A 288,358-nucleotide genomic window follows, 5' to 3' on the forward strand; every position below is an offset into this window, starting at 1 on the left:
TGCAAATTATGATAATTACTTATATCAAGAAGGTCAAAAAAGTAACAGCCAGCTTTGGAGAAGTCTATTCCCAGCAGCATATGTATAAAATGGTTCAGATATTGAGAGAAATGCTCATGGTGCTTTTTCTTTCAGCTTTTGGGCTTTCGTTTGCACCGGGCATGGTTTAAACATCTTTGCCAAGTTGCCCCACACAAAGGCTCTGTGAAAGGCATCCCTTTCAGTGTTCCCCTACGTTTGTGTCATAAAACGTTCCTATCTCCAGCCCACACTGGCAATCGTGTCCTTTTCCAATGGGAAATCCAGCAATGGGCTCCCTTCAAAAGCCATCTGCCATGTGGTGCTAAATTAAGGATACAACTCTAATGCTCAAATACTGGCTTCATGGAGCCAAAAGGGACTTAACTTCCAAGTAAAATTATTAGGATGAGGCAGTTAAGGACAATTTGTGCCAGTCTACAATATCGGGGAGATTACCTGAATGGTAGAGCCCAGGTGAAGCAACTTGCACTATCAAAGCCCTTGCTACTACGAAGGCAGGTGTTGCAAGTAAGATTTACAAAAACTGCATAATGTATCTAATTTCACTCAAGGGCATTTCCCCAAAGAAACAGATGCATCTTCAGGTTAGTGTGGTTGATATCAAAGCGCAAGGAATACCGGGAATCACACCATTTTAATTTGTGTATATTTATACAACTTATAAAAAATTATGTACTTAAAGACATTAACATAAAGGCCAAACAGTAATCTTCTATTTATTCAAAAAGTTTAAACATACAGAAGCAAGCCCCTAATTGTTAATGCATTATTATGCATAGATGTCGTTTTACACCATAGTTGCTGCCTGCTCTATATTTTTCATCTAGCATTATATAATCGGGACACAATCTGCCAAGAACTTCTTCTGCACAAGTGCAAAGTTCCCAGAGGAATGTGCTCTTCAACTCCATGAACTCTGAAACATAACTGAGAATCCTGGCATTATAACTGCTGCCTATCAGGTTATTCACCTGCCAGATGAAATTGCACCCTCCTGAACTCTCTCTCTCTCTCTCTCTCTCTCTCTCCCCCCCCCTATAAAAAAGTCACATCTTTAATAGACAATCAAAAGTGCATTAAATGTAGAATGGGTTAAATTCATAAAGGTTTTTTTTTTAAGTCAGTGAAAATACCACCCTGTGAATTAGATTTTTGCATTATTGATTATAAAGTATATTTTATTAAGATGTTGATATTGCAAGCTTTTAGTCCTTTTTCTCTTTTGTTCTGTGCAACAAAATGGTTACACACTGCAATGCAATGTTATTCTTGAAATACCCACTGCAGTAAATTAAAACTATTTTACATTTTTTACTTAAGAATACAATATTCTTGCTGTATATTTTCAGTCATTCATAGCCACAAAATCATTACACTCGATCAACACAATTTATCATTTTGACATTTTGAAGTTAACTTTTATCTTATTTTGCAGGAGACAGATGCCTGTTTCATTCTAAAGTACAATGTACTCCTGATTCCTTTCTTTTTTCTTTTTTCATTTTTATTATTTATAAGCAATAATCAATGGTTTCATAAACAGGTGATTAAAGTAAAGGATTTATTATAATCTGCTTACAATTGTTTGCAAAGACAGACATATATTTTGCATAAAGATATAAACTGTTTTTAAAACTAATGTAGTGTTTTACTTATGACATTTCTGTGAATTATGAATTGTACCAAACCAAGATTATATGCAATAAGGTACAAAAAATAATAGCAATCAGACAACAACGTGAATTGGGACAGACATCTAACAGTGGATTTTTTAAAAAAAGAATATGGCTTTAATATTTTAATTAGGCAAAGTTACTTAGTGATAAAAAAAGATCCAGTAACTTTGTTAATAAAAAAATGCAGCACCATACTGCGTTTACCACAAACCTGAATAATTTGAAATTCCAATTTCAGTATGGTTTTAAAAAAAACGCTAAATGAAAGGGAGATTTGTGACCACTTCTTCAATATAAACAACCAGTCTGCATGCGGTGTATTTTTATCACTTTAGAAGAGCAGCTTTCATATTGCTGTGCAGATCAAAGGAGCTGATTTATGAATTAGATTTCTAAAACTGCAAATAATATATGCATGTGTAAATTGACTCTTTCTGAGCGTACCTTAACAGATTTCCCATTCAATGAGACATGTGACTTAAAAATAGTAGTAGTAATGTTTGCATCCTGTTTATGAGATGCAAACATTCAAATTTCTGAATCTAATGCACACTTGATTATTGAGAGTTTGCGGGCAGCATACAAAGAGACTTTGTAAGGAAACTTTGGGCTTCTTTTTCTTCTCTCTGTGCCACATAGAAAACCACTTTGAAACTGAGGGCACTTTCAAAAGCAGCTTATGATACATCATTGGAATCTGGTGTTCAGCTGGGGGAGGGAAAATCCCACGGGGCAATGCCTACTTGGAGGTCATTGGATCCCAGACTTTGTTAAGGTTTCTTTTATTTTCACAAACTTTACCTAGACACAAGTTTACCAGAAGTATAACTCTGACAATTATTATCTTTACATTTGTATTTAATATCAATGGTCATAGGAAATGTTGCTATAATGCAGCCTCCAATGTTTAAATTATTTATAAAATGTATAATGTTGATCACCCCAAGAAAGATACATTTTTCATCATCTCAGTTCATAAAGCAAGTCTTGAGAGAAATTCAGATTAAAGGCTCATGCCTAAAGTTGTTAGCTATGTTTTAGCACTGATTTGTAAAAGTGTTATGGTATTAATATTAAGTTACTAACTAGTTGAGCAGTAATTCTAAACATAGTTACAAGGAAATAATTTGTACTAAAAGTCAGTAGCACGTAATTCCAAATAAGTAGGTTTATGATCTAGGATAACACACACACCCCTAGTCCAAATTTGTCAATAGCGTATCTTCTTCCACATAATTATATCATTCCAGAATTTTATCTAGTATGTGTGTTGAAATTTATTTTCTCACATTTTTAGCCCCATTTTTTTGTAGTTTATGTACATTCCAGATTGAAAAGGAGAAGCAAAAAAACAACAAAACCCCACTATTATTATTTAGCTCTCCCTTTTAGCCACAACTTTGTTACAATATTAGACACCCAAACTGTCCCACTGAAATCAAGGAGTGCAATCCTATGCATGTCTGCTCAAAGGTAAGTCCCAGATAAGTGTGTATAGGATTTCAGCCTAGCTGTGTGTTGAGTTGCAGCCTTGGAAATAAAACAGATTGGCAGGCAGAATCTCACCTTGTCCCAGGGATTGATGAGCCTTTGTGAAACTCTAGGCACAACCCAAGAGGATACTGTCCTCAGGAAGCTGTACTGAAATGTATGAAGTACTGGGTGCTTCCACATCTTCATTCACTTCAGCGAGACAATTTCTTAGTGGGTTGTGCCCTTTGGAGTCTATCTTGGTAGATGTGAAATGTGCAGATAGCTGCAAACACAGCTAGCTAGAGGCATGGAGCAGAACTCTTGTGTGCTAGAGTCATGTAAAAGCAGACAGATACTATGGATGAAAATGGACAGAAAAGAAGTGCAACTGAAAATGGCTATGGGTGGTTATTTACAGCAGACACTCAGATGGTAAAATAGATATGATGCTAAAAAGGCACAGCTTTCCCTTTCTGAAATACACTGTAAACGGTTCATTATGCATGCAGAACAATTCACTTTACAAAAAAAATTACCTTGTGTTTAGACAAAAAGAGTAATTAAATAGTCTCCAGCAAAATAGAATTCTTCCAAAAATACTTTCCCATTCATCCTATTAACCATTAAAGATTTTTAGGTCTCATTTACAAAAGTTCCTTATACCATTTTTTCCAGGTCCTTCAATTTATACATACAGCAATGTACAATACAGCAAAAGACTGCGAAAAATTATTGGTAAAGCCAGCACAATAGATACTAGAAATCGAAACCGAGGCATTTGTTTTAACATCTTATCCTTTCAAGTTAAATAATAAATGAACACTTAACACAGTGTAGATCATCTGTGATGGATAATATGGGATAACAAATGCCGCAGGTTAATATACCAAGATTATTCCACACCAAATGCTCCATTATTTATTTTACACATCCAGGGATTTGTGTGTGTGTGTGTGTGTGTGTGTGTGTGTGTGTGTGTAGTACAATAATTAATGCCCCATATTGACTTTGTTTTATGTGCAAACCAACAGTAAGCTTTTCAAAAGTTCATATTAGTCCTTGAACCCTTTTTAAAACAAGCAAACAATACCGGAAACTACATGGCATATTTAAAATGTTCGTCTCTTAAAATATCAAAATCAAAGAGTTATTTGACTAGATATGGCTTTTCATCCAGAGGAACAGGAACATATTTTTCTCTCTCCCCTAAATGTTGGGTTATTGGGGGGGGGGGGAGATGCATCTTGACGACTTTGCTCGCCTAGTTCACATAAGCTGCTTTCCATCCTCCAAACCCTGGCTATGGTTTTCAGACTATTTAGAGACCATTGAACAATTTTGTATAGCATGTTTTAAATGTTGGCTTCTTGGGTCCTTCATGGGTGTGGAATAGCACAGGGAAACTTAAGGCAAAGTTTTTTTTTCTCCATTAAGACATTTTCTGTCACTTCCTGTGGAAGTAGAGGGGCTTGGCATTCCCAGATTCCACCTTGGGCAACTGGTCACTGATGATTTCTACCAGCATGGCCGGAAACTCCACTTTCAGAGCTTGAGACTCTCGGAAGGTGTAGAAACAGAATTCCAACAAATCGCTAACAAGCTGAAATGCAACAGGGGAAAAGGGTCAGGAATGGCGCGCATTGAAATTGACGTAGAAAGTCTTCATGATGCAAAAACAAACAGTGTTAATAAAAAAATTTCCTTAATAGAATAGGTATCAGACAAAGACCAGAAAGTAAGCTTCCCCACCCATCACTCATATGTGGATGTGCTAGTAAAGAGTAGTTCGAAGCCAGAGAAATTTCATTGCAATTAATTGCCACAGAAATCAATGGGATCTAAGCAGGGTTTGCTCTGGTTTATGGCAAATGAATACTTGTTCCAATCATGTATATAGTCCACACACCCACACACCCTGTGTGGCTCTCTGTTGTGTGTGTAAAAGAAATAGAACCTTTGGCTACAGAAGAGCTCCTTTTTTCAAACTGCTTCTTTTCTGACTATGACTTCATTGGAGAGCTCCCATCACCAGCAGCCACAGTTTATTCTATACTTCTGATTAGGGCTGTTCACAACATGAAAAATAAGAACAAACCAAACCAGATATGCCTCTGAATATAAAGCCAGATTCTCAATAACACCTTTTCTTCCTGAACAATATTTTATGCACACTGGCAAAAGAGCACACGTAGGAACTATGTTGCTAAGACCACATGGAGCTGTCTACAAAGAAGAAGAGATTTCTAAAAGGAGTCCTATGATCAGACTTTTGGAGCCCAGTTTGTCCTCTCTGACAGGAGAAGGGATTTGTTGCTTTGTGCATGTCCCACCTTCATTTTTAGAAGTTGCTCATTTATTCTGAGCCTGCTTTTTGGGTCTGGAAGTTTGGCTGGTGGACAGTTTTGAATAGATGCAGGTTTCTTTACCATAAAATCCTATTTATTTTTATTTTACTTTCTGTTTATTCCCTTGTGAGACTCAAATCTTGCAATTCCAATTTTAAACATTCTCCCTTTATTTTTACATGAACCTATTTACCATTTGGACGATGTTGAAGCCTTTATACTAGATCCTGAGTTCATCTTTCTCAACTTTGCCCCGGGTCCAAAAAAAAAATAGTTTCTTTTATCCCTTCTGGGATCGGTAGCTAAACCCCACCCACCCCTTAATCTTTAGGTTGAACTGTTGTAAGGCTGGGGATTTAGTAAGCTTTTAACTAGTTTGAACAGGTGGAAGGTTATGAGCAAGCAATTAAGGGCTTAGTATTATATATACTTTACTGGTAGCTGCTGGGGTATTTTTTTTATTTGCCCATCTAATATTTTCCATTTATAAATTGATTTGTACATTCTTTTTATTCTTATCTGACTCTGATCCCTTTCTGATTACCACTGCTAGCTCACTGGAGCAAACTAAATGGAGTGAAAATTTTCAATAATAATTTGTGTCTTATCAATTCAGCTTTATGTTTTCTAGATTTTAAGACCAGTCAGGAATTCTAATGATACTCTCTCTCTCTCTCTCTCTCTCTCTCTCTCTCTCTCTCTGTGTGTGTGTGTGTGTGTGTGTTTTGTTATTTTGGTGGAAGACCAACAAATGGTTCTTCCCTAGTCTTATCAATAGAAATAACAATTGTGCAATGCAATTAAGTCAATGTGGTCACTGTGGTTTTCATTGTTCCAGGGCTGGATTTCAGGCTTAGAATCTCCAAACAAAAGCCATCATTTTAATGCATTTTCTTTTCATTAAGCCATGAAAATTGGCTTATAAAGGCATGGGCATCTCCCCCCGCCCCCGAACTGGTTCAACTGCTGATGACAAAAATAACGCATTGGTCTACATCAGGGATGGGAAACTTTGGGGCTTCCAGATGTTGGACTTCCAATTCTCATTGGCCTCAGCATTACCCAAAATCAAGGATGGTGGACTATGTTAGGGGCTGCAGGTTCCCCATCCCTGGTGTAAACTTTCACTCTCCTAACTGGCTGTACACCATGCTAGACCCCGTGCTGTTCCCTCAGGAGTAACTTTTTAAGAGAGCAGGTGGCTGCAGTGCAGAGAAGAGATGGAAAAGCCCTGATCCGCCAGTGGGGGTTTCTCTCCCTTTCAGAGAAAAAACCAGAAGTATTTCCTGATACCAAGTAGGCGTCAATTGAAGTCCTTTCTTTACTTGCAGGCTTTTCTAAATTCCACTCACCATTGAATGTATCCCTAAGTAGTTGTGCTTCTGTAGCTATTAAGTGCTCTTTGTGTTAGCAAGTGAACAGTTCAATTCAACCAGTAAGACACTATATCAACACCTAAGCTGTCACCCATTCTCTCTGGTATAACATGCATTTCTGCGTCCATATTGGATGCCTGCTGATATTTTTGTGTCTCTGAATTTGGTGGGGAGCTTGAGCATAAAACCCTTCTGAAATGGATGGGAAAGGGACCCCAATTGTTTCAAGCCTATACAGTGCTCAATTCATAACTTTATTCGTTTACATTTTTAAAAGGAATTGCCATTATGTCACATTGAAACATTTCTTTTGGGGGGGAGGAGGAGGAGGAGGACTAACTAGAGCTTTGACCCCCCCCCCATGACACAAACTATTTGAATGTAAAATTACTTAAGCATTTACCTGAAATTATTTTTTTATACAGGCTATGCTCCAGTCCCTGCCCCTACAAGGCATCATACCCTAATGTTCTTAAACATGTCTTGCAGGTGGGACTTAATTCATAGAATTGAGATACAAATCCTACTGACTAAGGGGCCTTAAATCAGCACAAATCTGCCTTAATCAGCATTGTGACCTCTGCAGGTCTGAATTCAAGCTGTTCTATAATTGCTTTGTTTTGTTTTTAGGGGCTCTGTAAATAAAGTTGCTGATGCTTTCAAATTCTTATTTGCTTACCTTTCCCTTCATGGAATTTTTTTCACACCTTGGCATATTTTTTTGCATGCACATATGTTCACCATGTGGAAGGCCAGCTAAAACCACTGAGCAATGTAAAATATTTCCCTTCGCTTGTGCTCCCTATATTACGGAGTATTGTGTTGCCTTAATTTTGTTTCTAGTCTACAGCCTCACAGGCTGCAACCCACATACCCAGGAGTCAGTCCCATTGAAATCAATGGGCTCCATGTAACCCATAGACAATTCCAGAATTAGAACATAAAAGCAGCCTGCTGTATCCGGCCAATTGACCCATCTAATCCAGCATCCTATTTACATGGTTGCCAGGCACATGTAATGTGGGATGTTAGGAAGGAGACCAAAACTCAACAGCACTTGTGATTCCCAGCAACTAGAGTTCAGAGGCATACTGCTTCTGTTTCAGTATCTGTTACAATTTTAGGTAAACTATTGATACTATATAACATTATGCTGAGATTTGCTACCCCAGACCAATTTGGACAAGAGCACACATGCTCTTTCCTTCTTCAGAAGACAATAGGTGGGAGTCAGCGAAATATTACTCATTTAAGCAGACCCATTTAAATGAACGAACATTGACTAATTTAGGCCCATGAATTTTAGAGGGTCTACTCTGTGTGAAACAATGCCACCCTCTTATTCCTCCCTGACACATTGGTTGGCATTAAACTCAAGTTTTACTCCGAGTAGGTAGACAGACTGAAATCAATTCATAATATAAAACTAGGTCTATGGATTTTAATGGGTCTACTGCCATCATAGCTTCGTTGAATACCTCTCAACAGGCTTCCATATGCGCAGAGATTCCGATGTGGGGGAATGCCACATGAAAAACTTTTCGCAGCAGTGTCCCCCAACACATTTTCAGACAGTACAACAACCCACAAATAAGGGTTATTTCCCCTGGTGTTTGTTAAATTCTGTCCAATTATATATGGAGAGTATAATTAGTTCTGGCTCTGAAAATATATGATGCACCATTTTACTGGCACGGTTCAAAATACTGCACGCACACACCACCCCAACTTTCACAGGCGGCTTGCTACATAATACAGTAAATCTGAAGCATTTGAACTGATGCTGACTTGGATTCAGTGACTTCAATGCAACTCTACTGGCTTGAATCCAAGGACTTTAACTAATCTGGTTTGCAGAGCAAGCTGATGTTGAGCAGAAAAACATCTACCCCCCCCCCTCCTCAAAAGCAAAAGCTAGTCTCAAAGGAATGAGCTGTTACTGCAGTACTAATAATACTCTGACTCCCACCGAGATACTTCAGTGTTTTAATTAACAGCACATTACTTGACAAATAATTCCATATGTATGTTCTGTAAACAGACCTCGGGCTTTGGTGCAGATTTGACCTGAAATGCACCATACTGTACTGCGTCTTCACAAATAAGCCAGTCAAGTACAAAGAAGCACATTTATATGTGGCCTCTCACATACTGAGGCCAAAGATTCTGTGCACAGCATGTGTATCAAAAGCGTATTTCCTTGCTACATCCTAAGAATGGAGCTGAGGAGTTTGCTTGCTCTTGCTGTACAATTGAACAGCTTTAAAGAGGTGCTTAGCAGTAGGCTGTCCTCTTGTAACTGGTGGTGCCACAAAACAGAAGCTCATAAAGAAACCAAAATCCCTTTGGAGAATGATGTCAATAATAATACATTTAAATGAGTTGGTGAATTTTAAAGCCTGCATATGACTGACTCATTCTGGTTCAAAGCAATTTGCATTGTCTTTGAAAGACTGGAGATACTATTCACAAATAGCCGTACTTTGAAATGGCTGCATGGACTTCAATAAGATTACGCAGAAATAAGAGGTATTGAGAATTGCGGCTGGAGGGCAGGGGGTGGCGAGGGTGAGGGCGGGGCAGAGGACAGCAGCAGCAATTGAAAACTTGGGTTTCACATACAAAGATTTTCAGCATTTGTAATTACACCCTTACATTTCAATGGAATTCTGATCGAGTGCCTAAAATTGACTTGCACTGACTCACAAGGTTAGCTCTGAGCACAGTTCATGAACTTTGCTTTCTGTTTTAAACCATCTGATGACTCAAAAGCAACTTCCTGTCCTCTTGCTTGCAGAACATTACTCATTAAATTATTTCTCCCAGCACATAAGCAGATCCCTTACCCAGTAGGCCCAGAAAGTAGCTTTCTCTCTTGGTTGTATTCAATGGTGGCACTGCCTTTGTGGAAGCGCTTCCCTTTCTGCAAGTCAGGTCAGCCAATTTTCACCAAACTACCTCCTGTTTCTACCTTATCCCACCCACAAGCTGTTCCTGAGGGTTTGGGGGACTGTCTGCAACAGTAAATATTATTCCATGGAAGACTGCAGTACAATACAAGGGGTGGGCAGTGTTGGTGCCCTCACTGAAGCCCTGTCCATAAAGGCAAAGTCACTTGGATACCACTCATTTTCTATACAAAAATCTACAAACTAGTTTCTTTTTCTTTTCGTACTTGGTGATTGTTAACTGAACAAGACGTAATACTGTTCATGCGCCTACAACTCAAAACAGCAACCTGAATCTCACTGTTCGTTTTCTCCAGTTGGTAGGTAGGTAGGGAAATGTATGATGTCATCACACTGTGCATTTCCTGTAAGGTGTGATGTAATGAGGGGTTCGGTAGTACCACTTCACCATTGCTCAGTGTCACTTCTGCTACTGACGAGCCACGTTTGCCTGCCATCTCACCTTTTGCGCTGATGAACAGGTATTGCCTCACTTTTTTTGTAACAACACTACATCACGATACCAATCAACTTCAGTCAAGGGATTTGTTTGATTCCTACAGTATATAACAGTCTCCTCCAAACTATCAAGCCAATTACTTACATCATGAATGGAGTCCAGGAGCTTTGTCAGTTGGTAAAACCGCTGCCAACTTTGCCCAGAACTGTTTGGATGTTTAATTACCATCTTCCTCAGCTCTTTAATATAATTTGCCCTCATTTCTTCAAATGCAGCTTGACTTTTGAGGCCATCCTTGGGAACTGTCATAAAAGGATACAAATATTTATTAATCAATGATCTGTTAAGTTTACATATATATATATTAAAAAAGGAAAACAATGTGTTACGACAAGGCCATTCACTAACGTTCAGAAAAGCTTGCTACTGTGTACAAATGCATTCCCCATATTTCTTGCGCATTATGAAAACGTAGCAACTTCATAAATCCTTTGAGGTTTTGAAAACATTCTTCACAGGTGAATATATGGGAAAGACCTTGCTGGAGAACAGTAAAAAGCAATGTGTTTGATTACCCACTTTGACCTAAGAGAAAACCATGCCTGCCTGTGCACACACACAGAGGGAAGAGATGGAATCTTTCTTGTAGAAAACAAAAAAAAATAGGTTCTTAAACTTCCAGTCAACTCTAATGCTGCATCCTCTTAAACAGTTGCATAAAAATATAAAAATACACATAATTGCTTTTTACGATGAATTCAAACTGTATTCCTAGGGATGAAAATGCTTTTAGGTTGAAATATGTTTTTGCGCACACATGCTGAAATAAAAATGGAGTTTTATGCTATACAGAATAAAATGAAATATTGTTGTGCCATGGACTGCAATTTCAGTGCTAGGATGCATCCAGATGTTAACAGTGTGCTCTCCCCAATGGACACGGTAGTGCTACTCAGGCGAATATTCATGCTTGATCAAAAGGCTACAAGAAGGCTGCTCCTTCTCATTGAAGGATATCTCCTCTCACTAATCTATGAACCACTTGGAATCCAGTGCCATGTTATGGCATATATGCATAAAACTCTGATATACTTTCAACCTTTGGTTTTGCTGCCCCCCCCCCCACAAAAGTTCGCTCAGGGTCTGTGTGCTACATTCATTACCAAATAGTGATGGTTTGCATTTCTAACGGTTTGCATTTCAGCTTGAAAGAAAGCCCCCCATTTGAGCCAATATGATGGGTTTTTCCAAGCCTAGGTGTGGCAAGAGGAGCACTGGTGGCGGGACTGCATCTGCAGAGAGAAGTCTACAGAAGCTAATTCCATTGCCATTAGAACAACCATAGAGATGCTTGTATTATAACTAGGGGATTCAAAGCAACAACCAATAGAAACATTGGTTTCTATTTGGGCTTCACAAATCTCAGCACTGTACAGAAGATGTCTGTTCTGATGGTTGGTAACCTATTAGGCAGAGAGATTATTTCATGTCTCCTCTAAACCAAGCCACCTAGTCGTAATCTTAAGAATAATCATTTATTTTATTATGACTGACTGCACCCTCTTCTTCAATTTCTATTTTATGCATTACTTTTCAATGCTGTTCATAGAGACGACCTGCCTTTTGCTAGATTCAGATTTCATATTCTAATATTTTGATTGATTTATCTCATTTAAAAGTCTATATACTGCTTGGTTGTATTTAAAAAACCCCACAAACCCCTCAAAGCAGTTTACAAAAAGGTATTTTGACGGGCAGCATAATACAGGCAGAACATTAGGGGGGTGTATCCAATGTCATTATTAATCATTAGTAGTAGTACTTAATTTCTAACTTGCACAAATATCAGATTATCTCAGGATGAGTTACAATCCAGAAAAATGACAAAGTTGCCTAATGAGGTGGCAGGTTGGGCAAGGGATCTATCCCTCTTCTCCCACTCTCCCCCCCCCCCCCCACAACACACTCCCAAAATAAGCTTCCCTAGAGGGATGGAGGAAACCTCCCATACATTGTGGGATGTGGGTCGTCTGAGGCTGCAGTGGAAGGGAAGCACAGGATTCCTTGGCCTAACTGCAGGCAATTCCCTGCTCCCAAAGCACCTAATAATGTTTGGAAGGTCTCCCCGACCTTCTGGAGAGGCCTGGTGAAGGCTACAAGAGGACAAGGGAAGATCAGTGGCAAGACTTTGCCTTCCATTAGAGGCAACCCTGGAATTTGTGAATATGTGTGACATGCTGCTCCCTGTGACTAGTCAGAGTTGGTGTGTGAAATGAGAAATCCTTGCCTCTATTTCCACACACTCAGATCCCAGGCCAGTTATCCAACACCTAATTTAAAAACAACAATAACAACAATAATAATTGCTGGATTTTGCAAAAAGATGTCAGAAGTTAGAATTAGGAAAAAAATTAAAAGTGAAATGGAAATCACAATAGCTGTTTCAATATGGCTCTGGTTTTTAGATGTGCATGTAAATAATTTAGCAACATGAGACAAGCTGCCTACAAACAAATAGCTGTTCTGGGAGCAGTTATTAGGCAATCTTGGTTTTGAAAAAATGCCTAATGGGTGGTAAATGGCAGATCATATATTTGAATGGGAGCCTATTTGGGCTAACGCTGGGAGGAGAAGTTCTAATGGGCCATCCCGGAATAGCAAGAATAAGTTGCACACTGTTTGGAGGGAAGCGCAGGGTGAACGTATTTGCTGTGGTCTTGAAGCAGCATATATGTTTGGCCGGGAGTAAGACTAAAATGCTCAACAAAGTCCCTGCTTCTCTTCCCAGCCTCACTATGGCTATTGTTATTCATAAGGCAATTAGGCTGGGAAGCTTTTCTCTCTCTCCTTCCCAGGTACCCCTGGACTATGGAATTAACAGACCTTTTCGCTTTTGTTGCAGGGGCTCTCTTGGTGAATGATGGTGGTGGTTTTTGGCTTCTGTAATATTATAATTGTGTCATCACAACTGGCATCTCCCAGGGGGAGGAAGCCAGAAGGTCTACCTGCACCCATTAATGAAGCTGGCTCTGGAAACAATGAGCTTCTTGGAAAGGTTCCACTCCCAGAAAGGTAGCCATGCCCTCAATATGTGAGATGGGAGTAATCTATTTTACAGCTTGGCCCTGACCCGGTTCTCCTAATCTTACTACGCATTGGGCATTTCATCATATATTGGGCCTTTGCCCGTTTCCCCACCCCCACCAACAGGTGTTCTTGCTATGTGAGTCCGTTCTAGGAAAGCTGCCACACAGCAATAATTATTTTCATTTCAAGAAGAGAATAAAATTGTTGTTCTCTTTCTAGTGCTTCATGGATTCAAAAAGCATAATATCCCAACAATCTTTGCAAATGAATCAGTGCCCTGTCCAAATCAAATGGTGGCATTGCACACTCATGTGCACATCCAACATCATGTGCTCAAGGGGCAGCATCCGACCAAGTCTTATTCAGAGTGGATCCACCGATCTCTACTCTTGAGTATTGATTTGGTTGGATACCACTCTGTGTGTAATGGTTTCTATGTTTATAGATCCACTGAAGACCCGAGGGTTTCAGGTTTGCATAACCAGACATACGTTGCATGCCTCATTTTAATAAAGATCATTTCTATGTGCCTATATGATGCTGGCACTCAAATAAATGTGTGAAGGAGTACTGAATGCTTTTTTTACTGGCAAATATGAAAATTATTACACTAGCATCAAACAGAATTAATTATATAAAATTACAATAATCAGAAACACAATTGAAACTTCAGATTGTTGGACATACGCCCAGTTGTTTCTCCGATTATTAAATGTGCTGAGGCAACTGGCAAACGTCCCTACTCTGTGGGCTGGGGAAAAGCAAGAAAACAATTGAGATGTAATGTGTGGTTTCTTCAATGTTAATTGAGAAAAACTTCCTTGATGTGGCCATCATTCAAGTTCCTAAACAAATTCCAACAGCTAGTCAAATGATTAAAAAAATAAAATCAAACTAGCTTGGAAATCTATACTGTAATGCAGTATATGGGTGGCATTATTTGGAACTGAGCTGCCATTTACAGCTATTGGCTGTTTTTGTTAAAACTGAGTTATGCACCCAGCAGGATTCCCTTCTGTCTCCCCCACAAATGTCAATCTGTTCTTGGAATGTTTCTTGGCTATTCATTTCATATGATGCATTTAATGCTAGAAAAGACCTAGGTTTTGGATCACTGTAGCGCTTAACCTTTTAATCCTGGCACCTAGGATTTTGAATTATTATTATTTTTAGATCTATGATGAATTTAAGCAGAAATATTATTGCATAGATGTTTAGAATACCCTTCTACTATGTAAACCACCAGGGCAGTTTACAAGAAAGAGACAGGTTGACAGTAAAATAACAACATAATAAAGTACACAAGCAAAACAATAATTAAGAGAGCAGTTAAAATGAGCAGTTAAAATGCTGTGAGCATTTTAAAAGCCTGGTGCCAAGTAGGCAACAATGCAGGTGCCAGGTGAGCCTTCCTGGAGAGCGATTTTCCACAAGCAAACTGTCACTGTCCCAAAAGCCCTCGCTCTGCTTACCACCCATCTTATCACAGCTGGGAGTGCTGGAAAAGAACTCTTCACATGAGCAGGTTGATGTGAGAGCAGACATTCTTTAATAGCTTTAACACCAAGAGCTAGCAGTTTGAATTTTGCTCAGAAACAGACTGGGAGTAATATTATAGGGCTCTGCAACCCATATGTCATGTTCCCAACAACCAATCTCTTCTAGTAGCTAAGTGGCTGTATTTTTAATGGACTTTGAAGCTTTCAAAGGCAGATCCACATACAATGTATTGCAGCAGTCATCCTCGGAAGCATTTAGTCTTTGTTTTAAACAATTTGCTGTAGGTGTCCAATTCAAAACACTGGCACCAAGGCCTTGTGGCTCCTGCAATCTAGTTCCTTTTTCACCATTTAGTGAGTCATTTGGACTAGTCGGTTAGAACGAGATGTAAATTTAGCACAGTTGACAATTATGACTGGAGTTAACTGGCAAACTTACCTGTGCTTAATAGCAGCAAAACTTTCATTATAGTATATTCTTCAAAGCTAAGTTGCAAGCGAACAAACTGAAGGCTGATCTGGTGCATCCCCTGGCACAACTCAAACATTGCAGACTGGCGCATTCTCTCTCTGCAAAAGGGAAAAAAGGGGACAGAATACAGATAAGAATAGGCAAGCTTGGTTGGGAGAGTCCCAAGGCTACGCAAGTCCTGAATTACTTAAGAGTCAAATCACACAGCCATATACTCATTGTGAATAAGCACAAGTGTGACATGCTTGGTTGTAAGTATTGATGCAGCTCAACCATCAGCTAACTTCCTCCTAAGCCAGACAGGTCTTTGTCGGTCCTAAAATTCCTGAACTAGAGACATACCGTATTTTTCGCCCTATAGGACGCACTTTTTCCCCTCCAAAAATGAAGGGGAAATGTGTGTGCGTCCTATGGGGCGAATGCAGGAGGGAGGCAGGCAGACAGGAAAAGCTCCCAAAAGCCGCACACAAGCTCCGCGCGGCTCTTGCGGCTTTTCCTCAGGAGGGACAAGGGACTGACACGGCCAGTCAGTCCCTTCTCCCTCCTCTAGAAAAGCCCACAGGAGCCGTGTACTCCGTAAAGGGTGCGTGGCTCCTGTGGGCTTTTGCAGGAGGTGGGGGTATTGCCATAGCCACACGCAGCCTCTCCCGGCTGGAGAGGTCACGCGCGGCTACGGCAGCAGCCTCTTTAGCCGCGCGCCATCTCTCCAGCCCGGAGAGCTTGCGCGGGGCTAAGGAATAGCCCCGCGAACCTCTCCCAGCTGGAGAGGTGAGGCGTGGCTATGGCAGCAGCCTCTTTGCAGGAGAGGCGTTGCGCAGAGAGGGAGAACTGCACAGCGCCCCTTCAGCCACGCGCCTTGCTGGGAAGCTGGAGGAGGAACAGAAGGGTCTCCTTCAGTTCCTCCTCCAGCTTTGCTTGAAGGGCGCTGCACAGTTATCCCTCTCCGTGCAGCGCCTCTCCTTCACAGGAGAGGTGTTGTGCGGAGGAGAACTGTGCAGCACCCCTTCAGCCACACGCCTGCCTGGAAGCTGGAGGAGGAACAGAAGGGTCTTCCTCTGCATCCCAAAGCCTGGGGCGAGCTGAGCTCAGCGCTCCCCAGGCTTCGAGCTTCGCGCAGCTCTCCACAAGCCGTGGGAGCCCGGCGCAACTTCGCACTGGGCTCCCACGGCTTGCGGGGAGCTGCCTGGGGGGGGGGGAACGGCTTGCGGAGAGCGCCTGGGGGGAAAATAATTCCCCCCCTTTATTCCCCCCCCAAAAAAACTAGGTGCGTCCTATGGGTCGGTGCGTCCTATGGGGCGAAAAATACGGTACATTAAATCATGGAAACTTCCTACCTTAGACTGGTGACACAGTCAAGTCTAGTGCTGCATCTCATGACACACTTTGCACCAGTAGATCACTGGCTCCCCCCAAAGAAGCTGAACAACTGTGGCTCCCCTAAAAAAGCTCAACATTTTACCTCCTCCATGAAAAAACTCAACAACAACTTTGACCCGAACCCCAAAAAAGGGGGTAGATCACTGCCAGTTTTTAACTCTGTGAGTAGATCGCAGTCTCTTGGGAATTGGCCACCACTGTTCATTCATCTTGCTCTGAAGAGAATACTCAAGGATCAGACCTTTAGAAGCCACCAACTTACTAGATGACTTTAAAAGGGGAATAAATAAATTCATGGAGAATGAAGGCCATCAGCAGCAACAAGCCATGATGGCTAAATGTTACATCAAATATCTCAGGCAGTGTTTTTCTGAATGCTAGTTGCTGGGGAGCAACAGTGGCACAATGCTACTACACATTTAAAATACTTTTAATTTCAACCACAGTAACGCTTTTCCCTGGTTGTGGGCAAAACTTCAGTATTACTAAACATACAATGCTTGCAAAATGCGTTGAGAACTACAGAAGGAACATCAATTGATATTTTAGTTTCAAGGGAACTGACGCAGTTGAGCAAGTGAAGTAATAAGAGGTATTGATTTTATATACATCAGCTTAGGAAAACTTTCACAACCAGATTGCTCAATTTCTACCCCATCCCAGTCCAGTGTAAAAATATTTCTAAAAGGCAAGAGACCGGTCAAACCAGTTGTGCAGTACTATGCAACCACTTTCAGAGATGTGAAGTGTGAACTATCAAGGAGTTCACAGGTTAATGCTGTGGAAGGACATTGTATATTAAAGTGAACATCAGAATTAAATAGAAGAGTTCCTCAACCACTATATATTTCTAAATATATACACCATTAATGCCACCCTAATAGATTTCATTTTCTAAATAGTGAATGATACATGTTTTCCTGTAAATATAGCAGATCAATCTCTAGGATATTAAAAAAGAGAAAACTTGTGTTGCAAGAGAATGAATCACAGGAATAATTTGCTCTTAGGAAGGCTTATGTTAGAACTCAGGTATCACTTCTTAGATAGTGTTTTGAAAGCAAAAAAGGAAGTTTGTAAGGACAAATGTTCAGAGTTGTTTTCTGTACTTCTTCAACAGTCTCGGAGGAAGGAGTATATGGTTACCACCCACTCAGCTGTAAGTCATGCATTACATTGAAAGCTAGCTGATTCTTCCAGTAGATAAAGCAACATAGTTCAGCTCCTGTAATTTGGTGCTTTTTGATTTATCCAGCTGTCACCAACCATAAATATGAGTGTTTTCCCAAAATGTACCTGCGATAGTGCTGCTTGCAACAAGGAAAGGCCGGGCACTCAGTCATACCATTGTTGTTATTTAGGAGAGGGGGAGAATAACACACACACACACAGAGAGAGAGAGAGAGAGAGAGAGAGAGAGAGAGAGAGAGAGAGAGAGAGAGAATAGAGAGGAAGAAATGCATCCATTTAAATACAAACACTTGTATTGTGCTTTATGAAGCCCCAGAGCCAGGAATTGACCACTGTCATGGACTGGTTGGACACAAAGGAATGGTGGGAGGAACCGGCTGGGGAACCCCCGGGGAAGAAGGCTCAGAGTTCAGGGAGTGGTGGTGTGAAGACAATGAGTGGTCAGAGGGAGAAGAGGGAGAAGACTGGGAGGTGGAGGTATCAGAAGGTGAAGAGGTAACAGGGCTTGGTGAGCTGGGAGAGTTTGTGGCAGAGAGAAGTCCAGAATCACAGGCAGAAGCTGAAGCAGGAGAGGAGGGAGGGCAAAAGGCAGAGATGAGTCTGGCTGGTAGAGAGTCACAGGTGACGCTTTCCTGCTGCAACCAGCTTTCCTCCCCCCCCCAACTCCCAGAACCCAGAGAGGCATGAAAGGGACAAAAGATAAGATAGCACCACACAGGTGCAGATTGCTCAGATTGCTTGGGAGAAACTCCAGAGAGGAGGGGACTTAGGCTGCTGTAGGTACCTTCAGTCTTAGCAACTGATCCATGGGGGGGGGGGGAGGATACTGGGAATGAGTTCCATGATCATTAGGCCTGACATTCTGCCAATTCTGTGCAGATCCTGTTCTTGCTAATAAAGAGGTGACTCCAATGTGCATGGTGTGATTTACTGCTGGCTCGCTCCTGTCAACCACCATAAAAAATATATTGATATGTGGTGGTTAATCTGTGTTACTACAGATGGCACTAAACTACAACTCCCATAATCCCTGGCCATTGGTAATGCTGGCAGGGGCTGAAGGAAGTTGTAGTCCAGCAAATATCTGGAGGGCTGCAGGTTAGCCATCCCTTCTACATAGTACTATCAAACTAATGTTTTTGTCAGTCGTTTGAGGAAGAATGTTCATTCTACCTCCATAAGAATATACAAATAGAAACCAGTGCCTTAAACTGTGCCCAGAACGCTCTAAGTAGCCACTACAGTAATACCTCTGGTTACAAACTTAATTCGTTCCGGAGGTCTGTTCTTAACCTGAAACTGTTCTTAACCTGAGGTACCACTTTAGCTAATGGGGCCTCCCGCTGCCACTGCACTGCCGCCACGAGATTTCTGTTCTCATCCTGAGGTAAAGTTCTTAACCCAAGGTATTACTTCTGGGTTAGCAGAGTCTGTAACCCGAAGTGTTTGTAACCTGAAGTGTTTGTAAGCAGAGGTACCACTATACAGACTTGAAAGCACTGGTGCAAAATTCTCTCAAAGGCCCATCTCCAGCTGGGTTGTACAAATTGCAGCACCTGAATTGCAGCAAGTTGTGAAAGCGTCTAAATCCATTTTCAGTCCTTTCAAGCAAGGTAATCATTTTGTTACACAATAACTGCACAGTTGTTATTTATGTTTCAAGGAATGCAGAGGTCCTTTCCCTATCTATTGCAATAAAGACTGTTGTACGGAAAGCAGTTATGCAAATCTGATAGACATCTATTCAGATAGTGGCCATGATGGCATTGGCAAAGAGCAACACACCTCGTTTTTTAAAAAACATGTTTACTTATTTATCCATTTCTCTCTCAACCAAGCATTTCCCCACTGCAGTACTCAAATCTCAAAGAAGGCCAGACATCAAGATACCACCCATTCTGCTTTCACAACTATATCCTGACATTTTTCAGTTCTTTCCCTCTTTTTTTCACATTACTTCTATGGAGGCTCTGGGCTCATCTCTCCAATAGGGTAAGATATTGTGGCCCCAGCCATGGATCAAGGCTCAGTGGCAGAGCTTCATGCTCCGGCACCAGGGGAGGAGACCAGGCAGGGGTGGAGCGGGGTGTGCCGCTTGCGGGGGCGGGGTTCCCAGCATGGGTGGGGGAAAAGCCACAATGGCACCCTGGGGATTGTGCTGCCGGGGGCAGTGCGCTCCCCCCACACTACTCTTCCTCCTCCAGTGTCAAGGCTTGCACAAAGACAGCACTAAAAACCAGGTAGGAAGTGTCACACAGAAAGCTTCCAACAGAGAAGGCAACGACATGTTCACAAGACTAAGTAGCCACCACTACAAAGCAAGGAACTGATACAGAGAGCCCTGCTAGAAGAACCCATCTAGTCTATCATTCTTTTCCAAATGCCCATGAGAAATCCGCAAGCGGGATATAAGTGCAACAGCACCCTCCCAACGTATATTCCCCAACAACTGGTAGTCAGGTGTAATGAAAATATTATTTCTTTTCCTCTTGTACTGTGAAACTCAACCTTATACTACTGATTTATTCTATAAAGATATTCCAGCACCTTCAAATGCTCTCATGAGCCTGATGTTTGATTATTATTATTATTTCCATAGCAGTGGAAAAATCTCCTTCAGTAACAGTTTGCTTAGAATTCAATGGCACATGTGCTTGATGGTTATTATTCTTTTATTAGTAGTATTTTGGTATTAGTATTAGTATTATTTATTGAATCGATATACTGCCCTATACCTGGAGGTCTCAGGGCAGTTCACAGGACAAAATCAAAATACAAGACCACAAAATAGCTAATCAAAATAAAAACAGCAACCCAGTAATTCCCCATATCCACTTTTACAAGAACAGAATACCAGAATACACCAAGTTACAGCAGTGCAGGTACAGACTACACATGAAGATGTATTACAGAAAGCATTATGTCCTATAAAGCTCCAAAGTGCAACAGAAGAACTATGGCTGCTACACCACTTGAGCATAAGTTCCCCTCCATCTGAGAAATACATAACCAGCACTGGGCCAGGGAGAAGGGATGCAGTATGCCACATAAAGCACCAAATGTATGTAAACCATGTTTCTGCAAGATTAGTAGCACTGTATGTTCTGACAGCAGAAGTCATCTGGGGTATGGGCCAAGAGGAACCTAAACAGAGTCCAGGACTTGTTTCCCCCTCATGTCCAGCCCACCAGATAATTGGTGCTGTCAGCTACAGATGTTGGAGAATACTGATGAAGGCAGAAAAGGAAGTGGAAATTGCGGCAGTTTGCATGTATCTCTCTGATCAAGAATGGAATTTGTTCACATCACATTAATTAACGGTCTTGTTTTTACACTGCTTTGACATTTCCTTTACATTGGAACAAAAGTTCTATAAGTTCTGTAAATATATCCATAACTAAATAGCAGACAGTGAGATGCATAACATAGTATTTTGTGGGAAGCCTAAGTGCAGCAAAATGGAAGCAGTGCTGATTGTGACAAGTACAGCTTGGAATGGAAATTGCTATTTTCCTCTGCATACATGCCTTTGTAGAGTTAGCATTTCTGCTCTTATAGCTATTAAAACAAAGCAGCACAACAGTCTGGATGCTGAAAGTGACCTAAGGAGTGTTCTGTCTTCCACAACACCCTAAATCCAAAAGCTTGTGGCAAGCACGCAGCTTGTCATATAATTGAAACTGACACTTTGAAATTTTATGTGATTTTTTTTTTGAAAACTTGAAGTTTTTTAAAAAATAATTTAAGTACTTTCATTTGCCTTCATTATTAAGCCCAAAAATATGATTTATAATTAAAGTTGCAATATTTCAATCCTTTTGAATAGTCAAATAAAATAATTAGGGAAGCCAGGCCTGAAGGGGGTATGGATTTTTTAAAATATTAGCTAAAAGGAGCATGGGATTAAAAAAAAGGTTGAGAAATACTGACATAAGTTGTTACTAAGAATATCTATCCAATGTGAGTGTCTGCACTTCTTGTTAAACTTTTGGTACACATTTCCATGAAGTCCAGGCCTTCTGAAGCAGAAAAAATATGGGATAGTATACCAAAAATACTTGGTTGATTCTCCAACAAGATCATGAATTACAACCTTTACCCATTAAATGTACATCTCACTGTCAGACCAATGGCAAAAATTCTCTGGCCAAATACTTAAATAACATAGGTGTTAATGTTTTATTAATATTTACAAGATTATAAAAGGCTTCCTAAAATTAGGCCCATGGGATTAACAGAGCGAAAGCAAAACGAATGTCAGTAGGAAAGGCAATATAGCAAATGACCTACGAAAGTTGTGGAATAATACTCTGCTAAATGCAACAATGACAGCAAACGAGCTTTTCCTCCTCCGAAACTGTACAATTAAAGTAAATCTGATATGCTTGAAAACGCAGCCTTTTCTTTAACTCTTCTCCCTCCTTAACTGTTAACACAGAATTAGCTGTTCAGGATACCAGGAAGAGTTACAAGCTGAAATAGCTGAAAGGTCACACAGAGGTAGCTGCGGCCTTACAGTGTGTTATGCAATGATAAACCCATTGCTCTCAAGTTCAGCAAGGATTCCCACAGTGACTGCACATGACACAATAGAAAGGCACTCATCCGAATGGTTATTTAACCAGAACACTTATAAAATCAATTAGAAAAGGAAAAATTTTAAAATCCTAGCTATAACTAAGGCCTAATGTACTGGATCTTAACTGAAAATATGACTGGTTCTTAGCATTACCCATCTTCATTGCCCATTTCAATTCATGATTCACTGACATAGAGTTGTCTGCAGTAGCCAAGGACACTTATTCATCCCATGTGAATTCTAGCTGCCTAACCTGCTTTCAGATTTGCCTTTCTGTACCACCACGGTATAGCATATTTAAACTGAAAGGATGCATCACAAAAAACGTTTCCTAAAAATAAGTGCCCCTTCAAAATACAGCACGCCAGCTGCACTGCCCATATCTATTTGTTCATTCCAAACTCCAGAAATATGCTTTATGGCCCTAAAATCCAGTGCTTATCATTAGGCAACAAACTAGCTGCACACTACTGGTTTCTGACCTACTTTTTGGGAAACACTTTTAAAATCTAACATTGAAAAAAACCCTGCACTTATTTGTTAGCTATGCTATTGGTTTCATATTAATTTGAGCATACTGTTCCCCTGCACTGACTCTACTAGGGGTACTACAGTGGTGCCTCGCAAGACGAAATTAATCCGTCCCGCTAGTCTCTTCGTCTTGCGGTTTTTTTCGTCTTGCGAAGCACGGCTATTAGCGGCTTAGCGGCTATTAGCGGCTTAGCGGCTTAGCAGCCATTAACGGCTTAGCGGCTTTAAGAAAAAGGAAACAAACTCGCAAGAACTCGTCTTGCGCGTTTTTCGTCTTGCGAGGCATTCGTCTTGCGAGGTACCACTGTAGTAGTAAGTTACACCTGATGAATAGCAAAATCATATGTGAATTTCATCAAACCCTTTGAAGTTGCAGAAAGAACCCCCATGATTAATGTTTATATATGGGCCAAGCAGCAACTCCATCAGTTTTTGGCTAATAAAAGGAATTGAAGAACAAAAAATGTTTTTAGATGTTAGACTCATAGAATCGTAGAGTTGGATGGGACCCCAATCTAGTTCAATTCCCTTCAAATTAGCTAAAATAGCTAAGCCAAAATAGGAAATTGGGAAGCTGACTTGTACTTATCTAGCTCAGTATTGCCTGCATTGACTGACAGTGGCTCTCCAGGATTTCGGAGAGGGTTGTCTCTGAGCCCTACCTGGAGATGCCAGGGATTGAAGATGGACCTTGTGCATGCAATGCAGATAGATGCTCTGTCCCTGAGCTATGGGGCCCTTCCCTCTTAGGTCTAGAAGGAAAAAGACCCAACTTCAGGTCCAGCATCATCATACAGAGCAGCTGTCTGATGTAGGGAACAGTGTGACCACAGGAGGCTGAGTAGTGGTGATGAGCCTTCCTTGTACAAGTAGCCTAACACTCCTCGAGGAATTGCTTGGGTGAATAATGCCACAGTGTGAATATGGCATTCATAAATACAGCTCACCATCACAGCAGCAGTGTTTGCAGTTCGTAGATCATAGAAGTGTAGAGTTGGAACAGACCACAGGGGTCATTTACTCCAACCCCTTGCGATACAGAAATCTTTTGGCCTGACATGTGGCTCGAGCCCACGGCCCTGAGATTACGTGGGGCCGCCCTTGAGATTGACCCAGAAACTACAGCGGGTGCAGAATGCCGTGGCGAGACTCCTTACGGGGTCCTCGCTGCGGGATCACATTCACCCGGTGCTATACCAGCTGCACTGGCTCCTGGTGGAGTACAGGATCAGGTTTAAGGTGCTGGTTTTAACCTTTAAAGCCCTATATGGCCTAGGAACCTAGTACCTACGGGACCACCTCTCCTGGTATGTCCCACGGAGGGCCTTATGGTCTTCAAACAAAAACATCTTGGAGGTCCCAGGCCACAGGGAGGTTAGGCTGGCCTCAACCAGAGCCAGGGCTTTTTCGGCTGTGGCCCCGATCTGGTGGAACGCTCTGTCACAAGAAACAAGGACCCTGCGGGACTTGACATCTTTCCACAGGGCCTGCAAGACAGAGCTGTTCCACCAGGCATAGTCTGACCCCCTCCTTCTGTAATCCTCATAGTACTCTAGCCCAATGGTTGCCATTAATTTGATTCTGAATTGGTTGTCAGCCGCTCTGAGCCCGGCTTCGGCTGGGGAGGGTGGGATATAAATAAAAATTTATTATTATTATTATTATTAAGAGCCTCATGCTCTACTGACTGAGCTACTGAGATTATGGGGACTACGTTGCCATCTACATTGTGACAGTCTGGTATACATGTTACTTTATCCACAAATGAAGGTCAAGGGAGACCTGAAGTGCTAGTCTGTAGAAGAAAACATCTACAGCAGTAATGTTCCACTGCAACCCACATAACATATGTATCACAGGACAAATAACAATATTGCAACAGTACAGCAAATATGCAAGTTTAACAGTTTAATACATTCCAAATACTTTCAACAGACACAGCACATGGCACATGCCAGACAGAGCGCCTTAAGAATCGAGACTAGCATGGGCAAGGCTTTAAAGGTGAATTTAAAACAGAAAGGAAGACAGACATGGAATGGCTCCCCCCACACACACAGTTATAGCTATAATATAATAGGAAAGCTTCATTAAAACATTTTGGTTTCTTTCAAGACTGCAAAGAAAAGGAATTATAACCGTCATGAACACACACTGGGCAAACTGCTAGCTGTATACAAAAGAACTATTCTGTGAATGTGCTTAGAAAAACCAGCAATATGGGTGTTTTTGTATACTGAAAGGTAGAGAGTCCTCCAAACTACAGTAGGCACCAAAGGGGGGGGGGGAGAGAGAATGATGTTTTCTGTTAATCTAGGTTTCATATCAGCTACATTTCAAAGCGCCAATGGAATGTTAATGCTTTGGAAACAGTATCCGATACAATGGCAGATACGGATCAAATGGATGGGTAGGAGGAAGGTTTCTCAGAAAGATATTTCCTGTGCTCTCTTTCATTGGCATCCATATTTTGCGGCCTTTGCATCTCTGCATATCTAACAGTGCTCTATTTATTCTTCTTTTGTAAAAGCAAATATTTGTCAAATAACTTACTCATTAAAGACTAAATCAGGAGCAAAATAGAGGAACTGGCTATTTGTATGCCTGTATGATCTCCAGCTCAAGGCAAATGACGATAGACACATCCAAGAATATTGGATTAGAGTAATTTGGTCCTCAAGAGGCAAGCTTCGAAAACCTGAAGAACAGAACAACAAATCAAAAACAGCATTTATAGATCAGTGAGCTACTTCACCACCATCATAAGTATGGAAAACAAAACACCATTGTGCAGGCAGTTTATCCACATCCATTTTTAACAATGAAATATGCTACATTTTGAAAACGCAGCAGTGATTTTTAATTTTTAGAGAGAGGTGTTGAGGTATAGGCTTGCTAGGAAACCACGCCCTCCAGGGTCCAAACTGCATCTGACTTTATCTCCACCCTTAAATCCAAGGAAGTATGTGGGGTGTGTGTCTTTTACCCATTGCCCTGCTATGGATCCAATCTGGATTGGGCCCTCTGAACCTGCAATTTCAACTGCCAAGTGCATGAGTGGGGAGGGCAGAGCCCTCCACCCTAACACACTATGGTCCCGATCCATATGGCCCTTCTTCCCCACTGGCTAGTTTTCAAAACAAACCATCCTGAATGGCAAAACTACATGGCTAACATCATGTGTAATTGAAATACTTTGTACCCTAATCCCAAGGAAATGGAGGGAAATCCAGTCAGTATATGTAAGGGACAATTTAAGTCCATACTGTCATTTCACATTTTTCACGGTTAAGCCTCTCTCGTTTGAAATAATTCCAGGTCAGAGTCCTCATGAGCCCATTAAAAAATAATAATGAAACAATATATATCTGGGGGAGAAGGCCTAAGAATGGCTGTTGGGTTTCTGTCCAACTTGGAGCAGTTGGATGCTATGTTTTCATGTGTTCTAAACAAATATTAATTTTATTTAGGCAATAACTTATGCAAAACACATGCATGCATTGTTGGGAGAGGAAATTTAAATTTCCATTCACTGACACAAGCAGTGTCTCACACACAAAGGACTATTGCTTCCTCAGAGGAAGCTATTAATTCAATGTTGATACAGGGAAAGTATTCTTACCAAGTTCTTTTGGGCAAGGCATGCCTGAAAGCCACGAGGCCCTTATTAAAGGGATGTGCTAGAGGAGCCCCCTTACCTGGAAGTATCTTTGCCCACTTTACCACCTGAATCATCTGCTTGCCAGCAAGACGGTTTAAAGTGGAGAGCAGGTGTTCTGCCGTATCTGGCTTGGAGCCGTCATACCCAGCATATACAATTTCAGGTTCAATGTTCTCAAGGACCATAGCAGGCGAAGGAGTAAGTGCTGGCGAAACTGCAGATAAGTGAGGAACAAGTGCTGTGTTTACAGAAGGTTCTTTCGCTGGAGCGATATACGTCGTTCCTTCTTCTGGACTTTGGGGTGGCGGCTGCTGCTGCTGCTGCTGTGGTTCATCATGGATCCCTTTTAATTTGCCCAACTTCTTTGACTTACGAGCTGTGGGGGAGGGGGGAATACGGGAAGAATGTTAGCAAAATGTTATCAGCTTTTTTCAATAAAAAAAATAGTATGAATGACACCAAAGGGTCACAACGACTTAATACAGTAAGAACCAGAAAGATCAGTTAGTATTTTTTTAAATGAACCTAGAACAGTAGGATACTAGGTCGGATACTAGGATGCAACAACTTATTGGCCTGCAGCTGCAGCCCAATCAGGAAGGAAAGGAAGGAAACATAATCAACCAATCAGACGGTACTCATTGTGTAAATAATGTATATAAAGCCTGAGGTGTGTGGGGAAATTCAATCACTGTTCCTATGAGCATGAAATTACTACTCGACTCTGAGAATATTTCAACGGGAATGTCTTGAAGAACTGTCTGTTTTTCAAATGCACAACTACTGCTTTGATAGGAGACATTAGTCCTGTTCAGGCCACCCAACTCATGCTTGCCTAGGCCACACTCGCTAGTCCTCCCCTGATGCTGGGTGCTCCAATTAGGATTTTTCCCAGGTGTCTGCGTGTGCTCCATGACTGTCTGCAGAGACAAAACCTTTACCCTGCTTAATGTGCTCATTTGTACATGTGAAGGCTTCTATTGAACCCGGAACCCCGATTTCAAAGAATGCTCCAGCTTGCATGAGAGTTCTAAGTGTATACAGCTGTATTTGTGAAGTTTCTTCTTTCTGAATACGTTTGTGCAGATGCCATGGAGCAGGGAGATTCAGAGCAAGACAAATCGAGGGTTAGGCTAATCAGCATGGCCCCACGGATTGATTCAACTTGTGAGTCAGGTTGCCTGAATAGGGTTATTGAGGGACTTTATTATGGGTATACAAAGAACTCTAGATTCCACCCCCCTTAAAAAAATAACATGAAAGTAGAATTCTGAAAAGGAAACAGTACTAATGCAGTGCAGATGCCAAATTCAGGAGTCATCATATGGCTTCTCTTCCAGAAAGGAAGTGCTGGTATCCAACAGAAATTGTTGTGTCTGCAGGGCTTCCATTGTGCTAAAATTGCCAACCTTATATCTCCATTTACCTTAACTGAGATTTTACTGGAAGAAAGGCAGCAAAAAACTGATAATGTCGCTCTGTGTATATTATGCCTCTTTTTAAAATTAGGCTTGCATCTGTCAATGAAGCAGACTGGATTATTCATTTCTGCAGAATCATTTTGGATGCAGTCAATATGATGACGTGGAAACTTGGAAGGGAAAGTGAAGGCTGCATTAGTGAAGTTAAGAAATAGCAAGGACAAGAACTTTGGAGTTGGGCATCGAGTAGAATGACTTCTGGAGATGCTGCAGAGAAACAAGAAGCAAAATGTGCACAATGTGACAAAAAAGGTAGTGTGGGGAAAACACACACATTAGAATGTAGACCAAAATACCATGAAGGTCAGATGAATGTTTATTGACTTGACACTAGAAGAATGTTTGGACTAAAGGAAGATCACTGGGTCACAAGGCTATGTTTCTGCCCTATCCTATTGGTTTTCTCATGAAAGGGTGCTCAAGACAGAGAAGTGCAGACATTAGCCACAACCTAATGAATAGAGAGGAAGGTGCCCACTGATCTTATAAGGCTTCACCACACATAGTGTTGTAAACAATTTGAAGGGACAGATCTCTGAAATGCCTAGAGATGAATGAGAACCATCAAAAATGCTACAACAAATAAGAATAGTTAATGTATCCAAATGCTTATCAAACAAGGGCATAGCAGAGGAGATTGGTGAGCTATCTTATGGAGAGAATCTTACTCCATGAGACAATGAGCTTTGCATATGATGAGAATGGCACTCTGAGAAGGATCTGTTAGCATGATCTGAACGCATGGAAGGAAGACCAAAGTAATACATACTGAGCAGAACGTCTAGTCCCAATGATGGGCTTCTTCAGAAATAGAGACTATAGGCTCATTCAGGGCAGATGTTGGCTCCCACATTACTTTCCCCAGTCAACATCTTAAAAGGTGCTTGTTAAGAAGTAGCTGCAAGGAGATGTTTGGCTATGCAAGTCTCAGTTTCTTAGCTTTAAGATGCACAGTTAGGGAGGTCTGACTCTCAACCCATTCCTAAATTTATCAGGAAGGAAATATATAAGGAAGTAATGGGTAAGAAAATGAGAGTTTATCTATTTAGGATAATTTCACATTCTTTTTTAGAGATTACTCAGGGTGGGATGTAATCAACAAAAGAAAAATAAGTGTGGAAAGAGATCAACCAACATAGACATGTACTCCCACTCAGAAAGATCCTGCACTGCTTACTCAGATGTGTTGAAACCGGAACTCCAGGAAACCACATGAGAAAGAAGAGATCCATAAATGCAGATTGCCTACTTATATTGTGCCCTTATGTGCCCTTGCTAGCAAAACCTCATGCGTCCACCCACCCACCCATACATACATTTTTGATTCTGTTGTTCTGCTTTTCACAGACAGAATATTTATATTTATTATTATTAATGAATTTAGAAATGGCTTTCCTGCCATTTACAATAAAAATATCACAATGTATAGAAGAACTAAATATATACACAGCAGTGTAAAATCAAGTCTTAAAATATCAATTTCAATGTACAAAATGGCTGAGTTACAAATCAGGGAAGAATATTCAAAATAAAGATTTTCAGATGCCACCCAGAAGCAAGAATGCTAGCTGCTTGTCTAGTTTCAATAGGAATCTGATTTCAGAGAGCTGGAGCTGCAGCACTAAAAGACTATTTTTGTTTGTTTGTTGCCAGCTACCCCTCTTAACAAGGCCCCATCAGAAGAATACTATTGCCAGGAGGGGTAGATGATGGAAGGTGGTTCCTCAGGTGGCCTGGCCCAAAGCTGTGCAGGGCCTTAAATGCTGGGAGCAAAACCCTGAACAATGGCATTACCTGCAGCTTCCAGACTATTTCCAAGGGAAGCCTCACATGCTACAGTAATCCAATACTGACGTTACCAATGCCTGGACCAAGTCACAGCTATCTTATCAAAACCGGTCATAGCTATCTTAGCAATCAAAGCTGATAAAAGGCACTCTTGGCCACTGAGACAACCTATGCATCAAGCAACAGAGATAGATCTAGAAGCACCTCAAACTGTGTACCTGTTCCTTCAGAGATAGTGCATCCTGTCCTGAGCAGGTAACTGACCTATTGATTGGGCATAGGAACCACTATTCCCCCACACCCCGTCCCCAAGCTACTATTTCCAGACTTTCCTGAAAAGAGGTATTGTCTGTTAAAGCACGCTGGAAATTGCAGCTCTATGAAGGAAACAGGGCCTAAGAAACCTCAGCCCCCTTAAAAACTATTTAAAGAGTTTGTTACTGCTTTAAATGCATAATGCTGATGGGACCTCAATAAACGTCATCCATTAGGGTACCCAAGGTTGATTCAGATCTGAACTCAGAGTCAAATGGGTCTACACAAACAGCCTTGTATATTGCAAGCTGGGATGCCCGGTGGATAATGTATATTGCACCAAGGAATTGGAACACATTGCAAAAACTAATTGGAAGACATTGTGGTGGTTTGTGTGACAGAAACTGCCTGACCAAATTCTGATTGACACTATAGACACCAAATCAAAGAATTTATCCAATTATTCAGGACATACATGTGACAAGATAAGTGGGCTTCCATATCCTGAATGGAACAATTTAAGTCTCGAGTGTCCTAAATAGGATGGGTTGAGGATGACCGGGCCATGCGTAGCCCAAAAAGCCAAAAACACAGTTGGGGAACAACTGCAGGACTGGATGTCAAGCAATAACTTAGAGGAAACAATATATCAAGATAACACCTTATAATAAATCACCAACTCAACTGCTGTTAGCAACTTGGATTTACTTGCAGCTTTCTCTTCTAAGAGTAGCCAGGTGCTGCTTAATTTATGAAAACCGACAAGCTCATGGCCATAGGTGGTCTGGCTCTAGGCTACAGAGCCTCTTAGATTACATTATAGGCCAGAGTAAACACACCTTAAATGACAATATGGAAGATAAGTAGGTAAATTAGAGGTCATTGTTTTATGAGGAGATATCTTACTGATTCCAACATGAAATCCTGTAATGTTCTTCCTATCCAGAAAACCTTACACAGGTTCCCTATACTTTAGCAATATAAATCTCACATTAAAAGAACAAACAATTGAGCAAAATTCTACAAAAACATAGAATACCCTGCTGATCTTATCTGAAGTCAATCAAATATTTTCTTTTGAAAATAGTGCTCAAATGAAATCTGATGCAATTTGCACTAAAGTTCACATAACACACCCTTTAAGTACATACCAGGCTACAGGTCTTTTTCTTCTCCTCCTTACTGATCCCAGCTTATTCCATGGAAGCTAAACATTATCTTAAGTTTAGATAATGGCACACAAATTTCTTGCTAAATCTAGAAAAGTTATCATACTCTAACCATACTGACCAAAATAGTGAATCAGTTAGATTGATTCACCAGATTCACAGTTCATTTGAGCTAATTAAAAAAATTAAATGCTGGATGTAGACTAAGTTATTTTCTGGATTACTTTAGGAACAAGATACACTTCATAAATAAAATTTAGAAATGAGCTATTTATGTGAGCAATCGAAATATTTTGTTCTTTAAAACCATATTCCAGGTTTAGCAAACATTCTAATATTAAAGAACCATCTTTCTGCATCATCCTTCATCCCTCCTTAATTTCTCTGGCACTATCCTGTAGCTAAAGTAAGCACCTTCATCGCACCCTCCTGCTAACTTTGTTGAAACAACTTAATCTCTACTAGAATTAAGACTGGCCGATCCTCCTTCCAGCTCCCCACCCCCACCCCCGGTTGCTTCCACACCCAACTGTTCCCTCTGGCTGAACTTTGCTACTCCCAAGAGCCAGTCCCTGCTCTTCATCTGAATTTCACCCTCCCCTCCCAATTCCTGCCTGGAGTCTTTAGTTTCCTTCCTTCCTGTGCAACTGAAGGGCAATTTCTGTAAGTCTCTCCCCCCCCCCTTCTACCCTCGACCGTCATTCTTCTTTTAGCCAGCTACAGCTTACCACCACTGGAATACTTATAGCATAAATATGTTTTGTTGCAAATGCAGGTTAATGATGATGCTGCTGCTGATTTTACATGTCATTTGCTTCTAAAATTCAAGGACAGAGGGCATTCTGACCGTGAAACGCTGTTTCCAAACTGATTACATCATCTTAAGCCTCCATTCACTACAGTTTCTGCAGTGGAGTCAAAACAAAGATTTGCTGGCTGAGAAGTCACCCCCCCTTTCACAGACACATTGTAAAGGGAGAAAACTCTTCCTATTGGGTGAGCTTTGATCTTTGCAAGGGGCAAGAGGAAGGAAGTACACAACTGCAAGGCTGTGGTAGCACAAGGACCCGCGCCTTTGTTCCCTTGCTGTGCTGCAAGGTTGCAGTGCAACACAAAAAGAGATGTTGCTTAGGCGATTTGGGGACATGCTTCCTTCCGCTTGAGGTCCCTACAAGTGAGGTGATTTATGAAATCAGTTGTAATTAGAAAGATATTAGAATATGTTGGACATATGTTGGACGACAGCTGTCCTTTTACTTCCCCCTGCTCAGAGATACACAGAAGGCAGGTAAAAACGACTGAGTGGCTAAACACCCACAAAAATAACAAAGGTACGCAGAACACCTTTTCTACCAAACAACCCCCTTCACCTCACACACAAAAATATTTTGGTGATACTTTGGCCCAGCTCAACTTGAAACCTTACATTTATGAGAGGCCTGGCTAGAAATGGACTTTTGTATCTTCATAGCGCAGGTATGAAATTATACTGCTAAAAGAGATTACTCAATTTAATAATGGCTATAGGGCACATAGAATCCACCAGCACTTCCTCTCAGAGGACGGATAGAAAGGTTCACCTCAGAGACAGAGTCTTGACATCTGATACCCCCTTTCTGAGGCTGTGGGAATACCTGAAGCTGGTTCATCTCTGACTCAGAGATGTCAGAAAGGGAAAAGAGAAGGATTTCCATAGGCACGTTGAGGGTGTGTGGGAAGAGGCTGGAGAGCAAAGATCCCACAGTTCTTTCCTTCTGACATACCCAACAACAGGAAAACCAACTACACCACACATGCACTTTGCTTCTCTCCCATTGGTATCAATGAGAGACAAAACTGCTTTTAAAATAACAAAAAGAAAAAGATCTGGAAGGGGAAATGGGGGGGGGGGGCACATCCACCATCATCACTACCATCTTCCAACCTGCCAGCAGAAGCCCGGCAAAAGCCTAGGAAGATGTGGTCTGTCTGCCTTTGGTTCTTGCTCTCCCCACCCTCTTGGATCACTCTGCCCATATATATATATATATTACTAGGCTGGAAATTAGCAGGAAATCTGGCAGATAACACATAGCTTGAACTTTCTTTCAGTTAATTCTATTTTGATATTCTTTTGGAACGTTCCTACAGCACCACCAAAAAAACCTGCACAACTCCTGATGCTTTAATCTTCTTAGCTGTGTGAAACTCCACTAAAATTACTGTCATCATCTAACACCCACCTTCCTTATTCTGAGCTATAAAATACATATTTCAAAAAAAGGAAAAAACCTAGAATGACAATAGGGTTTTAGTAGCTTTTGTATAATACTTCTTTCTTAGTTGAGTAATTCAGGATAAAACTTCTGAGACCATCCAGCTGATACCAGTTTAAGAATAGACATGTTTAAAACATGTTTTCTCAGGGAGTATCTAGTAATGATATATGCTTACCTCCCAAATTCATTCCAGCTTGAAGACATTTCTGTAATCGGCAAGCTGGGCAGTTTTTTCTTCGAATCTTATCAATTATACAGTCATTCCGTCCAGCACATAAATAATTGTGTTGCCCTGCATTAACAAAAAGAGAAAAAGAAAAAAGTTATATTCTACTGCATTCAACTGTATAAAGACTTAGAGATGAAAGAAGGGATTTCTCCCTTGTTTGCAATCTACTATTACATCTTTTTAAACACAAACCCTCCAGAGCACCTGATGCAGCACACCACATTAAATCATAAAACAGTTTTTAAAAGAAAAGAGCCCTACAGCACAATACCCAAGAGAGCAGAACAGAATTCATAAATTAAGAGCATAAAATCAGGAAAGTTACTTCTTTATTAAAAACTTCCAAAGAGGTAGTAAAAACTTCCAAAGAGGTAGCAAAAACAGCAGAGACCTTTGTAGCACCATAAAGGCTAATACACATTATATATGTAGTCTAGAGTTCCAGCTTTCACGGACTAGAATTCACTTTATCAAATGCAAAAAAGCATTATTCCGAGTGAACAGGTTTATAAACACAAGGATACAGAGGTCAAACTGTACAAAATGGGGTCAAAATGGCAAAAGACATGCGAAAAGCGTGGCTAGTGAGAGTTCAATTAAAGCTTAAATCAGGGGTGGTGAACTGCTGGCTTGCAGGCTTGATCTAGTCTAGAAAGCCTTCCCTGGTGGCCTGGCAGTCCCTGATCTAATTTTCTGGTGGCGGCACTACCACTGAGGAGGAAAATACAGAGCGCCAGCAGCAGAGGTGGTGCATTTTTTTATCCTCATCCTGGTGCTGGGTCAGGCAGAGAGTTTCAGTTTCTCTGCTTAGTCCAGTGCCACACTGGAGTACAGACTGTGCCCTCACTCATCAGATGAGTGATCTGATAAGCAAAAAGGAAGTGCTGATCCATGAGTGTGAGCGTGCGTCTGTCTGTTTGTTCCCTGCATGTTTTATGTGCCCTCTTCAGCTGATCTAAATGGATCAGCTGAAGACTAGGGGAGTGTCCCTGTGTGTGTTGTGCATGCGTGTGAGAAGAGTCACATCCATGCTGACCAAAGCCTTTCGAAGTTTTACCAAGGGTGATCATGGCCCTCTGGCTTAAATGCATGCAAAATAAGCACAGTAATCATTCACTACAGAAGAAATTGAGGCTAATGGAATCACCCTAATATTATCAGAAAATAAATAAATACCTGTGTTGTTGCTAATCAAGTCCCACCCGCAAAAGGTAAAAGCCCAGTTTACAAAATTCAGCCATATTGCATGCCCTCAACATGTGGTATGCTCCTGCTAGAGCAGGGGTCTGCGACCTTTAAGACAAAAAGAGCCACTTGGACCCGTTTCCGAAGGGAAAAAAACCTGGGAGCCGCAAAACCACTGCGACATTTAAAATAAATATATCTCCGGAGCCGCGATCTGACAGCGGGCGGGAAGGTGACGTCAGGACGGTGTGTGACTAATGCACGCACCGCCCCCATGCGACGTCACAGCCAGTACAGCGCCCGCTACAGTGGGGAGTGTCGGGGCGCACAATGCACCTCCTCCCCTCGCTAGTATCCGCCCCGGAGCCGCGGCAAAGGTGTAAAAGAGCCACATGCGGCTCCGGAGCCGCAGGTTGCAGACCCCTGTGCTAGAGGAATGCAGGTATGAGTTTCTGGTTGTTTCTTCCCTGAAGGAAAACACTGTAGGGTTTGGAGATCCTCCACCATAACAGTATGGGAAGTGATGCAGAAGCAGGTGATGCAGAGGCATCAGCAATACACCCCCACCCTCAAACAGCAGTCTGTGCTGGATCCTTAGTCACTTGCACAAAGGTGCCCATCCATTGGTGCAAGGGACACATGGCGTACAACCCTCTGAATGTACTATGCTTACCAAGGAAAGAAGTTACTGAAGGAGTTATTAGGGAAAAGCAGGAGAGGGCTGTTGTGTTTATATTTGGTTTGGGGGCTTCCCCTAAGCACCTCGTTGGCCACTGCGACAATAGGATACTGAACTGGAAAGGGCTTTTGGTCTGATCCAGCTTGAATGTTCTTATGTTCACATCAGCCAAAGAGGACCCTTTCTTTGCACCAGAACCACAAAGCTGGTCAGGTGCATTATTCAAAGTTTACGGACCAGGTTTTCTCAGATGAGCAATTAAGAACTCTGCTCTTGCTTAAAAGAAACAGTCAGGTTTGGTACCTCGGGTTACAGACACTTCAGGTTACATACACTTCAGGTTACAGACTCCGCTAACCCAGAAATTTTACCTTGGGTTAAGAACTTTGCTTCAGGATGAGAACAGAAATCGTGCTCCAGCGGCACGGCAGCAGCAGGAGGCCCCATTAGCTAAAGTGGTGCTTCACTTTAAGAACAGTTTCAGGTTAAGAATGGACCTCCAGACCTCCAGAACGAATTAAGTACTTAACCCGAGGTACCACTGTACTGTGTTTTTCCCCACAGCTATATGTTTTAGGGGGCAACTTTCAAAAGACTGAATTTAGCTGAACTGTTAAAATGTAACATCCCCTCTACCCATGCACTTTTTATGTTATGTTCATTTTAAAGACACAAAGTAATCAAATCTAACCTTCCAACAGGCCCATGAGAAACTTTGAAACAAGGCTGTTGGGAAGTAGCCTTTCATGTTGCAATAAATCAACAATGAGGCATAGCAGCCTAATTTCCCTGCCTTCCCATCCCTTGCAGCAAAATCCACATCACCCTTGAGTGGACCAAGAAAATGACAACCACAACACAGGCAGTTGCACAACAGCTGATAATCAGGATAAAAATCCACTGCTCCTTATGCTGAGTGGATTGCTTTTCGTATGTATTAATATGGCTTGACAAAATGGCTACAGAATGTAGAGTTTTCAGAGCTAGGATAATGTTTCTGCATATTGTGCTAATTAAGTAATTTGGACTTTGGGAATATATTACCTAGGTCCTAGGACATCCCTTGAATGGGTGTTGTAGAAAGGGGGTTTTATTCTGATGATACCAATGTAGTGAAATATAGTGAAATGATGCCATGCATACCTGTGTGATTTTCCATTTGGGCTTTAAGAAAACTCAGCTCCACAGATTGTTCTTCCTAACTTACAGAGGGATGGAACCAGGGCCAGATTCTTTCTTCACATTCATAAGCTTGCTTCATGCTCATAAATAAACATTATTAACAGCCCCTTGGCTACATTAACTTCACATACTTATTTTGGGTCTCGTTTCACTTCTGAAACTGGCTGTTTTAATTATTTGCCCAGTGGAATGGAATGAAAATATGCTGTGGAAAATCAATGAGGAAAAGGCGACTGGGGGCAGGGAGGACGCATCTCTTGGAAATCTAGCTCTCAAACAGGCCTTTCTCTGTAGTGGAGGGATCTGCCCCTCTCTGCCTTAGCTCAGCGAAGCAGTCTTTACTGCTGCAGAACAAAAATAATATAATTCAGCAGCAGCCTTTCCTTTCGACTCACCCAGCTGCATGTGAAATACAACTTTTCCTGGCAGCTTTCAAGTCAATACCTCACTTACTTAAATCAGTGCTGTTATATCACCGCATGCCTGCAATCTCCTAAGTGGTGAAACATGACTGCTAAATAATATTTCACTTTAACAGTATTAGGTACAACGCAAGCCCATCCTCAGCAAGTGATATGTTTTAAAACACAGAAAGATAGGCACACAGGCATCATGCCATTTCTCTCTTTCAATATTAATACTCATCATTTTTAAAACAAAGCACAATTGACAACATCTGTTGTTTCAAGCTTTTTAAAAAAACCCTCACTGTATTTTACTGGGGGAGGGGGGGAGTCCACAAACTTTTCCATTTTGTGAGATTTTTAAAACTGAGCTATATGTTTCGATTTTAAAATGTTCTCTCTTATACAGTGAACAGATTTTTTTTTCAAAGCAGTTGCCAACTGCCCAGCAACAGCAGCCTATGTTTGCACTCACTATTTTAGGCTACATCACATGTCAATTACATAACCTTGTTTTACTGCTCTTGAACTGGTTGGAACAACCCGGGAAACAGATTAGGGCAGTCCCTCGAAATTCTGCAATGCAAATTCAACTACATGCCCAAATTCCTACCACTTAATAAAATATTACACCTATGTTCAGTTTCTCTCCATAACTGGTTACTTATTATTAGAGCAAACTAAAGCTTGTGATAATTAACTTCCCCAATTCTGTTTAAACCAGTGCATTCTGACTATGCAGTAGCAACAGTAAACTAATAAATAATGGCCTGCATTGCTCAGGTGTATGTACAGTAATTTAATTAATTGTAATTTACAAAAAGTAGATCAAGGGTGTGCCAGAAGCTTGCAAAGTTGGTGTTGTTTTTTTGAGGGGATGGGGAGGGGTTGGGAATTACTGAGTTGCAGCACACAGATTTAAAGGAATCAGAGCCTGCACAGCTGTGTCATGAACAAATGTAAATTTCTAGAGGTCTGTTCAAGAAAAAAAGAGAGGAAAGAATGTTTTAAAATCAAGAAAAAAATAGCAAGATGATGTGATCACACGCACACAACACACACACTCACAAATATCTCTCTGTGTGTATACATGCATGCACACACAAACCGATTTTCATACTCCCATAATTTAAAGTCTGTCTCCATACAATGTATCTTCATAATCAACATTCTCCCTGCACACTGATCATTTTCACTGTGCTAGCATAGAACTCAGTACACTGAGCACTGAACTCTCAGGTCACAGGTAGTCTAATTCAAGGTTAACCCATTTATTCTTTTCCCAGCTTTGTCACACCACCTTCCATTTATTCTTTTCCCAGCTTTGTCACACCACCTTCCATTTATTCTTTTCCCAGCTTTGTCACACCACCTTCCATGTATTCTCTGCTACATTTCTCTGCTATTGGATTAACCTCTCTTGGAATTATCAGCCATTTGCTTTCCACTCCTGTCCTGAGAAGCCATCCTTTTCTGGTGAGATGCTTAGTCTCCTGTTCCAAAGATGTCTTAAGACTGCTGATTTACCTTCAGGGGGCCCTGATCCTGCCTGGGATGCAGGTGCCTCTGCCACCCAGCTCCAGAGTGACAGATTATCATCGCGACCACGGCATTCCTAAACAAAAGCCCACCTGGTATTGTAGAAGGAAATTACACCCATAAGCATTAGTTATTTTTATAAACAAAGGGGAGCATCAGCAACAATATGGCCATAACCAGAAACAACTTCATGTTGCTAAACAAGCTAAAGAGAGAATTAAATCAAGAGGCCTGAGGACCCTAGAGAAAATACATGACACAGTGTACCTGAGGATTATTTCATTGCATATTTTAACCACCAACATTAATGATTAAAGGTTTTAATGTTTTAATGGGATTGTTTTATGGTGTATTTTATAATGTGTAATTTTAAAAAATATTTTGTAAATCACTTAAAAGACTATTTTGGCATTAAGCGGTAAATTAATTAACCAACCAACAACTACACCTATTTTGAGTCATCAAGGCACAAGGTTCACATCATCTGAATAAACACGCCAGGCTCCAAAAACCTGAACCCTCACACAGTGCCTCATGCACCTATGCTCACAAGTTAATTCCAGAGTGTGTATACGTATGCAACTTTAATATACTTTCCCCCTGCATTAAAACCATGTGATAATATTCCCCCCGTTCAGTTCAATCAACTACTTTGTCACTCCTTTTAAGGTTATTTTCTTTCTAAAATGGTTGAGCACAATTTACCTAGGGCTTGCACAAGTTTCTGGTGGATTATACCATTTATTTCATCTTTCTTTGCTGACCTAGATTGCTTCTACTACTTATTTTATCTTCAGTGTTCTTTCTCCTTTTTTTATCCATTATCTCTGCTTCTCTCTTATTCTAACTTTCGCTTTAGTCTGAATATCTCTGCTGTTTCCTCCTTCCATATCGTGGCTTCTATTATTTTGCTGACTAAATGGAACTATTCTCAAGTAAGTGGACTGGGAACTGCAGCCAAAGTATCTTTATCAACGATGGAGAGATCAGTTGTTCATTACAGTACTTTAATTCCCCGTTTCATAATTTTTTCTACTCTTCACCTTTCTGTTGAAGCACATGTTAAAATAACACAATTAAAAGGAGAAAAGCAAATGTTTAAGCAAGGCATGAAAGGAATATGGCTCATTTTCCCAAGTAAATTAGATATTTCATAATAATTAGTATGCACATTGACTTCACATCTTCAGTCTTCCAACTCTCTATACCATCTAGAGTTTCCACTTTCATTTTCAGAAACAATCTTCTCCCCAAGATACTATTTCTGCAAATATTCTTTTATAAAGCGGCATTGTCTAATATTACTACAAAGTGGTTTAACGTTATATTATCTGGCTTCTTTTCTAATTGCATCCCAAGAGCGGTTCAAAAGTGTACACTCGCAACGTTGGTGTAGCATCTCTACAAAGAGTATTAAGATAGGGAGGTCTTTCCCACCTTAGTTCTATGTGTACATACACACAGAGGTACATATACAGGCAGAACAAGAGACCATCAGGCATATTCATTCATTCATTCAATAAAATTTATACAGCTGGAGATGACAAGGACTGAACCTGGGACCGTCTGCATGCAAAGCAGATGTTCTACCATTGAGCTACAGCTCTTCCTATTGATGAAGGGAAATACAAATGCATAAAACAAGCAAATAAATAATAAGCACTGGGAGACATATGCACATTTCCAATATGCCCATCCAGCTCTCTTTCACCATGTTCTAAGCATGAATAAAATGTCCCGGACAAAGAGGACGAGCTCTATAGGGTTCAACCATCACTGGCTCAAAACCCTTAGTCCCATAGATCTCTCCTATTTAGAAAGATGCACCAACCACTTGAATCAAATTCTATTTTGAATTTAGTTATTGCAAGAAAAAATGACACATAAATTACACCTATCTAAGGTACAGAAACATGCTGATCATTTCTATTCAGTATGGTGGGATTTTATTTCATATAATTTTGTTTTCACAGAGAAACATATGTAATGAGAACACCAGGCAAGCCTCCTTGGAGAAAGCATTCCACAAACAGCGAATCATCACAGAAATGGCCCGTTCTCATGTTGCCATGCTTCAGACCTCTTGTGAAGCGGGCACATGAAGAAGGGTCTCAGATGATGAGCGCAGGGCCCAGGGCAGGCAATATGAGGAGGGGCTGTCCTTGAGGTATTGCGGCCCTGAACTGCTTAAGGCTTTATAGGTCAAAACGGGTGCTCTGAATTAGGCCTGGAAGCGAATTGGCAGCCAGTGCAAAAAAAAAAAAAAAGCCTCAATTAAATGGGTACCTAAGTAATTATGCATATAAGCAAGGAAGTTCAGTACTTCAGATCTCCGATATGGTTAATATATTGAAACTCACAATACTACACAACCACTTTACACTAATTAACACTCCTGTGTGCTTTAGAAGATGTAACATAGCTTTATCTATTCCCACTGGGAAGATGTGAAAACCAATGAGAGGCAGTATGCTAGGAAGGGGGGGCACTGTTTCCCTCCATTACATTCAGCAAAAGGAACCAATAACTTAACATGCTTTCATAGGGCCAGCATATGTTGGACTTTATAGATTCACGTATCTTTTATCTTTAGTGGATATTCCTATTTCTTTTCTTCTTTGCCTGCCCCTGCCCTGTTGCCTCCATCACCTCTTCCCATAGACAAGTTCAAATGTGCCTGTGAAGCTCAAAATGCTTGTGCACTTTCAGCTACAAAGATTTTTCCTATATTCCCTTCAAAAGGGACGCGAAGGAAGAAAGCAGGCGATACTCTGAGCTAAATGAACAGAACTGCTAGAATAATCTGTACAAATACTGAAGGAGAGGCCATTTATGTTAACAGTGAATGTTTGATAAACAGGATGTGTTAAACTTTAACAAAACAAAATAAGAAATTTTCAATTAAAAGGCATTGCCTCTCCTGCTTTATCTTTCATAGATCATACTGCCCATTCCATTATCAGATTACAACAAACACATGATTGTTCTATATCTCTGTTCTAATATGTATTTGCCCCCTTCTTCCTTCCTTTGCTCCCTCCCTCCTATTTTCTACAATTATGCTGTTACAGTATTCTCAGCAGGCCTTGTAGATGTTTTTCCTTCTTTTGCATGTGTCTTTCAACATGCTCCAAATATTCATTTCCCCTCTGTTTCTTTTGTGTAGATTATGAAACAATTATACCTAAACAGTGCCACTAAAATACTCCAGTAAATCCGTCTATCTGCTGATCTAGTGATTTAAGATGGATGATTTTTTACAGGTTGCCAATAATGTAATAATTGGAGGCACATCAACTATATTGGGGGTTCAAAATGCATATAAAAAAGGAAGCCTTCTTATGCTGAAGGTGACTTTCAAAGCATGTCTTTAACTTTGCTTCAAGTCCTAATGAGGCCTAAAAAAGGACTCTGTTTATTTAGGGTAACTTTATCAGGAAGATAAATGCTGGTTTTATCTTGTTCCTTTGGATGGTTCAAGAGATACAGGAAGTTATTTGTAGTGTTTCTAGCATACATTCGTCAGACCATTTAAATTTTAGAAGTCTACACTGAATTCCAAAATGGAAGGTCTATTTGCAATTCAACAGCAGCTCTATCACGGTGGCCTCCATGTATTTCATAGGCTGCCTCCATAGATACAGGTGCATTGGATGAGCTCCACCGCAATGGGATTTTTTAAATGGATGGAAGAACTTTTGTTGCACCCAAGAAATGCATCTTGCTTTGAGAAGAAGAAGAGTTTGGATTTGATATCCCGCCTTTCACTCCCCTTCAGGAGTCTCAAAGCGGCTAACAATCTCCTTTCCCTTCCTCCCCCACAACAAACACTCTGTGAGGTGAGTGGGGCTGAGAGACTTCAAAGAAGTGTGACTAGCCCAAGGTCACCCAGCAGCTGCATGTGGAGGAGCGGAGACGCGAACCCGGTTACCCAGATTACGTGACTACCGCTCTTAACCACTACACCACACTGGCTATTTGAGGCAAATAGGGAGCTTCTTGTGAGTGAACACTGTGAGTGAGCACAGAAGTAACGGGGTGGAGAAGGAAGGTTTGAATTCAACAACATAATTCAGCAGACTTAATGATGAAACTCAACAGAACAAAATGGGAAAGCAAAGCGAAGTTTGGTATTCAGGGCCTCATTTCAAGAGTGCTTGATGTTTAACATCATATAGAAAAGGTCACACTCTTTGGACAAGTATGTTCAGTAGGACTACCACCCTGAGCTTCCTTTCTCATCACCACCAGAAGCATATACTGAAAGAGGAGGAAACAACAATTTACCATAGTCTATCTTAGAGTGGTCCAATTTTTCATACCAATTTGATCGCAAGAATATTTTGACATGGAACCCATGGGTTTCACACTGCCTTGTTGCATGGGGGGCAGGGAGTGAGACCCAAATTTGGCACCCACCCACCCTAGCTCTCATGCTGCTTTCCCAAAGCTGGGTAAGCGAGGCACAGGGCTTTGGAAAGGAGGTGTGAGTCTCTGGCAGGGTCCAAGAGCCCTCCCACATCCTTCTGAAAGCAAGAAAATCACTACAAAACTTTGGGAAGGCAGTGTGAGGACTGGCGGGGGGCATGTCAAATGTTGCCGAGGGCCACCCAAAAAGGCCTTGAGGGCCGCATGCTGCCCTTGGCCCATGCATTGGATCACCTTGGTCTATCTATTATGAATGCAAAAGAGTAGACCCCTTCACCAGTTTTATCCTTGTAGGAAACAAATATTTGCCATAATCCTAGTAGCACAGGGGAAAGTGGGGGAAGACGAGCTTACATATTTGATTTTGTGATTGCACTTTACTTGATGGAGTGGGATGGGGGGATTTGGGTTCATTGTTATCAGTGAAAACTTTTTCAATAAAATGGCTGAGGGGAAAAATGTTAGTATGTTTAGTTATCGCAAGCATGTGCTATTGTAATTCATATCAGACAAAGAGACTCCTGCATGATCCCAGCTTTCCCCATTCACTTCAGTGTCACACAGAGCTGTGTGTGTACAACAGAGGTTGCATGTGGACCCACTCCTGAGAATGAAGTGAATGGAAAGGTATTGGTTAAGACACTGGAACTCTCCAGCCCAAGCATGTTACCAGCATTAGAGCCTTGGGGCCTACCAGCTTCAGGGGACCTGACTTGCAGTTTCGACAAAAAATGTCAGGACCACAAAATCATTAACTTATGTAAGAACATAAGGAGAACCTTCTGGATGGGGCCAGTGACCCACCTAGTTCAGCATCCTGTTCTCACAGTGGCCAAACAGATGCTTATGGGGAGCCAAGATGCAGGACCCGAGCACAAGAGCACAGTCCCCTCCCTTGGTTTCTAGCAACTGGTATTCTGAAGCCTAAAGTGAAGGGTTCTGCTGTGGCAACACCACAATCCTCTTTTTAAACATGCATTTTTAAATATTCCATAAAATCGGGGCCAGATTTAGGTTTGAGGAGGCCCTAAGCTACTGAAGATTATGGGGCCCTTTATGTCCAGCTGTCTTTTGTCAACAACAAATTGTCACTGTTTTTTGTGCTGCATATATGCTATATGGTAATTTATGGACCTAATAGGTATCTAAAGCAATTTGCACATGTTGCCATGCAACCAGTCCATGCAGAATGTAGGCACCCTATATATAGAAATGAGCAAACCAGGCTAGCAGGTGGGGCCCATTACTTACATCACAAAAGCCTACACAACACAAAATAAAACACTGTTGCTGTATGTAGGTTTTATTTTATTTGTTTTTTATCTTATATTTTGGAAATGTACATCCAGGTTTTTTTCCTTTAAATTTTTTTGGGGCCCCCAAGAGAGTGGGGCCCTAAGCTATAGCTTGTTTAGCTTATACGTAAATCCGGCACTGCATTAAAATGCATTCTGATTTAAAATATGGTGGTAATCAAGAATTTCTCTTAGTATGGCTGTGAACCAGATAAAATTAGCTAAGTAAGAGGTGTGTTTGAAAATGCCACATGCACTAAATCAAACAAAAATTAGAGCAAATGAATTTAGCGTGCTAAAAAGGTTTTTCCACTTTAGTAAGTAGATTATAATGAAACGTAGTAAAATATTTCATATAACTGATTAGTATGTTCCCACTTATGTACACTCTTGAAGCAGTGTGAGGTTCTCAAAGCTGGAAAGTAGCCAAAACCAACATTGCAGGGGCGGGGGCGGGGAGAGACATGACACACTTTAAAAGGCATCATTTCTGTGGTGGAGTTTTGTAGGGTTTTTAAAAAATAAATAAATCACAGTTTCTAATGCTTATAAAATGAAGAGCCCCAAATCCAGAAAGGTCAATTGTAGCATATTGCACATAGAGAAACAGAATGAAATTGTTTTTCTACAATACTGCACAGAGATGATTGCAGTACTTAAAGTATTCCTATGCAAATGCACTAAAGCAGGTGAGCAAGGGAAAGTGAGGAATCAAAGTTATTCTATTTGCAAATGAAGTCAGTCACTTTCTATCACTTGGAATGCCATTATCCTAAGAAAGAAAGTATGTTTAGCATGTTGTTATGTCTGGGGTGCCACATAAGCCTCCAGGGTATGGCTCATATCACTGCAATGCCTTACACAGTTCTGGCATTAAGTAAATATTAAACAGCAGTACTTGCATATGTAATTACTCATTGCCTTTCTACTATTTCCATACAAGCAATATATGCTTAAAGGTAAAGGTAAAGGGACCCCTGAACATTAGGTCCAGTCGTGACCGACTCTGGGGTTGCAGCACTCATCTCGCTTTATTGGCCAGCATGACTAAGCTGCTTCTTGCGAACCAGAGCAGCACACGGAAATGCTGTTTACCTTCCCGCTGGAGCGGTACCTATTTATCTACTTGCACTTTGATGTGCTTTCGAACTGCTAGGTTGGCAGGAGCAGGGACTGAGCATTGGGAGCTCACCCTGTCGCAGGGATCTGAACCGACAACCTTCTGATCAGCAAGTCCTAGGCTCTGTGATTTAACCCACAGCGTCCCTACTATATATATATGCTTAGACCAGCAGGAAAACAACCTCAAAGAAAGAAGTGAGCATTTTTACTAAAAATTTTGTCTTCATTTTAATTCATTTATTTGTCATCATCAGTCCTAGATAATTCCCCCCAACACAGGCATGCTTATCGCAGCTCAAGAGTGTGTTCAGTTTCTTAGACTAAATAATAACGTTCTACAGGCTGCTCTTAGTTTTTCTGTTTGCCAAGTATTGTTGAAACAACAGAAGATGCAGGAAACGTATGGAACAACAATCACATTCCAATTCTTTGGCTCCACTCCTTATGCCAACACAAAAACCCCACCGCATCACCGAATTTTTAATAACCCCTAAAATACGGTGCCAAACTCAAATCGTGCAAAGGCCAGCTAAACAGAGAAATGTAACAAGCAAACAAAAACCTGTTTAAAAATATAGCAATTCTCCACTTGCTTGGAAAAGTTCTTGGTTTTAAACAATATCTCATTCACAAAGAGTTTATGTCCTTACTTCATTTCATACAAGGCCATTTCCTAAAATTGTCAATGAAACTAGAGGGTGTTTTGTTTTTTTTAAAACCCAGGAACATGAACAAATATTAGTTATGAAATATCTGTTGCTCTCCTATCTAATAACCAGGGGTACTGAAAGCACTTTAAAAGACAACTTTCAGATTATTTTTTGTTTGTCTCAGTACTTCAGATGTTGGGAAATCTCAGCTTTAAGAGATTAATCTTCTTCATGGTAGTAAGGCAATGAGCATTGTTTCAAGGCCTCTCACAGAAATAATTTAAAAGGAAGTATCATGTTCTTTGACTAATCTACTCATTTTGTTGGTCCTGATGTTTAACTGTTCCATTCATCAAACTTCGTTCCAAATGAAACTGAGACATTCCAAACTGAGACACTGATACTGTAACACAAGTTGATCACACACAAAGAAGTAAAAATACAAAAGAAGTGCAGAAGTAACAATCTCCATGAAAATGTTGCTTCATATCAGGAAATCAGACTGACCAATTCCAGCTACAGCTATTGAATCTGGCAGTAGGACTTAATGAATACTGATGTCTAGAACAAGTGCTTGTACTTCAATTAGGTAACGAGTTCATTTATTATTATTATTTGTTATGTAGATGTGACAGAGGTTAACCCAACATAATTAAGATAGCATTTATAGATAGACATATACAAGGCGGAGGGAGGAAAAAGAAGATAAAGTTTGTTCCTAGCAGAAGAAAATCAAGCATAAATGTTGCACAATTTGTGAGCTAATGATTAATACAATGTGTGAGAGATCTCTCTTTCTGGTTTAACAAGAAAGACTGATGGCCTCAATTTTCACTATTGCTTGGAAGTGGTCAGTTAACCCTGGTAATGAGTATAATGATTAATGCCTACTATGCCAACACACAGAAGGGCTCAAAGCCAAACTCCATGTTTCTGACACCTCTAAATGGGCACAAGTTAACTTACAACAATGCATTTAGCCAAGCAATTAACCCTGATTTAGCCTGTCAGTCACTTTTTGTTTTAAGTGTGTGTGTCTCCTGTTAAGGGACAATAGTTTTGCCAACTTCTTTAGTTGAAGGCCTCTACAAACTGCAGGCAGGAAGATTTTCAACAGCTTTTAAAACAACAACAAGAAGAAGTAGAAGCAGCCATGAAGCTATTAATGCTAAGAGCCCTGCTAAAAGAAGCAGCAGCTGGTGATATTCATAGAAAGTATTCATATACAATGCTGAAAATAAGTTGTTCCAACTCTGAAAATGCTGAAAATAAGTACAGCAATTTGAAATAATGTGAGGACTTCAATCTACTTAAACACTTGATTAAATTTTGAAATAGTATTATTGTGAAACCCCTATATTTGACAAGCAGGACAAGAAAAAGAAGACACCTAGCTTTATTATAGGATTCTATAATAAGAAAAGAAGATTGGAAAAATTCATGGATCAGAAGGCTATATTGTGACTACTAGTCATGATGTAGTCTGAATACCAGACTTTTTCCTTAATGGAAATATAGCTTGTTGATACATCAGTTGCAACATGCATCTGAAAAATATATCTTATTCATTCATTGTGTAGTTTGTAGCCAAGGCTGCTTCCAGCAAAGGATTCATAAGAAGGCTTACATCTAATATAAATTTGTGCATATTGTTTCAGAGTATTGTTTACATACATTGTTTACCACAGAGTAGTGGTAAAACTATTGTGGCATTTTATCTCGATTGTTAATACATTTAACCTTATTTGTCACTGCACAAAATGAATTCTCTAGAAGACATTCACACTTTAAATGTAACACAAAATTAAGAACACACTAAAATACAATCAATTCAATGCTGAAGTCCAAACCAGCGCCAGAAAGTAAAACAGAGGTTAGGCATATAGAAATGGATAACAATACACAAAACAGCCCCAAACGCTTCATGTTAGCTGAAAAGCAAGCAACAACCATCAATGTTCAGAGGTAAATATATATGGTTGGTAGCATTTTTTGGGAGAATTCTTTTTTTTAATGTGGGACCACCAAGCAAGCCTTTTTAAGAAGAGCGTTCCTCAGCCAAGAGAACACTGTCAAATAAACCCACTCCAGACTTCACTCATCTAGAGGAATCATCTGTCATCGATGTCTCTGTCAGCTTCTTAGCCCTCAGTCAGTCCACCACTGCAACTAGGCACTGAACTGCTATATGCAGGCATGATGCTTGGGAGTCCTGGTATAAGTTGTAAATGTTCTTTTAAACACTGGTCAGTGCTCTCAGAATGTTATCCAGCAGCAGGGCAGGGAGGCAGTAGTTGCCTGACCTCCCATCACTGGCATCATCAGTGCTCCCACCACTGAGTTTGCACTGTGCTGACCATGCCTCCGCCTTGACCTTTGACCTCTCCCTCTCAATAGGCAGTGATGCCAAGTAAGGGCTGTGGCGTCACCCCACTGACTACTGTTGCTATCCAGGGATGGGTGGGATAAATATTAATCTATTTTTTTAAAAAAAATGAAGGGACAGAGCTCAGGATAAATTATAGTTAATCAGAAAGCTTCTGAGCTCTTCCCTACAATTGCACCAGTGAGTGGGCATTGGGGGAGGCTCAGCTTATTTTTTAAATGCACCATCTGAAGTTTTCTAATTATATTAAAAGGCAGGCCCAGAACTAGAATTAATGGGAAAGATTGGGGAAACTAAGAATATGTGAGAGGAAGTGGAATATAAAAGGAACCAAGGAAGGGAAGTCTGTCAATGATTGTATTTTTGAATGTAATAGAATATGTAACTCTTTTTTCCTATTGTTTATTACTTTCCGTTTTTTCTTCTGTATCAAATGTATCAAAATGCATTATTATTTTTAAGGCATGCAGATACATTACAACAGTTGAGTCTCTTTACCATTCAGGACTACTCTGCTGGCCAACAGTTCACAGATGCAATGGTGATGGAAAAGTAGGAATTATATGCCATCATCACTGCCACAGAGGAAACCCTATGACAGTTTCTCATGTGTGTTTGACCATGCTCATTTCAAACTGCCCACCTTTGTTGTCCCAGTCATTGTGTTGCCTCAGCCCTCCAGAAAGCTAGAGAAAAGATATGGCTCTACATATGATCACCATGAACTAAGCCAGATATTGGGTCAAATGTTATGCTGCACAAATGCCATGCCATCATATTGCGGGAGCAATATGTTTGGCAGGCTCCCTCCCAAACTGCGCCAAATATGTGTTCTACATCCTGCAACATTTAAAAGTTCATTTCCAGCATCAGTTATTCCTTCACATTTCTCTTCCTGTCCCTGTCTGATTCTTCCTCCAGCTTCACAGCTAAATGTTCAGTCTCCATTTGTAAGAGCTGGATCGCAGACTAGGTGGTTAGAGCAAGATTGTGTGCATCATATTCAGTTTTAGAAACACCTGACAGTTGGTCAGATAGCAAATTGAATTTCTTCTCAAGTGGAGCTAGGGCTGCTCTCCAGTCCAAGGCTAGGGCTTGCCTTATTTTATTAATGTACACATCTGCATCTCTGGCCTCCTCCATTGTAGCAACTACTTTCCTGCCTTTGGGGGCTTTCATGATGCTTTTAGCCATGTCAGTGTCTGAGGCCTCCTCTGAAGCCTCAGATAAAGCTCCCTCTAACTAACCTTGAAGGTTTGCTTTTTGGTCCATGTATACCTTGAATTATCTCCTTGCCGAGGCTATATAAAACTTTTGATTAGATGTCAATATGATCCACTTTGCTTAGATTTTGTCCCAGGGCGATTGGAGACACAGAATTATGCTGCCATTTAACTTTCCAACAAGCCACGCCCACCCCTTTCTTCGCATTTCTAACTTGCAAGGTTTTAACATTTTCCAAACTAGGGGATACTGTGTCCTCAACAAATTAATTGTGAAAGAGTAAAGCAGAGACCAAGCAATAAATCACATTTCAATTGGTTCTAATAAATCAAGACTAAATGTCACACTCTTATTGGGGATAGAGACATTTGTGTGCCTGTAATCAGTATAAAGGCATATTATTGTAAAATGGCTTCCTCTTATGTTTCAAACTGAATAGCACACAAGTACCGACAAGGTGACCCAGTGGGAAAACAAATATGAGATATCCGTCCCAATTCCCAAAGCCTGTAAAGTTCCCATCTTTCAATTTGGCATTTTATGTTTGATTCTGCAGAAATTTCTCCTCACTGCTAGGCTATTCTGTTTTATGATGGCAAGTCTAAGATTATTACTTTCCAACAGTGTTGGCTTTCATTAGCTTTTGATTTTACGTGCTAGTGCATACTAAACAATGAGTGCTGTTATTAATTTCTCCCAATAGTATATCATTATAATGACACAATATCAGAGCAAATAAGCACCTATCACTTTCACAATTTCAGCTAGCATTGTTAAGCATAGCATTTGCATGCATTATGCGGTGCACAGGCTAACAGAAGTGTCTTATTTCTGGATCCATGTGGCAGAGAATGAATGATTGAGTTCTTGGCTTCAGGTATCAAATTACATTTAGGAGAAATGTGAAACTCCCAGACACAGAGATTAATAAAGTTGCCTTTCCTTTTTAAAGATTATGTTCATTCCAAATGCACAGACAAAGATTGCAATCCATTGGTCCCAGATATGAAAAAAAGGAAAAAGAGAAAGAAAATGCACAAGGATCAAGAAGACAACTCCCATTCCAGCCTAAATTACCTAATGACACCCAGAGTTCTGAGGTTCATCCACATAGACTAAAGAAAATGTTGGGGGGGGGGATAGAGTGGGAGGGGAGCAGTAGGACCCTGCATTATTTTTCACCAAGACTTACGGTTTTCTAATAATAGAGATCCTAGACTGCTCTGGCCAATCCTACAAATAGCCTTCCCACTTATCCATGTTCACAGCCAAGGTAACTATTAGTGTACAAATCACTGTTTATCTGCAAATAGCCTTTTCAGTGCAAAGTTCAACCCTGTAAGTACACTGAAATGGATCTAGATAATCAGTGCCATCCAAGTCTTGCACAACAACCATCCACTTGAGCACTTTCCAAAAATATTACATTGGACATTTGGCTAAGAGCTGGAATAGTCCTTTAAGATGGTTCAGAACTCACCTTCTAGCAAGCAGGTATTTATTACTTCCTGCTCAATATTATGAGCCAGAAGCAGCAACGGTCAAGCAAAAAGATGGCACGCTGTACTCTTCCAAGCACCTTGTTTATGTCCCTAGGCCTCAATAACTGAAATTAATCCCAGTTCACTAGAGACCCATTTAATGGCAATGAAGTGGCATGCAAATTATTAAGGATGCAAATTTCCAAGTGCTTAGCAAATAAAGTCACAGAAGACTCTGAGATGAGCTCTTCATTGTGTTTTGCTGGATCCACTTCTGACTTGCATTCCCATCACTGTCTGTTCTCATACACCACTCATATCTGCCTGTAAACCAAGAGGGCAAACCAGAAGCACCAAAAGGGAGCTTAGGAGCAATTATATCAACTGAGTCATTTCCACAATCCACAAAGCAACCAGGGCTTTGACAGGACCACCAGCCATGCTAATGGAAATACTGCAAGTGCTCTCATAACTCTCTCTAGGACCCATCAACCTGAAATTGGATTGTTCTCTCACCCATGCAGAGAGAGGAAGACACGGCAAGCCTAAATCTCATTCAAAAGTGATTTGGCCATGAAAGGAGAGAAGAAAAATCCCCCTCATTCCCATACCATAGCATGACCTTTAGCACATGTTGGGCCACTGACAACTGGAGGCAGCCCCATGACCTTATGGCTGCCATGACAATCCTGAATTACCTCTACCTCTGACAAGTAAGCCTTAACATGGATGTTGAAGTCTCCCAGAACATCCATTCTGGAGGTTCCTCCTCCTCATGTCTGAGATCCAGAGATCCGTGTCCAGAGGAGGGCAACCAAAATGGTCAAAGGCCTGGAAACGATGCCTTATGAGGAATGGCTAAGGGAGCTGGGCATGTTTAGCCTGGAGAAGAGGAGGTTAAGGGGTGATATGATAGCCATGTTCAAATATATAAAAGGATGTCATATAGAGGAGGGAGAAAGGTTGTTTTCTGCTGCTCCAGAGAAGCGGACACAGAGCAATGGATCCAAACTACAAGAAAGAAGATTCCACCTAAACATTAGGAAGAACTTCCTGACAGTAAGAGCTGTTCGACAGTGGAATTTGCTGCCAAGGAGTGTGGTGGAGTCTCCTTCTTTGGAGGTCTTTAAGCAGAGGCTTGACAACCATATGTCAGGAGTGCTCTGATGGTGTTTCCTGCTTGGCAGGGGGTTGGACTCGATGGCCCTTGTGGTCTCTTCGAACTCTATGATTCTATGAGATCACCACTATCAGATCAGGCAGACGGAGAGCGCAGAGATGGGTGATACAGGATCTCTAATGTGCCCCAGTAGCTGGAGGGGAGGGTTACTCCAAACAAGTGTTCACCCAGATAGTAAACCTAATGAGAGACAGAGAATGCTAATAGGCAACTTCAACCCCCACCCCACTGCAAACACCAAGTCTATGCTAGCGCTGCATCGAAAACCTCGTCTAGCTAATGAACACCAGTAATTCTCGAAAACAAAACACACAAGATAGTATTTTCTGAATTTGAGTAGAAAAATTGATGTCATTAAAAAAAAATACACCACCATCCTAAGCAGCTTCTGTTTGTAGCTAACTGTGCTGCTGAATCAGCTAAAATGGTAACTCGCTCCTTGCCCCTTTTTAAAATGAAGGGCTTTAATCAGGTAACAGACTAAGCTTATTCCATCTGTACTATGCACCTAACACCTTCCAAGCTTTCAGTTTGACTGTGCTGTTGCTATGTAGTTCACACAAGTCTGTAGCAACAAGTGATGAGCAACAACTGAACACTGATCACTAACAACTTGTAAATGAGCCATCGTAAAGGCTTGCCTTTAATTAATATCTCTCATAAATGTTCTTTGCCAAGTTTATTATGTATATAGCATTACTGTCCTACATGTCACCTTACAGAGTAGTGTAAGCAAACTATACAGATCTCTGTCTTGAAGAACGTACAATCTCAATTTTGTTAGTAAAAGGAATAACTAGGGGAGAAAGGTAGAGTCAACAGGTGAACGCAAGCAATCATGCCTCTCTTCTGCTGCATCTTTAGCACAGTATTTGAATGTGGCTAAAATCTCATTAGATGAGGAGGGAAGCTAGAGTCGGAGGAGACAAGATCAGACTATTGCTACATGGAGCAGACCCACAACTTATGTGGAGCTTACATTCCAGGGTAGCGCCTAAAGCCAAAATTATGTATCGTCAAAACACACTTGGTGCAATGGCAGTTGGGGTTGCCAAAGTCCCCCACCCCCATGGATACTCTCTTATTTTCTACCTCGTTTTTAATTTTTTGATTTATTCTGCCAAGCACCTAAAGCTGAATGGGCACAACTTAAGTGTGCATAAGTTGCAGGTCTGCTATACTTTTTCCTGACAGAAAAGTAAATTTAAACTCTAGAGGCTAGAAATGGTCAACAGTAGCATAATGCCCAAGTAAAATACATAGAGAAAACCACTGAAAAGAAGTACTCTAGTCACCCTTGTATACATTGCCACCGTATGTCTCTCTAGTCACTACAGGATGCAGAATCACTTTGAAACTGTGGGAGAATATCTGCTGGCAAATGAGTGGGAGGGGGAATCTGAAAACATACCGATTCTGTGAATCTAATATTTTTGTTAGATTAAGCTCTATTTTCCCTCTTTTTTCTTTCATTTTTTTTCTGGGATGCTTAAATTAAATTAATTGTCAATTCCAAAGGTAGCAAAACAAACATGACAAGTACAGTGGTACCTCTGGTTATGAATTTAATTCGTTCTGGAGGTCCATTCTTAACCTGAAACTGTTCTTAACCTGAGGCACCACTTTAGCTAATGGGGCCTCCCGCTGCCGCCATGCCACCACCACGCAATTTCTGTTCTCATTCTGAGGTAAAGTTCTTAACCCGAGGTACTACTTCCGCGTTAGCGGAGTCTGTAACCCAAAGTCTTTGTAACCTGAGGTGTTTGTAACCTGAGGTACCAATGTAATTGCAAAAGTTTTGAATACAAGATGGACAGAGAGCTATTAATCTGCCTCTGGGTCCCTATACCAATAAGCTCCCACAAAGGAATATACATGGATGCATATAAACACAAATTCAACCCTGAGACATCACCCCAAACCATGGTTTGCATCTCTAACCATAATTCTAGCGCTCAAACCACAGTATAAGCTTCCAAATTTACACCAGACAACCCCTTTCACATTTCATTATCTCAGTGTTCAGCTTCATAAATTCACTCCTGTTTCCACATGCAGCAGTCACTGCAGAGTGATGGCCGTAAATGTGACTTGTTAATTCAGACATCACACCAGTCCATAGATAACACTGCCCTTGCTTACAAACCCAAATCAGATTCTTCTATTCTTCTAGCCAACTGCAATTCAGACATCCTGCCAAACTATAGTTAAGCTTGACATCTACATTGAGCCAAAGATACATTCAGAGGCAGAGTTGGAGGTTAGGAGGACAATGTGCCTGTCACTCAAAGCAGCAGCCTGCTTCTCTTTCTCCTTTTATCCATATAAGAAACACCTGGTAAAATAGAATATGCTGTCTCACATCATCTAGTAGTGAGTTTTTCCACTCAATAAATTTGGGTATTCCAATGAACTTTATAATGCTGAACTTTTCAACAGTGTGTCATCATTAAACACCCTAAGATAGTAACCTCAGTCACACTCACTTTGAGTCCCATTACATCCAGCGGAACTTCTTAGTAGGAAGACAGAGGCACAGAATTCAAGTCCATAACTCTAGAGGAAAATTAGTTACCCGAAAACTCTGTTTTGCTGAATTGTTCTATTTCCAGCCCTTCACCTTTAAACCTTTATACTGATAGGTACAGTTGAATGGCATGAACAGTCTAATATAGTGCAGGACACAACACTACGGAAGGGAAGGTGTGTTAACTAAGATCAAGAACAGGACAGAAAGTGGAGAGAAATTGCCAGGATAAAGGGACAGGACTGTCAAATGAAGCTGGAGCAAATGAGTGAAAAAGAGTAGGGGATACAGAATAGTCCAAAAGATGGTTTTCAGAGTGAGAACTAGAGGCAAGTATGCGTTCTTGAAATGCCTTCTTAAAAAACAAATCACTTATTTCCAGGCACTTGAAACCCATGCTTCTTAATGAAAAGTAGATTCCTCCCCAGGCCTAAACATTTCTTTTTTAGAAGGAGAATGCAAATGCTTATCAATCTTAAAAGGGTGGGTTCATGATTGTATAACTACCATGCATAAATTAGCTTTAAGCTACATTTGTTATTATTTATGGATTTCTGAAGAACAGTTGGATGCATCATCTGCCTGACTCTACCCAGAATCCCCCTCCAGCTTATGAAAGGTTTGGACATGTTTATTTGTGGCTACAGAAAAATTATTTACTTCTTCTAGCAGATGAAACAAATCAGGGTTTAAAATAAAGTTATGGAAATGTGAATTAAAGCTTAGAGGCATACAGCAGACTGCGGCCAGGTGTTTTGTAGATAAAGCTGATGGTGCATACATCTTTTGAATCATTTTAAAGTGATAGTTCTTAAGGTTAAAGGCATTGTGGAACATGCAATGAAAATTCCTTATAATCATATAAGAAAGAATATAAAAGAAGAACCCACATGAGGATTTACCTTCCACGGCTCTTTTGAAAAAGACTTTACAGCTGCCACAGGTAACTACTCCATAATGACACCCAGATGCCTCATCTCCACACACCAAACAGACTTTGGAAGGTCTTGAGGATCCAGACGACACACTTCTCAATGAGGAGCTATGAGGGAGGGGAAAAAACAAGTTTGATCAATTCAAGTCATACGTGCCACAAATAATCTCCAATTCATTGTTATGTGTGTTCAATAAGGGTCATGAATTTAGGGAGCCACAACCCCTTGACATTGGCATTGTTTGTGTTGATAGATTTCACTTGTAATATGAAAACCACCCATAAACACACAGTGACTGTTTTTGAATGTCACAGTAAACTATCGTTATGGATTATCATTAAGGGAACAAGCCTAGTTTTCCTTCAGGCTCTCCTCCAGAGCTGCTGTGAGATCATAAACCTTTGCTTATGATTAGTCACATTTAAGTGTTGCATCTAAACTGTAAATTTTTGGTTAATCTTAACTATAGTTTATTGAAACAAGTCAGATTATAATAAGCCACAGTTTGAAGCTGGCTTGTTTCAATTAAACCGTAGTTAAGATCAATCAGAGATTAGTGGGTTCAGATGACATGACAAATGGGTTAAGCAAAAATAAAAGTGAAAATGTCTGAATTCCTCCTCACAGCTACAGAAAGAGCAGGGGAGCAGCGCAGCACAGCAGGATGCTGAGCTCATTCATATCGTGATGAACCATGAATTATCAAATGTTCAAGTGCAGTCAGACTGAATGAGTGCCACAAACTCCATCATCATTTTAATTTATTACTTGCCCTTCACCCTAATGCCCAAGGGTGGATTACAACAATTTAAAATACAACTTTAAAATAGTTTTGAAAACTTACAATTTACAAAAACTGCAATCACAAAAAACCCAACTCCTCCTTGGAACCTACTTCCTTTATCTCCTCAAAATCACCAAGGAAACATATGAAGAATGCATTTACACATTACAGTAGGCTATCCATTAAGAAAAAAACAGCATATGCTTTAGAAACATTTTTTATGAAGATCAAATGCACAGGCATTAAATGTGGAGATTAATGCCAAACCAAATTACATCTGAATGTCTGATGTTTTATTGTATTTTTAATATTTTGTTGGAAGCTGCCCAGAGTGGCTGGGGAAACCCAGCCAGATGGGCGGAGTATAAATAAATTATTATTATTATTATTATTATTATTATTATTATTATTATTACTACTACTACTACTATACTCACTTGCCTGGGGGCAAGTCCCATTAAATTCAATGTAACTTACACCTGAGTAGTTCTTTAAATGAGTGCACTGAAAAGTTCTACTCAAGTATGTCCATTAGTCACGGCCTGATTAAAAACCTTAAAATTAGTGACTCACAAAATTTCACTAGAATATTTCTGTCTTTGTATACACATACACCACTCCAAATAGCATTCTGGTAAGTGCAAATTTTGAAGGTTATATGTATATTGGTTCACATATTATTTTGGAAACTGAAAGTTTGGTGGGTTCTGTGTTAAATGTGTACTGAATTGAATTTCTCCACCATCCCTAGCAGGCAAGTGATTTCTCCACTCTTTCAGCAATGCAAGCCAACGATAGTATAGCAGTCTCCCCACCTCTGATGGCAATTGCTTAAAAGCTTCCTGTAAGCACTTTAACTACCGTATAGTTGAAGCTCTGGTTTTCCCAGTAGTGATGTATGGAAGTGAGAGCTGGACCATAAACAAGGCTGATCCCCGAAGAATGGATGCTTTTGAATTCTGGTGCTGGAGGAGACTCCTGAGAGTCCCATGGACTGCAAGAAGATCAAACCTATCCATTCTTAAGGAAATCAGCCCTGAGTGCTCACTGGAAGGACAGATTCTGAAGCTGAGGCTCCAATACTTTGGCCACCTCATGAGAAGAGAAGACTCCCTGGAAAAGACCCTGATGTTGGGAAAGATTGAGGGCCAGGGGTGCCGACTTATAAAAAATATTGGGGGGGCCCATACCGGGGTCCATACTGGCGGCAGGATGGCAGTGGTGCTTTTGTATGCAAGAACCGGCCTGCTCTCCCCAGGCTTCGCGCCGGGAGGCGGCCACCCCCTCCTACCAACGTCACCTTAGCCGAACCCAGAAAAAAAGCCCCGCTCCAGCGGCGGGAACTCCCGTCCCCTCCATTCTCCCCTCACCCCGGTCCCTCGCCGGCGACGAATATGCCGTTCCTCGGCCCCGCGGCTCCATTCCTTTCTAAAGTCCCGCCGCTGGGGGTCTTCCTCTGACTGACCGACCTGCCCGCCCCTTCTCAGGAGCTCCCGGTCACTTTGGGAGGCCCGCACCGGAGTCCCCTGCGCAGTTTTTGGCAAGGTGCCTAATAATTTTCTTAAGAGCCCCCCCAAACGAATTTTTGAGGGGGCTCGGGCCCGCTCAGGCCCCATGGAGTCAGCGCCTATGTTGAGGGCACAATGAGAAGGGGACGACAGCGGACAAGATGGTTGGATAGTGTTCTCGAAGCTACCAGCATGAGTTTGACCAAACTGCGGGAGGCAGTGGAAGACAGAGGTGCCTGGCGTGCTCTGGTCCATGGGGTCACGAAGAGTCAGACATGACTAAACAACAACAACAACAACAACAAGCACTACTCAATTCACATACTGGTCCCATCAGGAGTGCTGCCCTTCCCTAAATAAAACGAATGTCATTTCCCTGCTGTTCTTTTTCCTGGTAACTTCCCCTTTTCTTGTAATTAAGTTCTCTGCTCTCCATAGCTATGACAGCCATTCCCAGAGTCTACTGCTTCTGAGGCATTGAGGATGCCATAGTACTGATGAATGGGGATGTGTGAGATTTCATCTTCTTCTGCTAGGTGCATCTTGGGCCATAAACATCTTTTTTTGGCTGGTCTCTGGGGCTAGAGCATAATTTCAGAGCTAGAAGTCCTGCCTTAACCACGGGAAGTATTTAATTTCACTATTATGCACATCAAGGGAGCTTCAGAATCATATGATAATTTTATATCCATGTCTGTTACCTTTAACCAAGCATTAGATATAGCAACCGGAATGAATGCCCAGGGAAAAGACAGTTCTCTAAGGGAAAGGAGTGCTGCTTAGCAAAGAGAGAAGGGGCTAAAGCCAAAAGAGCTTCAAGGGAGGAATCTAGGTTAGGATTTAGAAGTGACCATTTTCCTAGCACAGCTGGAGCTCAGGGCTCTTAGCTGATAAAAGGAGGAGGAGGAGAAGCAGTTGCAGTAGAAGTGGAGAAATATGCATGGGCACTGCTGCTCTGTGGCTTTTCCCTGCTCCTGCTAACCTCTGCCTGCCTTGGTAGACTCTACGGCTGCTCTATGTAAGTATAGCTTACATGTTGGAGGGGAAGCAATTTTCAAAAGAAAGCTCTGGGGGGTAGTGAGCTTCAAGCACATTTCAGGTAACTGGCTTGCTCATTACCCTTGCTAGCTAATGGCTGGTAGTAATTGGCAGCAATATCTGAGACTGAATTCATACATGCCACTTAAAGCACTTTTGAGACTCTCTCCTGCTGTCGGTATGCTGGCATGAAAGTTTTAAATCAATTGATGGCCGCGGAGGAAGATGCCCTTTTTCCTTTTAAAGGCTGTGTGTGTGCTCCAGTGTTGGAAGGATGATTGCACATCTGACTATTTTAGGTTTTTAAAAGGGACGGAGGGGACTGTGGGTTCTTGCACAACGGCAAGGCATGGTAGGCCTTCGACCCAGGCTTTCACCTTAGCAACTCCTCTGCTCAGCTGCAATCACACAGGACAAATCTGACAAGTCTAATAGCAAGCAAGATGGGCAGATGTTAGCAGCGCCTGCAGTTGGGGAACAGAAAACAGGAGTTTCCAGTGGTAGGGGAAAGAGCTGTCCAAAAGTTCAGTGCACGTTTACCCTGGCTCTTACACAAACACTCCAGGCAACAACTTCAGCTATTGCTACACCTCCTTTTCTTAGCTATGGTAGAAAGGCTCAGGTCTAGCTGAACTGTGGGGAAAGACAACTATTTGATGGCAAGGACTGACATTAGGCAAAAAGAAACAGATTCAAGAGAAGACAGCTTGGGAGCACTTGAGAAGGGCCTTAACTTGGAGGATTTCTGCTGTAGCTCCCTCTTAAGTATTTTAGGATGCAAGACCCAGAACTGTTTTGATTCATTATTATACTTTCTCAGTCTTCTAAAAAGATAATCACATTTCTTCCTTTAAAAGAACATGAATGAACGTCAAGGCTTCAAGGTCAATACTACAGAGCAGTAGTATTTTTTAAAGAAACTGACCAGGGGTCTTCCCTTGCCCTGCAGTGTAAAAACTGGTACCATGATTGAAAAGGAGTTTCTCCAAGAAATCCACCAGCTCAGGAGAGGGAGAGATGATAAAGACAAGGAGTCAGGAGCACTGGTAATGCAGAAAGATGGGGAGTTACAAACTGTCACCACCATCAAACCATGTCACTGACTACTGTTGCAGGGCAGTATTGGCTAACATCCAGGTAGGAAAATAGGGAGATGACTTTTCCACCATAAATTGAATGCGGCAGGGTGGCATTCAAAGTAGGAAAACAGAACCTGTGAACAGTGCTAATGTGTCTAAACTGAAGGAGCATAGTGGTGAATCGTAGAGTGATAATTAAAATGCTATAAACTACATGTGTGATTTTGACATTACGCTGCTTAAAATGCAGTGCCTGTGCTGTGTACTGCATGCCGATTTAATGAGAGGCATGGCTCCCGGATCCCCTTCTAACTCTCAAACCCCTGAACCAGGATGAGCTCAACAGTGACCTTTACGTCCTCCTATTTCCCCTTGCACACAACATAAATTCCACAGTCTTAAAAGCTCACTAATTTTAACTCTGTCAGCTTTTTATGATGCAAAGTAAAAATATCCCCAGAAGAGTTTTAGATCAAGTTCCAAATTTATTCAGCTATACAAAGACTATTTCATAATTGTGCACAGCTACATAAATGGTATATTATGGTGTCAGGATAATTTGACATTAGAAAGTGGAAGTCTGCAGTCTAAAAATTCTCCAGCTTCAAAATTATGTAACCTTCACATTCATTATGAGAGTGGGAGTTCACATTCATTATGAAAGTGAGCGTTAACAAAAGCACTTAGGGGTGCCATTTAAACTGGGATCCAAACAATTGTTTCAGGTGCACCCGAGGGCTTGGGCACGCCCAGTGGAATTATTTTTTTAAAAAAGCACACACACTGTGATAGGGTCTGGGAACCTTCTACCAATCTAATTTTAAGAGCCTACACAGTTGCAAAAGTGATCTGTCATGTGGCTGTTCTTCGAGAAACTTAAACCCAAAGCCCCATTGGGCACATGGAGCTACTTGTGTGATTAGATCTCATCCTGATTCCTTTCTTGTAGGTTAAATACAAACAGTTGCCTTTGTACTGGTTTATGGCTGCACCAGCTGAGCCAGGAAGAGGTCAAGCAGTTTATCCTAGGCCATGTCACAAATATCAGTGGCTCAGACCAGATTAGGAACTAGGATTGTATTGGCTCTGAGCCTCTTACATGCATATAACTAAACTGCCTTTTAAATGAATCTGCATTCAGTGCATTAATCCCACACTGGAAATAATGCTCCTCCTCCCGTTTTGCCTCTGCTAATCTGTGAGGCTTACTAGCCCTACTCATTGTGATATTTATACATTCATTACATAACAGCATAACACTGTCTGGCAATTGTTGGATGATGACAATGGCTTATTTATTATACATTCAGGGAAGCCCTTGCAAATGTATATGAATGGATGAGCAATGTTATTTTACATTTTAGTTGTGCAAGTAAGTGATATCTAACCCTGCCTAAAAGCACTAAGGCTGGTTGCTGCTATAATTCATCTGTACCTATATTTGTAACCTGATACAGGGTGGCATTAAATGTGGTTTCATACTTTATTTCAGCAACGAATCTGCAGTTCTGCTCTCACTGGATTTACTAGGTCAAATGAAACTACAGACAAAGGCAACTGAAGGAGAACCGACAGAGGCACTTTACATCACAATGGAAGCATTTACCTTGATGACAATAACAAAAATACTCTCCCAGCACTCAGTCCCCAAGTAATTTATTTCTATGATATTTGGAGGACAGAGTTTCCCAATATCAGAACAAAATCAAGCTGTACAGTGGTACCTCAGGTTAAGAACTTAATTCGTTCCAGAGGTCTGTTCTTAACTGAAACTGTTCTCAACCTGAGGTACCACTTTAGCCAATGGGGCCTCCCGCTGCCGCCGTGCCGCCACCGCACGATTTCTGTTCTCATCCTGAGGTCTGTTCTTAACCCGAGGTACTATTTCTGGGTTAGTGGAGTCTGTAACCTGAAGCGCCTGTAACCAGAGGTACCACTGTATTGTTAAAGAGAGTAAACTAAGCTCTGTTTCCTTGGTGTAATGACCAAGGTTTCCAGCAGTTCCAAGGCATAATGCCTTCTTCATAGATGAAACCATTTTTTAAATAGAATAATTGATAGTGCTCTTCTTCTGCCATGAGGTACAAAACAACAACAAAAAAGATGAGGCCGAATAACAGGTCTACATTGGAGCTGCCCCTCTCACAGTAAAAGCCTGGGAACACAACTTCCTATGTCTTCTAATGATTTGAGACACAATCTTCCCTGTTCTCCTGCAAAATCCCCACTGAAATGGGGATTAAATCCCCACTGAAATATAGCATTAAATATTAAAATATTAAAAACTTTCCTAAACAGGGCTGCCTTCAGATGTCTTATAAAAAATATAACAGATGTGTTATAAAAGATATAACAAAGGTTACATCATTGAAATTCCCCCCCCCCCCGTTTTGTTATTCCTCAACCCACGTAAAAACCAAGGATGTGATAGCACTTTCAAGTCGGTTGTGCAAAATCTCTGCACACCTAACAACATTAAGAGACAAGGAAAAATGAGAAATAAACATGAGAAACTTCACAGACACATTAATCCAAATAGCCATTACGTGAGAGGTGTGTGATAGATCGTGTGTGATAGGCCACACAAGAAGAGAGTTTATACACTCCAGTTTAATAGCATTCTTACTACTGAGTGAACAAAACATCATAATTTCCCAAATGGGCTGTCAACCCGCTCTCTCAAATCTCTTTCTTCTCTCAACTCAGTTTGTAGTGAATAGCGCCCAATTCACATTAGACTTTTTTCACAGTAATCACTCTCATATGAAGTGATATGAAGTGGCCTCCCACAGGGCAGCAGAAATGTATAAACCAGCAACACAGTGGCTTGCTTTGTATATAACACTAAGATGAGTCATGGGGGAAGCATGAACAAGTGAGCATGTGAGTGCATGGAGTTACAACTGTGGCTGCTTTGCAGTCCCCTGGCCCTGCTGCTGAGCCACCTGAAGCTTAGGCACAAGCCCATAGTTTGTCTCGCTCCAGCTAAACCATGGTTCCTCTTGCTCCAGATATACTACAAGCTGCAGCCATGGTTTGCTCTTTGCTTATCACTCAATGTTTGCCAGAAGGAGATGAAGCACGAGGCTGGGTTTTGACTTAACACTAAGCCAAACTACGGCTTAGCTCTGGATAGTGCAGCTGGACCAGGGGAAGAGCAAAATTACTAGGACCAGGAGAATTACTGGACCAGGGGAAGAGCAAAATTTTCACTCTGTGCACTCTCAGCCTTGCTCAGTCATGCTTAGCCATGGTGGGCCAATGGCTCTGCAAAAGAAAACAATAGAAAATTAGAAGGAAAGAAGAGAAGGCTACAGAGAATTGTAACTGGCTTCAGTGTGTGCGTTCTTGAGAGTTTACAAATAATAAATTGGAATGGCTTACAGTGCATTCATCTATCTATTATTTATTCAGGGGTAAATTCAATTGAATTTGATGGAGCCTTACTCCCAAGTAAGCAGATACAGGATTGCAGCTTTAGTAGAACTGTGTTATTAGATGAACCATTTTATTTCTGTATGCTAAGTTTTCTGCATCTAGTTCACATTTCTCTCTTGGAGTAATTCATTACCCACTTTTACAGGGAATGAATGGAAATGAGCTTTATTTGATGTGCTTAACATTGCTAATGGTGGCTTTAAACTACCGACCTTGACAAACTATTGCCATAAGTCCACTTTTGGCTTTCTAAGTTGGCTTTGGTAACATTTCTGCAGAATTTTAATTAAAAAGGATGGATTTTGCATTTTTAAAAAAATCAATAAAATTAGATAATCATGTTTAAAAGCTGATTATACAGGTTATTATCCTTCTCAAACCAGATGTTAAATATATGAGAAAAAACTTAAACCATTATGAGAAATCATGTCTGGAATGCTTGTTTTCAAGTTCTAACTACTAAACTTGAACAAACACGTCCCAAAATTTCTGCATTTTATTTAAGCCCAAATGAGTAATTATGAGCTAGCTCTCTACACCTTTTCTAATATAATTACTAATTAATAAGTAAATGCAAAGAATTTGAAATACATACAACCTTGAACATTTGCACTCTTAAAATATTAGCTACATTTGAAAGGAAAAAAGAAATAACATTAGATTTGACACAACTCTTTCATGGGCTATTCAGTTATTCATCGGTTTTGTCACCAACAATTTTCATTGAAACTCTATGCAATTCACATCCCAAAGTAAACAATGTAGAAGAATTTGAATTACGTGCACAGTAATTCAGCGGGCTATTGAAATTATGTAATATATACTCCTTCCTACTACATTCTTCTGTTTTTCTGGTTCATCTACCAAGAGAAAACATAAAAGGGTCTGATGAGAAGTTGCGCATAGTGACATGTAAACTTCCCACAGTTTGATTTAGAATTAGTTTTGAGTTCTCTTAGAGCATGCATATATATATATATATATATATATATATATATATATATATATATATATATATTTGCTTTCGTAGATTTTCACGGGTACAGGAATGCAGGTTTTGGTGTCTTCGGGTGTCTTCCCGTGTAAGAGTTGGGGTGTCTAGGCGACGTTTCGACGAGGTCTCACTCGTCATCTTCAGGCTGGTGCTTTCGGCTTCTTGTAACTGGAACAGAGCAGGATCTCAGTGTTTGAGTTCCTATAAATACTGTTGAGGGGGTGTGGTGTATAGCCTCCAACGTTCTGGGCAGAGAGGAAGTTCCCAGGTTAGTGTGCCTTTTCTTCTTTTGTTCATTAATTACTTGGGGGATATCTTGAGTGATTACTTGAGTGATATTCTGAGTACCACTTAGGAGGGTCATTAGGTGTGGATTAGTTGCTAAAGCTTTCGTGTCTTGACCTCTTGAGCTTGTGAAGAGTTTTTCTGAGAAGATGGCTGTACTGCACTTAGTTGTGCTCTGGCTTGGCTTCGTGTATAGGGGCGAGCTGTGGTTTTGTGCCCTGTGCCAGCCAGATCTGTGTAGGGATTGCAGGGGGGTGCAGCATCCGGAGGTGCCACTATGGTTTGGCTACTGGATGGTGTCTGTAATTTATCTGTGGAGAGGGTCTGGGTTTGGGTCTGGTGTGGTTGATTGGAGATGGCGTTCTGTGTGCCTCTGGTTCTGGTGTCGGTTTTTGTGGGGAGGGCTAATTTCCAGATGTCTGGCAGGCGGGATGTGTCGTCACGCTTGTTCATGTTGTGAGGGTGTTTCTCTATCTCGATGGCTTCCATGATTATTCTCTTGTGGTGATGTTCCATGTTAAAGAGCAATTTGGAATCTGCAAAATTAATAATCATGGAATAATCATGGAAGCCATCGAGATAGAGAAACACCCTCACAACATGAACAAGCGTGACGACACATCCCGCCTGCCAGACATCTGGAAATTAGCCCTCCCCACAAAAACCGACACCAGAACCAGAGGCACACAGAACGCCATCTCCAATCAACCACACCAGACCCAAACCCAGACCCTCTCCACAGATAAATTACAGACACCATCCAGTAGCCAAACCATAGTGGCACCTCCGGATGCTGCACCCCCCTGCAATCCCTACACAGATCTGGCTGGCACAGGGCACAAAACCACAGCTCGCCCCTATACACGAAGCCAAGCCAGAGCACAACTAAGTGCAGTACAGCCATCTTCTCAGAAAAACTCTTCACAAGCTCAAGAGGTCAAGACACGAAAGCTTTAGCAACTAATCCACACCTAATGACCCTCCTAAGTGGTACTCAGAATATCACTCAAGTAATCACTCAAGATATCCCCCAAGTAATTAATGAACAAAAGAAGAAAAGGCACACTAACCTGGGAACTTCCTCTCTGCCCAGAACGTTGGAGGCTATACACCACACCCCCTCAACAGTATTTATAGGAACTCAAACACTGAGATCCTGCTCTGTTCCAGTAACAAGAAGCCGAAAGCACCAGCCTGAAGATGACGAGTGAGACCTCGACGTCGCCTAGACACCCCAACTCTTACACGGGAAGACACCCGAAGACACCAAAACCTGCATATATATATATATATATATATATATATATATATATATATATATATTCTGGCTGTAGCTGTACCTTATTATCTTATCAGTTTCAACGGGCTAAAGTTTATTTACTTTTTGTCCACATCTTAGACACTAGACACATCACAATGCTATTTTCAAGGCTCCAGAGAACCATAAGCAAACCAGGGATGCTCTTATGCCTTGGGAATGAAGATGCTGTGCAGTTCCTGAACTTGTCTAACCAGGCAGATATTTTCAAGCTTCATGCAATTAGCTTAGCTTCACTGAACATGCATAAGTCAATGGCAAACGCTGCAATGGTTTCAATAAGATCCAGATTGTATTATCCATCTACTCTTGGAAAAAAACCATTTCCTTCAGAAATGGTTTTGGCCCTAACCCTTTTTTATACTCGAGTTTTCGCTGTCCTCCCAACCAACCAATTCACTTGTCTTTTCTCACCTTTGCTCCTTAAGACATCACACATCCAAGACTGTGAACATTTTGACTTGTGACTACCACAGAACCTTCCAAATCATATAATACCCAGCAGTTTAAAATGTGCCCTCACAATATTAGGATTCTGTAATACAGAGACCTTTAAGTCTCCCAGACAAAATCCAGTAGTCATTCAAGGTCTTGCCCTGCAAGCCTGAATATGCTTCAACCTCTTATAATTCAACAACAGAAAATGTACATTCAACTTGGCAGGCAGAACTTTTAACTCCCCGTGCAGTTTTGTTAGGACAATGTAAGGTCATGGTATATAACCTAGTTCTGTAACAATGTTCATTTTTCTTACTAACTTTCCATCCTTACTCTTCCTTGAGAAAACTATTCTTTCCGCTTGTTCTTAGATCTAGCCATACCATAGCTCAATGCCACAGACTAGCCTAATGAATTAACAAGACCCATCTATTTCAAACATAATCTGAACTAGTAGGCAGTTATCCTATCCAAACAACATAGGATGTGTACATCATAGATGACAGGATACCATTTCCATGGGACATCACAGAGCAGGCATCATAAAGCATTTCAACTGCAGGGTTAAGCTCTTCAGGCTCAAAATCTGATTTCTTATTTATGAGTCATCAGTGGGAAGCATCTATATTACATTTAGCCTAGAGGAACACCACACACATACCTCCTTCTGTGTAAAAACTGAAGCAAGGTTTTCAGTATGGCAAACTGCTAAGTGACTTCAGACTCTAATCTGGAAGGCAGAAATTAATGGAACTGCAGTGGTATGTACCACAAGCCTCTCTCAAACAACTTCTTCAAACTAGAAGTGCTTCATCATATACTCTTCACTTCTCATTCTGCCTCTTGGCTTCTATTTCTCTTCTTTTTTTACATAAGAACACAGGAGGCTGCCTTATACCAGATCAAACAAGCTGTCCATCTATCCTACTATTCCCAACTCTGACAGACAGCAGCTTTCTATAGTTGGAGACAGAGGCCTTTGACATTGCCTACAACTTGATCCTTCAAATGGGAAACATGGGATTTTCTGCATGCAAGCATGTGCTTTCCTACAGAGCTACAGTACCCTCCCCCCAATTCACTTTTTCTTAATTTTACAACCGTAATCATGCATTTGGTACCCTACCTGGATAGTGAACATGGGGTAGGCCAAAGTCAGGATAGCATATTTAGAGAAGAAGAAAAATTGTTCTGGAGTAGAGAGGAATGGGTTTTGCAAAAGCTGTTTTAGTTGCAAACAAAATGGCAGAAGGCACAAGCCCTAACAGTCCATTTGGTATCCATAGCTATTGAATGCATGAAGCAGGTAGCAAAAATATATGAGCTAGTCAAACCTCCTTTATATTGGCACACCTGCTGGCCACACCCCTAGGTACCACATATTGAGCATCCACTGGGGAAAAACAGCCTGTACATTCTCACTACACCTTTCACTCATTCCTTGATCACGTGAACAGAATACTTTATCAAAATTTACACATTCTGCTTAGAGCTGAATCAGCTTCACCTGCTCTGTTTGAGGAACTCATTCTCCTCTCCTCCAGATCAATATATGTATACTACATAGTCTCTCACAAAATAACAGTTCCACCACTACCACATTTCCTCTATCCCACTTCCATGACCCTGAACTCTGCTACTCCGATGTTCAGTAAAGTGCTCAGACACACTGTAGACTCTCAATAAAATTGACTAGGTGCTTTCAGTAGTTCAGACTCCATTAGTAATTGCAGTTGGCCACAAAGAGATATCAGGCCGCTTCTTCAGGCTTCATCCCACTTTCTCTTCAAGTAAGTTGTTGAATGCACATAAAATGCAAATTCATTCCTCACAGATAAACCTGAGTACTGTTATACTATAGTACTATAGTGCCTTCTCGGAGATGAAACACAGCTTATGGGATCACTATCAGAGCAATTCATGTCCAAAAAAATTATGAGAAAAGCAGAGTTCTGTCACCATTATTACAAGGCACTTAGAACCAAGAGACTGGAGAGGGGCCACGTGCAAAAGCCAGTTCTAATTCCACAACTTCTGCATTAAAAGGCAGTTATATTCATCCACAGCCTAACCATCTTGGCTTTGATTAGTCTAGATCAGAGTGGTCCAACACACAGAACAAAGGCCATGTGTGGCCCTTGAGACCTTTTTTGATGGCCCTCAGCAACATATGACACCTCCTCCCCTCGCAGCCCTTCCCAAAGATGGGTGAGCAAGGTGCTAGGCTTTGGTAATGAAGTGAGGGTTCTGACAGGGTCCTAGAGTCCTCCTTCCTCCTTCCCAAAGGCTAGTTAGTGCTTTCTCTAAGGAGGGAGATGGGAAGGCTCTAGGACCCTGCTAGAGCCTTGTGCCTTCTTCTCAAAGCCCAGTGCCTCACACCGCTTTGGGAAAGCAGCGCAAGGGCAGGGGGCATCAAATATGGGTCTTGCTCCCTTACCCCCACAGGGCAAGGCAGTGTGCAGCCTCTGAGTTCTGTGTCAAAGTACTCTTGCAGCCCACTTGGGATGAAAAGTTGGACTGCCCTCGTCTAGGTCAAAAAGGAAGTCATCTTAATCTGATGATTTTACTTAAGAAAGCTTACTATTTTTAAAAACCATCCTGGGAATTTATTTGAAGGCTAATATAGAACCATGCACAGTAGACAGAGAAAAAGATGGTGCCTTCTGCACCCTGGTGCCCTCCAGGTGGTTTGGACAATAACACCTTCATACCTGACTGTTGGCTATAGTGGGTGGGGCTTATGGAAGGTGTAGCAAGACATTTGGCGGGCACCCGATTGGAGAAAACAGGCACAGAACAATGGCAAGGCACAACAATGCCATTATTATTATTATTATTATTATTATTATTATTATTATTAAATACTGGGTTCACTTACAAAACAAGTGCCACAAAAACAGCTCCAGCATTGGTGTCAGTTAGGCTGAATACAAATTACAGTCTATTATATGATAAGATAAGGCAGAAACATTCATTTACCCATGGAAGGACCTAGTTAATCATTGCTGATTAATTTATAAACTTTATACCACACACTTGAGGCATGTAAACCTATTTAACTGACTTTAATTCTTATAGAGTGCATATACATGGGGCACTCTTGGTGACCATTTGAAGAAATATCCACATTTTGGACTCTCTATCTGGTGAGCATCTTTCAAATTTACAGGTGGCATTTCCAGTGGTTTCCACAGGAAGGTAGAGGGGTGCAGACCACCCTTTAGAATGGAGCGATAGCTCCATTCACTGTTTGCGTAAACAGTATAAGAACGGTGTCTGAGGTCACCCTTCCTAGGATATGTCTGTTCATCAAAGAGCAATGCAGGACACCGAGGATCTAACAAAATGCTTGGGCAGCCTGGGGTGAATTCACCAGACATGAACTCCCCCCAGAAAGAAAGAAAAACATACTATGCTACATTCCCATTCTTAAACCATGTGTGGATATTAGAAAAGTAATGTGCACAGCCTTGAATAGTTCCTACAGAAGTACCTAGCAATTCACATGGATACAAGCCTCAACAGAAAACAGCCCCACCTGGTTTTAGTAGAGGCTCTTGATTTGCTTGTGTTTCATCTCTGGATGCTTGAGAGGCGTGAGTGAACTTCACAATCCACTGCAAGCACAGAGTATTCAGAAAGTAAACTGGCAGTGAGCAGGAAGTATAGCTGGGATTTCCGGCCAGTGTAAGCAGCTACAGTTGATTCTGGGTAGTAAAGCTGAGGCAAGCAATTAGGCAGCCGTTCTTGTGTGAACTACCCCATATAAGTGCTCATTCATTTCAGAGCACAGCAAGCCCAGCTATTGTAGTTTAAGAGTCACTCAGGAATATTCATCTTCCTGCAAACGCCACCAAATTACAATACAAGTATATGAAGGGGAACATCTTTTAATATTTATCTGTTGTTTTATATACCTAAAAGCTTCCTAACCAAAACAGTCTTGAGCTGCGTTAAGGGCGTTGGGGAGAAAAGACGACTGTGAAACCTTAAACTAGGTTAGCAAAGGTGAGATTCCCATTAAAATTGCTACCAATCTGCCCACCCCCTCCGGCACACACACTAAATGAAACCCACTGCTAGTAACCCAGGCACCATCACATCAAAAAGTTGCCATGGGAACAAAGGCTGGCTTCCAGTCAGCCAAAAGAATTCTTCACTCCTGTTATTCTTGTTTATGTCAATTATATTCAGTCATGTAAGTCACTCCATTGGGGCAGGCATTTGTGCAGGCTCTAGCCAAGTGACAAAAAGATGTGCACTGTTTTGTCAAAAAAACCAACGATCTACGGTAATATATATAATGATTCTGGATAATACAAAAAACCCACACAACTCACCTTATTCATGCAAACTGAACTCTGCTGAAAACATTACAAAGTAAACCAAACAAAGCAAAAAGCTAATAATTATATTTTGTAACATCGCAGTAAACTGTGCTACTTTGCAGTGTGTGGGAAGCCTATGGGAAAACTGTAGAACCAATACTTGTAATTATTCTGATTTACATTTAAAATGCTTCAGATATATATATATATATATATTCAGTGTCACTATAATGTGGTGTAAAGGCGGCCCCCTTTCAATATGTGTGTGGCCATGTATACGTGCAAACCTGGAAGTGACCCGGAAATGTCATAAAGACATCAGTGAAATGTCACTAAAATGGTGGAACAGGGGTGTGCGCAGCTGAGAACGTAACCCTTGTACTTCAAATTGTCAAAGCTGTGTACTGTGGCAAGCAGTCATTCCATTGGCTATTGTTTACTCTTGACTGGCAGCAGTTAAGGCATCTTTCCTATCCCTTTGTACCAGATCCTTTTAATTGTTGGGGTTGGAACATGAAGCTAGGACCTTCTGCATGCAAGGCATGTGCTATCCCATTGAGCTATAGCTCCCCACTAAACTTCAGCTAGATTTCAGTGTGCATATTTTAACTTAAATGGGACATGGCTTGGAGATCAAGAATACTAGCACCAACTCACATCATTCCATATTTCCTCAGAGAATTTAGAATCGTGCCTATGTTTGACTCTCCTCCAACTTAAGAGGCATTCCTATGAATTCATTATTAAATACACACTGTTAATATTTTTAATGCTGTCTTCTTCTCTATGTGATAGAGAAAGCACAGACTGATCTATTAGTCTTCACAGAACTTCAGATAGGAAATAGAAAAGATGCTGAATACACAAACAAGGACCAAGTGTGCTTGGCACAGCTTCTATGTTTTCATAGATACCTGTAGGCTTAACAGAGGAAGGCACATGTAGAGGGACCCTCAAAGGCAGAATTGGTTTATATCATAGTAGTGTACAATAAACACTCTGTTCATTGATACCAATGCAAGAGCCATATTAAGAGACATTGTAGAATTAGGTCAGTGTGACACAGATAAGGAAGCTGGCTTTCGAAAGAAAAAGCCAAGACATATATTTAAATCTTTAAAAGTTCCATCAGACTCCAAATAACCCATTTTGCAGGCCACAGATGCAGAAGCTTACAAGCCACCAAAGCACACTTTTACATGGACTTTAGCATCCACTTACAGGACCATTTTGAGTTCCAAGTCAGATAAGAAGGATTGCTTTTGGCTTGTTCTATTGTTTTTTTGTTTGTTTGTTTACCAGCTGCTCTGCTATATTTTTACCCAGCAAGGATTTATCCCTGGTCGAGTAACTAAAGTAATATTTGCAAAAGAAACTTGTGCTCATAAAACACTTTAAGTGATCCATTTCCACTGATCTTAACTAGCACATTTGGGTTACAGCCAAAGGACCAAGGACTAGATAATTTACCAACTCTCCTCCATCTCTCTCTGATCTCAGATTTGGAGGAAGGGAATTAATCAGCACTGACTGAAATGCCAATAGAAACTTCCAGTTTATATGACATTTATCTCTGCATCAACCCTGTAGAGGAAAACGAGGCTAAGGGAGAATGACTTTGAACCTAGTTTCCAGCGCACAAGATCAACAACCTGTGCATATCTTTTTAAATAAAAATAAAAAATATCTTTCTTTCCTCATCATCTGTTGATTGGCATGTTTTATTGTTTTATTTTAAACATTCATATATCACCCTATCTTATCAAAAGTCAACAAAGGGCGGCTAGCCTAGCACTATACAATAAATAAAACAACCCAACAGCAAGATAATTAGAAAAGAAAAGAAATACTAAATACGGGAGAGAGAAGGGATCAAAATCAACACAAACAATGAAAGCCAGCAGGAGTTGCCAGCAATTAATTTTTTAAAAAATCTAAGTAGCCAGTTAAAACCAAAGCAGATACCATTTAAATTTAATGCAAATAAATTCTGAAAGTGCAAGTGTTCTGACATCTTCCTGTATCCCACTACCGTTGCTGCCCAGGTTTTGTATTCTGTCTTCACTTATCTGCAACCTTTGCTGTTCCATTCATGATCAGTTATCTTGTCTACATCTTCAACTTCTCCATTTTCCTGCCACCTATTCTACCCCCATTGGTGGAGCTTCTTTCAACCCACATTTCCCAACACAACAATGGCTCTATCCATTCCCTATTCTCCTGCCTTTTGATGTTCCATTAATATGGCTGCAGTGTCTAGATAAAAGGAAACAGTAAACAGCATAATGGAGCAGAAACACAGATACCTCCATGTGACCACTCTTTTTTAAAGCTCTTTTTATTGAGGGCACATCTGGAGTAAGAGTTGTCCGACTTCTTTGCACAGCTCTGCTCAAACACCAAACCACCTCTCCTCTCCTCCAGGTGGCCAGGCAAAACCCACCCCTCTCTCCTAGTTTGACATCTAGCTACACGTGCTTCTTGACAGTTTGTGGGAAATGCCCATGTTATGAAACTACAGGGCTTTGGGAAATATTTCCTCTGACTGGCAACAACTCGTCAGCATCTCGGATAAATGTAGAGCTGGAAATCTCCAAGATTGAACTTGGGACATTCTGCATGGAAAGCATGTGTTTCACCAATGAACGGTCTCCCTTTTCTGAAGTTGTAACCAAGTTACTCATAGGCCTGGTGGACACATCACATTAAAGCACAGTTCTAAAACAAACTATAGTTTAATATAGCCTGCTGGAGCACACTACTAAAAAAGCTATCATGCCATTCCTTCCCTGCTCCAGCTGCTGGCTTGTTGTGATGTCCAAATCCAGGTTTGGAGAGAAACAAACCACAAGAAGTAACCAAGGTTTGTTGTTGTGACAGAGATCCAATTAGGTAGACTAGCGAAACCAAACCTTGCACTCTGATCTTTAAACTTGGAAGCAAATGTCAATGATTATACTCCATGTCCACAGAAATGCAGACTTTTCCCCTGGTCTGTTTCTATGTAAGTAAGGGCCTTCTTGGTAGTGGCGCCCACACTCTGGAATGCTCTCCTATCAGATGTCAAACAGATAAACACCTATATAACCTTTAGAAGACATCTGAAGGCAGCTCTCTATAGGGAGGTTTTTAATGTTTGATGTTTCACTGAGTTTTATATATTTTACTGGAAGCCACCCAGAGTGGCTGGGGCAACCCAGTCAGATGAGCAGATTATTATTATTATTATTATTATTATTATTATTATTATTAGTTTATTCCCCACTTACTTCTCTTCCTCCTAAATATACCTAGGATTCTATTCCTAGCCATATAACATCTGACCGTAATATGCAAGCCCACAGCTATTTAACCTGCTTTCTATGGTTTAATAAAAAACTGTTCTCAGAGTGAATATAAAAGACTGCAAATTATCATGGAGTATTTTGGTCATGCATCTGACTGCAGCTGAAATCACCAATACAGCAAAGGTTTTGGGCATGTCTTCTGAAGTGATGACAAGTACTGACAAAGTTCAAATTTGTCTTGACAGAATTGTCAAGACTAAACTAGAAATGTTCACAACTTGAATTCATCAGTTTGCTAATACCTAGTTGAAATTCACTGGGTTTCTTAACACCACTGCCATAAAGTTCTAGAGCTAAATTTTATGTATTTATGTTATTCACAAAATTAGAAAGCAGGCCATTGTGTGATTTTTTTTTAAACCCTCTCATTTGCAGACACAGAGAAATGCATTAAGCCATAGGCAATCTAGTATCACTTTTGGGGTTTTCAATGAATTTGCTTTAGGAAGTTACCATAAGCACAATTTTGTATTTTGCAAGCACACCTCCATATTGTGTGTCACCTGTATTGTATGCCTGTAAAACAACTATTGTAAATCACTTAGAGGCCTTTTGTTTCGGTAAGTAGTATATAAATTTTGCTAAAATGGAACACCTCTCACACCAGCCTCTTCATGTATGCAATCTGCCTTTGTATCATATACAGGTACACACATGTACCACAAAGGCACAATACTAAGTATACAACCTGGGTGAGCAGAAAGTGATGGAATACACAGAATGAATGTGAATTATTAAACACTTCATACTGTGAAGTAGCACTATGTGGCATTCATTCAGTTCTGGTTATCACAACTGCTATAGCACACTTCAATTATAATAAACTCCAGCAGAAAAGCTGCTTAGATACATTCATGTCACTTGAGAAATATGTTTCCAATCCTTTTTTCCTGCCATTAACAGACACGCACTACGTAATGAGAGCAGTTAGTATAGAAAGTAATCCTTAATCCACTGCAAAGCTATTACATATAACTGAAATAAAAGACCCACACATAGTAGATCTCTTCTAAACTCATCAGACTTGAGAGGCTCCAAGGTGCTCTGTCTGGCAGGATATCACATTTACCTTTGTAAATAAAAAAGAGCTTATTAAAATCTCAATACATAAACAACCGATAATAAGGAGAACTGTGTTTTCCATTCAGTTTCACAAATAATTAATGTCAGATACCCATTTACTTTAAGAAGATTTAGTGTTTTGAAAGAAGAATTACTTTCTCTTTTTCCATGGCCTACATCCCAGTCTTTGCAAATCCCCACTGAACTATTCCCCATCATTCACTGCCACTTTATGTTATGCTTTACTTAGTCCCCCTGGTTATATGATGAGCACCATTCAACAAACCATATTTCGACAGCGATCCTGGGCATGCTCCCACCTCCTGTACCAGTATAATATTAAAGGTAAAGGTAAAGGGACCCCTGACCATTAGGTCCAGTCGTGACCGACTCTGGGGTTGCGGCACTCATCTCGCTTTATTGGCCGAGGGAGCCGGCGTACAGCTTCCGGGTCATGTGGCCAGCATGACTAAGCCGCTTCTGGCGAACCAGAGCAGGGCATGGAAACACTGTTTACCTTCCCGCCGGAGCGGTACCTATTTATCTACTTGCACTTTGATGTGCTTTCGAACTGCTAGGTTGGCAGGAGCAGGGACCGAGCAACGGGAGCTCACCCCGTCGTGGGGATTCGAACCGCCGACCTTCTGATTGGCAAGTCCTAGGCTCTGTGGTTTAACCCACAACACCACCCGCATCCCACCAGTATAATATTAGAGAAGAAAAACAGCTGTCAGAACTATGAAAAACCTGAAATAAATGTTCCAGTTTCTTCTCTTTCTCCCCAGCCACAATAGAGAGCAGGAAGCCTACAAAATCAGTTGTCATACAGGGCAGAGTAACAGATGCATATAAGAACCAGCAGGGCTGGCTTAATACATTTTGCTGCCTGAGGCAAAGGACAAAATGACTCTCTCTCCAAAGGTACATAGAGAAACTAAATGGACTGGTAGTTGAATCTTACCCCAATACCAGTGAAAGGACAGTATCCTCCACGGCACTTGAGAGCAGCAGGATAGCTTAGGAACTTGCCACTCTGTCCACTCCTTGCTCCTCAGCACCTGCCACCTGAGGCAGCTGCCTCACTCTGCCTCATCATAGGGCTGGCCCAGAGAACCAGCAACACAGCTCACTATATAAAGACATGCAGCATAGGATAACATCATTCAACCCCCAAGTTCTGTGGGGCTTTGGGGGAGAATAACTTTGATGAATGGACAGCTTGCAGAAACAGAAGTCAAGGAGAACAACTAATATTATTTGCCTTCTCAGAACCCTTCACAGATACACTGGCCTTGGGGCTCACAGATACCTACAGCCACCACTAGCCCCAGCTCTACTCCTGCAACGGAGGCTGCAAGTACAAAGCACCAAACTATAGATAATCAAGAGTCACCAGGGAGTTCTTGACAGAACTACTGGAGAAGCATAGCATCCCAACTAGCTATGCTACTATAAACGATACATATATAAAGTTGGATAGATAGTAAATCCAGACTTATTTCATTCAGCACTCATGATGCATATAGAATTCCATATTTATTCCCTCCTCCTAGAACAGAATTCACATCAACAGTACTAAATATTTCCAATCTCTGTGTCCACATGCAGTATTTGAATTATTACATCAAGCAATATCAGTGGTTCTTAAAGGGTGTGGCATGCCACACTGGTGTGGCAGGAGAGGATGGTATGTGGTGAGAAGATTCAAGGACATGAAAGAAACATTTCAGTATATTATATTATATTATATTATATTATATTATATTATATTAGTACAGTACAGCATCAAAATAATATTTTTTATTTGCAGAATATGGTTAGATATCTGTTCAAAATGAGAGCAAGAGCATCAACTGAGACTGAGGACCATTCTAGTTATGACCCAGAATCACCATTTGAACAGAGTGCTGAAGAAGACTCATTTATAATTATATTTTGGGAATGATTCACGTTATTATGTAGCTGCATTGTTTTATACGCTCTAGACGTCCTAATATCATGATCATATTATAAAGTAGTTGTGCTCTGTGTCATAAATCAGGCACTGCTATGAGCTTTTTCTTTTCGTTTTCCAACGTATTTCTTATTTTAAAAAATGGTGTGGTGTGAGCAAATTTTTATTCTGAAACTGTGGCTCAGAGAAAAAAGTTTTGAGAACCACTAAGCTATACTACTGATGGATTATGCCCTGAGGACACATGTTATACTATGAAAACAGCAACTCTGTTTCAGCACTGTATTATTTCTGACACAGAAAAATCTTAACAGTATGTTCCATTTCAGACCAGTTGAAACACGGATACTTTAGTGACAGTGAAATTACCCTGACGCAAAACTGGAGTGAGACTGGAATCACACAATGTGATTTTCAAGAGGAATTAATATGTTCCATATGTATACTAACATCAGCCTGATCCTATACATATATACCTTAAAGCAGGCATCCCTCATGAATTAACTTACTTCAAGTAAGGCTACAAACTTCCATCACATTTACAAGCAATTTAGTTTTAAATCAGTGAGGAATCAACGTTAACAAACAATTGTGATTCTTTATCAAGATTTTAATAATGAGGAATCTTGATATATCAGGCCACTGACTCCTGTAATAAGGAGAAAGAATTGTTATACTGGAATGGTTCTGTTGATTTTATATTTGATGTACCTAGCCCTAGGATCACATGATTGAGGAAGTGTGGTTTTAAAATGAGATAAATAAATAAGCCATTATTATTATTATTATTATTATTATTATTATTATTATTATTATTATTCCACCAGTGTTTTAAACTAGTATAATCCAGTGTCTATGTTTTTTAGCAAGTTGGAATTCCTCCTCCTCATTAATTCAATCTAAAAAGTTTCTGCCAACAATTGTAATGAAAAAGATATTCCAGTAGTTCTCCTGTGACTGTAGAAAGGCAAATGTCCTTAATCATGTTTTCCATCCAGAAAGAGGACTTTGTACTACTTCCTGACAATATGTCCAAAAGTGACCAAGACAAAGAGCAGCAGGCAAAAAGTATATTAGTTTTGGCCGGAGGTTCCCATCCACCCACTGATAATTTCATTAAAAATTAGCCACGTTTCATTAATTCCATCAAAAATTGATGCAATGTGGGAACTCTAGGAAAGTCAAATACAAACCTCTATTCCTGGTGCTAAGTTGCTCCCCCCTCCCCGAATTGTGATGTAATTCAGTCCCAGTTAAGTCAATTCATTATTAATATCCAGTTTCTAAAATAACTGGATGTGGTCCAGCAAGGCAGGCACACCTGCATAAGCAGGAAATGGAGCCAGTGTCCTTGAAGAGCTTTGCCTGTCATAGGGCCCTGCACATACAGCCACTGGGTGCAGTCCTATGCAAAAAGAAGCCATAGTTAGACCAATTAGACCAGGGGTCTGCAACCTTTAAGACAAAAAGAGCCACTTGGACCCGTTTTCGAAGGGGGAAAAAACTGGGAGCCGCAAAACCATTGCGACATTTAAAACAAATATATCTCTGGTGCCGCGATCTGACAGCGGGCGGAAAGGTGACGTCGGGACGGTGCGTGACTAACGCACGCACCGCCCCCATGCGACGTCACAGCCAGTACAGCGCCCGCCACAGTGGGGAGTGTCGGGGCGCACAATGCGCCTCCTCCCCTCGCTAGTATCCGCCCCGGAGCTGCGGCAAAGGTGTAAAATCTTATAGGTCAAACACTGGTGCACAAATGAAATGTATATTTAAAAGCTTTTGTGTTTTGTTCTGTTGGTTTCAGTATGGCAGAAATCACTGGGACTTTTAAGTACTTGGCGATATTGTGCCCTACTTCAGGCACGTGCCTTACACTTACTCAGAAGTTTAATCAGCTTCTACCAATTAAGCAACCACCAGCCCTCATACGTGTACATACTTGTATGTCACAGAGCAGCTGGAATGATGTCTGGCAAAAAATACTTCCTTTAAAAGCAGACTCAAGCACATGAGGTTTCAAGTCCACAGCTTTCTTAAGGAGTGCCTACATTTCGTTCAGGCCACTATGGAAGGAAGACCACAGCCTTCCGTAACTGATTGGCCACCTGTCTGGTTCATCCAGCCACATCACCCTGCCCAGGTGAACTTACTTGCACCCCTTCCTTCAAAAAAAGATGGTGTGAAGCAACCAACTGCTATTACAGTGGTACCTCAGGTTAAGAACTTAATTCGTTCTGGAGGTCCGTTCTTAACCTGAAACTGTTCGTAACCTGAGGTACCACTTTAGCTAATGGGGCCTCCCGCTGCTGCTGCACTGCCACCGTGCAATTTCTGTTCTCATCCTGAAGCAAAGTTCTTAACCTGAGGTACTATTTCTGGGTTAGTGGAGTCTGTAACCTGAAGCGTCTGTAACCCAAGGTACCACTGTAGTTGCTTCAATCCTCACAACCAGAGAGAGCAGTTTGCTCACAGTTGTCTCAGACATGTAAGACTTCTGCCACTCTTCATGTCAAAAGGAGATGCCTGGCCCAAGAATCAGAACACAACCTATACTCCAGCTGACCTTGGATGTTTAACTTCAGTCCACATTGGCCCTTCCAGCTAAAGCTTTGACTGCAAAAGCCTCGAACACTGTGTTCATCGAGAAAGGCGTGGTGTGAAATCCTTTAAAATAAATAGATGAAATGAAATAAAAATCATTGCGCCAAATTTCAACCAAAACAACCCAATTAGAGCAAATCAACGAATGGTGGGTACCTCTGTGGTGCAACGGGTTAGTGTGTTTGCCTGTTAACCAGATGACTGGGGGTTCAAGCCCACCCAGGGACAGCTGTGAGCAGGAATCCTGCATTGCAGAGGGTTGAACTAGATGACCCTGGGGGTCCGTTCCAACTCTACTATTCTATTATTTTATGAGAAAGGGGGACAGAACAAAGCTAGCATCTTCAGGGAAGTGGTCTATCATGGAAGGTGTCATGTGAAGATGGTCTAGGTAGAAAACCAAAAACCCACTTATGCTACAATCCTGTCCCATTCATGTCAATGACAGAACTCTCATGGATTTTTCCTAGAATGGGAATGCAGCCTTAATTCCTAATATGACTAAGAGCAAGTGAGCCATCATTACCCTCTGAGATGGGCGGGGGGGGGGGGATGAATGTTGAATCACAATATAATGCCACAAATTAAATATGGAACAGAAAAATGTTTCATACTCCCATTTCATTGTTCAAGGGCACGGCAGCTTATGTTAGAGGGCAGCAGGAAAGCAAGCCTTTGCAGCATGAACAAACATGCACGTGAACTGCATTCAGTTTTCTTTCAGAGTAGACATCAGCCAATAACCATCAAAGGTTTGTACTGTCATTCGCCTACTGCTTGGCAGCCAGAAGCAAAATGCTACCAGCATTTAGACTCTCATCACAACTCACTGAAAACACAAGAAATGCGCTGCTATCACGGTATGCAAAAATTGCATAATATGATTACGCAACATAGCATAAGGTGATTACCTCATAGAGTTACCCTTAACAAAGAAGCAATTTGTTTGTCCTTCACTATATAGATTTCTGGCATTCTCTGAAACTCCAGTGATCCAATGAAAAAATGCAGAAACTATCTCTCGTCTATAGCTGCAATTATCAGTCCAGAGTAACCTGCTCCAGAGGGTTGTGGACACCCCCCCCCAACAGATTTGAGGAGATTCAGAGGAAGGGGAAATTCCACTGTGCAGAATTCCTTGCATATCTTTGTTGGATGGGCTTCATATTTATGCAGTGCGTAAGCTGACTATATCACACAAGGTCTAACAGTGAATATTTTCTGTACTGTTACACTTTCATCAATTATTATCAATAAAATAATAGCAGTAGTAGTAACAATAATCATTTGATTTATTGCCCACCCTGCACCATAAAGCCCCAGGGCAGGCGTAGCAAAGAGGGGGGGGGACCCCCAACCAATATTAAAAACAGTTTTCAACAAATTACAGTAGCCCTTTCAATACACACCTGAAACAATAAATCAGCACTTCAGTTGTACAATGTCAACTGAGCACACCTGATATTTAAGTCAAGCATGAATTAATAATAATAATAATAATAATAATAATAATAATAATAATAATTTGAACTTATATACTGCCCATCCCCGCCCATCTGGCTGGGTTTCCCCAGCCACTCTGGGTGGCTTCCAACAGAATATTAAAATACAATAGTCTATTAAACATTAAAAGCTTCCTTAAACAGGGCTGCCTTCAGATGTCTTCTAAAAGTCTGGTAGTTGTTTTTCTCTTTTAACATCTGGTGGGAGGGCATTCCACAGGGCGGGTGCCACTACCGAGAAGGCCCTCTGCCTGGTTCCCTGTAACTTGGCTTTTTGCAGCGAGGGAACCGCCAGAAGGCCCTCAGCACTGGACCTCAGTATCCGGGCAGAACGATGAGGGTAGAGACGCTCCTTCAGGTATACTGGGCCAAGGCCGTTCAGGGCTTTAAAGGTCAGCACCAAAATTAAAATAAAATAAAATAAAATATAAAAACAACCCCACCCAAAATGAATAAGCCAATAACACTTGTAGTAGAGATGTCTGGAATATTAAGATGCAGAGAATAAAGGGAGAATAGCCAAGCTGGCAGGCAATGGGACATGCTCTTAAGCCTTCTGTGCAATAAGTAGGGGAGGAGGAAAATGACCACAGCTTTGTGATTTTCCCTACTTTACTCGATATTCCATTGCACTAGTAGACGATATAATACTATGCAGCACTGACACCTCCACAATTCAGGTCCCATCAATCAACTAGATGACACTAGGCGATCTTTTGTTTGTAGGTATATGCTAATAGCAACGATATATTCTAGAACTTTTAAGAGCTACATTCTATACTACTCTTGTTTCAAGATTTGAGTAGAAACTATAAAAACCAGGAACAGAATGTGCTGACAGATTTTTAAGAAGTGTTTGTTTTTTTAAGGAGCATAACATATATAAATTTTGCTAACATCTCTGAAACCAGAAATCTACAAATGATATTCAGTTTATTTATTCCAAACATTAAACTGTTAACCTTTGCATTAAAACAAACATTTCCTTAAAACACCACACTCCTATATGCATAAATACACAGAACACCCTCCCTTCCTTTCTTCCTCCCTTTCCTCTGACCTAGGGGAAACCAAGGTGAACCTTCCCCAAGGTCTTCCCTGCATTTAACCCTCCAGCTAAATGGGGAAGATTCCCATCTTAGCAAAGGAAACCAGTTCAGCTTCTCAGGTTTACATAACACCTCATTATCTGCCAAGAACTGGAGTCTTGTACTATGGTCCAGAGAAGGAGTTTAGATGCACAGAAACACTGCTATATCCCAGAGAGTCATTGCTCCACTTTGAGCTGCTCTTCCATAGTTTCTGAAGTTCCTTTCTATATCAAAAGCATTTGAGCAGGACCATTGGTGACATAAAGGAGAAATCCTGCTGGCTGTGTGAAGATAATTGTGTTAGTTGTCGCTTCATCTTTTTCCTGGCCTTTAGTTTGAATTCAAACCTGATCTTTTATTTCCCTTCTCTTCCCTCCTCCTCCCCCTTTATGAAGATTACCCGCTCTGAGACCCCACAGCTAATTCTTCCCTGGCCTCCTCGCTGGCCCAAGTTGGACTAATTCAGCCAGCTAGCCCTGGTGACTAATGCTTATTGGATGGATTTTCCCCAAATTTTTGAACTTTGAATTTTATTGCTATTCATGTTTTTATACTGTATTTTATGCTGCTTCTATGTTGTATTACAATTAAGTGTTTTAAATTTGTTGTTAGCTGCCCTGAGCCTGGTTTCTGAACCGGGAAGGGTGGGGTGTAAATAATAATAATAATAATAATAATAATAATAATAATAATAATAATAATAATAATAATATTATTATTATTATTGTTGTTGTTGTTGTTGTTGTTGTTGTTATAGAACATTGATGCAATGGTGTTACATTTGCAGAAAAATGAACAGAAAATGATAGTAATATGCAGTATAGAAACTGCCTTTAAAAAAAACAAACCCCAAACCCTTGCCCTTCATACTGAACTATAGTTTTGTTTAATAATCCACACGCATTACATCCGCAGGGATCTCTGAGTCATAATGTTCAAAAGTCAACTTAGGTAACAGCAGAAACAGGAAGAGAGAATAAATCTGGATCCCACACCATTTTTTAAGACAATGGAAGCTCTAGAAATTCTTTTTGATTTCAAACATTTCTTTGAAGATAGCCATCACACGCAGACAATTTCCATTTGTCATATCTACAGGCTACTTTAAAAGAACAGCAACACACCAACAGCTTGGTAGCTCCACATTTTGACATCTGTAGCTCTACATGTCAATTTCAAGTATGAAAAAAGTAAAATGTAGCAGGCACTCTTTAACTGCTGCTGGAAAAGTACAAAATGTCGGACGTGGCATGTTGCTTGGTCTTAAAAGTGGCTCTCATGGGTCACGTAATGCGCCAGCTTGGGCAAATGGCATTTCAGTTGAAACTAACTTTGAGTCACTTTGAGTATTCCTATCGGAGGAGAAGTAAGCCCAAGCACCCTCTTCTTCTCCCTCCTGAACAGTGGGGTATGTGTGTGTGTGTTTTATGGAATTCTTCCTGCACATGAGAAGTCTCTGGGTCAGGACCCCAACCAACCTCTTCAGCATAAATGCCCAGTGTGTAATTTTAAGGTTAACTATCCGTCTACAGACTAGCAATGGCAAACTGGCAGCCTATGAACTGTTATCAGTAGGCCAGCAAAGGATTATCTGAAGCTCCTGCAAATGTCCCTGCCTAGATGGCCCACATCTAGGCAAATTTGTAAAGTGACAGAGCAGCCACAGTCTTCACCACACTGTGTGTGGACCTTTGGCTCTGGAGATGTTTCTAGACTGCAATTCCCATCATCCCTAGCCATTGCCCATACTGGCTAGAGCTGGTGGGAGCTCGAGTCCAGCAACATTTGGAGGGCCAAAGTTTCCCCAACTTTGGCCTAAATGAACACCATTTCTATGCCTCTCCTCATCTCTCATGCACAAGTAAATGTTTCCATCTTCAGCCTGCAGCATACGGCAAGCACGTCTGACACAGCTTGTTAACATCATTCATCACTGGGTATTTCAAGCAGAATTCATTGCACTACCATGAATACATTCAGGCTGAGGTAACGCTATTTCTAATTATCTTTCACCGGCTGCTTTTTTATTTTTGTTAGAGAACAGGAAGGTAGAACAAGGACTTTTCCTTATGCTGCAATATGATTTTCCTGAAGGGAAAAAAAAACTCGGCGTGACAATTTTTCAACGCATAGTTTTAATCATGTGTCATCAGACAGAACAATATAAGTGATCACAATAGCATTTGTTGGGTTGTATAATATTTTATTATCCACAGAATGAATTGCAACTGCTTCCCCACTGTTTTATTGGTACAAGGAAAACCACAAATAAATATTTTCCTAATTATTCAATCTTTTAATTTTGCTTGTGTTCTGAAACTTTGCCTCACAATGGCTGTAAGCATATTTTGGTAATCACATTTCAGCCGACTTTCGTACTCTGAGCCATTTAAAAAAAAAGGAGCCTTTTTACAGACTCTGCATTTTGAAGCGGTTTCACAAACTGTTGAAGGAGGTCTTGATCTTCCTGAGCTTACTTAACCTCCCAAAACTTCCCGGAACCAAACGTAAGTCTTCTTGAACATTTGTTTTCTATAATTACCTAAGAAGAGCCTCTCTAGATCAGACAAAATAATTATCCAGTCCAATATTCTGCTTCCCAGAATCAGATGTCTCTGGCACACCCACAAGCAGTAGATTAGTCCTCTCCCACTGATTTTGCCCACTGACTGGTCTTCAGGGGCAAGCCAGCTCTGATCCTCAAGCTAGCACACAGCCATTATGACTAACAGCAATCAATAACCTTATCCTCCAAGGATTTGTCTAACATGTAAATGAGAACTGAGCTTCAAATCAAAATTTCAAAGAGCTGAGACTCCAAGCTGTCTTCCTTCAGATGTTGACTACAAAACACAAAAATTAAATCCAGTATTGGCATACTGAAATTAAGTGGTTGGTATTATTCTATGCAAAAATGAGTTTAAGAAGCCCATGGAAGAAATAGCTGCTCAAAAATGTGTGTTGTGTTTTCCCCACTACAGTGGTACCTCAGGTTACATACGCTTCAGGTTACATACGCTTCAGGTTACAGACTCCACTAACCCAGAAATAGTACCTTGGGTTAAGAACTTTGCTTCAGGATGAGAAAAGAAATCATGCTCCGGCGGCACGACAGCAGCAGGAGGCCCCATTAGCTAAAGTGGTGCTTCAGGTTAAGAACAGTTTCAGGTTAAGAACAGACCTCCAGAACGAATTAGTACTTAACCCGAGGTACCACTGTATATGGAAAGTGCTTCCATGTGAAAAGTAATAAGCAAGGCAGATCATCATGTGTGTCTGTCACAGCACCCACCAGAGAGTTCCCCCAAGTGGAAAGTGGCACTGGGGAATCTTAGGAGAAAGGGAGAATCAGCAAAAGCTGGTCCTCCCCCCATTAAATGAAACTCTGCTCAAGGGAAGTTTCCACTAGGAGTGAAGCCTAGTTCTAAGACAGTATGAAATATTTCATCTTGAACTAAAAGCATACTCACTACTGCATAAGCATGCTACCACAAACAATATCGTTCTAGCTTTGCCAGAATGTCATACAAAAATTGCAGGCAGATATGATAATGCAGTCCTTAATAAGACATCATAAATGTAAATGGCTTGAAACCAAGTATTTCCATTTAAATAGTTTCTGGACTGGATTTCAACACAGCCATATGTAAAAAAAACCACACACGTAGGAGTTACTTTTTCAGAGCCCAATGCAGTGAAACTAAGAGCTAAAACTACAAGTGACATTAATGCATATTTGCCTCTAACGCACAGAATTTTAAAAGACAAATTGCATCAGCTGGGGGGGGGCATAATTCATGGAATCAGATCACGCACGCAGAGAAAATTTAATGCTTTCTCCCTCTGCTTTCTTTTGAAGGTGGTTTTTTGCTTTGGAAGGAAAGTTGATACCTTCCTGCTGTTGCCTCCAAATTTGTTCATGGAGATGGCCCACCAACTTGCCACTCTGCTCTCCAGTGCTAGTGCTATCTCCATTCTGCTTACAGAATGTGGGATGTACCAGAACAAGCTGTCAAGGAGTGATGCCGGTGGAAGCAGTATGAAGAGGCATCCAAGTACAAGTACACTGGGAATTCATTCATTCATTCATTCATTTGCATTTCTGATACATTTCAATATCAGCAAAGCATAAACAGAAATAGTACAAAAATAAAGAAAAAGTCTCTGAAATAATATCGAATAAAATTTTGAAATAACATAAAAGAACAGAAAACAAAACAAAACAAAAACATTCTTTGACTGACTTCCCGTCCTCTCCTTCCATGGTTCCTTCTATCTCCTCTTTTTTCGTGTTTTCTTGGTTCACCCCATATATCACAACACCTCTTACACTGCGGATAACTTTACCATCTGACTGCTAGGTTAATTCTCTGCTTATAATACTTTTTCATATATTCAGTAAGAAATATCCAGTCCTCCTTATATTTTTTTATCATATTGATTTCTTATTCTAGTGGTCATCGCTGCTAGCTCTGCATACTCTAACAGTTTAACATGCCAGTTTTCCTTTGTTGTTACCTTATCTGTTTTCCATTTTTGCAAGGGTGGCAGTTGTCGCATACAGGAACAAATTTCTCTCTTTCTCTTTTTAGTAACTTCCGTTGTTATTAACCCCAGCAAAAATGCTTCTGGATTTTTAGAAAATAACTTTTAACTTTAAAAAAGTTCATTATGGATCATTCCCTATAATAATTATTAATTATGATGCATGACCACCACATGTAGTGAGAAGTTCCCTCTGCTACCTTGCACTTCCAACAGTTGCCCATTGTTGATTTTGACACTTTTGCTAGTCTATTTGGCGCCAAATGCCACTTGTGCATCATCTTCATGCATGTAGCATGCTGTAAACTTTATATTTACTTTCCACAATTGCTCCCATAGTGCAAAATCAATGTTGTGTCCCATGTCTCTGGCCCAACTTATCATTGATGATTTCACCATTTCATCCTTTGTATTCCACTCAAGTAATAAATTATACATTTTAGATAATAGTTTAACCCTGGATCCTAAAAGCTCCCTTTAAAATTGTGAGTTTTGTTCTGCAAATCCATGTTTTTTATCTAGCTTAAATATTGTATTCAACTGACTATAACTTAACCAATCTGTCACCTTGTCCTTTATCTCTTCATACTCTTTCAGTTTATGTTCCTCCCCGGTGACAGGTAGCAAGTCTATATGTACTCCAATTTGTCTGTATGTTAATTTTTTTCCTTGCAAGGGCCTCTGTTGGTGACAGCCACATCAGCATTTTTCTTTCCAATAAGTTTTTGTGTTTTTCCCATACCCTATATAGGTTTTCTCTCATTATGTAAGTGGGAATTCCATACAAACAAATTCAAAGGGGTTCAATAACACTGGTAAAAGGTATGCTGTGAAAGGTGATGCTTGAAGATAAGAAAAGGTGAGAGAATAGTGTATAGGAGAGCACAAAAGGACATTTTTTTGTCAAAGCACAGTCTGTTATTTACTGTATTTTTAATCCACCCTTCAATTGTATTCTCAGAGCTGTTTTTTATAAAAAATATATTAAAAAATTAAAATACAAATAATTAAATAAGCACCATAACATGATAAAAGCAGCATGAAACAATAAACAGGAAAAAATGCATTTACAAAGCTTGTAAAAATAAAAAAGGTCTTTGACGCCAACAGCATAATAAGGTAACATCTATGGAAAGAATGTTCTACAGCTGAGGTGCTACAGCCCAGAAGACTCTCTGGTATTCATCTGCTTCTCCTCAGGTATGGAGGGCAACCACAAGAGGTCCTCCACTGTACTATTCAATTCATCAAATGTCAAAGACAGCAAATGCTGCATCAGGAATGGGGAATCTGTGCCCACGCCTAGATGGCATTGGACTAAAGCTCCCACCATCCCTTACCACTGGATATGCTATGTGGAGCTGGTGGAAGCTGAAAAGCCACAGGTTCCCCATCTGTGCACTACGTATTTATTTTGCATATGTATTTAAGGTACACATTTCTCTTCTGAAACTTAAAAGAAAGGAAGAAGTGAACTCCATTCATTGCATTCACATATTTTGCATTTTTTTGCTCTTAAGTTAGAAAAAAAGACGTTTAGATGCAGTGTGTAGCAATAGATGTCTCACGGCATGAGAAATAATATTAATACACAGTATGCTGCACCCCTTTGAGCCCACCAGTGAGCACAAAAACTTAGGCAAGTGGTTCTTTCAGGAGGCACAACTGGCTTCTTCTTCTTTTTAATGTGGCATTGCCATTTAGCGGGCATTTTGTAAAAACAAGTTCTTGTTCTGGGCCTACTGCTTTATGGTTTCCTTCATTTGTGCATTTTGGCTTGTATGTTGACCTATTTGGCTTTTCTTTTTCCTTGCATCAAAGGGCTGGTTAAGACATTATACTTCTTATCCACAGAAGTCATGCTGGCTGTCTCCAAGTACATTCTCATATTTACAATAGTTGGTGTGTTAACTCAGCCATTGTAGATTTTGGCCAGCAGCAACCTCTATGATTAAAAAAAACAAAACCTGCCATGACATAAAGTTAATGTCAGCCAGTATCTGTGGTTAGTCACCCCAGCTTTTGCACATGTATTCTCTTGCCTATCACATAGATAAGAAAAGTCATTCCAAGCTGGTCCTGCTGCACAATTACCTCAAAACACAATTACAGTGGTACCTTGTGTTACAAACTTAATTCGTTCCAGAGGCCCGTTCTTAACCCGAAACCATTCTTAACCTGAGGCACACTTTTGCTAATGGTGCCTCCCGCTGCCACCGCGCCGCTGGCACCCGATTTCTATTCTCATCCTGCGGTAAAGTTCTCAACTTAAGGTACTACTTCCGGGTTAGTGGAGTTTGTAACCCGAAGTGTTTGTAACTTGAAGTGTTTGTAACCCGAGGTACCACTGTACTCATTTGAGCTACAATTCTGCACTCACATCCACTCTTAACCACACCTTCTCACATGCAAGTCCTACTGAATTCCAGCTGAGAGGTTAGTATTGCAGGATTTCCAGGATTCCTTGGAAATAAGTCGCATTCTACTTCTGAGTAGACAGATATAGAAGTGCATTGAGGTAAGCTCTTTTGTGATACCACACCATCATAATTTTCCCTTCTCTGCCTAGGTTTACAAAACCACTTGTAACGTTTAGTAACCAATTTATACTGATAGACACACCTTTTTCCTTTATTACAATGTTTCTACAAATGCAATGCAACTTTGCTGCAAATACTAGTAATAAAATGGCACTGAAAATAAAAATAGTAAACAAAAGCACATTTAATCTTTCCTCATCCCACCACCAGAATATATAAAGTGAATAAAAACAAACATTTGTATTGGATGCAGATACCTATTTGTTGTGCAATTATTATAATTTGTGTTACATTGTTAGTGTGTTTGCCCTAAAGATATATTTTTGTTTTGTGATTGGCATGTGGGAACACATTGCATTGATGAAAATAACACCATAATAGCTGGCTAGTTAAGGACAACAAAAACACTTAAGAGGAAAGAATATGAACGGTATTACAGCACTCAGGCTGAAATTTTTCTCTACCACTGCTTTAAATAAAGCATCACCAAAATTATTATGAAATAATTCACCTCAAGATTCTCACAAGGGCCACATGGTCCCCAGACTGCCTGATGATGCCAAGGCAAAACAACCCCAGTATCTCAAGAACTCTACCTAAACTTTTACTCACAAATAACATGGAAGGTATTTGCACAACCTACCTCAAAAGCTTTTTGGGTTGCTGATCAGTTCTGTTAGATAAAAAGCTCGTCATAAAGGTTTGACTCCAAGTAAACCCATTGAAATTAATGGGCCTAAGTTACTAATGTCCATTAATTTCAATGGGTCTACTCTAAGTATGACAAATACTGGATACAATGCTTTGGTTCTTAGGACCATTACCTTTCAGATATTCTTGGACATGCCCAGTGAGACTGTTTTGTTGTTGTTGTTGTTTGCAAAAACAGCTTTTTGAAAGCCTTCTCAGTTTTAAAACAGGATTTGCCAAGTGGCACAGAGAGCCACTGTTTGATAAACACATGACCAAAGTTGCCTTGGGCAGGCAGAACTAGTTGTGTGATTCTTTGGTTCCTGACTTTGGACCACCAAAGCAATCCCAAGGACTGCATATGTGCCTTGCTGCACAAAGCTGATTTGTGCTACACCCCATATTTTTTTCTTCCCCACAGGCAGCCTTGGGGAATTATGTGCCACATGTGATGCATATGGTTGCAGACACTGACCCACCCATTTTTCTCCTGCTTCCATCTTTGTAAATATAAGGAAACATGTATTCCATACCACACCACTTATACAGCCTCTCTTCATATGAACTGCTTCCTAGTCCGATCAGACACAATAGATAAACACAGAGATACACAGTTCTCTTCTGAATCTTTTCAGATTGACTTCATCCTTGAAGTATGACCACCTAAACTGAACGACAATCCTTCCTAATCGTATCTTACTAATATGCAGCTGAATATTATCACTCTTAAGCAGACTATATTGTGTTTATTTATTTATAAAAAATATCTATATGCCACCATTTAATATTTATATACTGCAATATCAGGGCATTGGACAGCAATAAAACATAAAACAACATTAAAACCAGTACAAAACAATCATTAAAATGACTGGCCAGTTAAAAAAACATGAAGAAAAAGAAGTTTCAAACTGCTGGATAGCCTTGTCAGCGTAAAAAAAAAAAGTCTTCAAGAGATGCCCAAATATCAAAAGCAAGGGAGCCTGCCAAATTTATTCTAGAAGAGTTTTCCACAGCATGGGACTGGCAACACTAAATGCCTTGTCTAGTTGATGGCATTCTGGCCTCTGCAACGACAGTGCTCCTCCAGATTATCTCAGTGAACAAACTGTAATGCAAAGGCTCAGCCAGTCCTTAAGGTATCCTAGAACCAATTTGTTCAGGGTTTTGAATATCGACACAAGTACATTGAACCTAGCCCAGTAGCATACAGCCAGCCAGTGTCACATGCATTCAGCCATCTGTCCCCATCAGCAATCTAGTTACTGAATTCTGCACTTGTAGGAGCTTCTGGGCCAGGTGCAAAGACAGTCTCACATGCAGCACATTACAGCCATCCTGTCTCAATGCATGAACTACAGTGGCAAAGTTATCCTGATCCAGATATGGCTATAGCTGGCATACCAGAATAAGCTGATAAAGGGCACTCCTAACCATAGAAATTACTTGGGCCTTCAATGACAAAGATGTATCTAGAAGGACCCCCCAATGCACAAACACAAGCTATGTGACGGCTCCTTTAGTGTAAGTGCAATGCTATCCAGAACAGGCAACTAGTCTATCTTCCAGACATGGGAACCACCTACACACAGAGCCTCCATCTTCCCAAGAATCAAACTTTGTTTATTAGCCTTCATCCAGCCCGCTACTGCAATTAAGGTACTGGTACAGGACTTCCACAGCCTCTCCTGATTCAGATGTTATGGACAAATACAGCTGTGTGTCATCAGCATACTGATGGCATAATGCTCCAAGACTCCTAAATTACCACTCCCAGTGGCTTTATATATGTTAAAATAACAATGGGAACAACATAGTGCCCTGATGAACCCCATGGCACAGATGCCAAGGAGATGAAGAACAGTCCCCCAATGTTACTTTCCGGACCCAACCACTCAGGTAGGAACAGAACCATTGTAATATGGTGACTCCAAAACCCAGTTGAAACATTTGGTCCAAGAGGATACCATAGTCGATGGTATCAAAAGGCTGCTGAAAGATCAAGTAAGTGTAGCAGGGTTGAACTCCTTCTGTCCTTCTCTCAGTCAAGATCTGAAATCAGGATGAGCAAGGTTCATTAAGTCCCCAAATCAGACCTAAATCCCAACTGAAGTGGATCCAGATAAATCCATATCAGCAGGAACACTCAGTTTGTACAGATTTTTGTTTCACACTATTACAGTGTTTACATTTTCAGTTTTCCCCTACAATCCTTATATTCTTCTCAGCTAAATTAGTTTCCTAGCTAGCCATCAGCCATAGATACCTCCATCTGTACAACCACATGTGGATGTGTCAGATTACCATGAACAAAAGAAATGTACTTTCATTCTACAGCTTTATTGTTTTTTCTCGACTCCCATTTCTATTTCTCTTTTCCTATTACTTACTTAGCAGTAGTTGCACATCTCCAAAGTCTTCTGCTCGTAGTTCTGCCCATGCCTGTTTTGCAGCTTCACACAAACTATCTTGGCTGTGCTGAGTACAGTAGGATTAAGGAATGTTCCCTTACGATGAAGTCAAACACTGTATTAGTCTATTATGGTGTAACTGTGTTTTTAATACCAGTGAATTGTTCCAATTTTTGCCTCATTCTTCTGCAGCTCAGCTTGAATAAGGAATGCATTGAATACTGCCAAGTTTCTTCTTCGTGCTGCTCAAAATAGCTTCCAGCTTGTGGGAGAAGAAGAAAAAAGTTCTTGCAGCACCTTTTAAGCAGCAGAACTGCTTTTATGGAGCACAGGGCACTGTTCTAAGCAGGAAAGAATAGACACACAAGAGGCAGAAGAGGTCTTAAGAGTCAAGCAGTTTTAGAAACAGGAGGGGGAAAATCAAATGGGAAAGAAGTAAGCTTCTGTTTGGTTGGGCCTCTCAGGTCTACTTTCTTGAACTACAGTGGTCAACTTGCTGGTAGAAGAAGAAGAAGAAGAAGAAGAAGAAGAAGAAGAAGAAGAAGAAGAAGAAGAAGAAGAGTTTGGATTTGATATCCCGCCTTTCACTCCCTTTAAGGAGTCTCAAAGCGGCTAACATTCTCCTTTCCCTTCCTCCCCCACAACAAACACTCTGTGAGGTGAGTGGGGCTGAGAGACTTCAAAGAAGTGTGACTGGCCCAAGGTCACCCAGCAGCTGCATGTGGAGGAGCAGAGACGCGAACCCGGTTCCCCAGATTACGAGACTACTGCTCTTAACCACTACACCACACTGGCTCTCTGGTAGTGTGCTGGTTTTTAGAATGAAAAGCAAATTAAGAGGTAGATGTTCTAGAGATGTGTCTTCCCCTTTTATGCTTGTTAAGTAATCAGTTGGCCTTGGAATGCCAACACTAAAACGACATGCGGTTGTTATTTTTAGACTGCAATTTAGAGTGAAACAATTCACAATTGTTACAGACAACTGTGGATTTTTGGTCAATTCCCTCTTTTGACAGAGAGAGAAACCCTATAGAATGACTCATATTGCTTCAGGCTTAATTGGCATCACTTTAAGAGTCTGGGAAATTTCATGCCGGTTGAAAATAAATCTGCTACTATTGTAAATGATTCACAAGTGAAATATTTGAAATTTTGGCCCAATAAAATAAGGGCAGGTTTTCAACCCACTTCTGGAAAATGAGAGGGAAAAATTGTTTCTCACAGAAACCTTTGACATGAAAGCTATTTAAAAAATGCAAACCCACCTATCAATTTTGTTCACTTTGAGGTGAATTCTAAAAATGCAGAGTGGAAATCAACTTTATGTATATGATTGCAGTGGTAGAATTCAGTCTGCTAAGCCAGACAGATCTTCTTCAATTACTTATTAGGTAGTCTGATGTTATCAATCATTTATATTCACTTAATTGTCCATGATTAGACAAGCAAAGTTAGAACTGAGACACTAACCAGGGTGGTGGTGTGAAATTGTCTGGGTGTTTTTAAAAAAATAAAATAAAAAACACAAAATGCATCCCCTGAATATTCAAATGTTTATATTTATAGATTGACATATTTCAGTATTCTTATGTTATTCCTGAAAAGGCCATAAATATTTAGTAAAATAATCCCAACTCTTTTCCTATTCCTCCAAGTACTGTACATGGCTAGACTCCAGATTGAATAGCTGTCCTCAAATGCCTTCCAATGAGCTCTGCCAGATTCTGTAGTTCAGAAGTAATTTAAAAGTAGAAAGCTGTAGCAAATGAGACCTAATGGAAAACAGGGAATGCTTTAGTTCATTCTAGCTGTTTGCAGAAGAGAAATGGAACACCACAAAGGAGGGGGAAAAGGAAGTGCCAAAACATAGTTCTCTTTACCACAGAGTCTAGGATTTCACATAAGAAAAAAAGAAACAGCTGAGATTCATGACAAAACTGCATAATATTTTATTGTAGGCACCAAACTTCTATATTCCTAAAATATAATTTTGACTCTCCATGTCACCTATCATTGATAACTTGTTTATGGACTATAACTAAATAAATGTAGCTCTGCACATTAGTTATATGTGAAAGTGCAGGAAGAGCAAATGAGTCACAGATATCATCAATATCCAAAATGTACAACCTCTGAGGGGGTTGTGTGTGTGTTGTCTGCTGCACTCACATGAGGAGCATATATCCCCTCCCCACTTTAGACAATAAGGGCTCCATGAATTCTGGATCCCAACTCACTTGCACTCATATCATGATTGTCTGAAACCACCTGGATAATAAAACCAGGTGGTTTTATTATTATTCAGCCACAAAAACTGCAGCAAAATCAAATGTTGTTCAAGTGGGCTTCTGCTCTTGCATTGCCCTCCCTCTCCTTCCTCTGCTGCCCCTTGTGTTCCCCAACATCTGTTCTGGAATGACCCTCAACCCTCTACAACAGATTCTAGAGACACGCAGTGGGTGTGAGGGTGGGGAGACAGGGAGGAGAAGTCTGGTCACATGAGTGGACATCTGTTTCAAAAGCAGACTGGCACCACTGGATGTCACTGTAGGAATTCAGGAAGTGGGGAGTTACCTTGAGCTTGATGGTCTGAGCACATGTGCAGATGTTTGGAGAAGCAGGATGTTGAATAACAGAAACTGACCTATTACGGAGTTTGCAAACAATTCATTTGCCCACTGAAAAATCTTCTTAGGGTGTCCCTCCAGGCTTTCCAAAACCTCCCCATCAACCATGTGGAACATCTAGCAGATACTTATGTATAGTTAACCAAACTATCAAATACACATGCCTAAATTGTGAAGGACACAAATTGCTTATACTGAAGAATGAAGGCGTAAATAACACATGAAATGCGTCCTTCAGAAATTATGCACATGATTTCTATTCTGGTATTTGTAACCATGTCCAAATCTTTTGTGATAAGCTGTGATTATTTAGTCTATACACTTGGGACTTGAAGATAAAGCCATGCAACCAGGGCACACCAGCTATTAAAATTAGCTGGTTGTTCAGCAGTTCTTTCTGTAGGACAATAGATGCTTCAAAAGCTTTCCCTCATTGCTGCAACACCATCTTGAACAAAATTATTCCAGAAAGAAAATATGTTGGCTTTCCATTTTTAATTAACAATTCAAAAAGGAAATGGAAAGCCCAACAAACACAACAAGTACACAAGATGCCTCATTCTGAACTCTAATTACATATCAGCTTTGCTCTTCAGCAGAAAGCTGTTGTCATCAATACAGCCATAGCTCTAATCCGAAACTAGTTTAAATTGACTTGACTCAGTTTCATGAACTTCAGTTAGCTATTTTATCTCATGCTAATGCTTAAGCAGCAAGGAGACAAAATTCAATAGCATTTAGTAGACATATTTGAAGTTGTCTGTAGTTAAGAGAGGGCCGGGGATTGTGCAGAGCTAAATAATTAAGTTTACATAAAATGCCGGAACACGCGGCCATGACAAATATTCCAAATAATTAATTCAATTTCTAGCTAATCATGAACAATTAGCATGTAATTACAGAAGCAGACTAAAAAATATTTATTTTACCAGCTGTAGAAAAAGAAAAGCTGAACTGTATGTATGAAAAGACTTAACAGGTTTAGAAGCAGAGTCATATAAGGTATTCAACACTCTCCAAATGCCTATGGCTATTTAAGAAAATAAATCAGGAGCAGAAGTACTGTTTTACCACCACCCCATTTTTGCCTGAAGCAAGGGATAGGTGAAAAGGAAGGGTAGTGTAGCCCACACATTACAATATCATTTGCTGACCGTGACTCCCATTCAGGATGTCCCACCCCTTAGTCGCTAGCTTGGTGATGACTGGATGGGGTTGGGCTTGAACTAATGTGCATGGGGACTATTCCACCCTGGAATTTAAAACTGGCTCTGACCTAGAAGGCCAGTGCACACCTCCTTTCTATATCCACCCACCCACCTTATGGAGTTGACATCTTCCTTTTGACTTTGGTTGCCAGTTGACACAACTGGAAGCAAATCTACTAGATTCCTAGGGTGGCATGCTAAGGGTTTTTGCCTCCCTTGGGGCAAAGTTGTTGTTGTTGTTGCAGCATAACTTGGCTGACGCAAGTGATTATGTCATTTTTAATGTCACAAGTAGCAACTAGGCACTGGGAAATGACCACAATTCAGGGAGGATGTGAGATAAAGTGGTCTCCCGACTGCAGGAGACTAGGTACCACACAGCCAGGTTCAATGCAAGGACTAGTCAACAACCATAGCTCCAGGTTGGTGGCAACGGGCATTATCAGCAGCTCACATTGTATGTTTTCTCAGATTGTGCCTTCTCCCTGGTTTATTCCCACAAGTAGTGTGGGTCCATTTCTCCCGGTCAGCATCCAGGCGATCAACAGCAACACTGCTGCATTACTCCCTACTTTACACTAAATCATTGGAAATTATAAGCAATAAACTTGTTATATAAACCTTGCTCAGTGTGAGGCACCCATCCTCTCTGCCACTCTGTTCCTCAAACAGATGAATATACATATGAAAACACTGTTAAATAAGCAGCCCCAAAGTCTTATTGGGGAGATGTGTACACAGCTACAGAACTAAAAAAACACAATGCAAATGCAAAATGAATGTGGCACTGTGGGTAGGAAAAGAGGCAGCGGGGAGGATGGGAAACTCAGAATACATTACATTTTGGGAATTCACACAGCCAGAAATGATGAGAGCACTTCCTTGCAGCCATACTAGATTATTTAGATTATTTATTTTATCACTACACCGCAAGAGTGTAGATAATAGAACATTCTCATCACAAAACAGTAACAGAGGGAAGATGCACATTAAATATGTAACATTAAGCTGCCTAGGCTTCAGTGAATCAGTTGAATATAATGAACATCAGGATGCTCTTTGCTTTATACGTGAAGATGCCCCACAGAAGTCTACACTCCCAAACAAGAGTGGCTCGCATGGTGGGGCGATGCCACAGAAATGCCTTCCGAACAGCAACACTGCTGCTGCTTAAACACTACAGGATCTGGGTGGAGCAATGATGAGGTGGGGGCCCACACAGCCCTGCTCTTACACAGTCCAGCTACTTGGCAACTATACTGTTATTTGAAGGTCAGCACTGTCAATCACGCCCCCCACCCACACTAATACTAATGCAAACATTAGATCCTAAGGTAAGCTACATACGTCAGGGGGAAAAATCCTCTTCATTATGTGCTAGCTCCTCCCATACCCTCCAACATTTCCCTGATGAAAATAGGGACATCCTATTCCATATCCTCCAATATTTCTCTGATCAAAATAGGGATGTCTTCCATACCCTCCAGCATTTATCCAATGAACAAAGAGACATCCCCTTCAACATTTCTCCAATGAAAATAGGGACGTCTGAAAGAAAAGTGGGACAATCCAGGATCAAATCAGAAACTGAGATGGCTTCTGTAAATCCGGGACTGTCCCTGGAAAACAGGGAGACTTGGAGGGTCTGCCTTCCTCTTCATACCTTATTTCACCTATCTGTGACATGGCATAATCCGATTATAATCACACACACGTGTGTGGAAAATATTGTGAAAGACAATTTAGAATAAAGTAGAGAAGTACCATTTGTTAGGCCCTTACTCTTCCTCAGTCAGACTGCGCTGGAAGAAGCTCTGTCGTTGCCCAAGAGGCAATATTCACCTCTACAAAGCAGAATCCTCTAAGAACAGCAAGTTCTGTGGGCTGAGTTTTGAGAGATACTCAGTAATCACAGGACCATTTATCCGAACTTCACTTCTGGTGGGGGATTTGGGAGAGGAAATATATTTTGGACACCTTGGTTCCCAATTTGCAGAAATTATCAGAGGTCATTTTAAGAATATAATTCTTCCTGAATTCTGGATAGCTTGAAAGTTTATTTCAGCTGCATTCCTAAAAAAAGCTCATCCAGACTAAGTCACATTAAGTTATAAGTGGGACTTGCTTCCAAGTAAAAATTTTTTGGATAGGGTTGTGGTAAAACTTTTCTTGAAACTCACAATATTTATTTTATAAATACTTTCTTGTCTCCAAGCCACTGGACTAGGAAGGGAAACCTCTGAAATTTTGCACCTTCCAGTGCTCCATTTCCCCCCAGCTGGGAAATGAAGATGTCACAGAACAGTCAACTAGAAAGTTAATAAACTGAAGGGATAAAGGCATTCTAGATCTGCCAAGTTGGCAATTTGGGATATTTACTTTTTCCTATTTTAAAAAAATATGCCCAAAGTTCAATTAGGATAGGAGTTCAGTTCAGAGACAACTCTAAACTCCAGTCTCCAAACTGAAACCCTGACCTAATTTCAGATACAGTAATTTCTTCATTAATGAAAGCAAATATTCTAAAATGTTAAGGAGGTCACACCACACCCCCTCACTGGGGGAGATAAGGCTGGAGGTTACTACCTCCAGGGTCAGACACAACTTTGGGGAAAATATCAAAGCCTTGTTCCAAGCAGCTTTTACTAAGAAATGTACTAAGAGTATTCCACTGATAAAGAATTATCTCAAATGTGCTTATTATAATACCATCTTTGGGCTGTTGTATTTAGTCTACCTTTATTACAAATTATTTATAACAAGTCAGCAATGCACCTGGGTGCACAACATTTTAGAGCACAACTTAGACTAATAACTCCATTTGGTAACTAAAAAGTAGTTAGCAGTAAATCTCAAGGAACAGAATGAGCTACAGAAGGAGGGGGGAAGGTTTTGAGTAGCAATTTAGAGAACGGATTTTAAGCAGAAACTAAAATAGCAATGTAAATTAGAGCAAACGAAGCAGGAAAGGGCACTATTGTACACTGTGGTTATTCTTTCCTATTATTTTTTAAAGCTACCTATGTCTGCTATGTCTATGGGCGCCTATAGAGTGAGATGAGCGCACAACCCTAGAGTCTGTCAAGACTGGCCCATATGGGCAGGGGTACCTTTACCTTTACTATGTCTGCTACATTAGTTAAAAAGAATGGCAACACTAGTGAGCGTCATTAAAATGTTTGAAATTTCTGAGTACTCGCCTAAAACTTTTGTATGCTTAAACGAAACCCTCCACAGTACATTTCATACTGAACCAAATATAGTTATATTTAACTGTTAAAACATTAGCTGGATATTTTTCTTTTTAAAAACAAATCACAACTCCTAGAAATAATACTTTTATTAAATTAATGTCATATGTTAATATTCACAGCTGCTGAAAAGTCATGCAACTTCATAAAGGACATTAGTCCAGTCTGGAGATCTGGTGATATTTGTTGCCCTTTACAATTATCTTGCGATCAGTATTGCAAGGCAGTTCAGAAACTAGCTGCTGATGAATGTGATAGAGCACATCTTAGTAAATAAAGCATGTTACCAGCTGCAGTTTAATTTTTAAAAGTGGTGACCTTTCATAGGTTTGTTGTTTCCACTGTAAAAATAAATAAATAAAAGGGGGATTACTCATAGCCCAAACAAGACTCTGAAAAATTGGGCTAAGGTGCAGTCCGGAGAAGTCATGTATATGCCAGTAGGGATGAGCGTTTCATCTGACGTTCTCTGACACTGGTAGACACAAAAACCTTGAAAGTATGGATGAACAAATCTCCATTTGCAGCCTGTATCATTTTCAGATGTGTTTACACACAATTTTTTTCCATTCACATTAATCTGTGATTATTTTTTTAAAAAACTGAACAAAAATTCACATTAGTATTAACATGTTATATGTGTATTGTATTTCAAAATACACATTTCTAAAAGTTTCCCCTCCCAAAATGCATAATTTTAGCAAAGTGTCAGAATACTCAGGAAGTGTGGAATCTAGTGGATAGCTAAATTCCAGTATGTATCTGGGAGTTATGGATAAGGCCAGATCATATTGAAATTTACAAATTTACAAATTCCTCAAGTATCCCAACTTGAAAGTAATCAACTCTTCAAAGTTTTTCAAGTAGTATCACGAAGTGGAGGCACTTCATTTATATTGACTAAATTATGTAATCTAGAATCTTTCACTCAACAGTGTTAAAGCTGTTTGTCAGGCATTCCCAACTCATAGAAGAGATTATATTTTGCTTTCCACAATTATGTTTATCCAACCACCTGTTTTACTGATCTTGGCCACAAAACCCAATTCTGAGCCCTGTGTGTATGGCATGATGACAGCTAGTTAAAATGTTACAGTCCATTCCCTGCACCGCACCACCCCTTTCTTAAAATCAAAAGGTAATTAATTTCTTCATGCATGCCTGACAGAAACTAGCATCCACCCTAAATTAAAAGTTTACAATATTAATTCCTTAACCTCTTCCTTTTGGAATGGAAAAGAAACCACCTGAAGACACATCTTGCATTTTAAAACAAATCCTTTCTATAGCTTCCACATATAGATTTTAAACAAGACTGCAATATAGTTTAACACTATATTTGGAGGGAAATCTAACTTCTTTTTTAGGCACGTGTAGATAAAACCATAGACAGATGAAACATATTTTAATTAATGTATAAATGTTTCCATGGTGTTGCTGTTTTTTGCCTGCAGGGATAAAGCATGCATTATTAAGATTAAATGTATTTAAAGGAGTGGGTAGGAATAGCAAATAGGCATCAAAACAGAGCCAGGAAAGCTATACTTTCAAAAGGATGCATGAGAAATTCTATTCTGTTCAAACTTAAAATGCTGCAGAAGCTCTTCCATGTTTAAACTTTTTCCAGATGAAAAGATGTTTCGATCCCCTTCTCTAAAAAAAATGATAGAAAAAAATAACTGCAAGAAATGTCTCAACAGATTCACTTTTATATTGACTTAATTATGCAATCTAGACTCTTTCACTCAACAGCGTTAAAGCTGTACCCTTCCTATATCCCTTGAACTTGCACAAGGAAGGAGAAAGCAAATAAGAGACGCAGGACTGTAATTCTTGAACACTTGCCAGCTTACAGTATTAAAAAAAGAATCTGCGCCACAGATTGGCAGTCTTCCATATTTACAGTAAGCATCTAGTGTTTCTCCCAGACAAAGGACAAAAGATTCAGTGGGTTTGTGCTCCACACAAAACCTGGTGAACTGTCCCAGTGGATTGGGACTATAACCTTCAACATGGTCAACAGGAGTATTTTTTAAAGAGACACTTCTATTGCATTAAAACTAAACTTCAAAAAGTGCTTTAGAGTATGTCCTAAAAGATCTCAAAGAGGGGGAGGAGGAGAGCAACAAGGCTAACCTAACAAGACCATAAAAATGTATTTAGCAACAACAAAACTAGACACAGATATCCTACCTAAAGCACACATTTTCCACTGTTTAGAGACCTAGAGGAGGAATATGAACCCATTAGCCTCCAGATGTTGTTGGGCTACAACTCCTATCATCCCTGACCATTGGATATACTGGCTGTGAAATAATCTGTACCACAAGTTACTAGCTCTCATGTCCTATATATCTGCTTAATATATACACCTAAAATAAGTAAAATGCAGTGTTATGTTTTGTTCAATTTCCATGAAGAGATGCAGCAACAAATGTCCTCTATCCCAGCAAGATCGGGGCTATTTTGTGGTTAATCACTAGGGGGAAGAAGCCAATCTTTTCATCATTCCACATTCTATGGCAAAGACCCAGCACAAAAACAGGTTTGGATCTCAGCCCTGGCTCAAAAGAAGCCCTGATTTTTATGTCTTCAACTGGAGAGAAAAAATTAAAAATGCCCTGGTACTTTGTCACCTGGGCGACCAATAACAGATCCAGCATACAACAGTTTATAGAATCCTAAAGATGGCGTTTTATTTTCCATCCCTGTAGGAAAGCAAATATTGGTTTTGGGGGAGGGGATTCTAGCCTCACTGATTTTGAGTGACACAGCAGCCACAACTACAGAGGCAGAGTATGTTGTAACTGCATGAGAAGGCAAGGAAGGGGTCTGGAAACCAAAACAGTAATGAACAATAAAGGGTGGCAATAGATGTGATGTTAGGGGGAGAAAGGGAGCTGTTGAGTGAGGCAATCAAAAAAATATTTTTTGGCCACACAGCCCTGGCAGAAGCTTGAAAGTTCTGAAGCAAATTGGTTCAATGTCAAGCGTTCAGGATTCTCTGGTTGCCAGCTGGTCTGCTCCAATTATTTCAGTAGTTAATTTCTTTCAAAATAATCTCAATAACGGTGGCCATTACTAGAGGAATAAATAATGCAAACTCCCAGAACATTTTTTCAAAAAGCTACACACACAAGGACAAATACTTCTACCAGGGGGAAAAAGAAGGAAAACTGGTAAACATTTGCAAAAGAGTGATGCTGACAAGTACAATTCCAGGAGGTTCAGATCCACATCTATTCTCCCACCCTCATTGCTTCTACTATATGTGCTCAAAAAGGCCCAGAGGATCTAGGGTAAAGGAATGAAAAAGAATCCTGCCTCTATCTTCTTCTTGAATTATCTTTGAGCAAGGAAGGGAAATCTGTGAGGCAACTGCAACTGCTGTGCTAGGAGCTGTATACATGCAGCTTCACATGGCTGCATTTGCAAGTCAGTTTAATTCAAGATTCCTGCCTTATCCAGGCTTTCTGGGATATGGTGATATTTCCCATGGCACCCTCCCCACATCAGAAGCAGAACAGCTGCAATATAGGTCTGGGCCTTAAAGCAACTCCTTTTGGCAAGCTAACTGGGGTTCCAAGAGCTGTACCACTGCAAGAGTAACATTTCAGCATCCTCACCTGGATGAATCAAAACATTATGAAAAGTCAATTCTCTGGGCTATATTACTCCAGGGAAGAAGAACAGGTGGAAATTACCTCTCTTTTATGATTATAGCTACCACAATAAATTCCCATATTTAAAGCTTAAAAGACCCCAGGGATGTCTCTTAAAATATAATTCAGGCTGTAAGATACAGGGGGAAAGAGCAAGCAAATAAAATGTACTCTGAACATTAAGTACAAAATGTGCTCATTTTTACTCTCTAATGTGGGCTTCAGTGGGAAGGCACCATATTAACTTGTCCAGCACAGCATTTTCTCTGTGATACTTTTTAGAGGTGCCAGCCAGTCACAGAGCCGAGAAAGGTGAGATAAAAAAGCAAAACATACATAGTCTGTATAAACCTTGGCCAAGCGAGGTTCCATCCTTCAGATGTTATACTATCAAAACATCTAAGCTCCCTTTTCACACTTGGTTCTTTCAAGCAGATGGCGAGGGGCAGAGCAAATATTACTACAGGTCCTCCCTGTCCAATTTAGCATAGCTGTAATGGATCAGGCCAATGGTCCGCCTAGTCCAGCATCCTGTTCTCACAGTGACCGACCACATGTCCATGGGAAGCATGCAAGCAGGGCCTGAGCAAAACAGCATTCTCCTCTCCTGCAGTTTCCAGCAAATGGCTTTCAGAAGCATACTGCGTCCGATCATGGAGGCAGAGAATAGCCATCCTGGCTAGTTGTCATTGACTCCATGAGTCTGACTAATCTTTGAAATCCGTCAGAGTTGGTGGTCATTACTGCTTCTTTTGGGACTGAATTTCATAGTTCATAGGGGAGTTGCTTCCTTACCTTGATCACTTTGGCTTCCTTTTTCTGAACCTTTTCCAACTCTACAATACCCTTGCTACGGTAAGGTGACCATAACTGCACACAGTATTCCACATGTGGTCATACCACAGATTTGTTTAATGGCATTATAATTTGGACAGTTTTGTTTTCAATTCCCCTAACGAGCCCTAGCATGGATTTCTCATTCTTCACAACTGCTGTGCACTGGGTCAACATCTTCATAAAGCTATCCACTATGATCTGATGGTCTCATTCCTGGTTAGTCACTGCCAGTTTAGACCCAGTGAATATTTATGTGAAATTAAAATAAAAAAAGTCCTTCCAGTAGCACCTTAAAGACCAACTAAGTTTAGTTGGTCTTTAAGGTGCTACTGGAAGGAATTTTTTTATTTTGACTATGGCAGACCAACACGGCTACCTATCTGTAACTGGAACTATGTGAAATTAAGATTTTTTTGCCTTAGCATGCGTCACTTTACACTTGTTTACACTGAAGTGTATTTGCCATTTTACTGCCCATTCTGAACTAGAAAACTAGAAAAGCAAACTATAAGGAAGAGAAGGCGTTAACGGAAATGATTCCAAGGGTCATGTGAACATTGTGGTCAAGATTAGAGGATGAAAAGCATGTGCTCTAAGAAGTGTCAATACTAAGGATGGCCTGACTAAAGGCAAATACCAGGAATTAAACTGTAACTAGGATAAAATTCAAATCGAGCTAACATGATTCAGCATATAACTCTCTGATTTATGACTTTGCAAAGACAAGCCTTTGACAGGAATTTGCTTAAAAACCCCAGTGCAATCAAGTTCTGAGGGTGCATAATACCACAATTGCACACAGGAACCCCATCACAGGTAGGTCACTTCCCTTTCTGCACTTTCGTTTTTCAAAACTCAAAGTAAGCCCCTGGTATTCTATAATCTAAGTATTAGATTAGTTCCAGCTCATCACCTATATTTTCACTTGTCAGGAGCTAATACTATACCATGGTGTTGTAGAGCCAATAATTCTAGAGTTTAGATTCTGGACTGATGTTGTGCTAAGGTCACCTTTGTATGTGTCACACACCAGAGAATTGTGATTTTGAAATGAAAGCTGTTGCTGCTTCAGGAAGAACTTTAAGTACAAAAACTATGGAAAAAGCAAACTTCTCGAATTATTGATTATAGTCTCCTCTGCAATAAATTACAAAGGCAATTATGCAATCTAAAACTAATTTCTCTAACACATACACTTGGCTAACTGCATACCATTTCCAGTGTTCTTATGCTGCTTTTTATATTTATAATAGAACAAAATATTGCGAAAAGTCTCCCACATAACAAATGTTTCCCAAATAAGGGTGGGGAATGGAGGGAGACTGATGTCTACAACTGATCCGATATAAAGCAAAATCAGCAAGTCTGTTTTGAATAATTTCCAAGAAACTCTCAGCTGGGATATGATAGATGATCTTGCCACTGCCCATACATGGCTAGATTTCTGTACCCACAAAGAATGTAACTGTATGATGGATAGCAAAATGTAGTCATGATGCAAAATAAATAGTGGGTATATTTCCTTAAAACAAAAACAAAAAAGAAGTTTCACTGTAAACTTTAACATTGGGAAAGGCCTTCTCCTTGATGTTCCACCCACCCTCCCCCACACCTGTCAACCAGCATTCTATGGTGAGCATGCTTTGTTGGACTATTTTTGAGGATTCCCTCCTTAGGGTTCCCCCCCATAAGTTTTCTTTTCTACTTCTGCCACCTTAGGAGTCCCCAAGGCAACATAATGATGCCTCCCTTTTGTGCATGGATGGTGGTATTCTGGCTACACCTTCAAACTCAAGAATAAATCTCATAAACAACTTGCAAGGATCTGGTGTGGCGCAAGAACAGGATATCAAAGTTCTTGGGGCATTGCTCCCAAACAAGGAGAAGAGCCTTAGTTCTTTACAACTGCCTGGGCATCTCTCTGCTCATGGAAGAAAGGGCTGCTGCTCACACCTCCCTCCCTCCCATACCTCCTCCTTCTATGAAATCCTAGGTTAGGTGCAGGGTACTCCTCTTTGGTCCATATTCTGGCAGCTTTAAGTAGCCACTGGCAGGCTTCAGAATGGTCCTTCCCTCAATACATCTAGACTATTTTCCTCTATGTCTCACATCTCTGTTGCTACAGAGCTTCAGCCTATCATCCCACTTTCCCTATCCTGACTGTTGCCTTGGAAAAAACCACGTAGCATAATCAGAGTATGTTTCTGAGGATGGTCCTCTGATATGCCATACGGGGGTGGGGACCATGTTTTTTACCAGTTGGCTTTGGCACATTAGAGGTATGTCAGAAATGCATACTGGAGGGAGGACCAGCCTTAAGGACTAACTGAAACAACATGGCAGCTGTTGCCTGTCAATTTAAGCAGAGCTGGCTAAAGCAATTTGGCTTGGTTTAGTTAGTGTTTGTATGGTGAATAAGAGGACTGCTTCAAGAAGAACCAGCAAAGCAAGACTTGCAGCTGCTAGGAGTAAAACAACTGTAGTTTCACAGATGATGTTAATAACCAAATGTGACTTCTGAACAAAAGCACTGAATTGAGAGGAGCGCCATGATCAATAAAAACAACCAGGAAAGCATCTATTAAAACCTTTCCTCTCAGAAAGCAGCATGTATCTGGTCATAAGGCGTGAAGATCAGTTTCTAACCGAAGTCTGCAACCTATAATCCAAAACAAACTACTTTCCAATGTATTTCGATTCCCATCTCAAACGCTTCTATGAACTGTGAATGCCGCAGCATGGTCTGCACAAAATTATTAAAGGGAGGTGCCACTGGCAACAGGGTACTGTCATCAAGTAAGGAAACCAATATTTCTCTAGCTTTTTTTCCTAGAGCATGGGATTCATCACGTCCAACTCTGCAGTCAACCAAGGACATGTCACATAACCTGTACTTGCCAGCAAATGAGTATATGTTCTTCTGCTTTATCTTTCTTGTCATTTTTTCAATACTTACACTGGCACTATTATCTATACCTGGTATTCAAGGTAGCTCACAATATAACTCAATTAAAATAAATAATGAGTCACAGTTCATAAAATCAAATTATGAAAGTAGCAGCAAGAATAAAATCAAGTGATTGGCTCTACCCAAATGCCTTAAGAAGCCTTCTACAGATTCAAGCCTCCTTAGGGGAGGCAATCCCATTACTGTAGGCCACCTTCCATACTCTGAGGGAGGGCCATGGTGCAAGCCATCTCCAGACTATTATAAAGGATTCATACCAAAGAAAGCACAGTGTGATATATACTGGATCTAAACATTAGGGCATTAAAGACTTACAAGAGTGCCTTCAGTTGTGCTCAGAAAAGAATTACCAACCAATGGAGCCTCTTGAATAGACTCTTTCTAGATCATTCTGGCCAAAAGCCACAAAACTGCATTTTACAATTGCAGTTTTCCAACTGCTTCAAGAACAGTCCAACATAAAATGAATTTTATCTGTTTTATTGGTTTAAAATATTTCTTCACTACTCTTCATCAGAAGATTCCAGGTTCACTGCTCTTCATCAGAAGATTCATATTAATACAATATGAAAAATATATCCAACAAAGTAAGAGATAGGTTTAGAGCATAAAATTGAGGAACAGAAGAAGCAGTTATTACTGAAATTCCATCTAAAATGCCAGAGCAAAAAGTTGTAATCAGGCACCAGTTAAGCTGGCTTTATGAATCAATTATCATCGCACATTGTTGGCATGAGACAACTGGTTATGAGCCAAAGGTCATATTGAATTATGTTTATAATTTCCCCCCTCCAAGGAACTCCAAACAGCATCCATGGCTCCCTCTTCTTATATTCACAACTTTGTGAACCAGTGATTGGCTCAACCTTTCCCAATAGGTTTTGTGACCAAGCAAGAATTTGAACCCACATTGCTCAGTCTAGATGCACACTTTCGTAACTCTGTAAGACACAAATATCCAGCTAACACTGACTACTAATTACAGTATTCCATAGCTTTTTGTGCACATGGTATGTGTACTTTTAAGATACAGCCTAAAATATACTATGCACAGAAACAAATTCCTAAGGGAAAGCTCCTTGAAAATATTAATATTCCATAATATTAGGAACTTATCTGTATCTTCTGCTGAAATATTTACTGAACTTATTCCTACCATAACAAATTATCTGCCAGAAAAAGACCTTGAAGGTCAACCTTGGCAACAATTAAAAGTAATGGAAAGTATTCATCCCCAAGGCAGAGTTACAATATCTTGTGTGCTGTATATTTTATTAGCTTTCACTTTTTAATTATTCATTGAAGCCTCTGTTATATTCCATACAGCAACCTCAGGTTCTTCAGATTTCTATTTGAAATGCTCTTTTCAATTCAAGGGCATACATCTATACTCCCATGTGCTAAATATAATATAGCTTAGAAAATAACAACAGGTTCATTAGTCACTCTTGCTTTTGGTTGTGTACAATCTATCTCAGATATATTCAATAGAACCAATAAAGAGATGCTGTGAGCCCACATTTATCTACCGCAGTATCTCCAAGAAAACACATCCGTTTTCAACTAGCTACTTCTCTTTCTTGCCAGCCAGGGTCATTTTTATTCTTGTCTCATTCACAGTAGCAGCTCACCACTAGCACATTAAAAAAAAAAAAATACAAGAAGAAGAAACTCGGGGAGTTCAAACCAGGAGATAGCTTCATAAAATAACATTCATGCTCAGCTACCATTTCTAGCACCACATACAAGTAAATAAAATAAATTAAAACACTTAAAGTGAAGGAAGAAAGCTAGCTTGGGCATGCCATGGTTCAATTAGATACTATCTGTAAATTTTAATTTGCTTCAATGCAAGACATGTATAGCCCATGGAGATTCAAAACAAAAACTGTAATAATTAAAATAATTTCATGATACCGGAATTACATACTCAAATACTAGAGTTACTTTTCCCTATTAAAAATATCTCTGTTCCCCATACAGTATTGCTCTACTAAACTGCTGGTCTGATGAATCCCTTCCTCAGTTGTAGTGCTATAAATAGACAGTAGCAGGTTCTTGCCTCTAACAAAATGGGAAATCTACCTGGTAGTGCTTTGCAAATCAGTGAGATCAGGGATTGCTCTAAGTCTCGGGTTGCAAGATGCAAGCGGTCTCACTACAACATCTCTACATGCCTCCCCCTCCTATATAATGTCTCCTGTATTATGTAAGAGCAGCTCTTGGGGAACATCAACATAATTGGTTGCCACTGCTGCAGGACGGATTAAGGATACCCAGAGCAGGGGGGCCTGCATCCAATCTTTAAAGGAACACACAAGGTGCTACTAGATAGTTTGAACATTCCGTAAATAATTTTGTAAAGACTATCATTTGATGTCAAAATTGTAGCAAGAAAGAAAAATCCTGTAGCTTCTCCCAGTATGCAAGAGATCCATGACTGGCTTAGAATATCCTCCTTCTTAAAAAGTTTCAAGGAGCTTTTACTGCTAATCACAATGCAACATCCCCCTCCCCCCTTGACTCCTTTGTCTCCTTTTGTATTCTCATCCTACTATGAAACTTGAGGAAACATTCTGAAACTACTTGAAAGCAACAGTTTCTGCTAAAAGAGAATGGATGAAGAGTCTGCTGGATCAGGCCCAAAGCCCATCTAGTCCAGCATTATGCTCTCACAATGGCCAACCAGATGTCCAGGAGAAGACAACAAGCAGAACTCCAGTCCAACTTGAGTCCCATCTGCAATTCCCAGTAAGTGGTATTCAAAAACTTGTTTCCTCTGGCAGCGGAGATAGAACACAGCCGCTGTGTGGCTAACAGCCATTGATAGCCTTCTCCTCCATGAATTTGTCCCATCATCTTTAAATTTGATGGTGTTTTGTGGGAGAGAATTCCATAGTTTAACTATGTGCTGTGTGAAGAAGTATTTTCTTTGTCTTGAATTGAACAGCTCTGTCTCCAATCTGCAGTCTCCAAAATGCAAGTCAGCAGTATAAGAGCTTTTCAGGATTGCTCACCTCTTATCTCCTTATGATTAGTTATTAAACGACTCCTCTGAATACTGCACATATAGTGTTTGCTTGTGCATTGCCTCCCACAATTGCCGTCTTCCAGTCATTGTTTCTCCCTCTAGACTCACTAATCTAGTTACAAGTAGAGGAGAATTCTTTCCATCAGCAACTTGTTCCCAATAATTCAAACAGTCTTAAAAAGTGGTCAGCCAGCCAACATGGCTTGTAGAATAAAGCTTGCAGATTAACATTGTCACCCAGAAATGAGGCTACATTTGGAGCAGGGAACTAAGTATGCAGAAAGGCCTGTCATAAAATCCTTTAGCAAGAGATGTTTAAAAGCGAATGGAAACGACAAAAGCTTCATGTGGCCACCCCAACCCACAATAGATACTTGTGGGTAAGAACTCTGTGTCCCAATCTTTCACTGAGCAAGAACCTTCCTTAACTGTGGTATCAAAGTACTGGTTCCAACTTATGGCTTATTTTTGGTCCAGTCTTACCACAGCGCTTGCCACCGACCCTTCAGCTTGGACTTGAAAACAGGGGTAAGGTCAAATGATGGATAGTGTGCATGTTTAAAAACAAGGTGAGTTGCCTTCCCAGCAAGGAACTTAAGAAACATACTCCTACCTTTGGGGAAAATAGAAAAATCTACAAAGTTATGTCATTATTACTGTTTTTTCCAACTAAGTTATACTCAGTGCTAAATTACTCATATCCATTAATTCCAATGGTTCCACTCCGAGTATGAGTAACATTGGACACAATCCTTTCTTTCTACTGGCTATCTATAAGTTACCTGTTCACACAGGGATAATTAGGTAGCAAGACCAACACACAAGCTAAAACACTGTGTGTAATGCACTTCTGTATCAGTTTTCATTAAAATTAAAATGTAGATCCGGAATAATAGCTCTGCTGAAAACTGAATTAACTGAAATCTTAATTTTTTTTAACCTAAATTTATTTAATTTTTTAATGTTTATTGAAGTTGCTCCCTGCAAGAATCCCCAAAACTAATTTGAATGCTGTCCTTCTAAATTGGAAGCCCCAACATAGAATTTTCTTATTTTCCTATTAAAAGACAGAACGTATTCTGCAGGCATCACTTGCTGATTCTTCCAATCTATCTTCTACCATACTTTTCTCGCTCCTTTCAGTAGTTCCCTTGACAATAGCTGACTTTTCCTAGAAAATGTTTAGATTAAAGAATTTAGGCCAACAACAACATTTTACATAATTAGGCCTGATTCACACATGCATATACATCAGACTACATATCATATATAGCCTAGTTTTTTTCTTCAAACAATTGACCATTTAATCTACATCGGTAAGGCTAACTGGTGATGGCAAAATGTCATTCAGTTTTAGCAGCGCTCATGACAGGTAAATTCAGATATTGGTTCAGACTGCACCAATTCAAAATATGAATAAAATGAATCAACTCCAACCAAAGCATTCTACAAATTATTCACAACAAGCTATGCTAATGCTATTTTCCTGGGCAACTGTTGCAGAAGGAACAAGCCAATCCAATTCAAACAGGTTCTGACTAAGTTAGGCAATGGCTATAGAGTGTCTAGTAAAATGCAGATCATGGCATCAAATAATGCTGCCGCTTATCAACATTAGGGCAGCTATGAGAAAAGTGACATACACCATCCTTGGTGGTGGTGGTGGTATATTTTGTAGGTGTCACACCAAGACATAAATCCATGAAGGGGGAAAAAGAACAGTGTGCAGTAGAATCAATATTTCATTGGATAAGATTAACCTTACAACTGTTGCTAGGAAACCCCACTCAACATTTACTTTCGGCTTGTGAAGAAATTGACTAATTTGGTGGTAATCACCAGCGCTCCTCTTGTTTTGGGAAAGGCAAGAGAAACCTCAAAAAAGGCTGAATCAAACGTTCAGCTTTTCTGCCAGTCTTCCCAAACATAATACAGTAAGTTATAATATAATAAGAAAATAGAAGAGGACCTATTTGTTCTCTTTATTATATAGTTAGCTGCGTATAAAGGAACTATCTAAGAAATTGTTTTCCAGAATGACGCATTAAAAAAAAAAATACAAACTAACATTTGATTTTATGTTGTAATGGGGGTTACCAAGAACAGAAGCAACTAAAAGAGAAAATGCAAGAGATAGATGCTTCCTGACATTTTTCGATGAGAATCTTTAAACGGGAAATGTCTAATGTATCTTGAGAAACACTGTTTGAGACAACTTTTCGCTTCAGCTCACTAAGCTAAGGTCTAATGAAAAATTGTCTTAAATGTAATGGCTTGGGATGAGTTAACTTAAAGAATCACCCAGAAGGAAATCTTCCTGTCCCTTTTCTCCCCACAGAAACCTCCCATGCCCCTTTCCACACTGTTCAAGGTGGCCACATGTAATTTAATCTACAGAGTTAGTGGGTTAGTTTTGGCTGGGAAATCGGCAGAGCGCAATAGACAGTCTAGAGGAGTCAAAATGTAAAAATCAATGAAGGTGCCCCTTCATTGTTTATATTAATAAAGAAGATGGTAAATTACTTCCTTCAATTTCACAAAGTTCCTTGTGGTCAAACGTAATTCCTAAGCATTTCTGGTCACTGGCTTGAAAACAACATAACCTATGGCTGTCTTTATTTTATGCATCCTGTTTCAGTTGTGAGAGTTTACGATATTGAATGCCATATCTATAGCAGGTATTGGAAAGGATAAGCATATTATAAGAAATACAGTGGTACCTCGGGTTAGAACATAATTCATTCTGGAGGTCCGTTCTTAACCTGAAACTGTTCTTAACTTGAAGCACCACTTTAGCTAATGGGGCCTCCCGCTGCCGCCGCGCCACTGCTGCGCGATTTCTATTCTCATCCTGAAGCAAAGTTCTTAACCCGAGGTACTATTTCTGGGTTAGCAGAGTCTGTAACCTGAAGCGTATGTAACCCGAGGTATGACTGTACAGTAAAGAAAAAGAGACGCTCCCATGGATTAAACAGTGGGTTAGCTGCTGCAAAGGGCAGGAGGCTTTCCTTTCTTGAATTCAAGCTAAAGACAAGAAAAAAAGCAAAAGCTAGTTAATAAAAAAATAACTAGTACCAAACTAAATTACAGTACTATACTAAATTATAGCATATTACAGAGTGATATTACAATTAGTTCAGATCAATAACATATTGCAATGAGCTTAATGGCCCTGCTCATACAGTCACCTTCTTTAAAGCAGTTCTGTCAAATTCCAAGATGCTTCTGAAGTTTTCAGTACTAAGAGCCATTGCATACAATGAACGATGTCAATGGCACACTGCCAGTCTTTGTACTTTCACACCTTATCATTATGTAATTTGCCCTCTTAATGTTTGCTTTAGGACCAACACACACAAATGTGAAGACAAATAATGGATACAGCTACACTGGGACAATTATTGTGCAAGAGACTGACCCGGGCCCATGATCATTATAGTTAAGAAAAGTCTACAATCACTGGTACGCAATCATAGATCTAAGAATACACAACAGAAGTTATCAAGTGCATAAATCTGTAGAAGTCGCCAAAAAAAGAGTTCTTTTCCTCTTTACATGAGCGCTTTGTAATTTATGTAGAAGATTTAAAAATGGGATGGGGGACATATGAGAACACAAAGCTACAAATATATAAAAGGATATTGGCAGGAACATACAAAACAGCCATTCACCCTGTCCTTTGAGACCAAGGCGAAGATATTATTTAAGTCAAATGTTAGTGTGGGGAGAGAGAAATGCTGTCAAGTTCAGAAAGAAATTGCCTAGTCTAGGGAAGTTGGGGGACTGACTTCCTTCTAATCTTTCAGACAAGGGGATGTTTTAGGCCAGGATGACCAACCTTTTTCAACTCAAGGGTTTCATTTCCTCATGGGTAGCACCTGAGGCAAAAGTGGACACGATTCTTACATTTCTACAACAGGCAACATTCCAACCATGTAAAGGTCAATAGGTTTCTACACACAAAACACATACACACCTGCACACAACTCCATCTAGGCAAGAAAGAAGAAGCAACACAATTGAAATACACATTCTAACCAGGCTGAAGCACTTGAGGAGGGCACAGAACAGGACTAGGGAGGGGTGTGGCCAGGAAAAGTCCTGAGAGCCAGACAGGGCATATTGGAGGGCTTAATTCATTCCCTGGTTCTGAGGTTCCCCAACCTTGCTTTAGGGAAATGGACTCTAAAGGGATGCACAAGCCTCTTCCAGTTATAAATTTATGTGACTCTACCATATAGAGAATTATGGTGCTGGAGGAGACTCTTGAGAGTCCCATAGACTGCAAGAAGATCATTCTGAAGGAAATCAGCCCTGAGTGCTCACTGGAAGGACAGATCCTGAAGCTGAGGCTCCAATACTTTGGCCACCTCATGAGAAGAGAAGACTCCCTGGAAAAGACCCTGATGTTGGGAAAGATGGAGGGCACAAGGAGAAGGGGACGACAGAGGATGAGATGGTTGGACAGTGTTCTCGAAGCTACAAACATGATGACCAAACTGCAGGAGGCAGTGGAAGACAGGAGTGCCTGGCGTGCTCTGGTCCATGGGGTCACGAAGAGTCGGACATGACTAAACGACTGAACAACAGCAGCAGCAACAACCATATAGAGAATCTGGAATAAAGTATTCTACAAGAAGGGGGAGGGGCATTGCACACAGAGATGCAGAAACATTGGTGTAAGTGCCAGTCTGGTGTATACTGGGGAACAGAGAAAGAGGGTGGGGAAGAACATACATACATTTCTTCCTTCAAGACACACTGAGCATAAATCCCTGCAAAGCTGATGTGTGCAGTGTGTACGCATGCAGGTATTATGCTCAATGGGGAAGGGAGGTAGATGGAGAGAACTAGTGGGTATGATTCTTTTCTACCCCATATGCACCTTCAGACTACACCAGTGTCAGAAACTGAGATATGAAATTGCACCTTAAACCTAGGTTATGGGTGCAACAACAGAATGTCTAGGCACACATTTTTTTTATATAACAAGACTACAAAGCTGAAAAAGAATGAACTGCAGTTAAAATCTTATATTCATTTTTCACATGATCTAGTCCTCATCTGAAGACAGCAAAAACAAAGCCATGCTACCCCTGCCCAACCCCCTAATATTCTTAAGAGTCTTTAGAGTCTTCTCCAGTCTTTAGAGAATAGCTGGAAGTGGGGAGGCAGAAAAGGGTCCTCCTTTCCTTCCACTCTGCAGTTTTACTCTGAAATCTTTGGCACAGTACTGCACCCAGAGCTCAGAAACTGCTGACGCTAATGAAATTCCCTGTCACAAAATGCACCTAGAACAATGGAAGTTTCAAACGCTGGTCTACACAGTTCTTACCACTGTTCTGAAACAAATTATTCTATCATTAATGTAATACAAGATTGTATTCCTTCTTTAAAGGTTCACCTTAGAATTCAGGCAAGATCCCTTCATTAAGCAAGGAAACATATTAGTGAGTGCAACATCTAGCAAGAAATGTGGGAGGTGGAGAGGATTATGTTGGTTGATGGCTCTTGAAGTATGAGACAAGGTTGGCGTTGGAATATACTTTGGAGCGTTGTAAACAGCATGGTCTGCCCACACATTTCCTATTAGATTTGGCTGATACTGAATTGGAAGAGAATTGCTTAGAATTAAAAGAACAGGCTTTTTTCCATATAAAGAGCATAGTGGTGGACAATCCTTTTGCACTTGATATCAAAGCTGTTTATGTCAGCAGTAAAAGGAAAATACCGTATTTTTCGCACCATAGGGCGCACCGGACCATAGGGCGCACCCAGTTTTTAGGGGGGGAAATCAATAAAAAAATATTTTCCCCCCCAGCCCCAAAGAGCAGCGTACAGGCTGCACACAACCTCTCCCTGCCAGAGGGGCTGCGTGCAGCTATGGAAGAAGGCAAGGCAGCGAGTGGGATGGATCCCGCTCGCTGTTTTGGCTTCCCCTTTAGCCCCATGCAGCCTCTCCTTGCCGCGAGACGCTGCGCAGGGCTAAAGAATCCATAGCCCCATGCAGCCTCTCCTTGCGGAGGGGTTGCGCGCAGCTATGGCACAAGCCTGCATTCGCTCCACAGGACGCACACACATTTCCCCTCAATTTTTGGAGGGGAAAAACTGTGTCCAATAGAGCGAAAAATACGGTAATATCCAGCATAAAATATGGCAATGTAAATATATATGCGCAGTATAATCCACAGAAGCAGAAAACCTCTGGTTTAGTTCTGCATGTGCTAACTTTAATTTGATATGTAATTTCTTGATAAATGTAAAAATCCTATACTTTGCCAAGCCACTGAAGAATTTAGAGAGAATGGGAGATATTATACTTTTTAGTTAGCTGTCAACTTTAATTAAGAAAAAAAGGTGGATATTGATTTGTGATCAATGATGTCAAAAGGAAGCAAATTCTAGGCTGGATCTAAAGTAGAGATGCTACTTGTGATATGACCAATCCAGTCTAATACATTAAAGCTAACAGTTGTATAAAAGGACAGCACTAAAAAAACCCCACTAATACAGAATGGGCCTACACATCAAAGGAATATTGCAATGTATTCAGTGAACAGCAGATGGCATCCAATCCCAGAACCTAGATAAAATGGTGACTTGGCCAAGCAGACACCACCCTTAATACTAGGGTCAAATATGAATTCTCTCATGTAGGGTATCTAGACCCATGTTCAATCCTATAGCATATTAATGAGTCAATAAGTTCGGTTAGAATTCCCATATGCTTCAGTAGGGGGGCCAGAAGCAAGGCACCATCACATTAACACTTCGGGCTGCACCAATGCTCACCAGTTTGATTTTTGGCTTTCAAGGAGACAGAGATATTTCCTTTCAAAGCTGTTCATTGTGCCGGTTATCATCTTTTTCTAAGCTGTTTTAATCTGTTTTTTTCCTGTGGTTATGACTTATTTCTCATTCCTAGAGAGATAATGCAATGAACATGATGACACCACAATGCTATGTTACCTGGGCAGGTAACACAGGTGATCCTAGTTTATCTTATAATAAAGGTGAAGACATCAGAAGTGGCTCACCCCAGTGAGCAGCTGCCAAGAGCTCTGGTTGTGGCAGTGCCCCACCAGGTCAGTCACTTCTAGATGACATCACTCAGGGCAAATTCAATCTAGGTAGGGGAGGCAATGCTACCTTGAAGCAATGAAACAGTAAGAAGTTGCCATTTTACTATCTGACCGATCTTAGACCAACTGGTTGACAGTTTAAATTTCAATGGGCACTTCCACATAATGTGGGTAATAAGGACTGGGATGCCATATATAAACCTTCTTGGAAATAAAGAAGTAAATTACATTGAAATTAATGGAATGGGCATTTTCAGAGACATGTCTGGAACTGAAGTGCAGATTTCCTCTAAAGAATGGTACGACTATTTAACACAAACACTTGCATATCTCTAAAACTGCAAGGTTCTCTAGAAACAATAGCACATGACTTCCGGAAATATGGCAAACACAATGATACTGTTTTGGCACATGCTAAAAACCCTCTTGGTTTTTTGAGACCTTTGCTGGCTCTTAATGCCAGTGAATTGCTATAATTTGAAATTCAATTTTGTACTGAGTGTTAATGCAGCTGGATTTATTTTTACCATTGTTACTGTATTTTTAATGGGTTTTATTGTAACCCACCTGAAGATGTTTTCATAAAGGGCAGTATATAAATATGTTTTAATAAATAATAAACAAAACAGGTGAACAATTTTATTTCCCTTTGCAACAATACTCCCCTTAAAATTTCTTTCAACACCAACAACTAAGTTCACAAAAATCACTTCTTTGCTTTTTGGCTCAGTGACAGTTAAAATGAACCACACACATTTCAAGCAGAGTTCTTTTCCTATGTTATTGCTTCTGAGTTTGTTGAAGCAACAGAAGTGCATGGCTGGGCACATATCTAGAGTTCCCACTCTCCACTCCCAGTAAGAAGAAGCACATGACCTATTTTGATAAAGCTAGAGACGAGTGTTGTCCTGCCTCCACATATGACCCTAAAAAGCTCCTCTACCTTCTCAAAGTGACAACCCAAATTGTCAACCATAGGCCTAGGATGGCTTAATCAAGTTAGGAACAATTTTCCTAGGTATACTGAAACTTGCTCCATTGCATTTTTCGATTCTAATTTTGCAGTAAACCACAAGCAATATATTCTAACGCAGCAATGGAAGTTGAAATCGCTGTTTTAAATAACAAAATAAGATTCAATTGAAAGACAGGGACTAATTCAGAAATAGGCAGTGTGCAAGAGTTTCAGATTTTAATAGTACAGTGTTCTCCAGAGTTTAAGAGATCTCCTAGACTACATAGCAAATAATGGATATTGTTCCAATTTCAATTTTTTTAAGTGTCTTTTATTCCAACTGTAATGTAGAAACAAGATAGTTAATGCAGAATACATAAATATCATACGAAACAACACCTGGAGACAGTAGGTTTCAAGAGCAGAAAGTCAGTTTTTAGGACTGAGCAAATTTATCTTTTTATACACACCTACACACCCCCAGACTATATGGTTTTCAGCACAAAGTACAGTAAGCTATAACTAAAATTATAGCTGTGTTAACCCACAGCAAATGAGAAAGTCTTTATTCTCCTGGTAACTAATTAACCACTGACCTTTTTAAAGCTCTTATAAGCAATATGTTACCTCCCCCCTCCTTTCCACTTGCCACTGCCTTGATTCAGCATTTAGCAAGAACAGAAACCTTTTTTTTATCCATCTCCAGTGAACTTTGATTGAGGCCCTAAAGTACTGTAGAAATAAATCATGCCTCTCAATCATAGTGGCTCCACTCCAAAGCTCTCCAGTCTAATGAGCAGTGGTGTGTGTATGGAGAGTTGCTCCTATCCTTGCAAGGAATGAGGAAGCCCCACAGTGTGAGCAGATGAACAGACCTCCCACATATAGACAAAGCCCATGGCTCTGCCAGAATGGGTGCAATCCACATCCCATTTAACTAAGCTAATTTCTTTGGTAGAATTTGGGATTGTACCCAGTGGCTACAATCCATCAAACTAATTCCTGGGGTTTTCCCATTATCTGCTATGGATCAGATTTGCAGAGCCGTTTGCATGTGCATACTGAACTGAATCGGAGCCAAGATCTTTGCTGAATAATAGTATGCAGTGATATAAGGAAGGCAGCCTTCGCCTTAACACTTCAACTACACATTTATAAAGGGAGAAAATCTCGATTCAAATTTCCTACTTCTAAATAGCAAGCTTCCTTCCAACCGGAGGGTTACATAGACTTCACACTCATTCTTAAAACTGCTTTAAAAACAAACTTTCTTAAACAGATGCTCCATTGCAAGCATCCCAACACTGAAACACTTCCATAAATGGACCATAATTAACACAATGGGATCTTTTCTCTGAGCTTTCTTACATGCCTGAAATCTGCCTATGTCAGATATGTATTTTTCCCTGTGAACCACTGTCATGATTGGCCAAGTCCCTGGATTCCCAAGAAGATGACTAAGGGGAACTCAAAGCCATTAAAAAGTTGGCAGGTTAACAAAATTACTCAAATACAGGCAACCATAAGGAAATAAAAGGTTAAATTAAAATAACTTTTAAATTACTGCCCAGTCCTAAACACATTATGTGGAAACTAAGTTCCCTGAATTCCAATGGAACTTATTTCCAAGTAATTTGTTTGGGTTCCAGGTGTTAGAATGTCACTGACCAAGTTTGTCCAACTATCACTAGAATCCAAAAATCAATATGAACATCCTCATTTTGGCAGTTGTCCTAAATGTGATTGCTTCAGCAAGGCCCATGGGGGTTCAGCCAGCATAAACACACAGCTCCTCTTTCCCACCATAACAAGAAACAGTTTCGAACAGAAACCTCCCCAAATTGATAAACAGAGAGAAAGTCTACATATGATTTCTCCAGGCCTGCGAAGGAGAGGCACATTTCATCTTGTATAGTTTTTGGTTTGTTTTTTTTAAAAAAGTTGATAAGTATCAAGAGAAGTAAAAACACTGCCGAAGGGGGAAAGTATGCATAAACAAGGAGACAGCACGACAGCATACTTTACTGTCTTACAGTGTCTGGTTAAATTTCAACAATGCTTCTATAAAACATAGTTTAAAAAACTAACGGGACATCATGCTTGCCTAGTTGTTGGGGGAAAAGATGAAAATCAAAAGTCTTGTTTGGAAAAGCAAAGAACAGAATACAAAGAAAATTTGACCGTTCCTGGGTTGGCCTATATTTCAACTTGTGTATACCAAAGTCAAATATTTGCACTGTTTGCAACACTGCAAATATCTGCCTGCAAGACCAAGGGAATGTGTCTACAATGCCAGTTGTTCAATTGAGCAGCAAATCTTATAATGGGGCAATTAGAAATGGGCAGAAACCTCAACAAAACAAAACAAAAAGTCTCAGGGAACAGTAATAATACTCTAAGCATGATTGCTGATATGCTGGATTGACCTAGTCAATATACCCTTTTAACTTCACATTTCTGACCAAATGCAGTGGGCTGTATCCAGACTTAAAGGGAAACGATGTCCATATTTACTCAGAAGTCAGTCTCATTCAGTTCAATTTCAAAATGACTGCAGCCCAGGTTAGTCATGCTGTAGTCCATCTGCTATCAATAGGACAATCTGGTTTGGATCCAACCCATTGTGTTTAGCCCCTTTTGTTTCTAAAAAAAAATTGAGAGCCTAACTAAGGAAAAGTAAATGTGTTAGGCGGGGTATCTAGAAAGTTGCAAGCGAAGAGTTCACTGCCTTTTTTTTAAAAGGAAAACTTTTGCTGAAGCTGTACAAAAGGTCAGCCTCTTCAGCTTTATTGTTTTTTCAAGTAACTGTGACATTTTCCCAAACCACTTTTGAAAATTATGTTGCTGGCATAATCACAAGTTTAGAACTGCACTCTCACTCAGACAATCATTTTAATAAAGTATTGTATTTTGACTCTAAATATATTGTTCAATCACTGAAGTGACACAAATACCATTTTCTGGTGGGCTTTAAGCCTTCCTTGATCATTGAAATAAAAAAGAATTTTACATGTGTATGAAAGTTTCCAATATTTGAGAGGTGGCAGGGAAGATTACTTGGGTCTACGAACCAGTTTCAATATTATATCAGCTGCTTGAAAGGCTGTGTGTGTGATTTGTTCCCAAATTGCTCCAGTATCATAAAAAAGAAAATGGCAAGGATCTGTGATATGGCTACTTCCCACACTAACACTGCCTGTGAAGAATTGGGCTTGGAGGGAATTTCATTCAGACTTTTCCACCCATAGTCCTCCACTCACGCCACCCAAAACCCAGCAAAGCTCAGCTGAGAGAGAAATTGCTTGCATCACTTCCTGGTTGTCTGGTGTGATGCCATGACAAACACTGCAAAGGTAATGAGCCCTTTGCAAACTCATTGTAGGAAAGACATGAGAATAATGACTCATTGTGTATTTGTTCCTTCCTCTGTGTATTTTGTTTTAAGGTGCTATAGTTTTGAGGGGTTCGGTGGATTCCATACAATGATGTAATTGTGACCCCTGAAACTTTTATTTTCATAATCCACAGTTTCAAATAATACATCAAGACCTTACAAAACTAATACTAGGGGAAATCATCTATGAAAACATCATTCAAAACATCAATAAAACATCAACAAATACTGATTGGTTCAAAAGAGAAAAATCATATGGCAATATAGTTTTCAAAAGACAGCTGATGGAAGGGAAGAATTTGTCCCTTCCTCATTTAAAAGGGTGATATGGTTTTCTGAGAGGGTTGGTGGATTCCATAGACTGGTGTAATTTGACCACTGAATCTTTATACTCAGCAAATGGAACAAGAATATTGTATGGACACTGATGGCCTTCTCTTCCCATTGAATTTATGCCAAATTTGAGCAGAACTAGGGCTCAATTTATCCTGAACTTTGGCGTTACAGACCTTTACTGTACAAGGGAAAAGTTACGAGCATGTCCTTTATGATCACCAAAAACATTTCCCTGTTCTGCCTGAAATCCTCAGGGAGGCCCATTAGGCTTGAAAATAATTGTGAACAAATGACACAGGGTTTCCCCAGACTCTTTTGTTACTTCCTGAGCTTCCTTAGAAAACCCACACAGGAATATATCCATCTCCAGCATGGATCCTTCACAGGCCTATCTGTCTTCCCTGTTGCTGATCAAAGCACTGTATCCCCTAGTTCTGTGTCAACTTTGCTTGTGAGACAGACTGCTTCTTGGCTAACCAAAAGTTCTAACAGTAGGATGCCAATTCCTACAGCAGAAAAATATGCAAGTATTTCTAATGTATTTTAATAAAATATATAAAATGTTTGTATAGAAAAACTACTCAACAAATAATTGGCTAATTAAAACCCCATTAAGATATATAAAACAACAAAGATGATATTGAGAACAACATTTAGCAGGTACTGTATTTTGTAGGTCTGAAAAGATCCAGTTTATGTTGTTGTGTAAGGAAAAGACAAACAACAAAGTGTGGGAAAACTGACTGCCCTTACAGGAAGCCCCTCCTTTGTTAATCACTTCCCCTCACTTGCAGGACTCACAGGAAGAACTAGATCTCTGATCGTTCAACATACATGAAAATCCTAGTACAGTTTTGTATCAAGCAGCTATTTTAGAAAAAGAAAACATAGCTTCTGATCATTTCTCTATACAGTTCCCGAAGATGTAACTTATTTGTACCTTTCTGATCAAAATTAGGTAAATATGCTATGCAAAACTACTTAGGATAATTATAGGCAGAGTGCTTCTTAAATCCAAGATCATTTGGAAGTGTTTGGCTTTGCCAGGCAAATATATAAAACACTAATTTTTTATGCATATTAGAAGGTGATTATTCATTACTGTAAATAAGGCAGGAAGTGTGTGCCTGATTTGAGAACCATTAATCTAGTGAGTTGATGCTACTATTATCTTCCATGTGAAAGAGCCCTGTGTGGATTCCAATAAATGCATAGCCAAAATCACTTAATGAAGTTCAGTTTGCTAGTCATTACCACACTTTTAACTAGTGTGTTTTCCCCTAAGCTCTTTCAGAAAATGGTTGGGTCTGTCCAAGCTTTTTCCCCAATAAAATTCAAAATAGCAAACAAACCTTGGAAACCTTGTTGCAGAACTCCCAGAAACTTAAGCCCTTCCTAAGCAAACTTCCTCTTGGGAATGGGGAGGGGGGCACTGAAAGTATAAAAGGGCTTGAAGCAGTGCTTTTTTTGCTGGGGGCACGCAGGGGTACGCATACCCCCTAAAATTTTTGTGAGTCTAAGTTTGGCTTTATTTAAGGGCAGTATTTCAATATGAGTAGAAAAATTAGAGTACCCCTAAACATTATTTTTTTTAAGAAAAAAGCACTGGCTTGAAGAAGACCAGAGAAGCTGAGGTGCATCACATTGTAGTTTTTGTACCCCCATTAAATTAACTGGGCTGGAAAACACAGGAAACTACAGTTGCCATGCACCCCATCAGGAAATGACAAACCAGATTTATAAAGTGAGGCCAACAAACTCTGAAGGATGTGTGTGCCTGGGAAGAGTAGACCTGGCAATGCTGTAAAATGGACGTCTCCTCCCCACTGCTATATTTTTTCTATGGATTTTCTAAAGAAAACATTGTTTATTAGTAACATAATGAGCGGATACAATATCAGTCAAATTGGGCAGGTTCAACATTGCAAGCAGCCTTTTCTCCCAGATAATTGCATACCTAGGAAATACTATATATATATAACTAATGCACAACTCCTTGGATATTAATTCCCCACCTGACAGTAGGTTACCTTGAGGATAAAACTAATATGAACTGTAGAGCACTTCAAAGTGACAAGAGTTCCTAAGTCCCCAAATTAAAGAAAATGTGGAAGGTCTGTTCTACCAACATAATGTAATATGATCTGGAGAATGATTTGGTGTCACCAGAACAGAAGGACAGGACTATACATGATAACTTAACTGATAGCCTCCATTCTATAAAGGCAAATACACACTTCTACTATACCAACATTATTTTTAAAGGAACTGCTTTTTTTTAAGAATTGCAACTTATTTCAGATTTAAAAAACAAAGCTGTGTTGACAAGCTAGTCAGAAATATGAAGAAAATTCTAAAATCCTATAAATATTAATCAAGTGGGGAAAAATACAAGAATTGGCAAGCAGAAGAACATGGAACAAGAGGAAGGTGGCTGTAAGAAGGAAGGTGATAAAAGGAAGAGGAAAAGACAAGATCCCCCTTCCACCACCCCCACCACCCACCCCCGCTCTGAGTTAAACACAGAGAAACAGGCACCCATGGATTCAGGGATAGCCAAGAGAAACTAGGGCAAGAGAGGCAGGAGAACCAATCAGGTATATAGAACTGTAGCGTTGTAAACCACCAGGAAACAGATGATTCAGAAAACTAAATGATGAATTATACAAATAACAGGAAGACTGAAAAGGGTAAAGAGAATATGACCCACCCATTACTGATCCCTGATGGCCTAACTGCACAATTTTCAAGATGAAAAGTTGATTGGAGATGGAAAAACGTAAAACAAAGAAGCGGCAGGGGAAAGAAGGGCAACTTGATCCTTTTTATTCACCCAAAATTCCTCCTCCACTCTGGATCATTCTCCTCCATAACAATGCTCCCGAAGTGTTTGGAAACCCCACAGCATGGGCAAGCTACTTAGTAGGACAATTTGGAGGAAGCAATGGTGAGCAATGGAAAGGGTTGAGCAACCACTCAATGGTGACCCATTCAGGCTTCTCATTTTAAAGCACAGTGTTAGGGATTAGTGGCATGTGTTTGGGTACAACATATAGAATAATACATAAAATAATTAATGAGAAAAGGCTGGTGAGAAAGGTATGACTAAAACCAGGATAAGAGGATGTGAAAGGCTGGGAGGGAACTCCAAACAAGCAGTGCAAAGAAGAAACCATAGACTTTCTTAGGACATCCCTAGAAATCTGAACAACAGCCGCCTCCTTTTCTTAACACTCACACTTGTATTTTTTTTAAAAGGTTAAGCATTCTGCACAACTATGACAACTGTGGAATGGTCCCCCAGAATTTAGTAGATCACATCTTGAGTAAACAGGGTTATGATTTCAGGATTGTTTACAGTGGTCTGTTGTGCAAGGAATGATTTCATACTGTGGAACTGTTTTCAATGGACTAGACTGCACTATACAGTCATACCTTGGTTTTTGAACAGAATGCGTTCTGGAAGCCCATTCGACTTCTGAAACATTCAGAAACCAAGGCACGGCTTCAGATTGGCTGCAGGATGCTCCTGCAGCCAATCAGAAGCCACAGAAGTTGCACCAGACATTCAGCTTCCGAGGCAAGGTTCGCAAACCGGAACACCTACTTCCAGGTTTGCGACATTTGAGTTCCAAGTTATTCGTGAACTAAGCTGTTCGAAAACCAAGATACGACTGTACTACAATCTTGTAATTGTTTCAGAAGTTATTAGGCTTCACTACTCTCCTAATTTCAGGAGGCATCTGAGAGTACAATTAAGCTACCATGCTCATAAATTAGTACAAACAGGGAAATAATGCTCCTAAAAGCCTTTGTAATTTTCTAAATTTAGCCCATTGGAAACTAATGCATACATGCAATCAAGGAAACTTTGTAAATATAATCCCTGACAGGCACATTATTATTTTTTCTCCATATGATTCACACTTTTAGGCAATGGTTGCAAAGCACTGGGAGTAATGATAGAAACACCCCCCCCCAAAACCCATTGAATCTCCATGCTAATCTTCTGTATATAATGATCTTTTCATGCTGAAACCCAGAAGCCTACTAAAGTATCACCATTAAAATGAGTAAAAACATTATTACATGTTTTAACAATTTAAAATTTAAATGTGCTGCTTGAGTGTGCATAACTAGCCAATAACAAAATCTGGCGTGTTTACAGGGGAAACCGACTAATATTCTAATAATACACATTGCAACACACATTACTGTGCAGTTTTGAAGAATATTACCAAACAAAAACAAAATTGAAAATGAAGGCTACCGTTATTTTCATGCAGTACAAGAAGAGCACACTTACCTTGACACGTTTTCTGGAATGTATTCTAGGACTGGATACCCATCATTTCTTCTGGCAGACAATTCAGAATGTGATTTCCATGGCTCCACAAGAGTACTTACTGGAGGAAACGAGCTCATGTGCTGAAAAGACTGCTCTCTGCCAACAGGTCGGTGTACAGATATTTTGCCTTGAGCTCCAATCCTATAGTGAAATGACTGTCCACTTGAATTCACACCAACAATGGCAGAGGGTGGCAGAGTGTTCTCTTGATAATAGCTGCTCTCATCAGGCTCCTGTTTAATTCCTACAGATAGGCCTGGATTTAGAAACCCACTACTTTCACATGTGCCATCAAATGAATTAGGTGGTCCTAAAATCCCAGAAAGAGAATAAAAGTCTTTATCATCCATGAATGAAAAATAGGGCCCATCCATAAATGGAAATGGATTTACAGTTTGATTCCCTTTAAAAGAAGCACCAGAGCAAGAATGTTTCGCTGATTCTTGCTTTATTGATACTGAAAATGGAGAATCAGAACTGATTTTGCTATTTTCTCCAAGACATGAGCTACTGAATACCCCTTCGGGTTCAGGTTTTATACGCTGAACAAGAGTCATTTGATTAGCTACTTCACTATTAGGGATGGCATCTTCCATTTCCTCTATTTTAGGAAATATGATTGCTAGAGCACCTTTATTGTCTTTTGTATCTGGACTAGGAACGATGTCTTGGCCTGTGCCAGGTCCACCAGGTGTGCTCGATGCAGGAAAGGCTAGTGAACCATTTACTGGACTACACATAGAGGATCCCACAGTACTAACAGCTGGACTAGAAAGTGTGGACCTATTATTGGCATTGGAAGGGCTGGCAATAGAGCATCTTGAGTTTATATTTGCAGGACTGGATACTGAGGACCTCATGGTGATATTATTAGGACTTGAAACTGGAGATTTCACACTACAGTGACTAGGAGGGCTTGAAATGGGTGATTTCATGCTACTTATAGGACTAGAAAGAGGAGATCCCACGTTGCTAGCATGTGCAGGACTGTGCAGCATTGAGCCTCGGTTTTCAATGTTGGGTGAACATGACAAAGGAGTTCCTTGGTTGACCGGGCTATTTACTGTGAAATTTTCAAAGTTAGTAGGTGTAGATGACGATACAGAATTAATTCCAGGAGGGCTGCACACTGAAGTCGTCATGTTCTGAGGACTACAGTCAGGAGGACTCTTCTCTCGACATACTCTTGGGCTTTTGACAGTGCCTGGCATGATACCACCGTTCATAGAGCTTGCACACTCCAATATTAGAGGTCTCAGGGATCTGCTTGGGGTGTTCAAGGGAGACGTGTGGTGACCATTCTCTTTGTATAGCTTGACGAGTTGTTCCACATTCTGATACATCTTTCCAGGATTTATGTTGCCTTGTTGACTCTGCTGGTCGTAGGTAAAATCAGCATCTCTTACAGAATCCATGTACAAACCCATTGATTCAGCTACAGTTGCAGAAAGTTCCTTTGAGTCTGACTCAGTTTTTATGTCAGAGGGTGAAATGCCAGGGTGATTATGGTCTTGCTGAAGGCAAGAAAGTAGTTCAGGTTTTTCTTTGTTGCTTCCTTGAGCACTGCTGTTTGGAAAAACACCAGAAGCACAGCTCACGTTTACTATCTCCATATAGTTATTACTCTCTTCGGACCGCTCTTCTGCTCCTGCAGAAGTATACTCCATCGACTGGGAGCCTTGACTCCAGCGTCTCTCCATATCTAGGCTTTTTGGATAATTGCGATAGCCTTTGGTCTCCATAACTATAAAAAGAAAATAGCCCATTAAAATGTAAGTATGTATGCATATGTAACCACTGTGATACGTCAAAAGACTATGGCTGAAATCACACTTACATAAGAATAAGCCTCACTACTTACATATAAACTAATTTTTAAAACTATTATACTGAATGTTATATTTTGTACCCTGTCCACCCTTGGGAAATATTTTTTTCAACTTTCTAAGCCAAAATAACTAAAACAACTTGGTAAAGTTATTCCACTATCTTTGCTATTGACAGTGGATACAATGACCTCAGAGTATATTTAATATTTCATTTGAATGTTCCATGCATTTTAATTGTTCTTATAATGGTATAGGTAATGAATAAATACATTTTGGAAACTCAAGCAAACTCAGTAGGCAAGAAGTAAGACAGGTTTCTTTCCCCTCCCTTTTGACACCAAAACATGACATATTTCACTGCTAAAGATTTCTTTCTAGGAACTCTATAAATGGTAGTCCTGTCGTGGGACTAAGAATCTTCAATGATAATGATGTTCTATAGTTCCCAGAGTTTGACCACTTTTTTTGACAGTACAGTCACCCAGAAGGTATTGATCAAAGATAACTGATAAATAAACTGAGCCCATGGTTCTGTTCCTTCATTAAGAATCAGAAAACGGACAGGAAGAGGACATAAATCATAGAGAAAGCCACAGAAAAGTATTCTGTGCTTGGAAGGAGGCTGTTCTCCAAGCGACATTATTCAGTAATATAAATAAGAAATACAATTCACCCCTGATTTGCATTTGGACTTTTAAAGGGGGGGGGAATACAAAATACAATCCCACATTTTTCAATCAAGTGAAAAATCATACTTTTGTATTAATGTTGTATTAATGTTGGCTTTTTTATAAGAACATAAGGATGTCTTTTATTGAGTCAAATCAATAGTCCATGTAGTCTAAAAAAGGTCTACATTATAGGCAGCAACTTTTGACAGAATGTTGACTTGAGATCCCAGGTACTGAAATTGCTACCTACCAGGGAATAAGTCCCTTATCTACAATATGGGACTTCTGAGATGCAATGTAGATTATTGCACTGTAAATATACAAGATACAACATGTTCCCATTTTGTTTAAATAATTGAATTTAAATGATATGCATATGGACAAGCAGAACCATTTGTATCTGTTTGTTGAGGGGTATTTCCCTCTCATCTATACAAATGTAAATCATATGTTTATCATTTATTAATTTGTTCTAAATTTGTACCCTTTAGAAACGTGATGTTTACAGTTTCAACTTAACATCATGCACATAATCTAGAATAAAACCCACTGGTCAGGAAACAAACATGCTGAACACAAATAAGGCACATTGAACATGCACAAACTGTTAAGCATACTTAATGTTAACAGGTTAAAAACATTTTATAACAATATGCAAACCATCTGAAGATAATAATTTTATCATCCCAAAAAACACCATGCAACATGTTTTTATTCATTAGAATATCTACAATCCTTATCAAACAGATTTGTAGCCTCATTCTCCAATTTAAGGCTAATCAGCATGTCTCCCAGCACACATCAAATAAAATGTAAAATGCTATGGTACCTGAACACATGTCTAAAAGATCACTTAATGCCTCTGCAATGCTTTCAGCAGATTGTGTAAACTGAACATTCAAACTAGCACCTAAATAAGAACTGTCAAACCTAAGAGCTGGGGTGTTTATCAAGCTCTTTAAGGTCCCAAGGATGGCCCATGATGACCAGCCCATTCCAACCACATGATTAAGCCATCCTCATAGATGGAAAGTCAGGAAGGGTCACCAATGGGCATCAGTTTCTTTCCTAGCCATTTCTTTAATTTAGCAGCTGAGAGGTCAAGGAGGGTGGAGAAGAAAATTCATTGAGTGGTGACACTGGCAATGGAATTTTAAGAGGTAAGATATGGAAGGCTGGCATACTAGCATTGGATGACAAGGGTCTTTCTGTGGTCCCATCACAGCTCACTCTTACAAAAACTGGTCATTGTCTTCTTTTAATATGGTCCATGGATACCTGCTATTATGGAGTTTTACCCTTCAATTCATGAGAGCTTAATGCACAGTGTTTAAATGGTGAACATCGTTGAAGATTCCTACACATACCTGATAGCTCTCAGATTTCAAAGGGTATCGGGCATACATACAACGCATTCTAAACTGTGTAGATATTACATCAAATGCATGGAGACCAAGGTAGGGCAGATGGACCTGACAGGTCCATATTGTTGTCCCAACACACACTTGATGAGTTATTATGTCACAGTTAGCCATAAATCAGGGCTCACCATGCATAGGCCGACTGCACTCGCTTTGCTCCTCCCTGCTACTGAAGGGAAGAAAGAAACAATAACCCATGATTCACATGCAATGCATAGCCAGGATTAGTGGTTTGTTTCTAAATGGGAAAGGAGCCCAGGTAGGTGTGTTCATGGTGCACCATTAACCATGGTTTACATGATGCATAAACTGCCACTTTAGCCAGTTTGCCAAACATCTGCATAATGAAATCAAAATTAAATCTGGCTTTTGGAATCTAAGAATTCTAATTCTTAAAACCTCATTCTTATCAGTAGAGTTAAAAAATAATACATTTTCTTTGAGCTGAAAGATTATTCATGAGAATCTTATATGGAGCCCAGTCCAAAGCATGCTTATTCAGAATTAAGTCCCAGCATTTAGCAGGGCTTGCTTTCAGGTAAGTGTACATAGGATTGTAGCTTTGCAGCACATTCCTATATATGTTTAATCTCTAGGAAGTGCATTTATTATTACAGCTTTACTGTTCATAACACAATTTTCCCTGTCACATAACTGAGGAGCCATTTACAAACTGAAACCCCAGTCCGAAATCCACAAGCAAATTACCTTATTTCAGTGGAATTTACTTCTGTATCTAGGATTAAGACCGATTATACCATATTCCAACTAACCAACAATAGCCTCTAGAAAAACATATATACAAGGCTATATCCTTGCTGTGCAACTGTACTGTAATCTTTAAAGGGAGAAAGAATTAACTGGTCATCTTTAATAATACTTTAATAAACAAAAAGACCAGATGACTTGAATCTAAAAGCAGCATGGATACATTATTTAGTTATTCAAAATACATGCATTGAAAGATGTTCAGGTGATCTGTTTGCAGAATGCATGCCTTATTTCTTTTCAATGCACATGCTTGCATTTTTAATTTTGCTAAACATTATGCCTCCTTATTTAAGCATTACTTTGTCATCTGTTTACTTGCCCTTGTCAAACTGTTGATAATCTACTGTTTCAGTGACTTAGTCCTTAGTTTTCTCCCTTCATACTGCCCTCTGTACTGAAGTAATAGATATACTTTTGTGTAGACTAGTTAGAACTTGAAAAAACCCAGGTATGAATAAAGTCATGGTGACTTAAATCTGACAAGCCTATCATTCTAATTTCTGTAAGTAAATAAGAGATAAAAGGTCATGCTAGCCTAAATACACAGAGACCAGTTTGTAGGGAAGACACACTTGTGAAATCTTACAGAGCAAAGTGACAAATTCATGCATAACGTCATAGCCATAAAATATTTATAACATTGCTTAACTCACATGAAGCCACGTGTAGCAAATCATGGCATGTATCTATCAAATGTGCACCACTTCATTCAACTTCCTCCTAGAGTTAAATATAAATTGCATATTTTTTAAAAAATGAACTAAACTTGACTTAAAACTGTTAATTTGTTTACTATTTTCTTAAAAAAATAACCCCAAAACCCTGAAAATGAAAATAAACTTTTCATAGGGAGTACAAGTAACTTTTAAGTAAGAGAACAAACAAATCCACTACTGGATTTCTATGTCCTTCTCCCCAGTATGGACTTGAAACTGAGAATCTGCTTCTGCTGTTGGTCAGTAAGGTTCACCTAAAGATTGTCTGAGCATTCTTACCCTGCTGATTTCTCTGTGCCCTTTTCACTGTTGACTGTGATAAGATATATGTGTTACCAGATCACACAAGCAAAGACATTAAGCTACTCCTGTATCTTTCTCACACCCTAGACGAAGGTATTGTGCAAGCCTGATAACTTTGGAGGACAGAGGCTCCTAGTACCTAAAATCTTAGATATCTGGAACAGCCTAAAGATTTTTCAACCCATTCATCTGGTGACCTGGCAACTGTTGTTTATGCATTCATAACCTCAAAGCTGAAAGTCTGTTAGATGATCTATTATGTCAACTTGGAAGCTTCCACTGGTATAGAATACTGAAGCCCACCTCTTCCAAAGGTGACACTAGCAAACAGCATTTCTCCGTGGAGCTTGGGGCATAACATTATTTAACTTTACCTATGAACACATCTAACAAGTGGGCCAAGAATGACTTGTCCATAGGCCACCCAGAGCTTTATTGCTAACCATGATCTTAAGTCAACACTGTTCACGGCACTACAAGGAAATGTGCGCCTACTCCCTGTTGCTTTCTGCAATTCAAGGTTCTTGTGCTATTTCCTCACAACCCAAATCCCTGCACACCTGAGTTGCCACTTCACCCCCAGTGTCCATCTTGTTTTCTAGATGGGTGGTCTTTGCACATACCATATGTATGTTGGGGCGGCTAAGGCACACACAGAAAGCATTTTATGAAAGCTGGCTTTTGGTGTCCATCATTATGTCAGAACTGAGTTGGAAAATTAGATACACTTCACTTCAAAATATTTTATATGGAGATTATGCGTTTATTTATAAAACTGAAGCAGACTTCCCTCATTTTACAACAACCACGAGCAGTATAAATTGATATAAAATATCACACTCAATTATTGCTTCTTCTTTCCATCCCCCCCCCCACAAAGAAATATATTCTATAACTTTCTAAAGTAATAAGCTATACATCACAGGGTCTGAAATTGCTGCCCCTTCCATCATGGCTTGCATTTGTAACAGAACTTGCAGTTAACTTTAAATATGATGAAACAGTAACTAATGCATGTTCCCTTTCTGGCATAAGTTTGAAGCTGAAATACCCTTATCAAGCTGTCACATTTGGAACTACAGTACTTTGAAGTAAAATCTGTGAGTTCCACAGAAACCAGCAAAGCCGAGTAACCCTAAATGCAACTATCAGCTTTGATACAGAAATATACATTTTACTGTAGAAGTAGCAATCCCCGACAATGAAACATTGAAAATTCCACACTCTATCCGACTCCTGCAAGGCATGCTATCCTATATTTTGTATCTCAGCTTGGTGGTTGCTTTTCTGGCTCACAGCCCTTTAACTCAGCAGAAAGCCTAGTCTATAGCCTCCAAACACGGTTCTCCTAGCCTCTAAAAACCCAGCATGCAGTTTAACCCAACCTAGTTTCCCATCCAAACAACGCAGACAAACCCAGCCTAAAAACAGCATTTGCCTCCTTCGCTCTGTGGACAAATTACCCCAAACCCCACAAAAAACTTTAGACTCCTTATGTCTTCCCTGACCCATAAGCGTCCTCTTGAGACAGGATATTTAGGTTCTGCTTTTCCTCCTAAGGATCTCCTCAGGGTTGTATCTGCCAGAAATAATATTTAAAGTTGCACAGAGTGGCCGATCATTTGTGGCTCGCCCTGCCCACGCAGGAAACACCGGAGGGAACACGCAACATTGGAAACTTGCGTCCCCACGTGCGAATATAGCATAATTCTAATGCACATTGAAAAAGTTATGTTTTCCTTCCCTAATTAGAAATCCCTGAACTCTGCCGCTACACAGTATTGCTATAATTTAACGGGTACAGTCACGCCTCCCTGCTAGTCACGATCCCCCCCCCGCCCCGCCCAGCACACCTATTACACTTTCCCTCCACCTGTAGGCATAATACGCACGTCCCCTTGCAAGTGTCACCCGCCTAAAGTCAGCCTCCACGGTCGGAAATGCAAGGCTGTCTCGGCGCGGAGGAGGAAATAACGAGCAGCCAGCTTTATTCTCCGGACAGTTATTCCCAACTCGAGATTTGTTGTGTCGCCCAATGCCACTATTCAGGGCAGAGAGAGGGAGAAGAGGAGGGGGCGCGCGTGCGAAGGTGCCAAGTCCTTTTAAAAACATGTCACATGCTCAGATAAAGTTCAGAACCGGGTTCCTCCCCTCCCTCTCTCCCATTGGTCGGCGGGAAGAGCCGAGCCGCGGCACCAGGGTCTACGGCGCTTCCCATTGGGCGGAAGCTTTTGTCAGTCATCTGGCGGGCGACATGACTGATACAAAGTTGCTGCGACACAAGCTAGAAAATGTATCTCTCCTTAAAGCTGCAGAGCCTACCTAGGAGAGGCGCCCCGGCGGGGCTTGCGCGGTGGGGCGGGGGGGGGGACCCTGTAAATTTCCTTCCCCTTCCCCTGACCCTCCCGACTGCCTTTTGCAGCTGGAGCTGCCGGGAAGAGCGAGACTTAGAAACTAATCGGATAATGTTTAAAGCGCTCCACCAAAACATATGGCCAGCGAAAGGGAAAATAGCTTTTTAGCAAAGCCTTCCCGCAGAAGAAATCCATTCAGGCGAGAGTTGGAGCTGGATCCACCCCCCCAAGCCCTGAAGCTGCGCCTCCTTCCTTCCCAAGCTACCTCCCCCCCTCCCTTTTATTTTTCTTTTTAATGGAGGCGATATCCAGATCGGGGGCTGGCTTCCGAGCCTCCTTTCCCCGCCTCCCGAGGTCTCTCGGAGACATTAACTCCACCTGTACCAAGGTGAGCGCGATGGGGGCCGCTTCCGTTCTGCGCCCGAACCGTTGCCTCTCCCTCCTCCCCCCGCCTCACCCTGCGAGGAGCCGCAAAAGCAACAACGGTCACGTTTTCGTGTCATCCCCCCCCCCCCAAATAAATTTCTTTAACACGAGCGCTGCCGATGTAAGAAACAGCTCTCCTTCCTCTCCACCCGCCCACCCCCTTTGGAAAACGCACACACAGAAACCCACGAAGCGCCTCAAGGACTTGTCCTCTGGTTCCCTCATTGCGTCTGGTATCTTCTTCGCCAAGTCCTGCTCGGGGCATTTTCTTTCTTTTTATCTACCAAAGTTGCGCGGACTAATACCCGGGAGCCATCCAACCGGATCCCCAAAACAAGAGACCCCCCCAAGGAGGGCTAAGGAGCATTTCCCCCCGCGCGCTCCATCTTTGAGGGCAGAGTTTCTAAATATATTTTTAGGAAGGCACGGACATCTCTCTCTCTCTCTCTCTCTCTCTCTCTCTCTTCCTCCCCCCTCCCCGCCACTTCTCCGTCTGGAAAGCTGGCCGAAATGACGCACGTTTCCGGGGGGTCAAGGAAGCAAGATCACCTCCGCCCGCCCCCCCCAAATACTGACCTCCCCCCAAACCCGAAGTCGACAGCAGCGGTATAAGCGATCCCCCCCCCTTTCCTCCCGACAGCAGACATCGCCTCCCCCCTCCCCTCGGTTTGCGCGCACACACCCTTCTCGATCCCTTTTCTCTCCATTTCATACCCAGACCAAAATAACTCCCTGAGAAATAAAGTTTAATGGAATTCCAGGCACCCTGGGCGAGAGAGACTCGCGGAAAAAGTACCTCTGCCACGAGCGAGAAAACCGCTCCAAAAGGCGACTCGAAAATCAAACGCGCAGGCAGACACACTGACACACACTATCTCGGCTTCGTGCATATTTAAAACTGCAAAGACTGTTCTCTTCCTAAGAGAGAGGGCACAGCAGACCTCCACAATATCGGCAGACTATTTTAGAAGTCACGTGCCCCCTCCGGGTTTCAGCCCTTCTGACAGATATCGATCCCCGTTTCTACAGCTAATAACGCGCCGAAGAACTAGTGCAAGCTCCCGAATTGCTCTCCCAAGGCCGGAGTGCTTGCAATGCCCCCCCCAACCCCCAACCAAGTTTTTAAATTGGGTATGGCCAGCAGTGGCAGCGTCCTGGAAGTGCCTCTTCTGCACATCCCCTCCCCAAGAGGAGATCAGTGAGTTACTGGTGTTCCCAATTACTTCGCTCTTTTTCAAAATAAATAAATAAAATCTCACCATCCTGAGAACTAAATACATCTGGACCTCCAGCTCTTCCCCTCCATTAAAAAAAGGAAAGCTCTTTTCTTCCCTGGAGGCGCTGGGACTCTAAGCAAAGTGTGGCGAGCTGCCCGCCCCCCACCCAACCCCAACCCCCCGGGTACTCACCTTCATTTTTCCGCCACCCCCCGCGTCGTGCAATGGCCGGAGGAGGCAAGACCCTGCACTTCTGCGAGTCCGATCCAGAAGCGCAGCCAATGGGGAACGAATGGCCACGGAAGAAGGTGGATCCGGAGGAGATTTGGGGTTAAATCCTGGAAGGGGGGGGGGAGGTTGCGAGAGACTGAGGAGGAGGTTGCAACGCTCTCACACGCAAGACCCGGCAGCGAAGCGGGGGAGAGCCGCCGTACTTCCAGCCTCTTTGGAGGGGGCGCCGGGGCCGCGACAGCGAGAAGTCCGCTCGGCTCAGCCTCCTCGCTGACAGCTCTCTCCGCAAGGCAAGGCTGGCGAAAAAGCTTTGCCCCCTGGCTGTCACATCGCCGACCGTTGCTGGAGGGCGTGGGGTTGGAGGTAGAAAGGGGAGGGAGCGTCGGATCCGGCAGGTTTTATTCTTTTTATTTTATTGTTATTATTATTCAAGAGAAGTCAGACGCCGTGGAGAAGGGTCACCCAAAATAAAATAAAATTGAAACTTCTGTCATTCCAGGTGAAACTCCCATCCGCGCCAGCAGCGCCGCCGAGGGAAGAGGTGGGTGGGAGACCAGAGAGCAGCTTCAGAGGGTGTAAACTTTTTGGGGTTTCCCCCCCTCTCCCACTGCGCGCGCCCTCCGCTCTTCTCTCCCCCCCTTCTTTGCGCGCGTGTCCTTTCCTCTTCACCTTCTCCCGCTGCTGCTGCTGCTGCCGCCGCTCCCCCCCCCCTCACGCCTCCCTTCCTTCCTCCTTCCTCCTCGCCGCTTTTGCTTCCCGGTGTGTTTTTCCGCCTCGCTCCGTCTCTCGCAGTCACCCAGCGGGCTGCTGCTGCTGCTGCTGGAGCTGGTTCCTGGAGCTGCTGGAGGGAAGGGAAGGCGAGCGAGAGGAGGAGCTTAGCGGTCTCCCTCCCTCTCTCGCGCTCTCGCTCTCTTTCCAGGCGCGTCTCGCAGCAGCAGCAGCAGCGGGCTCGGAAGAGCCGCCTCTCCGCCCCTCCCGGCACCAAAGTGCAGGCAACGGCGGGAGCGCTGCAAGGACTGTCTCCGGCCGGCTTGGGTCGAGGGCTGGCCGCCCAGCCGCGCTTCCACACCCAGGGTGGGGAGGCGGGTAGAGCAGGCCACGCAAGGCCAGCCCAGCCAGCCAGCGAGCGGGCGGGCAAGGCTGAGCTGCACACGCATCACGCGGAGGGAAACGCTCCCGCTCCGAGCGGGGAGGGCAGTTTCCGCCTTCTGCGTACTGTACCTACAGTAGGCGCGCCTTTCCCGGGCCAGGATTCCCACCCTCTGCCCCACATCCAGCGACGCGCCACAACAGGTTCCTGTTTCTCTCCCCCCCCAGGCGCGTCCCCCCCCCCCGCGACAAGGACCGGGCCCTCCTCTCGCGGGGAAGTTTGAGGGCTGCGTTCAGGACAGCGCCAAAGAGTCGAAAGAAGAATGGATTTCATCACTCGGTGGGTTTGGAGAGGGGCGGGTGGGCTCACAGCGCAATCCATGCGCCCTTTGGCGATGTGAAACGGGCTAAAACTCATCGGGGATCATGATTTATTAACTGGAAGGCTGCCTTCGCCGTTTCATGCCTTGCATCCAAGTCTGCCGACTTCAGTGCACAAACCATGAATTATCCAAATTCCAGACGGTGTGGTGCAAAATCACAAATTGGAACCCAAAGAGTTGGAAGTCCTCTAGTCCAGCCTTTCCCATCCTTGGGGCTCTTCTGGACCACAGCTCCCATCAGGCAGCACTGGGAGTCGAGGTCCAAAATATAGCCAGGTGTCCAGGTTGAGAAAGGCCACTCTAAAACAACCCTATGCTCAGTGCATGATCTGTAATGCAGGATGCAACCACAGCATGGCTGAAATGGTCATCCAGCCTTTAGTTTGCTCAGATACATTTGCTCCAGCAAAACAAAGTCTGCCACTACCTGCTGAGGCAGTTTGGTTCACCATGGAGCAACTCCTATAGTCAAGAAGTTTCTCATGTTTTTGCTGGAATTTCTTCTGTGCAATTTCCACCCATTGGTTCTAGAACTGCCACTAGGAAGAACAGAGTAGAAGCCTGCTCTATCTCCCTTGAATGACAGTCCTCCAGTCTACCCTATATTAGTGGATTTTATTTCTTGCACTGTACCTAATTTCAGGACTTTTTATCATGTTGGCTTTGGCCTAGTTTTACAGCCTGTCACAATTATTTTGAATCTTCCATCTTCTCATCCAAGGCCTTCCCCTCCAGCTTGTTTCTCTATTGGACTTCTTGCCCACCCTTCACCATTCGGTGAAGATGTTCAACAGACAATCACAACTAGCATAGGAATAGCAATTGCAGGGTGTCTGTATGGAGCCAGAATTATTCAGGCAACATTTCCTACCCTTGCCCCTGTTCCTCTCTGGTAGCATACCAGGCAGCAGCTCCAGCCAAAGAATATCTGAGGAAAGCAGGTGGAGCAGGGCAGCTGGGTCTTCCTTAGTCTGCGATGGAAGTCTTCCCTTGTTGGCAGCTGGTAGGAAGAGGCAAAGGAATGGGGCTGAGCAGTTGGACTTCACTGAGGGCTCTATGGCATGTCACCCTGGTGGTGCAGATGTGATATTTGGGGTGGCCCAATGCTTATTTTAGGGTGCACTGCTACAGTTCCCTTACTCATAACTGCAGACTGAGGTCATTGTGCATTAAACTGCTTTGCACAAAAGCAACTTTTTTTTGTCCCAGAACTTGATGATGCACCTCAAAGAGGAGAGTTTCCCGATGATGGAGATGTATGATATAGTGTATTATAATGCATGTTGCATGTTATTGGGTCAAGTTAACAGTTTAGGCTATTCATGGAGTGCTCTGTTGAATAAGGAACCGGGAACCAACCTCAGCATCATAAAATGCTAATAGGACTGTGATAACTGCAAGGTCACCACCTGCTTCCCAATTGCTGAGATATAGAACTTGCAAAAACAAAAACACATTCAACCTTATTCACCACACTTGGTACCAGTTCACCATTTTTGGTGTCCTGGCTTGTGTACTCAAGACAGCTTCCAGGTTGTGGCCATAAAATGATCAGCAACATTTAGCCAGATATGGACTGACTTGCTTATTAATGCGGTTGATTATATTTAATTGTACTGTGTGTCACTGGAGATGGCTACTGAAAGAATGAAAAATTCAAACCTGGATGCTCAGCTTTCCACTCACTCATTGGGAAACTAACAGCATGCCTGCATTACTAGTGAGAAGTCAGTCCTCACTGTGTATAGGAGTGCAGCCTAAACTTTCTATTTGTGCCTTAGAGGAGCAAGTGGCAACACATGTATTTTTAGCAACTTTTTAACAGCTGTTGTTAACAATCATAATATCCTGAACAAAAATAATAATCCTAAATGTTATGAATTAATAAGGCCCTTGGTCAATGGAGATGCCCTTCAAAATAACCACACACAAACACAATTTTAAGTCGAACATGCTTTCAGGGTAGGTTAACACAATATTTTTGTCTTTGTCCAAATAGTGCTCCCACCATGCAGAGCTGAATTTACAAAATAGCATTATATCTATCTTAACACACTTACTGCTTACAGCACAAGTGCAAAGAGATCAAGGATGGTATGAGTTTTAAGATTCATTATCGAAACGAGTAGAGATTTTTTTTATTATTGTTTAAAAAATGTAGCCAAAAGTGTGTTGTGATTACCTACGGCAGCCATGCAGTAATAAGTGAATGCTCAGAGCATCAGGCCACAATTTCCAAGTAGGTCAAGAGTAGCAGTAAGGGCATTTCAGATGAGAAATTCTCTTCCCTTCCATTAGATTTTATAAGAAAGGTTAACTTGTGTCAGATACATGACATTGAAAACAGCAGTCAGACAAATGTAAGCCATTCTGTGGCAGATGTCATCTTTGTTCCCAAAGATAGATAGAGATAAATGTGCTGTGGATAATGCATTGCAAAACAAGATTACGCTGAAGTTCAGCAAGTGTCACATTTCCCCTCCACCCTACAGCTAGACTGAGTTTATATTGGGGGCAGCAGGAGGAATGGTGCAGTGCCAAATCAGTCTACTGTACAGTGTTATTTAATGGTCATGTGTCTTATTTTGAGAAGTGGATGGAGTTTTGAATTGGTTCCAGTTCAAGCAGCTGGGCATTTGCTATTCCAACCTTGCTTGATCAACATCTATCGCATAGAACATTACAGTTCTAAATGTTATTTCTTTAACTTTTGTTACTGATTAATTTCTCACAGGAGAGGTGGTGTGACTCACTAGAAGCCCAGCTCTGTGACCAGGAAGCCCTTCCTCCTACTCTCAGATGTGTGTGTAGGGGGGGATGATTATATTCATCGTAATGAGGGCAGGGTACTCTGCTCATATGTAAAGGCAATCATCTTATTGTTTAGTATTTTTTAAGGTCATGTGTTGGTGGTATTTTACGCTGGTTCCAAGGCACAAGCTCTGGGTCAAATTGAGCCACAGCTGTAGATATTTTTCACTAGGCTGTTTTCTTTTGTTAGAGGTAAAATGAAAACCAAACTTTGTCTTGACATGACCCCCCGAGATGAAGCAAATTCAGTGTTCTGTAATCTACTATATTATTTTATTAACATGATCTAGGCTCCAAAGAGATGCTTTCAACTTTCTATGCCTAATGAAATGAAATACATCAACACATCTTATACTTTCTGTTTACATTCTTATTTTGCATTAATATTTAATCCACAATGTATTTTTAACTCCTAGTGTCCCAACTCCAGCTATATACTTGAATGATTTAGCTGAATTACAGGATATGCTCCCTTTTAACCTAGTTTCTCTCTCCCCCACCCTCCCCCACTCCTAAATGCCATTTAATGGCCCAAGCAATAAATGTGGTTGAATCACTTCCAAGGATAGTACAGTAACAGTTCTAATGCGTATTGACATTAGCAACCATGGCCTTGAATTGGAGGGGGGGTGGGAAGAACATGGCATTTGGAAACAGGTTACAAACATGTTTTAATGTTGTACTTTTGTTCAAGAGCTCAGCAATGAAGTTTTGGCAAAGCATTGCATGTTTGAAATATGACATTGATCAAGCATTTGGCAGTGGCTACATTGACCAGGGACCCATTGGTGCGGTTTCAGGTCTGAGTAGAAGAGCAACCTACCTCCAGCTGATGATGTTCCAGATGATGTTTCATTCTCAGCTCCCATCAGCCCCAGCCAGTTAAGGATGATAAGTTTTGTAGTCCAACAACATCTGGAACGAGTTAGCAACAAGTGTAGTCAAGTGAGTAGTTCAGTTCATAAGTTTGTTTTTCTAGCCAAAGGCTATGACACACTTGTATTAAGCAGTGGTATTAATAAAAGAATGCAGAACACAATCCATAATATAAAAATCCATAATAAAAAAGACTTTGGCAAGTTCCTGAGCATTAAAACACAGTTTCCCTTATGCATCACTGACAGCTCCAATTCTCATATTATTTTGCCTTTTTAAAATCCAATTTGCCAACAACCATGATGTGAGAGACACCAGAAAACTCAAATCCAGCTTGATTTGAGATTAACCTCTGATCACCAACCATTTTATAGCAATTTTTCCTTTCCCTTTTTCCTGATCCCCACCCCTTGCAGCCAATGCATAGAGGGCCACTCTCTGTGTTACAAAGATACAAAATAAACCAAACCATTTCTGCCAGAGTGTGGCGGTTTGCTTGTGTGAGAAAATGTTTCAAAAAGAGATCTCTTGGGTCTTTAGCCCACTTCATCATTACACATTTGAACTCTTCATCCTTTGTTTCCCATTCCAACAACAAATTGTACATTCTCGATAATACTTTTGTACCACATTCTACTATTTCTCTCTGGAATTTTGAGATTTCATGAGCAAATCCTTTCTTATTGTCATTTTAAAATAATTCATTTCCCTGGAAGTGTTGTAACCAATTCATTACTTCACCTCTTACTTCATTGTATTCTCTCAATTTTAATTGAGAGAATCAACTTCAACTAATAATTCTCTATATGTTATCCACTTTGTTCTCATATTTGGCTTCTTTACTGAGATTGCTTCCGTTGGTGAAATCTACCAACATTAGCAATTCTATGACAAAAGACAGAATTAGATACAAATAGATGGAGAATACAATTTGGATATGCATGAAATAATAATGATATAGTGAAACCATGGAGAGGGTAGGGGGAAGTCAAGGGATTTGAGAAATCCCACATTTGGATATTATAAAAACAGTATGAAAAATGTTACAGTTGTTTTTTTATTTAAATTTTTTCTTTTCAGTGTTTATTTTTATATGATGTTTGTTTTCATTAAAACTAATAAAAATATTTTTTTTAAAGAGATCTCTTGGTTTCTATATAAGGTGCAGCCTAACAGATAATGAGTGGTGTCTTCCACCTGAGGTTGACCACAAATACAAAGTCTGTCTGCTTATGGGATCTTGCTGAAGTGGTCATTCAAGACTGCAATGGGCATCATTTGGTAACACCCCAGTCAAGGCATTTCTTAAAGAAACGAGTGAGAGTCTGGTCAGATAACTAACTCTAAAATGCTCTGTCCGAAAGAGTGGATACCAAGGGGGAGGGGGGAATTGGGTGTTTCTAATTTACTGGTCAATCCCTTAGTCAAGTGAGTATAGAAAGGAGAAGTACTGGTGGCAGCAGTGGTGGAAGGTTGTGCTAGGCATTCAGGAACAGTCAAACCTCTACAGTTGATGGCTTGCCAGTCACACTGAGAAACAGCAGCAGGTCCTGCAGTTTGTGTAGGCAGAGGTGGGAAGGCATAACTAGACTCGCTTTGGTTTGAAGGGCTTTGCCTAGAAGCTTCTGTCAGTTCACCTGGAGATCTTTCAGTCCCAACTCCCCACCTAGCTCTCCTGATGGTTCAGTGTACATAGTTGGAGCCTGCTTTCCAAGGCTCCAGGTTCAAGCCCTGCAAAGCCTGGCCAATTTATTCAGTTGAAGCACTGGTAGCACATGCAGCATTTGAATCTGCAGTTGCATCAGAGTAAGACACTATTTATCTGGGCATCTCATTTGCACTCAGTGAAAGAATGTCGTAAAGCAAAAGTACAGTAACTGTCACCTTGTTATATGGTAATATTATTAACTAGATGCCTAGAGCTGCTACCTTTTGGCTTCTGGATTATTATTTTTTAAATATCCACCCTGATCCAGAGAACAAATTCAGCATGCAAAGTCAGGTTCCAGTCTGTGCACTTACTACTTTTTAGATCAGTAAATGCATTGAAATGCATTGCTTTCAATAAGATAGACAGGCTCCAGACACATTCTAGTGCAACTAGTAGTACATAAATGCTTTTTAAAAGCATGATGAGATTGGACTGGGGCCATAAGCCTCCATGATGAAATATGAACATTGAGAATGGGAGCTGTGGGTTCTGCTGTTCTGATGCACTATGAAAGGTAAGGGAGCTATCATAGCAATTCACTGTCTTCCTGGCTTCCCCATTCCCCTATCCAAATACCGCTTGTGTGATAACTTTGGAAGCGACCTTGGAGGTCATTAGTCTGGGATCCACAATACAAGATTCAGCTACATCATCCCTGACAGATTGCTAGTATGTATGGGCTGTTCCAGTATCAACCACCTGAAGACTGGATGGGGGTGGGTAAAGGAGAGAAAGGGGACTAGGCAAAATTTAAAGTGGTTGCTATATTGGTGGTTAATGTATCAGTCAATCTGATTGACAGTCATACTTCTTGTCTCCAGGGCTTCTCCACCCACTTCTGGCCCTTTCCCCATAAAGACTCTGACCTGGGACCAAACCAGGACATTATGGATAGAAAGCCTTTCAGATGAACTACATGTATTATTATTATTATTATTATTATTATTATTATTATTATTATTTCATTTCATTCTATTTCTATACCACTTTATATTTTTAATAATCTCAAACCAGTTAACAATCTACATTAAAACTTCAAATAAAACAATCCAGGATAAAACATCGCTGAATAAAGCCAAATACAGTGGTACCTCGGGTTACATACGCTTCAGGTTACATACGCTTCAGGTTACAGACTCTGCTAACCCAGAAATAGTGCTTCAGGTTAAGAACTTTGCTTCAGCATTAGCTAAAGTGGTGCTTCAGGTTAAGAACAGTTTCAGGTTAAGTACGGACCTCCGGAACGAATTAAGTACTTAACCCGAGATACCACTGTATAAAGGACACATTCAAAGCAACATAATTGATAGGGAACTAAAATATTATCTTAAAGATTTCAAAATAAAACATGACAAAGGAGGTCAACTGCAGAATGCACATTTAATGCAGTTAACAAAAAAAAGTTTTATCCTAAACATTTCAAAAGAAAACATGGTTAAAGGAAGTCAAATACAGAGTGCACATTTAAAACGGGGCTGGGCTGGGGGGTTGCAAACGTTCTTTGGCAGCTGAACGTCCAGCGCGGCTTCCGCGGCTTCTGATTGCGTGCAGCAAGCTCCTGCAGCCAATCAGAAGCCGCACCTTGGTTATCGAATGTTTTTGGAAGTTGAACGGACTTCTGGAACAGATTCCATTTGGCTTCCAAGGTACGACTGTACAGTGGTACCTCGGGTTAAGTACTTAATTCGTTCCGGAGGTCCGTTCTTAACTTGAAACTGTTCTTAACCTGAAGCACCACTTTAGCTAATGGGGCCTCCTGCTGCCGCAGCGCCACTGGAGCACAATTTCTATTCTCACCCTGAAGTTCTTAACCCGAGGTACTATTTCTGGGTTAGTGGAGTCTGTAACCTGAACCGTATGTAACCTGAAGCGTCTGTAACCCGAGGTACCACTGTACTGTGAATGTGAGGATAACAGAGCAGCTAGTTGTGAACTAAGCCACATTTCGTTGCTGCATCATATTTGCTTTATTCTGCAAAAAATGCTGTGCTGAACATGTAAGTTGCTGGTTTTATTTTTAATTAGGATCAGATTAACTCTACACGTAGAGGGGAACTGGCTGGCAGGCACCCATATTGTTGCACAGCAAAATGGCTTCCAGCCAGCTGGTTTTCTTCTAGGGTGCAAGCTGTAGAAGCCTCAAGCAGGCTGCTCACTCAAGACTTTCTCTGACTGAGGGCGGATTTTTCATCATCACAATCGCCCTGTAATTACTGAAATGATCCTGAGGAGCTAAATATTAGAACTTTTTTTTTTTTTGCTAGAGTTAGACACCACATCTTGGACTTTCCTTTGCTCTGTATTTCAATTTCACGTGTGCTCTTTATCCAACCAGCAATAAAGAGGCATGTTTGTTTGCCTACTGTAAGACGTGCGAGTTTCTTTATTCTGCAGTTATGATGATGATAAGGGGTGAAATAAAGAGATAAAGTGATCTGAAAAAGTCTACACAAGTTACTGTGCTCTTTTAAAGCACTCACTATACTCACAAACATAGTGGCTATTTTTTAATTCTTTTTTCTTGAGTTCTTTATGGCAAAGGATGAAAATAGCCCTAGAGGAACAGAAACACTGGTGTGCACATGGCACTTAGCTGACTGGCTACTTAGGCTATAACTCTAGCCTAATTTATTATTTCCCCAACATGAGTAGCTCAGCATGAGACCCTTTTGGGTTTTCTGTGCAGAAATATGAACCCAGCAATCAGTAAAAAAAGAAGATAGAATTGCTTTCCACTATTAGTTTCAAATTGCTTAGTTAGTCCTTTATATAGCAACCAGTTAAAAACTTTTCCTTCAATTGTTCAACAGGAAGGAAAATCTAACAAGACAGAAGCAAGACTAGAAGGAGGAACCTTCAAGAAGGACTTAACATAGAGACCCTAAAAATATTTTATTTTTTTTACTGGAAAAGTTCATTTTTCAGGTGGAATCTAAAGATGAGATATCTAATCCAGTAGCAAAGCCCAGTTCAGCAGCTCATTGTCATTACCAAAGTTCATGAAGAATCAGAACAGAGGGGCACAGAGCACAGGTGGAGGTCAAGTTTTTGAGCCTGGTATTCCTGGAAATCTCTCAAAAAAATACTGAGACAATTCATCAGATTCAACTTCATTCATACCCAAATACTAAGTGTTATGTTTACTTGACCTTTACATAGTCCATTATGTAAGCTAACCCACACTCTGCATGGAGGAAGAGTGAAGGTGGCCTGAGCCTCACATGCTCGATGCCAGTGAGGGGAATTGGGTGGCAGTATGCACCCTAACCAAAATACCCTACCTAGAAATCTGGCTGCCCCAGCTAACAAGGATAACTGGCTACAGTGCTGCCCCTACCACATTTTCTATTCCCAAGTGACATTCAGCATGCTTTGGCTAAGTAGCATGCTCAGTTTTCATTGGGCTGTGTTTTTTGGTGGGTGTTAGATAGATCAATAGATCGATAAATGCTTATTCACCAAACCTGAGGGGTCCCCTGAGAATGCCAATACCTACCATTTGTTTCTCAGTGGCTTTAGGTTGGTTCATTTTTTGTCACCACCTGATTTCACTGAGAGAGCAATTAATTTCCAACATGCATACAGGAACATAGGAAGCTGCCTTGTAGCAAGTCAGACCATTGGTCCATCTACCTCAGTATTGTCTGCTCTGACTGGCAGCGGTTTCACTAGTCTGTTCCCTAGTGGAGGCATTGAACTTGGGACCTTCTGCATGCAAAGAGAGCCAGTGTGGTGTAGTGGTTAAGAACAGTGGACTCGTAATCTGGTGGACCGGGTTTGCTTCCCCGCTCCTCCACATGCAGCTGCTGGGTGACCTTGGGCCAGTCACACTTCTCGGAAGTCTCTCAGCCTCATTCACCTCACAGAGTGTTTGTTGTAGGGAAGGAAGGGAAAGGAGATTGTTAGCCGCTTTGAGACTCATTAGGGTAGTGATAAAGCGGGATATCAAATCCTCTTCTGTTTTTTTCTTCTCTATCACGGAATTGCTGCCCTTCTTTCGGTTCTGTATAGATCGTCTCAGTTTGTTCACCCTCATCCAATCCATAACTGTGCCCTAGCCCTGATTCAAGATGCCCACATGTTCTTGTTCTTGCAAGGTAGTACTCACTACTCTCTGGGTTATACATTATTAGTCTATGGAATAGACATATGTATTATATGGAGAAGTTAATGGTTGAGGGTGGGTCTCCTGCATGAACCTAATGACGCTTACTCAGCCTCTGGCTTCACAGTGGGACTTGGGGGCAGGTGTACAGAAGCTCTCAGCTGCAGAGCCACTTCAGCTTCCTGCTGCCTACAACTGCCAGGAAAGCTTAAAGGGGAAGCACACTTCCTTAAACTCTCAAGGCATTTGGGTTGGAGAAGCATGCTCCGCTGCAGCTCCATGGAGCATGACCACTGCAATTTGGAGATACGCATCTCCCCTTCACACTTAATTTTTACCATGGTAAGCGTATCAGAACACCCACAGAGTTTGGCCGCTCCCATAAAGTGTGAAATGTCCCTTATCTGCTGCATCACACTGGCCCATTAAGGCAGGTTACGTTTGGGATTTCTCCCAAATTCCTGTGTCACGGTTCCTTCCCCCACCCCCAGTTTAACTTTCCCTTCGTTGCATGAAGTTTCAGAAATTAATCTCCTTTTGGACATAATCCCAGAGCCTCTGAAATCAATGGAAAGACTGCCACCAACTCCAAAGGGATTTGCTATAAAGCTTTCATTGTTTTCTGTGCTATTGTCCTAATCTGTCTGGCTCCTTTTGTTTTCTTTCTTTGCTCGCAACCCCCACCCCGCACCCCACCCCTTGATGTTTACTGTGTTTCCCTTCACTGACTTCCTATGGGTTTACAGTCTTTAATGAAAAGAGTTATATCATGTCGTTGACATACCATTAGGTAGCAGAGGCACAATGGTATGGTGCATATATATTGCTATGCATGTTCATATAAATGTCTACGAGATCTATTGTTACCTGTCCTCATTTTACAACTACAAGAGGGAGACTGGGCCAGCTTTTAAGACAGAGAAATTATTTTGTCAGATTTCTGCTTTTTAATTTTACAGACATGTTTCTCTGCCACCTGTTATTCTGCTTCCCTATTTGTCATATATTCTTTGCTTTCTATATGGTATATATTGGTACAGTAGTACCTCGGGTTAAGTACTTAATTCGTTCCAGAGGTCCATACTTAACCTGAAACTGTTCTTAACCTGAAGCACCACTTTAGCTAATGGGGCCTCCCACTGCTGCCGTGCCGCTGGAGCCCAATTTCTGTTCTTATCCTGAAGCAAAGTTCTTAACCTGAAGCACTATTTCTGGGTTAGCGGAGTGTGTAACCTGAAGCGTATGTAACCCGAGGTACCACTGTATTAACACTATCACCATATATTATTTCTAATTGCAGAAAAACCTGGCTATGAGACCTTGAAGACCTGCTCCCTGCCTTGCAGGCCCTTTTCCCCACCTGGCCTGGGAGGGCGGGGCCCTGACTGACCCCGGCTACAAAAGAGGCCATCTAGGCTGCCTCTTAGTGCAGATCCAGGTCACTGAGTCATGGCTGCCATAAACCACCATTGGCAGAATTGGCAGCAACAGCAGCAGCAATGTTCTAGACTTGCAATAATATTTTATTCTCTTGCTGATTGTGCTGTACGCCCTCCCCCGGCAAAGTTCTAAAAAAAAAAATTAAATATGAAAGATTCAGGTAAGTCTGAACAAGTTACAAAAAGCTTTGTTTTTATACCTGTCTTACAGTTCTGGTAGTAGCATGGGAGACAATGGCCTGCTTACACTTCCAACCTGGAGCCCATAGAAATAAAGAAATGAACAACATTCATTTGGATAAATAGTAAGATGGGTTACACAAGATGGTGCCTCCTTTCTTTCCATGTGGAAAAGCCACAGGGGCTGGCAGTTGAATCTTACTGTGACACTACTTATTTTGACAATTTATATGCCACTTATTTACAATTATAGCTAAGCAATGTATAGTAAACTTAGCAAATACAATAGAGATAAGCTACAAAACATTAAGATTTTATAAACCTCCTGTTGACAGGAGAATGCCCTCTGCACCCAAGGATGACAGACTAGGTACGCTAGGAAGCCTATGTGGTACACACAGGCTGTGTTATTCAGAAACTTACTTCCACTATCCACTGTTCAATATCTGCCATATAATGCAGCTGCCCTACTCTGTCTAACAGTAGGGCTGGCCCTGAGAGTAATCTGTCAAGAGTATCTCATTTTTTCATATGTACCTATTTTAATGGCACATCACAAATTACTTTAACAGACAAAATTTATTTTAAAACGTGCAACAGAAATGCTAAAGCACTGCTAAAGTGAAAACACAGAAGAGTGAAAAGAAGGATATGACAAAATACAATGGTTTATAAAGGCTAAACTACTTGTTGAAGGCCTTTGAAAATATCCAGAAGTAGCAAGGCATGCAAGTTATGTATACTTGCTAGTGTAACTGGTTGCACAGCATTCGTTCTCCATTAGTCTAACACAATTAAAATCTGCTGGTCTCTTGAATATTCTCTTTTGTACTGGTCAAGTGAGTTGGAAAAAACTATTGCTACGTGAGCCTCTGTGATTCAGGGAAGCATGTTTAATTTAAATTCTAACTAGTTGCTTTGTGTTATGAATATTATATATCTATGAAGTTACAGTATAATAGCAGATCTGGGTGGTAAAGCTCCCTCTGGAACGCATGTGGATGCAGGAAAAAATGTTGGTTCCAAGAAACAATTATGCAAGTTGAGCTGCTGCTGCTGCTGCTGCTGTGTGTATATGTGTGTTATTACATATGCAGGACAGCCATGCCTACTTTAGCCACATTTACTTTTGCTTTGGCCACTCCCACATCTGGCATGCAACACTGGCCAAAGTAAATGCAACCATCAGGCAAAATTATTATTATTATTATTATTATTATTATTATTATTATTAATAATAATAATAGGGGGTTTATCCTCCTCTGGATGTGAACTATTGGCTCCCAGTATGTTTCCAAGCACAATTCAAAGTGTTGGTGCTGACCTTTAAAGCCCTAAACAGCCTTGGTCCTGTATACCTGAAGGAGCGTCTCCACCCCCATCATCCAGCCCAGACACTGAGGTCCAGCGCCGAGGGCCTTCTGGCAGTTCCCTCCCTGCGAGAAGTGAGGTTACAGGGAACCAGGCAGAGGGACTTCTCGGTAGTGGCGCCTGCCCTGTGGAACGCCCTCCCAGCAGATGTCAAGGCAATAAACAACTACTTTACTTTTAAAAGACAACTGAAGGCGGCCCTGTTTAGGGAAGTTTTTAATGTCTGATGCTGTATTGTTTTTAATATTCAGTTGGAAGCTGCCCAGAGTGGCTGGGGAAACCCAGCCAGATGGGCGGGGTATAAATAATAAATTATTATAATATTATTATATTATTATAAGTTCCATAAAGGCTATCACATGGAAGATGGAACAAGCTTGTTTTCTGCTGCTCCAGAGGGTAGGACCCAACCCAATGGGTTCAAACTACAAGAGATTCTGGTTAAACTTTAGGAAGAGAATGAAATGGACTACCCTCAGAAAGTAGTGGAACCTCCTTCACTGGAGGTTTTAAACAAGAGTTTGGATGGCCATTTGTCAAGGATTCTTTAACTGATTCCTGCATTACAGGCATTGAACAAGATGACCCTTGGAATGCCTTCTAACTCTATGACTATCAGCCTGATTCAGCAGAGCTATTATTGTGTTCTGCTTTCCTGACCAGAAAGCTCCCTATACAACAGAGGTTTGGTGCAGAGGAAGGGGAGCCATTTCCTGTATAGGGGTGCTGATAGCTGCTGTTATGCTGTTACACAGTGGTCTGGAGCCTGCTCCTGTTTTTCTCCTGCAATCATAGGAGGAGTCATGCTGGTTGGGTTGGGTTGGGTTGGGTTGGGTTGGCGAGGCAACAAAACTAGGATTGAATGGTGTGGAATACGTTTTTAAAAATCAGTTGCAGGGACAACGGGAAGTTAACAGGAAGTTACTGTTGCCCAGCCAGAGTAGGCCAGTTGTCAGGGCAACAGTTAACACTCTTGTTGGGCCTTTGAGAGTACAAGCATCACGAGAAACAAGAAAAATATGAAGAGAATTCATATCTTGCAAATCTGCATTTAAATCTGGTGAAATATTCTGCTGAAGAGGGCTTCCCCCAGAACTGTTTTAGATGTGTATGGCTTAATTGATGGGAGGCATGGAGGAGAGGAAATCCACCCACTTGACCCTGGTCTATCTGAAACTGCAACTAAACAATCTGGCACCTTAGGCCTTGGTTGTGATAGAAGCCATTCTCCAGATTTTGTTGGACTACAGTTCCCCAATCCCTGACCACTGGTCATGCCAGCTGGGAGTTATGAGAGTTGTAGTCCAACAACATCGGAGGGCTCTGCATTGGTTACTCTTCCAATGCACAGATGACTTTTGATGCAGTGGTAACTAGTAGTACTGATTGTTGAAGTGCTTTTTGTTGTTGTTGTTGTTGTTGTAAAAAGATAGATACTGCTGCTCATATAATGAGAAACGTGCTGTAGGTGCCAGCATAAAATGGCTGACTTGTCAACCAAGCAAGCAAGCAAGCAAACAAACAAACAAAATAACAGTACTCCATACCAATGAATGTATTCACAATAAACTAGCATTGGTTGGTTGTTCCATCTTGCCAGGTGGTGGTGACAATGTTACAGTCCATTTTATTACAAATGTGGGGAAGCTGAGGAATAGTTAAACTATCCCCAGCTTGGTTCAATGGTCTTTCCAAGTGGTGAGTAGTTACATGCATGGCATGGTAAATTACCCCTTGAGAAATGATGGTCTCACATTTAGCCATTGTCTCACAGTAACAGCATGTTATATTGGTCTCTTAGTTACACCTTTTAAATTCAGCACATTTGGGGGACTTGTCGCTTCTTTCCATTGTCTCGTTTACAAGCACTATTATGTGGTAATTATAAGGCAATTCACTAACACTTTAAAATAATGATTCAGCTAATTAATGCTGAATTACATTAGACAAATCTTAGAAGAGGCTGAATTATAATGATTACTGCCCCCCTCTCAAAACACCAAAGGAACTGGAAATTGGACAATTACTTTAAAATGTTTATTACATTAAAATAAAGGTGTGACATTTAGGAGGTTTTGTGCTTCACAGAACCACTAGTAGAAGAAAAGCTTTCAGGAGCTTCTGACATGTAGAAAAAAGGCACATAGGATGCAAAGCAGCAATGTCATCAATGCCTAGGGAGGCGATGCAGTTACTGTACTAGGCGCTAAAGCACATCTCTAAAACACTGTACATTAAAACCCTCACCATTCACAGATCAGATACCTCTTCCATGTTCACCCCAAATTATTTCAATACATTACTATATTAGTTAGGGTAAACCTTAAAACAATACTGGAAATAACTATTTGCAACACAGCACACAGTTAGAGAGTAGAATTCACTTCCACAAGATGCGCTGATAGCTACCATCTTAGACTAGCTTTAAGGAGAGATGAGACAAATTCATGGTGAGTAAGACTATCAGTGGCTATTAGTCATGAGAGATATATACTATCTACAGGTTCAGAGGCATCATGCCTTTGGGTACCAGTTTCTGGGAAACAACAGAGAGAAAGGGCTCATGGGCTCAAGTCCTCCTTGTTGGCTTCCCATAGATATCTAGATGGCCACGATGGAAAATGTGATGTGGGACTACATCAGTGTTTCCCAACCTTTTTTGGGCAAAGGCACACTTGTTTCATGAAAAAAATCTCGAGGCACACCACCATTACAGCCCCGTGACGTCAGCACGCATTACAGCCCGTCACGCCGGGAGGGACATGAATTGCTAGCAAATTACATAATCACCTCCTTGAGGGCTGGCTCATCTTCTCCGAAGGCAGAACCCCATTAATTAACAGCACAGACTCACACCATAGCCAAGACGAGGGGGGAAAACCTCAGTCATGCACAGTCATGCACATGTGGGGGCTAAATGAGGACGAAGACCGGGCAGAGAACAGGGTTCAAATCACCCCACCTGGCCAGGACAATCCCTGGGTGCTCCCTTGGGCCACTCGCCTGACCCACCTCACAGGGCTGTTGTTGCGAGGATAACACGGGGAGAACCACGCGCGCCCCCGGGAGCTCCTTGGAGGAGAAAGCGGGCGATGAATGCAATGCACGAAATATATGAGAGGCGACCAGGTTTTGCAGGTGAGGGGCCCCCGCCAGCCTCCGCTTCCAACACCCGGCGCAACGACGCCGAAGTTTCCCCCCGGGCTCGGCTCGGGGAGCAGCGCTGCTCCCCCCGGCTCCCCTTCACCCTCCCGGCTCTCTCTGCCATCCACTGGGGACCCCCCTCACCTGCCAAGTCCGGAGCGCCGGTGGAAGTTGCATGCATGCATGCAGGGCGCCGCGTTGCCATTGCATTGCACTGCACTCCATGCAACGCCTGCACGCATGCATTGCCTTGCACGCCCGCCAAGGGGTCTCCCCGTGGTCCGATGCGTCCCCTCCGGCGCGGATGCAGCATTGCAAAAATAAACCCCCCCGACACAGCCCTACCTGGGGGGCAGCCTCCGCCTCCACCGCTCCGCCTCCGCGGGGATCCCCGGGCTCCATCCTGCCGCCCGATCTCCGCGGGGGCGCAGGCAGGCTGCGCGGGGTCTGCGCGGAAGAGCCCCTGGCCGCCCGGCCGCCGCCGCTGCGCTCATTCCATGGCCGGGAGAAGAGCGCTTCAAACAAAACGCCCGGCCCGCCAGGCCACGCTGGGAAACGTAGTTCGTGCACCCCGCGCGGGCGCGGAGCCCAAGGGCGAGGGGACTACAGATCCCGGCAGCCCCCGCGCTGGGGACGGAGGGGGAGAGGCCGGGTGCAGGGATGGAGGGACGGGTGGGCGAGCGAGTGAGTGAGTGGCAGCCGCCAAGCCTTGGCCGAGAGCCAGGAAGGGCCTCCCCGGAGGAGGAGGAGGAGGAGGAGGGAGGTGCAGAGCGGGAGGGAGGGAGGGAACCCCAGGGGTCATCTAGTGACGGCGCCCCAATCGAAAATTTGACTTAAAAAAAAAATCTTTCGAATTTTTTAATTTTTCCCGCGGCACACCAAGCAACATCTCGCGGCACACTAGTGTGCCGCGGAACAGTGATTGGGAAACACTGGACTACATAGTCTTCTTCTGGTGAGATCCAGCAGAGCTGCTCCTATACGCCAGTTCCTATAATGAATGGATACTGTAAGCATTTCATTTTCCATTTATTTGTAAGTCGCTTTTCCATACGAAAAGTCATGCTCACAGAAGCTTACAAAAAACAAAACAATAATACATTTCAATCAAGCACTACAAAAAATTCACAACAACATAGCAAAACAGCAGCAAATATAATAATATAGAAAAACCCCACATTTCTGTACTGTAAATATAACAAGATTACTTAAACAACATGCAGCACCCAATAGCAAAATAACAAGGGAGCTTCACAATCCTAGAAACACCCCTCCCATGTGGTTGCTCACACTACTCTCCACTGCAGCAGCAGCTTCCAAGGGCAAGGGGTGAGATAGCTGGAAACACCCCTCTCACTGCCCCACCCCCCTCAGTCTGCTGTGAGCCAGCTCTTGCCTGCCTTCTTATTTACAACCAGCTGTCAGCTTCCTCCTCCTTAGTCTCAGTGTTGTCCTTGTAGAACTCAGCAGGAAGTTTGGGACAAAACTAGAATTGCTTGGCTCCACCTGTCATTGGCCTTGTCTCCACCTATTATTGGCTTTGGTTCCACCTCCTGTTGGGCACCCCTGTTTTCTGCCACTTGCAATGAGCACCAGCCACTGCTGATATAGTGGTAGACAGTAATCTTTTGCTTTGCTGTACTCTGCTTTGCTTTGCCCTTCCTCCCTCCCCTCCTCCCTCCCTTCTTCATAACATGCCTTTAACCAATAAAGTAAAGAGCTGCCTTTGAAAGCCACTGACTCTTTTTTTGGGATTGCTTTATGTATCCTTCTACTAGTCTTCTGGGTTCTTTTGTATCAGACAGCAAGAGAGCTGTGCAAAGGATTATTTTAAGGATTCATCTCTGCTTAACTGAAAGATCCTTTACCACTGCGTTGCAAAGCTTGCTTAAAAACCCACACACACTTCACTAAAAGATAGGCAGGGTCACATGAATACGGCATGCCAGGTAACAGCATGAAGTTGTCCCAGGAAGGCACTGTTATTTTGACTACTGTTCACCTGGTGCCTTTCAAAGGATGACAGAAAAATTGCTCACACAAACCCCATCTACAGAATAATATTGCTGGCAGTGACACTGAAATGGCCAGTAATGCCAAGAGGGTATTGGCTTTGTCTTATGTTGAGTCTTTGGGAATTAGAAAGCAAAACTACATGTTATCTTTGCCCAAGAAGATCCTGCTGGATCAGACCAATGGCCAATCCAGTCCAGCATCCTGTTCTTTCTTTGGCCAACCAGACGTCAAATGTCTTTGTCGTTAGTATCTGATATGACCTGGCATTAAAAAGGAATATTGGCCTAGAAGCAGAATCAAAGCTGGAAACTGTAGTTAAAATCAAGATTTGTTGAACCTTCATTCAAGCTAAATATTTAAGACATGCCTTGTTCCCTTTCTCTGCAGCCATTTCTCCAGGATTCTGTTTCCAGAATCAAGGGAGGTGGCACATTTCTTTCTCCACCCTAGTATTTCTACAGCTATTCCCCATACAAGGATTTGACTGCTGGTCCACAGTAATCTCTTGCTGGTAGATTGAATCCAGTGAAAAAGCAATTCTCCTTTGTGGTTCTGCTTCTAACCACTGGACATAGTAGAGAGATGCAACTCCATTCCAATATTCTTTGTGCCCCTTTAGTGAAAGGTCTTTGCATCTTAGATTTCTTCCCAACTACTTCTTGTACTTGGGAAAGATAATCATCCTGATAGTCCTCTTCTTTTTGGACAGGCAGATCAGATCAAAAGGAAATCAGGCAACAAGTTCGAGAAAGGCCTCTTCCTGAGACTTTGGAGAGCTCCTGTCAGTGAGTAGACACAGTGCTGTTCTAGTGTGGACCAAGACCTGACTCAGTAGAGCAAGGATGGGGAACCTCTAACCGACAGGCTTAATTGTGCCTTCCTATTTGGCCTGTGAGCTAATGAAATTAGGTGTGGGGCTGGTAAAATGCTGGCTTAGCTGAATGAAAGGGGCCTGCAGGCACCAATGACCAGCTGATTGACGGTACCTACATACCTGTGTGAAAGGGCTTCACAGGACCTGACCATTGGCATGGACTTTGCAAAGCACTTTGCAAGACCCAACAGCCACCTGATTGTCGGCTATTAAGAAGCCTGTTGCAAAGGGCTTAGAAAGCAGAGAGTAGCTTCTTATGAGTCCAGGAGGCTCATACCATGTGTCACCTGCTGAGACAGGGCACACCATCTTTTAGATAAGATTAATAAAACAGTTTCACAGGAAGGAGGATGGCTACCAGCCAGTTGAACAATGACCCTGGCGAATGAATTACACTTCCTGGGTTGCCTTTGCCAATGTTTTACTTGGCCTTGTCCCTTCTATATCACAGCCAGGATTCCACTCAGCTCCTGCTTCTGTTGTTATCACTTGCCACTTAGACTTCAAGTCTCTGGCATTAGATCACTGCATCTTTTTTAACCATAGATTTGTTCTCCCCCACTCTAGGATTCCAAAAGTCTGAAGGCTGGCTAGGAAGAGGATTCTATTTTGGTTACTTATGTTGAATTTTTGCCTTTCAGAGGTGTTAGATGATGCTAGAAGACTGGGAAATTACACTGTGTGATGTGACGTTATCTGCATAAATTATATGAAATAACAACAGGAAGAAGTTTCCATTGTGGGATAGGTATTTTTCCGACTTCTTGAGAAATCCACAGGAGGTTAACCTTTCCTTGAATCAGACAATCTTGATTATGAGTCAAATCTGAGCTCTCACTATGAAGTCTTTTTTTAAATGTCTGTTTGAAAAATGACCAGACTGTCTTATCAAGCGGGCTCTTTCAGGATTTGGGGGAAGGTTCCCTAAACAATAGACAAACCTCAAGCGCAAGAATCTGCTTACCTTAATGGCTCACTAATGCTTTATATCCACTTTTCTGGTGTGGTCCCTTATATATTCACAGAAACATTCTGGGTGAATTATTATTTGCTTCATAGAATTTGCCCATTTGGTTTTTGGTTGTGTAAAAAAAACCTCGTTGTCAGGGAAGCTGCAATTTTGGGAGAACCATTTGCAGTGAAATATAATGAGGATTGGCTGATCCCAGTGAGCAGGACTGATTCTGAATGGGAATGACATCACCAAAGAGCTGAACTAACTCCAAGAGAAACCTACTGAACTGGAAACAAAGCCGTGGAGAAAGCTAAAGAAGACTTTTTATGTTTCGCTTCACAGTTATTTCAAGACGCTGCTTTTCAACAAATCCCCGTGTCCCCAAAAAACACTCCAAACCTTAATAAGATTTTAAAAATGTGCCATAACACATTTTTAAAAGGCTTAGATATACATATGTATTTATGTCTGACTAATATTTTACAAATTGACTGTGTTGGCTTACTAATAATGTGTAAATAGCAAGGGAGCTGGTGGTGAATAACTTTGAATTCCATTATTAAACAGTGCCCCTTAGCACAAAAAACCTCACCACATTTCTTGTTGCAGGCCACATAAAAATGGCTATTTGATAACTGTATAGTCAGGGCAAAATGTGTGTCTATTTATCCAACATACATGCTACCGTGTATACCACTTTGAAGTTTTGTTCTTTTTTTTGCAATCAAGTGGTGTATTAATATTATGAAATAAAAAAATGTAAAATTATTTTCATTATTGTTATGTATTAATAGTTAATTTTCTTTTTAGGACACCTTCTTCATTATTAAGGCTTCATGTTCATTAAGAGCATGCTTCAGTGTTTTATAGCACTGCATAAGAGACCTGGACAGATACATGTTCCCTTCCACTGGGGTAGCCAGTATAATGCTCTTCAGGTGTTGTTGAACTTCAACTTACATCAGCCTAACCAGCAGGGCCAATGGTCAGGGATATGGGAAGTTGTTGTCCAAAACCATTTGGAGCACATCAGGTTAGCTATCCCTGTTCTAGGCCTTTTAAATATTGATGTAGCTACATAGCTATAGGGATTTGATGTAAGCCACCAGATGGATAGTTTAGTGCTGCATGTGAGAAAGCAGTCTCTCATTAAGCCAGCAACTATGCAGCCTCTTGTTGATGTATGCACATAGAAATCGTCTAAGCATGTTATGATGTGGTCTACCTCCTTCCTTCCTTATTAGTCACTAGACACAGGGCTTTTTTTCAGCCAGAGCTCACTGGAACTCAGTTCCGGCACCTCTCAGGTGGGCGCTATTGCCATTCTAAGAGAACAAGGGAGAAGTCTATGGTGAGCTCTGGCACCCCTTTTTCTGGAAAAATTGCACTGACCAGACATAAATGATGGCAGCGATCAGTCCAAGAAAATGGGAATGAAAGGTGGTAACTTACCTGGGAGTGAGCACCACTGAAGGTTGCAAGTAGACTTACTGATGAGTGGTTAGGATTGTGCTGTGAATTGTCTTTCAGCTATCTCAACATTGACTGCAAAGTCAGTTTCTTAATTTATAGAAGCTTTTTAAACACTCTTATGATGTTCCTTTCATACATAGAAAAAAGCCTCCTTTCTCTGTAGAAACACGGCCTTTTTGAAAGCATTATGTGGAATTCTAGGAAGAAGTCAAAGATGATGTTGAGTTATTGGATGAAAGTGAACTGGAAGCAGGATTTAATGAAATCTTCTGAAACTCCTGGCTTTGTTTTTATTTATGGGCCTTAGTGACCTGTTAACCCCCTAAACCAGCCAGGCCCTGATTTTGGAGCAGGAAGATGGTGAGGGCCATACTAGAGCTACATTTCTTGCAATTTTTAAAGAGGAACATGGATGCTGAAATTAGCCCAGGTGACACATATGGATGACGGGAAGTCTAACCTTCACTTATTGTAAAAGTTGCAATTGTATTGGTAAGCACTCCCAGATGTGCAAATTTAATAAAGTTACAGCTTAGGAACAGAACTTTGTTTTTGTTTCTGCAGTGTCAGTCACCGCTGTAGTTCTAGATTGCCTGGATGATTGAACTAGAGATTTACTGTTATTCTCATTACTCATGATGATGTAGAATTTGCATAGAACTGAATTCTAGGTAAAGAACAATAACAAGTGATAAACAAACCACAGAAGATCTCATAGCTTAATTCAGATTTTTATCATAACTTTGGGTGCTGATCTTCACTGAGTTTCTTTGTGCTGCAGAATGTTTCTAGCACAGGTTTCAATCCCTGTTCCTCATTAGAAGCAGAAATATCATCTTACTTTGGAGAGCGAATTACTCCATTTAATTCGAAAGCATAGTGGATTCCTAACCATCTGAATAAAAAATGAATTATAAGATTGTAGCTATCATGGTGAAAGCATGAATTTTGAGTACATCATGAGAGTAGCTCAATTCTCCAATTCCTGTTCAAGTCACTCAGCCAGCTAACATGCACAGTATGTTAGGAATGAATATGTTTGACTGCATTTAGTATACAAACTATGATGTATACTCTAGGAGCAATAAAACACAAGCCAAGTGTCATGACTTTACACAAAGACCTAGAAAGCTGCCTTATACTGAATCAGACCGTTGGCCCATCCATAGCTCAGTACTGTCTGCACTGACTGGCTTTCCAGGGTTTCAGATAGGGTTTTCCGCCAGGCCTGGGACCTTCTGCATGCAAACATGTGCTCTTGTTGTTGTTTAGTCGTTTAGTCATGTCCGACTCTTCGTGACCCCATGGACCAGAGCACGCCAGGCACTTCTGTCTTCCACTGCCTCCCGCAGTTTGGTCAAGCTCATACTGGTAGCTTCGAGAACACTGTCTAATAATAATAATAATAATAATAATAATAATAATAATAATAACCATCTCGTCCTCTGTCGTCCCCTTCTCCTTGTGCCCTCCATCTTTCCCAACATCAGGGTCTTTTCCAGGGAGTCTTCTCTTCTCATGAGGTGGCCAAAGTATTGGAGCCTCAGCTTTACGATCTGTCCTTCCAGTGAGCACTCAGGGCTGATTTCCTTAAGAATGGAGAGGTTTGATCTTCTTGCAGTCCATGGGACTCTCAAGAGTCTCCTCCAGCACCATAATTCAAAAGCATCAATTCTTCGGCGATCAGCCTTCCTTATGGTCCAGCTCTCACTTCCATAACATGTGTTCTTACCACCAAGTTAAAGCCTTTTTCTAAAGCTCATGAGGCAAAGAATCAGGTGCTGAGAGTTCCGATATTACTGTAATCACCTGTGCTGAATACTAAAAAGAGTCTGGCCATCATAGCAGAAGTTATATGAGTCCGACGTAATGCACCTAATATTTGTCACTAGCATTGATTTCCAGTGACAAACAGCATAGCGCAATTTACATGCTCCACTTGCCTGCTGCAGGATGCTACTGTTGCTACATTGATGCCAGGCACACAATGCGTAATTTCAGCAATATGTGTCTATAGGATCGAGACAATATAATTGGCAATCATTTTCTGATGTTTTCTTTCCAATAACCATGTGAAGCTGTAGGGGCGAAAAATATGGTGTCCTTGCCCCCTAGTCACCTGAGCTTGGCTGAGCAGATTGAAACCACGTTTCCTCATAGCTAGGCCTCACAGGCAGCTCCTGGCTTTCAGACATCCACACTCCATTGTGGTCTGGGAAGTGACAAGTCTGAACACAAATATTGGGAAATTTCTCCCAAGGAGGGATTGCATGGCTTTACAGAGTGACCTTGAGACTGGCAAGATAAGATCTACTCGCCAGTTATCTTAAAGATGGGCAATAATAAGCATGCTGTTTCTTTCTTATGGCAGCTTTCACAACAAAAAATTCCACTTTTGCAAGGCTTTTTTTATATGCATAAGGTAGGTTTTGACTCCAGGATGTTTAAGGTATGCACATTGGCGGACCTATTTAAAAGTCCTAAAAATGAATAATCAATGCGCACAACTTGCAGACTTAACATATAGAATAAGGGAACAAGAAGAACATACGTTTAAAGAAGATTGGAAAACGTTTGTGGAATATATGGGAAATAATTGTGTACAGCTGAAAATGCTGGCAGTATCAAGATAAATTCAACAGTGTGAATAAGTTTTGATGGATGCAATAACGGAATACTGAATGGTATAGTTTTTGTAAAATATTCAGGGATTTATGATATGTAAAATGAACCATGGAAAAAGAAGAAGGGAAGTCATTGATACCTTAAGGATGCAGAATGAGTATTTTAATTTGTAAAACAGAATATATATATATATATATATATATATATATATATATATATATATATATAAAATCAAATATCAGTTATTGCCTACCTCCAAAAGTGAATTTATTAACAGCTAAAATGTTTAATATGGGGACCAATGAAATTCGCACCATCACCACCCACCCTGACTAAAAGGTGTTTTTGAATGCTGCTGTCATAGTTCCTGCTCTGATGAGCTTTTGGGGGGGGGGAGGGGGTAGTTGTTAGGTTTCAAAATTACATTAATGTCTTGTATGTATTCAGAAAGCACCTACCTAAATGTGTTCAACATAGAACAAAACTTTAAAGTCATGAAGTGGTTCAAAAGTGATTTGTTATTACACCGAATCCCCAATACCATATAAAATATGTAGTTTCTTATAAATAATGAACCAATCCCTGTGAAACTTGTAAGTCTAGAAAAATGTTGCTTAAGAATATCAATCATCTTAATGATGAAACTCATTAATGATGAAACCACTAGTGTGAAAGTGATGCTACATGCTCTGAAATCTGTTTTTAAAGGTAAATTAATTTTTGAAGTTGACATGGACATGTTGTACATATAAGCTATTTAGCAATGTGTTAAGGGCAGAATTGTTTTCTCAGTCTACTTCTGTGTTAGAGCCTCTTCAGGAGAGAGAGCAGGGAAGAAAAGAACCTTCAGATCTTTTAGGCTGTTCATGCTGAGAAATTACATCTAAAAGAATATATTCAGTGTATGGATGCCCCATTAGGTTTAAATTTAGCAAATCATGATAACCTCTTGAGGACCTGAGTAGATCAAATAATCAATGGTCTAAATCCAGTGAACTGCAAGCCTCACCAAAGGCTGGTGCGCTTACTCCTGCATTTGTGATTTAAAGTGCTGGAGCTACAAAGCAAGAACATTTCATTGTAGGGTTCAGGTGGTGGGGTCCAAGCATGTCAAAATTGCAGTAAGCACAGGACAACTGCTTGGGATTTGAACAGGCCACAACTTTATTGATTACAGATGTCAACAGGTTTTGGCATAGGTATTGGCTGTCAACCCCAAGCCAACCGATCCATCTGCTGGTTGATTATTTTGCCAGTGTTAACCAAGGTTGTGGGTTACCTTATGATGCACACCAAATCAGGGCGACTTGCTCAAGATCACCTTGGTGGAGCTATGGCCCATCAGCCCCTGTCTGAGTGTCTGGACACAGTGGCGGATCTTGGGGTCTCAAATTTCAGTAGTGCCCTGTAACAACCTGAGGATCTAGATGAACTGAGAAGACTGCTTTACCAGAACCCTTATCACTGCCTCGTCACCAGACTAGAATAACACCCTGAAGTTGCAGAATAAGTCTAACCAAAAGTGGATGGCTACCAGGATGGGGACGAATTCCAGGGAGGTGAGATTGTATGTGATCCCCTGCTCCCAACAGTGATCAGATCATGGCCAGAAGCAACAACAACCCCTGAAATAGACCCCAAATCTCGGACTGCTGGAGGCATCGGAACGTACCTGGAAATTGTGGGGAGTTCCTGTAGGTTCTGCCAGAAGGAAACTCCATTGTAGGCCTTGAGGAAGGCCAATCAGACCTTGAAATCTTTTTTTACCACCCGAGTCAATGTAAGTTGATGGTGAGATGCAAGGGTGGTAGACAGATACATACAGATACATGTAGACCTATGGAACTGTGGAATTGGAAGGGACCCCAAGGGTCATGTATTCCAACCCACTGCAATGCAGGAATCATTTGCCCAATGTGGGCTTGAACCCACACCCTGAGACTTGTAATGTCTCATGACTGAGCTATCCCAGCTAATAGAAAGCATTGTGACATAGAAATAGTGAACAATTTATTGAAAATATATTACATTTCTGAAATCTTATCATCTTGTGATTTTAAAGAAACTCTGTTATAGAACAGATGCTGTTGCAGGGGAGAAGGGCATCAGCTGATAGCTCTGAAGGCCTTTGGTATAGCATCGAATTCTTTTTCATCCAAGTGTTTTAAACTACTGTAGTACATTATATGCACACCAAGCTATCAAAAGTTGCGTAGTAAACCAAGTCTGCTCTGTTCTGGGTCAGCTTACTCCAAAGACCAGATCAGGTGGAGATTATCAAATTTCTCCCACAGCCCACCCAGCATATGCACTGAAATCCTAAACAGTATTGCTCAAATGCAAGTTCATTACTTTCACGGGGCAAAGAGTCCGTAGGATTGTGCAATCCCAGAAAAGATAGGATCAATGTATTCTATGTTCTTCTTATCCTGGTTTTTTAATGCTAAGGTATGCATAGGATTTCAGCCTTACTTGTGGAACGGTTTGCATGACTATCCAAAGCTGACATGAGCAATAGTGTGCAATATATTCACAGTTCCTCCTCTCCGTCCCAAGGAATTCAAGTGTTGCATGAAAATCACTGTATGAATTCCGAGGGCAACAGATATATTAAATATGAATCATAAAACAGCAGGTGGAGGGGCAAATCCAGATTGGGTCTGTGACAGCAGGGGAGAGGATTTTGTGTGTCTTTTTGCAGTTGAAAATCTCTCCTCCAAGCTGCTGTTTGCACCCAAAATTTACTTCTCTCCCAGAACAAATAGTAGCTTTGGTGTAGGGGCTATTTTTGTTAGGAAAACAGCATGTGGAATGGGCTAAAACTCCCATTTTTGTTTCACAGTCTTGATCTGATCTGGATTCCTTCCACACACCCATGTTTCTTCAAAATAACATCAACAACAATGCAATCACGCATTTAATGTATTGCCTAGTTTGGCCCATAAAGGTTGAAGTAAGTTCAATTCAGCAAAAAAAAGTCCAGCTAGAGAAGGGGTAGTCAGTGGGATTCAGCTCCAGATGTTGCTGAACAGCAGCTCCTTTCCCTATCCTGGCATGGTAGTAAGATGTGTTGAAAGCCTCTAGCTCAGGGGCAGAGCACAATATGCTGAATGAAACTAAATGAAAGGAACATGAAGATACAGGCCTTGGTTCTACTACATCAATGGACTTTGGTTGTGTAGATAAACAACACATCTTCCATGAAATAAACACAAAGGACAGATCTCAACATGCTGACAAAGCAGGACAAATCCTGCTGATGAACTAATAGTGCACAGAAAATGGAACCAAATTTGCAAACTTTGTATCTTGTAGGAGTTGTATATTCTTAGAACGTAAGAAGAGGAACCTGCTGGGTCAAGCCAAAGGCCACAGGGCTCATTCAGATCCCCAGGGGACACTCACAAGGAGAACCTGAGGGCAAGTACACTTTCCCCACCTGTGAGTCCCAGCAACTGATATTGAAAGGCATACTGTCTCTGGCAGCGGAAGTAGAATTTATGTCTATCAATGGCTGCTAGCCACAATGGCTATTTTCCAGGAATGTTTACAAATCTACAAGGTGTGACCAGAACGTTCGGTGAATGGTCACAGAAATCAAACAGCGTGTCCAGAGGAGGGCAACCAAAATGGTCAAAGGCCTGGAAACGATGCCTTATGAGGAACGGCTAAGGGAGCTGGGCATGTTTAGCCTGGAGAAGAGGAGGTTAAGGGGTTATATGATAGCCATGTTCAAATATATAAAAGGATGTCACATAGAGGAGGGAGAAAGGTTGTTTTCTGCTGCTCCAGAGAAGCGGACACGGAGCAATGGATCCAAACTACAAGAAAGAAGATTCCACCTAAACATTAGGAAGAACTTCCTGACAGTAAGAGCTGTTCGACAGTGGAATTTGCTTCCAAGGAGTGTGGTGGAGTCTCCTACTTTGGAGGTCTTTAAGCAGAGGCTTGACAACCATATGTCAGGAGTGCTCTGATGGTGTTTCCTGCTTGGCAGGGGGTTGGACTCGATGGCCCTTGTGGTCTCTTCCAACTCTATGATTCTATGATTCTATGATTCTATGATTCTATGAAATATTCAAAAATACAATCGACATCAGAAACCCACGAAATGCTCACAATTGTGTACGGAGATGAAGCTGCAACTCGAAAGACAGTGTATGAGTGGTTTAAGCATTTCTGTGAAGGGCGGCAAACCATTGAAGATGACCCTCAGTCTGGCAGACTGTTGATGAGCAGAACGGCGGCAAATGTCAACAGAGTTCGTGAGTTATTGATGCGGGATCATTGTTTATACATCCAAATGATGGCAGAAGAATTGCATATTCCACGTGAAATCATTACTGAGGTTACTTAGTTTTCCCACCCTCCATATTCTCCCGATCTGGAACCACTGAATTTCTTTCTTTTTCCAAAACTGAAATCTGCACGGATTTTCCAACATTTCACACGTCCAAGCTGCTGTGATGAGGGAACTGAAAGCAGTACAAAAAGAGGACTTCTCCAGAAATTTCCAACAGTTCTACGAACGTCGTCAATGGTGCATTGTATCAGAGGGGGCCTACTATGAAGGCCGGTATGGAAGTGAGAGATAGACCACAAAGAAGGCTGATCACCGGAGAATTGATGCTTTTGAATTGTGGTGCCGGAGGAGACTCTTAAGAGGCCCATGGACTTCAAAAAGATCAAACCTATCCATTCTGAAGGAAATCAACCCTGAGTGCTCACTGGAAGGACATATTCTGAAGCTGAGGCTCCAATACTTTGGCCACCTCATGAGAAGATGAGACACTCTGGAAAAAACTCTGATGTTGAGTAAGATTGAGGGCACAAGGAGAAGGGGATGACAGAGGACAAGATGATTGGACATTGTTATAGAAGAGACCAACATGAATTTGACGAAACTCCAGGAGGCAGTAGAAGACAGGAGTGCCTGGCGTACTCTGGTCCATGGGGTCATGAAGAGTCGGACACGACTAATCAACTAAACAACAAAAGGCATGTATGTTTGAATATTTCTCGCTGTCTGATTTCTATGACCATTCACCAAAGTTTCTGGTCATACCTTGTATTAAGAATTCTTCATAAAAATGTTAGGATTAGTAGGTCTTTATATATAATGACAATCTGTTATTGCATTGTAGCAGAGTATAGTAACTGGCACACTAAGTCCAAAGGCAAGATCACTTTTTCCTCTAATCTAATCTACAAGAGTGTGGTTTATGTGGCTCTCCTTTTATGTGAAACTAACAGATTTCCTCTTTCCTACCAGGGAACTATATTCTGTCTAGCACATGTGGTTATGACGAACACACTTGTTCACATGTGTGCTGCTAATTCCTTCCAGTTGATGTGTGTACAGTATTTGGATCCCAAGGCATAATTTGGATGATGCCAAAACCTCCATCCTCATTTCGAAACCACACATATCACTCAGAAGATTGGCCAATAACCTCAAGGGTTGGGTTTTTTTCCCCTGGGGAACGTTCTATTCTTAGATCACACATAAGCTTTACTACATTCATGGTAAGGAGCATCAGGCTTGACATGATGTATCTGTTAAGAGCCATGCAGAAATATTACTGAGGTGTAATTAGCTGCAGGTTAGTCATTAAAAGTGGGAAATTCCTGAAGCTACCAAGCATTAACTAGCTTAATAGTAACAATTATGCCAGTTTCAATCATTTCGGAAAATCCCATGGTGTGAACAGTTTTAAAGGACCAGTATGTTAAATAGTAGCTATTCTACAAATATGCAAAACAGAAGCTACCTGAGAACGCCAAATGTAGCTTGTTCAGCACCAGGTTACTAAAGTGAGGGAAAAGATCCTCATACCATCTGAATATGGGTCTTTATCCTTGGAGGAAATATTTTCTCCAACAACTGGATAAAACTGCCAACCAAATGTAGCTTGCATTGACTTATCATTTTTTTAAAGCTATCACATCACCTTCGGATATGTTCTGCTTCCACTGACAAGAGGCAGCAGCTTCTGAATACCAGCTGGTGGAGGAGGGGAGACTGCTGCCATGCTCAGGTCCTGCTTACATGCTTCCCATAGGCATCCACTTGACCACTGTGAGTACAGGATGCGGAAACTTGATGGCCCCTGGACTGATGCAGCAGGCTTCTATTATGCTCGTAGGTTATCACCTAAAAGTAACCCCGACCTTTGTTAGCGCCAACAGTATTTAGCTTCTGAAGAGCCCAAAAGCTTGCACACTTCAGAGCCCCCTTCCCGACTACTGGTTTTTTGTTTTGTTTTTTGTTTAAGGGGGAAGGGGTATTTTGCAACATGTCATTGACACAATAATAGTGTCTTCGTGGTGGATTTTGACTGGAGCATCCACAAACATTCTGCTTCATTAGTTGTGCTAGGGTGGTTCCCCACTGTTAATGCATTATTGCTGTCTGGAAATGAACTCTTGCGCTATAGAGCAACAAGCGTGTAAAAACACTGCCACCACCAAAACATTTGGGATATAAAAAGCTACAGGATTTTAGCATAAAGTTACGGGACATGCACTGATTAACAATAACAACCTATTAAATGCATTGCCCCAATGTGGATTTGGGGGTATTTCATTAGCTTTCAGACTGTATCAGGACTATGTCTAGGGATGTCTGATAATTCCGATGAAAGCAGACTTTAGTGATGTTTGCTTATTCATCCCATGTCCAGAACAGAAATCACTTCAGCTAATATGATCAGTATTTGCTGTCCTCTTTGTTTTCAGACCACATATGAAGCCTAATTGATTAGCATTACATTTCCTTTCTATTGAAATGAATGGGGTAGAATAATGTAATGACAATGTAATTTGCACAATGTACATAATTTACTCCATAAACTATGCAAATTACATTCTTTCACCACTGCAGTGAGACATATAACATTGTTTTTGGTGAAAGGTGAACTGCAGCAGAATGGAAACATCACAGCATGCAATAAACACAGGGCAGAATGGAAAATTATGCCCTTCTTACATCCTTAGTTATGTCACATCTGATACAAACTCAGACGCAGGGTTGAAGGAAGTTGATGGACAAGCCTACTTCAATGCAAAAAGAAATGTGACAAGAAGAATCGCATGAGGAGCCGTATCTCAGACTCTGAGCTCATCCATTACAACTGGGAGGTAGAAGCTTGCTAAGCAGCTCCTACCTCTACTCTAGGATTTAGCCACTGTATTCTTTTTAAAAGGTAACTTTATTCTTGTAACTAGGTGTGGCCTAGTTCAGTCCACTCCACTGGCATATGTCTTATTGTGGGTGTGGGTGCAATACATACAGACTATGAAAATGACCATAGTTTAAATACATATTAACTCTATAAACACAAGATCACCAACAATCCACACCTACACAGTGTCAGCATTTTCATGCTTTACCACTCAGCCTTGCACAGCTTGCAAGCTGCAACAGTTTTGACTGGTTATATATTTCTTCTTTACTTAACTTTTGATAGCTTCCCTGGGATAACAAGACACACCCAACACAGGTTTTGTATGCAATAAATGCTTGGGGGGGGGGTTACTCCTGGAAAGTGGGAGGTCAAGAGGGAGGAGTTAAGCCTAGTCAGAAATAATTCACCCGCCGCTTTCTCCTCACTCTTAAGGAGGCACCAGAGAGATGTGCTGGGCAAGGCTGAAAAAGGTTCTTGTCACACCAATATTCCTGCTCCCATCAGTAAAGCATCATTGAAAGAGGTGCCTGTGTCTGAGGAGAGGCACTGCAAGCACAAGAGAAAGTCTCTGCCTTTCAGTCACTCATCTGTAAAAGGAGGAAACTGTGGCCTGTCACTGGGGTTGTTGTATCCTAGGGTAATGTGTTGAACTGATGTACAGTGGTACCTCAGGTTAAATACTTAATTCGTTCCGGAGGTCCGTTCTTAACCTGAAACTGTTCTGAACCTGAAGCACCACTTTAGCTAATGGGGCCTCCTGCTGCCGCCACTGCATGATTTCTGTTCTCATCCTGAAGCAAAGTTCTTAGCCCGAGGTAATATTTCTGGGTTATCAGAGTCTGTAACCTGAAGCATATGTAACCTGAAGCGATGTAATCCGAGATACCACTGAACTACTGCTTCTTCCCACAACTCACCCTGGACAAGTGAAGGCTAGTTTATTAGGGCAGATAGGGCACCACCAAGCTCATTCTGCCCTCAGCCAGCACCCATCTGCCGAGCTTCCTACTTACAGCCAGTACAAGGGGTGGATCTGCCTGTCAGCTTCCTTCTCCTCTGCCTTAGTCTCCACGATGCCCTTGTAGAACTCAACAGGGAAGAGGCTAGGGACAAAAAGCTAGAATTAGTTGGCTCTGCCTGCCATTGGTTCTAGCTCCACCTGCAGTTTGTGCTTCCTACCTTTTGTCCTACTAGTCCCAATGGGTACCAGAGACACACTTACTTTCTGTAGCCTTAAGAATGCCTCACATTGGTCCTTCTCCCATCAGTACTGCAGATTATGAGGACAGTACTGATTACTTCAGGACCAAATGATGTGCTTTCATATGACTTCCACATGATATTTTTAAAATGAAAAGTAGCCACTAGAGGCTGCAATCTATCACAGAGATAGGTCAGGTGATCACTTAATTCCTTGCCAGTCACTTTCCCTCTCTAAATCATTCCCCAATCTGTTTTATAACATAATGTATCTCTAGCTCATCTTGCTGTCTGGTCACAGGCATGGATCCTTCTATATTTCTCCCCCCCCCAAAAAATGCATTTACAAAACATGGAAGCTTGGGGACTCCACTTGCACATTTTTCTCAGGACAGTTCCTTTCTTTTCATGTGTTTTTCTAGATTGGAGTTCAAAAATGTTGTCAATGCAATATAAAATAAAGTGCACACATACAGCCTGTCAGTCTTCTCATAAGAACATATTCATTTCAAATACAAAATCACTGGAAAAACAAATGTGAAAGAAAGAGGAGGAGAAGGAAGGTGAAGCTATAAATTAAAAATTGGGAGGATGTTTAAGTACACTATCACATTCTTTGGCTTACTGCTTTATACTCAGGGAGGGGCCAGCTAATATAAAGGTTTTATGGGCCCCCTTTTCTCTCCCTCTCCTGTTGTGGGATCCAATGAGCTGGAGTGCAGAAGGGACAGACATATACTTCTGTCTGAGGGAAACATTCATTAAGTAAGAGGGGTAAATTAGTGTTCCTATATTTATGGTAAACTCTCTTCAGTTGGCTTTTAGCCTGCTTGCACTCTTTGTCAAACCAGCTGGAAGATCCCATTGATCTTCTTGAGCCACTGTTCTTGATCTCAGTTCTCAAGTGGTCTTGCAACCTGTCAGTCAAGATCTTAAGTAAATTCATAGTCTCAGCAGCAGAGGTAGTTTAGATGATAGCAGTATGAATAGCCCTTAAGTCATTTGTATGAAGAAGGCGAGTCAGCGCCGGATTGAGTACTGGTGTCCACTAAATTCTATTGCCTGCAGTCACACCTAAGTTTGCATTATAGATAAACTGAGTTTTGTGGGAAGAATTGTTAAATACTGGGCATAGTACCATTATTAGAGGTAAATGATCGCTTTCAGTATTATGGCCCACCTCAAACTCCATGACAAACTTATATGCAAATTGTGAAATCACAATATAATCTATCACACTGCCTCCATAGTTTGTAAAGTGGGTATATTCTCCGGGCCAATCTCCCTTTATCATACTATTTAATATTAGCAAGTCCCCCCCGCCTTACAATTTGGGCTAAACAAAGCCCTGAATAATTACATCTATGATCTTTAGACAGATAGGAGGTACCTCCAGCTAAGTAAATATCGGGTTCCAGAATCTGATTGTAATGGGTGTACAAATTTACATTGTTGACTCCCATACGTGCATTAAAATCCCCTGCAATGATAAACACTGCAGTAGGATATAGGGACTCCAGGGATTCTATATAATTCTCTAGTTCTGTCCAGATAGTATTTACAGATTTTTTTGACAGGGTGGTATGTAGACGTTAATCAGCATTAAACATACTTTTAAAACTATAACCAAGACAGCAGTTGCAAATGGGTTACATGGAATCATGGCTGTTGTGGTTGCATTCAACTTTGTGGAGATGAAACATGCTAGACTCCCACTGGGCCTACCACCTTTTGTTGTGGGAGTGGCTGTCAATGAGTGACATTTGTATCGCTTAAGCATTTTAGAGTCATTGTGCCATGTTTCTTGTAGCAGAATAATATCAAATTGCTCCAAACAGTTTGTCAGCTTTTATTATTCTGCTTTGAATGCCAACCTGCTATGTTCCAGGACATCAGTTTTAGCCCCAGTTCCTTTAAGGCTCTGTGCTTGTCGCTTCCACTTTGTCCAATCAGAAGACCTGCTCGCTCTTGAAGAGGCTGCTGAACACTATTCATTTTCTCTACTGGATTATACAAATGAGTACCCAACAGAGACAATATATTTTGTGAAAAGCAGCCGGCACACTTGAGTCATTGGCAGCCATCCATATGATTGTGGCTCCTGGAGAAAGTGCCAGAGGATAGGGATGGAAACTCCCAGTGTTTTCAGTTGCAAGAAAGTCCAATATAATTAGAGTTTTAAATTATGGTGCAGTCCTGCTAAGAAATAAGGCCCCATTGAATTCAATTATATTCAGCGAATACAAAGAAGTACCTACAGGATTGCAGTCTAAGTACTATCACCACCACCACAACATTTAAGTAGGAGTCAACATAACTGGGAAACGTTAGAAACCAAAGACTGCATCTGACAGTTAGAAACCAAAGACTGCATCTGACAGTGAGCAGTTTGACCTCCTCACACAAATGTGACCCTAGTTAAAAAATTCCAAAGATCCTCAGACAGGGATCTATTAGGATACATATGTATGAATAGACACATTCAACATTAGTAACACAGGAAGCTGCCTTAAACTGAGTCAGATCATTGGAGCAGCTAACACAGAATTGTCTATACTAGTAATTGGGAGCCAGTGACCTTCCATTTGTTAATGCACTCCAGCTCTAATAAGCCCCAGCCAGCATTGGCCAATGGTCAAAGTTGATAGGAGATGGAGTCTAACCATATATGTGAAGCCACAGGTTCCCTATCCCTGGTCTCCATTGGCTGGCATCAACTCTTCACAGAGTTTGAGACTGGAGTCTTTCTCAGATCTACCTGGAGATGTTACGGATTGAACATGGGACCTTTTGTGTACAGTGCATGTGCTCTACAACTGAGCTATGGCCCTTCCCAACTTTCTGTGAGCAGTCATTTGTACGTTGTGTCAAGCCGACATTTTAAGGAAATAATTGTTCTCCTCTGTTGAGCTCTAAGCGTAAATCAGATGGATTGGCTGTGGTAGATGCATAATGCAACATTTAAATGAAACAACCACATGGTATTAGATACCATTGTAAGGGTTCCCTGTTTCTCGTCGTCTTAGAAGTAATCCTCCTTCCACTGTTTCTCAGAACCTCTAGCCAACGTGCAAGACTCCTGCTCAAATGTTCTCTCATTCCACTCTCAAATTGCTCCTAGGCCTAAAACCTGCATAACAAGTTTCAATTCAAAACAAACATTCATGGTTGAGTTATGAACCCCCAGAGGGGCTGATGGTGAAGTGGATTAACTTTGTGTGTGTGTGTGTGTGTGTGTGTGTGTGTGTGTGTGTGTGTGTCTTTGGCTTAAATCCACAACAGGCCCAAAGCTGGAGTGGGTTGTACAGGCACACTCCCACAAACTTTATTTACCAGCATGATTTGAAAGAATGGAAAGTTTTTAGAATAGTAATCTCAGGAACAAATTGATTGGGATGAGGGGTGTTGGCAGGAGATGTCTGAATATCTTTGGTCTATGTGGACTATTATACGCTCGGAGGCGGCGATGTTTAACTGAACAGGGAGGGGGAACCTGTGGCCCTCCATATACTATTAAACTCCAACTCGCGTCAGCCCAGAGGAAGGTGGGCGTTCCAGTCCAGCAACATCTAGAGAGTTACAGATTCCACACCCAATTCACAGGGAGCTCACACGTTTTTATAGATAATTCTTCAAGAGCTGAGCAACTGGGTAGGTAGATGATATTTTGTGTCATGGCTCAGGGTCCTGACTCCCAGAGGAGAAATCATGGACATTTCAGTGCAGGAGGATGAATTGCCCTCACAACCAGCCTTTAATGTCCCTGCCTCTTCATTGATCCCAAGACCAGCAGTCACAAGACCATGATGCCTCAGTGCTGACACCACATGAAGAGGTCAATTGTCTTCATTAGTCTCAGAAGTCATGGGAAAACTCCAGACTGTCCTGAACCACTGGAGTCAATTGAGACAATGGTCCTTTAATTGTAAGATGGAGTAGGGGGTAGCTGCTCAGAGGAAAGTGCAACCCTGTTTAAGACTTCTTCACACAGGGCATAGTCAAGTTATAGAATTCTCTCACACAAGATGTAGCGATGGCCACCAGTTTGGATGACTTTGAAAGGTGATAAGACAAATTCATGGAGGATGGCCGTATGCTTCTGAATACTTGTTGCTGAGACTCACAAGTGGAGAGGGAGCTGTTGCACGGAGACCCTGCTTGTTGGCTTCCTATAGTATCTGGTCGGCCACTATGACAAAATGGATCGGATCCATCATAGCTCTTCTTATGTGCTTAAAGCTTGGTCTGAGTTTGCAGGAGCAACATTTCAGCCTGCCTCATGTCCAGCCTAGGCACCACTTGGACCTATCCAGGGTGCTACCACCTTGTTTGTTTGCCTTTTGGACCTTGACCTCTGCTTTGCTCGCTCTTGTTTATCTGAACCTACTGTCTGCTTTGTCTGACCTTGCCTTGCTGGAACCTGAGTTTTGCTTGACCTGTCTTTGCTTCCTGGGTCCTGATCTAGTGCCAGTGCTACTAATGGAGACTTATCTCCTGCTGCAAATATAATCTGGGAGGGTTTTTTGTTGTTGGAACCACTGTATATGGGAGGGTGGTGGTGCCAGTGATCCTCACACTGTTCACACTCCCTGCCACCCTCAGCTGCTGTTATATTTTTATTTTTAAATGTGCAAGTTAACCACATTTGAACAGTTAATGTTGCATCCTGTGTGGCCCTGAAGAGGAGGGCTTGTGCAGTCTTGAATTTGGCCAGGGATGAAAAAGCAATTTTGGCTTGGGAAGGTGGCAGGTGAAGCTGCTAAGAGGTTCTTGGCTAGCAGCACCATCTCTCTAACATTTCAGGTGCAAAACTTTCAACCAGCTCCTTTAAGTGATGCTTCCACAGGATAACTTTCCACCAGATTGTTCCCTTCATGTCTAGATGTTTCCTGTTGTACAATCATTTGGCACAGAGAATACTTTTTAAAGCGTCACATTTTCATAAAGTCAGAATAACAGGAATGCAACAAAGCCCATGATATTTTTTTAAAAATAAAAATGTATATATTCACTTCTTAAATGAAAAAGATAAATTTACACAACATTTGCTTTTTGTGTTTCTTCTCTTGCTGACAGTTATCTGCTGGTTTAATTCAGTTTGTCCTTTGCAAATGGTAAACAGAAAGATAAAAGATTTAGGCTTATTTAATAATGAATAATGTGTGCCGACTGAATAAAATTGCATTTTAGATGTGAAGGATGAATTCCTCTCAAGAGAACTCTTAATAGACCTAATCCCAATGAGGGGAGTTTTGCCTTGCTTAATTCCCTTTTTACCTAGGGAAGAGACAGGCCACATCCTAGGGTGGCAAATTACTGCTGCAGGACTTGCTATATGCCCATCAGGATTCTCCTCATACTCCACCTCCCTCTCCAGCCAATCTAATCTCCCCAGGGCACCCCACTCACTGACTTTGCTTGGATGTTTTTGCCTGGCTGGAATGTGTCTTTAAACTCTGAAAATGCCTCTTGCTCACCTAGGTGAAAAATAACATGCTTAGAAACTACTCCTCTGTCGAAATGTAACTTCATATTTGTTGCTTTGTCTACTTTTGCTTCTAGCCCTTTCCAGCATTGGCATGTGGTCTTTTGAAAAGTTGCACAGATAGGCTTCCCACCCCTGGTTTAGTCACTAAATTAACTAGCCTATCAAATAACCCCATAAAAAGGTGTGCTTCAGGTTGTTTAAGAACTGTCCATTATTTCCAGTATAAATACTTACAAATCTATGGGTAGCTGTCTGTGAATAGGCATTTCCCTTCCTCTCTCCCACAGGAGAGAATGCCCCTTCTGAGATGCTCCAAAATACACAGCAGGGCAATGCCTTTTATTAGGACCAAGCCAAAGGTAACAAAATTGCAACCAAGCTTTCAAGTTCCCTAGAACTCTCCATCAAGCTGGATGTCAAGCAGGGAAGAGGAAGAAGATCAGGCTCTTTAATTAGGCAGAGAGTAGAAAAGCCCTCCCTGTTACAACAGGGTATAAAATCCAACAGTTGCCCATGTCTTCCTCCAGTCTTAAGTGAAACACACAACTTCCTTCTGGTAGAGGACAGCACTAAAGAGAAACATGTAAGTGTTTATATTGGCAAAGCCAGAGATTAATTCTAGGTGGTGCAGCAAAAAGAAACCTCAGTAGAAAGCAAGATACAGTGGTACCTCGGGTTACATACGCTTCAGGTTACATACGCTTCAGGTTACAGACTCCACTAACCCAGAAATATTACCTTGGGTTAAGAACTTTGCTTCAGGATGAGAACAGAAATCGTGCTCTGGCGGTGCGGCGGCAGCAGGAGGCCCCATTAGCTAAAGCGGTGCTTCAGGTTAAGAACAGTTTCAGGAACAGATCTCCAGAACGAATTAAGTTCTTAACCCGAGGTACCACTGTAGATAGCTTTATTTAGTGGGTGGAGGAAATGTACCCCCCCCCCAAGAATAAAACCTCATCTTCAGGAGGTATAAAATACTCTTCCTCTAGTTTTAGGATTCCATACAATATGAAAACATTCAAAATACACAGGGGGTTGATACTTTTATTAGGATCAACAAAAAGTCAAAAAACCAGTGGTGACCAAGTTTTCATTTTCTGCAGAACACATAAGACTGCAACCAATGCAGACCTGATGGCTTTAACATCCTACTAGCTTCTCTCTTCCTCCCTGCTCCCACTTTGCTTAACACCCAGCCTGGAGAACCCCTAACCTTACTCACTATTCTGTAAGTTTTTGGTCAGTCCTGATAAACGTATTGACCTACGGAGTATTTTGGAGCTTTTCTTATAAGTCAACACAGCTGCCTTTGCATTTTGTCTTCTGAGATGGTGTGGTGTCTGCAATGACAACACCTAAATTGGGGCTCACAAGATCTAGATCCATAACTGTAATGTTAAATTTGCACTTTTGGTTTGGCCTGAAACATCAGCTGCTTTGTGGTGAACCCTTGCTGAACAGTTAGGAAAGAAACATGCAAAAGTCATCTTAATTGAGGAGGTGGTAGTTATTGCTGGTGTGTGTATAAATGTTAATTGTGTGTTTCATAACTGAAGTACAACTCTTAGCTATCTAATGGGGCCTCCTTATGGAAGGCAATTAAGTCCAGTGCTTAAATTACCTAGCCACAATTAATACGTAACATGCAACCTCCATAGCACTACTTATCAATGCAGTATTGATTATTGCTGGACCCTCTTCATTTTATTTGATTGCCCATTATTCTAGTGTTTCTCAAACTTGGATCCCCAGCTGATGTTAGATTACAACTCCCATCATCCCTGCTAGTTAGGGACGATGGAGATTGCAGTCCCCATCAACAACAGGCATTGTGTGGATATACTTCATAAATGTTTGAAGTGCTAAGTCATGGTATGCTGAAATATTTCCCCCCAGTGCTGTATCTATGCAAACCTTTCATTCCACGAATGCTTCAGAAAGAATACATTTAAACCAATTCTGTTGCAGAATAATGTGATAAATCTTGAGAGCAGATGGGCTGTAATGGAAACAGTTATTCACACCAACATTTGTTTATTTTAGGTGTTTCTGGAGAGCTATAGATCTTCAGTTCTGGTGCACATGTAAATGGATTGATGAACACTTTCATAAACGCTTTGCTCCACTTGGCTCCTTCCACTCTTCACATTCTTTCTGAAGTAGCTCCAGGATGCTATAATTATGTGAAACATTTACAGGGGAAATAAAACAGAAGCTAAACCTGTTTGCTCTGCTGTCATTTATTCCAGATAAAGAATGCAGTTTTTAAAAAGTTTGAAATATGCTCAGACGTGGCTAGATTTCACCTGAGCTACCATATGAGTATTGTAATTTCCCAAGAAGTGGCTACAGTTGTCTCAGTCCAATCTAGACGTCACATATTCCTTTTCCATGGAGAGAAGCTGACCAGCCTGGCAATTCCTTCAAAGTGTCTTCCACCAAAGAAGGATGGAAGGTGTGCAGCTTAGAGGGTGCAGTGCAGTACAGGTCACATGACACACACAGGTCCATCTTCTCATTATCACCACTGCTCCTCACTATACCCAAATCTGTTGCATGATCTTTATTCCCCTTTCAAAAAAACATGCCAGCTTCTATTTAATGAACAAAACCAAGGAACACAGGGACCAGTCACATGCTTAAGGTAATGTCTAGTTTTCCCTGTATTGTGGCTAGAAATGAATTTTCCTAGAGCTTGTAGGAAGGTTGTGCTAGCTATAAGCAACAGCCTCAAAAAGGATAAGTATCTAGAAAGCTGAGAGCTAACACAACAAAGCTCATCACAGATAGATGGGCGTCAAAGGTGAGATAGCCTGAAGCTCATGCCGTTGAGCTGATAAAACTAAGGTAGCTAAGAGTAACAGCAACCAAGCAGGCTAGGAGAAGTCAAAGCTCAGATATTGGAGAGTTCAGCAACTAAGTTGTTGCACCAGTAGCATTCTTTTATTATTATCATTTAATTCATTTGACATTTTCCTTTATCACTACAAACAGGAAGACAGAAAGGCAATCCCACACCTGATGGCAAAATAATCAGCGTCATTCTCATGCCCCAAACTTCCCTAATTGTTTGACACTATAAAATAGCATTGAATGCTAGTATCCTTGTGCATGCTCATTCCTGACGGCATACCTCACTCAGAAATCAAATTTGGAACACTGCAGCTGTCCTGAAGAACAGCAGTCAGAGATGGTTTACCGTCAGGCAAAGGAGCTACCAGCCTATGCCACTATTTTGTCAGTGTTCAAGCTGCCCCCCAGCAGTAGTGCTCTAAGTTAAACCAAACCCTGCAGGTCAGGTTCTGAGTGGTTTACAACAATCTTGCAGAGATATTGAGCCCCTATTGCAGCTTGGGCTGAAGCTGAGAGAATGAGGGTATCTCTATACTGTCACTATTTTGCTGGAAGGATTCAAGCACAAATCTGTTTCTTTTTTTTAATGGACTTTTTGTGGTTAGGAAAATGAAGGGAAAATGTACTAAACATTATGGGATGAATAAATGATTAACAAAAGACCTGTAAATACACCACAAGTATATCACGGTGAATGATCATTGTCATATAAATGCCCCATAAACAAATCAGTTCAATAAAGACCAGACGTTAAGTCTAACAACTGTGTAAGCTTTGTGCAAGCAAATCAGGATGAATGCTGAATAAACACATCATCTGGAGGAGCCCCTAGCTCATGACAACTCTGCTGTAGTATCCATTGCTTTTATCCACACATCGCTGGTTTTTGTTGAAAGGTAGTACATAACACGCGGGTGGCGCTGTGGGTTTAACCACGGAGCCTAGGACTTGTCAATCAGAAGGGCGGCGGTTCGAATCCCCGTGACGGGGTGAGCTCCCGTTGCTCGGTCCCTGCTCCTGCCAACCTAGCAGTTCAAAAGCAGGTCAAAATGCAAATAGATAAATAGGTACCACTCCGGCGGGAAGGTAAACGGTGTTTCCATGCGCTGCTCTGGTTCGCCAGAAGCGGCTTAGTCATGCTGGCCACATGACCCGGAAGCTGTACGCCGGCTCCCTCGGCCAGTAAAGTGAGATGAGCGCCGCAACCCCAGAGTCAGTCACGACTGGACCTAATGGTCAGGGGTCTCTTTACTTTTACCTTTACCTTTACTAGTACATAATAGTGCTGCCGTATATTTCATTCTTGTACCCCCTGTTGCAATTTGGATTGGTGGGCTGAGAGGAGGAGAGCAACTGTCAGCAGTCCTTAAATGTATTCCACTCTTATTTTCAGGGTGGAACTGCTTAAACGCCTTCCCCATCTCCGAGACCAAGCAAACCAAGCAACCTACTCCCCATAGAGGCCTCCTTGCTCAATGGTCTCACAAGCGGACTGGATACACTTGTGAATGCTCAAAGCTTGCATGTAAGACTCAAGTGAGAGCAGAAATGCCCACCTTTGCTCTTCGATGCTCACTTTTATTTTTCAGCCCCTTTGGCCACAGGGTTTTGTAACACCTGCATGCCAGAAACATTTTGCAACGTTTTGTTTCAGGGCCTGACCTATCTTCTAGAATTCTACTGTCTCTACAAGCGAGGCTATGAGCTGAATCCAAACAAAGCAACATGATGCAAATAAAGATAGAATTGAGTCATGATCTAAAATGAGGGTTGGGAACCTTTTATCAGTGGGCAAAACCAGAGGCAAAAGATGGTGGAGCAGTGAATGTGACTTTCCAGCCGCATGGAAGTCAAAAGGTTTCTGCATGCACATGTATGCATTCAGCTAGGCGAGAGCACTCAGACCGGGGCAGCAAAGGGTGGGGTCTAGGAAGAGTCCTCTCAAGGGCCAGACAGAGAAGACTGGAGGACCACATTTGGTCCCTGAACCTGAGCCCTGTGGTGTGCAGTGAAATGTTTTATTTCCTTGAATAAAATATGGGGGGGCAGGTATTTGAATGGCAATGCCCATAAATTTTGGGGAGCCCCTGTTCCCTCAAATATTTTATTGGGCGGGGGCTGAAGGGACTTTGGCCCTTAGGAGTTGGCTACTATGGTCCAGACACTAAAAATTGCCTAACTATGCATGTTAATCACCAAATTCATGGTTAAGGAATTCTATAGCAAATGAGCAGCACTGTGGCAATGAGAGAGACTGCAATGCAGGCCAGGTTTCTGGGTGGTACTTATGCGTTTGGTACTTATGTAACCTGTACCATATACACTGCAAGTTTCATCCTGCACTTGCTTGCTGCCTATTGCCATGGATGTGGTCTTTTCCAGCATTTTTTTCGCAGCTAGTGCTGTCCAAAGAGGCAAGGTGACATGACCTTTACGGATGCACTTCCCACACCTTTAATTCTTCAAAATGTCAAACAAAGAACATGAGCTTTTGACCTGTGGGCGGCCTCTGTGTGTGATACATCTGTGAATGCGATGGATGAGGACCATAACATCTCCAGCTGATTATATGTAGTCAGATGGCAGAGAACTGAGCATGCAACATGAGTTTATTCATTTTTGTTTGTATAAAAGATTTATAGGCTGAATTTCCATCGAAATAAAGTAGAAACATTAAAAAAGCAGCAAATGCAATAAATAAGATATTTTAACTTAAATAGAGAAAGAGAAAAAAGCAAGTAGTGGTAGATTGAAAAGTAACGGAAATAAAACAGTAACACACAAATTCCACTGGACTTGATTAGTACTATTTGTTGTTTTTACATTATATTGTTATGCTTTTCCTCTGAAGTGGGCTGCAAGAGTACTTCGGCACAGAACCCGTGGGCTGCACACTGCCTTGTCACACAGAGTGGGGAGCAAGCCTCAAATCTGACGCCCCCGCAACCCATGCGCTACCTTCACAAAGCTGGCTAAGTGAGGCACTGGCCTTTGAGAAGGAGGCAAGGGTACTCCAGTCCCCTGTCAGAGCCCACACGCTTCCTTCCCCAAACCCAGCACCTCAGTTACCAGGCTTTGGGAAGGCAGCGTGAGAGCTGCAGGGTGTGTGTGTGTGTGTGTCAAATGTTGCTGAGGGTCACAAAAAAAGAGTGAGGCCTTGAGGGTCGTGTGTTGGTCCACCCAACTCCAAAGCATGGTGAGGAACATGTGGCCCTTCAGGTGTCTATGGACTGCAACTCCCATCAGCCCCAGCCACCATGTCAAATAGTCAGAGAAGATGGGAGCTGAAGTCCAGCAACATCTCAGGAGCCACAGGCTCACCACGGTTGCTTTAAGGAATTCAAGACTACCTACATGACTTTTTCCTTGATCCCATTTTATCCCCTGTCTGGTAGGTTAGGCTGACTGGCTCAGCTCAAGGTCAGCCAGTGAGCGTCATGGCTGAGGGGGGATTTGAACCTGCCGTAGTCCAACACTCTAATCATCATATCCCTTGGCTTCTGTATATCCAATCTGGTTCAGGTGTTAATAAATGTGTTAATAAATATGTAGCCATTGAACCTAACAGAATGAAATGCTCTGGAGGGTAGCATAACCATGAAGGAAAATGTGCTGAACTACTTCTTTTTTTTAAATATATATGTAATATATGTTAGTTTTTTAACATATCATTTTCAACAATTATAAAACATACTTTTATATATTATACAATTTTTTTTTACTTCAATCACGTCTGAAAATTTTCCAATCTTTCCCACTTAATTTACATTTCTTACTTTCATTATTACTTTTAAGTATCGTAATTAATGTCTCTCTTCTTTATCTTCTTTTCAATATTTCATATATTCCTCCTTACAAAACTTCTTGTAGTCCTACTAGCATAATTTGTTGATTACAGTTGCTCTTCAAATAGTTCGCATATTTATTCCAATCTTCTGTGAATCTCTGGTCCTGCAGGTTTTGAATCCTTCCTGTCATCTTATCTAATTCTGCATAGTCCATTAATTTTGCCTGTCCTTCTTCTTTCGTCGGTAATTCTTCTTGCTTCCATTTCTGGGCCAACAGTACTCTTGCCGCTGCCGTTGCAAATAAAAACAATTTAATGTCCTGTCTATTAATGTCCAAATGTGCTGAACTTCATGCAGAAAGGCAGCCCCTTGTTTCATACACCCCCATTACACTAGAGATGCTTTTTATATCTACCAGTGGATGATCAAGTGTTTCCTCTCAAGCGCCTGTCATCTGGCAGGTGGGTCCGCTGTTATCATTTTCAATAGTTTCACATTCATAATTATAATCTGGAAGGCACGCGAACATGGAGAAACTGCATGTACAATGGTAGGTTTCTCATTTCTTTTCCAAAAGCAGAGAGCCCTGCCCCCAGGCCCCCTCCAAATTACAGCTTTTCCAAGCAATGTACTGCTGGAGGGAGACAGTATGCTTGTTTGGAAGAGAAATCCTGCTTCCCTGCTCGTAAGTAATAGCAGGCTGGATTGCAGAGTGAGACATGGAAATCTCTGGATTTATATGCTGTATATCAAATATCTTAATCTATACTTTCTACACGCGGCTGGTAAATCAGAATCTCCTGAACCAGGAGGATTACAGCATCTCTCCTCTCCCCTTCATTAAAAGCCTAATACTCTTCTTTGAAGAAGTATAACGTGAGAATGTTTTTAATATATATTTTTTAAAGTTCATTTCCTCATTGTGCACTATACACTGATAACTGCTGCCACAATATCAATTGATTGAAAATGGAATTTAGTCCCCCCCCCCCTATAGAGAGCTGTTCTTCAAACGTTTAGCCTTAATACAGTGGCTGATGTAATACCCTTCTGCTTCACTAGGCATTTTATATAGGGACATTAAAATTGATTTTCTACATCTTGGCAGATGAAAAAAAGTGTGTTACATGCCCTATTGCCCAAAAGTGTGCAAGCACAGAGCAAAGGTTGCAGTGACAGAGGTTTCTATGCTATCTGGAGGCCTGAGTTACTGAACTGGAGAAGCAGTAAGACAGATTTATAGAGACATCTAATCAAGACATTGTGGGTGAGCATACCTCATAACTGCCTGCTGAAAACCTTGGTCTGGGAAGGTCATCTCATAAGAGGAGAAGAGCAAGGATGGTAAAAGGACAATCAGCATTCGATGGGTCCTCTGTCCTGGAAAATACAGAGGAGTACATTAAATAAATGCCTACTCTTTAAAGACAAACTTTATAACTTTGTTTAACCTGAGAAATTATCAGAACGGTGGCCAAATAAAAGTCTCTATTAAGGATAAAACAGACAGGATATACGAAGCATGATTTCTTTTTTATTTATTTCTTTTTTGAACATTTCCTACACAAAAAGAATCCGGACAGAAAGAAGAGCTAGGAGTATAACTCTTTATATTATTGGCTTAAAAAGTTTTATATTTTTATTTTAAAATAAGAACCTGCTGGAAACAACACGTATTTTAGAAAAGTTCAATGTGCACAGAATGAGGATGATCAAACCTGGTTATTTTTGTTTAATGTTTGTTTTGTTTAATATAATTCACCATCCTTGGTTGCTCTTCTATTGCAGAAGACTCTATAAGAGAGCTCATATTTGTGATTAACATAATGCCCAGAGGATATATCAGAAAGAAGTTAGACATTCATAATCACTGGTTTAGCTATGGATGTACGGTATTTGAAATGGAAATGTCTGCTTAGTTCTCTTTGATTCAACCGAAGGCGGCTCATTTGGTTCAATACAGTATTCCAAAATGAATGCACAGAGGAATGAATGGTTGTGTGTGGGATTCTCATTTGGTAGGACTCCCATGTGCCTGTTCATTTCAGGGGGTAGTGGTGATGGCAGCAAAACAGCCGATTTCTGTCAACTGTGCCATAGTATTTGTACGCATTGCTCCAGAGACATTGTATCATTTCCTTTTACCACAAATGAGGTACAGCAGTGGCAACAAGAGAAAGGGCCTTTTCAGTGGTGGTGCCCCAGCTGTAGAACACCCTCACTGCAGAGGCTTGCCTAGTGTCTATGTTATTGTATTTCCAGCATCGCTTTACTTTCCCAAGCATATTAAGGTCATTTCAAGGTCTTCCGTGTCTTTAGTTCCTCTGTGTGAATTTATATTTGGCTTTTGCTGGTTTTATTTGTTTAATTAGTTTTGCTCTGTGGATTTATTATTATATTTATTATATTTGTATATCCCCCTATACCTGCAGGTCTCAGGATGGTTATGACATAAAATCGCAATATAAAAACACAAAATACAGTGGTACCTTGGGTTAAGTACTTAATTCGTTCCAGAGATCCCTTCTTAACCTGAAACTGTTCTTAACCTGAAGCACCACTTTAGCTAATGGGGCCTCCTGCTGCCGCCACGCTGCCAGAGCACGATTTCTGTTCTCATCCTGATGCAAAGTTCTTAACCCGAGGTACTATTTCTGGGTTAGCGGAGTCTGTAACCTGAAGCGTATGTAACCTGTGGTACCACTATACATAATAAAAACCAAAACAAAACCAACCCAGTACCCAGGGGCGAATGAAGGCGTCGTGACACCCGGGGTGGGGCGTCGCTACATAGGGTGCATGTGCAGCGTCACTATGCGCTGTATATAGCGGTTTGCCACCGGCCTGACCTATTGAATAGAGCAGTGTTTCCCAAGCTTTTTTGGGCAAAGGCACACTTGTTTCATGAAAAAAATCTCGAGGCACACCACCATTACAGCCCCATGACGTCAGCGCGCAGCGTCACGCCAGGAGGGACATGAATTGCTAGCAAATTACATAATCACCTCCTTGAGGGCTGGCTCATCTTCTCCGAAGGCAGAACCCCATTAATTAACAGCACAGACTCACACCATAGCCAAGACGAAGGGGGGAAACCTCAGTCATGCACAGTCATGCACATGTGGGGGCTAAATGAGGACGAAGACCGGGCAGAGAGCAGGGTTCAAATCACCCCACCTGGCCAGGACAATCCCTGGGTGCTCCCTTGGGCCACTCGCCTGACCCACCTCGCAGGGCTGTTGTTGCGAGGATAACACGGGGAGAACCACGCGCGCCCCCGGGAGCTCCTTGGAGGAGAAAGCGGGCAATGAATGCAATGCACGAAATATATGAGAGGCGACCAGGTTTTGCAGGTGAGGGGCCCCCGCCAGCCTCCGCTTCCAACACCCGGCGCAACGACGCCGAAGTTTCCCCCCGGGCTCGGCTCGGGGAGCAGCGCTGCTCCCCCCCGGCTCCCCTTCGCCCTCCCGGCTCTCTCTGCCGCCCACTGGGGACCCCCCTCACCTGCCAAGTCCGGAGCGCCAGTGGAAGTTGCATGCATGCATGCAGGGCGCCGCGTTGCCATTGCATTGCACTGCACTCCATGCAACGCCTGCACGCATGCATTGCCTTGCACGCCCGCCAAGGGGTCTCCCCGTGGTCCGATGCGTCCCCTCCGGCGCGGATGCAGCATTGCAAAAATAAAAACCCCCAGACGCAGCCCTACCTGGGGGGGCAGCCTCCGCCTCCGCCGCTCCGCGGGGATCCCTGGGCTCCATCCTGCCGCCTGATCTCCGCGGGGGCGCAGGCAGGCTGCGCGGGGTCTGCGCGGAAGAGCCCCTGCCCGCCCGGCCGCCGCCGCTGCGCTCATTCCATGGCCGGGAGAAGAGCGCTTCAAACAAAACGCCCGGCCCGCCAGGCCACGCTGGGAAACGTAGTTTGCGCACCCCACACGGGCGCGGAGCCCAAGGGCGAGGGGACTACGGATCCCGGCAGCCCCCGCGCCGGGGGCGGAGGGGGAGAGGCCGGGTGCAGGGATGGAGGGACGGGTGGGCGAGCGAGTGAGTGGCAGCCGCCAAGCCTTGGCCGAGAGCCAGGAAGGGCCTCCCCGGAGGAGGAGGAGGAGGAGGAGGGAGGTGCAGAGCGGGAGGGAGGGAGGGAACCCCAGGGGTCATCTAGTGACGGCGCCCCAATCGAAAATTTGACTTTAAAAAAAAAATCTTTCTAATTTAATTTTTCCCGCGGCACACCAGGCAACATCTCGCGGCACACTAGTGTGCCGCGGAACAGTGGTTGGGAAACACTGGAATAGAGAGCAAATCTCTACATATGCCCTTTCGTTCCCCTCGGCAGAATCCAGAATGGGTTTGCATGTACACAACATCTGCTTTGTACATAACCAAGGGTTCTGTTGTGACTGTAGGACAGGGGTCAGCAACCCTTTTCAGCAGGGGGCCGGTCCACCGTCCCTCAGACCATGTGGTGGACTGGACTATATTTTGAAAAAAAAAATGAACGAATTCCTACGCCCCACAAATAACCCAGAGATGCATTTTAAATAAAAGGACGCATTCTTCTGACAGCCAGACCATCTGAAGGCCAGATTGAGAAGACGATTGGGCCGCATCCGACCCCCGGGCCTTAGGTTGCTTACCCCTGCTGTAGGATGATCTGCAGACTAGGGCTGAAGATTTTTATCTTTTATTTTAAATCCCAACATTTGAAATCTAGTTACTTTTGCAGAAGGAGGAAACAATTTAAATAAAAATGGACAAGTGGAGTGAGGAAATGAGACAACTTTTGGACGTGAGTGAACTGAACGACTGAACTAATCAAAACAAAGCCAAGAGGAAACAGGAAAAGTCTTATGTTTTGTCTTTTTCAGAAACCTGATTGTACTGAGACAGCAAAGGCATGCCTAAAGAGGATTGTGGTTGTGTCAATTATCACTCAGTGGTCTGTCGTCACTTATAAGGAACTGTATTGCTGTTGTATATTCACAACAGGGAGATATCTGCCTAAACAGAAATGCTCCAAGCAGTTATTGCTCTTTTTCACCAGTTGTGAAAGGAAATGTGAGGACCCATCTTCTCCTACCTTTGCTCCCAAATCCATGCCTTAAGCTTGCAATTCATAGGGTTGTTAGGGGCTGGGCCCCAGATCTCTAACCCCCTTCCCCAGTTTTTATTTATTTATTTTGCTTACAGGGTCCCTCTAAGACTCCAGCCAACAAAGACTTAATTTGGTTAGAGACAAGAATCTGTATCTATAATATAAATTAACATATCCAAATATTGTGCACATTTTTGTCATGAGCCTATAGCATGAGCCTTTTCAGTATGTAGCAATGTGATTCACAGGGCCCAAGTTCAAATGGCTGCAGAATGGATGTGGAGAGCTGAAACTTGGAAAAATGAGGTGAGAAAACAAAGCTGACTCGTTTGTTCATCTCTAGTCATGATATTGGTGCCATGGGACAGAAAGGAGGCAGTACAATTCTCCTTAAAGGTAAAGGGACCCCTGACCATTAGGTCCAGTCGTGGCTGATTCTGGGGTTGCGGCGCTCATCTCGCTTTATTGGCCGAGAGAGCCAGCATACAGCTTCTGGGTCGTGTGGCCAGCATGACTAAGTCGCTTCTGGCGAACCAGAGCAGCGCATGGAAACACTGTTTACCTTCCCGCTGGAGCGGTACCTATTTATCTACTTGTACTTTGACGTGCTTTCGAACTGCTAGGTTGGCAGGAACAGGGGCCGAGCAACGGGAGCTCACCCCGTCACGGGGATTCGAACCGCCGACCTTCTGATGACAAGTCCTCAAGTCCTAGGCTCCATAGCTGTCAAGCATCCCTTATTTGAAGGGACAGTCCCTTATTCCAGTGCCATGTCCCACTGCTGTCCCTTATTGATGGATGTCCCTTAAATGTCCCTTAAATGATGTCCCTTAAATTTCAAAGGAAGCAGCTCCTCTCCCTCCCTCCCTGCCGGCCAGGGAGGAGGGAGGCTCCAACTGTGTTGCTTGGCTGTGTTGCTCACCCAATAAGAAGTCTAAGAACGACTGGGGGGTGGAGCTTGCATGCCTTGTGCTGATCAAATCGGCTGCGTTGCCTGGGGACTCGCCTTTGCTCAGCGCTTCCCAGCGGAGAGGGGACGGTGGTTTTCCTTGAGGCTTTGTTTGGCTGCTGGCTGGGCTTTCTGCCTTTGGCTCAGAGGGGCTCAGAAGTTGAACATACCTGTGCTGAGTGCTCGGATCAGAATCAGATGGATACGTCATCGATGGCCCACTCACCCTTGCCGGCGAAAAGGTCTGTCTGGAGTGGGGACACATGGTGGGGGAAAACGAAAGGAGATCTCGTGGGGGGGGGGGGCTTTTGAATTTGTTTTGGAGGCTCCTTTGATTGACTTATGGGGGAAAAGAAAGGAGCTGGTTGACTAAAATGGTGGGTGACTGGCGATCTCGTGGCAAGGGGGGGAAGGCTGTGTGTGTGTGTGTGTGGCTAGTTAATGCAAGCTGAGGGGTTTTTGAATGCTGGACGCCATTTTGTTGCACGTGATGCTGCAAACTTTGCAGTGCAAAGCCAGGCCGGGGAGCCATCTTAAGTTGAGGCTGCATAGGCCTTGTGGTGCATGTGATTCAGATTCTATTCAGTTGAACCTCTGGTTACAAAGTTGGTTGGACAGTATTCTCGAAGCTACCAGCATGAGTTTGACCAGACTGCAGGAGGACAGGAAGACTGGAGTGCCTGGAACAGGTGAGGTTGCAGGTCCCTTATTTTGGCTGCTGATCCCTTATTTTCAAGGCTGCTGGTCCCTTATTTTCAAATCTGTAAGTTGACAGCTATGCTAGGCTCTGTGGTTTAACCCACCCGCATCCCTCATTTCTCCTTAGGAGCTATTTATATTCTGAGAAGTTTAACACCTCTACCACCACTACATCATCATCATCACAACCACCACCACCAATTAGGAAAAAGCCATGTCAACAAAATTGTGTTGAGCAAAACAGGGTTGTTGTTGTTGCTTTAATATATCAGTTTGGTTATTACACTCTCTCATTTAGTGAGTAAATGAAACAATGTAATCCTCAGAATTCCTTCCATCTCTACAAATATATGACTGTATGACTATTTCTCCAATATTTTAATATTTTTGAAAAAATGGATCAGAAAGCAAAATTGGACATATTTGATTGAAGTGTTTGTTTGTGTCTGTGTGTATGTGTGAGAGAGAAATATGATATTGCTAAAATAACAATGACCTGAATATTTTTCTTCTTCTTGCTGTTGAAAAATTAGCATTAAAATACCAAATGCAATATTACAAAAAAATTGTAGCCAGAAAATCATCTTAGTGCTAATGCAAAAGATTAATTAGAAAAAAATGGATTTAGAAAATCCATAAATGTGTCAGCATATGCAAATATAGTTGTTCTGCATGATTTATTACGATAGACTTTGGAGTCCATGCTGCCCTTTTATGCCATAACTGACCCTGATCAACACTGTAGCAACTAAAATGCAACAAAACACATACTGAAATATATAATTTTTGGTTCTGATGTTTTAAAGTACCTTTTAGTGCTATGTACATTATATATGTCCTAATAGAAATTCTCAAGTAGAAATCTGAAACGTGGAATTTTATACTTCAAAGGCAATGAATTGCCCTTTCTGTCACATCCAAATAATGCTAAATCAAATTAATTTAAAAACCATTAATTCATGTTTAACATTTTCTTTTGACAATGTCCTATGCCCAAAGAGATCAAACTGTGTCATTGCTCCAGGTTGCATATACAGTGGTATCTTGGGTTACAAATGCTTCGGGTTACAAACTCCGCTAACCCGGTTCAGAACTTTGCCCCAGGATGAGAACGGAAATTGTGCACCAGCAGCATGGCAGCAGTGGGAGGACCCATTAGCTAAAGTGGTACCTCAAGTTAAGAACGGTTTCGGGTTAAGAACGGACTTCTGGAACAAATTAAGTTTGTAACCCGAGGTAGCACTGTATTTCATACAAATCCACACTAAGGTATGCATTAACACCATGCCAAAAAATACATGGAACTGAGTTCATAAACAATGATACACACTTCACTTGAATGCAATATTTTGCTTTGTTTTGATTTTAAGCATTTAGCACTTTGGAATCTTTTTATTCTCTATTTTGCAAAGCTATGGGATGGACCATGCACAAGAAAACAACCTTTCCCTAATCTCTTGTTTCCTAAAATACAAGCCTTTTAAAGGGTATATGAATATACTTTAAATATGATCAATATATTAAAAGAAATCCTAATTGTAATATGCAAAGCAAAGAAAGCAGAGACCATTTGCTACATTTTTAATCAAAGAAAAGTGCTATTACTGTTAATGTGCTCAATCCTATTTTTCATGCTGAATGATTAAAGTATATAGATTTTGCTGAAAGAATGTTTTTTGTTATTAATAATTTAGAATAAAGAACAAGTTTCATCAAATGTAGGTTAATTGCTTTTCTGAATAATGGGGAGTTGAAAATAGTAGCTGACTGAAGACTACATTACATGCACTTTATTTATACAAGGTTCTGTTTTGTATAGGCCATGATGAATTGGAGACTTTGTCCTGTTAGGAAGCATGTACTAAGCCTTGCCATATGCCTTAATGAGAGTCAAACTAGATGTTACACTGAATGTACATTTCCCTCCTTGTGTAATAGCAGTTGCTGGATAGTGGCATAGTGCAGGGAGTCGCCTGAAGCAATCACTGTGATCCTGACAAAAAATGCCCTCTTCATAGGCCAATAAACACTTTTCTTTCAGGAGGAATTTGAGGTGCTTGCATGCCATTTTTGTAATCTCTCTCCCCCCCATCGTGGAATCAGGGCCACCCCTACCATTAGGCAGAGTGAGGTGGTCATGTCAGACAGCACACACTGGGGGGAAATGGCAGGGCATCAAGGTGCTGGAGTGCAAAGCAGAATGTGTCATGCAACTTGTCCTTCAACTAGCATCTGTCTGCAGGTCCAGTGGAGGATGCTGGGTTGAAGTAAGACCCAGCACCCAGTTCAGTTGGCTTCTGTGGGGCAGCAAGAATCAACATCTGGTGCCATTGACAACAATGGATCCATCATAAATAAAACACCATATATTTAAGAAGAGATGTGGGAAGATGAATTGGACACATGAGAACATGTGTATACTTCCATGTATTTCCATGGAAAGAACAACAACCACATGGTGATACTGCTAATATGGAGTGTTTTGAAGAAGGAAAGGTGATGAGATAATTGACTTTCTCTTGTGGGCGGGGGTTCATGGGGATCGAAATTAGACAGGAGGGTGGGGCAAGCATTAGATGTGCTAACAGCTGATACTTAATCGCTGTTGATTGAAATTATAATGTTATCAAAACAAGTACGGCTTTCACAACCTAAAACATAACAACAATATAGCTGCCAGATCTGGATTGACCAACAACCAAATTAGCATGGAAAAAGGGTCACAGCCAAATTGGGATCCCTGCTGTTATACTATAATCCAAGTATGGATATAGCCCAGTTTTCAGTGAGGTGGTAAACCTGTGCCAGAACTCTGGTGGGCGCTCATATGATTGAATGCTCTACATCCAAAAATAAATGAAAGCAGAGATAAATCTTTGCACAGCGTGTCAGGGAGAAGCGTGCCAAGGAGAAGGCTAGACTAGTTCCTGTTCCTTTAGTAAGAAAAGAATAGCTCAGACGCAGGTTTACTGCTTCAATGAGTGCTAAGCTATTCTGCATCATGTCAATAGCAGCCTTGCGGATCATCATCAGAGGGGAGAAAGTGGGGCTTGTTCTTTTGTTACTTTTATATCCCCCCCTTCAACAAATGTTTCCAGAGCTGTTTAGAAAACATAAAACAGCTTTAAAAACATTAGTGTAAAGTAGTGATAAAACACCAATTTCAAAAGCAGCTTTTGAAACAATTTTAAAGGTTTTGTTTCCTGCTTGGCAGGGGGTTGGACTCGATGGCCCTTGTGGTCTCTTCCAACTCTATGATTCTATGATTCTATGAAAAGCTTCAAAGAATTGAAAGGTATTCAGGTGGAACTGAAAAGACAACAGTGTTGGTACTAGGTAAGATTCCCTGGGGAGGGACTATAACAGGTGCAGGGCCACAACTGTGATGGTTCACTTCCTGGTTGCCGGAAGTGAGGCGTCCAAAGTGGAGACTTTGGTGCCCCACTAGATGGTCTAAGAACGTGGACAGGTTGGCGTCAGAAGAGGTGTCCCTAAGTTTCAAACTGTATAGGTATTTGTAGGTGAACACCAGCATTTTGATTTGTCCTCTGCAACAAGACCAAGAGCCAGTGTCTAGTTCCAGTTAGTAGCCCTAGTAACTGTATTTTTCACTTTATAAACTGAATTTTGATGGTACAGAAGGTGTCCAAGAGATCTAGGATAATTAATGGTGAGATACTCTCCTGTCCATCTCCCAGCAGAATTCATCCATCAGAGATACCAAGGCTATCTCTCAACTAAAACCAGGCCTGCAACTAGATTGCAATCGGTCTTAACAAGTGGTTTTATCCAATTATCTCTCTCAGATAATTACTACCTCGAATATATTAAGTAGCAGCGCCTCACCTGAGGGCAAGTCAACTGAGGACACTGTGGCTGAGGGAAGATTTTAGTGCCTTACCTGTTTCCCACTTAACTGGAACATTCACACTCTGTCTGCCCCCCACCCCCGCCAGTTCTGTATCTGTTCTTGCCTGTAATGTGTGCACCCCTTCCTCTTTCCAGTGATAGGCAGTCGCATGGCAGGTCTCACCACAGCACTAATGACAACCATACACTTTGCCCTCAAATCCTTGCAAGCAAACCTCGTGCCAGAAGTGTTTTGAGAGTGTTAGTATAGATTATGAGAGGAGTTTGCAGGCAGCAGTGCTTAATCAAAGACTGGCTTCAAGCACGACAACTTCCATGGTCCATGTGAAAGCCTGAGTGACTTGTGTTTCCTGTTTACCATTGGAATCGCAAAGTCTGGTGCTGGTTTCAGTTTAGTGCACAGCTCTGGAAGTAATTTCAGCGCTTTGAACATTTGAAGCAAAAATAGGGTGCCCTTTTAAGCATGTGCAGAATGCCTCTCCCACACCTTTGAATAACCGCAACCAGCCCTTGAAGATTAAAGGCTTCCGGCTTATACACCTTTACCTGGGACTGGGTGTCACTGGGCTCAGTGGAATTTTCTTCTGAATAGACATGTGTTACACTTTAAAACTGCACTCCTATGCCCACCAGGAGTAAATCCCATCTGAAATCGGTTCTAAGGAAACATAGGAAATGGTTGAAATGGTAAAACTACTTCCAGGTATGGAGGGGCATGTCCCTCAGAATGGCTTGTACCCTTCTGCATTTTCTTAGAATTTCCAAATCATGCTTATTATTCATGGTGTTGTTATAAATCCGCAGTACTGTACCTGGAAAGGCACAGGCATTTGTCACGGTTAACATCTTATTTTACTCATTGCCTGATGCATCAAAGTATTTTAACAGAAGAAGCTCTGTTTACTTTAACAGGGAGAAAACTTTGAGGATTGTGCTGCTTGCCAGTCTGTTTTGACTTCCTGGCCCTACTTAAGGAATAGACCAGACCAGACCAGCTGGATTTGAATTGGGGGGAAGGTAGGGAAGATCATCTACGTAATAATGAATTCTAATCAGCTGTGCCAAAGAAAACAAGTGAACTTGGTAGGCTCTAAGTACTTAGAAGTATGTACTTCCTGACCTTTTGCACACCTAATAGAGAACTGGTTGTTACGAAACGGAAAGAAAAAGGTTTTTGCAGATTGATAACACTTTTGTGAAAATGATGCTTACAGCAAGGCAAATCATGGAAAGAATATAGGGGTTCTGGTTATTAATCTATCAGGTGATGATGCATTTTATCTCAAATTCAACAGTTAAATCTCAAGCAATTAGATCAGCAACACCATTTGAAAGATTGACTCTGAGCATGACAGAACATCCAATAATATACTGTTAATTTTATATAAAATAATGATCTGGCTATTGGACAATGCTCAGTTTTTAAACAAAATTGGGAAAAGGACCTAGGCACAAAATTTGAAGACACAAATTGGAGCAATCTATGGACAAAAAACCCATCTAAAATCAACACCAGCCCACATCAGAGAAAATTCTTTTAAGCTAATGCATAGATGACATTTAACTCCTGCAAGACTGAGCTATACAGGTAAAGCATCCTCTTCAGCATGCTGGACAGGTTGCAAGGTAATTGACATGACTTTTCATGTGTGGCGGACCTCTGAATTAGTGCAACCATTTTTGGAGAGAGCATTTGCAGAACTAAGCAAAATCACGAACCAGGATATACCATGCTATCCATGCCTAGGTTTATTAACAATCTTCAAAATATATTCAACTTAAATTATAACACAAAAAACTTATCACTTTCCTTTTGGTAGTGGCACAGTTACTTATAGCAAAACATTGGAAAGGACTTGATCATTTACACATCACATAATGGAATCAGAACACAGGGACAATTACTTTATCTGAGACACTAACTAACAGAATCCGCAGCCTGAATGACGTATTTGATATGGACAACTTTGTTCAAATATGATGCCCCTTTAGAAAATATTGAAATGAACATCCTGGTGACTGGCACGCACCAACTAGGCATATTGATTTATTGGAAGAATTGACACATTAGTAGTCTGTTTTGGGGGTTGGGAAGGGAAGTGGAAAGCAATAGTATTGATAATCTTTATGTTTATATTTTTTCTTGAAAATTAATTCAATTTTTATAAAAGATATTAGCCAGAGAAGAGATTTGTGGGAAATACAGCCTTATATAACTAGCATGTTTCACTCTAGGTAATGCATGAAGGGGCTAGGACAAGGGGGGCACCCACCACCAATGATCCTTGACCCAACAGGGTCCTTGCTGGGAGAGTGATCCATGCTCTTTCCCCACTCCCTTTCTCCTGTGGAAGTCGCTGTCACCACTTATGATTCCTATGGCATCCATCATAAAATGGCAAAGGAGAAAACCACTACAGATACCAGTCTGAAATTGGGCAAAGTTTGCCCCCTCAGGAAGGATGACAATGTCAGCAAATTGCATTCAATTCTGTGAAAAAGGAAAAAAAAAGTTACAGCTCTTTATAGTGAATGGGTTGAAAACAGAGGTTTTGTTTTAGCAGATCTAATTCAGTACAGTGATACCTCGAGTTACAGACGCTTCAGGTTACAGACACTTCAGAAATAGTACCTCAGGTTAAGAACTTTGCTTCAGGATGAGAACAGAAATTGAGTGGCGGCAGTGTGGTGGCCCCATTAGTTAAAGTGGTACCTCAGGTGAAGAACAGTTTCAGGTTAAGAACGGACCTCCAGAATGAATTAAGTTCTTAACCCAAGGTACCACTGCACTGAATAATGAGAAAGATTTAAAGACACAGCGCATCTCCATGAGAGATCGGGCTGCTTCCCAAAGCTACCGGTGCAAGTCGAATCTTGTGGCTGGTGCACACCTGTACTAAACAGCCCCATTTGGATAAGAATTGTGAGATATCAGAAATGGCAAAACAGCTTCTGCCTGACTTCCTCTACCAAGGAAAGTAATAGGAAAATCAGACAAGCTTGGGCTTGTTTATTTGATGTGGGCACACACCGCACCAGTACCTAATTTGGGGCTATAATTAAACACTAGATCTGTCAGGTTTGATGGCTGGAGGATGGGAAAAGGAGGAAGAGATAGTGTCACTGAGTTCCCATTCTTCCATCCTTTGCTGAGGCCATTGCCATTGGCAGAGCAATGGATGGGGCCAAGTCAATTTTTTCCAAACTTGGCTCTGTGCATCTTACTGAATGTGGCCTCCAGGACACGAGGGAAAGTTGCAAGGAATGATTCTGCCCTCAAACCCTGCTTTACACTTTTATTTATTTATTTTAGAAGGAAATTTCCCTTCCCTTAAAATTTTGGCATTCCTCCCTCCCACCGTATGTCCACTCTTGATATCTGACCCAGACATCCACCTTGAGTTCAGCACGGTAGGCAAGTTTTGCCCCATTGCAGTACCTCACCTTCTCTAAAGGTTGGCAGTGTGGAACAGGGCTGTGTCAGCTCACTTCTAGGGCAGCTTCCTCTTGTTCATTCATCAGGATCCCTCTTGTTGACTTCTCTCCCTCTGCCCCACCATGGGGAGGAGATTTTGTAGAGCTCCTGAGGGCTTCAAGGCCAGCTGAGTCAAGGGCTGTTTTATTTCCAGTCAGCATTCTTGAAAATGTGGAAGGTTGGGGGGTCCCTCAGCAGGAGGAGCCTGTCAGCAAGCTGTCCTTGCCTCCTTACTGCATAGCAGGGGCAACCACCAAAGGATGGAGAATGTCCCCTTGCCTCTTCCCAGAACAGGAATATGTAGATAGAAAATTCCCATTTTTAAACCGGATACCCCTTTGTTCTATTCAGTATGCAGGCTTTGAACCTGTTAAAACAACTGTGCCTACTTTTAACTTTCTTCCTCTTTGAGTTTCCCTTCTGCTTATATGTAAACAAACTGAAAGTTGAAAGAAGTTCAAGGGAGGTCACCTGACTGTAAATTATACTGCAGACAAGCCCTTAAGAGTTATGAACCATCAGTCTTTCACATTCTTTTTATTGGTCCTGCAGAACTGGTTACACCTTTCCAGATTGGTCTGGTTTCACACCTGGGAGCCACATTCACATCCTGCACTTGGATCCTTCTCGTTGTGAGGGTTGCCACAAAATTATTACTGTGCCACTTACAGAGGTGGCACTTAGGTCTAGCTGCTAGTCAGCTCCTCTGTAAGACATCCATATAAAAATGACATTGTGAGACTGATTCACCGCACAACAAAGATATACAGTATAAAGACACGGGCACTTTTAAACTGGAATGTCTTGTCAGGTTATTAACCACATCCTAATTGCATATAAACTAGGAATGTTGATTGCAAGGCGTATGGGCATCACGCTGCAAATATAGTCTTGCACGTAGTGTGGCATCAAGATTCACATGTAGTGCCATATGAAGAGGTAGTTGTAAGCATTCAGCAATCTTCTTTAATCTCTGGAATGCTAGTGATCAGTCCTAATTCCAGAGAAGACATGAGGCACAGCCTTCTGAATAGAGTTTGAGTCTCTGTGCTTTTGTGATAGAAGAATTAAGTGAAATAAAAATTAAGCACATTGACTCAGATTTGATTACTTTTATAAATAACTTTTTGGGACGCGGGTGGCACTGTGGTCTAAACCACTGAGCCTAGGGCTTGCTGATCGGAAGGCTGGCGGTTTGAATCCCTGCAATGGGGTGAGCTCCCATTGCTCGGTCCCAGCTCCTGCCAACCTAGCAGTTCAAAAGCATGTCAAAGTGCAAGTAAATAAATAGGTTCCACTCCAGTGGGAAGGTGAATGGCGTTTCCGTGCGCTGCTCTGGTTTCATCAGAAGCGGCTTAGTCATGCTGGCCACATGACTCGGAAAAGCTGTCTGTGGCAAACGTTGGCTCCCTCGGCCAGTAAAGAGAGATGAGTGCCGCAACCCGAGAGTCGTTCGCAACTGGACTTGACTGTCAGGGGTCCTTTACCTTTACCTTTTATAAATAACTTTAAGAAATTATTGCCACTTGCTTTTCTTTTTTAATAAAAAACACCAAAACAGTTAATGAAATATACCAGGGTGGAGTACTTTTGGCCTTCTAATATATTGCTGTACTACATCTCCCATCAACCCTAGCTTCACCAATAGTCAAGGCTGATGGGAGTTTGAGTCCAACAACCTCTGGAAGGACAAAAGTATGACATCATTTTTCAGAGACAGGAAATACAAAAATAGAGTCAAGTATCTCTTATAACCTTTGCCTTCTCTTACACACCTATAAGGGAGATAACAGAATATATCCTTCTAACACTTACAAGTTTACATGTAGCCATATATTTATAGGTATCAATTGAGACACTAAAGCTACTGAATCTTTTTTTCTTTTTAAATGCATGGGAAATACGTATTGGTTTAAATTCTAACAATCCAGGAGCAAAAAAACCAAAGCTTTGCCAAAACCAAGGAAAACTTCTGACTTAGCTGTGCAAACTTTGAGAAGAAGTAGCACTGAAATTTAGAAAAAGCTGAGTGTTTATTTCACCAAGAAGGAAGCTTTTATGCAATCTCTCAGTGAATTTTTGTTGTTGTTGTTTAGTCGTTTAGTCATGTCTTACTCTTCATGACCCCATGGACCAGAGAACGCCAGGCACTCCTGTCTTCTGCTGCCTCCCGCACTTTGGTCAGACTCATGTTGGTAGCTTCAAGAACACTGTCCATACATCTCGTCCTCTGTCGTCCCCTTCTCCTTGTGCCCTCCATCTTTCCCAACATCAGGGTCTTTTCCAGGGAGTCTTCTCTTCTCATGAGGTGGCCAAAGTATTGAAGCCTCAGTTTCAGGATCTGTCCTTCCAGCGAGCACTCAGGGCTTATTTCCTTAAGAATGGAGAGGTTTGATCTTCTTGCAGTCCATGGGACTCTCAAGAGTCTCCTCCAGCACCTTAATTCAAAAGCATCCATTCTTTGGCGATCAGCTTTCTTTATGGTCCAGCTCTCACTTCCATACATCACTACTGGGAAAACCATAGCTTTAACTATACGGACCTTTGTCGGCAAGGTGACATCTCTGCTTTTTAAGATGCTGTCTAGGTTTGTTATTGCTTTTCTCCCAAGAAGCAGGCGTCTTTTCATTTCGTGACTGCTGTCACCATCTGCACTGATCATGCAACCCTAGAAAGTAAAATCTCTCACTGTCTCCATTTCTTCCCCTTCTATTTGCCAGGAGGTGATGGGACTAGTGGCCATGATCTTAGGTTTTTTTTATGTTGAGCTTCAGACCATATTTTGCACTCTAGTCTTTCAAACTCATCAAAAGGTTCTTTAATTCCTCCTCATTTTCTGCCATCAAGGTTGTGTCGTCAGCATATCTGAGGTTGTTGATATTTCTTCCGGCAATCTTAATTCTGGCTTGGGATTCATCCAGTCCAGCCTTTCACATAGGTTGTGCCAATCAACTTGCTGCTCTTAATCAGAGCTATAATCATATCCTCCCACCGTGACATATTTTACAGTCCTTTGCTTCACCTTGATTGAAAGAGAGCCTTGAAATAGATCCTTCCTTTACAGATGACTTTACAAGGAAGAAAGCTGCAAATCAGGTAACATTTCTGAGAACTGGAGCATTCGTAAGGAAATCACTAGGAGAAACATAAATACAGAAGAACATTAGCTGCAAAGCAGCACAGCTCACGAAACACCCTTTGCTCATAAAACAAATGGATTTTTATCATGCCTCACCTATGTCTAGATTTGGCTATAAACGTTCCTTTGCATTCTCATGGATACTTTCCCTGCTCCATGAATGAAGGGCTGATCATGATTATATTAATGGTTCTTTTAAAACACTTCAACTGGAAACTTTCATTTAATTGAGAAATAAAACATTGCCCCTTGTTATGCAGATACTATTTTAGACAGGTCCAGTGTGTGTGTGGTTGCGGGGAGGGGGACGGGGGACGGGGGACGGGGGACGGGACAGATTCTTCATACAAAACCTTCTCTGAGCATACAAACCTGTGAATATCAAGGATAAATTATCCTTTGCCTTGTTGAAGAAGCTTTTGAACACACAGAGATATTTTCATATACGCAAATGTCTAAAAAGTCAGTACACCACATGCAGCCTGAAGTGGTGTTTATGTGTTTTATCTCTCAGCCCCTTCGGCAAAATTCTATATCCTTCACATGAGTCCCAGTTGGCATACACTGGCATACATAATTAAATGGAGGTCAGTTGAACTTCCACCCACATGGTTAATTCTGCACATGTCGAGCCATTTAGATCCTACAATCCACCTAATTAACTGGTTGCCACCACACAGATTTATCCATGCTCTCATAAACAATGGACAGGGATGTTTCCTGGAACTATGGAGATAAAACCATGCACTAGTTTCCTTTCCCTGTGGTGTCCATGGCATTCAAACTGCAGATTTAATTTTGAGTTGCTTCTGCATGGCCGTTATTTTGTGGGTAGATAGTTTAAATAATCTGAAAACCTGTAGGTACATTTTTTAGCATAGCCAAGAAGATAAAATATTTCCGCTCCGTATAAAAAACACATAGAAGCACCTGGAATTGCCACATGCAGCTGGCACATTTCTATTGTGTGAGCCTGAAAAAATGTGGCTTTCATGTTCTGCTGATAGCAGGCAATGATAAGCTACTTTACTTTACTCACTTTCAACATGTCCAGGCACTTATTTTCCTTTTCTCTGCTCAGAACACACCATGCATGTCTGAATCTTTCAGTCATGAGCAGAAACCCTGATTTTGCATGTGAACTGCAAATGTGAACTTCCTAATGTGACTTAAGTGGTGACATGCAAATTCATGCCATTTTTGTGGTTGAGAGTGATGAATGATCCAGATCATTCATTTGTGGTGTGTCCCCCTCGGAGGTCTGGCTTAAAACATACATACATACACAGGTCACATTCCGATTTGTCACATGAACCGAGGCACAAATGGATTTTGGAGAGGAGAAAAAAAGCATAACTTTTGCTAAAAGATTTAATAGTTAGACATTCATGTAAGAAATGCATGCTCAGAAACAAATTCCAGATTTGACAGCGTTAAGTAAAGTTTGCTGATGGGACCCAATGGATCTCTAACAGGATCCTTTTATTTTTCAGGACTTCAGCACTGTGTCAGAATCCGTGGCGTGGGAGCGGTGGGGGAGACACACTATGCACAATAAAAGCACACTGTAGAGTCCATAAGTGGATTAACTACTTAATAGTTTTAGCAGATGCACAGTCACTGGCTTTTCTGTGTGTGGCTATTGTTGAAGTCAGATTCCGATAGTAGCTGCTATTAAAAGCATCAAATTGACTGTGAGCGGGCCCAGGAGCCAATAAAAAATAAAATAAAACAAATCTTCCCAAACAAAACAGGCTGGCAGTTCATGAAAATGTAATATGGTTCCTTTGTGCCTTATTTTTAGCCAAAGGAGGGAAAAAAGCCCTACATCTGCTTCGCCTCAGTGCTCAGAAATACCCATTCCTTCACCTCAGAGCAGTCCCACATGTGCTGCTGAAATGACTTGGCACTGTCATTTTAGTCACACCTATTTGAAGCAGTTTCATATGACTCACCCTCAGACATCACGTGCAAGGGGATTCCCTGGCTTGATGGAGCAATTAGCATTATGCAAATAGCCTACACATTCAGGGTTCTGTGAATGGGTAGAAACGAGGCAGAGACGCGTCGCCTGACCCTGCTCAGTGATTGATGTAGCTGGTAATGGTTTCATTATTAAATCGGCTTTGTTTTCGGCACATTGTTCATACTGTCAATTTTGTTTTGCCAAAAAAAGAACATGTTTTATGCTTCATTATCATTGCTGTTGAAAGAGTTTAATGTGGGATATGAACCATTAGAGTTGCGTTTTCCAAAAATCTAGACAGTTGCTTATGCAAATATGTGGAAAAACCACATTGTAGTGGTGTTGGCATGGCGGCCTTGTATAGATGTTTCCTATTCTAATTTGGATTCTGCTTATTCTCACTAGTAACTAAAACATTAGCATTTTTATATATATGAAAAAACAGCACTTAAGTTGCCTATATTGGTGAATGGGGTTCAGCGTTTTTATTTGGGAAGAAATCTGATTGACAAAGATTCAGTTTGTCTTTCCATGCAACATGCATGTGTAAAAAAAACAGACAGACAGACAGACAGACAAACAAACAAACAAACAAACAAACAAACAAACAATTCTGATATTAAGCATGATTTCCCTTAAAAAAAAACAAACCCCCACGAAGTAAGTAATTACTGTATTGGTATGACATGGCTGGTCCATAAAGGCAGCAGGGCTGTGCTAGTAGAAGTTAGAGATAGATCAGGATAAGGAACTCTATCCTGCTTTACATGAAACAACCAATAGGGTGCATGACAAACATCAGAACTACAGCTGAATCAACAACAGAGAAGTGAAAGGCCGAGTCTCTAATTATCATTCCATTAAGAGAGTCGCATGCTGTAAAATTGCTGTGGTTCTCCAGGATGGTTGCCAAAGGAAAGGGAGGATCATTGTAAAACTTTTCTGGCAGGTATTTTGGAGGAGTGAGGTGGCAACTTCTCCTCCCAGCAGGTATAATATCTGGCCTAGGTAATGAATGTGTACAGGAGCTGGATTAGTGCAAAAAGTCAAATCATAGAAATATATTGTTTCTCAAAGTAATCATATACTCTGAAATAGAGGGAGATGCGGAAGTAGACGCTCTATGTGCGTCTGCATGTTTAAGTGTACAGTGGTACCTTGGGTTAAGAACTTAATTCATTCTGGAGGTCCGTTCTTAACCTGAAACTGTTCTTAACCTGAGGTACCACTTCAGCTAATGGGGCCTCCCACTGCCACCGTGCTGCCGCACGATTTCTGTTCTCATCCTGAAGCAAAGTTCTTAACCCGAGGTACTATTTCTGGGTTAGCGGAGTCTATCACCTGAAGCGTCTGTAACCTGAAGTGTCTGTAACCCGAGGTACCACTGCATCTGCATGTTTGAATTCAGTCTCAGTTGGTCATACTGAGACCAGCACCTGTCAAGCAAACCTTTCTTTCTGTTGCTCAGCATGCCAGGGATGCATTGAGGTGCTTATGACACAGTGAAATGGCAATAAGATCCCTTGCTCACCATCCCAAAATAGGTAGGCTCTCTCAACACTACTGGTACCATTCATTTCAGAGGTGGGAAACGAGCAACGCTCCAGATGTTACTGGAATACAAATCCTAGCATGGCCAATGGTTAGGGACAGCGGAGTTGGCTCCTTGGTATACTCCAGAGCTCAGGGCATTGAGACGAATTGGAACATGGCTTGAATGCAAGTGGAGTAAAACTCGTTGAATGAAATTGGACACTGCTCATTATTGAGCCTACTCAGTGGCAGTGTAGACAGCAAAGAAGGCATACTTTACTGCCTCCATTGCATCCTCATTGTGCTGCCTGGCAGAGCTTTTCCAAGCAGTGCAGGGCCTTTTACCAGGATTTTGGCTTGGGTGGGCTGGAGTGTGCGTTCGGCGGGGTCATGGGTGTTGCGGCAATCACCCCCAAAGGGTTGGCAACTTGCTGCTGCCATCGATCGTGTGGATTTTCATTTCTAGTTTAGGGTTTTGGCAACCCTAAAATACTGGTTTCTTAATTTCTGGTTCAAAAAAATAGGGGTCGTCTTGGACACGGGGACATCTTATGCATGGAAGAATACGGTACATTCTGGCCCAAAGGAGGTGGTAGAACTGGCTATAGCTTGGTTGCAAAGCATTTTAAGTATAAAACCACTGGCAATCACCAGGACCTTGACTCCACTGTTAATAGCAGATGAATCTTGAGAGGTGCCCAGGGCACTGTCTAATCCTGGCATGTTGGTTGAGTTTCAGTTTGTAAGGCTTTAGGATGTGGACAAGGTGCCTGGAGCAGTCCGGGCAACCACCCCCTTGCCCCTCCAGGCTGATAAAAACTAGCAGGGAGGCGATAGCTGGCTAGGCCAGGAAGATGATTAATGTCTCCTTGTGAAAGGGTCTCCTAGGTCTTCCTGTTTCAGGGTCTTCTTACATGGAAGTGAAAGCTGCCTTACTTTCCCCACAGAAATATAGAAGCCATTCACTCCTATGGGGGGAAAAAGTTAATGCAACTCATCATTGGACTGCTGCACATTTTGCAGTCTGCACATATCAAGAGGGGTGAGGAAGCAACCATCCTCCAGTTACCTCTCACAACAAATCTTTCAGCGCTACATCCTGTTATGAAATCTGCCTTCTGCCTTAAAAGTGGTCAGAATTGAGAACCACTTGGAAAATGTATTTCCATAGCTGTGGAGAAATATGTTTTAAGAAGTGCTTTTGCCCTCTTCTAATCATTCAGTGATTAAATAGTTCAAACCCGAAAAGTTATGAGTCTGTCCTTAGGCAGAGTGTTTCAAAATGTCTGCCAGACTGCTTGTGACGCTGTAACTTCCTCATAGCGTTCCAACTTGCCTTGGGGTTTAAAACCTCTCCATCTTTGAACTATTCTTTTGTTCCTACTGCTGAAAAGAATTGGCCATACATTCTTGTTCCGAGCTACTTTGAAATAAAAAGGAGCCCTGTTTCATTCAGAGCAATGAATCAATCAAGACTGTGGGGATACAGAGCTGCAAGCTCTTATATAATTCCCAACTCAATATTAAGCACAGTTGTGTAGCTCTGTGTAACAACCAGTGTCATGGCATCTTTGGGTAATTACATACATATCCACATTTGTAATAAGACATGTGGAAGTACTTGGTGTCACCGCTTTTCATCTGTTCTCTTCTGCTCCTCTATTTACAAAGCATCTTATCCTGGATGCAATTTTTATATTTAAAGTACATGTGACTATTTTAAAATGCCCTCTTTCTATATGAACAAACACTTGAGCAGTTATTGGGTGGTGGGGTGGGAGAGAAGATGGCCAGAACTATCAGCAAATGAAACTGGTTGAGTGACAGGGGAGGGTTATAGCTCAGTCACAGAACATCTGCTTTGTTCTGCTTTTCCAGGTTTGGTCTCTGGAATCTCCAGGAAGGGCTGGAAATGTTGGGAAAGACTGAAACCATGGGAAGCTGCTACCAGCTAGTGTAGACTGTTATGTACTGAAGTTCTCACCCTGGGCCAGCAGGGGGGTACTGTAGATAGTTCAGGTCCACATATGCAAATAAGGGATCAAAAGTGACGTTCAGTGATTGGATAGTTACAGAAAATGGTTACTGTTGCGTTCTAGTGGATCTCTATATAAGCAAGCTGGCTGAACCCTTCAGTTCAGTTCTGTTCTAGCCTGTGAATAAACAAGAGCTGTTTGAAGAATTGCTGTGTCGTCTGATATGTTCACCCACAACTTAACATAGACAATACTGAGTTAGATAGACCAATGGTCTGTCTTAGACAGCTTCCTATGTTCCTAGGTTTGTGGCATTTGTGTGTGGAACAGATGTAGTAGGTGCATGGAGATTACTTTTAAAATGTGTAGCCTTCCTTTCAAAGTGTCCAGTTGTGCCCCATGCACTCCATACACAACTATAAAAATGGTATTTGCTGATTTTTCCCCTAAAGCGATTTCTGGGGCATTTGCACAACATGCCACTTCTGCTTTGGGATCAACTTCTGCAGTCTTCCTCAACCTTGGCCCTCCAGATGTTTTGAGACTACAATTCCCACCATCCCTGACCACTGGTCCTGCTAGCTAGGGATCATGGGAGTTGTAGTCCAAAAACATCTGGAGGGCCAAAGTTGAGGAAGCCTGAACTAATGGGAAGGGTGTGTTTCTCTGGTGCTGAGTGCATGGTGTAGCTGCTCTGGAACCTCTTAGGTGAAGCTAGCCTATTTTATTTGTTATGTATTCAATACAGTACTAAAACATATAGTCCACTTTTTGACTGAATTTTCAAGTTGGCTTCAATATTCTACTGAATATTCAAGGTAGTAAAAAACATAGCTAGTCTATTATAAACAATTCTTAAACATAAAAACTAAGTGTCAGGGATAGCAACTTTGGCCTAGGCTAGTTTCTCCCTGAAAGACTAGTTTTCTGTGTGCAGGATTATTTATAAAAATCAAGAAAATTCATTTATGTGAACCTGTCGCCTGCAGTGGTAGAGCCCAAGCATTGCTGAAGCACTTCAGTGGAAACTGAAACCTATATGAAGGTTTCAGTCTTATCTTCATTGACACAGAAATAGAAATAGTGACTTTTAAACAGTGCTTTTTTCTGGGAGGATGCAGGGGTATGCATACCCCTAAACATTTTGTGAATCTAAGTCTGGCCTCATTGAGGGGCAGTATTTCAATATGAGTAGGAAAATGAGAGTACCCCTAAACATTTTTTTTTAAAAGCACTGCTTTTAAATAAATGCAAGCATATATTAGAACTAACAAATGGAATTGGAATATGCACCTTTTTCATAATGCTCCTAGAACTTTCTTTTTACTTAAGTTCTGTACCACTTTAATATTTACTTAGAAATTAAGTAAAGTTGCTTCCAAAAGAGTCTTCAAACAACTGCTTTTTATTAACAGTTACAGATAGGTAGCCGTGTTGGTCTGCCATAGCCAAAATAAAAAAATTCCTTCCAGTAGCACCTTAAAGACCAACTAAGTTAGTTCTTGGTATGAGCTTTCGTGTGCATGCACACTTCTTCGTATCTGCTCATACCAAAAGCTCATACCAAGAACTGACTTAGTTGGTCTTTAAGGTGCTACTGGAAGGAATTTTTTTATTTTGCTTTTTATTAAGTGTTTGCTAAATCATCTACGTTGTCCTCTTTCTTTCACAGGTTCCCCTTGCTTCCAAAACTCGTTTTGTACTAAACTTTAATCATTGCACTTTAATGTTACTCACCAAGTTTGAAGTTCCTTATTACTGAACCAAATAAAGCTTGTTGCTTAAAATATCAGCATGCTAAATTTTGAATTCTTGGATGGAATTCACTGATAATGCAATGATATGGGATTTCATCAAGCCAACTTCAGAGAGCGAAAAGCTACTTTGTATGCACAAAGAAAACACAGGATCAAGATAATCAACTTATAGTTTCTTCATGGTAATATCGGCATTATTTGCACATCATTAATTCAAATGTACAAACTGGCAGGGTCTATTATGTAAGAGTTAGGCTCAATGCACTGTATAATTTGTAACACAAAGATGTTCAGGTGTATCCAGGGATCATTAAAGGACCTAAGATTCACAAAGCAGATAATGTAATTTTATTGGACCAATGATTCATAGGGATTATTTCATAGGGTTTTCCAAACTGTACTCGAAGAACATTGCAGGCACACATCACAGTTCCAGTCATACTCCCAGTCAGGTCTGCATGTGGGGTATCCCCTGCCCCTCTGGACCACTGATTGGCCCATTTAAATTTTATTGGTGGGAAATCCTGCTAGCCCCCCAGGGCCAGTGGATGCCACAGCTGACATTAGCTGACTACATGGGACCTCTAGCCTTCCACCCTTGACTCCCCAGCAGCTGTGCTAGGCTGCAACAGGCCACACGTGCTCCCACTCTAAAAATTACAATAAGCAGTCTTTCTGCTCTGTTTCCATTCAGCTTTCTTATGAGAAAATCTCTCTTTGGTTATTCACAGGTTGTGTTGGGTTGCCTATAGAGACTGGTGCCCATTGCAACTTGCCAAAAATTTGAAAGGATCTTTTCAATTATGCACAATATACAGAATTGTATTTCTTGTTCAGTTCATAAATAACTCCTTGCTCACCTGTCCATATTGAGCTATATGCCCATTTTGCTTATAGACCCTACAAGACAGTACAAATGCACATTACTTCTCTTCTAAAGGAAAATCTCCATCCTACCACATGAAAAATGCAACTTTAAAATTTTGATCTTTATTTTTATAGCTCCCAGATGCATGCAATGCAGCTGGCGACATGGAATGCCAAGTAATAATGACTTGTATGGTAATCTCTCTAATGTAGAGCCTTCCTTATTTTCAGGGATAGCTTATTTGTTTATTTTATTTATAGCCCATTGTGGTTTTTTGTGAAGCTCTTGACATTACAGATGGGGCTCTCTCTCTCCTTGGATGCTCAGAGCATAGGCTAATCTGGCAGGTAACGACTGACCTAAGCCACCCTTTTGAAGGGCAGAGCACATGTTTGCTTGCAAAAGCGACCTGCATCCCTAGATATAGCTGGGAGAGACTACATTATAAAATTCTGGAAAGAGGCCTTTGGGTAGTGTAGACAATACTGCACTGGATGGCCAACCCAGTATAAAACTTATGTCTATGTCCTCCCACCAGTCAGCTTCACAACTAAGGATTTGAAATCAGGGGTGACAGTCAATGAAAAATTTCTGCTAGTGCAATGATTTCTGCCTGTGTGTCCGTATAGTTAAAGCTATGGTTTTCCCAGTAGTGATGTATGGAAGTGAGAGCTGGACCATAAAGAAGGCTGATCGCCGAAGAATTGATGCTTTTGAATGATGGTGCTGGAGGAGACTCTTGAGAGTCCCATGGACCTCAAGAAGATCAAACCTATCCATTCTTAAGGAAATCAGCCCTGAGTGTTCACTGGAAGGACAGATCGTGAAGCTGAGGCTCCAATACTTTGGCCACCTCATGAGAAGAGACCCTGATGTTGGGAAAGATGGAGGGCACAAGGAGAAGGGGACGACAGAGGATGAGATGGTTGGACAGTGTTCTCGAAGCTACCAGCATGACCAAGCTGGGGGAGACAGTGGAAGACAGGAGTGCCTGGCGTGTTCTGGTCCATGGGGTCACGAAGAGTCGAGCACGACTAAACAACAACAAGGATGTTTCCCCTCTCTCTCTCCTATCACTAAATCTGTTATGAGGTTTTTCCCAACGCTCCACAGGGGAATTGGGGAGCGTGCAGTGGGCCCATGGGAGAACACATTCCGTTGCACAAGCAGAGGTACCACCTCAGGACTCCTCAGTCCCAATCCAACCCTGGATTATACCTTATATGCTCTCTTATGTAAAGGAAAAATGCAATTTCTAGCTTTCTCAAGGAATATAGATATCAAGAGATTCTTTATTATATATCTGACATTGACTGTTATGATCTACATCTCCCACCTTATAAAGTCGTACTTCAGTGCCACATAGCAGCAGTGTGGTGGAAGTTATGTGATAATATGGTGTTTGCTGCTCAGCTGCTGAAATAGCTGGGTTTTTTTGCTACTTCCCAAAATAAAATGCTCTTCATATCCTAGTAAGTAGTCCTCTATATGCATTCAGAATGGAATTCAGAATTCAGTTGTACAATTTGAGATTCTGAGGGGTATTTAAAATCAAGGAAATAAAGGGCTTGGGGTGTATAATTTGTGGTTGGATACAGGGTTTAATGACTTGATAAAAAGAAGCAGACAATGGATGTTTGGTGTGGATGGATAACCAAATGCTAGCAGCTAAAGTGAAGAGCTTACTCTTCCTCCGAGGTATCTTGAAATATGTAAAAGAATTTTGGAAAATAGACTAGCATGTAAGAACACCGCTATGGCTACAATGTCACTATGGCTACCTTTCAAGCACATGGCTCCCCACAAACACTCCTAGGAACTATAGTTTGCTCCTCACAGCACTATAATTCTCAGCACCCACAACAAATTGCAGCTCCCAGAATTCTCTGGGAAAACCATGTGCTTTAAATATATGGTGTGGACATGACATTAAAGAGTTGTGTCCCTTGGAAGTGGCTCTGAGAAGGAAGGTGCCATGGGTTTGCGCCCCATGTTGGGCAAAAAAATCCTACATTGCAAGGGGCTCGATTAGATAACCCTCACGGTCCTTTCCGATTCTCTGCGTAGATCATGGCAGAAGTGGATGGTACAGAGAGGTGTCATCGTAGTCCTCCAAGTTTCCTGGAGGTGGCATCACTGCCATGTACTTGGATGGCAGGGGAGCCGACTTGGCCCGAGGTTATGGGTGCCCAGTGCATGTGACGACATCACATCACATTGTGACATCACATCATGATGTCACATGCACCGCCCCCCCGGCCTCGGAACCTGGCAGTGGCACCGGAAGTCAAGTTCTAAGGTATTGCAAGACCTCAGACAGCATCTTCGAGGTCTCGCGAGGCACTGGATGTGACTTCCGGTGCTTTGTGAGGCACTGGAAGTTGCCTTGGGGGCCCTGCAGTGTGGGTGGTGAGCACCCACAACAAGAAAATTGTGGTGAAGGGGTGGGGCAGGGCAATGGTGAGTTCAGAGTAGTGTGGGCAAACCAGAGTAGCCAATCCAGCACTCCTGCCAGTGCACACAAAGCACCTGACCTCACTGCCGCCTGCCACACCACTGCACTTTTCCAGTACACTGCAGCAACGCTGCTACTGGGACACCCTCCCTGATGGCCACTGCTGGATCATGTTACTGCTTAACTGGAGTCTGAATGTGTGTGACTTCTAAAGTAGGTGGAGTGTTTCTATATAACTGTGAATGATTTGGCGCAACTGCTTGAGTCATTGCCATGATGGACTTCAGTTCTTTTGCCACTTTTTGAGAGTTGCATGTAACAGTGTATATGAAAAAAGGGAGAGGAAACCAAACGAAAAGAAATCATTTCATAGTACATAGTGGAATGACCCATTTCTAATGCACTTTCTTTCTTTGCCGCTCTTTAAACCTGCCTTATTATTTTTTGCCTGCCTTGCCAAATGTAAGCATTTAATAGAGAGTCTAGTCAGGCAAAAAGCACATAGCGTGCTGCTAGGTCAGTTCTCCCTACAGACAATCCTTATGCAGTAAAACTACAAATCAAGGGTTAGCCAGGTAATTGCTGGAAATTGTTGGCTCTCTCCTGCCTTTCTATGTTTTTGACTCCTTTGCTGCAGGAAAGAATAGGCTATAATATAAAATGGACTTGTATGATCTGGGGCAAAAATCCACATATATATTATTTGACAAGACTGCAGCGAAAAATAGGTTGTGAAAGAAATGCCTCAGTAGGAGACAGGCTGACAAAGTGACGCAGCCTTTCTCTCTGCTTATTAGAAAATCCCAATCATAATTATTTTGATGACAGTTCCTGTTCAACATTTTCCCCCTAACTCCAAGTTCTGATGTAACATTTCCACATATATTCCTTTTATGGAGGAAAAAAAAGGTTATGCCAGAATCAAAATAGAGTTATTTATATATTTGTTTCCATTTCTCACCTGCCCTTTTGTTGACTCAGGATCCCAGAGCAGGTTACAATGATAAAACAAAATAAAAAAATTCCTTCCAGTAGCACCTTAGAGACCAACTAAGTTTGTTATTGGTATGAGCTTTTGTGTGCATGCCAACATGACCAACATGGCTACCTATCTGTAATGATAAAACAGCTCACAGTTGAAACACCGTTGAAGCCAGCAATCAGCACAGCAAAAGAAGACAGATTCACCATTGATTTTCAGCTGGCTTCATTACTTTAGCTGACTGTGGAAGCTACTGTAAAAACTTGGGGAAAGAGGTATGTTTTCCACTGGTGGTGGAAGGCAAGCAACATCGGTACCGGTTATAACTTAGAGGGGAGGGGATTCCACAGTCTGGGTGCCACCACAGAGAAGACTTTATCCCATGTTACTGCATCCCACCGATGGAACAAGATAGACCTTCCTCCACAGATCTTAATGCATAGGAAGCCTTGTCCAAGTTAGTGACAAAAAAGTTAATAGCTTTGGTGACAAATGTGTCTCAGGGCAGAGTGTATTCCAGAGATGGGGAGCCACTGCAGAGAAGGCCTTGCTACGAACCACCACTCCCTGAACTCCCTTAGTAATGGAAATCTTCAGCAGGGCCTGGTAAGGATCTCCCATGTTTGCTGCAAGGAGCTCAAGGAGCTTCTACTCTATTTTAGCCTTAGAACAGCTCTGTGAGTTAGGTTAGGCTACGAGAGAGTTACCAGCCCAAAGTCATCGAATGAGATTCATGGCTGAGTGGTGATCTGACTCTTAGTCTGCACAATCCTAAGTGGACAGTCTAAGTACTATAGCATGAATGTATAATGTTCCAAGTACTACAGCTGTATTTAATTTAAAATATCCACAGTATACAGTATAAATGGTCATATCAATGGACACTATATGAAACCTGCATGCTACCTTTCCCAATTGGTGGATTGGACTCCCTCCACACAGCCCCTTCCCCGCTGCAAGATTTTTCACTGTCTTATTCAAAGTATAAAGCACACTAAGCGGTACAGTTATTTCTGATTTAACACAAAAGTATTCTGTTTCAGCTCAAGCATCAAGGGGATCAAATTGAGATTTAACTTCTCTTGCGATGAAAAGTGGCCTCTTAAAAATGTTTTATGAACAGAAGGTGATTTGTTCAAGTGAAAGAGTAATTCTCAAGGATCAACTACTTTATATGGCTTTGTTCCTTGCCAAGAGATATTTGGAGATATAAGCAATCAAATTTATAAAACTTTCCTAATTGCACTTTAATCTGGACCTTTAATTCATTTTCAGCCAAGAGATCTGCACCCTTGTTTGAATACTGTAGTGTAGTACTGGGCTCCATGTAATTATTGTGGAATAATTAAATTGTGTGTTGACATATGGAGTCAATCCCAAATGTATCCAGCTGTTTTATTTACTGAGCAAATGCAATTAATTGCTTAAAAAAAACCTCTTCAGCTATGGTGAGTCATGGATAAACAGGTATGTACAGCTTTATATAATGACCTGACCTCACCTTTCAAAAGGTCCTTCTGATTCACTGTGTTCATGTGCCCTGGCATATGCGCTCGGTTTGAATAATGACCGTGACCATTCTAATTACCAGAGACTGTGGTTAAGCATGGCAAAACAAAGAAGGCCACAACAATAGGAGGAAATGGAACAGAATGAAATAAAATTAATATGATAAATTCATGATGTTAGAATAGAAAACATACTGATTCAGCTAAAATGGTTTAAGCATTCAGAATGTAAAACGAAAAGCATCTGAGAAGAGTGAGCCCTGTGAAGGTACTTAATATCTCATTATATATCTATATCTTTAAGCTTGCCTGAAACATTTTAACTGGCATTGATTAGTGCAGAGCCATCAGTTGCGTAATTAGAGGCTTGGTATAATAATACATTTAGCTTGAGGTCCTCATGTAACCCACTGTATAATTTCATCTGTTTTACAGCATAGATGCTTATAAAAGATTCCGTATGGCTTTATAAATATAATTGTATGCATTCAGAGAAAGATAGTTGTGGTCCCAATTAATGCATTCTTCCTGTTTCCTTCCTCACCTACTTAGGGTGGCAGAAAAACTTGAGCCAGTTTGTTTAAATGTCTTTTAAAACTGCCCTTCACCGTATCATCCCCAGGATGGGTTACAATGGAATAAAACAGAAAAAACACAAGCAGAGCCCTGCTGGATCAGGCCAGTGGTCCATCTAGTGCAGCATGCTTTTCTTGAAGTAGCCAACCACATGCCCATGGGAGGCCCATAACCAGGATCTGAGCACAAATATATTCTCCCTTCCTGTGGTATTCAGAAGCCTCTGACCAGGGACATAGAACATATCCATCTAGATTCATAGCTCTTAGAATCATAGAATCATAGAGTTGGAAGAGACCACAAGGGCCATCGAGTCCAACCCCCTGCCAAGCAGGAAACACCATCAGAGCACTCCTGACATATGGTTGTCAAGCCTCTGCTTAAAGACCTCCAAAGTAGGAGACTCCACCACACTCCTTGGCAGCAAATTCCACTGTCGAACAGCTCTTACTGTCAGGAAGTTCTTCCTAATGTTTAGGTGGAATCTTCTTTCTTGTAGTTTGGATCCATTGCTCCGTGTCCGCTTCTCTGGAGCAGCAGAAAACAACCTTTCTCCCTCCTCTATGTGACATCCTTTTATATATTTGAACATGGCTATCATATCACCCCTTAACCTCCTCTTCTCCAGGCTAAACATGCCCAGCTCCCTTAGCCGTTCCTCATAAGGCATCGTTTCCAGGCCTTTGACCATTTTGGTTGCCCTCCTCTGGACACGTTCCAGTTTGTCAGTGTCCTTCTTGAACTGTGGTGCCCAGAACTGGACACAGAACTCCAGGTGAGGTCTGACCAGAGCAGAATACATTGGCACTATTACTGCCCTTGATCTAGATGCTATACTCCTATTGATAGCCTTTGTCCAACCTTGTTTTAGAGCCATCCAAGAATAAAGAGAAAACTATGAAGCAACAGATCCCTAAAATCAGAAGCCCACACAGAACAACCCACTGGAGCATCAGACTAGTATTAACATTATACAAACAGGTAACATTGGCACCAGCTGTGCTTAGGGCATCCCACAACTGAGGTGCCCTTGCGGAAGAGGGCCTTTATCTTCTTATCACATGATGCATTCTGCCCAATACTGGGGACACAAGAAAGGTATCAGATCTAAGAAATTAGACAGGCTCATATAAGGAGAGGTGTTCCTTCAGATGCTTGAGACTGAAGCCATTTGAACTCTATCGGACAACACCAGCTCCTTAAACTCAGCCTGGGCTTTCCTGCATGCCTCTGGCATTGACAAAGACCACATACTATATTCCAAAATGCTGGCAGCAGTTGTGGCCTGGTGCAGCTTCCAGAGACCCTGGGGTGGTGGTGATGGGGAAAGCAGATTGCCTGCACAGTTGGCTGATGCCATGGGAGGCTTTGGCTGCCAAAAAAAGTTTACATTTGAATGGGCCAATCAAGACCCTGGAGAGCAGCAGTGATGCCCCAGTGATGGATGTGATGGGGGCAGTCTTCTGCTGGTTCCACCAGCAGGCTATAAAAGCTGGCTGCTGTGCTCATAGGCAGCACAGCCAGGATTAGTCAACCAATCCACTAACCCTGTATGTTATGGCCCTGCCCCAAAGCAAGTGGGCAGCACACGTGTATGGCCTCACTGTGGAACTTTTCAGTCACCATATTTGATGCCAGGAAGGAATTTGCTTGCAGGTGAATTGGGCCTGTCTGGGGGTTTTGCCCTCCTCATTGTCAACCCAATGCCCCTTTTCACCAGATGTCTAAACCTAGGGGAGGGGTGGGTGTACCATTCCTGGGTACAGGATAAAATTCAGGGTACCATAGTAAAGGGGTCCAGGGGCTGGGTTCTGTCTGAAGCCCCAGACAGTAAGTAAAAAAGAAGAAGGTAAAGGACCCCTGAACGGTTAAGTTAAGTCAAGTCAAAGGCGACTGCTGGGTGCAACGCTCATCTGACCGGCGTTTGTTCACAGACAGCTATCTGGGTTGAGTGGCCAGCATGACTAATCTGTGGACTGACAAGCCATAGAACATCCCCAAATGGTGACCTGGTGGGATCACTCATTAGATTTGAATCAGTGAGGTATCCCTATCATCAAGTTCAACCCTGATTAAGACATCAGTCAACAGCTGGGTTGGCTGATTCAGAATGCATACCTAGTTCCTATGCCAAAGACAACTTACATCTGTAATCAATATAGTTGTAGCCATTTTGATCCCAAGCTCGTGTCATGTCTTTTCTTTTGCTGCACCCTGGTATCTTTAGCCCTGCCTGCAGATGTACTGCGCTAGTGTGATGCACTGTGGAGAAGTAGCTCCCATGCAAACAGAGGTATGTGTCTAGGTCAACTCACGCCAGTTGTATGTAGTGGCTCATTGTTGAAGTTGTCTCCTCTGCTACAAAAAAAAATGTTTAATACATTTAATTCTGCTTAAATCCCAGAGATTACAATGCTTTCTTTTTTAAAAAAAAAACTTACAAAGAGGTTCTAGCCATGAAACAGTGATTAGTTGGTGCTTTTTATGGAAAGCTGAATAATAGGATTATATACCTGGGAATAAATGAAGAGGCTTAAACATTTCTAATAAATGTAATAAGGTGACAAACACCTCTGACTCCATCTCTAACCCTGTTCTTCCAGTTAAGAACTGTGAAAAGTGACAATTAAACTGAGGTCCTTGACCTAATAAAATAATAGCTGTTAGGGTCACCATTGAAGATAATAACTCTATATTATTCACATTTCCTAATCTATAATTCATTGAAGCATTTCAACTTGAATTAAGCCTCACATCAATCTTGTGTGGATGCGAACATATCACTACCCCATTTTACAGATGAAAGGATTGTTATCTCTCTAAAGAGTCCATGGAATTCCCATCAGACATTCTATCAAATTACAAGCCATTTCCCCCTGGGACATACGCAAATCATTCAAGTTGATTTGAATTTATATATACATACTCCTTCCTTGCATGTATAAGTTCATGAGTATTGCTAGAGCTCTGGTTCATAATATTTACACAATTGTGCACACCAGAAATATAAGAATACTCCACCTTCTTGCGTGGGGATAGATTTGTTTCCTAAAAATATGGGATGCACTAAGCCTGAAAAATCTAACACCTGGGGAGCTATTATCCTTAGTTATTCCGATTCTTATGGGACACCACTTCCCTGCAGTTGGCTGTTGTATCCAAAACCTTAAGCCAAGATTAAAGTGTTAGACTCAGTCATTCTTAGAGTAGACTCACTGAAGCCATGGCTAAGCAATGCTGATGTTGCCTACTGGAGTGGGTTAGGTGGAGGTGGCTCTCATCAGCCTCTGTGGGTGGTGGAAGGATGCCACTATTGTGGGGGCCTCCACTGAGTACATAGAGATATTGGTGCATGAAAAGTTACCACTAGCAGTGTTCTTGCAAATGCAGACATCTGAAATGGAGCATTGTGCAGGCACAGCTGACTATGGATCAACTGGATCCAGAGCTGCTCCGTTCCTCTGAAAGGGTTTGAGCACCTCAGATATGTCAACTTGGACTTGACATAGCAATGGAGGAAAAAGGGGGGAGGAATAAACCTGATGTGCTGAAAAACTTGGCAAAACTGTTCCTGCTTCTGCCCTGGCAAGCATGAGCCAGCAGCCTCTTGGATGTGTTGGCAGTCAGGATGGGGAGAAAATTAATTCAGTTTGCATTTAATGTCACATCTGTCAAATGTGTATTTTCCAAAACACAGCCATCCCTCAAAATTTGCACCTCTGAAATTTCCAACGAAACAGTGCTTACAAAAGCGCATATATTAGGGAAAGAGTGCATAAAAGTGAATATATATATATATTTAGAATAACATACGAAAATGCATTATATTGGGGAAAAATACTTGCAAAACTGTGTATATTAGTCAAAACTGTATACAAAAATGTATTTATTAGTAGAAATTTGCACTACAATGTTGAAGAATTTTCATGAGGATTAAAAATAAATAAATCACAAATTGCTGGAAGAAATGTGGAAAACTAAATTAGGATTAGACACAGAGAGAACTGAAACTGGCAGATCTTTCCATTGCTAGATGGCAGATCCATGAAATTGCTTCTCACTTTAGGATAACTCCCATCACTGTCCCATTGCTATCTATGGTTCTGCTCTGAAGCCAACTCTTAAGCCTTTCGGGTGCCATGGGACTCTCTGGTCTTTATGCTACAACAGATTCCCACGAAATTCTTTTCTTGGCGGCTGGCCAAAGCCCAAGCACCTTCTGATCCTAACATTAAATATTTTTATTTAATGTGCAGTTTAGTAGCTGGGATTAATCAGGTATGTGGATAGTTTGATAATGTAATCTTTTTCATGTATAATATAATTTATGGTGTTAAATTTTGGTCGCATTTTAAAGCAGCACAGCATAAATGATAATGAAGCAATTTTTCTCTGCATTGGTGTATTATTATTTTTTAAATGCTTTCTATTGCTGAAAAGGCAACCCTCCCTGCAAGGGTAGTCACTGCCTTGATAAGCAATGGATGAGGTATGCTGAGGTGAGTCTTCTATAATAGAAGGGATCCATTTTTCATTCTCCATGAAATGAGTTTCTGTTATACACAAGCCACAAAATCACCAATTCTAAAGCAATAAGTCTGCTGGCCGTGGAATCAGTATTCCACTTCTGTACTTGCCAGGTGGTGTGTTGATGTGATGTGGAGGTACTTAAGCAAAGTTGCGCAGCCTTAGCTCTGGGATTTCAACAGAAAAATTGCACGCACTATAAAATGACAGAAAAGTGTGCCCCATGGCCCACATATGCCCCAGAGTCCCCCTTTAATGGCACAAAACTAGGAAAGCAGTGGATGCATCGAGGTAAACATGCCTCTCTGAAACAGCCCTAGAGAATCTCATGGGGAAAGGAGGGGCTGAGTAGGAGGCATACATATATTTACTTCTGCTTCTTAGATGCCTTGTGAAGTCATTTTCTAGATATCATGCAAATGAATTTAAAGCATAACAATAAAATCCACAATAAAATGAAAAAACCCTACCCCAGCAGAAGAAGAAGAAATCAATTTATTATTAATTTACTACCCGCCTTTCACTCTAAGGTCACAACATTAAAACACAATATTAAGAACAGCTTAAAGCAACTTACAATAATACAGATAAGAAATCCTTCATCTCCTTCTCCTTTCCTCTCTATTTTTGCTGTTTGTTTTTAGCTCCTGTTGGTGCTTTATTTCACTGTGTTGGTCTTTTGTATCTGAAAGACTATCTCCGTCTCTATGGTCTCTATTGGGTGCAGAAATTGGCAGAGGGGGCCCTTTTGGTAGTGCTTCTCCCTTCAGAGGCTTTTGGCCCATGAGAGGGTATTGTGTGTGGCGGTCCTTAAGCTGTGGAACTCCCTCTCCACCAGAAATGCATCTGGCATCTTCATTGTACAGCATCCCTAAGTGTTTTTGTTTAGTCGTTTAGTCATGTCCAACTCTTCATGACCCCATAGACCAGAGCACACCAGGCACTCCTGTCTTCCACTGCCTCCTGCAGTTTGGTCAGACTCATGTTGGTAGCTTTGAGAACACTGTCCAGCCACCTCTGTCATCCCCTTCTCCTTGTGCCCTGTTAGATTGCTAAAGGCTGCCTAGGAATCTAGAGGTGTAGTGTTGTATTAATATGTTTACCAGGAAGCTTTAGGAATTCCTCTGGGAGGCCACATCCCAAACTATCAGAAGCTGCTTGTCAGGCTATGGCAACTTAACAGGAACTGCAATGTCCTCCTGGTCATTTTGCCAGCTCCCTTCTCCCCCCCCCCCAATACTCTCCCCAAACACTCACTATGGGTTTTCATGTGTTTCAACACGCACATAAATATTTCACCCAGAAAGAGCCACAGCTTTAGTGCTTCCCTCAGAATTGATGACTAGGAGTGACTATTTTCCTGGCAGTGTGCTTGATAATAGCTGCTTACACTTTAATTATGGGAGAATATTTTTATGGAGGAAAACTGGGTGGCCTATAAATTTTGTTCAGAGGCGGTAAAGTCTCAAAACATTTGCTATATTTACGGACAGAGGAAAAAAATTATAAAATGTACAAATGCAAATTCAAAACCCCACTTGGGTAGGTAACATAGAATGGAAATGTTGTTCCTTCTCTGGTCCAGAGCTCACTTGTATTCCTTGGTTTCAGTTGGCTCTGCATACAGGTAATGAATGCTCAACAAGCACAACTATAGGAACATGTTGTGAATATGGGCAGAGTAGATCCACCCATGTGCAGTTTAGCATATGCTGAAGTAGTCGTGCAAGTGCTTAACTCAGCATATTTTCAATTTACAAATTATCAAAGGTTTCTGATTTACTGCTGGCAACCTTCCTATGGGAGTAAATGCTTCTTGATCTGCATGTGTGCACTGAAGAATCAGGAATGAGACAGGCTTCCCCCACACCCTTGAGGGCCACATTTCTGGGGTGGGGTGGTTAATCTGTTAAGGGATGCTCTGCTGAAGCCAGAGCCAATGAAGAGCAGAGTAAAAAGTGATAGACTACTCCACAATAAAGACCACACTGTTTCATATTTTATCCTAGCTACCTTAAATTAGAATTCAAAATCCTATGCATCATCTAGTCAGAAGTAAGCCCCACTGGTTTTGCATAAAGAATGCTTTTTTTTTGTTTTAGTACAGTAGACTAAGGCAGCTACTGTTCTGAAAAGGAAGGGAAAACAACTTCTTTCTGACTTTACAAACACAATCTGGAGACACAAGCAGTGGAAATGAACAAACAGGAAATAATGGATTACGATGAGGCAAGAAAATGGGGTGGTTTCAGAAAGCACCAAAGGCTGCATAAAATGAGGCTGGGGGCTGTGTGAGTCCCCCAGGATGCACACTGTTCACCTGCGTGAAAGGGGTAAAGGAGGAGGAAGTAGGTAAATCATGCAGGCATGATTCAGGACAACCTGAGAGAGGAAAGCAGAAGGAATAATAATAATAATAATTTATTATTTATACCCCGCCCATCTGGCTGGGCCTCCCCAGCCACTCTGGGCGGCTTCCATAAAAACCAAAAATACAGTAAAATATCACACGTTAAAAACTTCCCTGAACAGGGCTGCCTTAAGATGTCTTCTGAATGTCAGGTAGTTGTTTATTGCTTTGACATCTGCTGGAAGGGCATTCCACAGAGCGGGCACCACTACCGAGAAGGCCCTCTGCCTGGTTCCCTGTAGCTTTGCTTCTTGCAATGAGGAAACCGCCAGAAGGCCCTTCGGCACTGGACCTCAGCGTCCGGGCAGAATGATGGGGGTGGAGACGCTCCTTCAGGTATACTGGACCGAGGCCGTTTAGGGCTTTAAAGGTCAGCACCAACACTTTGAATTGTGCTCGGAAACGTACTGGGAGGAACAGAGGAGAGAGGTTCACAGTGTGCAAATCAGTCACCAGGGCCTTGCTCCTTCTTTGTGGAAGAGGCTGCTGTGATGCATCAGCTAAAGAAGCTGAGTGGTTTCAGGTGAGCATGCATTCCAAGACAGGGTGGTACTGTGAGACAATTTATAGCAATATTTAATTGTGTGAATTGCTTTTGATTCTCTTAAGAGATGAAACGAGAATGTGGATTTTCAACAAATCAATTTAAAGAGACAAATACTTGGAAAAGTGCTGCTTTATATATGTGTAACCCCTTGATTTCTCATTATTTGAGCCCTTTTCAAGTATTTTCTGACAGGTGAAGGGCAAGCAGGATGGTGTATGTTCATATACATATACTATTGAAGGGTAGGTGGGCTCCCACGAGGCAAGACACAGTGATAACAGCAAGAACCTTTCTTGAACTAACAGAACTGGACAACAAGGGCAAAGCAACTCCTTACGTACATTTCTGAAGGCCTGTGCCACTTCCACTCCCAACGTGCTTGGCTGTCTAAACTCCCAAGCTGCGAATCATGACTCAGAGTTTAAGGGCCAATGGCAGAGGCCCAAATCCTGAAATGTTCTGTGATTGCATATCATGTATCGAATCAGAACACAGGGGCTCAGACTCCTTAGTCCAGACTCAAGCTGAGGCAAACACAGACCACTGAATACATAACACTATACAGGTCTGGAAGGGTGTCTGCCTATACAAGCATGTGCTTGGGGTACCTTCTCCACAAGTTCAAGAATCTTGTTCCATCTCTATTTTCCCTCCCATACTGACTCAATAGCACCACACCTGCAGTGGTGGATGTAGGATTTTCTTCTATGCCAGCATTTTGGCAGCGGACAACGATCTATCATGTGGAGGTCTGTGCAAAATTACTCTTGCTGAGTTCAGGATGATTAATAACACATTTTTGGCAGCTGCCCAGGCTGGGCCTTCTCGCCATGGCCATATTGAGACTTCAGAATTTTTGAGATAAGAAGTAGATTAAAAAGATAAGAGATGCTGTTAAACCAGTTAGGCAAAACTAAATTGTATACCAATCAAACATAGTCACATGCTTAGTCACATGAAAGAGGCGATTGCAGTTTCCCTTTATCTCAAACATGCCAGGGCAACGATGGGTTATACACGGTTGTAAATATTTCCAACAGATGCAAAAACATCAATCTAGTAATTCTCAAGAGATCCACCAAGCCCGATATGGATACCTCCCTGTTTTGCTTTCTTCAGAAATAGAACTCCCATCATCCATCTATCTGTGGTAAATTAAACTGTGATGGCCCAGTCCCACATGTAACCCGTCATTTAACGCAGGGTCAAAACTAGGCTTTATTTCACTTGGGTCAAAGACCCAGTTTGGAACTCCCCCCCCCCCCCGCAGGCTGGGAACCTCAATGGTGTCCCTCTGGAGGCTTCACTTGGGGCAGAAAAACCAGGCTAGCCCCACCCCCCAATAGCTATGGCTCTGCTTAACTCTACAGTAAAGGCTTTAGTGCCAGTGTGGTGTAGTGGTTAAGAGCAGTAGACTCATAATCTGGTGAACCGGGTTCACGTCTCCGCTCCTCCACATGCAGCTGCTGGGTGACCTTGGGCTAGTCACACTTTCATTGAATTGTAGAGTTGGAAGGGACCCCCAGGGTCATCTAGTCCAACCCCCTGCAATGCAACATGGGGCTCAAACCCACAACTCTGAGATTAAGAGTCTCATGCTCTACCAACTGAGCCATGCTAGCACATTCTTTGAAGTCTCTCAGCCCCACTCACCTCACAGAGTGTTTGTTGTGGGGGAGAAAGGGAAAGGAGAATGTTAGCCACCTTGAGACTCCTTCGGGTAGTGATAAAGCAGGAGATCAAATCCAAACTCCAAACTCCTCCTTTATTTCACACTCACAAAGCACACTCAAGTGCTTTTCACATACTGCAGATGCACTCCCAGCAAAATAATGTAAGGGAGAAAGAAACAGGAAGGAAGGTGGGTAGATGTAAGGCAGAGAAGAGGAAGGAAAGAGGCAATAGATAGTTCCCAGGCATGGGACATCTTGAGGCTTAATCTGACAGTAATATCTGCCCTAATGTCCTAGTCCTGGTAACAATGACTTCCCCCCTTATAAAAATTATGTCTTGCTTGATTGTTTCCCGTGTATCTCCTGACCTTGCTATAGCTGCAGACAGTTGCATAGCTGTCAACATTTCCCATTTTTTAAGGGGAATTCTCTTATTCCGAATAGGATTCCTCTCAAGAAAAGGGAAAAGTTGACAGCTATGGACGGTTGCTGTATTCGGGGCCAGGAAGGAATTTTCCCTGTGGACAAATTGGCTAGTCTAGAGGTTTTGGCTTTCTTGCAGCAATGGACGCTTACCCCTTCCTGGGTGGGCGCCTGTTGTGACCTCTTGTGCTCAACCACCATGCCTGGTGGGTCAGTCAGAGCTGGGCACACATGTCCGTTAAATTCACCCGGCTCAAGTTCCTGCCTGCTCCAGCATCTTAAATGGGCCAATCAGAGGCCTCCCTAGTGGGTGTGCCTTGCAGTCTGGGAGGGCATTGTCTGCATGCCTGCCCTCATGGATGACAAGGCATGAAAGCCGGCAGCACAGTTGGAAAAGAAACATAACTCCCCCTCCCTTTACCGCTAATCTTCTTTATTTTCCAGGTCAATTTCATTTTGTTCTTAGATGTTTTCTGCCTTTCAGGTTGCTGCTTTAAAAATGCTCCATTCCTTCATTCACAGTTTAACTTAATTTTGTTTCCCGTGTATCTCCTGACCTTGCTATGGCTGCAGACGGTTGCATAGCTGTCAACATTTCCCATTTTTTAAGGGGAATTCTCTTATTCCGAATAGGATTCCTCTCAAGAAAAGGGAAAAGTTGACAGCTATGGACGGTTGCTGTATTCGGGGCCAGGAAGGAATTTTCCCTGTGGACAAATTGGCTGGTCTAGAGGTTTTGGCTTTCTTGCAGCAAATCATCACAACTTTGGCAATTAAGGCATTGGGTGGAATCCTAGTCTTCAAGCATGGGGTGAATATGATCCAGCGGCATTTTCAGCATATCCTGTTAAAGGGGTTTTGGTGGATGTCCCTGAGGCCAAGTGTACAGCAGATGGGCCTATAGGGCTTCCAGTGCCAGCCCTAGGGTGGCCAACTCAGTAGATCGACGTCTTGGAGAGGCCACAATCCTGGCACGACCCTGCAGCGCTTCAATCCTTCAGCAGAAGGCTGGAATGGATATACCCAATGCTTGAGCCAAAATTCCACCTACGTTCTGTAATCAATAAAGTTGTGGCCATTATTAATCCAGATTGCTGTCCACCTGAGTTATAGACACTGACAAGGGGTAAGTGGTACTGCAACTATAACCCCAAAGCCTCAAAGAAGAAGAGTTTGGATTTGATATCCCGCTTTATCACTACCTGAAGGAGTCTCAAAGCGGCTAACATTCTCCTTTCCCTTCCTCCCCCACAACAAACACTCTGTGAGGTAAGTGGGGCTGAGAGACTTCAGAGAAGTGTGACTGGCCCAAGGTCACCCAGCAGCTGCATGTGGAGGAGCGGGGACGCGAACCCGGTTCACCAGATTACAAGTCCACCACTCTTAACCAGTACACCACACTGGCTCTCAGAGTTGTCAGAATTCACAGGAATTTTCATGCTATAACCTGAATCAGACATTGTAACGCACATCTGCAGTGTTGCTATTCATCTTTTCCTTTTTTCTTTCCTGTTTTCTTAGAAAGATCCTTTGGTAGGTGAAATGGAAATTGAAAATGGATCTTTCAGTCCTGGCAATGCTATACACTGAATATATTTCCATATGGAGCAGGCACATGGAGGATTCTTTTCCACCCTAAATATTAAAAACATTTTGATACCAGGGATATCAGCAAGACCCACTTTGCAATTGGTGGCTATTGTTGTGACTCTTTTGGGAGGGGACCCATGGTTCTGTGCACATGCTTTCAATACATTGCTCTCTCCCAAGTACAATCTCTGGCATCTACAGTGTAAAAAGTCAGAAAGTTACTGATGGGAGTAAACTCTTCAGGAGACCCTGGAAAGCTGTTTATAGTGAGGGAAGAAAATACTGGGCTAGAGATGGACAAATACCCTGAGCAATTTAATGCATTTCCTTTGATTCCCAGAAGCAGATGGATTATAGCTCTGCTAGCTATAATTCTGTTTGAAATTCTTCAGTTAGGATTAGGAATCTGAATAGGACTGCGCTAAAACTAGGAAAGTGGGTTCAAATGCCTACTCATCCATTAAGCTCAGTGGATGGCCTTGGACCATCACAGCCTAACCTCCTTTATATGGTTGTTGTGAGGATAAACTAATAGAGTTAGGGAGGGAGGGAAAGGTGTGCTATTTGGGGCATAGTATACAGGTAATAAATAAAATACAAAGTTGTTTCTGTGGGAGATTTTAGCAGTAAAACCTAACAATGCATATTTTGCAAGTTAGTACAGAAAGGGGTTAATGACTCTGGTTAGCATCCGCCTGTTTTGGGAGACAATGGAAGAGTGTGCCTTCAGGGGTGAAGCCAAACCATTGGAGAGTTACAGCGCTTGCTGTGTCTGTAGAGACTGATATGGGAGAGACATGTTTTATTGTAGGTGGGGAAGATGACGGTGTCTCGTTGTGCTGATGCAGGCGTACCATGGCGTTTCTTCTTTTTGCACTTTCTGTGGTTAAGGACCACAGAGTTCTAAATTGCTAGAGTAGGCTCAGTGAGATCATCCGCCTTTTTCTCCTGAGTTGATGAAAGTAGGCTTGTTTCCTGTTCCTGTTCTCTCTCTCTCTCTCTTTCCACACTCTTTCCCTGCTGCATGCAACAGAGACAGACATGCCTCAACTTATTTCTCTGCCTCAGATATGTGTCTGAGACTGCCTTTGCTGTATTTTATTACTCAAGAACATTTACTTGCATTTATAATTGTTGCAAAAAGGAAAATGTATGACTGTGACCTCAAATTAAGTAAGTAAAGCATTTTTAAACTTACTTCAAAGTGTGATCTGTTTTATTGCATGAGGGTAGAGGGGGGCGGCTGCCTCAAGCAGCTGGAATGTGTTGAAATAAGGTTTAATAGCCTCTTCCTATGCTTCATTAATCTGCCTAATGATGGGATTGCAGCTCCACTACTGGGGTTCTCTGTGTGCAAGCCCCATGGTTTTAAAAACAGGCACTAGCCATTTTTCCTTTCTTAACCCACACATGTGGGTCTGTAGAAGATTACCGTAAATCTAATTAATATATCCTCTTACCAATACCCATCATAGTTCCATTCTTGTTCTTCTTTAGCTAAACTTGAAACTAAAGAGCTTGTGTGCATTCAGCATTTTAAAATTGTACAGAGATTTTTTAAAAATTATATACTAGTTCCTTCAGAATTACCATAAGTTTGCTTCAGAAACAGATACGGGAACTTCATGCAAAGAACAATTGCTCTGCTTGAAACTGAATAAACATTTCCTTCATTTTAAAAAGTTCATGACTGTCACCAACATAGGAAGCTCTCAGTTCATTTGCAAACATCTGCTGCATATTTCTAAAGCAACACACTGCATTTTTTTTTAACAGAGTGTTACTCTTCTGTTCAGTTACTTTGATGACACCATTCTTCACACTTGTTCTGTAAAGGCTAGGAGGACATGAGAATTAGGTTGGGAGGGATTCTAAATCATTTAAACAAACAAACAATCTATGTCACAATACATTGGTTTTTTTTGTTACCTGCTTCATGATGTACATAATGCCTCCATGTATGTGTGAGAACAGAATGCTGGAGTAAAAGGGTTATTGGCCTGTTCTATCAGGTTGCTCTTATGTTCACCCTTCTTTGTGTAGCATTCTAGGGTGGTCAAATAGTCACTGAGAAGAAGTGAGGCTGCATCACACCTGACTGAGCACTTAGAATGGACCAATAGACTTCCGGGGTGGCGCCTCCGGTGATGGCGGACTCCCTCTGAACTGGAGGGACAAGCTCCGCATGAAACGGGTCTTTCCGCTGCGGCGTAGCGGGGACCCTTTTGAAAATCACAGGCGGATGAAGCCTGTGACCGTGGGACTTGGCGGGCACATTTAGCGCCCCCCAACCCACTAAGGAACCCAGAAATGGGCTCCGAAGTGAAGAGGGGGAAATGGCGCGGTGCTGTGAGTCGACTGCTTTTCCTGCGGAGCGAAGCCGCACAGCCGTTGCCGGAGAGCGCTGCCTTTTTCCTGGGACAATTTGGCACTGAAAATAACTAACCGTGAGTACTGGAACGCTAACTATCTGGATTTTAAACAAGAATTGGCGAAATAAAAGGAACTTGGACTCTAAAATTTACCTTAATTTGCTACTGAAACGGAAAGGCTAAACAGGAAGTCACCCTTCCGTTCTTTTGTAGTTATAACAAAGCAAAGACAACGTAAACTAGAGCCTTAAAAATCACTTTTAAAGGATCGTCTCTCATCATTCTAAATTGTTGAACCCCCCTTCGGAAGCAGGAGAAGAAGGGGGACGTTTACTGAGTTGCTTAAACCTGCGAAAGAAAGTTAAAGTAAAGTAATTTTCCACTGTCCTGACCCTGGAGCGGGGTGTCAGATTTGATGGTTGAAGCTCATTGACCAGAAACAAATGCTTTGACAGATAGTTAAAAGGAGGGAAATATTGTGATTCCATTGTTTCCTTTCGTCTTTTAAAAGAACATATATGGACAAAATATCTTAAAGAAGAAACTCTGTTGCCTTTGTTTCCAAGGAAAAGGACAATCTGAAGTTTTTCCCCCTAGAGGGGAACTATGAAATTGTAACTAAATCCTGGGAACTTGCGGCTGTTACTGATTACAACTGTGGGAAAAGAAGTCTGTGACCTTGTAAGACAATGCCTTCAGAAGCAATGTTGGGTGCTTTCTGTAAAATAAGTGCCCTATTGGACCAGTTAAGTCAGGAGATGGATTCTATGACTAATGTGGCCAGAAACTTTGAACAAGTAGTGGGAAATCATATGGAGCCCACTGAGGAACCAAAACAGGAGCGCGCCATGACAGAACAACTGAAAGAAGAGGAATTTGCTGCATCTGGGACGCCAGGGATGAAGGGACTTTTGGCCCAGCAGGAAAATGAGCTTTTGGATCTTATAAATGAACTTGGAAAAAACCAGAGTTGGAAAGATGGAGTTTGGATTGAGCTGGAAATGGGGGGTTGGATTGACCCACCTTTGCAGGGATGGTTGGACTTTCCGAGCCTGGTAATGGGCCACCAGAGGTTTGGAGTTGTTGGGACTCTCAACTTTGGAGGAAATTTGAAATATGTTACTAAACATTACATGGAGCTTAGTCTGGGCTGTGAGAAAAGGGCTGATTTGCTGAAAAGGGTCAAAAACACTATTAAGCTGGAGTTCCCGTGAGTGAAAGGAAAATATGAAGAAGAGTTGCGAAAGGGACATGGAAGAGATTGAAAAGCCTCGGACATAAGAGCACCAGGTTAATGTGCCAGACTAATGGGTCAAAAGAAAGACTGACAATCCCGGGACCGGGGGGAGGGGACGCTGGAAGAAGATTGGATTGCTTTTGTTTTGTTGTATCTTTTTTATGTTGTTGCTATTGGGAATGTTTTGCGAATTTTGGGAAAATGTTGAGATGAAATTACTTGGCTCTTGTAAAAATGTTTAAAGAATTTGGCAAAAGGGTAATGGTTATGAGAAGTTGGTAAAAAAGATCAAAGTTTCAAGCTCTAAGGTTGTCGTTATAAGACAAGATGATAAGAGAGTAAGGTAATGTCATGATAAAATATTATGAATTATGGAAAGGATTTGCTGTTATAATTATTAACTAAGATACAGGAGATGGGAGGAGGAGGAGGTCATGGAAAGAAGGGAATGGAAATTCGAAAGTGATGGTTTTATTTTCTCTTTTTCTTTTTGTGTTTTTGTTTTTTCCCCTATTTTTTGTAATGTTGTTTTTTCTTACTCTGTAATTCAAAAATTTTTGTGTTTCAATAAATATTATTATTAAAAAAAAAATAGAATGGACCAATAATCCCTCAAGTCTTGCTTTAAGGTAATATGCTTAGATTCACACACAAACTATTTCTCTTCATATTTTATGTGCTCCACCACTTTCTGCTTCCAAACATAGGGGAGAGGAAATGGGAAAATCCATACATATATATAAACAAACAAACAAACAAACAAGAGACTATATAAATAAAAAATAAAATTGCTAAAAACCAGAATGTATTGGTTTCATGTCTGACTCCAAACTAGGCTAAAATAGAGTTCTAGAGGAGGGACAATGCATTGATTTGAATGTTTAAATGCACAAAAGAAAAAAATTAACTGTGTGGGGAGGAGAGAAGCATGGATCATTAAATGCACCCAACTAGGTGGTCAATCTAGGATTGGTTTTATTACATGACAAACCATCCTTTCTTAATAAACCATTTTATGAGGCTCCTTCAGTGATGTTCAACACAGAATGAACATCAGAACCTTTTAAGTGATCAGATTGAAACTGAACTTCTGAACCCACATTTGAAAATCTGTAAGACAATTCCAAGCTACTTAGCTTTCCTGAAATGACCCAGAAAATGTATGGGCAGGCATCCAGACAGCTAACGCTATACACGTCCAAGGCTGTGGGATTCTCGGTTCCTTTCCCTTGACCAGCAGATCCCTGCACCACATCTTAAACTCTTTGCCGGATTCCCCATTGGGAGGGGTGCAGTTCATAACCCCATGACCATGTAAAAAGCCTCATGGCATGGTTCTTTAGATTCAAACCATGCTATATATTTTATATTAGGTCAATTTCTATCATAATCCATTTGTCACACTGTATACTTCCTATGGTTGCAAAGTATCCAGGGCGTTAAATATATGACTTCATCCCAAGACGTCCTGCACCATCTAAAGTACTCGGACTGAGACCAACCAGCTGCTCTGCTTGTACAATATCCCATGCTATGGAATAAAGCTGGCACTACAGGGATGTTTTAGTAGGCGATCTGCTGATGGAGATGCTTCGATGGTTTGGCCAATCATGAATCCGGACTAGCAGTGGCAGTTGGTGAGGGCGAAACAGCTTCCGTTGGTGGACCGGGGTGAAGACTTGGACTTGCGAGACGGTGAAGGGGGCATGTCGGATGGAGCTGATCAGCAGACCTTAGCGATGTGGCCCCTTCTTGAGCATCGCCAACATATCAAACAAAGCAACATTCAACAATACATCAGAATCTAATACAGTGGTACCTCGGGTTACAGACGCTTCAGGTTACAGACTGCGCTAACCCAGATATAGTACCTCGGGTTAAGAACTTTGCTTCAGGATGAGAACAGAAACCGCGTGGCGGTGGTATGGCGGCAGTGGGAAGCCCCATTAGCTAAAGTGGTACCTCAGGTTAAGAACAGTTTCAGGTTAAGAACGGACCTCCGGAACGAATTAAGTTCTTAACACAAGGTACCACTGTAGTAAGCAGTAAAATTAAACATCAGCAAATAATAATTAAACAGTTCGTACTTATCAACCCCAATAAAGAATTACCAATCTAATCAATAAAAATAACAGCAAATCACAATGCATAAAATACCACAAAAGGTACAAAACCATGTAAAAGGATTAATAATAACAACGAGAGAGTCATGCATCAATGTGACCATATTGGTAACTTTCATAGCTATCCTCGTTCTGCTCTACTCTCTTAATCAGGGATAGCCAATGTGGTGCCAATCTGGACATTGTTGGACTACAACTCCCGTAAGCTCCATCTCCATGGCCTATGGCTCGGGATTATGGGAGCTATAGTCCACCATCCCATCAGCTAACCCTCCTCAGAATGGATACATGAACTATCCACACACACACTTTCCCCCAGAAGGGGATCTTAGCTCAGGCCTAAAGAAGATTTGTTGGCTATACCATCGGTGGAGAGGCTCCCCCACTCAACACCCACAGAAAATTGCATTCTTTGTGAGAACTTCACACTATAGTATGCTATATAATGTACACTTGTTCTTATATGGCAATGGAGCAGATGACAGAGTTATGATTGGTGCAAGATAAGGTAATATGGTCCAGGTCAAGGGTTCAGACCTGGTGTGGCAGGGAGATTCAAGGACAATCAAAGGAACCTTTAAACATTTCTGTGTAGTATAGTATAATATCAAAAAAGATTGATACAGAAACAGAATAAAGTGCTGCCTGAATGTAGCCTAAGATTGCAAAGAGCTGGGTTCAAATCCACAGTCAGCCATGATCTCACTGTGACAGGGGTGTTGTAATGCAAAAAGGGTGTCGTGTATGTTACCTTAAGCTCCTTGGAAGAAAACGAGTATATAAGTGTAAGAAGTGTAATAAAATAAATCAATAAAATTATTTTCGTTGACTTTCTGTTTAGGTGTGTATGCCTTATTTCAGAAAAGGGATGCTTATAATCCTATATGTGAGAGAATTTGAAGTAACCATAGCTGTCTCACCTAGGATGAATTGGCACCTTTGGAAATGAACAGCTTTACAGTAGAACTGATTTTTAGGACTGCTATTTATCAGATGAAATTAAAATCTGCATTTGGTATTTGCTCAGCTTGTTTGCTTTTTTTGGCACTGCACATTCTGTTCAGCCTCCAGATTACAAAACAAAAGCAGATCCTCCAACAAAAGAACAGTATAAGCTCTGCCTACCATGTTAAATAACTGCAAAAATTGTGAAGAATGATTTCTTAAAGGGTTTCCACTGTTAAGGTTTTGTTACTGCAAAAAGTTTAGCCCATTTACCTAGTCTTAATTAAGTGAAATTCCCCATGTTAATAATTTTTCCAACTTACCAATGCAATTAGGGTAATACATAAGAATGACATTTATCAGAATTTCTCTTTTTTGTTTTATGTTTTGAATTGACCAGAGCTCAAACAAAATGGATATTATAGAGTAGAAAGGAAAAAAACATGATGATGTCAACTTGGTTAAATAGCAGAGTTGAGATGACTATAAAAGACGGGATAATTTTCTAAAAAAAATGCTGTAGTCCAACAACATTTGAAGGCTACCTTAAAATAACAGTGAATTCTTTGCATCTGTCTTCATTGAAGGAAATATTCAGATAAATGTCTGGTGTGCATCTGCTAAATTATGTCAAACACTGTTGACAAAGATCCAAGAACAAAATTTTAGAACTAATTAAGGAAAAAGAAGGAACATGTAAGACCAGAGGACATTTATTGTATGAAAAGCAAACAAACTCAAATGTGATATTTCTTTAAATTCAAATTACCACAGGCCTGAAAATTGGCAATGAAACTTTAGGGTATCTATTGATGTGTATGTTGACTGTCTTGTGAATACATTGTACACGGTCCAATATATTGTACACAGTAAGTACACAAGCAGCAAACATACAGTGTGATACTTCATACCTCAATGTAGTCTTAAGTAGTCTTAAAAGGAGGGGGGGGAAGCAACTTTAAAGATGGCTAGCACAAAATATCCTGGAGATACCTGTCTGAAATTTGTCAGGGTTAATTGCCTCTGTAGGTGCTACCATGCCTTCAAATTTCATGCAGCATGCTACTGCCATTTTGGTTTGCCAATGCAAATCAAATGATTTCCAAATATTTGTTTCCCCCCCAATCATGATCCAGATTTGGGAGGCAGGCTGAACTGGGTCCACATCAATCTGGATTGGGGCCAATGTGAATTGCCAAATCAGGTTGCAAATCAGATTGAGGGATGTGCACAGCCCTTGTATTTACCTCCAACGGTAGAGAACTTGAGTAGCCTATCTTGCTGCAAGACTCAAGCTGATTTTCAAATTAAAATTAGACGACTTATGGGGGGGCGGTTCTTGACGCTGACCCCCAGCTCACCTTTTTTTCTCTGCCTCATTTGAGATCCTGCTGCATTTGAGATCATGCTCCATTTGGACATTCTGTTGCCTGCCTATTCATATAATCATTTCTCCCCAGAACTGCAGGCCTCTTAGAATGTCCAGAGTCAAAGAGGGAGGAACCAGGTGCAACTGCTAAATATATCAAATTTTCAACACATTAATTTTCACAGATGGCATCTGACTGAATGAATCGACATTTTAGTCTTGTGGTTTACTTACTGTCTGTTGGCTGCTGATTGCAATAAACTTTTATAGTGCTTGATTATGTCCCCCCCCGCCCCGTAATAATCAAGAAGAGACTGAAATCTTGACATTGCAGAGGTCTACTACTGCTTGTACAATAAAAATATTTTAAACAGTAAATCTTTTCAACTGAGATGCTTGATTGTCCATTTTTTTTGAAGTGCTTATGTTTTAGTTTTTAAAGTGCTTGAGGAACGGATGGAGCTCAGGGATACAGCATAGGCTTTGGATTCAGAAAGTCTCAGGGTCAACCCATACCATCTCCAGATAGGGCTGTGAAAGACCCCTGTCTGAAACCTTTGAGAGTGGCTGCTAGTCAGTGTAAACAAGACTGAATTAGATGGACCAATGGTCTGACTCAGTGTAAGACAGCTTCTATGTTAAAACATCAGAAAATATCTGATGTTGCTAAATAACTACCACAGCAACCTATATACACCTTTGATATTTTTTTTAAAAAACATGTAAAATTATTATTTATCTTCACAATGGTGATTTTACATATATATAGGGACAAGGGTGGCACTGTGGTCTAAACCACTGAGCCTCTTGGGTTTGCTGATTGGAAGGTCGGCGGTTCGAATCCCCATGACAGGGTGAGCTCCTGCTGCCTTATCCCAGCTCCTGCCAACCTTGCAGTTCAAAAGCAAGCAGGTGCAAGTAGATATATAGGTACCACTACAGCGGGAAGGTAAACGGCATTTCTGTGCGCTCTGGTTTCTGACACGGTGTTCTGTTGCACCAGAAGCAGTTTAGTCCTGCTGGTCACATGACCCGGAAAGCTATCTGTGGACAAACGTCGGCTCCCTCAGTCTGAAAGATGTATAGTATTTGTATATCACTGCCATATCACAAAATATATCAAGGTGATGTACACTATGTAAGATAAAACATCATTTATTTATTTATGACTTAAGACTTGCACACTTCTAGGACTTGGGCACAAGTATATATTCAAATAGTGATTGCCTCTGTCAGTATTACATAAAACATAGGCCATTTTCAATTGTTGTTATTGGATGAAACCACATCTTTTAACAAAGTGCTTACTCATGACTAAATGAGTAAATAATGGATTATCCATTCTATGTATTTCCCTAGCAAGCAATGTGAATAGTTAATTATGCTTTGTCATTAAAGATTTGTGCCTCATTTCTAATTTGAAGCAGACTAGCTTTGATTTCCATTTATTGATTCAGCTATTCTTTTCTCCAAAACATTATAGCGCTCTTTAAAAGATAGATTCTCAACAGAACTGCAGAACTGAAGTTTCCATTTCGAATGTGAAACAGAAATTATATTGATTTTTTGGACATAAGCAGAGCTCCACCATTCCACTTGTCCCATTCCCCAGGGTTCCATTGCCCTTTGGCAAGTATTTATTTATTTATTTATTTATTTATTTATTTATTTATTTAATAAAATAAAAACTGCTTGATTGTAATAATAATAATAATAATAATAATAATAATAATAATAATAATAAACAACAAACAACCACCCTCAAAGTGGTTTACAACCATAAAAGTTTGATGAGCTAAGGAGTGGGGCAGATTGCTCTTGCGCTGTGCTTTGAAAGCACACAGAGCACTACAGAAGTGCAATGCAATTTAGAGGAAGATCCCCATATCCTCTCCCTATCTCCAAGCTGCAGTGAAGGTCTGGGGCTTTGCATTTTGATACTCAATGAACCAGGCCGGTACAGAGCTTGTCTGAGGCCTGGGGTGGAAGTCTTTTTAGGATAAAGTTATAAACCCAAACAAAAAAGCAGCTTGTCCCTGGCAGGGGCCCTATACCAATTTAGCCATCTGAGGCCCAGGGCAAGCATACCCGGCTGCCCTCACCCCTGCCAAGGGCCTGCCATGAACTGTGACAGCCCAGTGCCCAAATACTGTCTGTAAGTCCCAGTCTCCTTCACCAGCTCCAAACAGCTTCAAAACAACACCCAAATCAAAGTGATGGATGGTTATGACCGTCAAAGTTCTTCACAGCTCAAAGTAGGAATGGGAAAATCACTCAAATCTGATTTCTCTCAGTTTCTCACTTTACCAGTTTTAATTTCAGTAACCCACAGTTCCACAGTAATCTGCAACTTCCTCTCCACCATGAAAATTCACCAGCATTTTAGTGCAAATGTCTTCTGATGCACTCCTTCTTCAAAGTAATTTTCCTGCAGTGTAATGCACTTTTGTATGTTATGTTCACCAATATATGCATTTTTATGCACATTCAAACCTAACGTGGACATTTTTGTGCAAACGCTTGATTGGAAATCCCCCTTGCAAAATTCACGTGTTGTTTTGGAAAGTGTGAATGGGTACGCTTCACCTTTAAATGCAAATTGACGCAGGGTCAGTGAGGGGTGTGGGCCGGGGAGAGTTCTGAGAGATACATTTGCACCCTAGAATTGAGGTTCCTTTAGATGTACCTACAGGATTTCCCCTTTGTTTTCTACGTTAAGGTTGGTCTATTTAATCCTGTGTTCAGATATTGGCATGCTTCTACTTTCCTATTACCCTTCACAAAAGTGTCCTGTGGAATTTATTTATTTGTTTTCCATATTTTTATGCCACCTTTCTGTAAAGCACCAAGGCAGCATATAACAAATCGAAACATCATTTAAAAACATGAAATCAGACAATGAAGCATCCTTTACAAAACTTTGGAAAAAGAAGAAAAACATTTTGAAGGCCAAATAAAAAATATGCTTCCGGACACTTTTTTTAAAAGTGGAGAGTGTGGGCACTGATAATAGTTCTGAGTGTAGTGCATTCCACAATCTTAGAGTGGCACAGAAAACTATACAGTGGTGCCCCGCAAGACGAATGCCTCACAAGACGGAAAACCCACTAGATTAAAGGGTTTTCCGTTTTTCAATGTGCTTCGCAGGACGAATTTCCCTATGGGCTTGCTTCGCAAGACGAAAATGTCTTGCGAGTCTTGAGATTTTTTTTCGCTTCCCCCCCTTTTTCTAAGCCGCTAAGCCTTTAATAGCCTTTTAGCAGCTAAGCCGCTAAGCCGCTAAGCCTTTAATAGCCGCTAAACCGCTAATAGCGCTAATCCGCTAAGCCGCTAATAGGGTTGCTTCGCAAGACGAAAAAACCGCTAGACGAAGATACTCACAGAACGGATTAATTTCGTCTTGCGAGGCATCACTGTACTAAATTTAAATCATAGTTTACGTGTAGAGAACTAAGCAGAGCAAGACTGTGATATGAGCAAAGGTATCAGTTTCTGCAGAGGCATATGGACTATTAGATTCAAATATTTCCTATTAGAATCAGCTTATCAGTATGATACATCATGTGCCTTTTTTATTCTCATGCATTTTTATAAAGCAGATAGAAAAAATGCGTAGCGAAGCAGAAGTCTCGCTTCCTAACATGTATAGAATTTCCAGAAAATCAGAAAAACTAATAGCAATAGCATTATGAAAATAGTTACATTAGAAAAGCACGCGAGTTGACTCTACACTACATTGGATCAAGGCTCTCTCCTGATACCTTCAGGGAATAGACGTCCTGCATTTTATTCAGCCAGATTCTGGTTTTGCTTGTGGGTCTCCAAAACCACAGTTGAACATTTGGACCCTAATGCGCTCACAGTATGTGCACTGTGTACGTCCTGCCTGTGCAAGGATCAACATGATTATCGACAGTATCAGTCACCGGTTTCGCAGGGAGAGAGAGAAGCAGGTGCTTGACTAAGACCAGAGGCCTTCTGCCCCTGCTTCCTGACAACCAAACAGATGTTTGGTAATGTCAGATATGATGGCACTGATAATCTCTCTGGTGGAGGTGTAGATTCTGTTGCTTTGCTCCCAGTTTCCTGGATCACGTCATCCTTCCCATATGAGTTCTCTCCTTAAATTTCTAAAGCCTTAAAGTTAGTTCGTACTCCTATTTGCAAGTGCACAATATATTTCAGATTAGGTTGCAAAGGGTGGATTTAAATGGGCTTAAGTTTTGCTGCACGAATCTTTTTTTTAAAAAAAGTTCTTTTACTGTTGAGTAATGGATATTTTTAGTAGATTTAAAGGGCAAATGAGCAATGGCAACATCAGCTTTTTTTTAACAGCAGTTGCAACTCCCCATTTTGAATCAAATGTTAAACATTTATGATATAAACATAATATAATCATAGAATTGTAAAGTTGGAAGGGACCCCAAGGTAGATCTAATACAACCTCCAGCAATGTAGGAATCGCAACTAAGATCATACATGACAGATGGCCATCAAGCCATGCATCGAATGGCATGGAACATGTACATGTCATGCATTTTTGTCACTGTGTGTACATGTTCTGGAAAGTTGTGATTGGCCGGATATTCCAGCAGATATAAACTGTACACATACTGTACATGATGAAACAAGCACTTGGGCAACCTTCACAGATGATTATCTCCACAAGGATGTCTCACGTTTTTATACATATAAAATGCTTTTGTGTCGCCATGCTCCACTGGGTAAATTTTATGTTCAGTGAATAGAGAGCAAGTCCCAAATTGTTTCAGTGAGTTTTTATTCCATTTAGATAGTGTGAAAATTGATTATGACCAGAGGGAAGTTTCTCCCTCGTTATAATCAGATTTTATTCTACCATAAGTATGGCTTTTATTATGCTAATCCTCTTGGAATGCAATAATTATCACATTGTGGAGAAATTATGATTTCTAGGGGAGCTGTAGGCGCTCAGGATCTTCCAGCATTTGGCCTAACAACCTAGAAGACTGGGTGTAATCAAGTGCAAATTAAGAACTTGGCTATAAACAAAAGCAAAACAGGCTCCAGATGCATTTAGGAGTCTGTAAAAGCAAGTAATCAAAAGTCTTAATAGACATTGTCAGATCTGTCAAAAACAACAAAAGAATGACAACTTATTCGTTCATTCTATGTGTCCTGAACTATAGCTGAGCCAGGGAAGTGAATATTAAAATGATTTGCACACACTGAAATTTAACATTTTCATCAACTTTATATATCTATAAAATATAAATATTTGTAATGCAGTCAGATTGTTTCCCTCTGCCTCTGTATCCATTTGAATTTATTTTATGATGATCCACAGTATTTTAGAATGTGTACTGTGACTGAATACTGATTCTTGAATATGTTTTTATGTGGTGTTAGAATATTACAATTGTCTAGAGCAGGGGTCATCAACATGAAGCTCTTGTGATATTGCTGGACTCCAGATCCTATCAGGCAGCATGGCTAATGGTCATAGACGATGGGAATCATATTTCATCAACATTTGAAGAGCACCGTGCTGACTACTCTTTGTAGAGAGGTCTGCATGCTATTTTAAGCCCATGTTTCAACTACCTTCACCTCTGCAGCTACTGGCCATGTGCCTTTCTTGATTGCCTATTTACTCTTCCAGATTGTTCAGAGGAATGAAGAGGATCAGATTCTTTCTCTGGCTTTGTCCCTTTTATTCCTTTGGTCAACTCCCTGTCCCAAGTTTCAGCTCTAATTTCTGAGCAGCCCCTCCCTCTGATCACTTTGGCCGCTTGCCTTTCATGACTCCAACTTTCCTAGGTTCACCATGCTTTTCTTACTTCCCAGTTCTTGAGTTATTCAATATTTTGATTAGCTTGAAGATTCAGTAAAAGAATGATGGAAGCCATCCTTCTTGTCTTCTCCTTTGCCTCCATTCACTTTCATGCACATCATTGAGAGGTTGCTGCCTGTTCAGGTTCAGGTAGAAAACAATACACAATCAGGCCTTCAAATACAACCATACTTTATTATAACATAACTAGACTGAGGAGAAAACCCCACTCAGCTGCTAGAGTGAAAATAAAAGCCACATGAGCCCACTCAGGCCATAAAGCACCAACTTAACCCATTCGTATCTACAAGACCAACCCAAAGCTTTCTTTTCCTACCGTGCCCCACAATAATGGTTAATTGGTGTGTTGATGAAGTTTGACTCTCTTCCCTTCCCAAGAACGATTCTGTACAGTTTTTAAAACAGAACATTTCTTCAGGGATGTTGTTTTCCAGTCATAGTGCTGAATTATTGGGACATGGGTTGACACCTTCTGTGAATGTAAGAAGTTGCCTTCTACTGGGTCAGAATATTTGCCCATCTGGGCCAAAATTGTCTACTTTGACTGGTAGCGTGGCAGGCAGAAGTCATTCCCATCGTCTCCTATACAACCCTTTTAACTGGAGAAGTGAGGGCTTGAAATGGAATATTTTACACACTCAGCTGTATGAGAGAACTGTGTCTCTATATGTAACATGTAAAATATAGGAGCATCTCAGGGTGTGGCCTTAGTGACCTCAACCCCCTAGTCTCCTTGGCCTGCAGTCCTCAAATCTTCAGTGCCACTTTGCCCATCTACATCCTTCCTACCAACAACATACCAGCCCTGTCTTGGATCCTATGTGGAGTTTTGGCTGGCTTCACTATCTCATTGTTCCCTGCTTCCTAAATGCCATGATGCCTCCAGCAATGTCTCCTCGTCCTCCTGCTTATCAGCTTTGCACATATCCTCTTTCACTTCCTTATTGACTCTTCCTTCCTGCTCAACATGTCTCTCTGTCCCCCTTTCCTGCTAACAGCATACACTCTTCTCATATTAGGTTCTGCAAGGTTTTTCCTATTTCCTTTCTTTAGACACCTATTCTTTGCTTTGATTTCTTTTTCAGATCTATGTATCCTTTCCTTCAGTTCTGTGTTTTTGCCTGTTGTGTCCTCTTTCCTTAGCCACTGTAGGAATTCAGGAAGCTGCCTCGGTTCATCTAGCTCAAAATTGACTGGCAGCGACTCTCCAGGATTTCGAGCAGGAGTTTCTCCCAGCCCTACCTGGAGATGATGGAATCAAACCTGAGGACTTCTGCAGGCAAGACAGATGCCCTAGCACTGGTCTGCAGCCCTTCCTCAAGGCTCTTGGCATCTTTTCTCTTAGCTTTCTTATCTCCTGGTACCTCATTCTATTGACTGCTCCTGCCTACACTGTTCCTCCTAACTATTAGACAATAGAGCTGCCATAAAGTTTTTTTAAAACAAATTAAAACAAAAATCCGATGAGTGTTTGCTGTTGATCAGCTACATCCTGAGGGAGGCCGTTCATGAAGCCTTTTTAACAGACATGCTTCCAAGCATGTCTGGAGCCTGGTGGACAAGTGCCATACATTTCCTTGCTGTGAAAGTGGCAAAACATCTGGCCAAGGTCAAATCTTGGTGCTGGGTTGCATGACTAGGAGAGAGAGAGAGAGCGCGCAGAGATTAAAAACTGAGGCCAAGTACGGATCGACTAGTTACCACCACAGCTATGCTTCCAAAAAGACTACACTATTTAAGGTAAGCCTAGGACAGAATTGGCCTTTGTCAATGTCTCTTTTTCACTGTCCAACGCTTCTCTGTTTTCCTCTCCAAAGCTTGGTACTGAATTAGCCAACGAGTGCCAGTTGGCGTGATCAGTAAAGTCCACTGAAAAGAATATTTAGAATAAAGAAAAACATTTCCACTAAAGCAAAAGGCAACACAGCTCTTTTCATTTAAAATAATGCTTATTAGTGAAGCCAACCAGCTGGAAGACATATTTTGCAGTGACCAAAATGTAAATACAAAATGGAAAGTTGGACTTCTAATGCACACCAATTGCACGAATGCTTGGTTGCTGAACCAGCCCCAGACACATATGAAATGCAGGAAATGAGAGATTCCTGCGGACATAGACATATGTTAAAACTTAAAAATATTTTATATAGGAAAATATACAATTGTTGTATAGAAGATTTCTCATTACTGTGCTATATATATATCTGGGAATGTGATTATTGATCCTCTTTGCCCTATCCTCATACTACCTTTCACGTCTTTTGTGCTGAGACCCTCCTCTGTCCCTTCCCTCGTTATCTCAGCTATGTACACAGACGTATAAAAACACAGAGCTTCAATCTCAAACATGCTTTTCTCAGTCATAGGCCACATGTTTTTGCATGTATAAGACCCCAGGATAGCTCAAGTTAAAGAAAGATCTTAGGTTGCAGAGCTAAGGAAGACCCCTGGAGATTCAAAGCAAGCAAGAATATTTCTTTTATTTTCATTTTACCCAATCAATATCCTGCTTTCCCACTTGAGGCATCTTGTCAGTATTTGGCTAGAAGGACCATTGTTCGAACTTGTAATTAATCAGCTTCATTGTGTTGTGATTTGGATGGCATGGTCACTGTGAATAAGTGGTCAGGAACTAAACAAAGGAATGTGAGTGTTTACTAAGGACAGTTTTCTGAATGCACCATTCCGAGCGGTGACTGCATGAGCCTCTTCCTAATCACAACATCATTGAGTGGAATAAGTGTGAAAAACCGTTGAGATGACAAACGGGTCACAGAAACTGAATGAAAGAAAATGCGCTATCACACAACTGCTATGGGCTGGGCGCTAGGTCTCCTGACTTGAGAACCACTGGTGTATGAAATCCCAGTCTGCCTATCATCGCCTATATTAATATCCATTATTTAAGTCTAGAGCAAAACACACAAAGCAATACATCAGCCTGAGCCGTCAGTTGATGCATTAAGAGAATTTAGCCTCCAGTGTTTTGCATCTTCTCTTTCTAATGATTTCCCAGTAGCACCAGAGACGCATCAAGAAAAATAAATATTTAGATAAGATAATATATATTAATGCAGAATCTATTTAACATTGATTCTCTCTTTCCATTACAGTTCATCAAGTGCCATGGGCTGATTAGATCAGCCTGCATTGCACATCTGCAAGGTTCACAATCATCTAATTTGTCCTCAGGGCTCTAATTTATAAAATTGTAACATTTGTGAATTATTAAATTTAAATAAAACGCTTTCTATTATCCATTACATTCTTATCCCTTCATTTTAAAACATAAAAGTAGCTTGAATCATAATACCCTAGGGAAGAAGAGGCACAGCATTATGATCAGAGAATTCTCCCCTATTCTGCCCATTCTCTCTGGGAGGTTTCTTTCGTAGCAACCTGAAAAGCCACATAGAAAATGATATGAGAAGAACTGTATTGTCCTTCTCCTTTCAAAAATAGCCCTTCGAGTCATATTTTATCATCATTCTAGACCATATTGATGGGCATAAGGAAGAATTATTTGATGTGATCATGAGAGAAACTATAGCTGTAATTGTTTCGGTGAAGAGAATCTTAAGTGGTTTGAAAAGTGGAATGATAAAGAGGCTGAAAAGGCAAGTGAACTGTGCAAGTGTGGCAGCTATAGTAGGGGCTGGGGCTTGGACTACAACTCCCATCAGCCCCAGCCAGCATGGCCATGCTGGGGAGCATCAGGCTGGGGAAAGCTGGGCTGTGACATTGCATGGGTTGGAGATAATAGGGTTGAAATCCCTATTCCACTCTAAAACTCACTGAGTAGCCTTGTTCAAGTTACTTTCTGACATGGAGATGCCTTATTCTGAGTTGTCTTCTTTACCGTAGCTAGGTGGAACAATGAAAGAGGTTTTTTTAACTTGTTTATTGTTCTGACTCTCTAGAATTCCCTGCCTAGGTAGAACTGTGTAGCTAGTACATTATGTGCTTTCCACAATATTACACATGACAAGGCCTCTCCTCCTCCCAGAGGGGAGGTGTTGTGAGCGGGAGCAATCCCCGTGTCATGCAGGGGCCGTTCCGCCCCCTGCTCCATCATCATGGCTGGCACACCACGCCCCCCCCCCGGTTGGGCACCCAACCAGGAACCTCATTGGGGGCGTGGCTTGCCGCTCAAATGCGGCCGCGCCAGCCATTCCCCGCCATTGCACACACATTTTCTTTGAGTCACCCACCCACCACTCCCTTTAGAGTTAGTTTCTCCCTTGACTTTGCTATGGACCTCTGGTTGGTCACCCTGGTTGCCCAGGGGGCCTGGTAGGAATTTTTTCCAATTGGCAAATTGGCACCAGCCTCTTGGTTTTTTTCGCCTACCTCGTAGCAACCGTCACAACGTTGTGGTATTTGGTGGGTAGGCATTGGAATATGTTGTTGGTGTTTGGGAGGGCAAGGTGTGGCCATTGCCTACCCATTCAATTTTGGGTATTCCGTTAAAGGAATCTGGCGGTAGTGGATCCTGTCCGATGCCTATGTGGCGGGAGGCCATGGCACGACCCCCAGTGACATCAGGGGAGAGCTTATAGTTGTATTAGCATCAACAGGCTCCCCCAACTGGTGGTTAACACCTCTTCAGACTCACCCCTCTCCGGGTGGGTGGAGTCCAATTTTCCGTGGTCCAATGCCAAAGCCAATACCTTCTCACATGCTGTAATCAATAAAGTTGTGGCCTTTTCTTGCCCATTAAACTTATATACTGTGTCCACGTCTCTTTATTCCCCAAGCGGGGATCGGGTCCTCGAATCACAACTTGGCCTTTTAGGAAACTGGGCAGCATCAGCAGTTACAGTTGCTGCTTTGTCCTCTGTGTGCCATTTGAAGAGGGCTTGTAAATTGGTTAGATTTCTCTAGCCAGTATTTTGTACATTAAATTAACAATACTATGAATTCATAATGCTATGTTCCTTGTGGGTAGATAGAGCTCGTTAACCTGGGAAGGAAAACTCTGTTGCCTTGTGGGACATCTTCAAGAGAAGAAAAGGCTAAGGAAGAAACCCTACACAAATCCAGAGTTGAATCCCTAAGACTGTTGGATGGCACTTAATATGCCTCCTTCTGGGAACTCCTGCAGTCAAGCTGGTGCCAAACATCTTGCTCTGCTTTCCTTTGGACCACATTTGTGAAGCCGAGAGAGGGGTCTTGTCTGGGCAGCTCAGAACCTCCATACACACTGCCCAGGCTTGAACCCTGGGGAGGTCACTTTGGCGCTGCTAATGCAGCAGTTTGTCTTCACCCCTTGAGATGCTTTCTATTGTCTCTTGAGACAGACAGGTGCCAACAACAACATAGTCCCTGCTCTGGTACAGGTACTCTCACCCTTTCAAGTGTGGTGGCTGTCTGTCTCATCTAGAGTTTTCTCTATGGTGGTACCCTCTCTAGGAAACTCCCTATCTTGAGGGGATTAGATGGCCAGTGCTGCCTTTGTTTTAAGGATGGTGAAGACCTTCCTGCTGTAGGATACATTGCTTAAAAATGATTCTGTAGCTTTAGTTTTGTGCTGTCACCTTATCTTGTTTTATTGCTTGGTTTAAATTGGATTCTTGCTGCAATTGTTCTGGCCTGGAACTGAGGCACAGATGCAAATAATAAATAAAAGAAATACCACAAATACTTATTAATAGCATGCTACCTGAATCATTGAACAATTGGCTTTAAGCAGGAGTGCCTAATTTCCATCTCTTAGACAGCGTTGCACAGTATGGCTGGGCTAGTGATGGAGCATGATTGAGAGTGGACTTGGGAAGGGGCTATTTTACTCTGACCCACCCTTAAGTTAATAAAGAATAATAAAAATAAAGAATAATAAAATAATAATAATAAATAAAGAGGTCCCTGGATATGGCCTCAGTTTGGCTTAGGTTGGTCACATTTGTGTTACTCTTTTTAAAGTTTTTAAATATTCTTTTCTATATTTAATATTCTTTATTGAAGGTCTCTGGAGAAACACAGAACAAAGAAATTTTATAGAAGTAAGTGGCATTAAATTACCAAGCATCAAATGACAATAGTATTCTACCTTAATGACATATTCATAGATATATAAAGATTTTACATAAATGACACAGAACCATAAAACAGAACACTGTTCCTTGAGAGTCCTGTCTTTTTGGCTGCTGCTACAGAAGCTCTCCAGTCAGTCACTCTAAGCAACAGTTGCTCTCCCTGAAGCTTGATCTTGCTGGCTGCAGAAGGGAAATTGCCTCTTCTCATTCACCTCAGCTCCACAGCAGTCTTCTGAAAATGGCTGGTAGTGCCACTGACTTAGGAAAATAGAATTTACAGACCCCTTATAACATAAAATAACGTAAACAACAAACTTAAAGTTTGGAAGACATTCATGACTCATTTTATTTTTAAAAAAGGAAATCTCACTGCTAACTTGTGCTTAACAGTGCAGGGCCTTACAGAGAGGAGATAGCCAACTGCACTAAGGTAGGTGAACTGTCCGTAATGGTTAATGGTGACTTCTCCCTGTCTCAACTCTCTTACTGAGAATGTGCAGAAATATTAAAGTAATTCTGTGAGTTATATATGCACCCTTCCCAAAACGAGAACGGATCACCCCACCAAATAAGCATATGCTAATTTATATAAGCAGAAATCTTTCATCATGGTGGGAAAGACTCTGACCACATGACTCATGTGTCTTCACTGTCTCTGCCTTCTCTTCTTATTGCTCTTTATTTTTATCTTTAAATCAGAATTGAGCCAGACAACTCTTCAAATGGAGGAGTGTATCTTGTAAGGTCAAATACGTGATACATGTGCTGCCACACCAGGGTGGCTGCACATCCGATAGGCATGTTCAGTACAGCTCTGAAAGTTCAAGCAAAAGGAAGTTCACAAATCCATCACATTACTAAATGTTGAGGCCTTTCCTTTCAAAGATGGTTATATTACAGTCACATAGTAAGAATTAGTCATATATTAATTACAAGAACTGGCATTATATTTTATACTGATAAGGATTTTGAATATCTAATCATGTATGAAGAAAGTTGAATACATTTGTCACTATTAATATAACATAATATTACTAATGAGTCACTTATTTTTTCCTTCCTAAAAGCATAGATTAAACTTCCTCATTGTATTTTAATTTTAATTTCTCCTTTTATACGACTTACCTTTTCAAATGAAACTTTTACTTTCCCATTGCTTTTATCCCGCTGCTTGAATAATATAACTCTTAGTAAATAAAACACACAAGTTGATTTCAAGTTCTAGTTTCCAAGAGCATGTTATCAGTGGCGTAGCAAGGTCAGGTGGTACCCGGTGTGAAAAATTTCTTGTCCCCCCCCCCCCAGTTATTAAAAGAAGGGAAAATAAGAAACTTACAGTTGCAGGTGTTATTTTCTGGTTTATTTACTTAACATTGTGAGCATGAGCACTTAAAAACTTTTTTTCACGATGGGAATTTCTTATTTTAAAAAACATATTTTTGCCATTTTGTCACCCCCACCTCAGTGATGACACCTGCACTGCATGTTATGCCACTGCATGTTGTTAAATTCAGATCCAGTGTCTTTGATTTAAAACTAAAATCTTAATGTAGCAAGACAAAGAGCATTTACAAATAATTATGCTTCCTTGTTTTGCCTTCTTAAACTGCATGTAGGGAATCTCCAGACATGCATCTTTGATAAGAATCAAGCCTGAGATGTTCTTTCAATAAAGGTCTTTGAATCCTACCACTAAGGTGGTGGTGGGTCAGGGAGGATTCGGAGGAGCAATGGACAGAAGAGGCAGAACAGGGGCTCAGGATTGCTGAAGAGCCCCACAACCACCCAGAGACAGAAGAAGTGGAAGAGTAGCCAGGGAGAGCAAGGGCTCAGGGATGCTGAAGAGCCCTGCAACCACCCACAGGCTCGGGAAGGAAGCTCAGACTCGGGAAAGGAGGGGCTTTCAAATCAGCACCAACAAGGAGGGAAATGAAACGTAAGGATCAAAGATGACTCACGCGATTCCCATGCCTATTTTGTTGGCGTGGGAATCGTAGGAAGCCACTCCCCGAATCTGACTCAACAGGTTCGGACACGTAATTCCGAACTGTAGCTGTTTCTTGTATATACGTAATAGAGACTGTAAATACCACACTGACTGTGCCGGAGTGTTACTGCGAAGGGGAAACACCACCTTTACAATACATAACAAGAGATTATGCATGTGATAGAGGCAATCACCACAGCATTGCAAATCACTACCAAGATACTACCATGTGTCAGTGGGCATGGAGACAGTCATTCAGTTTTGGCAACCCAGATAAGGGGAAGTTCTACCTCTTTTGCCGGCCATGCAGATTACAGTATTTGCATTTCAAATGATGTTTCAAGAAGCCTACAAGTGATGCCCTTAATATGGCCCCCAGTCATTCAGATTGGGCCTAATGCTCATAGGAAATGTCATGGGCAGAGCAATCCAAGTGGTTGATTAGGTTGATGTGTCCCTCTGCCCAGCTCACATGGCTAAGCCAGGCTCCTGCCAGCCATTGCAGATGGAGTGACATAAGGGTGAACTCTGAAGATGCAGCACTCTACCACTCCACCAGGATTTATTGCAAAAACAAACAGATAGCTCCGGACGGCTCTCACAAAGCCTCTGGCATAATGACTCGAGATGACTCTTCTGAAGACTCCTTCTTGTGTCGACAGAAGATATTGAACTTACTGTTCTTACACCTCTTGTTTTGCTTCCTATCTAACAGGCCTCCCATCTGCTTACTCTTTGGACTTAGTGGATCATCTCCAACCTCTTCCTGGTCTGATAGGCTACCTCTGAGAGTATTCACGCCTTTTTGTGCTTCCTGCAAGCTTTGGCTGTGTTCTAGCCTGCTCTCCGCTACTGCCTTATCAGCCTGCCTGTCAAGGTCAGGAGGAACTGAAGTCTGCAGCTCCCAGCTCATCCCTGCCTGACTAACATCTAAGCCTTTCTGTTCCTGGCTGCTTTCTGCAGCTGACTGCAAACCTTCACTTGGAGCTAGCTCATTCCTGACATAGCCAGTGCAAGGTCCCCAGATGTGACATTTTAGAGGTGAGGGAGTGAGCCATCCCATGATCTGTTGGAACTGAGCCGATCTTATTGCCACTGCATGAAAGAATTGGACCTGATGTGGGCCTGATAGCAGTTCCAGCTCTCGGCTGGTGCATGTGCTTACTGCATCCTCGACTTTCTGCCTTGGCCACCATGCACAACTCCACCATTTCATAAAGCTCTGGTGTTGGGGAGGAGTTTGGATTGCAGCTGAAATCAATAGAATTTCACAGAACAATACAGTAGACAGAAACGGATTCTTTCTCCATATCTACAGAAAGATTTACTTGATACCAGTGACCCCCAAACACAAGCACTTTATTGTGTGAAATACATGGTCAAATCAGTTACAAATGTACCTTGTTTGTGTTAACACTTCTAAGAAGAATAAACATGTGTACATTGTGTTTGGAAGCATTTGCTATAACAACCCTAGGTGTTTTCATAAAAAATGACATTATGATGCACATGAAATCAATTCAACTTGACACCAAAAGGCTACATCACATATCCCAAATGCATTGCTATAGCCAGTTCTACATATTTTTAGCATCACACCTTGGCACTGTCCACTTACAGCTGAAACAAAAAGTGGCTTTGCTTTTCCTCTGCTTACAGTTATCTTAATCAACCTTTTGTTGCTGGATCTTCCCGAATATTATATCACTTATTACCAAAACCCATTTTTAAACTGCAGATGCTTTCCATTCTTCCATGGGTTAATGTTTGACCCTTTTCACAATATAGTCAATACATATTCTGGCTCAGAAGCTCTTGGGGAGTAAAGAGAGTCCACCAGCCCTGTTTGGAGTAGGGAGGCTAGGAACTTCCACTCTTGAATCAAATAGTTCTATACGGGTTTCTTAGTTCAGATGAGATGTACCCAGATGAGGAAGGGTTAAGCTACTGTCTGGACCTGATGTAAAATGAGAGTGAAATATGAGATCAAGAGAGAATGGGCCTTGGTCACTATGTGATACAACAATATATTCATCTTAAAATGCTATTGGGTGACAAATGAAGCTGAATCTACTTTGACTCTTACCAGACTCACTTCAGAAAGTACAGGGTACAGACAGACACAATCCCTGTCCTCTTTCATTTCCCAGCATTATATCCCACCTTTCCATCAAAGGGTAATATCCACAATGCTATATAATGCTGTAGAAAAGCTATTCTGCTTACAAGAGCCTGGTGCTGAATTTAGTGCAAGATTCATATCTAATGCTTGTGATGCACTTGCAGGAGATGCGCACAACATGCTAGCACAGCCGCTTCCACTGCCACACAATAGATGTTGCGCTAGTATCCAAAGTATTGAAAAACACTTATTATGGTGCAGAAAGTGTGGTATGATATTGTGAAATGATCACTTGGTAGTCTAGAAGACGTCCTTTGCCCCACGTTCCCACAAATCCATAGTTAATCAAGTCGGATGCCTACACTTCCTATTCCACCATGCTGCTTCCACTGGCATGCAGACCTCACCCATCGCACAGTGCAGTGGCAGTGAGATAGCACTTCTAGTCATATATAGTCATGTTGTGCAACGTGGGCCATGCAATCAGCTGCCAGAATTGGGCAGCCACCTGTATAATGCAGTATCCTGAAGCAAATCTTCAGCTGTCCAAATGCATGCTCTATTAACCCCCTATTTCTGCAAGGTACACGATTATATGCTGCCTCAGACCAGGTTCTTCTTCTTTTTGATAAGTTTAAACAGCTATGGTAGCTCTGAAAGCACTATTGAAAGGAGCCTATTGTCCCCATCCTAAAGTGGACAGGAGGCATATTCCTTCCAGTATTATTCTGACCACTTATGTGGCTGTAGGATTTGAGGGTTCTAACCTGTAAAACACACAATCTTCATCCTTGCTCGTCAGATTTCTAACCCTTCTACGCTTAACACTCTTTCTCCAACACTCAAGGCAGGGCAACATAAGCCAATAAGAAACTTGATAAAGACCAGAGAAAAAGAGGAACACTAAAGCTTGCGAGCTTGCAGGGCAGCAGCTGAAGGAGGAGCTGCTCTCCCTGTGCAAAGGTCAGAGGGGGCAGGGTTTCTGTTGAGTCAGGTGATTAGCTGTGGGAGGAGCTTATCAGAGCTTGCAGGGCAGCGGTGCGTGCCTGGCGGCGCGCGCAGTTTGATCCATCTTTTAGATTTAGGGGAGCTAGTCTCAAACGTTTGTTGGGGGAGACCTAGGTGTTTTTTTTGGGGGGGGGGTTATTTGTCTTGTCTTCACGCTTTTTAAGATGGAGGACCACTATAGCCACCCCCAATGACATGTTTTCAAGATGGAGGGTGAGGGAACAGCTGCAGTCGCCTGCGGTTCCTGCGTAATGTTTGCCATCTTGCCAAAGGTTGCAGGCAGCTTTATCTGCAGCAATTGTATGTTGATTGCCCTCTTAGAAGACAAAGTCCAGCAACTGGAGGAACGTGTAGCTACGCTCCAAAGAATTAGAGAGCTGGAGCTCTTCTTGGAAGCAACAGAGAACACTGTCTCCACCAAGGAGGAGACAGGGGACACCCCTGAGAAGGAGGCTAGTTCACCAACACAGGTGCCAGATATATGGAGAAACATGACTCAACAAGTAGGAGGCCCAGGGTTCGCTCTGATTGTTTAGAAATACACAATCGCTTTGAAGTCCTCTCCCCTAGCATGGAAGACGAAGAACAGACTCCATTTGCGGATCTCTCCCTCATTACAGTCGATCAGGTATATGAAGACGAGCAGCAAAGTCAGTCCTCAGGGAATGTGCAGGTGACCTTGGAACGGACAGCTCACGGAAGAACCCGCCCAAACCTAAGAGGAGGTGTGTAGTGGTGATAGGGGATTCCCTACTGAGGGGAACAGAAGCAGTGATCTGTGGGCCTGACAAGATGTCTCGGGAGGTGTGCTGTCTCCCCGGGGCTAAGATCCAAGATGTAACTGAATGACTGCAAGGAATCATAAAACCTACTGACAAATACCCCTTCCTCTTGGTTCATGTGGGAACCAATGACACTGCAAGCAATAGCCTCCAGAAGATCAAAAGAGACTACGAGGCTCTGGGCAGGAAATTGAAGCAATTAAATGCACAAATTGTCATCTCATCTGTCCTCCCAGTTGAACGACGTGGCCCAGGGAGAGAGGGAAAAATAGTGGAAGTGAACAGCTGGCTTCGCAAATGGTGTAAACAGGAACGGTTTGGATTCTTAGATCATGGACTGCAGCTTCTTGAAGATGGACTTCTGGCAAGTGATGGGCTGCACCTCATAACGGTTGGGAGGAACGTTTTTTGCCAAAAATCTCAGGAGGGCTTTAAACTGACTAATGTGGGGGAGGGAGACAGTGCTCCTGAAGGTAGGAGTCTATCAATTGATGAAGATGATCATCCAAATGTCATAGACCAAATGGAGCAAACAGCACGCAGACCTAGTGGTGGGAGGAAAAAATCCTTAAATAAGAGACATGGGGGAATGATTAATGGATTTCAATGTCTGTACACTAATGCGCAAAGCATGGGAAATAAACAAGATGAGCTTGAGCTCTTGGTACAGCAAACTAAATATGACATAATAGGCATCACTGAAACCTGGTGGGATAAGTCCCACGATTGGAATGTAATAATGGAGGGATACAATCTATTTCAGAGAAACAGACCAGACAAGAAAGGAGGAGGAGTGGCATTATATGTCAGGGATGTGTATACCTGTGAAGAGATCCAAGATTTAGAACCTCAAAGCCAAAGTGAAAGCATTTGGGTCAAAATTAAGGGAGAGAAGAAAAACAGAGACCTCATTGTGGGAGTTTACTATAGATCCCCAAGCCAAACGGAGGACATAGATGATGCCTTCCTGGAACAGATGGCCAAGCATGCAAAAGGAAGAGAGATAGTAGTAATGGGGGACTTCAATTACCCGGATATTTGTTGGATGTCAAACTCAGCCAAGAGCATAAGATCAAACAGATTCCTCACTGGCCTTGCAGACAACTTCATTGTCCAGAAAGTGGGAGAAGCAACAAGAGGAACAGCCATTTTAGATCTGGTCCTAACCAATGTTGATGACCTGGTTAGTGGGGTAGAAGTGGAAGGATCATTAGGCGCGAGTGATCATGCTCGTCTGAAGTTTACTATACAGCGGAAAAGAGCAGCCAAGCATACTAGGACTCAATTTCTTGACTTTAAGAAAGCCGACTTCATAAAACTTAGGGAAGTGCTGGGTGAGATCCCATGGACAGTAATACTAAAAGGAAAGGGAGTTCATGATGGCTGGGAGTTTGTTAAGAGGGAGATAGTAAAAGCACAACTTCAGGCAATACCAATGAGACGGAAACATGGAAGGTGCCTAAAGAAGCCAGGGTGGCTATCTAAAGAACTTTTAACTGAGTTAAGATTAAAAAAGGATGTGTACAAAAAATGGAAAAGGGGGGAAACCACCAAAGAGGAATTCAAACAAATAGCCAGCACGTGTAGACACAAAGTCAGAAAAGCTAAAGCACAGAATGAACTCAGGCTTGCTAGAGAGGTTAAAAGCAACAAAAAAGGCTTTTATGGGTATGTCCGTAGCAAAAGGAAGAACAAAGAAACAGTGGGGTCACTCAGAGGAGAAGATGGTGAAATGCAAACAGGGGACACAGAAAGGGCTGAACTCCTCAATGCCTTCTTTGCCTCAGTCTTCTCCGATAAAGAAAACAATGCCCGACCTGAAGAATTTGGAGCAAATGATTCAGCAGAGGAAACACAACCCAGAATAACTAAGGAGATAGTACAAGAATACTTGGCTAGTTTAGATGTATTCAAGTCTCCAGGGCCAGACAAACTGCATCCAAGAGTATTAAAAGAACTGGCAGATGTGATCTCAGAACCACTGGCAGACATCTTTGAGAATTCCTGGAGAACAGGCGAAGTCCCGGCAGACTGGAGGAGGGCAAATGTTGTCCCTATTTTCAAAAAGGGGGAAAGAGAGGACCCAAATAATTATCGCTCAGTCAGTCTGACATCAATACCAGGGAAGATTCTGGAGCAGATCATTAAGCAAACAGTCTGTGAGCACCTAGAAAGGAATGCTGTGATCACCAATAGTCAGCATGGATTTCTGAAAAATAAGTCATGTCAGACTAACCTGATCTCGTTTTTTGACAGAATTATAAGCCTGGTAGATGAAGGGAACGCAGTAGATGTAGCCTACCTTGATTTCAGCAAGGCATTCGACAAAGTGCCCCATGATATTCTTGTAAAGAAGCTGGTAAAATGGGGTCTTGACTATGCTACCACTCAGTGGATTTGTAACTGACTGACCGAACCCAAAGGGTGCTCATCAATGGTTTCTCTTCATCCTGGAGAACAGTGACTAGTGGGGTGCCACAGGGTTCTGTCTTAGGCCCAGTCTTATTCAACATCTTTATCAACGACTTGGATGATGGACTCAAGGGCATCCTGATCAAATTTGCAGATGACACCAAACTGGGAGGGGTGGCTAACACCCCAGAGGACAGGATCACACTTCAAAACGACCTTGACAGATTAGAGAACTGGGCCAAAACAAACAAGATGAACTTTAACAGGGAGAAATGTAAAGTATTGCACTTGAGCAAAAAAAATGAGAGGCACAAATACAAGATGGGTGACACCTGGCTTGAGAGCAGTACATGTGAAAAGGATCTAGGAGTCTTGGTTGACCACAAACTTGACATGAGCCAACAGTGTGACGCGGCAGCTAAAAATGCCAATGCAATTCTGGGCTGCATCAATAGGAGTATAGCATCTAGATCAAGGGAAGTAATAGTGCCACTGTATTCTGCTCTGGTCAGACCTCACCTGGAGTACTGTGTCCAGTTCTGGGCACCACAGTTCAAGAAGGACACTGACAAACTGGAACGTGTCCAGAGGAGGACAACCAAAATGGTCAAAGGCCTGGAAACGATGCCTTATGAGGAACGGCTAAGGGAGCTGGGCATGTTTAGCCTGGAGAAGAGGAGGTTAAGGGGTGATATGATAGCCATGTTCAAATATATAAAAGGATGTCATATAGAGAAGGGAGAAAGGTTGTTTTCTGCTGCTCCAGAGAAGCGGACACGGAGCAATGGATCCATACTACAAGAAAGAAGATTCCACCTAAACATTAGGAAGAACTTCCTGACAGTAAGAGCTGTTCAACAGTGGAATTTGCTGCCAAGGAGTGTGGTGGAGTCTCCTACTTTGGAGGTCTTTAAGCAGAGGCTTGACAACCATATGTCAGGAGTGCTCTGATGGTGTTTCCTGCTTGGCAGGGGGTTGGACTCGATGGCCCTTGTGGTCTATTCCAACTCTATGATTCTATGAATTCTATGAATTCTATGAAAGCTCAGAAAGACTGTATTGCTTAGCATGGAGCCACTTCGATTGCAAGTGCTTCCTATGCTATTAAAGGGGTAGCAAAAACAGAGAGAAGATGTTGCACAGCACGACTGACCAGTCAGTGGTAAAAAATTAGGTGTGCATTCATTTGTCTGCACAGCTGTCCTTAACTGTTGACCTCTGTCAGGAGATAGATACCTTTATTATTTTCATTGCACTCTCATAGCCGTTTGATACCACTGACCAAATTCAGGGGTGTCAACTTGAATAAATATGGGGGGCAGGTAAGCTCTGCCCAACACACCATTTGAATGGCAATGGACATCAACTTTGGGGGGACCCAACCCTCTCAAATATTTTATTGGGGGGCTGAAGGGACTTGGGCCCTTAGGCATTGGCTCCTGTGTGGACTACTATGTTTTTCTGGAGCAGCTCTGTGGGTTAGGAGTTGGGCACAATGTATTGCATTGGTTCTGCTTCTTCCTGGAGGCCTGCTGCTGGAGACATCACCTGTGACTTACATTTTTGTTATGTGTGTGTATGTGTGTGTGCGCGCACACACACACACACACACATGCATGGGGTGGTTTGTTGAGCTACAGAGTGGAAACCTCAGCCTACCATAACCATAAAGACCAAAGTGAATGAAGCACAAACCAGAAGTAGGTATAATGCAAATATGTGAAAAAGCATTGATTATTATTCTGTGTGATAATTATGCTTGTGTCTCCATGGGTGCTACTGCTTGGGCGACAACATCAATGCTGAAATCTCATGCACTAATGTTATGTTTGATCGCACTTGAAATTATCCACAAAGCTGATTTTGAAATACAAGATGGATAAATTTGTTGAATAGCTGCATTGCTTTATCTCAAGCAAAGTCCTTTATGAATATGTACCATTTTCTGAAATGAAAGAGTGCATGAAACTGAGAAAAAAAATGCTTTCATTTGAATATAAGCTATCATAGGTGTGTTTTGGCACTGAAGTTTCACTAACATAATTTATATATTCTCTAATTTGGCTTCACGGGTGACTTTGTATGATATTTTGTTTGCTAGTATAGCAACAAGAAATGGAGGGAGAACAGTGTCTAGGTGTGCACAGAGAAGTGTGAAGCCTTATGGATGTTAAAAGCAGTCATTACAAAGTGCTTTCATAGAACAGTATTTTTGATGGTCGGCATTCTATGCATTACCACATGCGTCACTGATATTGATTTCTTTCTTTTTTTAATACACCTGGGATAGCACAACAATATTTTGACTCATAGAGAGCGTGAGAGCAGGCTGTAGCCTTGGAGGAACTCCATAGGGAGTATGTCATCAGAAAGTTCAGAAAACTTATAAACGAAGCCATGAAACACTTTTCTTCAGCTTTCACGTTTATCAAACAAGAAAAGCGATATGAGAATGGCTGGGAAAATCCTCACAGACCTTCCTTTGTCAATCTTGCATTATACCAAGAGGCACATAAAGTTGACTGTAGAAACTGAAATGGGGAAATTTTAAATGAGCCCTTTGAGTCGTTTTCAGTATAAATTTTACAAAATATTAAAGGGCTGAATCACAGACTCGTTCCACTTGATTCCAGTGGGGCTGTAACAGAGTGAATAGGTGGGAAATGGTATTATGACATTATGTTTGAAACAGAAGCTTTGTGCAAATATAAAAATACAATTTATTTGTTTTGAAAAGTGAGTATCTAAGGCATCTGCATGCATATATCGAACAACCACAAATACAAATAAATGACTGAAAGAGATTTGAATTCCTGATGATGCTTGCTTTACCACATGAATACATGCCATTTGTTTGAAACCGTGGCTTCACTGATATGCTTGTGACTCAATGTCCACACCTCTCAGCTCAAGAAATTGGATAAACGTAAGTATGCAATTAGCTGGAAAAGTGTACCTAGAAAATAATATATGAATGCAATTGGTTTTGATTGAGCTAGATATGGCATTCCACATATTTTCCCATCTTGGTCCTGTGCCATTTAACACTTTTATTGATGGAAAGATACCCTCCAAACGTTCAGAGCGAAGAAAAACAGAAGGAACAGCAAACAATACAAAGGGTTTGATTTGAAATCAAAAGGACCTGGAGAAATTGGATTGAATCCAATAAAACAAAATATCACAATGACATATGTAAAGTAGTAAGAATACACGAAGTTGCCTTGTACAAGCCAGATCGTTGGTTTTTTTAGCTTATAGTTGTGAACACTGATGAGCAAGGGCTCTCTGTGGTTTCAGACTGAGGTGTGTCTCAGCCCTACCAGGAAATGCCAGAAATTGAATCTTGGATCCTCTACCACTAAGTTGCAGACCTTAGGCATAAAAGAATGTATAACTCTTTTCATACATTACCTTAAAAATTGCTTATGTGTAGGTCTCTTTCTGGAATCTCTAATTGTCAACCTCAAATCAAACAACCAATAACTAAACTGCCATTATGTAACCACATGAGGTTTAAAATTGCATTTCTAAATGTAGCTATGGAGGTGCTATCAATGCAATCAGCTAATATCTTCCTGGCCAACTGTCCCTTTACTATTTATACTCTCAGTCCAGAATATTGTTAGGAAGTTGTTGTGAATCTAGAATGTACTTTTGCTGCTTGTCAGAGAGAAGAGCCCATGTAACCAGATGGAAATAATGTTTTAAACAAAGTTTTTTTTCCCTTGCAGACAATCGATTCCTGTGAACTTCATTAAAACAAAATGAAACAAAACAGAGAGGAAAAGTTATGCAGATACAGTAGTTAGACACTATGAAGATTTAACTATATATGTTGCCATTTATTTTAAAATTTGCAATTAAGAGCTGCTATCTCATTTAGGATGCAGTTTTTTCTCCTCGTATACTTAAGCTACATTCAGCACAAACCAGTTCATTTTCATTAGCTACCAATGGGAAGATTTTTTTATTTTATTTTCAAACAATACTGAAGTTATTAAACTCTTAAAATGCTTCAGTATTGCTATACCTGGTGAAAGTTTTATATAAAGACTCCTGGAAAAAAGAATTCTCTGAACCTTGTGCTGTGGAATTTATTTAATATTTTGATATTTACCACACACAGAGAGACAACATTTGGTTCTTGTCTGCAATATGACAACAACTAGTTCCAAACAACTTGCCCTGTGGATCTTGAATTAATTCCTTCTTAGCTCGGTTAGAAGGTTGACTACTTTAATCCTCACGTAATACTTTGCATCTCCTATAGGCATGCATAAGGTAATTATGATGCATATCATCGTAAGGTATGGCTTGATAAGCATTTTTCAAGAGCTTTGGGGCAGAATCGGGAATCTGAATATTTAGCAATTAGGGAACCCAAATTGAAACAGATTGAATTTAATTGGAAGATAGAGAGCTGGTTTACAAGAAGAATGGGGCACTGGTGGTAGCAGAGAATCTGTAACAAAAGGTAATTAGTTCAGGCATGCTTGAAAGTCAAGTGAAAAGTTGGGTTCAGACATTTGCCCCATGGAGGCCTCTTTAAAAAAATGTATTATGGCAGGCATAGGCAAACTCCAGCCCTCCAGATGTTTTGGAGACTACAATTCCCATCATCCCTGACCACTGGTCCTGTTAGCTAGGGATGATGGGAATTGTAGTTCCAAAACATCTGGAGTGCCAGAGTTTGCCTAATGCCTGTATTATGGGGTGGTTCCTACTGTATGGAGAATCTGGTCACTTGGTGATGTAACTTGAAACATAGTTTTGTAACTGTTCATAAACTCATGGGACTGGAGGAAGATGCAAAATAAGTATTTGTTTATTTATTAAAAACATGTTCAGATCAATTGATATTTTAAAATCTCTAAGCAGCATACAAAAATACAACATAGAATCAGTATCATGAAAACAGAGATAAAACATACAGGGCCTGATTCAATCTCACCCTATGGCAAATGTTCCATCTGCAGAATAATTTCAGCTTGCCAGATGAAATGATCCTTCATCTCCCCCACCCCCCGGGGGTCCTCCCAGCTCCCCAAGAGCCAGTTTGGGGGGCATTGGGGAGTGGGGAAATGCACAAATGGTAGGCTTCTGCTGACAGGCCTTGTTAGCTGAATCTCACCCCAAATCTACTAAAAGAGCATTATGAAAACAGGAATAGAGTAATTACACCACCCAATCTTATGGGTTAGGGAAAGCCTGGTAAAAAAAAAGATGTGCCTTTGTAATACGTCTGAAAGGAACTGGAAGATGATGCTTCATGTACAGCAGAGGGAAGGACATTCTACAGTGTGAGGGAAATGCTGGGGAACACTGCTTTGAGGTCACTGCTCTGTGAAATTCTATAGAGTGCAGTGCCATTAGTAAAATTTCCTTAGTATACATAAGTGACCTTACAGGTCTGTACAGGAACAAGAGGGTACCAATTGACTAGACACTACAGAAAATCTGCTTCTAGACAACAAATTGGTGTCATCCTGGGTCTCTTGGGAAACACAGAACCTTAGAGTTGGACGGGACCCCAAGTCCCTGGGGTCTTCCTGCAATGCAGAAATCTCAGCTAGATCATGCATGACAGATGGCCACCTAACCTCTGCTTAAAAGCCCCCAAGGAAGGAGAGTCCACAACCTCTGGAGGGAGTTCATCCCACTGTTGAACAGCTCTGTCAGAAGGGTGGGACATAAATTCAATATATGAATAAATATAGTCAGGAAACTTGTCTGTAATTACAAATATGTAAGTGTTGCTCCTGCAAACAGAACCATGTACATTTATTGCATCTAGGCTTGTCTGGGACTACAGAAATACCTTTTGTTTACACCATACCACCAAGATGATGGTGTCGGGGAAACCCTGAGTAGGACAATGTATGCCTAGAATTGTATGCTGGAAGCAACATATTTCTTAAGCAAGAGGTACTTAGACTTTAACCCATCAGGAAGCCATAGCTTCTAACATTGCTGGCCTTAGGCATCTGGCACCACAAGCAAGCACTCTAAATAAAGGTGTCGTCCCCCCCCTTTAAAAAACAGTTAAAGGGGAAAAAACTAGTTTGGTGTGACTTCCAACCTGAAGCAATGGCTTACTTTTACTCCATATTAAAGTTGACCCTGTCCTCCCTTTTCTCTTAATAGCCAGTGTGTTATGTTTACTTAGTATGAAAGCAATTCTAAATATAAGGGAGGGAGAGGGGCAATATAATGTCTTGTTACATATCCTTTCTCTTCTTGCTGAATTGAAATGTCCAGGTTCAGTTCTTGCAAAAGTGTTGGGTAATAAGTAAGGTAAAGGTAAAAAGGTAAAAGACCCCTGGAAGGTTAAGTCCAGTCAAAGGTGACTATGGGCTTGCAGCGCTCATCTCACTTTCAGGCTGAGGGAGCTGGTGTTTGTCCACAGACAGCTTTCCGAGTCATGTGACCAGCATGACTAAACCGCTACTGGTGCAACGGAGCACCGTGATGTAAGTCAGAGCACAAGGAAACACTGTTTATCTTCCCGCCACAGCGGTACCTATTTATCTACTTGCACTGGTGTGCTTTCGAACTTGGCAGGAGCTGGGAAAGAGCAATGAGAGCTCACTCCATCACAGGGATTCGAACTGCCAACCTTCCAATCGGCAAGCCCAAGAGGCTCAGTGGTTTAGACCACAGCGCCACCCACGTAAGTAGGATGTATAGGAAGTTACAAAGGAAATGAATGACATTCATCTATGTTCTTGAGTCACAGCCATTCATTGCAATGGCTTCATGTGGGTGATGTTCCTGGTGGACTGTGAAAAGCTACGTGCAGTTCTTATCTGCATGTAAAGTAGAAAAAATGCAGATATATAACATGTACATTTAAGGAAAGGGAACAAGACAAATCTGCAGTTTTTATTCTTGCATGGCTATTGTCTGAAATCTTCACTGGAATGTCAAAGAATATCAAGACAATGATGTCATGAGTACATTGAACAATATATTTGGAGCAAACATCCTTAATAACAGCACTCATAATTTGTCATCAGTCTATATGTTTCCCTTTGGAATTATGTAAGCCTATTTCCTCCCAAGAAAGCTATAAATTAGGTAAAAATGCAACATGTAAATACATTGCAGTAATTGTTATGGTTAGAACTTAATCATGTACATTGGAAGCCATTCCTGTGCAGATGGCTTAGGCACTGCATATATTCAAAGCAGATTTGCAATCTAGCAGATGCCTGGGCATTCTGGATAACTGAAAACTTTAGCGGGCGGGGGGGGGGGGAGGAGGAGAGGAACAAGCTCTGTTGTTGAAGCCTGCATAGTTGCAGTATGCAGAGGAAGCCTAAGACCATATTTGAACACTGTATGCCCGCTGGAATATTATCCACTTACCAAATAAAAGTGTGCCAGGTAGGCCAACAGCAAACACTCCTAGAACTGCAGATATAGTCACCAAAAGACCAAAGACGATGTAAACCTCTGTTCTCTAAGCTGCATGGAGGAAAAAGATGATAGGAGCAGATAAGGGCAAGCTGAAGCAAAAAGGAGCGTTTGTAAACTTTAAAAGGTTGGTGCAGCTTGAGACAAACAGGGCTGATGTGCTGCAACCCCTTTTGGGCAGGGGGAGCTGTGCAAGATGCCCTGGATGGGCTCCTCTCTCTGAATAGCAACCCCTGGCTACTGTTACTGTTGTGAATACACTTGTCCTCTCCCTCTGGTCAACTCTGTACTACCAACCAGAAGGGCAGCACTATCCTGTCCTAGCTCAGCTCAAGGCTACCAGCAAAAGATGATCGGGAGCAGTGTCACCAACTGGAAGGGCAGAGTCTTAGCCAATAGGGCAGAGTCAAAATATGTGATTTGAGCAGAGAAGCGCCTGCCAGAACCCTGGACAGGTGGTTGTGGCAGGCGCTGGGAAGAGCTTACCCAAGGGGGATGTGTTGTCTCAGAACCATGCAGAGGCCTTGGGAAGGCTGGCTGGTCTGGGCCTGCTGTTAAGTCCATTTCCTCTGAGGAGCTGCCAGTGTTTCTTAAATGCCTATTTCCTAGTTCTGCAGCTGCTGGCTCTCATAACATGGAGGTGGTGAGGACTGCATTGAGATGTGCCCCTCAGCCCACCCCGACTCTGAGGAGTTGTATAAAACCACATTCTCCATCCTGAAGTAGTGAGTGGAAGCTCCAGGTGATGACTCGTCCCCCTCTGAGTCTTCCTCTGAGCCACAGGAGGGATGGAGACCAGAGAATGTGACAGGCACAAGGCACAAGCAGACGACAATCACAAATAGAGGATGCTGTCTGTTTTCTCACTCTTCTCACTGCTTGCATGCTCAGGGAGGGCTGGTGAACAAACAGAGACAGTAAGGAGGAGGAACAGGGCCTCCTGTGAGGGTTTGGCTCTCAGCAGATGTCCATTGATGCCTGTCTCTGGCACTGGCCTTGCATGCCTGCAAGAAACTGCAAGTCTCCCAAACAAATAACTCTTGAATCTAGCCAGCAATGTGGCTATGGACTTGTGAAATTGTTGCAACTGCATTTTATCCATGATGCAATACCGCTGCAATTGTTTGATATTCAGTTCCCTGTGTCCAAAGAAAAGCCACAATCCATCACAGTCATAAGTACTCCTAAACCCAATGAATCAATGATTTTAAGTGTGTTTCACTGGATTGTGAGCTTAGATTAGTAAGGGCAGAAAAGCTATGGATAATGCTTGATGAGAAAGAGCTACTGAGACTGGAAAACTGTGCCATGCCATTCGGCTCACTTCCGTTTTAATGTCATGGAAGCCTTTGAGTAGTATGTATTAGCCAATGTAGATGAAGAAGCATTTTCCCAACAGAGCATAATATCATCTTTGAGGCATCAGGTCACCTTCATCAACCTAAATACTTGGATGAACAAAAGAGGCAGCACCTCTGGGGCACCACACTACCTCCACTGGTGGTGGAGAAGTGGTGCCAGCACTGGTTGCCAGTGAGGTCTTGTGAGATTTTGCCAAAATCTTGAGAGATCTCTCTGAAACTATTGCTGTTGTCTTGGGGCAAGCACTGCACAACCCACGTAATGGAGGCTGTGGCTTAATGATAGTAAGGGGGAGAATTGTGATTTGGGATGGGGCAGGGATCAACAATCTGGATGCCTCAGCAGGGAAGGCCCTTTCCTGCATCAACATACAATGGACTAAGGCCATCAACAGGACCTGAGCACAGCCTCTCCCATTGATCTCAAGGCCTGAACTGGCAAGTATTGGAAAAGGTGCTATTTTAAGGCTTTATACACTATTACCAACACCTTGAATTTGGCTTTGTAGTTCACTGGAAACCAGTCATTTAGGAATAGGTGATATATACATATAGTCTCATTCTGCTGCTATGTTTAACAGCCAGGCATCAGAGTTCTGCATCAGCTGCAGCTTCCAAACCATCTTGAAGGATAACCTCATGTACAGTGCATTGCAAGAGTCCAATTGTAAAGTTACTGGAGTGTGAATGACTGACACCAGACAATTCTGGTCTAAGAACAGCCATATGTGTTATCCCTTACTACAGAGGCCACATGGGTTCCAGTGACAGCACTGGATCAAGTAGTTCCCAAGCTATGTCGTATTTCTTTCAATAGCCATGCCTGACGTGTGTAATCATTTCATGGCTTCTTATGATGAATGTATTCATTATGTGGTTGTTGGCATTTTTCTGTGTCGGGAGACAATGGAAGAGTGCACCTTCAGGAGTAAAGTCAAACTGTTGGATTGTTGCAGCGCCTGCTGTGGCTGTAGAAACCAATATGGGAGAGACATGTTTTGTTGCAGTTGGGGCAGATGATGGCATCTGGTTTTGCTGCTACAGGTACACCATGGCATTTCTTCTCTCTACACTCCTCCCATTATGTAGGTGATAGGAACTGAATCAGAATGTACCTAGATTTATGAGAATTTGTGTATTAAGAATGCCTTCTGTCACCCCACAAAGAATGAATGCCTGCAATCCATTAGCCATTAATGGCAGTCTCCAGAAATTCACCTTTTCCACTTTCCTGAACATTCACATCTCACCCAAAATCTTCACAGCAGCTTTAAACTCTATTGTATCAGCAGATTAGCACATCTGGTTCCGACACAGTCCACTAGTTTGGAAAGCCACTCTTCCTGAACGCTGCTGAGGTCGCCATTAAAGTTTGGCATATGAAAGCGTGTTTAAGTTGAAGTACATATTGCTTTCCAGAGTCTGTTGGAGATGAAAGGAAATGTCATATGGAGTGTTGGCGTGTATTACCAACAGTGAGTGTTGTAGGCAATATAGAAGCAGAAAGGAAAGCCCGAGCCTTTCCTCTCAATTCCATATGTTCTTAGTTTTACTTTCAGTTCATTTTTCTAATGTCTTGTCTCTCTCTATGGGACATTTCCCAGTATCAGAGGGTTGTGGAATGGCTCTTAAAAGGGACAGAAGCAAAGAAACAAAGGATTCTGCACATTCACAGCTGAAGGGCACAGAGAACTGAGGGTATTTTTGTTCTCAGGAGGCTGAATCCACATAACATTATCACTTCTAAAATGTTTCATAAAATAATTGGAGTATCTGTTGTGACAAAACTGAGTGTTAATGAAAACCTTCTTTCATTTTAATTAATTAGTGTACATAAATAAAAATATGTATCTCTCTGTATTGCTTGGGGACTAGCAAGCCCCCAAATGTTACAAGCCCGAAATATTTCTGCAGTGATTCAGTTAAAGGCATTTATTAATATTATCTTCCCTATCTAGAATGTTAAAGCATTGGTGCCAACTCTGGCTACTAATGCCAAAATATATTATGCAATATATGTGCATAGATCACAATCTAGCATAGAATTAGACGTGATTATGCTGACTGAAAACAGTGAGACTGAGCATAGCCATTGTGCTAAGATTAGACACATAGGCTGGATCTAGACACATCAAAGAAGTGTTTTAATTCAAAGTGTTGTGAATTTAAACAGGGAAAACAGGTAGAGAAAAATGGGACTCCACTTCGCCATCTGGTAGCACAATGTTATATCACACATACAATGCATATAAATCGCTTTTTCTTTGCCAGTCTAGCTGAGTCCATAGGGAACATAGGGAACCCATGCTCCATCTAGCAGTTCCTTGAAGCGCAAGTGCTTTAGGGCACCCAATGATGTCATTTATCTTCAAGGGCTTTTAAAAATCCATTTCCCCCATTAATAGCTTGCATGAAAAGAGCTGTATGTTCAAAGAATATCTACATAGAGTTTCTCTGAATAAAGACGACAGGTCTTACAATAGTCGAGTAAGAGTTTAATAATAACAATACTTAAAACTTGCCTAATGCTTTCAAGTGTTCAAAATGTTTCACCAGCATTACTTTGATGTAATCTTTACAACAACCTTGTAAGGCAAGACAGGACTGTTTGCCCATATTATAGCAGGAGTGAGGAATCAGGCTGAGAGGGAGTGGCTTGCTTAAGGCCACAGAGGGTACATCTGAACTGTACATTTAAAGCTCTATGGTACAACTTGCCTCACAGAGCTACAATCCCCAGAGTTCTGTGAAAAGAAAGATTGATTATTAAACCATTCTGAGAACTCTGTGAAGGGTAGGGTTGTCATATTTCAATAAGTAAAAACCAGGGCACCTCGAAAGTTGTTGAGCCAAATTACATCTTTGAAATCCCAGGTGTATGGCAGCCCTAGTGAAGGGACTAAAGGTAAAGGTAAAGGGACCCCTGACCATTAGGTCCAGTCATGACTGACTCTGGGGTTGCGGCGCTCATCTCGCTTTATTAGCCAAGGGAGCCGGCGTTCAGCTTCCGGGTCATGTGGCCAGCATGACTAAGCCGCTTCTGTCGAACCAGAGCAGCGCATGGAAATGTCGTTTACCTTCCCGCCAGAGTGGTACCTATTTATCTATTTGCATTTTGATGTACTTTTGAAATGCTAGGTTGGCAGGAGCAGGGACCGAACTACGGGAGCTCACCCCGTCACGGGGATTCAAACCTCCGACCTTCTGATTGGCAAGTCCTAGGCTCTGTGGTTTAACCCACAGCACCACCCGCTTCCCTCAGTGAAGGGACTAGGGCTCTCCTAAAAACTCTTATGGAAATTGGGTGGCTGGGAGAATAATCGTGGAGGTTGGATGGGGGTGGGGGAAAATATCATGGCGTTCAGGTGGGTTGGGGAAAGAGCGCAGAGTTTAGGTGGGTGGGTGGGTGGGGAGTGAGAGTGCAGAGAGTTTGCAGAGGGTGAGAGAAATATGGAGATTTGGCGGGGGGGGGAGAGAAAGAGCACAGAGTTTGGGCGCTGCATGTTTATTCTGCTTTCCCATCCCCAGATGTTGGGTGGTATGGGGGAGCATTGCACAAGTGGTGAACAACCACAGAAAAGGCCTATTTGCATCTTGCCTCCCTCTGGACCTCTTGTGAAGGGCCTCAGATGATGACCACAGGCTCTGGGTCAGTTATTATTTATTAAATTTCTATACTGCCCTTCATCCAATGGTCCCAGGGAGGCGCTCTCTCTCTCTCTCTCTCTCTCTCTCTCTCTCTCTGTCTGTCTCTGTCTCTGTCTCTCTCTCTCTCTGAGAGATATTGCAGTCCAGAGCTGTTCAAGGCTTTATAGGTGAAAGCCAGCACTTTGAATTGAGCCCGAAACCTAACTGGCAGCTAGTGCAGTTGGGCCAGTATTGGTGTTTTGTGACCTTTTGTATGCAGAGCACGTGCTCTGCTCCTGAGTTGCAATCCTTCCACAAATTATGAAATGGTAGTTGGAGTGGGGGGCAGATTTTCAGAAAATGCTTTACTGCTATAAAATAAAGATATACAGTACGTTTTTCTTCCTCTTGAAATGTCTAAGGCTACAATCTTCAAGGCACTTAATCAGGAGTGGTACCACTTATGTCAGTAGAGCTATTCCCAAATAATGGTTTAAGAACAGCTGTGATCTAAACACCGTCTTTCACAGCCGGTGATATAAATGGAGATGAGACCAGATTAAAACTTTATAAAGTCAGGGAAGGACAATAATCATTTGCTGGGGGCGGTTAATGTATAGTGATAGTTCACTTTGCATTGCAACGTATTCTGCTCGCGATCAAAACCCAGCTCACACGGTTAATGTTGCTATGAGTTTTCAAATCAGATTCTGCCAGGAGCAGTTTGGAACTGAAGCTGCAGAGACGCTTGTGCAGAAGTTGTGCTTCTGATGGAGAGACAAGAAAACAGGGGAAAGGCAGAAAAATACAGCCATGGGACAGGAAGACCTTTGCTGTACTCTGGAGCGACTATCTGCATAGATGCCCTAGTTTAACTTCCCCCAGCCTGTTCTCTTACAGATGTTTTAGACTACAGCTCCCATCAGATGAGTAATGATGGGAGTTGAAGTCCCATCTCTCATTACACAATAAGGCTTAAATCCCAGCTATCTGAAAGACCGTATTCCCTCATCTAAACCTGCCCAGGCTCTGAGATCTTCAGGGGACGCTCTCCTCTCAGTCTTGTCACCCTCACTGGCATACTTGGTAGGGATGTGGGAGAGGGTCTTCTTTGTGGCTGCACTCAAGACTTTAAAACTACCTTCCTAGAGACTGGCTCTCTCCTTGTGGTCCTTCTACTGGTCCTTTCTTGTTCCAACAGGCTTTTAGGAACTGATAGTTTTTAAGGAAAGGGCTGGTGCTCTGATGTTTTGATTGTAATGATCTGTATATTTTAACCATATATATATATATATATGTTTTTTCTGTATTTTTTCTGTTTCTATTTTAGCTGTGAACTGCCTTGAGTCTATGTCAGGGAAAAAGTTGGGATAGAAATTGTCTTATTGGTGCTTATTGAATAAATTATTTTGTCAACTATTCTTTTAAGTGGAGATCTTTATCCCAGTCTGTTTTGGCTCTGAAATTGTTGCTATATATGGACTTGTTTTCAGTTGTTTTGAAATTATGGAATAGGTTTTAATTGTTATTTACACACGGAATTGTTTTTATTACTGATGCTTTTTATGGTGAAATTGTTTTCAGATATTTTATGGCAAGTGATTCTTGAGTGCATTCACATAATCAAATAAACAAAACATATTGGGAGGGGACCAGGTTGGGGGGCACAGATGCCCTGACCTAAAGCTCTGCAGGAACCCCAGGCCTGGCCCCATCAACTACTCAGCTGTGCTAAGCAGGGCATGTCCTCACTAACTTGGGCAAGAGCCCACCACAGTATCCTTGTTAGGGATGGCTGGAGCTGTCAGTTTTGGTTTGTCTCAGATTTTCATTTTTCTGGTCTAAAATTCAGTTCTCCATATTTCCACATCAGCTTGTGATGATGATGATGATGATTTAAAGAAAGTCCTTCTGAAAGTTCATCAGCATTTTAGTGCATTCCCCCCCCAATAAAAACATTTTATATGCAGCTTTGATTAACAAACACGTTTTTGCAAAGCAGTTCCCCCCAATGTAATGCATTTTTGTGCCTTATTTTCACTAATATGTGTACTATGCACAACTGGTATATGCATTTTGCTTTACACATTACTTGGATGGAGAACAGCACAGCATTGCAAAATTTGAAAACGTGTGAATTTTGAAGGATGGCTGCAGTGAGATTTCTGAAAGTGCAAATTAAGTAAATTTGCCTTAAATGTGAACTGGATTGAATTTCCCCAAACCCCTAATCTGTATAGTTTCCTTTACAGTTTTCCTATAGCTCCTACAAACTATGGAACACCACCTTTTCTACACTGGTCCAATCAAGTTGCAACCAGAAAAACAAATCTGGAACATACCTAACATTCCCCTTGGAGGGGAAAATTGGTAGCCCTGGGCAAGCTGTCTCGCAGCAAATAGCTTGCGTCTGCTACATTACTGATCTTCATCTTAAGGAACGTCTTATAGGTTTCCAAGGCACTCCATGGTTCCTCAAGCACAGCTGGAAAACCACTGCTACAGAGCTACATATTGAAAACATCTTATGGAACAAAGAAAGGCTCCTTTAAAAAATAAAATTAAATAATTGCTTTCACACATCTTACCAGCTTCTTGGAAGAGAGGAAAGTCCTCCCCAAGAGCATACTGTACATCAAAACTGGAATGCCTCTTAATAAACAGTAGCCAAAAGGAAATCCACTCCACATCCATTCATTCTGAAATTATTGATTACAGGAGACCAACAAACAATTCTCCCCATTATGTTAATAAATAATCTGGAGTAGTGAAAGAATGAATAACTCACATAATTTACTGCAAAGAGAATTTAAAGACTCACTAATGATGGAGGACTAGGGTGAATCAATATGTTGCCTATAAACTCTCAGCAAGTGTTAGCTTGAGCCAAACACAATTATCAGTATTTTCAAGATCCCTGAACATTATTGTCTCACGTTGTTCATAATATGAAATTTGCATCACTGGTCAGGAAAAACTCTATTTCTTGTTTAGTGGAGTTGTCTACAAGTACATACATGCATGACATGAGCATTGTATTCATTATTGTCTTCCCAATGTACATTCATTAACTTGGTTCAGAGAAGTAAGACTTGGAGACCAGGCTTTTCCACTATGTGAATGAGGTTGCCTGAGCCTCAGGCTTGCACATTCTCTTTGTCTGCTCTTTTGTGCATCACTGAAGGGGATTGAAAGCTTCTGTTCTCAATCTAAAACTAGGCTTAGTTTCCCATGACATCTGAACTTGAGGAACTGTGGGTTGAAGAACCCATCCAGCAAGGCCCATGGTAGGGGTTGGAGTCTAACCACTGGATGGCCTTGGTGGTGGACATGGGAGCTGGGTAATTGGAGAGCAGCCCAAAGGAAACTGGGAGGGAGCAGAATTAGGGTCTGAGGATGAGTATTAGGAAGATGGTAAGTTTTTTGTGTGGTCGGCAGTAGGCAAGGCAGGCAAAAGGATGATAGAGTTGCCTAGCAATGAATACTGCCCGGTATAAATAGGGCTGTTACAGCAGTGAAAACAAAGCAGTAAACCTGCTTTTAAAGATGAACATATGAAGCAAGCACTGTGGTTAGAGTGCATAGTGAGAAAAGGCAACTGTGGGATTGCGGCACTGATCTCGCTTTGAGGCCAAGGGAGCTGGATTCGTCCACAGACAGCTTTCTGGCTCATTTGGCCAGCAGGACTAAACTGCTTCTGGTGTAAAGGGACACCGTGATAGAAGCCAGAGCACATGGAAATGCCATTTATCTTCCTGCCACAGTGGTACCTATTTATCTACTCGAACTGGTATGCTTTCAAACTGCTATGTTGGTAGAAGCTTGGACAGAGCAACGGGAGCTCACCCTGTCATGCAGATTAGAACTGCCAATCAGCAGGTCAAGAAAGTATGTAGCAAAATAAAAAGGAAATAATTTCAAACATGATATTAAAAAGGAATTTTTAAAAAAGCCTGTGGCATCCTTCACTTCCCCAAACAGCTTTCTGTGCTCCATTGCACGTAGATATTTGGGGGGACCTCATGCAGACGTGCCCAAAACACATGACTTGTTTCGAGATTAGATTATTTTGTCTGATATGAGTTCTGGTTCCATTGTGCTCTGAGAGCAGTACATTGGCTACCTTTGTCTAATGGCACTGTCTGGACATATGTATATCAAATGTGAATTAGAAACCTTGTAAAGGTATCCAACTAATGCTCTTTGGGGCATGCAGCCATCCTGTTGATTGGTTGTTGGTAGTCAAGATAGGATGGAAAGGTATTTCATCCTTATAATCATGTTATCCTTTGTAAAGAAGACATTGGATGAACCAATGGAAGAGCAAGTACTCTGAACTAGCATGGTTCTTGAATTCTCACATATAATGGCATGCAGGGGTAGACAGTTCCTGCAGACAGAAACCCACATCATATTGGCTAATATGAATTCCTTGCTAAACAGGACTTCATAAATTTCTTTGACATTAATTGCACAACTCAGTGAGGTTTCATAGTGTGCTTCTCTTATGAAGGACACTGCTAGAGTTATTCAAGGAAAGAGAAAATGCACAGGGCCTAGCAGACAATGGCCTTCATTGTTTGCCCAGCTTACCTTTGGGGGATAGAATGAGAACATGAGGAACTATGAGATGCCATCAATCACGTACCGTTTAAAAGACGCCAGCTTTGCAGCTTGCAGTGAAAGTTGAAATTCTTCTTGGGGTGAAGATGTGCACGTCTTTGCACACATTGGTCCCTCTTAAGATCCTCTCTAAAGCTATTCAGGGAGCTGAGTGTCATGTAGAATTTATGGGTACATTTTAGACAAAGGGGAAAGACAATTGCATACAGCCCTATAGATTTTTTGAATTTTAGTTCCTCCAGAGCTAAATGAACCTTTAGGATGCATGAGCTTCATTCCATGTGGTTAGCCTTAAGGTGACTGATCCAGCCCCCCAAGCATTTTTTTGGGGGGGAGGAGGCTGCTCAAGACCTTGCCATTATTAGCAGTAGCAACAAAAAGAAAGCAAATATTAAAGTTGACACGACACTGAGATGCATGGAGAGGTTTATCCTAGTGGCCTGATGGGAATATAAATTGTTCCTTCTACCAATCAACCATTCAATGAGTGGAGATGGGGCAATAACCTCCCTCCTCAACTTATCTATATGGATCAGCTGGTGTATTTGTGTTTCCTGCACATATGTAAGATGAGTGTGTGAGAGAGAGAACTGTGGGTGACCACACTCACTTATGGTCCCACACTCCACTGGCATAGAAGCCCCCGATGGTTAGCCATTCCTGGCTGCGGATTCAGGAAGATTTTATGGTTCACCTTTTAGAAATCATCTGCAAGCCAAAAGCATGGATTCAGATTATTGTTCCCTGCTGGAGAAGAATGTATTCTCTATACTGAATGGCTGTGGTCAAAAATATAAGAAGATAGTTCTCAGCTTGTACAACATGTTATTTAAAAAGACCCTTCACTGGGAAAGCAGATTGCTGGCTGTATTTCACCCTGTTCATATTGGAACCACACTTAAGAAGAAGCCCAAAGATTCCTATTAATAACATGACAGAAAATATCAGTTTATTCCATAGATTGGAAGCATAGGAATAGGCTGTAATGAGTGAAAGCAGGTACAATTCACCTGAGCATTCCCATGGGCACATGTGTAAGATATTGACCTTGTTGGATGCAAGAGACCCAAAAACATCTGGAGTTTGTAGAGCCACCCAAGTAGAAGATGATCATCTGCAGAACATCTGTGGCTGTTAGCTTCAATAGGAAACATTTGTATTTTGTCAGGGTGGCCATCTCCATCAAGACTGACGCTGTCAGACAATTCTGAAAGGCAGAAACTATGGAAAGCAGAAACTTCCTCTCCACAATGAAGGCCAAGAGGCAGATGGTTATAAAAGTAATATACCCTGTGTGGGTGTGTGAATAGGCTATTCTCTTGAGAATGGTTGCCTACAAGGACGGAGAAGGAACTTATAAAGGATGTTTAAAATGACTACAAAAGAAATAAGAGAATAAGAGAAGGCAGGTGTGTGCATCAAGTCCAAGTCCACAGCATGTGCTGCATATCAAAGCTTAAAATGCTTTCTCCCTATCAGACTGTGAGCAAACTGAAGCTTTCAACCGCAAGGTCAAAGAGAGAGGCTTGGGGAAGATAAGAGAGGAAGAAAAAATAGCTTTCAACTACATTTCCCCCCAGATTCCTTTTCATTTGTCTGTTTTAACCTAATATTAGAAACTGAATATTGCTTATTTTGATTGAAGTCAGAATCTTAATGAGGTTTTAGAATCTCTAGGAGGTTTGCTGGCTACTAATTGTTGCACAATGTGATAGGTAAATAGCAAACAATCTGTAAAAAACGCTGAAAAGCTATATCACACACACATACACATGCACACATCATTGACCAGAACAATTACATTATGATTAATTACAATGGGATATTGGAATTATATACAATCTTTGCATCACAATCATAATATCTTAAATATAACCAGCTGTACAGTTTATTCTCCCTCACTCCCTTTTTGATTTAGCATCAACCTATAACTGAAAACACAGTCACTCAAATGACCTTCAAGTACCTTTTACTCCTAGTGAATGTAACAGTATTGCTACAGTGATCAAAATATAGCTTCCCAAAGACTTTAAAGACAGAACCTAAGGAACTAGACAAGACAGGATGTAACACTTCAGACATTTTGATAAGGTTAGTTTCATGAAGGAAAAAGGTGGCATGGATTATAAAAGCAATGAAATAGATTATCACTGGAGCTCTTCTGGATCTCAAGACATCGTGTGTTAGATCCCAAGGCAAGGAAGAAACCAAAGACATGGTTTTGTTCAGAAACATAGGATTGTCAGGAGTGCTCTCATTTACAAATTCTGTTTTTAAATTACCTTTTATTTTTCTAGCATCAAAGGAATTTCTGGTGCCTTCTTCTATGAAGAATTCTGCTCTATAAAAACATCATTGTAGGTTTAAACCAGGAATGGGGAACCTGTGGGTATTTAGTTATTGTTGGACTTCAACTCCCATCACGCTTCTCAGCATGGTCAGTGGTTAAGGATGATGAGAGTTGTTGTCCCACAACAGTGGGAGGGTCACATGTTCCCCATTCCTGGTTTAGATCAAGTACATGTCTTTCTAGCCAAGTAACATAGCACACTGCCCACATAAATCAGCACTAATCCCAAGTCAATAAAACTTTCGTCCCATGTCACCATTATATATTTTAAAATTGTATATATGTATGTTTTATTATTGCCTATCTAATAAATAGGGACACAGGTGGGTCTAAACCACTGAGCCTAGGACTTGCCGATCAGAAGGTCAGTGGTTCGAATTCCCACGACGGAGTGAGCTCCCGTTGCTCGATCCCTGCTCCTGCCAACCTAGCAGTTCAAAAGCACATCAAAGTGCAAGTAGATAAATAGGTACCACTCCGGCGGGAAGGTAAGCGGCATTTCCACTCACTGCTCTGGTTTTGCCAGAAGCGGCTTAATCATGCTGGTCACATGACCCGGAAAAACTGTCTGCGGACAAACATTGGCTCCCTCGGCCAGTAAAGTGAGATGAGCACCGCAACCCCAGAGTGGTTTGGGACTGGACTTAACTGTCAGGGGTACTTTACCTTTTTATCTAATAAATGCCTAATAAAGGTTGGATGAAGTACCGGTAAGTAAAAAAGTATTAAAAACAAAATAATTACAAGAGAATGGGTTAAGTCCTAAAATATGTATCTCAGGGGTCACAGGATAGAGTAAAGAGGTATACTTGCAGCAAACAATACAAATCACATAATGAAGATGTCAGACACACCTCTGTGGTTTGGGAATACCACAACTTGGGGGTGCCACCACCACTCTCAAACCTCTGAGACCAGTTGGACCTACCAAGAGGGCACCCTCTGCTTATCTTTTCACCTGTGAGGATCTGTAGGGTAGGAGGCAGTCCTTCGGCTATTTGGAGGCTGGGTTTAGAGATTTAAACACCTTGAAGCGGGCCCAGAACTGTCAGCCTATGCAGCTGTTTTAGAGCAGGGGTTTCATGAGTTCTAAAGGCAACCTCAGGCTCTCCACTCCCAGTTCCCTCCACAGTAAGCAGCTATTCCACCTTTGCAGTGCAATTCTACATGTGTTTACGTCCAGGAAGGTTTGCATAGGAGTCTTAAAGGTCTGAGCTGCCATTTCTATGCATTTGCACATAATATGCAGTCTAGGCTTTATATTGCTCTGATTATTAAATAGATTGGTTTTTCATTTTCTCTTCTGGCCAAATCAGAAGGGCACATACTGGGAGGGAGGAGGCACAGATGGCTTGTGGCGTCTCTTTATAACTGTTTGCTCGAAATGCCTTGAGACATACTTTTAACTGCATTTCCCTTTGTGCTCATCTGTATCTGCATTTAAATTAGGGTAAGATAATGTAAGTATTCTTCTGAATCTGTGAACTTTTAATTGAACCAAGATTATTCCACAGTCTAGTAGTCTGAAACAAACATCTTGTCTGACTGGTTTGTGTGACATATGTGGCGATTCAGAGAGTCTGGTAAATCTTTCTAAAACCTTTTTCTCTTTTTCTTTTTGGAAAGAGATTCACACCATCAAGAAGAAAATCAGGTTTTGCCCAATTTTCTTGCTTACTGCTCTGCAAGCCATGCATCACTCTGAACTGTCATCTGCTTACATGGACTATACTCAGTTTGTTTGTTTTTAGTGTTTCTGCATAACCCAGAACAAATCTCAAGAGTCATAATCTTTTGCCAGAGCGCCTACTATTTTAAAATAACATGAGCATGACAAAATAAAGAGAGAAATGGGCACACCAGTTTTGTGAGCAACTGGTAGTTGAGGACCTGTCCGTGACTAACTGGTAAAGTTAAGGTTGAATACCTGAGATTGTCACACATAATTGGTTTCCAAAAATCCCTAAAGGTCCAACTAGATGTGTCACTACAACCACCTCTCTCTGTGTGTATTTTTAAAAAGACTTGTTGCAGTCTTGGAGGGATTTTACTTGACACTGCAGTTGTGTGTGTGTGTCTTTGTGAGAGGCATTTAATCCTTTCTGCCCCCTCTATTCTTGATGAAAATCCTGACAATGTGACCAATGGACACTCCCCCTAGCAGGGGAGAGATTTTTGTCAGGCTTGTAGCAGGAGCTTACTAGTGGGAAGTGACCCCTTTCCTGTCCATATTAGATGGACCAGAAATGCAGAACCTTTTGCAGCCTGACAACCACATTCCCATCTGGGCAACCTTCCAGGTATCACCTACCAGTGGTGGGAAAAGAAGGGTGAAACAACAAATTAATAATAATAATAATAATAATAATAATAATAATAATAATAATAATTTATTATTTATACCCCGCCCATCTGGCTGGGTGTCCCCAGCCACTCTGGGCGGCTTCCATAAAAACCAAAAATACAGTAAAATATCACACGTTAAAAACTTCCCTGAACAGGGCTGCCTTAAGATGTCTTCTGAATGTCAGGTAGTTGTTTATCGTTTTGACATCTGCTGGAAGGGCGTTCCACAGGGCGGGCGCCACTACCGAGAAGGCCCTCTGCCTGGTTCCCTGTAGCTTTGCTTCTCGCAATGAGGGAACCGCCAGAAGGCCCTCGGCGCTGGACCTCAGCGTCCGGGCAGAATGATGGGGGTGGAGACGCTCCTTCAGGTATACTGGACCGAGGCCGTTTAGGGCTTTAAAGGTCAGCACCAACACTTTGAATTGTGCTCGGAAACGTACTGGGAGCCAATGTAGGTCTTTCAAGACCGGTGTTATATGGTCTCGGCAGCCGCCCCCAGTCACCAGTCTAGCTGCCGCATTCTGGATTAGTTGTAGTTTCCGAGTCACCTTCAAAGGTAGCCCCACATAGAGTGCATTGCAGTAGTCCAAGCGGGAGATAACCAGAGCATGCACCACTCTGGCGAGACAGTCCGCAGGCAGATAGGGTCTCAGCCTACGTACCAGATGGAGCTGGTAAACAGCTGCCCTGGATACAGATTTAACCTGTGCCTCCATGGACAGCTGTGAGTCCAAAATGACTCCCAGGCTGCGCACCTGGTCCTTCAGGGGCACAGTTACCCCATTCAGGACCAGGGAATCCTCCACACCTGCCCGCCTCCTGTCCCCCAAAAACAGTACTTCTGTCTTGTCAGGATTCAACCTCAATCTGTTAGCCGCCATCCATCTTCCAACCGCCTCCAGACACTCACGCAGGACATTCACCGCCTTCACTGGTTCTGATTTAAAAGAGAGGTAGAGCTGGGTATCATCTGTGCGAGAGGTTAGTTACTATGCCTCCCCTCCCCACCTTCAAGCTAGGCCACCAAGAGGCATTGTCAGAGTTCAACGACACTTTCCAGCCATGCAAAAACACTCAAGGAGTGAAAGGTGTAGGGCTCGCTAGGTATGTGGCCTGGGGACAGGAGTGTGGCCTAATGAGAGTTCCAAGGGCTCCTTAAAAGGGAGCAGGCTTTGTGAGTCACAGAGTCTGCGCATGTCCTGTTCACAGGATGTTTATGTTTGCTGTTGCTTTCGTTTCTCTCTCTGTCGGAGACACTGACGCAGAACAGTCATGTCTTTCTTTGTTCTGATCAACGCTGAATAAAGTCTGTAGATAATGCTCGCCTGAGTGCGACTTCTGGCTGTGCTCTTTTCTGCTGATAGAGTGTGCATGAGCTCTAGAAGAAACTCATGTCACTAATTGCTGAATCTGCATGACTACGGGAGATCGATGGACGTCCGGCACACGGCTTGGGGCCATGATGGACTTTATCTCCCTGGCAGTATTCCAACAATTTTCCCCCTAGGCCTAAGGTTCCCCATCCCTAATATAGACCTTCCTATTGATTGGGATCTCTGCCATCTCCATGTTAATGCCCATGTCCTCCTCCTCAATCTTTCAGCTATTAAGAGAGCAGTGAAGACACAACACAAAACAAGAGTACCATAGGGCAAGAAGTACTATGGGTTAAGTCTGGAACAGGAATTACTGTTCTTGAAGGCATCTCCCCAGCAGAGGAGTAGGCAACACGGAGCCCTCAAGTTGGACTAGCATGCCCAGGGGCCAGGAATGTGGTAGCTGTACTCCAAAACCATGTTTGAAACCCCTCCCCTAACAATATGTCCCCAAAGAGCAGACAATACAGAGGAGGGCAGTGTACATTGAACCAGAAAATATTTAGAGGAGAAATGAGCTTATAGGATTTAGCACATGTGAGTTAGGTATTGGGGGGGGTCTATACAGGTAGCATTAAAGAAAGTGCCCATGTGGAAGTGGCGACAGGAACCAAAGGAGAGAGTTAGCTTTCTAAAAAAAATGGGAATGGAAATAGGAAGACCCCAAAATAAAAAATGCTGTGGAAGTAATAGTGGAAACCAGTCAGCTAGGAGATCATAAACACCGGAGACAGTCTTGGATCTGTGGTATTTTTCTATGAGGCTAAGTGGATTTGTGTAGAAACTCAAGTGGGATTTGACTGATGCTTGCCCAAATTTTCTTTTCTTTTTCTTTTGCACTTTTTATGTAAGTCACGTTGTGTGAGCACCATCTGAGAAAACTTAAAATTATCTCCACTCTTTGATGAATCAAGAATGCCTATCAAATCTTGCTGTATTATCTGTGTAATGCCAGCTGGCCATCATTATCAGCTACAAGAGGGTTATTAACTAATTTTCATCTCCTAACTAAAAGAAGATATATTTGTATACTCTTTTTGAAGATTTATTAAAATAAATACATAAATAAATACCATCTTATGCCTAAGTGGTTTTTGTCATTATATCTCCAATATGCCTAATATTTTATCTATTACAGTTCATCTCAACCTTCCGCCATGAAGCTTAGAACAGGATCCCACAGCCGGGCTTTAGATTAGCCTATCATGGTTCTTTTCCTTTCAAAAATATATGGCAGCTCTCATATTCTGAGAAAAAAGAAAAAAGGGAAGCCTTGATGCTTGCTCCAGTGGACCAGAGCTGGGGAACCTTGGGCCCTCCAGATAGTGCTGAACTATATTACCCACCATTGCTAATTATTGGGGCAGATAGGAATTGGAGGGCTTCAGGCCTGTTCCTACATTCGGCAGAGTGAGGTGTCCAATGGAAGAGACAGATACTAGTGGGGCAAGTCTTGATAGTGGCGACAGACCCCTCCCCCCTCCAGACATTCTTCCTGACTCAGTAAATTAATTTCAGTGCTTTCTTGTTGCTGGCCTGGCTGCCTGGCTCACAGCCTTGTCGTATTTGCCTTCTTCGCACATATTAAGAACATAAGAAGTTGCTGGATCAGGGCAATGGCCCATCTAGTCTAGAATCTTGTTTTCACAGTGGCCAACCAGATCCTGTGGGAAACCTTCAAGCATGACTAGAGCACAAGAGCACTCTCCCCTCCTGTGGCTTCCAGCAATTGGTATGCAGAAGCATGAATGTCTCTGTCCGTGGAGGCAGAGCATAGTCATCATGGTTAGTAGCCATCAATAGCCCTCTCCTCTATTGTCTAATCCTCTTGTAAACCCATCCAGATTGGTGGACAACACTGCCTCCTATGAGTTCCATAGTTTAACTCTGTCCTGTGTGAAGAAGAAGAAGTACTTTCTTTTATCTGTTCACTGGATGTCCATGAGTTCTAATGTTATGAGAGAGGGAGAAATGCATAATTTTATAAACTTCGACCATGTCATCTCCTACTTACCTTTTCTCTACACTAAAAAGTCCCAAATGCTGTGACCTTTCCTCATAGAGGAGTTGATCCATTTTACAGACAGATCCTTTGGGAGAGGCTCTTGACTGAGCAAACAGGAAGAAAGGCAGCTAGACCAGTAGGCATTGCACGTGTATGTGCTGCTCTGCTCAGGTGCTGCACACTGCGTCATTTGTTTAAGCACATAGTGAGCAGGTGCCAGGCAGAGTGGTGAGTCAGTAGTGGAAGAGCCATGGGCAGAGCCAGGTGTGCCAAGCCTGCTGACCTCAGCTGTGGTGGAAGATGCTATCCCATTGGCAGTGTAGAATTAAGATCCAGCTGCTAGTCAGGATGGCTTCTGTGTGTGGCCATTTTGTTCTTTGCCTGAAGCAGCAAAATGTCTTGGGCCCTGTTTGCATACAACATGGTCTGTTCTATTATTATTTTTCTGTGTATCACATCCTGCAATGCAGACTCTAGACTTTTGGGTAGGGATGGCAAGGGGAAATGCTATTAAGTCCACACCTGAACTTTCTGAAAGAATTTGAGAACCGAAACATAATTAACCCTCAAAAATTTGCACTTACCTGAATTTTGTGATGCAATTCTCCAACCAATGCTTACAAAAATACATATGGGGAAAGTGTGCATTAGTGAAAAATTAGTGAAAATAAAATAGAAAATGCAATATATTGGGAGAAATTGCTTGCAAAATCATGTATATTGGGCAAAACTGCATAAAAATGTGTTTTTAGATTTTTTTGCAATAAACTGCTGATACATTTTCATGAAGATTTAAGAAAAAAATTCATGAATTGCTGCAGAAATGTGGAGAATGAATTTAATATTGGTTCAGTGATCAACTGATAGAACCAAAATTGGCAGATGCCTGATTCTGAGTTTCCACATTATGTCCTGTCCCCCTCCCCAATTTTTACTTTGTTTTTCTTTCAGTAGACTAGAGGGTGCTTAACCTTCAGTCTAAAGAAGAGTTCAGATGAACTCTTGGAAACAATATATGACATTTTAGTTAGTAGTTTGTCATAATATAAATATAACCCTAATGAATATATGGAACTTGAGCTTTCATAGCTTGTTCAACAACTGGATCCCTCAGAACATTCAAAACATGACTTGATTCCCACCATGTTAGGGGTGAAAATATTTATGCTCCTTTTAAACTACTTTTAGTAAGTCCTGACGCAGCGTTAATACTATCCCCCTTTTAATTCAGTTTTAAGCCTGATCTTCAGTGCTAATGTGAGAAGAGTTTTGATTCTCAATTAGACATACATTTTGTTATCACTTGGCCTGATGCCTGAGGAGTTGGAGCCAAAGCTGTAATATCCAGGCGGTTTGGGCATCTCTTTCACCTACACCACTGTTCTCACATTATGATGTTAATGCGTTTCCTCCAGTATAACAAAGAAGCTGTAATGATAGCAGTGGAAAGGACTGAATGTCATTTGCACCTATTTGTTATCTTCAAGGTCAGCAAGAATGCACCTGGAAAATACAATAGGCAGTGTAGTCTAGACAGCTGGCATGCAAACACTTTTCTACTCTGATTAGTCTGTGCTAAGAGAACGATTGTGAAGAGTTGCTCAGAAGAAGAGCTTCACCATCTCAGAACACACAAACACACACCCCATAACCAGCTTAAGAGACAATGTGTATTCCCTATGGCAGACCTATAAAGCAATTCTACAGGCTAGCTCAAAGGAAGTAACTATACCAGTGCTTGGACATGAACATTGGACACAGTGTTCACAAAAAGTCACAGCAAAGGGACTTTGCACATTAAAATGAACAACTTTAAGGCGGGAAAGCAAAGCATTTTTTTTTAAGACAGCATATTACAAGATTCATGAATAGCCTCTAAGTGCTTAGAATGAAGTAATTAACATATGCACAAAAGCATTTGAGACATAATTTGCTGTGATGGTGCCCGTTATATTTTCCAGTGACTCCTTCCAAGGCTCTATTGAGATCCTATATCTCTGTTCTTTCCCAAATCCCATACCTTCTGTCTATGTACAGTGTGTAAGTTCCCTTCTTGATTCCACATCCCCAGAATCAGGGCCAGATTTAGATGAAGAGAGGCCCTAGGCTACTCCACTTGTGAGGCCCCTCCCCACCCCCCACCCCCACGACTAGAAGAAAATGGAAGTGTGTTATAAACAAAAATGAATGAAGCCAAGGATGATGATGGGTATTTAAAATTCTGCAATTCACAATTTCTCCTCTAAAGGACATAAGATATTATTATTAAATACCATGGTGATTTTTAAAAAGGCCTGGCCAGAGCAGTCATCCTTTTATATACCTGCTGGGATTGACAGGGCATCTGACCCTCACCTGAATCTCATAACTCTCCTGACAGGTGATTTGGTCTGCAGCCACAGTGTGGAAATAAAGGATGAGATTGCCCACCAGATAGCAGGCACTCTGCTATTCAAATTAGGCCCCAGTGTTTCTCTTACAATCCCCTTCTCAATTTTAATCTAGAATTTAAATTCTCAAAGCTTTCTTATTTGTTAATTAAAGCAAGAAAACTACTGCTCTCACTTCATTACAGTGTTTCTACCTGTAACACACTTGAGCAAACCTGCTCCTATTCCTTTCACAGATATTTTGTTGCCATTTGCAACTGTAGCTGCCTCTGATTAGTTATCATTTAACTCTTGGGGGAAATAATTAGCACGTCATGTGCATGGAAGTTGCCGAACCAATTAACAAGCTAAAAGGATTACTGTTAATAGCGCCTGTTTTCCTATAACTTGATGCTGCTGGATAGTTTTGATGAACCAAGAAAGCATTTTTAGTTTGCTTTCTATTGCCACCCTGGAACTTTTCTTTATTAGTGCCACTTTGTTTTGTATGATTCCTCGCAAATGAAGGAAAACAACTTTTCTGCTTGTATATGTTGATAATATAATTTTGGTTACTGAGAACAAACAAGAGTGTATAAAAACAAGGTTGGGTGCAGGCCGGGCCAGGACATAGGCGTCCTGACTGTGACAAAGGTGACCTGTGTGCTTGCTTTCTTGCTTGCTTCCTTAACAGCTGTTGGTAACTTCAAGGTCCCTGCTCTCCCTTCTTTTGGTCTTTTGGAATTGGAGACTCCAATAGAGAGCATTCCATGTCAAGAAGGAGGGCAAGTGGGCACTCTATCAAATGACAGGGCAGGAGCTACATGGAGCAGGGCCTTTTCACTGGTGGTACCCATTGTATGCCTCTCTCTTCCCAGACTTGCTCTCTTTTGGCCTGTATTTTGGAACTTTATAACTTAGGAAGACTTTGAAAGAACTGGCTGACAAGTCTTATCAGTCACTGACGTATGAGTGGATTTTATTTGCTGCTATTCTAGGCTTCTGCTGAACCCGGGTTTACACCAGCATAATAGAATTGGCCAGGATGCCAGAAGGGATACAATTTACGAGTTTTCTCCATTATCTGCACAGCAGGCGGTGTTCAGTCAACAGTGCAAAGGCTGAGCGGAAGCATTCCATGCTGGTTACCTGCTTTCAGCAATAGGGGTCACTGATTGGAAGTACCCAGTTGGTTAGCTGTCAGATTCTAGAGCTCCCTATTGGTGGCTCTTAGGTAATTCACAAAATACAGAGTCCATTCATAAAACACAGTGTTCATTCATAAAGCAGTAACATAAATCTCCATTGCTACATATTGGGTGCATATTTCAGCGGTTGAACATACAGGTTTATGGCCATGCTGTAGTGTAGTGCTTATGCGACTGTGAATAAAAGGTGGCTAGGCTCATTGTCCCGGGGTTGGGTGGGGGGTAGAGGTGACAAAACTGATTTCCAATAAGTGCCTCCCCTTTATTTCCATAACAAGTCCTTGAGTCTGTACTCTGAATGGTGACACCAGGGACCTAGAAGGTGCAGGGCTTGTCAGTCCAACCCCTGCACAGTCTCATCAGGGCTGACCTTAAGGCAAATGGAGCAACTGGGCCAAATTGGGCCCCGCAGGCTGCTCCTAAGGGGGCCTCTGCACCAGGGCAATCTAGATGGATTTTATTTCTATCTATAAGATTTTGCAGACTGTGGCTGTGAACTGGGGCTGTACAAATATATATATATTCAAGTTGCTCCCCACTGCTTCAAATTGGGCCCCACTGGCTAGCCCTGAGTCTCATAGTTGCTGGGCCTGAGTTGCCCTGCCCTTGCATGAAGTCTTGGGGTTGCAATTTTGGGAGAGGGGAGACTGCGGCACTGGGGAGTGGGTGGGCTGGCGAGGCCCCCTAGATTTAGAGGCCCTAGGCTTCAGCCTACTTAGCCTATACATAAATCCAGCACTGCCCAGAATACTTCCACTTCTGATAGCACCACTGGGGGGGGGAGCTTTTGCTAAATGCCAGAGAGCTGGCCAATGTGAAATTTCATCGGGCTGAGCATCTATTTTTAATTCAAAAAAGCAGAAAGCACTTTGCTGTGAGCCAAATGTCATAGTCATCCATTTATTCTCCATCTTTCCAAATCATTCTCTCCCCCATCTCTTTTTAGCCTTTTTTTCTGCGCTCAACTAAGAGCCAAACTGCACATTCAGACTTATCAGGTGATAGAGAAGTCTCATAAAGACTATATCATAAGAATGATATTTCTGAAGCTATATCCTGTTTGTCACGCAGCTATGCTAATGCGTGACATATATGGGCTAGGTCACCAGCTCAGCTGTGATGACTGCAGGTGGCTGGGCACCAAGACACAGGGACAACTCACAGATGGGAGCAGGCCCACCCCAAACATTTTGCTGTCTGAAGCAGAACATGACATTCTGAGTAGGAGGATATTGGGGGGGGGGGGAAATGCCCATATCTAATTTATTCCCTACCCTATGATTCCTCTTCTTTATTTCTCTTTCTCTTTAAAAAGAAGAAGTGCCATCAACATGCAAGTCTTAGATACAACCTGGAAAATACTCTCTAGGGCAGGCTTCCTCAACCTCGGCCCTCCAGATGTTTTTGGCCACAACTCCCATGAACCCTAGCTAGCTAGCAGGACCAGTGGTCAGGGATGATGGGAATTGTGGTTTCAAAACATCTGGAGGGCCGAGGTTGAGGAAGTCTGCTCTAGGGATTTGTACTCTGCATATGCACTGAGACAGTGCATGTGATGATGATGTCTTTTCTAAGCTAAGTTCTGGTTCTTAAAACAGGGTAAAGAATGCAAAGAATACTTTAAGATCCAAAGAAGTTCCCTGCTGGATCATACCAAAGGTCCATCTAGTCTGCCTTTAGCTAACCAGGTAACAGCCTCCCCCACAGTATGTTCTCTACATGTGGTATTCATTACTTGGTATTGCACATATGTGAATCTAACATGCATACAGGATATGCTTGCTTGTACATCCAAGGTACAACTCTACATATGCCCACTTACTGCAGATTCAAAACCAAAGGTATCAAATCCAACAGGGTTCACCAACATCTTGTATTTAATGAGAACATTTGTAAACATGGAAGCATTATATTTTTTTTTGGTGATTTCAGTCAAATCCTTAAACCTGTGTCAATGACACTCACCCTGGCCCTGCATTCTGCTGACATTGCTTTCTAAGTACTGTATATGTCAATAATTTTATCTTCAATCCAGATTAGCTAAGAACCATATTGCTCCTTGTTCTCTCTGGAATTCAAATGGCTCTTGAAAATGTTCTTTGAATGCTCCTCGAAACTCAAGCAGGAGTCCTTCAACCCCTTACTGTGCTAAAATAACTGTGGTGTAATCCTATAGACCTCAATAAGGCTTCTGTGAGATTGCTCCGATGGTAGTAGTTTGATGTCATATTATGGCATTGTACAATAGGGAAAAAATGTCCACATAGTTTAAAATGATTCTGAATTACCGTAATCCTGTAAACTGCATAGTCTTGCTCTGTGCACTTCAGGCTTTTTTGTCAGGAGCATACTTCTAACATAATGTAGTGGATTTGCTTGCTTGAACCGGCAGAGGATATAGGAAGTGGCACTTAAAATACTAGTAGAAATGCAGAGAGAGAATCGCAGAGAGATCATCTCTTACTGGTGGCATCTTATTTGGTGCTTGAAATGAAGGGATTATTTTATGTCATACAATGGAGATTCAGATGATCAAAGGAATCATGACAGAGAACAATGCAAGAATATGGGATGAGGCAATGCTCCTTAAGGCAAGGACACAGACACAGAATCCAATGAAACCAGTTCAAGGTGCCTTTCTCTTGAAACTGGCAACATGTGGATTGTGGGCGTGGCGTGCAGACTGCTTTGCCAAGGGTATTGCGTCACTCTGTCCACCGTTTTATGTTTTCTATGACCAATCTGTTTGAAGGATGTTTTAAAACACTTCAGTATGCAGCTGCACGCAATCTCTCTCTCTCTCTCTCTCTCTCTCTCTCTCTCTCTCTCTCTCACACACACACACACACACACACACACACTTAAACCTACTCAATCCTTTCCCCAAGTTTTCTATTTGCGACTCCGGGAAATGGTGAGAAGATCTTGGAACAAGTTGCTTCTCTCTGAAACTACAAGCACAGGCAGGTGGGTTATTGTTATTCTCAGCATCTTACTGGAAGTAATAAAATGTGAACTTGAAACATCAGCACATTGGTATATTCTCTAACCACCCAGGAGGAAGGGAGGATATCTCCCTTCTGAATGTTTCATTGCTTTTTTTTTATTTCATATTTTATATGAGGCTGCACGGTGCAGAAAGAAGTAAAGGTTAAAAATGGAAGAGCAAGAGAAAAAGGAGAGGGGGGGGGAGACAGAGAGAGCACACCTCTGAATTTAAAATACGAAAACAACTTTGGCCATTTATTACACTTAGTGGAAGCGGGGGAAACACAGGGTGGGATAAATGGTTCAAGGATGCCATGAGAGAAACAACAGTGTAGATAAATACAGAAAACAGTGGAGCCAAGAATGTACATGAATGATACTAAAGGCTGATTCAAACAAGGCATATTTGTAGAAATACCAGAAAAGTTTTAAAGCTCAAGATGGTCCAGTATTATTATAATTTTTAAATCATTCAGAAAGGATCTCAACTGTAATGAAAAGACAGGGTTCATGAATATTATAGGATGGTAAAAGAACTAGAAAACCGCTCACTGTTCAGGGCTCAGCCTCTTCGCTCTCAACCTCAACCCCCTGCCTTGCCTTACATTAGCTGTCAGCTCAGAAACTCCCTCAACAGCAGAGCTCTGCTCCCAAGGCACAGCAAGCAAAGTGTGCCATCGATTGCTGGATCGTAGAAAGCAGGCTGCACCTCTCCTTTATCAATTAGCCTTGACTACAGCAGCAATAAGAATACATTCCTGATTCCTCCCCCATAGTCTTTTTGTTTAATCTCAGAGGGATCAGGCCATAGGCAGGCAGGGAGATGGGTGTCCCTGCATACAGTGAGATATTTTTGAACAAACCTTTGACTTGTCCTCACTCCAGCCCCATATGGACGTGCTCTCCAACATTTCACTAAAGAAAATAGGGAATCCATTTGTTTTGCAACAGATGATTTAAAAGCCAAGGTTGGTACCCTTTCTTATGGTGAAATATTGGCTGGAAAACATAATTGCCCTACAATCTTTTGCCAGTGTTTTCCAAAATAGAGCCTCACTCAGCATGTGAAATTGTAAACAGTGCACCAGGTGATGCCTTAGTGTTAATGCACAGGAATATGCATGGATGTGCACCACAGACTAGTTATGTCAACCTCCACTCAGAAATTTAAGTATTAAATTGAAGCAATTCCACTAATGTGTCTACTAGTATTTTACCCCCTCCCCCAACCATTTCCTATCAGTTTATAATAAAATAAGCTACATTTGAAAATTATGGCAGGGAAGAAAAAATGTCAATAAAATTCTCATGGGTGGATTGCCAGGATTTTAGTTGTGCTTATTTTACTTTCAAGGTAACCAGTGGGTATTTGTGCACACCCCTTCTTTTGTTTTACAAATAATATTTCAAAGGGCCTGCACTCTGGTTGCTGACTTTGTTTTTACTTTTCAAGAAATAAATGCAGGAAAGGTGTGGTCCTCTCCCCCCCCCCCCAAGTAAAATAGGGAACTTCCTTTAAAAACAAAATCAGTGACTGCCCTGATTCCATGTGCTTAGTACCTGGTTTCCAGGCTTCAAATAAGATTCAGGGGGAAATGTCAGAGGAAACTTCTCCTGTGTGGCTTTGTCAGATCAGGAAACCCATGGCTACCTCAAGACAATATTCAACTTCGCACTCACTCAACTTGTAAAGAAATGATGAAGTGCCTGTTGAAAGTCGCAGAAAAATGGAAGCGTATTTCACAGAGTAAGAAAACTTTTGAGAAGTTTTAGCCCAGCACCAATTTCCAACGATACAAATATCAGCAATGGCACTTCCAGTTGTGGTATGCAGATAGTAATCAAACACCTTCCAAAACTCAATTAATTAACTTCAGAGAAATGGCAGTGCTGAAGGTTAAAGGACTGGCCCGTTTTTCTTTCTTGAAAACACTGTACTTCGTTGGAGAGTTTTGGCTTTTGAGAAGAACTTTGTCAATGAAAATGTTCAAGCCTCCAGTGCAAAAATCTACCTAACAGGTGAAAGCTCAATGTTTGATCAAGTTCAAGGCATTAGCAATATAGGGTTGCATTATTTCTGCTTTTAAAATAAAAAACCCCTAACACTACTTTTCATTTATAAAATGAGATTCCCTAGACAATGCCACATGACTGCAAGCTATTAATTATAATGTTCTACTGTTATCTTTTGTTCAGAACAACAGTGCTCCTGAGGTCCTGTAGCACTTTTTCCCCCCATACAAGGTGTCAGGTTTTGATTAAGCATCATTACGTACAGTTCATTAACAAGGTATCTTAAAATGAGTTTTTGATTGAACACTTTTATTGGCCATTTAATATGATTTATGGATTCTGCTATAATAATTTCACATACAGCATTTGCCAGGCCAGTTGGTGTATTTTTCATTAAACAATGGCATTTACAGTTCTTTTTTTTCTAAATGGTTTTACTTTTAAAGCAGTGCTGCTAAGGTCTTCATAAATGGCTCTAAGCAGTATATTATTATTACAGCCATTCTATTCCTTTCATACACGGAGTCAAAATCGGGCAAAAATTGTTCCTACTCTATTTAACTTTTCAGAATCACAGTTCTCCGAGGCTCACATTACACGTAATACCATGAATTTTCATTAATTTTTAATTAAAATTTATACACCGCTTGATTGTTTTTAAAAACACATGCCCCTCAAAGTCACAAATTGTGTGACCTCCCTTCTTGGTGATCTCCCCACCCATGAAATACAGCCTAGGAATTGTGAATGTTATAACAGAAGCAGCACCAGGGGATGATGTGATTAACCCTTTCCCCACAGCTAATTTTTTTGATAAAGCCTCCTCCCTCACTTTCCCCCACCTGAGTGCATGTGGGGAAACAAACATATATTCCAACACCATGTATCATTTGAGCCTAAGGTTTAAAATTGATTTTCCCATGGCAAAATAAGAGATGCGCCCAAATATGATGCTGAATGAATGAATGAATGAATGAAACTGAATACTAATAAATCAGCTGACCTCTTAAAATAGTAATAAATGGGAATTATCAATTGGGTTATCCTGTTCTAACAAATTATTTGTTTTAGGAAGCTGGTATCTAATGCTAGTTTCCATCTGCTTCTCACTTATATATTTGACACCGCTGTGCTAATAATCAGGTTGCTGTGGAGTATGCAGTCATTCCTGCTCTACCCTTCACAGTCTGTTTTCATTTCATCCAACTTTCTCTCTCTCCTGTTTTTCATGCTTATTCTTAAGCATATAGAGCACTACTACCTTAGACTGAAGTGTCCTGGTGTACCTGGTGTGTTTGACAGCTAACTTTGCTTGCTAGCTGTTAACATCTGCATGGCTTCATTAGTGTCATATTTGTTTCGGTTTGTGTATATGCAAGGGGGCATTGATGTACTGTGATATCTTGACTGTATGCAAAAGTGTTCAGACATTGATTAGAGACAAAATAAAAATGGCTTAAGGACTTCAGCTGGTGCGAAGCTGGTTTGAGAAAGAACACATCAAGCAGTAGTATTTGAGAACAAAGTACACGATGCATATGCATTTTGAATAACGTTGTGTGAACCCAGATTAAAAACCGAGTGCTGGAAATGCAATGAGTGCAAAGTAAATGGGAGTGTGAGTGCAGTCACAGTCTCCATTGTTTATTCCTCCTTTCCCCTATTCATTCATAAAAATAATGATCCCTTTGGATGTTGAGCAAGTCATTCGTACTCTAGCTAACAGATGGTGTCATCTAGACATTGTTGGACTACAATTCTCATAACTATAGAATCATAGAATTGCAGAGTTGGAAGAGACCCCAAAGGTCATCTAGTCCAACACCCTGCAATGCAGGAATCTCAACTAAAACTTGTCTCCATTGGTTCAAGTCCTGCCTTCCTGATCGTAGGCAGTGCTGGCTGGGCTGGTGGGAATTGGAGTCCAACACCATCTAGAGAACACGTCATTGCTTATTCCTGCGCTAGCAGATATATCTTGAAGTATTTTTACCAGATAAGAAAACTGACTTACCTTTTCCCTTCACATTCAGATGAGGAGGGAAAATCACCATTCATGCCTTTGAGGCCGAATTCTTCCCTTGAAGGTTTGGGTGTTTTGACTGCTGCATGGAACACCATAGTTTACCTGTTGAAATGGGTTGGGTTGGTATAGCAT

The 288,358-nt window shown here is 41.6% G+C and overlaps 1 protein-coding gene and 1 long non-coding RNA gene across 23 annotated transcripts; one reads left to right on the forward strand and one right to left on the reverse strand.

The window, feature by feature from the left end:
• Positions 1-657: 657 nt before the first annotated feature.
• NR3C2 (nuclear receptor subfamily 3 group C member 2) lies at positions 658-137,569 on the reverse strand. 22 transcript variants are annotated; one of them, XM_083519921.1, is made up of 10 exons: positions 136,670-137,536; positions 132,115-132,181; positions 126,728-128,513; positions 56,082-56,221; positions 33,844-33,960; positions 26,755-27,093; positions 25,610-25,754; positions 15,346-15,476; positions 10,465-10,622; positions 658-4,791 (listed from the first exon to the last, which is right to left on the reverse strand). In XM_083519921.1, the coding sequence occupies exons 3-10, from the start codon at positions 128,509-128,511 to the stop codon at positions 4,636-4,638; spliced, it is 2,970 nt and encodes a 989-aa protein (XP_083376047.1). In that variant the 5' UTR covers positions 128,512-128,513; positions 132,115-132,181; positions 136,670-137,536; the 3' UTR covers positions 658-4,635. The 22 variants fall into 22 exon arrangements, with proteins under 22 accessions (XP_083376047.1, XP_083376059.1, XP_083376054.1 ...); XM_083519933.1 differs by having other exon boundaries at positions 56,070-56,221; positions 136,670-137,530; XM_083519928.1 differs by lacking the exon at positions 136,670-137,536 and adding an exon at positions 136,520-136,623.
• Positions 16,776-22,724, forward strand: LOC310714697. Its single transcript, XR_014529985.1, has 2 exons — positions 16,776-18,567; positions 18,655-22,724. It is a non-coding gene; the product is annotated as an uncharacterized lncRNA (long non-coding RNA).
• Positions 137,570-288,358: the final 150,789 nt, after the last annotated feature.

This window comes from Podarcis liolepis (genome assembly GCF_965112155.1).
Source record: "Podarcis liolepis genome assembly, chromosome: 9".
Lineage (NCBI taxonomy): Eukaryota > Metazoa > Chordata > Lepidosauria > Squamata > Lacertidae > Podarcis > Podarcis liolepis.

Bases quoted from the DNA above. Each gene is read 5' to 3' on its own strand.
- NR3C2 (XM_083519916.1), bottom strand. From the start codon at position 136,150: ATGCACGAAGCCGAGATAGTGTGTGTCAGTGTGTCTGCCTGCGCGTTT. The intron at 15,477-25,609 runs GTAAGTTATTTG...TCCCTTTTGCAG, and splicing joins CCTGATTTAGTCTTTAATGA to AGAGAGAATGCGCCAGTCTG. The intron at 10,623-15,345 runs GTAAGTTTGCCA...CTTTTATGACAG, and splicing joins TTTGCTGCTATTAAGCACAG to TTCCCAAGGATGGCCTCAAA.